This window comes from Serinus canaria, chromosome 1A, assembly GCF_022539315.1.
Source record: "Serinus canaria isolate serCan28SL12 chromosome 1A, serCan2020, whole genome shotgun sequence".
NCBI lineage: Eukaryota > Metazoa > Chordata > Aves > Passeriformes > Fringillidae > Serinus > Serinus canaria.
The window spans coordinates 31618364-31861719 of record NC_066314.1 but is presented as its reverse complement, the minus strand read 5'-3'; the positions used below and the strand labels follow the sequence as shown (position 1 = coordinate 31861719).

Sequence of the window (243356 nt, the reverse complement as noted above, 5' to 3'; positions counted from 1 at the left end):
ACCCCTCACCTTTCAGCTCGATGGGGATTTTTGTGCCCTGCCTGCAGAGCAGAGAGCCTCCAGGCTCATGCAGACTGACATTTGAATGAGAGGTGTGCAGTGGCAGAGCTCTGCTCTCAAAGAACCTGGTCTGCACAGCTGTTTCAAGGAAAGCAGCACATTTTGGTAATGTCAAATGTCATTTTGACAAAATTTAGAAAGTTGTATGTGGATACATTGAATTTGTAAAAAGTACTTGCTAGCTCTGACTAAAATTCTTATGGCTGAAATATTCACAGGGAAAGGTCAGATCATAAAACATATTATTGTGCTTCTAACCATCACTTGTCAGAAGAAGATATTAATGAACGTCTCTGTCACAGAATAAATTATTACAAAAAATAAACTCCTAATTTTCACTAACAATTCATTAAGCCAATAGATTATAATTTTGTTGTTTCACTGGTAGGGGTATGGGGTATCAGTCAGGAATAGTAAAGCAAATTAATGGTGTCTATGACTCTTTTTCATGCATGGGAAAGTTGGGAAAGAACATCCTTATTTATTGTTGGAATAACATTTTTCCAAAACATCGTATTATTCACTCTCAAAATATCAGTGACATTAATTATCTGGAGACATGGAAGAGTTTCACATTCTTTGGATTACTACCTAACATGACTTTAATGACTTTAAAAAGAACAGTTTACTGGTGTTCTGTGGTATAAATATTTTGATTTGTAAGTCATATAGATTTAAAAAATGAACTGGTTACAGTTCTTGCTTGTCTTCTGAAAAATCCTGTCACACTAACTGGATGCTGGCTAACAGCAAGGAGCTCTACAGGACAGAGTGCTTCCTGGGAGGTTGCTGGAGGACAGTCTCAGGTGGCAGGAGTGAAACACGATGTGATTTATTCTCAAACAACAAATTCTGGGTTTGGGTACTGCCTGGTTTACAGGCAGATTCGGGTGACCTCCCACTGTGGCAGTGTGAGTGACGAGGAGAGCTGCAGTAAAATGGGAATTGAATCAGAACAAAGATCTAACACAGATGTTATTGCTTTCTAGAATAGGGATGTTGTACAAAAACTACCAACTATTTGCCTAAAACCATGATCTTGTTCTGATCCAGCATTTGTTCCTCATGTGGTAAGATCTAAGATTTTACTTCAATAAGAGTCGTAGTGGCTCAGATACATGCCCTGAATGGGAAGAGAGAGCATTCTTCCAGGCACTTTTTATTAACTTAAATCTACTTAAGGTAATTTCACTCTTCAAAAGATAAATTCTGCAAGGCTGAGGTATGGCAGAAATTTAAATCCTCAGTGATATTATTCTCTGCAATCCACACACTACACTTCCCATTCTGCTCAGTTAAGAGATTTTTTTTCTGTGTTAGGCAAGAATGCATTTGTGTTTACTACACCCATATGTATACCAACATGCATTTGAATAAAAAGCAGCTTAACATCTCCTTTTCTCAGTGCAGGATTTGTAGACGTGCATACAGAGCCCAAAATAACCCAAGAGCTTTTTTTCCCCATGAAAATTGTGTGTTGCAAAAAGGTCTTACTGTACTCCACAGAAAGTCAGCAAACTACAAATCCTTATCTGGCTGCACAAAATGCTGATATACTCACTTGTCTTTATTTGTCAAACATATTGGCAAGAATCACTGTGTCAATATTTATTAATAAAATCAGCTCCTGTGGAGAACAGCTGGCCCAGTTTCCCTACACTTTAGGTATCTGAATCATCCAAGCTACTAATAAAGACTTGAGTTACTCCTGCTGTTTGATTTCATTAAATGAATAAATGAATGTGCACATTAAAAACCTTGTAAAAGCTTCACTTTTCTCTTCTGCAATACCAATAATGCAAATTTATTTATATTTTTTTAAAAATAAAGGTAGGTCTTTGAAGTAGTTATTTTCTTTGCTATTCTATTATTAACTTGAATATTACTCTACAATACACAGGGTCTTATAAATATTTTTCTCTGCCTCATTTGTGCCAGATACCAGCTCTCCCTCATCCTTATGGGCTCATCATACTATGAGATTTTTTTAGTTTGGTTTTTGTTTTCTCTAACCTCTAATCTGCCTTCTTTACATTCTCATAATGGATGATTCAATTTTCCTCATCTTCCACTATTTTCTCATGAAATTTGGAATATGTGTATTTTGATGCTGAATTGCAAAACTGAAGGAATCTTATTTCTGTTTCATTCACCAAGATGAAAGATTTTTTTAATAATACTTTGTATTATTGCCTTACTTATCTCTTTTGCCTTTATTGTTTTCCCCTGGACTTTTAGATGTCTATAAATAGCCTATGTAACTGAAGAAGTCACTGTGTGTAGTTTAATACCCAGCTGAATAATTCTGCCTCTAGTGATGATCATTTAGACCCTTTCCCAAGTCTTTGAGGTTGCATTTAATTGAATTTCCAAGGTGCTGGAGAAGAAGGGGATATTGATCCTGGTATGTGAGTCTTGTAGGCTAGCAAACACAGTCCTAATTTCAAAATCTGATGGCTGTTGAAGTCCACCTCTATGCTTTATTTGAATTATCATCCTTTTACATTGCTTTTTCCAGCATTTCTATGGCTGGCCAAAAATACTAAAAGGTTTGTCCTTGTATGTGAGTGCATACGGAGGTCATTGTTAATATTCTCTTCAGGGTACTTGTAAAACAAATATACCTGCTAGCAGTATCTAACAGCTCATCTTTTACAAAAAAGGGCAAATGACAAAAGAACAAAAAATTTCCCCTTTCTTACTGACAGGCCTCAGAATGAATGCAAGGGTCGTGCATGTTCCATCTTTGGCTATTTTTCATCACTGGTCTGCAAATTGGTTTATTGTAATAGGAAACTGCTAGATTTATCTTTGCTCTTATGTATTACTGCTTTCATTTTTAAATCCTCTTTCTTTCTGTCAGGGTCCCTTAGTCCTTTAATGTTCAGAGAAATAAATGAATGTTGATTGACTCACTGCACTGTGTTTTACCAGGTTTTCTGCTCTCTGGGTAGAATTCAGTGCTGCAGTCAGCAAGGAAGGCTGTATGTTGGTGAACACTGGAGTTAGTGCTGGTACTTAAATTCTTAAATAAGGTGGCCATTAGCACTTTAAAAGAACAGAGATGTTCAATATACATCAAGGCAAATACTTGTTGCAAATACTGATATTACAATTTGGTCCCCAGTTATTGAGAGTAAAGGAATGCTTCACCCTTCCTTACTGTGTTTCACCCTTCCTTGCTGGTTTTTTGCAGTGTCTGCCTGAGTTAACTTGGGGGAATTTTTCTGATTATTCATAATAGATTCACATTTCAAAATCCTTGCTTTGAGATATAAGTCACCTGAATTATTAACCCAGAAGCACAAGTTAAAAATGTCCTTTCAAAAAGAATGTGCTAATGTATTCTTAATTAACATAATGGGGAAGCAGAGAATGAATTATAAGGAGCAACAAAAAATAGAAAATTGTTGTCATTCTGTTTCTATCCACCTGAGTTATGTGCACCTTTATCAGGTCCATATTTAGTGTGAGGAAAGAAATGCACATCATCCTGTGCTCTTTCCCTCTGATAACTTGGTTTGCACAAATGTGATTCCTTTTGGGCTTCTTTGGAGTTTCTGAAGAGCTATGTGAAACTAAGCCAAACCCCACACTTGACTATTATGGCTGAGACAATGCAGCATTGAAACATTCTTTGGTGTGAAGATTCATCATCCAGATGTAAATGTGGCTGTGAAAATTTTTGGTGCTCAGTGGTGAAGGGCTGGGAACAGAGCAAACACCAGAGAGACTTGCTATCAGAGGGTGCTGCAGCACTTAACTTAGTGTGTTCTTCCCTCCAAATGTTACAGGAAGAAATACAGATCATGGAGTCAGCTCCTGGGGACAAGCAAAATGTGGTAATTTTACTGGAGGTTAAGAGGTGGCTTATAAACTGTACTTGTTTACAACATCCCTGAGAATTTCCTGAAAAGCAAGGGGTCATGGCTAGACCTAGATCAGCCCTACTCAACAGACTAGCCTGTCCTGGATCTACCTTTGTTTATTGCATGCATCACTGACAGGCAGCATGTCTGAAGAGATCAGGCTCTGTACCATGTGCTTGGCATGCAGGTGGTTGGTTTAGTAGCCACACCAGCTTCCTATGATGCATGTGTTGCATTCAAATTCTCTAATGTATTTAGCAAATAAGTCACAAAGAATACTCCCCTGAATTTGTTCAGACAAAGTGATTCCCTCCTGAAGGATTGCTTCTCATGGAGTCTCAGCTATTCGCCATGTACACTGCTTTAAATGCCTGGCTACTTATTTACAGGAGATGAAGACCTGGGTAATTATCTTTGAGATCTCCACTCTCCAGCCAAACTTGCCATAATGGGCCCATGGCTTTCTTTGAGACATTAGAAATAGAGACATGATACTCCACTCCTCCTCCCTAGCAGTCAGAGTTTTAAAAAAGCATTGGCTCTCTGGCAGAGAGCTCTGGAAGGGATGACAACTCTTTCAGGCCACTTTTCTTAGAACACAAGAGCTGAAGTGCAAGTAATCTAACAAGGAAGGCCAGAAACCAGATTCCCCATTTTTGGAAGTCTTTATAGCCAGGTTGGATGGGGCCCTTACCAACCTGATCTAGTGAGTAGCATCTCTGCCCATGGCACTAGGAGGTCTTTAAGGCCCCTTTCAACCCAAAATAGTCTGTGATTCTATGATCTGCACCAAGACAGATCGTATTTATTGGTTTTTTCAAAAAAGCTAGTTTATTTTTTTGTTAATTTATTAGTTTTTTCAAAAGTGCAGTCTGAGACATCTTTTCTTCTTTTTCCCCTCAGAGTCCTTCTGGACTGCAAACCTGGATGCCAGCTCTGCAGGGAATCTTGAGTGTTCCATCCTTCTGGGCTGCCTGAGCATCCAGCAACCTCTGATCCTAAATTCTCGCCAGATCCCACAGGGACCTCCTTGGCACATGATCCATTGAGCCAGACTGGGAGAGATGTCCATGCTGGTTTGGGAGCTGGTGTGGAGCAGGGCATCCTCTCCTGGATCCTGCAAAAATAATTGAGATCCTGTGTGTGGAGATAGAATTTCAAAACAATCTGGGAGTTTCTGTTTATGCTCACCCTTGGTCTGAGCCACCAGAGTATCCCAGAAAAAGAGACAGAATTTTCCTGGATTCAGAGGCCTCTAGATCTTCCCAAAATATGTAGTGGATGCTTTTTAGTTCAAGCTGTAATTAATTGCATATTATTTATCTGCATACACATTATTTATATGCATATTGCATATATTTCTTTGTGTATCTCATGTATACACTGTTATGAGATATTCAAACTGTAGTGTTCTGGAAAAACAGAATAGAAATGTCGGTATCATTTTTAATTGAGTATCTGAAAGAGGAGTCTTCAGTTTCTAATTAAGAAGTTGGAAACTTACTCTGGCTTATTAATGGTTCCAACTTCACTTACCTGACACTCCTTGCCTATGTCTTATCTTTAGCTTTATCAATGCTATTTTTAATAGGCTACATATGGTCTTTTTTTTTTGATTATGTTATACCATAAAGATTTCTGATTTGATTTTTGTCAAAATGTGTCTGCAGAACCTGAGAAAAGGGAGAGACACAGCAATCTTTACAAGCTGTTAGTGGCATGGAAACCAGCCTAATCACTTTATTTAAGAAAACAGCAAAAGATAAGGAACACCTGTAGACAGACACAGCTAGGACAGATTTAGGGTGGACATTCCAGAATTGTAAAGCAGTATGAAAGGAACTGCACTTCTTCTGAGTGGGGGGTGAAGAGAGTAGTATAGAAAATATGGTTTGTAGACACATGCTGCAAGCCTTCAAAGCAGGAGTTCCAAATTTAATGTACAGAGCAGTGGGGAGCTAGGTAAGGTCTCAACACAAAGATGGGAGGGTGAGTCTGATGCTAGATGGGAAAAAAAAAAACGGTTAGCATGAATCTCTGGGAAATGTATCACTTCACAGGACTAAAATAGCTAAATAAACTAACCTTCATCATAATCACAAGTCCTGGAGTCATTTCAGAGGGGATTTTATGATAATATAAACAGGTTTCTTATAGTGTGCAAGCTAGTGTGGGTTGTGAAGTCCATACTGCAAGTCACATATGTTAATATTTGAATTATATCTTTTAATATGGTCATATGGTGATGTGTTTTGGATTTACCTTAAAAATCCCAAGAGAATTTTGCATGTTCTTACCTGTCTGTAGAGCTTATGAATGACCATACATTGCATCCATTTTATGTTGTAGGGTGACAAGGTGTGGCCTCAGAGGTACTCTCTGACTTGGAGCACCCAGACTTGTAAAGCAGTCCCCCCTTCAGGTCCGTGTGAGGCTGACACCAGGGTACAAGGGCTGTGGAGTGGAGACTGGAGGCTCCAATTTGATGCAGTACAGTTGCAGAAAGATGCTTGACCTGGCATGCCCTATTTTTTTTTTTTTCCCCATTTTGGAAGCTGCTGTTTTTGTAGGGAATTGCAGACTTGTACAAACACAATCAAATGGCTTTTCCATAAAAGCAAAAAGCAAAGAAGGATCTCTCAGGGAGTGTGCAGTGTGCTTTCACATCAGGGCTATGAGTAGGTGATGCAGGGAAAAAAAACCAGTGAATGAAAAGACTCAGATGGCTAGCAAAGCCTCTCATTGATTAAATAGCAGGATGAGAACAGGGATGTTTGTCCAAGGACTGTTGTACAAATGTTTTCCAGAGCTCTCACTCTTCTGAAAGTGCCAATTAAAATATCTCTTGGGATTATTTAATTTGTGCTTACTTTGCCATGAGGATTTCTGGTCTTTTTCCAACCAGCATCTCTGTCCTTCCTTTGCCTCTCTTGGCAAAGCACCAGGGACATGGGTTATGGTGACCATGACATACTAGACCAGAGGCATAATGACCAGAGGCACTGGAGCAAGACAGAAGAAAGGGAACTTAAAAACATAATTGCATAAGCTTCACCTTTTAAAATACTCAGTGAATTTTATTGCTGTAAAATGCTGCTGCAGAATAATGACTGATTAATTCAGTAACTATAGTCCAGAACTGACCAAATCCACTGCCACAGCTGCAAAACATGCAGTGCAACAGAGCTCTATCATTCTAACACATTCAATGCACAACCCCTCTATCTGTGAGATTTTTTTTGTCAGACTCCTTCCCCCTCAGACAGGTATAATGACTTTAGGGAACAGTTAGAAGTAAAAGGCTCCTGACCAGTGATGTTTCACTTATGGTGGAAGGTTTCTTTGTGGAGGAGAGTTCTCCTGGAGTTAGGTTTGAGAAGCCATATAGACAGCTTCAGTTAGGAGGTAAAGAAAGCAGGAGCTTTCAGGACGGATTTTCCATTTCCATTTTGGTAGGCACAGAGGGAGAGAGAGAAAACAAATTGGGATGTGTTTGCAGAGAAAGTAACAGCCAAGATCAGCTGGGAATGCCTAGTGCCTGTGCAAATGGAAATAAAATAGCTGGTAAAGAACTGTCCTGCTGCTTTGAAGTTAGGAATTTTTTTCTTTCCTTCTTTGAAACAACAGTTTCTTTCTAAGAAATTGCAAGAACAAGAACACAGGAGAAGGATCCCCAGATTCTTTAAAATGCCAGTTCATAGGTCTTAGCTACAAGCTTTTTGTTAAAATCAATTGGCAGGTTTGGGGTATGAGCAGAGATTTTCCCCAAGATTAAGCAAGTAGGTGTCATGGTATGTTTCTTTCTTACTAAACTAATTCTGTAACTTGTGGTCTGGCTTGCTCACAAGTATCACATAGGAAAATGTTGCTTGTCAAAACACACATAAATACACTTCAGTATCTCAAGAACCACTCTTTCCCTATAACCTTTTTCTCCTCTCATCTATTCCTGCTTGAGATTTTGTGAAATGGTTTTGCAAGAAAAGAATATTTTATTTCAGTTTAATTGTTTTGAAGACGATCTCTAATGTGGGTGAATGCCTGGTACCCTCACTCCTCTGAGGAGCAGGGCCCTGGCTCAGCTCTGAAGCTCTCCAGCTCCCTGTGCCAGTCAGACTGCATTTCACTTCACTCTGCAGAGACCTGCCTGCAGCCCTGGACTCCTTAGCAAGGCAAGTTGTCTGCTATTAGATAGTATTCCTCAAGGAGTTCTGGTGCTCCTCGAGGAGTCCTCTTCCCAAGCTGAAAGGAGTAGAGCTGGCAAATCAAGGAGAGACACTGACTTTGACCTTCCAGGGACCCATCCTGCCTCCCTAAGCAAGCTGCTGCAGTAAATGCCTTTTTTTTGTCTCAGAGCTGAGCTGGGGAACAACTTCTACTTGAAAATCCATTCCTGGGCCTTGATGGCACCCCATTAAGCAATATGGGAGATCAGGGAATAGCGACATCGTGACTGCGTTTGGGACCAACTAAGGAATAATGTCACTACAGCCACTGTGCTACTGCTGTTTCCCCTAATGGCCTACTGATTTAATAATGTTAATGGTCCTCTACCTAAAATAGGATTTACTGGAATTTAAGTCAGTTTCTGCTCAAGATGTATAGGCTATGTTTTGGCCACTATACAGGAATTAATAGTGGTGGCCTTCAAATACATTCTTAAAAAGGTTGTTAGGATTTTGCTTTTGTAGATGAATTGCACCCTCTCGGAATAACACAACAAAGGGCACATCTAAAGCAACGTGTTTCAAAAGTTAATGTCTTAAAAATGGAGGATTACAATTCCTTCAAAGCATTTTATAATTTTGGCTATCATTATGAAACATCCAGGCAGTGTAAAAGAAGCAAGAGATATTCCTATGCCTTGATTGTACACCAAGGTGACACAATTTCGTGTCCCTACTGTGTTTAACTTTCTGCTTGTGACAATTAGTCTGACAATGTAAAGTTTCTCCATCAACTTGCAAAGCACATTAATAATGTATTTCAATCACAATATATGCACTCAAAATATGCTTATGAATTATTTTTGCATCAAAGTGTCAAGCCTCCTGCAATTATGTACAGAAAGCTACTAAATCCAAAATCCCAGTAGCACTGGTTTCCATCTCTACAGAAATTACTTCGCTGTAGTACTCTAGTGAAACAAAACATAGAATTTAATATGCAAAGTTAAAAACAATTTTAAATTCTGTGTGAACTGAAACATCATATGTTAAATTACTTTACTCTCCTCCACTCCGTATGTATATTTATTACCTTCACAATTTTCTGCTGGCTGAACTGATTTTTGGTGATGGAAATAATTGCGTTTGTTTAATTATGTTGAGAACCCTCTCTGGTTTTTAGAGGAAGGCAAATGATTCAACATGACCCTTTGTGCTGTTTGCTTTCTGTTTTTTCCTAGTTTTCACTTGACAGTGCTGTGAAACAGATGTCTAGTAGCAATTAAATAACTGCTGTACTTCAAAAACTGTAAAGGCAAGTAGCAAACCAGTCAAAGGTTTCTTAATCTTACATTTATGTTTCAGTTCTACTGTAATATGCCATGTATTTTTGTGGTCAAACACTTTATTATTTATTATTGAAAAGGAATGAAAAAAACTCAGCCGTGTTGTGTATAGTCCATCACTTAGCTGTGAGTGGTTAAATTATATAGGCAAGACTGCTTGGTATAACCCTCACAGTCCAGAGACCTTTTGCAGACAACATTTCTGTGTTAAAAATTATGATTGTAGCTCCTTCAGTCAAATATTACTGGAATTATTGGTCCAGATCATTAAAAAAATACTTAAGAAACATGGTCATTGACCACAGAAAGAATGGATTTTTGAACTGCAAGTCTAATGTAGGGAAAAAATACAGAAAACTAATTTTTAATTTTTAAACAGGATTTTTTAAATTTTTACTTCTGCCTTTTACTTCTAACTGTTCCCTAAAGTCATTATACCTGTCTGAGGTGGAAGGAGTCTGACAAAAAAAATCTCACAGATAGAGGGGTTGTGCATTGAATGTGTTAGAATGACAGAACTCCATTGCACTGCATTTTTTTTTTATTTTTAGACAAGATTGGTCCACAGCAGATGTTATCAAAAAGCTCAGTCCAGAGAGTTTTCAGAGAGGTCCCAGAAGCCTGTTAAAGATGGCTGTCATATTTGAATTTGGCAATTTCTCACTGGATTTATTGCTGTCTCCCTAAGAGTCAAAGTTCGGCTCTTCCTCTCCCTATTGCATCCTTCCCCAGCCCCACAGTGCCCCTTGGCAGTTCCATGCTCAGGGGATCGTGTGCCCTGGATGCCCTTCTGGTCCTTCTTTAGCTTCCCCCTGTCTCCATGTCTGCCTGGCTGGAAACTGTTTTGCTTTGCCCTGTTAGAAGAATATACAATTTGTGCTTGCATGGGTGTATTGCTAATCACCAGTGTTTTGGGATTAGCTGCTTCTAAATAAGATGCCTACAGTGTGGAAGGACACAACTTGTGTGCACTAGACTCCAGGTGATGTCTTGTGTTCCCCTGGGATGGGATCCTGCCTGGTGCTCAGGAGCCCATCCAAGAGAGACTGGTTTAGGTGGGACTCTTTGGTGAGCACTGTCATTGGAAACTCAGGATCTTCTGTGGTCATGAGAGAGAAAAGAAGATGAGATTCAGAAAGTAGGGGAGTGCCTGGCCACAGGCTGGCTTTTACTGTGGCAATGCTGAATTTTGTGATGAGAAGGGGGACAGATGTATGATGTGCATCTATGTGGTTTGTCCATACATGTGTGATATCTCAGTACTGTTGCTTCTTCTCTGGGGTCTGCCCTCCCTTGGCTCTTTTCTCTCTCATTACCCAAATCTCCTGTTCTTCCTTTCCAAAATCTGGAAATACTAGTGAATCTCAGTACTGAGCATGTCTAAACAAGAACCAACCCCCCACCCCCAATTTATAATGAGCTGTATAAACCATATTACTGTTGCTGTTTCATTGTAATCTTTAATAATAAAGAGAACAACAACCTAGACCTGCTGTAATTAGGAATGGAAAGAAAATATTTCTGGCATGAATATCCAGGGATATGCTTATACTTTTTTAAATGAAGAACATGGAGGCATCCTGAAGACCATCAGTGTTATGCAGAGCAGCAGATGCTTGTGCATATATTCAGAGTGGAGCTGGAACAATCTCATCTGCCATAAATAAGAGATTTTTAAAAACCTGTCAGGAGTCTGTAACATACAATCCCATGGAGACAGAGGCAGGGTTTACCTGTAAAATTAAGATTTTGGCTTTTAACATGGTTTGTGGGTTAATAGAGAAGTCTGATTCAATATTAATATCTTCTGTGTTTCTACTAAAAAGATAGATTTGTGTCTCCATGGTCTGACATCTGACAATATCTAGACAAATTTTTATGATCTGATCAACTTTCTCTCACATAATGGCTGAAATTTAATGTTTATACTGTATTATATTTAAGCAAATTGTAGCCTGTTCTAACTCAGCTGTATTTGCTTATCTGGAAGCTTCTTTGTAAGACAAATATAATAATTTTTTATTGCTTCTAATAAAATCTTTAAATTCCACTTTTTGTGTTTCTAGGTAACTAGCTGTTTTTGTCTGGGCTGAGGAGACAAAGATACCTCAGGGAATGTTGAGGAAGTCTTGGAGCCTGAATAATTCTGAAGTTCTGAAGCAGGTAAAGGAAGGTCTGGGCTGGCTCAGGCATGGTGCAGCATGACCAGGAGGAAAAAAAGCCATGGGAACAGCTCTTCCCAATGTATGGGTCACCAGGATGGTAACTGGTGTGGTGCTGCTGGTAGGACTTGTGGAAAAGGATGAGGAGGAGCAGGTAAATAGTCCATGTCACTTCCTTGGAGCATCCATCAGCATTTCACAGTTCAGTGTTCTGCTTGTCTTCCTTCTGTCAAAGGTCAGTTGGGAGTTTGCTGGACAAAGAAGATGAGAGAAGCAATTCAGCATTATAACTCTTGCTGTGTAACTGAGGCTGGACACAGGAGTAGCTGAAGTGAAAGACATGGGCTCTGTCTGGATTCAATTCACTGGATGAAACTCTTCAGAATAAAACATGACTGATTCTTTATCTGTGTCTGCACTTGCCTTTGTGCAGATGCTGCTGTAGAACAGCAAACTGCAAAGTGATCCTCTTCCTTTGCATGATGGCACCTTGTTTGGTTTTGTGATCCTGGTTATCTTAGGATTTTTTTTTCCATTCAGAGAGTTTGACTCTCAGGAGCCCACCTCCCCCAGTGGTCTCCATCCTCATTTTCCTTCTGTTCCTTGTTATTGTCCATGGACAGAGGCATTTCCCAGAGGCTCACAGAGTGTCTGGTTTTTGTTGCATGTCCATGTCTTGGCAGCCTCAGAACACCCTACTGCTCCTGGTCAGGCCCTGAGGGCACTCACCACAACCTTGCCCAGTCTGTAGACTTCTGCAGGGAGGTCCCCAATTTCACTGAAGCAGTACAGTCAGTAGTCCTAATCACTCAAGCCAGACTTGCAAGAAAGAGGCTTACCTTGGAATCTGAGTAAGCACATTGCTCCTAGATGGAGTTGGGAATGCAGGAGGCACAATTTGGGAAGGTTAATGCTTGGTGTTCCAATGGTTGAGGCAGGTAATTGGAAAGCAAGTGAAGAGATGGTCACCTGGGGTGGACACCAGAAGAAAGGAGTGTGTATGTAGCCTTCAGAATGAGAGATTCTACTCTGTATTACAATACTGAACTCAGAAATATCTCAGCAAAGCTCCATGCCCCAGTTCAAATACTGCCACCTTTATGAGACAGTTCCCTTCTTCCTTGAATCAGGTTCAATATTTCTCAGAGGATTTAAGGAAGAGATCAGTGCTCCAATGGTTGTGTGAGCTTTTAATATTGTGAGATTTTTCTGCAATGGCACCTGTTTTTAAACTGCATTTGTCATTCAATTTACAGGAAAGCAGCATTCCACAGGTATCTGTCCCATTCAGACACACCTTTGGTGTTGCAAGTTTTGATAATTCCTGTTATCTAGGTGATTTAGATGCAGTTTGTCAAGTTACTGGATTTGTCCAAAGGGAAAACATTTAAGAAGGCTGTTTTGAGAATGCAGCTTTACCGCTGACCTAACAATCTAAGGCTGCTCTTGCTACTGTAAGTGAGAGATCCTTGGCTAGAAGGCTTGGGGAGGGTGACACTGCCCCTTTTGATGGCAGATCAAATATGGTTTCATCAATTTAAATGTGCAGATGAGAAGAGCAGCCTTACCTTCTTTGGCCTGGTTTATTTCAGCATTCACAGTCAAAGCCTGATGAGATTTTTTTCAACATTATGCTCTGTAGACATAAAAGTAAGGTGCACAACTAGTCTTTGTTATTTTTTTCTTCTGGGACTTCAGGTAGAATTTCATTTTATTACAAACGTCACACTAGTTATAATATCTTGATAATTTTCTGCCCTGGTCTGTGTCTCAAGGGTTCTTGTCTGATCAAAATTCTGCACGACACAGTGCTCTTTTACCTGTGTGTTATTTATCACACATGATGGAGTTCCTGTTCAGTTAGGCACACTAGTTATGACACTTAGTAGGCTACAACCATCCTTTTTTCCCACCTCTAAGAGCAGCTTTTACTTCTATCTTGTGCATCAAAAATCCTGTACTAGGTATTAGGGCTATGTGATGAGAAGAGACTATAGTCATATAAACTTTGTTGTATTTTATGTGCAAAATAGTTTTTTTTTTAAACTATATCAGTATTCTACTTTTCAGAATTTGAAATTCTGATACTGTGACTGAGTGACAAAATAGAACAGCCAAAACTTCCTTCTTGCAAGTGTCTATTTTTTGGACTAACAGAGGCAAAAGTATTTAATATTTGTCCATATTTCTTTCAGATGAAGGTTTACATGATTGCCTTTTAAAAATTTTCCTTTTAAAGTTATTCTTGAAAATGTGTTTCATATATTGAGTTTGTATACTCTTCATTTTCCCCAAACTGTGTTGGTTTCTCAATGTTTTCCTGAAAAAAAATTACTAGAGCCAAAGCTAAAGCAGAAAAGGAGGGGCAAGTTAAATATTAGCTGTTACAAAATACTTCATTTGAAGAGGAAAGTGTTTCTATTTTATAAGGCATGATTAAATTTCTTGTGATTAATTTCAGCCGGGGGCTTTTTAATCAGACTGATGATTAGCCTGTCTGAATGCCTTCAGTCTTCTTACAGGATAAAAAAGCATCTCTAACAGATGTGATACAGGTCATCTGGAGCCATCCTACTGTGCTACTGCAGAACACCTTCTGTCTTAAACAGAGACTTGTTTTATTGCATCATCCCAAACCCCTACTAAAGCTTTATTAAAAGAGAAAAAACCCCAATTGTAAATCAGTTACATATTTTAATAGCCTGTCAGGTCTGGTATGAAGAATTAACTTCCTTTCTCTTTCTCACTTTCTATTCTCTATCTTCTATTCTCTTCTCTTCTCTTCTCTTCTCTCTCTTCTCTTATCTTCTATTCTCTTCTTTCTCTTCTCTTCTCTTCTTTCTTTCTCTTCTATCTTCTCTTCTCTTCTCTTCTCTTCTCTTCTCTTCTTCTCTTCTCTTCTCTTCTCTCTCTTTTTATTTTTTTTCTTTCTGTCTTTTTTCATGGAGTTTCTGCTAATCTAGTTTCTGCTAATTCCAAGCCCTTCAATAGAACAAGCATTTGAGGGAAGTTTTTTGCTCCAGGCTGATTAGCAAGGAGCAGTATTTCAGGTATATGCAAAGGGACAATAAATACAAGCCTAAAATTCCCCTCTAGGTGAAGAGCGTTTTCCTACTAATTTAGTATTTTCCTGCTAATGAGGAACTAAGGGCTTTCTGCACATCTAATTTTCAGCCTGTAAGTCTATTACTCACAGCAATCCCAAGAAACTGACAATGAAAACAGGGAATGCCTGTGTTCTGTTTCCAATCACGCCTTGCTTCAGAGATTGTAAGGTTGTTTATAAACCTTGTTAAGGATATCCACAAAAGTGCACACAGTTAAACAACCACGGTTATTTCCAATGGCTCAAAGTTTATTTCCTCCACAGACTGTGTCAGTTGTCTGAAGATTAAATGCTGGGCCATAATAAACTACTCAAGCTTTGGGAACCCCTGGCTGTTAGTTCTGTGTGGCAGTCACTGGACAAGCAGTTCTTACCTGCATTGCCAATGGGTACAAACTATTTGCAGATGCTGGAGTGGACAGGGAAATCAGTATGAAAGTTATAAACCAGATGGAATATCTTGTCTATTCAGCCTGAAAGGCAGCTTAGATGTGTGCAAGTTGAATCTGTTCCACTCTGGGTACTATTCTTAACTTCCAAAAATATGAGTTTGTGCATCTTCTGATAGCCATCCTAGCTTATCAACTTTCTGTTGTATGGATGGGGTTCCACGACTGTGCTGTCCAAATATGCTGAGACATTTTGCCAGAATTACAGACTGTTGGAATGAGGGGTCATCTCTCTTTCTCATTCCTATGCATCTTCTTTCTCTTGCATTAGGAAATTATGTGTACCATGAGCGTGGTACGCCTATTTGTCTAACATGCATTGTGAAATTACACCATATTTTTATTATGAGTAATTTGTATTTTACAGCACTTGCACGTAATGAGCTGTAGTTTCACTCTGTATTAGTCTTGACTTTCCAAAGTAGAGACTTTTCCAGCTGACCCCATAACTGACCTAGTACAGGAGGATGTGTACTTTTGACAAAATATTACAGAAATTCAGAGTTGCAAAGACATTAGTACCTGGTGCAACAAAGATTATTTGAGCTTGAGATCACTTAAATTCCCTTACTGAAGGCATATCAAGGAAATTAATTGAATGGTAGGTAACTATCAATAAATATTAGTAGAAAAGTATAGCAATGGTGGGAAGAACAAACAGAAGGCCCTTCTTAGGAATATAAGTTTCTGAGGGAGAAAATATTTTTCAATAGAGAGCCAGCATTGAACTGACATTGATTCCAAAGTGAAAGACTGTGTACACTAGATTAAATCACAGGTCTCAGCTTTAATTCAATCTCAGCTTTAATTTAAGTTACAAATATGAAGTAATATAATTGGTGTATGCAATCACATAACCCAGGACTGCAGTGTTATAAAACTTACTCAGTTTGCTTTAATTAGGAAATATAGGGAAAAGGCTCAGTTCTGCCTGAAGCTGTAGGTCTTCTCTCCAAAGAAGAGTCTCAGAATTCAAGGTTACTCAAGCAGGTATTAGATCTCATCTCTTGCAAAAGAGGACTTTGGCCATGCTCCTTACAGTAGACTTCTACCTGTTCCTCATGCTTTGCTGAATTTTTTATGGCTGGGCTGCAGGTCCCTATATTAAAGCTGATGATGTACAGAACCCCTAACCTTGGGGGTAGCAATTTTCCTGTTTGTTATTTAGACTTTCTGACCCAATTATTTCAAGAAAGAGCATATCTTATTGCTTTTAAATGTATCCTGACAAATTCTGAGAGGAAAAAATCCTTAGAATGCTTTTGCTTGCACAAAAATTATGGCCACTGTTTTACTTACCATTAAATTTTCTTTCTATAACCCAGAATCTGTCCCTTCAACACAGAAGAATGAGCTAGGAGTATCCTTTTTACTTTGTAAAATCAGTGCATCACAGCAACTTCTTGGAACAGCTCCTAGAAGAAAGGCAAAACCAGCAAAATCTGGTCTGTGCTTTTTGTGACTTTATTGTATTTTTCATTTTCTGTTGCTATTCCAGTTTTGAGAGGTTCCTGCACCAGCCACAGTTAACTGCCTCCAGAGAGCTTGGGGCATTTTCCTCTGGATCCTCCTAGTTCACTCTCCCTAAGCACATCCTGAATTCACCCTAAGCCTGTCTTGAACAGTTGCTTCCAGCAAGGTGGGAAAGGGAAAATACCTTGTACTCACACCACTCTTCTGTAATAGCACTGGCTCATCCTTGCAGGAGTCTTCCTCCTGGTGTAGCATCCCTTAGACTGTGTCCCAGCCTTCTCCTCTCTCTAGGAACCAGGTGACAGATTTTCAGGAGTATTCACCTTCAGCAGTCGGAATACCCCTTCAGTCATTATCATTGTGACCTACTTTGTCCCTGCATCATTTTTTTCCCAAAACAGGCAGAGAAATGCATGGACAGGCTAAGAGGTTCACATTCCTTCATTGTCAGATGAGGCCAAAGAATGTCTTGGCCATGTCACTTGAACACCAAGGAAAATTCTTGTACATTTGGAGTTTTTTGAAGAACTTGACTTTTCTCTTTCAGGTTGGTTGGTTCCCTCCTGAATAGTTGCTCTATTATCATTCATATACTTAGTCTTGGTGATCCTTTCTGATGACATATTGAAGTCTGAGAAACATAGGCTCTGGAGCTCCACATGGACTAGGATTTATTTGGATCCCAGATCTGGAGGCAAATGACTGAGCCTGGAGTTGAACTTAAGTCAAGATCACCTGGGTGAAGATGCAGTGACTGAATTACCTGAACACTGAAGGCTTACTATGGACATTTTAACTACTTTAAACTTGGTGAGGAAGAAGTACATGCTTACCCTTAAAGGCAAAGTTATTCCAGAGTACAAAAGCAAGGGAATGTCAAATCTAATACAGGAAATACTGGTGAAAGTCAAACTCCAAACAGGAAAAACTCAGTAGACAGACACCGCAATTCCAAGAATGGCTGAGAAAAGCATCAGAAATGTTTTTAAAGATGGGCCATAGAACTGACTTTTTTTTCTTGTGCCCTATTAGAGAACTGTGGTTTGATATAAATTACTTTTTATGATAACCCTTTACTGACTCTTCAGAAGCTGTGGCATTCAAGAATAAATCTGTTGTGAAGTTGAACATAGCGACTGCATATAGATAAAAGGGAAAAATAAATGGAGAGTGTGGTAAGTGCTTTGGGGCTTTAGCTGTCATTAAAAGTGAAAGGTGCTTGTTGATTTTATGCTTAACACTCATGCATGTACTGTGCTGGTCATCTTTCCACAGAGGCCTCAAGGATATCTGATGTGGCTCTGGCTTGCATCAAGCAGGAGATACAGCTCTCTGAGAACTGACTTGTGCATGAGGTACCAAACGTGCTGGGAAGGGGATGTGTTTACTCTGCTGTGGCCAGCTTCCTGTTCACAGTGGGATCCACTAATGCAGGGGAAGCTCAGAGTTCCATCCTTTATAGAGCTGTACTGTATCCTGACCATCTCTGACCAGAACATGTGAATAAGAGTTCCTGTGATACAGCATGGCTCAAGAATTCCCTTTAAAACTCCCTCCTTTTCCTGGACCTTGGTTTAAATTTATATCAGAAGAGAGGTGTAGAGGAATCCATGATCATAAAGGCAAGTGTGGGAGACTAAAATGCTTAATGGCTTAAACATTGTTGAAATCATCAAAGGACTTTTGCCCACAGTAAATGCAAAGAAACAAGAGTTCATCTTTGTCCATCGAAGCCCAGCCTTCACCAAATATGCCTACAAACTGGAATTTGTGACAGGAACTTAAGAAAAGAGGATACTACAGTTCAGTCATCCCAGATCCAGGGAGGAGAATGCCCTGTCTCTCAAACAAGGTTTTGGTCTTATAAATGTTCCTAGAAAACAATTGGGTTAACAGTTAGCAACAGTCAAAAACCCTCTTGTATATTAGAGGGGATTAGAAAGGAACATAGCAAAGCACTTATGCCACTGTGTAAATTGATGGCTAGCTCTTATCTGAAATGCTATGTTGCATTCCCTTTCTTCCCTTTCAGAATGGGTGGTACCAGTGGAAAAGTTACACAGGTAGACCACAAGAGTGATGAAAGTACGGAATGCATTCTGTACAAGGAATGCCCAAACTGACTGGAAAAAAACTATTGAGAGGGATGAGATACTACAAAAGTCTCTGAAGTCATGACTAGCATTGAAGAAACAGTTCTTTGGCATCTGATTAGTACAAAAGTGAAGGGTACTAAAAAAAACTAAATGGTGGTATGCTCCATATAAAAGAGAGTCCTTGGTCTGGTTCTTCCCCCATAGACAGATGGCAGACACATGGCCACCTTAGAACTTCAGGGAGTTCAAATAGCAACTGAACAAAACTCCCAGAAAAATCCATGACAGACATTAAAGACATTCATCCCCTCTGGGTCAGTAAAATCCTTATTCTTCAAACTGTTGGAGGGAAAATATTTGTAAACTACAATGATAAAGGCTTTTCTCTTTGGGTGTTGACAGCTGGCAGTGATAAGGTAGGGATTCAGATAGCCCCTTGTTCTGACCAATAGGGCCATCCTGATAAAAGTTTTCTGAAAATATGGGCTTGTTAAAGGAGGACAGAGAGGACCTGGTCCATCAGGGTGCAGGACAAGCCACCAAAATGAAAACTGACCTCCTGGCTTGGAGAAATGTCCTCTTTGAGGAATAACCAGAGATCTTTTGGACATCCAGTGTAGGAAAGATTAATTTGGAATGAAAACGGCAAGATAGATCAAATTTTTCCACACAACAACGATACATTAATGAATGAAAGTAAAATAAAGCAAGCTGCCACAAAATATCTCCCTTAACTAAACTCCTCATTCTCTTTATGAGAGTATAGAAAAGAAATGAAAAGGACTTTGGTAGGGCAGGAAAACAAAAGCATCTTCTTCATATGTGCTTGTGCAAAGGACAAAGTGTTTTGTGAATACTAGGCCATTTGTCACTACAAGTGATGTGAAAGGGGCTCAGAGCATACATGAGAAAGCTCCCTTCTATCCTGCACAGTACAGCAGCTGCACACAATCCCCAGACGAGCTACTTGCAGTAAGGAAATAACAATATTGTGTTGTCTTTAATAATTGGGATTTTTGCAATCAATGAAAGCAACTGGGACAAAAATTACTAAGACAAATGGGCAGACCAAAGCAGAAAGACAAGCTCTTTTAGTCTATTTTCACAACATACCTTATAATCTGCATAAGTGGTTACCTGGATCTCACAGACTGTTGATCTGCATGAACTCCTGTTGTGCTTTCAGAGAGGAGGGTGGAAGTGGTACATGTGTACTTGACATGACATATGAACCTACTACTTCTCAATGAACTGCATGTGTTAGTACTTACACAAATTTATTCAAAGTCTTTAGGCAGAAAGAGAGATCTGGAGATATCTGATCCAACTCACCTGGTCAGGAAGGGTCACCTAGAGCATGTTGGCAGAGATGTGTCCAGTCATGGATTAAATATCTTCAAGGATGACAGCTCCACAACCTCTTTGAGTAACCTGTTTGATCACTCTTACAGTAAAAAGTGTTTTCTTTTTTCAGAACATACACAGATCGCAGATCCTGGTGTCATGTCACGGGTTTCTCTGTGTTTTGTGTGTGTTTTGCTGCTGTGCCTTTGTTTTGTATCCAGTTGCATAGATGTTTCAAATAAAAACAGTTATGACTGAGCTATATTTAGCTTTGGCATGTGTCCTCCTGTTGTAAGTCATCAGGTAACTGTTCCACTAGCAGACAGGACAGGGAACAGATAGCAGGAGAAAAGGCTCTCTGAGGTTTTTGCACAGTAGGTAACTTACCACCTCATTTCCAAACTTCTCTTCTATTATTCATTTGCCTGGAGATTGGTATGTGTGAGTGTATGCATATATATTTTTATATATGTATATACAATCCCAATTCCACGTTTCTTTCTCCCCTTAAAGTTTCAAGTTAGTTAATGGTGCTTAGTTTTGCTTTCCCTCCCTTTTGAAAATAATGTACAGAGAAGTGATGGCTGTGTCAGAATTGAGTAGTGGTAAAAGTGCTTATCATGATTGCTTGGTTCTCTGTGTTGGCTTGAGAAATTCAGCTGTGGTGTGCTCGTTTTGTTTCTGACACTGTCAGCTCAGTACAGGCAAGTAGCCAGGGAGCTCCATTCTTGTGAAAAGCCAGGTCAAATTCAAGCAGGAAGTAAGGTAATTATTATTTCTTCAAATGACTAGGTCTCATAATTTTCTTAGCCAATTTACTGAACTCCCACATCAGCACCATCAATCCAAGAACAACAACACACTTTTTTCTTGGGTCATTCTACACTGGCAAAATTTAGATCATTTAGTTATATTTTATTTAAGACACCAAAATGGTCCTTCCTGCCAGAAGTGTGGTATCAAATTTACCATCTGTGCTGAGAGTGTTGAGAATATTGATTGACCTTTGGTTTGAAGGCCATGTGAAAGCACAGTGGACTTAGTGCCTCACATATTTCTCAAAAGCGGCAGGTACCCTGTTCTCAAATATTCTGATGCTAATATGAAAATGAATTGCAGTCTACTGCAGGGTTTGAAAGAATGGTACAGGTTCCAGGAAGGATATGAGAGCTCTTTGCTTGTTTGTGGCGTCACAAAACAGAAAGGGTGCATCAAAGAGGTTTCCTACATCAGTAAAAGAGAACTAGATATACCTCAAGGCAGCAGTATAGTACAAGTGCCCAGGGTATTCTACTTTTTGCTTTTGACATTGGAGAAGCAAGCAGAACCATCAGGCCTGACAGGCACCAATGCTGAACACTGTGTGAACTGAATATTTTTACACAGTCATGGATGAATGAGGACAGAAATGGTCCATCATTTCCAAAGTTTCTTGTGCAATTTAATTCTGTCATCTCTGATCACAAACTTTAGAGCAGGATCCCCCCAAAGCAGTTGAGGAGGTGTGCAAAGGGGAAGGGGAGAGCACAGTCCTGTTCACTAGATTAGGTTGATTCTAGAGCTACAGGTGATGTACTCAGCATGTGAAGCCCTAATTTCATCAAAGGAAGTGAACATGAGAGGCATCAGGAAGAGCCAAATCCACAGCTTCAACCAAATAATCTGAAAAGATGACATGCATGCCAGCCCTGATGGCAAATGGGTAACATTTGCTGCATTCTTGGCTGGACAGAGGCAGAACCCCAGGTCACAAAAAGAAGTGCCTTTGCATCCAGGTCCCAAGGGCTTCTGCAAGACAATTCAGGAACATCTGAAAGGACGTCTGGGTTTATTGCTCCTTTCACCATTGTCCTTCCACCCCATGGAAGGACAGTTTCTCAGATGGTGGATGCTGTCTGGGAAGGAGGAGGATCACCCAGCTCTTGCCCCTCAGTACAATGCAATCCTTCTGCCTTTCAATGGACTTTTGGGTGAAAGTTTCCATCTCCAGGTGCACAGGAGCCCTGATGTTTTGTGAGATGCTATTTACTGAGTCCTCCAGTAAATTCTCTGTATTTTGTGATTTAAACATGTTCCATACCTAAGATTTGAAAGTGGGAAATGTCTTCTCCTGGCAACGGTGCTAGTCACAACTTAAGCCCCATTTTCCTTTGGGACAAGTATGAGGGCCAGACCTCATGCATTCTATCTCCAAATATGTTAGTGATTCTGTTTATCACTTGTTTCTTGGATCCCAGCTAACAGCACCATGAAATCTTTTACACTGCCTGAGGGGAAGAGGGAAATGGGTGATTTAGTCAGAAGCTGTAGGCTAAGGAATGACAAGGAGGGAGACATTTGTGTTTCCAGTATGTACTGTGTAGCATAAAACTGAAGGTTACTTCATTTCTGGTGGTGGAGGAGAAGTGAAGACTACTTCAGTGTAAGGAAATGTAAGCATTTGCATGCAAAACTATCTGCACTTGTGTGAAATTCTCTTCAGTAACAAACCATTATGTGTTTGGTATTATTAATCTGAAATTTTAATTAAAATCTCTTAAGTCATAACTGTTAATAGTCTAGAATAGTGTAGAACCTCCAGGTGCATGTCCAACTCCAGAAACCTGGATTGGAGGTGCTCATGCAGAACTGGAAGATGACCAGGAATACAGGGAGGGGAATTAAAATATTAGTTGGTGCTTGTCTGCAAAGTTATCTGGATAATGGATGGTTTTGCCTTCCGTTACTGTGGCAGTTACCAACCCTTATAACATAGCACTTGGATGTCAGTGAATCTGTTGGAATTGATGGAAAGCAGAAATCTGTGTAAGAATTTAGGATATGGCAAGCATTGGCTTTGCTATATTTATTGATGCAGAAAGAGGCTTCTACAAACAAAAAACATATTTCATCTTAGTTCTTCTCTACCTAAAGTACCAACAAATACTCCTTTATTCCACAGTACAGGAGGATAAAATTAATTTAAATAGCACTGGCTTGAAGTATTTCAGTTTATTTTAATGCTGAGAGGCTATCATAATCCTACTTAAAAAGCAAGGGAAGAACATGAGATGTTGTGTTCTTGGAATAAGTATCTTCCCTCTCATCTGGCAGAGTTTCTCCCTGTGAGCTGAGTCCTGCACACATTTCCATGATCAATTGGTCAAGCAGACGAGAAGAGAAAGTGAGTGTGTGTTGTAGGCTTGTGCACTTGACCTTCACCTGTTGGTCACAAAGTATTCCTCCTTTCCCTTCTTCCTTGCATTTTCATAGGGTCTGAAAAGGTGTTCTCCAGTAAAGCAATGCTTTCCACTTCCACTGCTGCTGTGGTACCCACACTGTATGTAAACACATTGCTGTCACTTTCTCTCCAAGCTCTACCGATGATACCAATGAGCTACAGAGCAGAGCTCACAGTCACTAAGATGTTTTAAGCCTTTTGCAACTTCTAAAGGGACAAAGGTGATGATAACTTCAAGGTAACACTTTTTCATATGAAAAAGGTGATGACATAAGTCAGCTAGAGCCAGCAGAATGAAGGTGGAGGCCCAGATGCAGGTGATCAATGCAGGGAACTACAGAGAGGAGATCAAACCAGACAGGTGATGGAGTAGAGGTTAATTCTGTCCCAGATAAACTCAGTTGCCTGCAAAAGGACCAGGTCTATAACCATATTAGTAACCAGAGGGAGCCTTACAGTGATTTCTGACCATATGGCCAAAATAGAAGCTTAATCTGTGTCTGTATACTGAAAATTGCTGCCTGCAAACTGAAGTAGCTGCATCCAAATTATGTGTCTACTTGAAGCAACCCTGGCAAGAGTCCTAAACAGTTCTGAACCCAGGCCACTCACACATTAAAATTGATCCTGCGTCCTTCAAGGTCTCAGTGGAATAGAGTTTTGGGCAGCTGGACATAGACACTGGGATACAGACACGTCGTGGTTGCTGCTAATGCCTTAACAAGCACCTCATAGCAGGAGCATCATTAATGTCTTCCAGGCCCTGTGCACCTACTCTGACCTCACTTTCCCTGATTCTCTCAGCAACAGACACCACAAAGTAGTACACAAAGCCATCTGTTGCCATCACAGCCCTAGCAAACACTACAACAGAACCCACAATAGCCTTATGCCTTGCCCTAAGAAGAGTCAGGAAACAGATCTGGTTTCTCTCCCTTTGTCTGTGCTCCTGACACATGTAACCTCAACCCCTCTTTACATTGCTGTCTCTTACTTCTGCGGTATTTTTGACAAGCATTTTCTTGCTGCCCACCTCCATCCCTCTTTTTCTAACAGATTCTTCACTTTTCACTCCCCACCTGCTTCCAGGAATTCATCCCTACTACTATTTGCTGTCTTCACACATTTTCTGCAGTCCTCTCCGAACTACATAACAAAAGTAAATTCACAAAATATTTCCCTCTGTGCAAGACAAGATTTGCTTGGGCTATTGTCAGATTGCTGAGTTACTTTGTGCCTAGATGGACCCCAGGATCCTTTGAGTTCTGCATCTCTGACATTGCTTAGTTGTACCCCCTGGTTACTATTGCAGCCTCCTCTGCAGCTTCTCCTGCTTCAAAGGCTCTGCCACAGTAACCAATAATTTTGTGTGGCCTCTGCATAAAAGTTTCAACTTGAATTGTTCAGGAAAACCCACTTCTGAGTCTTGTCTTCCCTAGACTTTGAACCTCCCACATCAAACAAAGGGTACCACACCTTGCTTCTGGATGATGAATGGTACGTAGACATTCCCTCTCAGGAATGCCAGGGCTTCAGAAATTCCACAAAGTCCAGATAAAGCTGGCTCTGACCCTCAGTAGCTTTGGAGGATTGCTGGGCCTTAGAACATCACCTGCCTCTACTGGAGAAGTGGTGCTAAGTAACCTCCTGCTTTTGGGATAACCCTGAGCAAAGTGGGGGGTGTCTGATGGATTCAGTCTTTTTGGGAGATCAATGCATCCATCTGAGTTTGTTCCCTGTGCTCAATGTGGGCAGCATCTTGGAGGCATATCTGGTCATTCTTTGAAATACTCTTCAGCAGGTGTTACTTTATCTGCTGTACTTACTGTAGGAGACTTCATAAAGCTGCAGTGCCAGCAGGATCCCTATTACAGGACTCAGGGTATATTTAGTGTGATTCCTCTTACTCAATAAATTTTTCTCTTCTGAGGTAGTGGCAGGAAATCATTACAAATTAGTTCAGCAGTTAGGCAATAAGAAGAGAAGTTGTTGTGTTCCAGGGCAGTTCTTTAAGGTAGAAAATAATTCCATTCAGTGAAGTTAGTAGTTCATGTTTTAATATTTTTGCTTGAAAAATACTGTCATGTTCAACATAATATTATGCATTTTAAAATAATTCATCAAAAAGAATGTTAATTTTCAATTATGTTTTCTCCTGCAAGCAATGTTAAGTTTTTCGCAGGAAAATGAAAACTTTGAGGGGCTTAGATTAAAGGATTTTCCATGAAATCCTGAAAAAATTAGAAGTGAATATTTCCTTAATGTACTTTCAACAAATGAAAGCAATTAAGCAAAAACCCAAGACAACCAAACTTTCTGACATAAAACCTTGGTGGTTGTCAGTACCAGAGGCCATATTGGTAGGCAAATGTAAAAAGATTTGTGAAAACGACTGATACAAGTCATTAGTAGTGATAGCACCTACAAATCTTACCTTTGTGTGAATAAAAGCGAGGCAGAGTCCCCAGGCAGTGCAGAGGAGCCACTTTATTGCAAAAACCAGGCCTTTTTAAGCAGTTAGCTGGTTATCAGCCTCACAGTCTTAAATCATAACAAATGTAATTCAACCAACCACCATACACCACCACGTGAACGTGCTGTGGTTATATAACTTGTTTTTCTACCTCTAATTCAGCTGAGCCATTTCCCCACAGTCCTTTTCTACTTAGCTGAAGTAACAGGTCTGAGCCATGGTTTTACAAGGCCTTCCTTTTGTAAGGTTTTACCTATATGGAACACTCCTCTATCCTTTGATCATTACAGCCAAAACCTCAGGTATTTCTTCATTATGGCCAACGTTGTCTAAATGGAGTTAGATCTTTCCTCATTTCTTCTATTCTCTTCGCATCCCTCTTTCCTGTTTCTTGTCTCTTCTCCTGTTACCTCTGCATTTCCTCTGCTGCAGCACAGTTTATTCCCTCCCTAAAATGGATATCAACAGAAACAGCTTGTTTTCCCTCAGTGGAAGAGTTGTATGCAATTTTATTGCCCCTTGAAGTCATAAATGGGTTCCAGACTTGGAGTCTTTAAAGAGAAGCTCTTCTCTCAGATCCACTGTTATACACTGTCTCCAGATTTAGTTTGTAAAGCAAGTCCCGTGACTGAACATTCTCATACCTACAAAATCTATGTGGTTTTTATTTTTAAATTAAAAATAAAAGCTTGAATTCTGCAAAATAAACAGTACAAGCAGGAAAGATTTCACTCACTTATATTAGTGACATTTGAGCTAATGTATTAGACACAAAAAAGAATTGGGATGCTATACTAGTAAATTTGTCTCTGTCTCCAGAATGTTAGCCATGTATCATTCTGGCAAATAGTTCACATCTCTAAGAGATTTAATCTCTAAAAAAGTGCTTAATCTCTACAGTGCTTCTCAGCTACTGCAGGATGTTGACTTAGAAAATAAAAAGCATTTATACACCTGCTCCACTGCTGTCTTGATTCAGTGCACAAATGATAAACAAGAGATAACAATTCAAAACTCTTGGTCTACTCTACATATTCTTCTGCAAAGTGCAGGAGGACTCTTCTGTGGCACCTACAATGCACATACAAGTTTCTCCAAGTATTTGTATAGTGGGGCTTTTTGGGTTTGTTTTCTGTTAAAAACCCAGAAAGACAAAAAATCTATGAAAAAGAAGTAAACGGAAAATGCTACATGTGTTTCTTTTAATGGTTGTAAACATTTACTAATTTTGTTTGAGGAAATTACTTTCTTTGAGTTTTCATAAAAAACATTTGGTATGATCACAGTATCATAAGGAAATCTGCAATGTTCCTTAGCAGACATTAGATTAGACAGCACATACATGGGACAGATCAGTGTGCCTAGCTTTTTATCTCATGCAATCACCTGTTATGCCAAGGTTCTTTGTGTATCCATAGATCCCAATGCATTTCGGAAAAAGTCCAATTCACATTTTTTGAAAGTGAAACAAAGCCACTAAAACTTTAGCTTGTATTAAATCCCATTCTGTTTCTTCCTATTGCCCTGTATACCTGGTTGTTTCATAGGACTGTGTAATGTGCAAAATAGCTCCTTGGCAATTGTCTTATTATTTGGTTCCAGAAAGTCTAAAGATGTCTGTATAGTCCAACATAATTTTTGTCCTGGTTTGCTCCTACTACAGAAGAAATATCTCATTTTGCAAATAAATAAATCCTTTCAGGAAAAAGCTTTTGCTGTTAAGTGAACCTGGTAATGGGAGAGAAAATTTTCCTCTTCATGCAGAGCAATCAGGCAACATTTTTGCATCATGCACTTTAAGATCAAAGTTCTTGCATATTGATGAACTAAAAGCTGTGAACATAAAAGTGCATAATGATGCTGTGGAAGCCTGTATTGCTTAATTAATCTACAAGCCAATACTAAATTGGCTCTCTGTCTACAGTACATCTACAGCACCACCACAGAAGCCAAATTTTAAGAAACCAGCCCTTACTGCACTTTCTGAATTTATCTAGAGTTCTTCCCTTCTGACTTAAATAGGAACTTTATTAAAGTTGTCAGGCAGGTAAGGGTGTTTTAATGTAGTGCAGAGTAATTCTATTCAAGCACATGCATCATCGTCATCCAGAGGAGCAGGAAAGAACAGACCAAATCATAATGACCCCTCTGAATACCTGTTCAGACACATCTGTCAATTTGTTAGTTATAATCAGTATTCTCCAAAGCATCCATGGAACTGTGTGAAGCAGGCCCTCCAAAGGACACATTAAAAAACCATATTCTTCAGCCAACTAAGAGTTTCGAAGAATTTCTACTGAGGCTAGTTCATGTCAGCTTTCAAGATATAAATTTGTTAATGGGAAATGCTACTCATATTTAAATTATAAAGCGGCATTTTTACATCACACAGCAGCTACTAAAGGGAGCTCTTTAACCTGAAAGCTGTACTGTGTTTTGGCAAACACATCTGTGAAGTCGCAGTCTAAATGATGCCTCTGAGCTGAAGAAATAGTGCCATCTTAGGTGTCTGGCTCGTCTTGATGCTCCATAGTTGTCCTGTCTTCTTTTCCTGCCTTCCTTGTAAAAGCCTGTTGAGCAAAGAGAAGTTGTTAGCTCTGGAGACTCTATAATTTTTCTTCTCCCAATATTTTGGGATTGGAAATCCTATATTGATCCTTCTATTGGTGAGTGGGCCAGAGAAGACTTCTGTACAATCTTCTGGTAAGATTGGTACGGTATTTCTAATTCCATAGGTAAGGTACTTTCAAGTTCCATAACTTGGAAATATTTGTAATGCACTGGGTGATAATGAAGTAGCTGAAAGGGAGGCTGCATTAATAGGGGACTATACTAAGTTATGCTCCAGCAGCAGCTGTATCCCCACAAGGGCCAAAGGCTGAAACTGAAAATGGCAGTTAATCTCATCTACTGATCTTATTAACTTCAAGGAACTAATAAATAACATTAGTACAAATCAACATGAATATTACTCAGAAATTCATTGAAATATTAATCAAAAATATGACTTTATTTAGTAGACAGTTTAATTACTTTTCCAGCAATAGTTGTGCTCTGTGGCAACTTCAGGGATACACTTGTTCCCCCAAAACCAGACTCAGCCTCCTGGGGAAGATCAGGTCATCTCTTTTGAACTGGATCTTCTCTCATACTGTGGTGGTGCTGGTGACAATGACAGTGACAGAAGCAGAAGGACGTTGCCTCGTTCAAAACAGAGACAAGCATTTGAACTCACTTGAGATAATAAGATAATGATGACCCACACTATTGAAGGTGAAAGAATTTAGAGGAAATCATGATCCTTACAAGTAGGGGCATAGGTGTTACAAATTGTAAGACTTTCTTGCTATATTGTAGACAGGGGACCAGAAGGACTGAAATACATCAATAGCAGCCAATTTAAACTCAAAGTCTGTAATGCTGATGAACTTTCTTTCATACAGCGTATCCAATTTATTCAATGTCTGAACTACCTAAGAATTTAAGCACAAATGTGACTTCAGATCACATATTTTGCTGCCATTCCTGTTGCTGTAATGTCATTAAATTAACTAGTGCCATGTTTGAAGGCTTGTTCTGGATCTTGCTGTTGTATTTGTGCATGTACTACATTCTTCCTTATATGTGCTCTCCTGGTAATTCCCATGGCTTCCCTAGGTGAAATATGCAACACACTGTTTTCCATACCAGTTAGAAAAGATTCAAAGAAAACCACAACCAGTATGAAATTGTGGCACTTACTTTTCAATAAATGATCTAGGCATTTGGAAAGACCACTGGAAGCAAACACTGATGGAACCCTTCCATAACAATCAGTTTTATGAATACACACTTTTAGTTTTGCAAGAAAAATGCAAGAACAAATTTTGTCTAGTTTCCTTTTAAAAAGGTTCATAAATTAATGCTCTTAGAAATCTAAGAAAGTTTCAGAAAAAATCTATGTACTGGATTCCAGCTGTAGAATTATGTTCCAAATTTTCTTTCCTTCTCTGCTCTGTGATCTGGATCTGTTACTCTACAGCCACCACCTCTGTTCTTCCATTTAAAGCTGACAAAAATTAAAATATAAAATCTATTTTCTCTAATCCAAAAAAGGCATTTCACAAGGTTTACTAATCCTGCTATTGGCAAATCAAGCATAAGCAGTGCAATGGCAAAACTTACCCAGAAACCATTAAAAATGTTTATTCACTAGACATAAAATTGTATACTTTGGCTTACATCTTGGCTGTATCTCATGGAAATGCTTTTCTTCTCGTGTCATGCTAGCCAGTTTGTTAGTACCTCCTATCCCCTAAAATTTATTCCTTTATTATCCTTCTTTATCTTAGAAGCAAACAAATTTTCCTCTGGTCATAAAAGGAACAAATAAAATGTGATGATATAGAGCTGCTAAATATGATGATAAGGGAAGTGCAAAGAGAGTCTGCTTAAAACTGCCAGGTAGACAACTTGTTTGGAGTGAAAATTATAAACCGTGGTAGACTAAAGTACAAAGCAAGAATACCCCAAGGGGTCATGAAGCTGCAGTAATTATTATCACTGTGTTCTCCCTGTCTTAGTACTTGCCATGATACAATTTATGCAACAGCAATGTGAATACCTAAATAAAAGTCAGGTCGTGTTTGATCTAGGATTGCTGACTATCAGTCTGCACCCACATGTGTTTTTAAACAAACCCACAATGAAATCAGCAGCCAAGATATTTAGTGCACCATCTAAATATAATTGATTATCCCTTCTTTTTCTCCTTTCTTCAGTTGGTTTTCAACCCTCAAACCTACCTCATCAGTGTGTGAAACTGAGGTTGAGGTACCAGGGAATCTTTTGGCCTTGCCTCAGACACAGAGCTGCTGCTCATGACACTGTTTGGATTCTACTTTGACATGCTCACACATTACCCATCAGGCAGCTCCAAAACCAGCCTACCTCCCTGACCCGTGTTTTAGCTTTCTTCTCTCTTGACTGTCAACATCTGATTCTTCTCTGCCTTCCTCAATACCACTATTTATTTTGTTTTCTCTTTGGAGACGCCTGAGCATTAAGAGCCTGTGCCGTCAGTGCTGTCAGCACTGTCAGCTTGCTGCTGGCTCAGACAGGGACAGGAAACATGGAAAGAGAAGACACACTGGAAAGAGATAGGGAATGTGCTCTTTGTTTCATCTTCATGTTGAACACCTTGCAGGCCACAGCTCATGTAAAAAACAGCAATATATCTGCGGCCTTCAATATCCTTAAATTGGCATTCTAATGAAAAAACGTTTTGGCTAAAATATTTTTAGCCAGTTTTCTTCCAAAGAGGATTGGGCTTTATAAGGAGAGAACAGTCTCACAGAGGAGAGTCCTGTAGAGACTGGAAAAATGAATGTTTATAAGAATCCATAGGATTAGCTGGCACTTGAACCTTCTCCAGACTGATAAAAACTGGATTCTATTTCTCAGGAATTCAGTGGGAAAATAACTGTATGACAGCACCCTAAACTACCAAGCTGGTGAGAATACAGCTGCCACAATATTTTCAGAACAAATTATTGGAGAGGTGTTTTCTTTACACAATGGTTCCATTAGAATTCTGCATCAACCACCAATATGGTGTATCAGCAGGCTCTTCAAAATTTTCACCATGAGAAAAATTACATAGACAAAGTTTCAAAACTAATTAATTTTAAACAGCTTTAGAACCTGTTTCCAAATGATAGCTACTAAAATAAATTTTGTCATTAACAGAAGCACTATTCCTTTTATTCCATAAAAGTAAAGTGGCTTTGTCTTCCAATTAGAAATATGAAGCAGTAATGCTCTGCCAATGTATTCTTGAACACAATATTCTTTCAGTTCTATGCATAGTTCTGGGATAAATAAAGCAGTTTTGTACAATGACTAGCTATTACATAAATTCACAATTTCTAGAATCAGTTGATAGTGCCATTTTCAGTTGCAGTTAAATAACTCAGAAAAATTGTTATGTGTAAATTTCCTGTATACCTTCCTAGTATTTTAAAGGCCTGAACAGAATCTTTATTATTACTGCAATTTTTTAAAGAGAGTTGCATCTCACTGTGCCAAATACTTTCTGAGACGATATCACAGAAATAACCCTGAAACTTCAGTTTGTTTATATTGATTACTTTTGCCACCAAACTTTATGAAGTATTTTCCTTTGGCTTGGCTTAGGGTATGTTAAGTAGGAGAAAATGCAAGAGTCATTAATAAATTGCCCTTAGATAAATCAAAACTTATAAAAGGCATAAGGAAGGGAGGTGTTAACACAGTGATAGAAACAGCAGATGTATGGGGTTTGTGTGACAAAGTTTTGGTAAGAGGAGACAAGAGGCAGAGCCTCTGGGAGAAGCTGTTGTCCAGCAGAGGAGGGGAGTGATAGAACGGCTTTGGTGGACACCTGACATGCAGCCAGCATCAGCCCACCACAGTAGGTTACATATGGAATAAAATTCTAGATAGGAGTAATTTAGAAACTGGTTCAAGTAAATAAGAACCTTTTACATCTCTGAAATAAGAGAACTGAGAGGTAAATCTACTGATTATGTTCTTATAGCAAAAACACTGAAGCAATATCCACAGAGGTGCAAAATGCATATTAAGTCGCTTTCAGGTCTGGAAACTCTGAGATTACACAATTTCACTAGGTAGGAATGTGAGGAAGCTCAGTTTAAAATTTTTCTTGTTCTGCTAATGGCAAAATTAAATGATTCTGTGAATTTAAGGATTAATGACTTTATTTCTTCAGATTTAATGAGAGATCTGCTGGCTGAGGCTCTAGTTAAACTGTCTCATGCAGATTTTTATTGTGCCTTGGACATGTTGGAAATCTGATCAATGTGATCCAATGGGGAAAGGCAGGAGCTTTCACCATGTTGTTTGGATATGTTCCTTTAACAAGGTTGTTATAGATAGATAATGAGATGATTGGCTCTTGCAATGAAGGGATGACTATTGTGTGAATATTAAGAAAAGCTTTAGTGATGTATATGTATGTTATTATAGTTTAGACGTCCTCTGCTCTCCCCATGGTTCCCTTTCCCCCCTCTGTATTGTTGCCACTAGACAGCCTGGGTTGTCTAGGATCAGTAAAAAGAAGGCTGCACATGTGTCCCTTACCTGAGGCAGTTGGGAATGGAAAAGCTTGGTGCTTAGGGGGTACAGCCTGACAACACCTGACCTCCAACCAAGTTAAAAGAAAGCAGTTTCCACTGATAAATAGCAAAGAAGAGCTGACTGACAGACTTTGGGAGGGGCCAGGGTTAGCTAATGCAACCCCCAGGAATATAAAAGACTGAACATCCATCTTGAAGATGAACCAGCCACATGGTATCCACGAGGGCAGTTCCCAGCACCGCAACTTTTACTTATGTAGTCCTTTTGTTGTATTTTTGTCAAGGCTTAATAAATCTTTTTAAATTTTCAAAGTGAGCAGTTGTTTCTCACAAGATTATAAGCACACAAGGGCTAATTAAGCCTTCAAATGCCCATTTCCTTCACTGCCTTGAAATCCAGACAAGCTGCTGTGTTAACGTTTCTTCAGGGAGATGGTTGAACTCTGTATCCTGAAGGCACTTATTACTGTCAGCCAGGTCAACAAAGTATGCAAGGAAAGAGGCAAAAGGAAAAGGGTGACATGCTCCTTCTTCTGGTGACATGTCACTGCACAGGTCCCTGTGCAATGTTGCCTGAATACCTCAGTCAACCTCCACGTGCTGGTTTGGCTGGGATAGAGTTAATTTTCTCTGCAGTAGGTTGTATGCAGCTATGTTTTGGGTTTGTGTGGAAACACTTGATAACAGGGATCTTTTTGTTTCTGCTGAGCAGTGCTTAGGCAGAGTTGAGGTCTTTTCTGCTTCCCATGACATCCACCCCACCAGTGAGTGGACTGGGGGTGCACAAGGAGCTGGGTGGGGATGCAGCTGGGACAGCTGCCCCCAGTTGACCCCAGGGATATATCCCACACCGTGTGATTTCATGCTTAGAATATCAGGCTGGGGAACAAAGGAGGAAGGGCGAGATGTTCAGAGTGATGGCACTTGTCTTCCCAAGTCACTGCTGTGCGTGACAGAGCTCTGCTCTCCTGGAGACGGCCGAACATCTGCCTGCTCATGGGAAGTGGCAAATGTATTCCTTGTTTTGCTTTGCTTGTGTGCAAAGCTTTTGCTTTACCTATTAAACTGTCTTTATCTGAACCCATGTGTTTTCCCTTCTGATTCTCTCTCCCATCCCACTGTGGAGGACTGAGAGAGCAGCTGTTGGTGCTCAGTTGTTGACTGTGGTTAAATCATGACACGCCATCATGAAAAGAAATGCAGTATGACAGGGATGGCCAGACGTGACTTCCTGTGTATATAAATACCAGAATCTAATTATGCTTTCAGTTAACAAGCAAAGGAACACTTGGGACATAACCTTAAAGCTCTTTTTTTCCTGGCCACTTATCTACATTTCCAAACACTGAACTGGGTTTGGCAAACTGAATATTGAGGGCTAATCTTGAGTTTCTGTCTCTTACTGATGCTTTCTTAATTTTGTGTTTCCCAGAGTAGGAGTTGGCCCTTAGTCTCATTTGTTTTTTGATGTTGCACTATAGCCTTTACAGAATCCTAAATTCAAACTTGTCATCTATTTTGAAGGCAGTTTGGGTCAATTCTTCACTTGATTTTGCTCTGGTAGCCCAAAAGCTAGGCGAATAGAGGGCCAACTAGGCATTTTTTCAGCTTTGTGGGCTTTGTGTGCTCCTTTCTGCCTTCAGGTGGCATTTCCTTCACAGGGATGGCAAATGAACAGTATGTCTGCTTGCCTCCCTGGTGACCCCAGCTTTTAGTAGTCCCTCACTCAGCACATGGGCTTTTTCCCATGCTTGCTTCCCATAGCTGTGAATTTAAAGGTTGGGATCTAGAGCATCTAAACCTTGTGGCTCTCTGGGAAGGCCTATCAAACTCATCCTTATTTACTAAATTGTGTTAGTAAAAGGGAGCAGTACAGATACTTTGAACTTGGAGACAAATTGCAGGAGACAGCTGTTCATATCTATGTAGATATTTTATGTGCTTTTTAACAAGGCAGCTGAATTCTCTACAAATAAACAAACCTCTTTTTTTAGCAGTGCTTTAACCCTTATCCTGCATGAGGAATTTATTTTAAAAGCTTGACTTTTTTTTTGCTTATATTGATTTTTTGTAACTCCCACTGCTAGAGCAACTCTTCACAAAATCTGGCAGACAACCATACCTTGACTAAAATTCCAAACAACCAGTTTTCCTGAAGAAGATTATGCTGAAAACTCCCCCCCACGCCCCCATTTTTTGTTTAAAAGTTATCTTGCAGAATACAAATCATCATCAATTTCCCAGGATTGCAATATTGAGTCTTTGACTTAGAGCATTTCTTTTGCCTGGAGGAAGAGGCAAAGTCTGGAGGTAAAGCTGCATTTGGCAACGCACTGGATCATGTTCCAGTTAGGTTTTTGAGTACTTTACAGAAGCCATTCAGTCTTCAATGAGTTCAGATATTCAGAAAGATATCTGTCAACCTTCAAGCACTTTTACAGAAACCGGTATGGCAGCAGAGAACATGCTAGAAATCCTTATCATTCTTAGTTCCATAGAACTCTGTGTGCTTAGTGAGAACACATAAAGGTTTCTTGTAACAGCAGTGTCAATTTTCTATACCAAGAGTTCAGCTCCAACTCCAGGTGAATCACAGGGCAAAAACGTTGATTTCCTCCATCAGCCTTCCTAGTGGCAATTTTTCTCTTTGGAAGGGTATTCTACAAGTACTGATTAATTTGAAGAACACCAATACTTTTAGGATTTAGCAACCCAGATCAGACTAGATGCTGATTAATCTAGTATAGAAACCTTAGGAGCCATGAATTTGTCTAGAGGGTATTTTTTAACTACTAGATATAAATAAAATTCTCTACTGACTTATCTAGGTTTGTTGAAACAAAGGAATTTATAACAGCCTCTTTACATATGTTATCTAAAAACATCAATTTTGATCAATTTGGGAAATGAAACAAACAAATACATCAAGACTAGCCCTAGATTATTTCTGTATGATGGAGTAAAATCGAATAAAAATTATTATCAGTATCATGCTTAACATTGCATGTAATCACTAGGTACAGCCTTGTGCAATGATATCCAGGCAACTTTCCAGCTCTGCTCTGGAAACATTATTATAAAGGCCATTCAGAGGATCAAAGAATAGGTTGGAAAAGGAGTATTTCTGAGTTGATGTGGGCTTGACAAATTCTCAGTATCCTGAACTAATACAACCACATTTATCTCATTGTCTGGCTACTAAAAATATGTCTCTGTCCAACCTGAGTATCATCTCTTCTGTTAATGGATGACCTATCCAGCAGTGAAGAGAGGTTTATGATCCTCGCATAGTTTGCACAGCAGAAAATCTGCTAGCAGAGTTTCCTGAGTAACACTGTTCATTTACGTAACATTCACCTCCTGTAAAGCGTGTCAGAGAGACAGGCAAGGAATGTGAAAGAAGCCTTGGTAGTGGTGCAGTGGTGTGATATTTGTGATATGTAGCTTTAATTTCCCCTATTTGACATGAAACCTGCAGTCACACTCACCAGTTTCCCAGGTCTAACACAATAAACAGGCACAAAGCTGTGAATAATGCACTAAACTGTTTGTAAAAATCAGGTTTTGGAACAAAAGCATATTTAAAGAAACAAGTTTGCTAGAAACTTAGGATATCCAAGTTTATTGTGTGTATTTCTAGGTTTTGGAAGGGTTTACAGTTTTAATTGGAAAACTCATGACAACTATTTGCACTGTAGGAGCCGGTGTTCTCCTAAACTCCTGTCACTGATCCCCAAGCAAAGGAAGGGTAGTGACAGACTGGGGTGGGTGCACATACCCTCTCAGGGGCTAAAAAGCCCAGAAAGTGGCAAAACCCCTGGGATAGAGCGTTGCACAATGTTAACATGTTCAGAAGCCTATCATTTTTGTATTTTAAACTTTAAAAATCTTCTGGGGTCAAAAATTTTGACAATATCTTTTTAATTAAAGAGGTAACATTTAACCTTTCATTCTTTCCCATTTTTTGTTCTCCCTGTAAAATCACATATTTTTGGTAGCTGAATTTAACCCCTCACCTATGAGGAGACATAGGGAGTTTTATTAAAAACACAGTAGGGCTGGTATCTAACACAGTATTTCTTTGTTGTGATCTTATGAGGTTTTGTGTGGCTGAAGGAAGGAGTTTCTAAATGAAGGGTCAAATTCAGGTACCAGTGAAATCAGGATATAATCCACACCTGTGGCAATGGGACCAAAATGTTCACTAAGTCCGTTCATTCTGTCAAGAGCAAGAGCATTCTTTATCTAAACTGCGTTTAGTTTCTAAAGAAGAATTTTAATGGCCCAGTGCCAGAAAGTCTCCAGTAAATGTGGAAATTTTGCCTGTATTTGCAGAAACCTGTGGTTTAGACCTATGCTAAGGCTTGGATGACACTTATTGTCCGAGATGAAGTCCTGAAACATTCAGAGACATTAGGTTGCTATTTTTTCTAATAATTTACATCTCTGGGGTTTTCTAATAATTTACATCTCAGTGAAATGCCAAGGGCCCAGGCGGACACTCTCAGGACCAGCACCTCTTAGCGACAAGTCACTTTGCCTTGGCTAGAAGGCATATGGGGGTGCAGGCTGATGCTGACAGACCTCCATTTGCTCTGCATGATTACGGCAATTTTACTCGCAATTATAAGTGCTGCTTTACCTGACCGTGAGGGAGCTCTCCGTGACACCGTTCCGGCCCGAGCAGCCCTCCCCGCTGCCGGTCCCATCGGCGCAGCGCTTTGGGGCGGGGCGGCCCCGCTCCCGTGCTGCCGGGGGAAGGAGGGGGCTGGCGTCAGGCGCTGGGCAGCCACTGGCACGGGAGCTCCCCCTCCCCTCGCCTCCCGCGGCCGGGGGGATAAAGGCACCTGGCCGGGCGCTCCGGGCCGCCGGAGGGGGAAAGGCAGGAGAGCGGAGGTGCGGGGGCCGGGCCGGGCCGGGCCCCACCGCGCAGCCCCTCCATGCGCCTCGCCGGCGGCGCCGGCTCCCGCGGGGCTGTGCCCTCAGCCGGGAATGGCAGCCGGTGGCGGGCGGCGGAGCCCGGCGGCGGCAGCAGCCCCAGTCCCGAGGCGTGGTCGGGGTCGCCGAACGGCAGCCTGAGCGGCTGGGATCCCTTCGGGCGGGACGAGGAGCTGGCGAAGCTGGAGATCGCGGTGCTGGCCGTCACCTTCGCGGTGGCCGTGGTGGGGAACGGCAGCGTGCTGCTGGCCCTGAGGCGCACGCCGCGCAAGGCGTCCCGCATGCACCTCTTCATCCGCCACCTCAGCCTGGCCGACCTGGTGGTGGCCTTCTTCCAGGTGCTGCCCCAGCTCTGCTGGGAAGTGACCCACCGCTTCCACGGCCCCGACGGGCTCTGCCGCGTCGTCAAGCACCTGCAGGTCTTCGGCATGTTCGCCTCGGCGTACATGCTGGTGGCCATGACCGCCGACCGCTACATCGCCGTCTGCCACCCGCTGAAGACGCTGCAGCAGCCCACCAAGCGCTCGTACGGGATGATCGCGGCGGCCTGGGCGCTCAGCCTGCTGCTCAGCACCCCGCAGTACTTCATCTTCTCCCTGAGCGAAGTGGAGCGCGGTTCGCAGGTCTACGACTGCTGGGCGCACTTCATCATGCCCTGGGGGCCCCGCGCCTACATCACTTGGATCACCGGCGGCATCTTCATCGCGCCCGTCCTCATCCTCATCATCTGCTACGGCTTCATCTGCTACCGCATCTGGCGCAACGTCCGGGGCAAGACGCGCCCGGGGGAGACGGCAGCGGCCGGTGGCGGGCGGCGGGCAGGTGATGATGGTGGCCCGCGACGGGGGCTGCTGCTCGCCCCTTGTGTCAGCAACGTCAAAACCATCTCCCGCGCCAAGATCCGCACCGTCAAGATGACCTTCGTCATCGTCTCGGTGTACGTCGTTTGCTGGGCGCCCTTCTTCACCATCCAGATGTGGTCCGTCTGGGACCAGCGCTTCCCCTGGGTCGGTAGGTGACGCCGCCGCATGTCGCCAGCGGCAGCCCCGCACGCGTTGGAGGCGCAGCCGGCTGTCCCGGGGCGCTGGGCAGCGCTGAGCCGAGCGTGGGGAAACGGGGCACGGAAGCGGAGAGCGGGACCGGGGCGCGCCCTCCCGGCTCCGCACGGGTCCCTCTCCCGCCGGGGAGTAGCGGCCGAACGCCCTGTGGGGGAGAAGAGACGGCCCGGGGCAGCCGCCGCCCTCGAGGCCGCCCCGCCGGCACCGCTCGTAGTCCCGGACCTGGCGGCCCCGGGAGCGGCGGCGGCCGCGGCGCTCGGCTCGGCCCGTCCCGAGAGCAGCCGGAGGAGCTGCTGGCGGCAGCCGCAAAAGGAGCGGATGGAAACTGGAGTATTTGCTGCCGTAATCTGAACCAGCAACATTTTCGTCCGTTTGAAGCTGAGGATAAGAAAACTTTAGAAATGTTTAGTATTGTTGAGAAGTGTGCACACACACATGTCGGAGCAGTTACATGAAGCGAGAACTTATTACGTCTTCTCTCTTGTAGCTGCTATTAAATAATAGGGTTCAGCTCACCCTGAACCCCTCCTCTCAGCAAAGCAGTGCTGGAGCACCTCTGAGTGCTCCGTTAGTCAAGTCACCGATTTTCGTGAATCAGTGGCAAGTTAGACTTTGGAGATATCTGTCCTGCTGTTAAATATGGCTGAAAAAAATTGGTGAGTTTAAAAGCTATTGCGTAGGTAATGACAGGCAACACAGTGACATATATATTCTGTTTGCTCATAATGAGAGAGCAGCAAATCAAAATGTTAGAAAGCATAATTTCTTGATTTTTTAAAAATATCCCCAGATGATCACTTACTGTAGTGAGAGTGTTGATTGCCTCTAATATGGGACTAAAGTCAAGCCTATAATGCAGATCTCTATAGAGAAATAAAGGCTTGCAGTAAACAGTTTTCTTTTTTACTTCAAAGGGAATTAAATCTAATTGAACAGACGGGCATTTGATAGGTGTGTTTGAAGAGATTACTTAAATCTGTGGAACTGCATAAAACAGTAATTATACTTTTTTGAATATTTTTACAAAGAAAAGTCACTAATAATTGATTAGACTAAATGCATATTTAGAGTATTTGATCTAACTATTAACTAGTTATTGAAGGTAGAACACCATAGTTTTTTCATGCCATAGTGCTAAGTTCCATTTTTCCCTTAAGTAAAATTTGTTCAACCTCTAAAATCCAGATTTAATGGACAATCCAGTAGTTAGTTGAGCATTCAATACTTTTCAGCATGCAAAATTCAGTCTTATTGAAAGCAGTGGAAATTTTACCATTGTCTCCCAGGGAAAAAACCTGTATTTAAAAAAAACCTTTAAGTATTTAAAGCAGGAGCTTATCAACACATGGATACACATCAGTGGAAATGTTACTAAATCATTATTTTGGATGGATTATCCCATAACTTATTCTGTCACAGCTTTTTGAAGTCTGTTCAGAGAAATCCTCATTGACTTCAATGGCAGCCTTACATAAATAAGACCTTTACTGATTATGTTCTCATTGTCTGTTTAAAATGCTGTAGCTCAACATATAGAACTCAAATATTCAGGAAAATAAATCCAATGGTTAATGAAGCAATTGACTGAATAGTGCAGATGTTTTTTGATGATTAAACAGCTTTCTCCCCCTTTTCCAGATTCTGAAAACACCGCAACTACTGTTACGGCTTTGCTGGCCAGCCTGAACAGTTGCTGTAACCCGTGGATCTACATGTTCTTCAGTGGGCACCTCCTCCAAGACTGCCTACAGAGCTTCCCTTGCTGCCAAAAAATAAAGCAAACGCTGAGTAAAGAAGATTCAAACAGCAATAGCAGGCGACAGACTTCTTTCACCAACAACAGAAGCCCAACCCACAGCCTAAACACGTGGAGAGAGATGCACCACTCCAAATCGACCAGCTTCATCCCCATCCCAACGTGAGACAGGCCTCAGGGCAGGCAGGACTTGCAGTCCTGTCACAGTGCTTGGGAAGGTTGTGGCATGGCACTTTATGCCAGTCCAGGGCACCATCACGGTACCAAGGAATGACTAAGATGGCCATGAGATAAAAAGTGCCCTCTTGCTTGATGAGCTATGCTGCAGTATGTAAATTATTTTCTGAAAGTTTTTTAGGATTTGGGCAACTGATCAGGAAGGTGTGGCAACAGTAAAGCAGTTATTTTTTTAAATAGAATTTATTTTAATTTTTGTCTGTACCTAAAATACTAAGTGCATTGTTGCTTGCTGTTTAAAACAGTCAAAACAATGGAGTTGTCATGTATTGGGCTAACTCCACTCTCCAGTGTTAATGCATAAAACTTCTCGTATTGTCTGATGAAGTCATGGGGAAAGAAGACAATATGAGCAAGATTAGAGTTTAGTCTTAAACAGTACCAGAAAGGAGTTGGGAAAAAGTTTTGGCTGTCCAGATAAGGAATGGGGTTAGACAGACTCTGAGTTGCTGGAATTCAATTGCTTGTGATGCTTCATCTTGTAAAGGTCTAGCTGTCCTCAGACACTGAAATTTAACAGCCCTTGAGAAGGCAAATCTTTTAGTGTTGTCGATGTCTGTATGTGTATTGTGGGGTTTCATTTTTAGGGTGACATTTCCTCTTTCCTTGATGTTGATGGAAATTATACAGCATATTTTTGTGTGCGTGTGTGTTGTTGCACCTACTTTCATTTTTTTAAACTAACTTTAAAAGTATATTGATAAATAAGTATGATACACTATGACTAGCTCAGCACCGTTACAGTCACACCAAGAAAACTCATAATGAATACCAGAACCACTTGCTTTATTGGTAGGAATGCCATCTTTTTCTTTTTTAATTCACTAGGACATCTAGGATCAAGATACATTGCTAGGTTGTCAAACAAATAGCCTCATGAGCTCAGAAGAGTGTAGTCATTTAGTAAGAGCTGTAGAACCAGTGCATTTCAATACACAGATCTGAGAATCAAACTTACAACTCTTCTGGGAACACATAAAAATTGCCAATGTTGTTGGCTTGTATTTTTCTATTATTATTTTTTGTTGCCAGCTCATGAAAATATAGTCTTAAAAATTGTCAGTAAACTGCAATAAAAAGTCATCACAACACATCTGCTAATTACAAAGCATTCAAGGTGTGCTTGTTTTCAATACAATGCATAATAAATTGACTGTAGCTCATTTATATGGTAAACAATCCTATTACATATTTCCTTGGAGCTTGTCTTTTATATTGAGGTTGGGTTTTGAAGCTCCTTGAGTAAGTTTTGCTGAGTTTCTAGGTCTTGAGAATCTCTTAGATAAGTACAGCTACCTGTCTGCTCTGTGTTCCTGAGCTTGCCGAATCCTGAAATCCAGGTGCTCCCCTGGCCCCCTGCTGGCTGCTGGAGCGCTGGGACACTAGCGTGGCTGCATAACGTGCATGCAAGGAGGAAGCTCAGCAGCAAGTTTCTTTCTTTCTCACCAAAACCTAACAAAAAAGAATGCTTTTCTAATTGCTGGAGGAGATTGCATGTGGCTTTCACTGGTGGATGGTGCCCATGCCTGCCTCAATAATGGTAGCAGAAATTAATAGAGTTACGTGCAGAATAAGATCATCTTAAACCACCCCAGAAGCTCCCCATTGATTCTTTTGGGCAAAGAATAGGGAATATTATACCTAAAATAATTTTTTTTTTTTGTCACTAAAGAAAATCTTGGCTCCGTTCTCTTGTTTCCTTGTGTTTGCTGTTGTTCAGAGCACTAGAAGCCAGAAGACAGTGTTTTGACCACTTTTAATATACAAATGTGACTACAGCTCTCACCAATTCTGGACGAAGGTTTGTGAACCTGAAGCTATATTTTAGTCAAAAAAACCAGCATGCAGTGATGTTGTGTGTGTGTTTGTGCACATTATGTGTACTGTGTATATTTTGCAAGTAGGTAATTCACAGTTACTGAAACTGCAAGTGTTTCAAATTAGGTTCACTATCCTTTGGCTAGTTTTCTGTTTGTGCTACTCCTTTCTTTGTATATAAAATATGTATTAAAAACCAATTAGCAGTACTAACAGAATTTTCATGTTTGCATATTACATGAAAAATTACAGTTTTTCTATTACACTTTACATTCAAACAGAAAATATAATGAAAAAAAATCTGTGTAGAATATTGTTGAAAATAAAAATGAACTGGGTAATGACGAGTATAGGTATTAAACCAAAGAGACCCAAAGTATAAATTTAGGTTATTTTCAAACACATTGCAAAATCTAGGCTTACACTTGGGGCTTGTCAACATACATTTCCCCTGTGAGTGTCCTATAGCTTCTGTAATTAAACTGACAACAAAATTTGTCAATATTTGATTTCCAGACTGTTTTTGTAAATATTGACTTTTTCACATAATTGTAATGTTGGAAGATACACCCAATATTTTAAATTGCTCATCTGTGGATATATTTTTTTAAAAGGTTCTTTGGGTTATCATGAGGATTCCCTAATGGAAACAGAAGGAAACAAAAAATTGTGAAACCATTGCAAATGTAAAACATGGAACTTGCTCTAATAAACCTGCGTATTTATTTGATCAGAAGCATTTTGGGTTTTTTGCCTGTCTAGATTTTGGAGGGCAAGAAATGTATTTGGTATTACTAAATATATTTTACAAAATTCAAAATGTTTTCATTTAATAAGTTGTGTCCATGAAAAGTTTTAAGGACTGAACAAAACTAAAATGTTTTTCTATTACACGTAGTGAATGGAGGACACAAGCAAAGAAGGAATGTGCAATCAGCTTTCCACTATATGCTGCTAGTATTGTTAAAACATGTAACTGAGCACTTATTCATGTTCTAGAGGAGTTATTTTGATATTTTTATTTTAAATATTTATCTTCTAACATAAAATATGATGGAATGCTTTAAACATAATTGAAGAGCCTATACTCTGTACTGGTGTTACTAGAATTCATGCATTTTAAATTCAATTAGATGGCAAAAGTAGAGATGATACAGAAGACAGAAAGGATTTTGTTAATTCATATAAGAAACTGAGTTGCCAAAAAGCTTCTTTTCATTAATTTCTTTATAAGTTTTCAGGCAGACATATTGTTGGCTCAGAAAAAACAAACCAAAAACCAAAAAAGGTTGGGTTTCCCTCCCCTGTAATATCAAGACCAAAAGCTACAGGAAGACACAAATTCATGTGCACTCAGTACTTCAAAGAAAAAGGTTTTGTCTGCACAAAATCTTATAGCCAATTCAAAATTGCCCAGATTGAAGTACCTTGCTAAAGTTCATACATGCTCCTTTTCAGCTCATGCATATGGAAAACAGGGCAGAAGAAGGAAAGGTCCTGAAGAGCTGGATGTTGTCCAAAGCTGGTGACCCAGCTTTGGGAAATGAACACAGGCCTTAGAATAGAGCTACTGCTGAAATAAGTGACTTGTTGCATAAAGAAAAAAACTCTTACAGGGCTCTCCCAGGCTGAGTTCCCCACTCAGGGGACAAAGGCAAAAAGGACTAATTAAACACAGTGTCCTCTTCTAGAAAAGTGTCAGCACAAGTTTCAGTCCCTTGTGGAAGATGGGGGGGCAGAAAGACGCTAGTTTGAGCTGTAGTTACTCTTACAAGCTAGTTTTCTTTATTTTTCTTTAGGAATGGGGTTTACTGGAAAATGTATCACTTGCTACTTGGGTAAAGGAATTACGGGATAAGTAAATGGACACGTTTCAAGGTCCAGGACTAGATCACAGCTGCTCCACAGGGAGCAGTCCTGACTGGCTTTGGTAACAGTCCCTCACACGAGAGCAGGTCCAGCTGGTAAGTCATGCACAATGGTTTGTGCAGCTATGCAAAAAGCAAGCAAACAGCAACCACAGCTAGTTCCTGCTGAGCTTCGTTAGAGCCAGCCAGCGCAGGTCTGCCTCTCCCAGGACTGGTCCTGCAGAAAGCCCTGATCCAGTTCAGTGTTAATTAACACTGTATCACTATTTTGGTACAACTGATCAGTAATTTGCCATGCCTTAGTATAAACTAGCCTAGAGTAACAGTTTGCATGCAAATTAGCCTTAGTTCTCCATAAGGATATTTTCAGTTGAATTCTTGATACAGTCCATTGGGTTACTTAATTTCTGAAAAGCAAGGCTGTGAGGCATCATCTGGAGTGCAAAGCTCTCTGTACAGCTCTATGGTAAGAAGACTGGCAAGCCTCTCTAGTTCTAGGTGGATCAAGATGTTGTTGGATATGGGTGAAATTTATTCCAATAATGGAAGAATCTTTTGCACAATCCGAATATTTTTTCCTATTTCCAATATTTGTTTTTCCAGAGGGATGTGTGGAAGAGGAGGCTTTGGGTTAGAGCCCTTTCTCAGTGCTCTGCAAACAAAAGGTGCCTGAGTTATCCATCCTCAGTTCAGGGTAATGATGATTATCTTTCCCCCCAAATTCTTACAGGACACGTGGCTAAGAAGTACTGTGTACAAGTTCAATATTCCTTTTCAAGCAAAGCGTTGGCAATGCAGTCTGTTGGTGTCCCATCAGCTTTTACACTTTTGTAGCAAAAGATGACAAAATTGTCATTGGCTGTCCAGGGCACAAAGCCCATCCTGGAAGATGTGGAACAGGTAACCAGAGACTGGCAGTGACTGCCTCAGCCTCTTCCACTGTTACTGCTGTGATTGCCCCTGCCATAGTCCCTCCTGACCATGGTAATGACAGCAGCAGGAATGGGGACAGAGATCACAGGGGCAGCAATAGACAGGATTGTCATTAAAGCTCATTAATTTCAAAGTGCTTTTGGAGGGAGGAATGTGATAAAATAAAAAACCCACAGTGAATGTTAGGAGAGAGATGAACTGGTGACTCAGAGAGCAAATAGAACATCTGATCTCAAAGGTTATTTGAAAGTATCAAAATGCTTTCCATTTTTCAATTTTAAAATATGTTTTATGTATTTAGAAAAAGAACCCCTTGTCTCCTGGAGCTGTAACTGCATGAAGATCCTTACAAATCTAAGTATTTATGCTGAGATGGCTACAAGGCTATGTCCAAAAAAAGGAAAATGATCTCTCCAGGTTAAGCATTCAACATGTGACTTGTAGGGCATTGGCTGCCCCAAAACAAACATGTCCTGTGGAAAATATGAACAGACACAGAGTTTTCAGGGAGGAGAAAGGAAAAAGCCTAAATATCATTCCTAAATATCATTCAATGGGAAGAGGTGATAGCAAGGTAAATACCGTAATAGTTAACTAAATCTTCAAGTTAAAAGGCAACAATCTTCCTAGTATTTTAGAAAGATCTTGGTTGAAGATTATGTGGAATTGAGAAGCAGTAGATAAAGAACCCAGAGGACTAGGAGGTATGTAACTTTGTAGCATAATTATCAAAAGGAGAAACTTGAGAACTTGCTTAGGTGCTGCTTAAATATTTTTCTAAATAAGAGTAATAACTGTACAAAATAATGTAGCAAAACCAAAAATTAGGACAGCCAATGCTCTGTCCTGGCTCTGTGTAAAGCAGGCAGAGCTATTCAGAGCAAGAAATCTGCAGACTGGGGTAGGCATAGACAAATGCACCCTCTGAAATATTGTGTGTGCCAGCCACCTCAGAGGAAACCACAAAAAACAATTCACTTTATTGTTGGCTGAGATGCGAAAAAAAAAAGGAAATCAAATCATCAGACTAATTTTCTACACAATTAATCTGAATAATCCTCTTCCAGAGAGAAGCAAACATTATTAAATAGCCACCATTATATTTTCTAAATGTGAGATATTTCAGGGTTTCCATGGGAGCAGAGGAGTGGCTTCCAAGTGTTACACGTAGGGACATAGAGCTAAGGATTGAGTTCAGTAAGACACTTTGGCATTCAGGTGGATTTCATTCCTTATGTGGTCCCATTATCTCCAATAGTCCAAACATTGTGAGGGCAGTCAGGAATTATTTGCAGTACAAGGAATTATATGCAGGAATTATATATATTTTATAAATAATAAAAAAAAGCAAAAGATAAATTTGTGCAACTATATATAATCTCATTTCTCAAACCAAATTGTACTTGTCTTTTTAAACAGGAAAGAGCAGGGATTGAGTTATATATCTCTGATAACCTAGTTCACCATGAAGCTGACGATCAGAGAATCAAGAATCCTAAATTGTGATATACAGCTACAAATGTTCTTTATTAAAGGGATAGGTTTGGGGCTTATCAGTTATTAAATTGAATAGAATATGGAAAATGAGGAGAGAGTTCTATCTTTGTGTTGTTTTGTTGTTTGTTTGGGAGTTGGGTTTTGTTTCATCCATTATGGCAATTCCCCTGCAGAACTGTATTTTAAATATTCTGTCCTGAGATGAGATGATCCAAAGAACCATGAAGAATCCCATTTTGACTCTCTTTTTCAACCTAAGATATATCATTAGTGCTTGCTCTTCTGCCTCACAGATAACAGTGTCAGGCACAGTGTAATTAAACAACAAAATCTCATTTCTTTCCAAATTTATGACCTGAGTGCCTCAATATAGGCATTTTAAGCTAGAGGACACAAAGGTGGAATTCATCTGCATGAATGTACTTACAATGCATGTGTGTCCATCTGAGCAAGACTGATTATTTTTGTGGCCAATACAAAACTAATTTCTGGAGACCAGGAAGTCATCATATAGAGGATATCAAGAACACTGCCCTAATCTCCATTGATATATAGATAAAACTATTTATTCTTTTTTTTAATGGCAGGTAGACAGCTAGCTCAAATTGGTACACATGTACTGCAGACAGCTGTCTAAAAGTACGATAGGTTTTTCTGAGAGGTCTCTGCAGACACCTCCATGTTACTAGTTCAGGATTTTACTTTCTTTAAGGGCAACTACAAAATATTGCCATCTAATAGCATAATATTATTTTGGATGGGGTTGATGATGTTATCACTAACCAAGGGGGCCCATATCGCTAAGCTTCTGCCAGCTGGGTGCCTTTGTTAGTTGTGTCACAAGGAAGACCAAAACCAAAATGAGCCTAGAGATCAATTTACTTCCTCACACCCAGATGACATCTCTGGCCTTACAAAGAGAGAAAGGGGGGAAAAAACCTCTGATCTAATCTCTCTGTGTGTCCCATCTGTGTGTGCTGAACCTTTCCATCTCCTTTGTTCTTAAAGGTAGATTTGTGAGAAAATCCCTAATTAGGCAGAACTCTCAAGATACTCAGATAATTCAATCCTAAGGTCAAAGTACAACATAGAAAGATATTATTTACACAAAGAATTGGGGGTGGAGAAGTCAGGGTAATACCTAAAATTCTTGGTAATGTGTGGAGTAAAAAGGAAAAATAAGGAAAAAGAGAGTGGCATGTTAGGTATGTCTGCCACATACTGCATGTGAAGTCCTGTTTCCCTATTAAACGACTCAATTATAACAATTTTGAGAATATAATCAGTGTAAAATGGTTTGCACCAGATGCCATCAATGACAGTTTTCAGCATGAGCACAAAAATTACTCAGTGGTTCTGGTCATATTTTCTTCACAAATGTTTAAATGGAAAGTTAAAGCAACATAATGGTTTAGTGGAAAAACCCCAGATTTGACCTTTGATGAAAAATGGTCTTTTTCCACCAGAGATGTCAGGTTCATGCGAAAAACAGAAACAAACTCTGTGTGCCTCAAAGTCCATGTACTGTTTGGCCTGTATGGGGAGACCAGGTGCTCCTTGAGTGTAGGGAAAACAGGGAGCGTGAACCAGACACTCCAGCTCCCACTGGAAAGGCACTCTGGTTTGGCAAGAGCAACTCTGCACTTACAAACACGATTGAGTTCCTGTGTGTATCTTTCCATTACAGTTTTTAAATCCTGCTGAAGGCAAGGACACAAGGGAGTGAAAGAGCTCAGTGGGACACTTGCACTTGTGTCCTTCCTCCTCAGCCCAGGAGGAGGGTATAGGCAGGGCTTACCTGGACTGCTGCTGGGCTGGCAGCAGGGCAGAGAACCCACACTCCTCAACTCCTCCCCCAGATTTGCAAACTCTGGGAAACCAACCAGGCTCGGGAAACTGGGAAACAACTCCCACCCTTGGAGTACAATGGAGTACCCTCAAATGAGGTCTTCCAGACCAGCAGTGTGAGTACTCATTTGCCCCTGCCTCTGTGGGAAACTGGAGAGAAACTGGGTCTCTTATAGGAGCCAAGTGGTTAAAATCCTTTTTCACATGCTGCTAGCTGGGATGGGAACATTTCCAAAAATAGAGGCTGAACTTCTTCAACAATTAAAAACCAGATGATGGAGGGATAGGATATATAGGTCTATAAAAGTGTCTTGTAGATGAGATGAGAACTAAATAGGATTTTTTCAGGGTTTTTTTTTGTTTTGTTTTGTTTTGTTTATTTGTTTGTTTGAGTAGCACATGCGGTAGTTGAGATTCTTCTCTGTGAGCTCATTAGCAAGAGTTGGAAAAAAAGATGCAAATCCTCAAGCTTTCATTTCAGTGAAAAACACAGAGCAAGCTGACATATTGCTAATTAGCAGACACATTCGTAACATATTCCAAACATTTGGATTGATCAGTTATAAAGCATAAATATTTTAAAATGCAATTTTGTGATACTCTGTGATTTATAGGTATTACATCACAGAAAGAGGGTACTCAGTTTTCAAAATTGAATTAATTTGAAATGAAGAGTGTTTGAAACTGTTCATTCTTAGCCTTTTTATTAATCTTCTTAACTCGAAGTTCTTTTCTGTCTTGCAATCATGTACAAAGCATGAGAGAATTCTCCCATGCTACAGAAATATTTTCCAAGCATAATACAAGGATTATTATGCTTATCTAACTTGTAAATTACAGAATACTATACATATTGGAGATACTGATTTTAAGAATAAAGCCATGCAAACATACCTTCAATTAATTTACCTTTGATCTTTAGTGTAACTGGGTTTGCCATCAGAAAGGACTCATTTCTTAATTTTTCAGTGAAAGTATTTGTACAAAGAAGAAAGCTTGCTCATAAGACTGGCAGCCCTGTTATGTATAGTGAGGCAAAAGTAGAGATGAGATAAGAAATTACATTTTTTGTCACAAAAGGAAATGGCCACAATTCTGTCACTTTAATGGTGGGAGAAGAAATGTGTAAGACAGAAATAATACCAGCTCTGAAACTTCTGCCTGATCCTGAGGACTAGAGAAGGCCAGCACACTGTTTCTCCCCACAGCAGGCTGTATCTGAGGAGGCAGCCCTAGCATTCCTGGCTTCTCTCTGTTCAAAATGTTTTTCCCTAGAGGTTGCTAAGTTTATTTTTTATAAAATGCTGGCACTTCAAGGACAAAACTATCTTTCCTCTGTGGTGTGCACTCTCAGGCAAAAGTAAAACTCAGTTTTGACAACCTGACAAAGAATTAAAGGGATGTGATACATGTGTTATTTTCAGTTGTTCTTGGAGCTGGGCTTGAATGAGTGTTATCTGAAGGGATGCAGTAGGTAAATATAAAACCAGCAGTCCAGTCTCTCGTGTAGCTACTGGGAGTACAGCAGGGAAATTGATTCTCACCCATTGAACCCTGACACTCATGATAAAACTGTGGTATTGGTGCGCAGCGCAGTCTTCCCTTTAGGGACTTCTCCTCCATTTCCAACGAGATTGTCTCATGGCAATCTTTTAAAGATGCTTAAAAAATCTTTTAAAGAATACTATTTGCTCTGTTACTTTTTATTGTTTTTTAGCCAGGCCTGGCCTAACAGCTGAATGAGTTCATGCGTATGTCCAAATGCAGCATTTCATTACTGGTTTCAACATGATTCACTTTTATGAGCCTTTGCTCAGCTGCAGCTGGGAATTAACCACTGAATTTCAGTGCTTTCCTCATCCATCTGAATCCAGGTGGGATTTTATATGACATTTTGTTTACCTTGTACTTAGTGGGGGATTCGATTCCCTGACTAATCAATTTCATGCAGTCTTCTATATTAAATCAACTGAGGATTAAAGAAAAGAGATTATAGGAGTCATTCAAGGATCATGGAAATTCTCCTTGCTTCCTACTGATGAGTGTCTGGAAGTTTGCTGAGGATGTCACTTCTGGAGTGAAATTTATGGCCATACACAGCTGTATTGAATGGTCCCCGTACCAGGCAGGATCTACCAGGTCACATTGGCATGAGGTGATGTGGTGACACACTGCACCTGGCAGCTTGCCACAGTCCTGGACAGAACACAGCATTAGTGCAATTTGTAGAGATTTATTACAGAAATAGGAAGATTTGTTAGTTGATTATGGATTGAAATATTTGTGTGAGAGTTGCAGATGGAACAGCAGAATAAAGTTTAAAAGGACAGGTAAGATCAATATACTATGTATGTGATTTCATTCAAAGCAAGAGGAGGAACAAGCTGACCTAAAGACAAGGTAACAAGAAGATGAAGAACATGACTGGAACCATAAAGTAACCAGATAAGTTAAGCAAGAATTATGAGGGCTCACTTGATATACTGAGGCAAAAGATCTCAAACAGCACCCACTTCCAAAGGGCAAGACAGCAAATCAGCATCAATTCTTCACTGCAAGCCCTGACATACATGTGTTAGTGCTGCTGAGCATTTGTGTGTGAACATGTGAATGAGTAAAAATCAGTGTAGAGATTTTGTAAATAAAAATCACCTTTCCCTTCCATAAGACCTCAGAGTGAATTAGCCTTATGGTAATTTACTACAAACTGGCCTTGTGGAGATGCAGGAGGAAAAAGCACAAGAGAGTATTCAATGATGTAGCAATTCTGCTTTCAGGAGGAGCTCTCTCTGGGTATAGGGCATTCACTTCACACATCAGCAAGCTGACAGGTGTCTCCTCATATCCCACTGAGCTGGGTACCTGGAATCTGAAATATTTGAAATGAAGTGTAGAAGGCTTTTGAACAACATCTGAACCTTGTGCTGGCCCACTGAATATTAAGGATAATGAAAGCATAAATAATGTCAAAACAGCAACAGATGCTCCAAACCCAATCTTACACAAAAATAGGATTAAAACCACTTTAGACTTCAGAAGTAACAAAGATGAATTTTCATCAGCCTTTCCAGTAACCTGCAGCTGTTCTGTGTCAAATTTAGTTCAATACAGCTGAGACACAAGCCAAATTTTGATTTTGGCTATATATGTTCTAATTTACTGAAAGTTGGAACCATTTTGGTCTTACAGCTCCAAAATTTAGTCTTCCTTTGTTGTATAATCAAACTGGGAATGTTAGCAAGCAGTGTATTAAATTACATCAACTGCAGAATTATAATTACTGAAAAGGAAGAATCTGGGCTGAGGAAGAGATGAGACAGGAAGATTTTGGGCCATGTGACTGACCAGTAAATCCCTCCAAGGGAAGAAGCCTCAGAGGAAATGGTCAAGGGTGATGTAATCATGGAGCTCAAGGAATAAGGTAGGATGTGACTGACCACAGCTGTTGCAAAGAAAACTTCTTTGCAACAGGACTCCTTGGCAAAGGAGGATGACCTTTGTTTTACATAAACAGCAAAGAAAAGTTGATAGGCTCAAATGGTAGTGTAAATGTTTCTCACCAAATGCATTGAAAGAGTGCAAATGTCTCCCTGAGTTAGCCAGATGAGCATGGGGGAGTGATTATGGAGCTCAGCCTGACAGGGGATATAAAAAACTAGTCAACTTGCAAAAGTGTTCTGTAGAAAACAGGCTTGAGCTGCTTTCAGCCCATAAATTCCTTTCCAACAACTGGGGATGCCCAGAGTCATGACAACGAGTATATTATAGAGATGGATAATGGGAATCACACAATTAAACTGTTTATTGCAGTTGCAATGGATGTTTTACTAAGTCCAACTTAGAGCAGTTTTCTGTTTTCAATATATTTTCTTTTACTCTGCTAAATCAAAAACCCCCATAACATCTATCATTAATCTTTAAATAAATGTTTACCTTAAACATTTCACCTTCTATGTGTGGAATATCTAAAAGAATCCAGTCAGGGAGTATTGGACTCTGACAGGTTATTCTCGTCTTCTTTCAGAACTGGGTTGTCCTGAGGATGCTGCTGATCTCTGAGAAAGTGAGAAGAAACAGTATTACCCTGCTAAAGCTGCAGTAAGTCTTCTATGAACTTGAGTCCTGCATCCTCCTTTTTCTCAATAACCTCTGTGCACGGACCAGGTTTGAGAAATCATCAATCATAATGCATATGGTATGACTTCTGAGTGGATTTTTCTTCCATTGTAATATTTATTTACTAACAACAACAATAGTTGTTATTAGTTGTAGTACTAGTATTACTATTATTATACTACAGCAAAATATTTAGAGCTTCTCTTTTCAAATTGATGACATTTAATGTTTCAGATCCTGGAAAAACCTGGGACTGTGTATTTGGAGATTCCTACTTCATAAATTTTCTTGGTTGCTTTGAAAATTCCCTCCAATGAGTACACTAAAGGCAATTCTGTTAAAAGTCTGCTGGATTATTGTCAAACCTGAATCTAGGTATTTGTTTTAAATTGACAAGAGAGATGGAATGCTGCATAACTTTGATAGCAGCCTTAGCATAGCTCATTGCATGTAGTTCACTGCAGTATGCCTTTGGTGAAGAGACAGAACTTTGAAAGCCTGATCCTGAACTTTTCAAAACAAGAGAGATTCAAATAACATATTTTCCTCTTCAAGGACTATAGAAGAGGCTTGTGAACCTTTCAGATTCTGAATGATGTAATTTTTCATTGTTGGCAAATAATGCAATAAACATCACACCCCAAAATATTAGGAGTTTTCCAGTTCCTGTGTGTTCCTCTAATCTCAAAGAATATTTTAAGGATCTGCCAGTGGAAGGGATAGGGGCTGTTAACCTCTGTATGGGACTCCTTTATAACCTTTTCAGTATGGATTAATTAGAAAGAAAAGAGTACTTAATATAGCTTTTCTAAAACTTTTCAGTCCTTCGGCCTCTGGGCCAAAATATAGCTGCCATACCTACTATACCTTTGCAATACCATTAAAGTCAGTGGTATCTTTCCTTTCATTTTTCTCTTTAGTTTAAGATGTAGAAACTGGGATAGAAATCACTGAATTTAATTAGGTTTTGTATGCATAAATCTAAGGGTAGATTTTCTTACCTTACATTTTTCAAAAATTAGTTTTCTTTAGAAATAGCGATCCAGTAGTCCCAGTTGGACCAGTACTGTTTGACAAATTGCAAATGCCTTGAAAGCAAGTCATAATCCACTACAGAAATTCCCTCTACTCCCTGCTGTAAGGATATTTATGGCTAGAAATAAAAAATGCATGCACAAAAAGAAGATATAAATGGCAAATGATAAACAAGCGCCCAAGAGTTGAAAGCCAGTAGAAATTTTTAGATGACCCTGAATGATTTCCCATTTTTTAAAAGAACACTCTATTTTATGATTTGACCAAGGTAAGACAAAATAAAGAATGAGGTAAGCACTTTCATGGCATGTGTCAAAAACTGGAAAAGGAATGTGTGTGAACTTTTAGGGAGTTTTTCAATTAAGAACTAATATCTCTTAGTTAAAATATATCAGTCATGGGGTACAGTAGAAGTTTGCAGCCTAGAGATATCTGCCTGGGAGGGAACTAAGTGGGAAACAGGCTGCAGGTCACTTCACTGCTGGTACAAAACCACTGTAAAACCTTGAATTTGGGGAGACAGCTATGCTCTCATATGCTTTTGTTAACAAGAAAAAATAAACACTCCTTGCGTTGTTTACATTGTAGAGTGGCAATACAAACCAGGACCCATTGGTCTTGCAGGATCTGACAAGTCTCAGACACCCTGGGAAGGCTCAGACATAGACATTTGTGCACATTGGAAAACTGCAATACTTAGTGTACATACAACCTTCAGACTTACAGAGATTTAAATGTTTAATAGCTAAGTGCTTGATTTAGAGATCATCCACCCCCTTTTGTAAGAGAGGCAGTGCAGTATTGGTCAATGGTCAGATTGTGTCCTATCTTCTGCAATTACAGACATGGAAATGGAAAGCAGAAGGAAGGGAGGGAGGGACACTTGTTGCCACAGCAGTACAGACAAAGGGAAGAGCAGCAGCAGGAAGATGCAGCCTTGAAAGGGCACTGACTTCCCCTGTGCCAGGTGTGCCAAATATTGGGGTGAAGTAGACATGAATAGTCTGCTATGTGTGTTTCAAAATTGTGTTACAGAAATCAGTGCAATTTCTTGGTGCTGTGGAGAACTGAGCTGAGGACTCCCTGTGGGCAGTGCTGTGCAATGAATTGGTAGGGGCTGATCTGTTCCCTCTGGGGGATCTCAGTCTGGGGACACACCTGCCAGTCCTAGTCCCAGTCTGAGACTATCTTCTCCTTTTACTGCCAGCTGTAATGCTGGGTCCTGGTGCAGTACCAAAGCATTTGAGGCAGGGGCTAGCGAGAGCAAGATGGGTGTGTCCTCTTGGGATTCTCCTTGGTAAAACTGGGTCTTTTCTGCAAAACAGGGACGACACTCACCAGCAAATGAATCAGGATACAGGTGTCATGAAGCAAGTCACTGAGGAGCTGCGAAGATCTAAGAATTAACTGTTCTGTTGAACAAGTATTGGCACACCAGCTGTGACTAATCAAATGCTCTCCCACATGCCAGTGCTTTGCAACAGCAGGTTGTGTGGCTGGTGGCTCACTGCAGAAGTAAGTGAAGCTTACATGTGCCCTGGTTAAGAGAAGCAGCCTTTGGGCTATGAGACAGTATTCTTTTCAAGGCCCTTACATGAGTGAAGAGCCTTGAGGGAAACCATCCAAATCAGTATGAGACTTCAAGAGGAATTCATCTGCTTTTGAAGCTGAAGATCTAAGCAAACCTAAAAGCCCTACTCTTTTTAGCTCACTACCGTGTTTATTTGTTTTGGCTGGGTTTTTTTTAGCTGAATTTGTCTTTTATGATAAGTATTAGATTAGCTGACTATCCCTGATTTCTTGGGTCATGACTGGTAATAGGAAGAAGATGCAGCACAAACATGAACTTTGAAAACTCTTACCATTAGCTCTCCCTCTACACTTCACCCTAGGGACAGTTCATCTCTGACCTATAGGCAGGGTTCTCAGCAGACAGCTAATCTGTTCTGTAAACAAACTGATTTCTATTCCCTTGGGAAAAGAAAAAAACCCAAAATAAATTTATAGTCTATTAAATCAGTTTTCCAATCCCAAGCAGAAGCAAACGGACAACATTTGAGATCTGGGTTGGTTTTCTTTCATGCTCTCTTGAAGACACCTCTGCAAATCATCAGCTGTTTCAAGGAAAAGCCATGCACCTTTCCTCTTTCCCATGAAGGAGAACAAGAGAGTTAAATTTGCTGTTTGACTCCAGGAGAGTTACAGCTTAGGATTGCATTTACATCTATTCTAGTCAGTGGGAATGTTAGAAAGGAGCAAGAAAAAGAGCATGAGTAGTATTTTTCACATTATTTAACCCCACTGAATGACAGTAGAAAAATTGTTTTATCATTTATTACAGCAACCAGTCTTCTGCCCTGAAGTTCTCACTAGCTACAAGGACTTCTAAATCCTATTTTGACTGTGCAAGGATTTTTAAACTCCAGTTTAACCTATTCATCAGTTGTCTGAGCTGCACTTATATACCTGTGGGTCAACAATCTAGTATATGAGTAGGATATTCCTGCAGCTGTTCAAGTTAGTCCATCTGGCATTCAAACAGAAATAGGACTTGAATTTGTAGACAGATTACTGCTCTATCATGTCTGGATAAATTCAAAATCCTCTCACCAAGGAATATTTATTTTGGTACAGAACTACATAATGCTGTTCACTCTGCAGACTATTTAAAAAGTTTGGGATATATGATGTTTTCAGATCTACCTGTAAATACTGGTATAACAAACCCACAGCATCTTCTCTTGGTCTGATACTTCCAATTTCTTATGCAGCCAGGTTTTCATCAGTTTCTAAAAGAAATGTGAGGGAGTGAGAAAGGGTGATACTCATTTCCCCAGGGAGCCAGGTTAAGTACCCACACCTGGGATCTGGACAATAGTCTCACATCACAGATCAGAGTCATTGCCATCAGCAGCCAATTCTGTGCTTTTGTCTTTCTAACCTACAAATCATTTGCTTTCTAAGACTCTCAGTAAGCAACTTTTACTTAGTGTTCTCAGAAAACTTCCCATTTTCTTTGCAAAAGTTGCTCTCTCTTAAACCCCAAATTATTTACATATCCCACCTGTCAAGGAAGCAAGTCTACTTCAGATGTTTTCCCTGGTGAAGAGGAAAAACATTCTCCATTTCCATGTGCATTTCTTTTGACTAATGTAAAAAAGTTTCTTGTGAGGTGCAGGAGTGCTGACACATTTAGGACAGCATCTGGCAACTCTGGAGGACAGTTTACATGTTTTGCAAAAGTAAGAGCAAGGCATCTCTGCACCTTCTAGCATGCAGCATATAATGTCCTTTCCTACAGCTTATGAGTCATTGTGACTGATTTTACTCATGGCCTCTGGAATCAGGCTGTGGATGCTCTCTTAGCTGACTGCTGTCTTCCTGATCCCCTTGCCTGTTGGTGTGACTGTGGATTGGAGTGTCTGAACGTTTTCAGCAGAACTTCCAGATGTTGTTTAGCAGCAGAATTAAAAGGTGTAGCAGTGATTTTCCTTCTCTGGTATGTTCTTGGGCACGTGTGTGTGGTATGAGCACAGGATGTAGGTGTGTATACAGAGATGTGTGGAGCATATCAATATAGTAAAGCTCAATGGACTCCAGCGTGGGCAGAACTGCAGTGATTTTCTCACTTTGTGGAAGTGAACAGCAAATAACAAAAAATATGACATAGAATATTATAAGCCTTCCAAGAAGGGAAAATGTTCTCTACTCCTCATTCATCACCCAGTCTATAACAAAAATGGGAATGTAAAACTTTTGAACTAAATGGACCATCAGTTAATAAATGGATTAAATATTACCCATACCGGTTCTATTTGTTTTTACAAGTAGCACAAAAATGCTTGATAGTTTAAAAACATAATAGCAAAGTGGTGTTTCCTGTGAAGTCTGTTATGAAAAAACTTATCTGTCCTGCATGATTTACAAAAGACCACTGGTTTCACCATTATGCAGACAATTCTATAGGCAAAACACAAATTCTAGTTATTAAAAGGCATATGGCAAAAAAGAAACATGTAGATGTGCTAATTCACAGGTATAAAATAACTCTATCTACCTCATGTTTGTAATTGCCACTCACTCCATGAAGCAAGGGCTTTTTAGATTTAAAAAAATAGTTTAATTAGGGTATTTTTATGTTTTTCTTTCATTGAAATAAAATTAAACATTAGCTTTAGAGAGCACATCCTTCCACCATAAGCAACTTGAAAAAATCATTTTGCAATATAATAATGACATGAACCTTCCCCTATAAACACTCTTACACTAGCATTCAACTGATTTTTTTTTCCTTTTTTTTCTAACCAAATGTTTCCTTTCCTACACCTTCTAAGAGAAAACATGAAAATTCCAGTTTTGGAAATAAGCCTCATGTTCTATTCAGCTGTGTGAACTATTCAATAGTGAGACAGGCTTTTCATCATGAGAGCTTGACTCTTTATTTAAGAAAGGAAGATGGAGGTGCTTGAAATCACAGGTGTCCTGAACATCTGGTGAAGAAAATCAGCCATTTGATGGCAACAATGCACTCCATGTTAAAAACAGAGTGGTGAAGTGGTGCAGCTGGCAGTACTGCAGCTGTTTCCTAATCCCTGCTAGTTACCTTGAGGGATCGCTGTGTGCTTTGGAACCACACCACAAAGCTCACGTGAGCATCTTAACATGCTCTGAGAGTGGCTCTGAGAACTGGCTTCACATTTCCAACAAGCAGAAGACAAAAATATCCCTCCTTGTTTTCCATAATGCTACAAGGCACTTCCCCATCAGACCTGGAAGAGGATTCAAAGTGTTTTCAGATGAAGAAATATTACAATTTAGATTGGCTATTAATGAGATCTCTTTAAGTTGTTACAAGCATTGAGTCCCCTATGTCTGATATGGTTACAGATTTTGGCTTTTATTTCCAAACAGAATTTCATTTTCTGTCAGAATCGTCCTACAAACCTTTCAGATCTTACTTCTGAAAAGTCCTTTCTGCACTGAAATTCCACCACGTTATGCACTTTATTGGTAAATTATTCCTTTTCAACATCCATCCACACCTTTTATTAAGGCCACCTGCACGTTTTGGTGCTTGCCATGTGCCTTAAGAACTTTCACCATGTTGCAACATTCTACCTATATTCTTCACATATTTAAGGGCCTTGATCTAAAATGTATTGTCAGAGCTGAGTTGTGAATTATACAGAATATTTTCTGTCAGACTTTAAATACTCAGATATTTATTAAACCTACAGAAAACCTTCATGTAGCTACCCCAGTAACAAAAATATAAATAGCCACACAGTAGATGTTCCAAGTGATGAGGTGGACGTTCTTTATTATGTTACAGTTTGCATGAATTCCTCATTACCTTCCAATTTTTAATTTTTATAAATGGGTCTTTGTTTCAGAAATGTGCTTTCATCTGTGTCACAAAGAATTCATTCTTTGCACTGTACTGAGTGTTTATCAGCCTTCTGGTTTACACACGTTAAAAATCATGAGAATTTTATAGACTCTTACATTATATTTATTAAAGAAATGCCATGCACTAGATGTTTTGGGGCCAAGCAAACAGAGTATAGTTATCACTGCCAACTGCAGTAATAACAAGTGAACTTTTCAAGTGTTCATTTGTGTGTGAGGGAGGACCATTATGGTTTGTACTGGTGCTGACCCAAAGCTATGTAACCCTTGGGTAGGAACACCCCCGCCACAACTGTTACAGTCTCTGGTGTAGGCAATGATTAACAGTGAATGTCTGGGAGACAGAAGTGTAAGTCAGCCTTGCTGGTTACAAAGGCAATAAGCTCCTAAAGACAAATAACATTCATTATCATTAGGATTCTGCCAACACAGCAATATATTAGCTCTGGAAAAACAAGCTGGCACTCTGTCTTCTATGTCTGTTAAACTCACTGTCAAGGGTTTAATTCCCTTTGTCTGTGTCACTCACTGTCAAGGAGACTCCAGAAACGCTCATTCAGATTTGAAGACATACTGAACTAGAAATACCAGCAATTCATTTATTCTTTGTTTGTTCTAATCCCCAACACAGCTGCCAATATATTGCAGAATACTTCAGCTGGATGTGTCAGTCCATTCAGCATCCATTGCCATGATTTTGGCTCTGCAGAGGGTTTTCTGTACCAGTAGGACAATTTTATTCAAAAAGAAAATTTTCTTTAAAAATTAACAGATTCTGGAACACACAGGCACCTCAGCACCTGCTTTCTCCTTTAGACCTGAGGCTGAAGGGTCCTTAAGTAACAGGTAGGATGTTCCTCAAACAGGAGTTTAGGAATCAAGCTAAGTTTTATCTGAGTTTAGATAACGTGCCTGTCTACCCCACAGGGTCCATATAAATGAAAACGAATAGAGCTTGTTTCCAGTCAAAACTGTGGTTTTCTACAGAAGGATGAATCTTGTGGTGAAGGTATTTTAAACCCCATTTTGCCACCAGGAAGAGTCTGAAAAGTCACACTGCATTCTCTCTGGGTCTCCTGCAGTCCCTGGTAGGAGCGGGAGTCCCAAGAAGCGGTGGTGGTGCTGGGGAAGGCCCATGTACCCATCAGTATGGATGTCTCCTTGACTCAACCTTTGCATGGATGCTGACCCTGCTAAAGGGCTGCTATCCAGCTGACATGGTTGAATCCCATTGTTTTGGTAGGACTAGGGTACTTAGCACCTAAATAACGCTGGGAGAACAGACACAAGTGGCCCTCAAAGAACACCTTCATCTGTGTCAGTATTTGGACAATTTGAAGAAGACTTGTGTTTGTCTCAGTGATTAAAAGAAAAAAATACCAAAACCAACAAAAAAAAAAAAAAAAAAAAAAAAAAAAAACCAAAAAAAAAAACCACGAAAAACCACCAAACCAAACCCAACCCAGGCTAAACCAAACAAATCCCACTAGAAAACAAGAGGTACTGTGTTTCCTCAGAAACCACCTCCGTTGCCTCCAGAAGGCCCAGCTCACCATTACACTGGCACCACACTGTGGACATGTGCTACTACTGCAAAACTCTCGTGCTTCTGAAATATATCTTATGCTGTGGGGCAAACTATTTTTTAAAACCATATTTATCCTGTGGGATAAAATAATCAGGGTTTTGGAAATGCCAGGTGCCACCTGCCTTGCGTGTGACAGGCAGCGGGTTGGTGACTCTTCAGGCATGGAGCCTGTGAGGGGTAACGCCTGCCATGAGCTGCCTTCCCCATAGCTGACCGAGAAGGAAGGCATGCTGAGGGCAGGGAGGGCTCCAAGGAAAATTAAGCATCTCCTTCTCTCCCTGGTGGTGGAGCTTGGGCCAGCATTCTCCTGAGAGCGAGGCCTCACACTACGACAGGCCTCGGCAGAGGCTGCGGCGGCCATCCCACACTGGAGCAAAACCAGAGCCAGGAGTTTCCAGGGCTGGTATTCAAAAACACTGTTGGGGCCTGGCTTTCCAAACTAAGATCTTCCCAACAAACTAAGAGAGCTACTCCTCATGCGTAGCATTTTCCAGGCACAGCAGAAGTCACGATGATCCCTAATGTGTAATGTCACGTGGCACAGGCTCGCTGTCTAACACACTGAGAGGTGCATGGGACCATGACTTTGGACATCCATGCAATAACTCTCCACTCCCTGGAGTCCTCTTGAATGTCACAAATAGCAGGTGTAAATGACATACTGATCTCATCCTGCATACTACCATACAACAAAAAAATCTGTTTATGAATTACCTTTCTGTCTAAGGCTTGTCTTCCTTGGATTTCTGTTACTGTTCTTTTAGGCTCCCTAACGTAAAAGCCTGATCCTTTAAGATCAAAGTATTTTGTTATTTCACCAAACTTTATCAAAATTAGTTATTGATCACTGAAAGCTCTTGACAGTTTAAGAATTATCAATCTATTGCAATTAAACACCAGCTGGCTGCTTGGAATTTAGAAAAATGGTAACTGTTTCAGAACACATATTGTAACTTACTGATTCATGGAGGCTTTTTTTACCCATTTTCCAGTGACTGGTCTTGCCAAATGCTGCACCAGCCTTTCTCTGGAACTGCAGGTATGTCAAACACACAATGTTCATACAGTGCTTTCTGGTGGAATAGATGTTTTATTGATGGATATATATGTTCTATATGTCTGAGATCTTATTTCTCATAGTTCCCATTTAAGCTTTATATTATCCAAATATTGATTTAAATAATGCACTGTAATAAGTAGAACAATAGCCCCCAGGTTGGGAACATCTGATTCACCAATCAATTAGATATCTCTGCATTTTACAGCTCGGGAGATGGAGAAGCAGCTAACACAAAAGGACATCTCAGGGTATGCTGATAAATGTGTGAGCATTGCCGAATAACTAATTATTTTATCAATTTACAAAGCATGAACTGAAGAATAAATTCCTGATATTTGAGCAATTACTGATCAAGTTCAAAGAGAACATGGAGAAATTTCCTAGGGTGCTGCTTTTTCTTTCTTGATAATTCCTTACAGAAAGAGGTTGTCTTTGCAGATTTGGGCGAGTCACAGACACTTTTTCAACAGCTGAAGATTTTTTTTACATGGACAGTGAAAGTGTCTGGGCTGCTTTAAAACCAAAAGCTAATGATGTTGAAATAAGTAGGTTTAGGAAGTGGGTTAAACCACACCAAGTGGTACTTGCTGCCCCCTTGAGCACTCCCTTGCTCAGTCATGTCACAGCAGCAGAACATTAGACAGGTACAGGTCCCAGCTACTCCAGCTTCCTGTTCTGGCCAGTGACAAAGGTAGGTGACTAGAACAAGCAGAAGAGCAGGCAAACATGTATTGATCTCTTCCCAGTGTGATCCCACATTGCTTCCACTTGTCTGTAGCTCACAGGCCTCTTCACTTGGTCTCATTACACTGACTTAATTTCTTGCCCACACCTTTTGTTTCTTGCTAATGTGATCATGTTCATCAATGCCCCTGTCTCATTTCAGCTTGCTACCCCTGCCAGGCAACACTCACACAGCCTAATAAACAAACAGTAGCAGGAAGAGGACAAGGAGAAAGGCGAAGGAGGAAAAGACTGTATAAAATAATGAGGAAAAGCTCTCAACTCATAACTGTCCATGCAGAGGCCCTGTAACAGGATTTAAATATTCAAGCTCATTACAGCAATTTTGATAGAAAGCTGTTCCACCAAAATCCTGCTCCCAAAGGAGTTTTGTGGTGAATTACAGAGAAAATGCACTGATTCATCTTCATGTTCTTGTTCCACTTTCAAATCATCAAAATAATTATTATTACTGAAGCATAATGCTAAAAACATTTCGGAGGTGGCTACAGAGAAGAATTTTAAGAAAATTATGATGAATAGAAAGAAATAGTAGTACTTATTTAAAGAGTTATAGTTTGCCTGTCTCCAGACTACTTACTGAAATGTTTCTTTCCAACTAAATACATAGTTTCTTTCACATTGATTAGTAATAATCTTTTATTTTTGTCTGTTTATAAATTAATTATATAAACACAAGCAAAGGAATGACTTTTTAGGTGATATTTCTTTGTTAATCTATAAACACCTTTATTTGTCCACGACACACACTGAGACAAGGCTCACGGTTGATTTGGAGATGCTACACCAAAATCCAAGAGCAGTCCCAACAAGGAACTGGCTGAAATAGCAGATCTTTTCTGCTTACATGTATTACTTTTCACTGAGTTTTTAAAGGAGCATGAAACAGTTATTGGCAATAACAATAACCATTGCAGTTACATTGCAGTTTTGGCAGGACATAGTAAGGATCTCATGGTTAAATAGGGAAAAGCCCATATCCTACTTGACAAAAGGAAAAAACAGACATTCCCCTCTGTTTCTTAATAACTATGTGACCCTGATTTAGCAATATTTGGAATAAAATTATTTGGTGTTTTTGTTTGTGAATTTTCCTTTCTTTTTTACACAGACAATCCTCAAGCCAAAAATGTTTTGCTGCTTAAAGAAGAGCAAACGGTCTAAGCTTGTGGTCTGGAATAATTGCATCAGTCAGCAGGGAATAGACTCCTTCCTCTCTCCCCTCTTGAGATTGCCCTTAAAAGCTGCTTATAGTCCTAACCACTTAAGTAGAAGAAAGATGTAAGTACCCTGAAAGGAATGGAAAGAGCAACAGGGATTAAGGGGCTGCAGGGATTAATTTACAAAGAACTATTTTTAAAGCACTGCACTTCACAGACTTGATTTCATCCTCTGTGGAAATGCTCTACATCACCATCCCCACTGTAGTGTGACCCAGGGAAAGCCACTTCTCTTGCCATCATCAGTAATCTATAATCTGTATGTGGTGCTCCCATCAGTTTTTCTTCAACTTTTTCTTTTTTTTTTCCCCTTGTTGTGTTGCATCTCTGAAATATATAATATTTGTAGGTCATAAACTGCAAGGTTAGTGACAAACTGCTAGAGCTACAGGGCAAAGTTCACATGTAAAAATGTGCCTGACTACCTCAGAAACTCCCGGCACATCATTTGACTATGATGCAGCGTCCCAAAGGAAGCAGTGCAAATTTTATAATTTAAAATATTTTAAATAAGACCAGACAATGCTTAAAGGGAGGTATTCCAGCTATTTCATAGTGTAGCATCCTTCACAGTCTGGTCTTAGAGTGCTGAACCAATAGCTACAAAATGAAATTATCAGTGCTTATTCTTTAGAGAATCAGATACAGACTGAGGAGTGAATTTCATAGTTTAATTCACAGCACAGGGTTGCCACATGACCCTGTCTCCAACTGACCTGAGTTAATAACTGAGGCAAAGCAAACACAGCACCCTGCTGTTTCCGACCTTAATGTACTGTCCTCAGGAACACAACCAAAGAGCAGGTTAGTGGAGACAGCTCTGCAGACTCGAGACTTTAAATGTGACTGGAGCAAACTCTGAAATCAGTATGTAATCTGATGGCAAACCAGTGGAAAAACAGCAGGACTAATGGTACAAATCTGGTCATAGAGGAGCTGTTATATTTTGACTGAAGATGCATCTAAGACACACTGCAAAGCAGAAATATGATAAATAAGCATTCCAGCTACATTTGAAAAACCCTGAAGGAGTTGTTTTTAGGGTTACTGCTCTTTCTTGGGAAATTAGCTCAGCACTATGTGGTTTTGTAGGCAGTAAAAGAAGGCACTTTTTAGAAATGAACCTATGCATCAAAAATCTGAAAATCATAAGCAAAAAACCCAATTTTTTTGTTTGTTTGACTGATGTAATGAATCTACTCTTCAACCCAGTATCACTTGAGGTAAATATTTGTTGGAAAGCAAGGAGCACAAAATGAATTCTCACTGGAACATGAGGTGAATTCTTCAGACTTTGCTTTTAAATCAGTAACCGTGGGTAGTCTGCAATACGTAGTGTCCAACCTGCAGGGGCATAGTTAAGATACCATGATTACAGGTAACCAGAGTTGGTCACTGTTTAGAAGTACTAAAACTGTACAAAGAGCTCTAGAAAAACATTGTTAATGTATTTTGGTACCAGTGCTGGTCTTCAGGTGCTGAACTTCTTTTGCTTTTCCTCATGAAGAACACTGAGACCAAACTGAGAAGGAAAGAGCAGAGGGAGGAAGTGCAGTGGGTTTTGCTGTTCTTGAAAACTCATGCTGCTGCACATTTTATGATCAGCTTATCATTTTGCACCATCCAGGACTGCATTCCCAGAATGGTAACTAAAAGAAGAGAGAAACAGAGCATAGCTGGCAGCTGATGCCTCCATAAGTCTTACTTCTGTGACTCTGGTCACATCCCATTGACAATAGCATACAAAGAGAATTCCCTTTGTTGTTGATACTAAAACCATGAAGCACTGAAATGGGCAGCTCCAGGAGAAGCTCTTTCTGTTTGGCATTTCAAAGAGCGCTTTTAAAAATCACAGACGAACTTCCACCCTGCTGGTGACAAGTAATGAAAATCAAGAAAATCAGCTCCGCTGTCTTGCCAGAAAAGGCAACCAGTCTCCCCTTGGTATTCAGAGATCTTGACTGTTGGCTGAGCTGATGCTACTCCCCGTGGTAGGTGTCCTCACTGGTGGGGTGGTATGAGAAGCATAAAAAGCGTTGATGCTATGCAAGTTCTGCTCAGCAGTAATAAATATATTTCCACATTATCAACCTGCTTTTCAGCACAAATCCAAAACATAGCCCTATACTAGCTACTGTAAATAAAGTTAACTACCCCAGCCATCACAAACATCAAAATTACAGTCAGTTTTTCCCCACCTGGCACATGGACATGGAGATGCCTATTTCACTGTTGCCAATATCACAGACCATTGTGGATGCAGTAAAAGTTCATTGCTCATAGCATGTGTGACTGGTCCCCCAAGCCCTCCAAAGTTTGCAGGCTAAAAGCAGACATTTACAGAGCAGAACTGCCCTCCTCAGAGGAAGAGCTCATGTTGTAGACCATGTATCCTGAAGAAGGTATCACAAACAAATACAAAACCCACATCCTAAAAACACCTTTTGATGACTACAAAAAATTCGAAGGAAATGCTTAGTTGCAGGAGTCTGTGCCGTATATTTCTTCTGTAGGACCATCACCATATGTCCATTTTCCAAGGAAATTATAGTTCAGTGAACAGCCTGGAGGCCCCTTGCTAATGAACAAGTATTAGTTTATCTGTGGGATGTGACGTGAGTAAACAGAAATGTGTGAAATCACTCTTCTGTGAAAATCTGATGCTCAGACATAAGCAAAATTCAAAACCTGTGATGTTTCACTCCCCCCATTTCCATGAGGTTACACAAGATCTCCAGAACTACAAGGAAACAACATATTGCTGGTTCAAGAGAGCAGTCATAAATAAAATAACTAATAACTTGGAAGTACAATAAATGATAGTTAGATAAAAGCAGGGATTTTAATATATATGATCACAGGTTTTGCCACTCCATCTCTAACTCATCCCACCAGAGAGGAGTCTGGGGTTGTGCAAGGAGTTGGTAGTGGACACTGACCAAAGGGATATTCCATACCATATGGCATCATGCTCAGTATATCACATAGAAAGGATGCACCCATATATTAAATAGAAAACATGGGAAAAGAGAATGTTTTTAATACTTTGAAGGACTTTGTCATAAAAGCAGTAGAAGCACATTGGTAGTTGGGGATAATCTGTGATTGATTGGCTCATTCTGACTATGCAATTAACCTCTCAAGAGAAAACGCGACACTTTCTTTGAAGAATTGTGATGCACATCAGACAGCATTGAGCTATGGTGCATAGTTTGCTATGCCACTTTCAATAATACTTGTCCATCCATTTTGTTCTCTTTTCTGCCTGCTTGCTTGGCAACAGGATAATATCTTATGAGCCATGACCATAAACAGAAATCATAACTTCTGATTCTTTGGGCTAAGGGGCACTGGACAGCAGATGAACGGTGGTCCCATTGGGCTGCTTTTTAGCAGAGGGTGGAAGTGGTAGTATACAGGGGCAGAATTGCCCTTTGCTTGTCCTTGGTGGGGAAAAGCTCACAGCTAGGTAGATACTATAATGTTATCAAGACCTTTTTTTAAATCTTTTTTAATCCAAGCAGGTTTAAATGCCTCCATTCTCCCTCCAGCCTCCTGCTCTGCCTGAAGCCAGGGGCTGGCAGGACTCAGGGCATGACAAGGTACAGTACTGAACTCCTGGGGTTTAGGTTTACATCTTTGTTCACCAGAGGTCAGAATAAGCCAGAGTCCTCATAAATCTTGCTCATGATATAATACTCACATCTTTCCCGATGTGAGTCCCGATTTTCCATATTTTTTTCCATAAGTTGTTGTGAAATGATCCAGGTAATGTGCTTATTAGCAAACCTAATTTGTCCATAGGTAAACAGTTTAAAGTTGCTGAGGGGACTGGTTCCTTTTCATTACCAGAGCATGCAGAGCTGTTTAAAAACCACTAACCAGGCATCCCAGCTTCTTGTGTTCCCCTCACTATTCTAATTACATGGAATGGGAAAGTGACTGATAATATACTCACACAAGCAAAAAAATATTACTTTTCCCAGTAAGAATAGTAAATTATTCTCAACCATTAAAAGCAGGAGACATGTTTTTGAGGATGGAGTGTTTTGGCTCCAAAAACCTGCAGATCCAGAGTATACTTTCTCATTTCAGTGGCATTTAAACAAGATTGGAAGATCTCAATGTAACCATTAGAGGTCAGTCAATCCCAGGTTATTCATCTATTTGTTTTACTAAAAAAAAAAAAAAAAAAAAAAAAAAAGAAACAAGATAAGAATAATTATGACATCTCTGGACAGTTGGGAAGAACGCTGGTTTAAATGGAGTCTAAAAATAAATTTTTTTAGAGTAAAATTGTAGTTTTCATCTGAATATGAACACAGATGAAAAATGGCCCTTATCCTTCAGAATTTGTTGGTGTTCTCTTTGTAAGCCTTATTTCAATAACTTAAACAAAGATTAAAACAAATGCCTGTCCAATATAAGGTGCAGAATCAATCCAGGGAGTGGAGGGCTGGAAGCAGAGAACACCTTTCTCATACATGGACATGTAACACTGTGCTGCAAAGTTACATTCTCCTATGCTGCTGCCCTCTCAGCTCAGGGAATTGTCCTTCCTGCTATGCAGCAGCTCAGCTGCAGTGAGAAAGGTGCAAGGAAAAAATTACTTCTGCACACAAACTGATCAACAGAAAAGTTACACTATTCTTCTAATATTACTGCCATTAACAGGAAATTGTCCTAATCTAAGTAAAGTAACTGCATACTATTTAATAATGTCTGATCATAATCGATGCAACTTAAATAATGTATCTATTTACCAGCTAAAACTAAGTTTGCTTTCTGATCTCCCACTAGAGAAAAGCTTGGGTTAATTTCTAACCTGAAACTGGTTTTGCTATCTGATTTTCTGTTAGCCTATCTGAAGCTAACTTGATGTATGCTGCTTTTGATGATTCCTCAGATTTGGTAAACAACTCTTCACATTTTAATGTTCCTGGGTGCCCAGGTGCTAACCTGCAGTTTGGAGGCATCTCCCTGCTCCAGACAAGCACATCCCTCTGGGCCCTATATCTTGCCATGATAGATGTTACCTGATATGAACCTTGATGCCCAACTCCCCATGTATTTTAAAGAGAGGGAATGCAAGCACCAGTCTGATGCAGCACCTCTCCTGATGTACATTCACTCTCATTGTGGGCACATGCCAGGAGAGGAGGCAGACAAAGGTCTTTTAATCACTTACAGGAAGACTATTAGGCCACCAATGTGATGTTCCTGTCAAAAAGATAAAAGCCAACCTGAACAGAATATTCTTGGTGAAAATGTGTTTTTAACATGGTATTAAGGCCAAGGTGAAACTTCTCTAGACTTGCCTGCAATCCTGTGTCAGAGTCTGATGTCCATAGGAGGTAGGGCCCTGAAATGATGAAAAGGCAAAAAGCAGCAGTGATGATCAAAAGAAAAACAAAGAAGCTAAAACAGCACACTTGTCTAGCCGAGCAAAATGAGACTGGGGATAGTTGTGACAATTGACTGTAAATACACTGAGGGGTGAGTCTTAGGAGGGAGACAAGCTATTCAGGATGAAGAACATTCTTGGCTAAGAAATAGAAGAGTATAAATTGCCGGTAAATAAAATTTTGGCCGGAACTCAAGAAAAGAATTTCAGGTCTCTCAAATGCCTCTATTTCTCTTGTGAAACAAAGATTAATTTAAATTTAGATCATTGATAATTAAAAAAAATTGTGAGACATGATTGCCCATGACACTAGGGGACTGGAATTGGTGATCCAGAAGGCCTGTAGGTTTGTTTGCTAGCCAGACCTCTTTAGAAGTCCTTTACAAATGGGTCTCAAATACTGGCTCCATAGAGTCCAGTTCTGCTAAGGGACTCCCTCACCGTGATGAAATTAAAGCTTCCAGCTGCTGATTGACAAGTGATTGCCCTAACCCTAACCCTAACCCTAACCCTAACCCTAACTGTGCTGTATCTGGACTGTAACTCACCATCAGTTTTTCCATCTCTTATAGTCTACAGAGCAGAAAGAGCAACAGTAAACATTTTGTTACAAGCAAAAAGGAATCTTTAATCTAGACATTAAAGTCTTGAGAAGCAATTTCCAGCATATGACTCCTAAACATTTGCAGCTGTAGAGAGGTTGAGCAAATCAGTAGACTAAGATTATGCAGGCAAAATTTAATTCTATTCAGGTTCTTGTTTAGTACATAACTTTTGGTCAGCCATTTACTCTTTGCACTCTTCTTTATATATAATGGTAGAGTGGTAGAACCCAGTTCAGGGCATTCTCTGATATTTGAAATTGAAACTACAAAGGTCATATAACTACTGAGCATCACTTGTGCTATGTTAGTTATATTACCCTAGAGACTTGAATGGTGATGACAAACCCTTTGTAATAGAAGTGTTACAGATATTAGCCCACCTATAAAGAGATAAATGTTATCTTTGTGTGTATTTTGTCCTCAAGTGGATCACCAAAATCAGTCTGTCTTTTGCTTCACACACATTAAATAATCTATCCCGAATCTTAAGTATTTGTGGCTGTCTATACACAAATCCTCTGCAAGAGCTTGCGGATGGCATGGGTTAAGCATGACCTGATTTGCTTTTTTTCCTCTCTCTTTTCAGGGGTGCAGGTCCCTATGCTGAAATCATGAAGACTCGTTCTCCTGTTGCCATGTTTCTCTTGTCTTTCACATACTTTGGTGTATTGAGTACCATTAACCTTTAAAGTATGAGTTAACCTTTGAGTATGTTCACTTAGTAATGAAAGTGTTCAGAGTTTTCCCAGCTACTGTTTATCACCTAACTAATTCTGAAATATGAAGAATGCATATGCTTGAGCTTTGCCACTTGTTTTTAGAGTTCATTGGTTCTCAAAGAGCATGATGGAAAATTTTGTAGAATCAGTGTCTTAGGTGATACCCTGAAAGACAAGGTCATGTGGTCCTTCAGCACCTTGTTTTCCAGATGTTGAAATGGAGTTGCTGATTTTTATTGAATGAGGACAGAAAAAAATTGCCTTGACCATAGCAGAATAGCAGAGAAATAATGACAAAATCAGTTTGAATGACAATCAAATTGAAATGCCAGGGGAAAAAAGAAATGCAAATCCTAGTATTAAGTAAAAATGAAGTATGCAATATGTTCTTTTCGTTTAAGAAGGCACCTTGAGTGGTCTTCTAGAGAGACCAACCAAAAGCAAAATCAGGTCTGTTAGGCAGCTGCTGACGCTCTGTCAGCTGTCTTTTCTGTTCATAAAAATCTCCATAAATAAAGATTGTCCATCCTTCCTTTGTAAGTTTAGATTTTTTTTCCCAAAAGAGAAATTTAGAAGTCTAAACTAATTTCACTGCAACAACATTATTTTAACAGAAGTTTCATAGCAGTGATCAGTGCTCTCTCACTCCACTCTCTGGAAAAAATTGCCCACAACCAAAAGGCTGTCCAACCTCACAAACCCAAATGTTGTCCCTCCTCGCACTGGAAAGACTCTTGGCCAAAGTAGCCACAGTGTACTTGCATGATCATTTTATAAATTCTACCAATGCAATTTCTTCTGCGTGACAGAGATTTTGCAGCCACTGTCATATGCCAGTGGCCACCCAGATTCCCTGAGAGGCAAGTGATAGACCAGACTCACTATTCTTTCATGGAAGTGCCAGTCTGTTGAGGGGGAGCTGCTGCAATGGACCTGAGCCTTACTGCCAGAGGGGAGCTCACACAGGCAGGCTTCAGAAAGCTTCACTCATGGATCATGGTTTTCTTTCTGAAGGAACAGCTGTAGATAGCTTAGCTTAGCTGTAGATTTCCTGATGTTTTTTTTTTTGCATTTACGATGTTGAAAATCCTGTGCAGGAGGCCTAAAGAAGTTCACTGGTATGGCTGGCTGAGAAAGTCAAAGTTTCTGAGTCCTGATGCCCATCATACTTATTTCTGAGGCCCTCGTACCTAGAATCTGGCTGACATATTTCAAGTCCTCATCATCCATTTAATCACTTGATTCATCTTCTTTTAATAGACATTAAGGTGTAAGACATTTACTTCTCTCTTATCCTTCCACTGAGACTCATACTGGGATGGAAGAAATGGTGCACTTTCTCCTGACATGTTACAGCTGACTCACAAGTGTTCCTGCTCCTCTAGGTCAACAGCTCCTCTGTCCCATTCTGACTTGAAAATACCATGAGATTTGGGAATAACCCTTGTTCATATAGATAAGTAATACAATGTCTTAAATTTAAAATACTTGCCTTTGTGTCATGTCCTCCCCACACTGATTTAGAGACTTTCCTTTTTCATTCCCACAGTTTTTCTATCATGAAAGACTTGCAAACAAATTCAAACAACATTCAAAATACCAGCCTTTATCACATCTGTTTATTCTGTTGATACAGCTGTTCTCTCATTTTATTTTTCTTTTTTTACCTCATAGAATCGTAGACTAGAATCATAGACTATGCAAAGTTGGAAGGGACCCATCAGGATCATCAAGTCCAACTCCTGGCCCTTTGCAGAATGTCACAGGAATCACACATGTACTCAGCACTGTCCAAACACTTCTTGAGCTCTGTCAGGCTTGATGCTGTGACCACTTCTCTGAAAAGCCTGTTCCAGTACTGAACCACCTTCTGTGTGAAAAAGTTTTCCTGATCCAACCTAAACTTCTCCTGACTCAGCTGCATGACATTTCCTTGAGTCCTATCACTGGTCACAACAGTGAAGAGATTGGTACCTGCCCCTCTTCTTTTCCTTGTGAGGATGTTGAAGACCTCAATGAGGTCTCCCCTCAGTCTCCTCTCCTCCAGGATGAACAGACCAAGTAACCTGAGCTCCTTCTCATACAACTACTCCTTCAGACCCTTCCTCATCCTTGTGGCCATCCTTTGGACACTCTCCAATATCTTAATGTCTTTTATTTTGTGTCTCCCAAAACTGCACACAGCACTCAAGGTGGGCCCACACCAATGCAGAGCAGAGTGGGACAATCCCTCCCCTCACCCTGGATGCCTGATGCCCCCCAGGCCAGGGTGGCCCTCCTGGCTGCCAGGGCACTGCTGACTTGTGTTCAACCTGCCACCAACAGGACCCCCAGGTCCCTTTCCTGCTGCTCTCCAGTATCTCATTTCCCAGTCTCTGCATACAACCATGGTGCCCTGCCCCAGGTGCAGAATCCATCTCTTGCCCTTGTTCAACTTTGTGTGGTTGGTGCTTGCCTAGCCCTTTGGCTTGTTGAGGATTTCCTGCAGGGCCTCTCTGCCCCTGAGGGAGTCAACAGTTCCTCCCAATTTAGCGTCATCAGCAAACTTACTTACTTACTGTTCCTTCCAGTTCTGCATCCAAATCATTTATGAAGATGTGGAAGAGCACCGGGCAGAGGATGGAGCCTTGCAGAGTCCCACTAGTGACAGGTCACCAGCCTGATGTCACTCCATCCATTATATCTCTTTGTGCCTAACCTGGGAGCCAGTTGCTCAACACATGGCATAACATGGTTATTTAGCTGAATGCTGGACATGTTGTCCAGAAGGATGCTGTGACAGATAGCAGCAAAAGCTTTACTGGAATCCAAAAAGATTACATCTACTGGCTCTCCTAGATGAACTAGGAAATCAGGTTCCACAAGTAGGATTCTCCCCCATGAAGCGGTGCTGGCTGTGAGCAATGACTGTGTTGTTCTCCAGGTACTTTTCATAACTTACTAGAGTAGTGTTTTCCATGGTTTTACTGGGCATTAAAATGAGACTGGCAGGCTTGTACTTTCTGTGGTCTTCACTCTCTAGAACAATTCATTGTGATGAAGGAAGAATGCATTTTCCTCTGCTATCCCTCTTCTCAAATTTCACAGATGGCCCTCGACTCACTGCACTGTAAAGCACAGGGAAGCAGCCAGAGATTGCTTTGATTAGGATTCTGTTATTTATCTCTTATTTCTCATTATCTCCTTTCTTTGAGGTCTTTACAGTCTTTTCTGTCTTCTTTATCATGCTTGACCTCTGCTCAGTCGATATGTCTCTGCTTTGATCTGTTTCAGTCCCCATACACCTCTTCTCTCCTGCTCTCTCCTTTAGCGCTTTCTTTCTCACACAAGCATACAAAAAAACCCTCGCATTGCTGGCACTTTTATCCCTTTGGCTTCTGCAGTTATTCTAAATATACTCAAGACCTGGGAAGACAGTGGCTATTGTTATGTCCCCAGCGAAGAGCCATCAAAAAGCCTCAGTGTCCCAGGTCCGCTCAGTGGGGACCCCGCTGGCTTCTGTTTATTGCTGTTGGCCTCCGGCCAGCCCAGCCCGGCCCGTGGGCTCACTGGCCATGCTTGTTCTGGTTGCTCCGGCTGGATTTAAGGATCCTCCTGAGGAAAGCCGGGGGACTGGAGGAGCAGTGTGCCTGCGTGTCTGCGAGCACGCGTCCGTCCCTACCCGGCGGCAGCCCCAGCTCCTTGTGCAGGCTCCCACGTCCTTCTCTTCGCTAAATTGCCATTTCCCTGCTACCCTGAAGGGGCCTCTGGCTCCTGCACATCCGCCTGGAACTCGCTAAAGTCTCCTCCGGCATGCCTCCACGTTTCCTCACCAGTTCGGGGGGCAGAATAGCACTTAGTGAATGACCCATTCACGCCCTGGCACACTCAGAAACCACCCAGAAAACGCCGAGAAAACTCTGCCGAGCCGCCTCGGGCAGGAGCCTGTGACGAGCCCCTCGCCCCCATCGCTCCCTGCAGACCTGGCAGCAAATTAACAGGCGGCAATGGCCTCTAAAAGGAGACTTGTGCTTCTCCTTCAGCTCCAGGCAAGGAGCTGGATCATTTCCAAAGGCAATGTTATGTGTACTCATCTGGAGGTTGTGTAAATAAATCGGTTCAAGGAAATTAACTGAGTTTTATGAGTGTAGGAGCTGCAGCTTCTTCTCCCTAGACCCACGGCAAGGCAGCAGCTGGCTGCATCAGGCTGCCATGCTCCCTGTGCTGCCCCTGGCCTGGGCAAACCTCTGCTGCCTGGGAAAAAGTGCCGCTAGGGCCAGGGCTCCAATCATTCATACATTTTTACTGGGGAACATCTGCACCTTGGGCATACAGGATCTTTCTATGCTTAGTTGTATGTAAAGAATTTGCAGCCCTCAAAAAGGTTGGGACTAATTTTAAGCGTCTCTAGGGGAATATTTATATGCTTTAATAGCGTTTTCTGCTGGCACTGTGGGTGATGGCCCTGGTACCTGGGCTCGTATCACTATTACCTTACATTTTAAAAGGTGCTCTGGGAAGTACCCGGCATGGGAATGCAGCTGAATATAGCAATGGTGCCCTTATATTGGGCCCAGTACCCCAGGCTGTTCAAACAGCTGCCTTGTTTGCCTATTTTGACAGTAAAAATGTTGAGGAAACAACCCTGAGCCTGTTCGGTTGAACTGGTGTTTACCTCTGGTGTTCTATACATCACGTTTTCATATCACACACTTTTTCTTAATTTAACTGAACTTCAAATTTTGGCAGAGGAAAATAACATTTTAGATACAATCTGTCACAAGAGTGGGATGAGGAGCTTTCCTTTCCAAGCCTAACTGGACTTCTATAAATTTTAGTCAAAATCTCTTTTCACGCTTTCTTTCTAAAATTGAAACAAGGTTGTTTGGCTGCTCACCTCATAAGTCTCAAATGGCTTTTGAGGCTGAAAATAATTTCCCACTCTTCAGTCTCCTTTCCCTCTTACATATTGCTTGGAGGCTTCAACCATCAGAGATGCTGAGGGCACTGTTTTTTAACAGGGGTCAGGCTGGATAAGCATAACCCAGGCCATCGGGGGGGGCTAGGCTGGTAATGCTTCTGAGGCTCATGACAGTAACTTGATTTGCCTGTAAGTGTTCCCCATGAGTAGAGTTCAGCAAGAGCATGAGTACTTCCAACACACACATTCGAGGGCTACATGTAGGGGTAGCTGCATAGATAGGAAGGTAAACGGGATTTTGGAATGTCCAAGATATTGCTGCTATCTGTCCAGAATAAAAAAAACAAATTAGTAACTTGATCTTGCTTTCATTACTACAGGTAAGAAATTCATTTAATCAGTGTGACTAATCCTGCGATTAAGGACTGCACATCAGGTTTGGGGCCTAATTTCTTCTGAGAAAATCCCAGTTTAACAGGAGTAAAATGATCCCAGAACCAGTCTATGAGAGCTGATATTTAAAGCATGTGGAAGAAGAAATCATAATTAATTTGTTTTGAGGGATATTTTCATGTTTAGGATACATGAGGAGCAATTGAGTCTTTGCATCTCCTGTTGTTAAGTAATGATAGTTTTTATTAGAAAATTAAGATCACCTGAATGCAAAGCTCTTTCAGGACAACACAGTAATTTTGAAGCATGAAATGAAGAATATGGGTCTTTGTGACAATGCAGTGACAGAGACGGGATGCAGCATCCTTTTTCAGGAATCACATTTAAAGGCTAAGATTAGAAGTGCATTATTTGGATGTGGGATTACAGAAAGTCCACTTACGCAGCTGGTGCAACTGGCACTGAGAGGAAGACAATCTGCCTGCTCTTCAGCTTCTAAGCATCAACAACATTGCAATGTTTTCAACACACTGTAGGATAACACTGGGAAAGGGCCTTAATGAATTTTAAAATAATTTATATATATATGTGTGCGTGTGTCTCTCTGTGGTTAGCCATTATCTTTTTGCTATTGCCAGTTTCTTAAATATTACACAGAGCTGTTTAATTCAGTTTAGCTTTTTAAAATTTTATTTGACTCTTATTTTTGAATGTCCCTCTTTCAGTGTGCTTTCCAGGAAGGGAGGGAAGAGGGAGCTGAATAAACATCCATAGCTGGGTCTTGTTTTCAGAGCAGTTCAGTACATTCCTGCAGGCTGGGTAGAAGAGGAAGGGTGTCTGCTGTGTTTTTCCAACATTACAGGCTGTCCAGACAATTCAGAGGTCATGCATTTGTGGGAGAGTGGCACATTTAGCCCATCCACATATACTAAGTGGATCCAGAAGAAAATGAGAGCAGACTGATGCAGCCAGCATGTCTTCCAGGTGGGATGGGGTGATCTGTGAACTGAGCCATTGGACAGCAGAGTTGGCCAGCAGTTTTATGAGAGCATAATATGCTACCTACAAGGCTGAGACAGAGAAACCTTTGCAAGTTATTTCTGTAAATATCCTGAAACTTCTAACCAGTTTATATCATTGGTCTCTACAACTATTGTGTTTGTAGGTACCTAAACTGCTCAAATGGAAGTTGTGTGTGCCATTAGGCATTTGCAGGTAGTTCAAAGGTCAGGTGATATCTGACCTAAATCCTTACCCTTACCCATCCCTAAACATACGCATAGAAAATACAAATGTTCAGAAACTAAGGAAACAGTTTTATAGAAATGCCCAGTGTTGAAGTCTATATCTTTTGAATTGGTGGATTTAGTGTATTTGTTGGAGATTTTTTTAGAGTGTCACTACTCCTGTGTAAAAGTGCAGGTCCGAAGTGATGTTGCAATGTCTACACACAGCATCACAAATGCTACACCAAGGCCTGGTGTAGAAGGTAACTAATAAACCAGCACCACCAAAATAAAGAGTTGGTAAGACATTTGAGATGGTCAGCTCTTCGTCCTTCAGTCATAAAAAAAGTTTTTTCTTTTGTAGTCCCTTAATATGTAAATTCCACTAGCAAGGTGCATGTTGTTCTCTTCTCCCAGGTAACAAGGGATCAGATGAAACAGGCTCAAGTTGCACCAGAGGAAGTTCAGTTTGGGTATTTGGAAAAGTTTCTTCACTGAAAGGATTATAAACCATATGAACAGGCTGCCCAGGGCAGTGGTTGAATCACCATCCCTGCAGGTATTTAAAGGCTGTGTAGATATGACACTTGGGGACATGGTTTAGTGGTGGACTTGGCAGGGCAGGTTAATGGTTTGACTCGATGTCCTTAAAGCTCTTTTCCAACCTAAATGAATCTGTGGTTCTATGATTATTTTTTATTTTTTGCACCCAAAGGATAATTACCTGAAAATACTATGAGTAATGAGAGCATGCTAGAGCTGGTAGCTTGTCACCACTTGACTTCTTGCTATCAGTGGGTCACCCACAGACTGGCTCCTGGCACATTTCTAACCAATAAAGGGAGTTGTAAGATATCAGAAGGCATATTCATAATCACTTTTTTCTTGGTGCCAACTGGGAGCATAATAAAAGATGCAAAGAAGGAGGCCTCCAATTTCTTATTACATTCAGTCAGTTACAGACAAATTACACTGAAAGTCCTACTCCAATAATAGCTAATGTCTCTGCTGAGCTCCAAGCCTATTTTGTGCTTGCAATTTCTCTGAAATGGAGCGGCTCAAATAATTGCCTAATGAGTCAGGCCTCCAAGGAGCAGGAGCCAATCCTGGCAGGCAAAACATAGCTTTAATTGTCAACATTTTATAATCTGAAATTTCAGATACTAACTGATCATTTAAAAGCTGCTGATCCATCCTGATAAGATACATTTTTTCCTCATGAATGGTATTTCTTTTGGTCTTTAGTTTTTGCTTGACGTATCTCTCTCTGTAGTTACAGTGGCTATCACTCATTTGCTCTGGTTCTTGGTTGGTTTTTTGGAGTTTTTTGGTTTTGTGATTTTTTGGTTTTTGTGTTTTTGTTTTTTTTTTTGGGGGGGGGGGTGTTTTGTTTTTTTCTGGAGTGCTCCATCTGATTCACCTTTTATTCCCCCATCTTCTTTCCTCTTGAAGATGCGGTGTGTATTTGTTTAATTGCTGGCCCACAATAAGCTTCTTCAGTATTCATCCATCCCTATCATCAGGCAATGTAGAGAAGAATAAAAACCAAAGGCAATATATCTTTAGTGTTGTTTGATGTATCTCAATCGAGTTAGAAAGACACAGGAGGGAAATACTTCGTGCAAAGAACCTGAAAATTACAGTGCTGCACAGATCCTGTTATATATATCAAGCAGAAGTTTCTTCTCTGTCTCCAGGGCTTTATTATGAAGGAGACAGATTGAATTTGCTTTTCTGTATTCTATCTCTTTGCTACCCTAAATTGGGTACTTTTGGTTGCCTTTTCTTCCGTAGAAGAATTGCAATCTTGCTCAAACCTCCCTGATTTTTTACACTTCGCTTGACATACAGAATCACTATCATTTCTCCTTTGGCTATTAAGCAAAATCCATCATTTACCACAAGCAGTTTTTGCTAGAAAAAACATCCAAGTCCTTTCTCCTCAGTTTTTTGAGGACTATCATAGAAAACACAGCTCACTTCAGTGTAAAGCATTAAAGGTGAATTTTGAGCTTTTCAGCTCACTCAAGGCATGGTGAGGGTTTAGCTGCACTGTCCAGGAACGGGCCCGACCAGGGAGCAAAACTTATCTGTAAAATCAGGGCACGTTTGAAAGCAAGGCCATATGGATGGAAATCTCTTAGGTGACTGTTGCAGAATCCTGTGCTACAGCTGAAGGCTGGGGCCAGTGCTCATGTCCATGCTCCAGGAGACCTGATTTGGCACTGTCTGCCAGATGTCAAATGTCTGCTCCCAGCTCCAGAGGGAACAGAGGGCTCCAGGCAGACCTGGCTCTGTTCAGCAGGACCAACTCCATGGAGAATGTCCCCAGCCCAGCTGCAGCACTGCCCTGAGCACATGGATGCACACAGAGGATGTGAGTGAGGAGCGGGTCAGCCTCGGCCTCATAGGAGCTGCAGCTTAGGTGGGCATGGCTGTGCCTTAGAGCCAGCCCATTGCTGGTGCCCTGTCAGATCTTGAGCTACTTAGGGCATTATGGCCAATGAGAGCTATTTGAAAGCTGTCTAATGAACAAATCTTTGGTCCCAGGCTGCAAACTGGTTGCCACATGGCTCACAGCAATAGAAAGCAGGAGTGTGCACCCTCTGTCCCCACAAGCACTTGCCTTTGCAGCCTAATGAAGGGAATGCTTTCTCTCTGTGTGGTACCACACACCTCTGACACCCATCAGCAAATTCCCATGACAAAATGGATTCCTAAAACACTACAGAAAATTATCAGGAACCACAGTGGATAGAAAAGTCATATCATCCTAAATGTACAATGAAAGCACGCTCACACCTGAGCATGATCTCTGACTTAATGTGCCAAAAATGAAAGGTGCCATCTAAGGAGCAACCAAGCACTATTTCTCATTTTCTCAATCAGAAGGAAGGATCTTATTAGCCTGCTTACTTAAACTAATCAGATGGCACAAAGAGCAAATGCAAGATGTTCCTAAATGATTCCTCTTTGAGTGACATCTGTGTTCTTCTGATACAGCCACCACTCATGGGAAGGCAGGTTTTGGCCTCCTGTCTCATGACATAAGCTCGCAATGGGCCTGAGGAGCAGTTTACCTGTTGTAGGTATTTTACTCACTGCAATTATTTCTCAAGTGTTTTATCCATTCTGATAATGAAATGTTTGACAGACTTGCCACTCTTGAAACACATTTTCATTCCCCATAGGCTAATCACAAACTTGAGCATGGCACAACTCCTCTGAGCTCTAGTCACTTCTCACCAGCGGGCAGTTTGTGGAAATGCTAACATCTGACGGCTTGGAAAAACAGCATCAATAGCAGAAATCACATTTTAGCAAAATTTATTTTGAGCAGCTAAGAACTACTTCCCAAAAAGTGTGAAATGGTGACAATGTGGCCCAGAGCACAGTGCTGTAAAAAGGCATCTAGAAACTCAGCAGGATACAGTTTAATTTCAAACTGTTCATTCCCATCTGTTAAGAGCTACATCTTAGAGAAGAAAAAACACTGCAGTATAAATCCTTTTCATCTAGAAATACTGATGTTGAGGTCCAGAAGGGGGTTGTACTTTTTTCCCCACAGATTTTTGTGCTTTTGTGTCTGGATGCAGCAGCTTTACCTCTTTGCCTCCGCAGGTGCTGTTTGGAGGTAAGATGAGGATGGGAGTGGTGCTGGATTACAGGTGGTGCTCACCTGCATCAGCTGTGCCTGCAGCAAGCACTGTTCTGCCTTCTGCTCCCTGTCATGGTCACCCTGATATCCCTGCTGTTGTTGTAAATGAGGATGGAGAAAGGTGTTCCTGTTTTAGCTTTAACTTGAGTGGACCAAAGAAATTAATTCTTGTAGCCTTGAGCATGAGAGTTTAACTATGGCATGTTGAGGCAATAGCAATATCATAGTGAGAATCCTATTTTCCCATTAAAATATGGAAGAAGCATCTTCCCCTGTGTAAGAAAATCTCTCCAGCTGCTTTTCTCTACTAAGTAGAACTGGTTAGAAGGTTAAATATGAAATTTTAACCTGCTAGGAATTTGCTAGTTACTGTATGAAATGATTCCTTGTTTCTAAATGTTGTACTTTAACAATCTTTAGAAAGAAGATTCCAAATCTGAGTTGATTTTATCTATTTCCCAGTGCTGTTTGAGCTAATGGCCTCAATCCTGCAAGCATTTGCCACAATTACTTGGCATTATGGCAAGTCCAATCAGTTCAAAATCGTTAGTCACAAAATTCACTTTCAAATAACAAGACTAAAAAAAAAAAGACAAATCAAAGCTCTTTCAGTTTGCTGTTTTGTTGCTGAAATAATTGCTTGTGTTTTAATAAAATGTTGGAAACTCAAATAATTTGAGATTTTCAGAAACAAGGTAAAAGAGAAAAAGCGCTCAATACTTTGCAAGTTGGAATGAAATTCAGACTTGATAATAAGAACAGTTTTGTTCTCACCTATGACTTTCAGGGTATTTACTAGCACAGATTATTTTTTGTAAAAGTAATTCTACACATTGACATTTGTCTAGACTCAGGCAAGAAGAAAACATAAGTTCATCATTTCAACATTCATTTTTTTTCTTTAGATAATTTATGTTTAGACATTTTGCTGAGTTAGGGACATACAAGTGTACCCTGTTATAAAAACAGTAAAGTGACATGACGATTGGCAAGAAACCACTCTTGTGTTGATGAAAGGTGGGAGGGTACAGTGCAGTTATGGTATTATTTCATTGTATTTTCATAAGATTCTTCTGCACCATGTGCTTAGTTATCCAGGCTCTGCCTTGCTACCAAGTGAATAATCACCACTAGTGAGATTTAAGGGGAGTCTCCTTTGTTAGTCTAAGATGTGCAAAACTGGGAGCCAGCCAAGGAAGGAGGATGAAGGTGACAGAGATGTCTGCTTACAGATCTAACCTGACATCCCAGAAGGGACAGGGAATGTTGAGAGCCTGGATCAAACCTGTTAGAAAACCTCTCCCATTAAATGAGCCCCTGGAAAGCTGAGAGGGAGCCCTTTGCTTGGGTCTTGGGAAGGACGGGTAGGGATTGCTCTTCCCAGTGCCTCCAGCTGAGGGCAAATGCTGGGACAGAAATCGGCATGTGGACAGAATGGGGTGGCCAGGAGACAGGACTTGGCAAGGACTGCAGCTTCCCACTGAGGAGACAGTAATACTTGAAGCAAAAGAGTACATCTCACACAGAGAAGTGAGAACATTATCAGGCACAGCCTGAGCCAGCTAGTAAAGAGGCAGATACTGCATGTTCTGAAAACAGAGCACCAAACCCCCCTGGGAATGAAAAGGGACAAGAATGAAAAGAGTAGGATGACTACCTCGGAGGTCTGTATGCTAATATAAGAAACATGAAAAACTAATTGAAGAAAAATTTCATTCACAATCACAATTATTTCTTAACTGATAAGAAATCAGTTCTTATCATTTCTTTGTTAAGTGAAGGGACATGATACATTTATGTTTTATTTTGGATAAGTGGAGAGATAGGGTCATGTTTCTGAGGTGTGCATATGGTTGTGTCTGTCTGCTAGGAGCACCAGTGGTCTTTGAGCATAAAAAGGAGAGAAGCAGCCCTGCTGCAATGGAGATTATTATCTGTTTCTTGGAAAAGGAAAGGCTCCTTTGGATCTTGTCTCTACTGAGAGAAGAGGGGTCCATCCAGAGGGTGAAGGCAAGCCCTGTGACAGGGATCATAAAGAAAGCTACTCCTGACATCTAGCAAGAGAATAAATGAAAAGCAGTAAAATAAAAATATGGGGTTTGAGGAAATAGACCATCAGTCAACTTAGAAAATTGAGAGAGAAGAAACACAGGAGGAAAAAGGAAGTTTAAAGGAAGCTCTTAAAAAGGTAACTTCAAAAAGACAAGCACAGATTATTTCCTGCAAAGGAGATACAAGAGGTATAGTAAGAAGCCACTTCTGCTAATTTAGGAGTTTTTCAGTGCCCTGAAAATTATTTGACATTGAATGTAGGTCAAGTAACTAGGAAGATGTATATAAGACTAGCACAAACCCACAAGGACAAAATCAAAAAGACCAAGGCATAGAATGCAATAGAATTAACACAGGAGGTAACAAGAAAAGAACAGAAAAAATATTTGGAAAGAACATTTGCTAGAAGATGAGGATGAAAAGCACAGTCCACTGCTGAGTGCAAAGTAGTAGCTTTCTGTATGTAGGCTGTAGCACTGCTTTTGACTTTGCTTTCCAAGGGAGTCTCATAAGCACATTAAGGAAACAGTTTAATCAAAAACACTATTAAATTGTTGTACAAGTGACTGGAAAACTATACTTCTAGAGAAAAGGATGAGTAAATCTGTACTGGAATTTCTCCTGGGTCTGGACTATTCAATATTTAATGGTTTGGACACAAGACAATGGAGCTCTCTTGTACAGGACACATGCTAAGTACACAACAGGAATTCTGAGTTATTTTGAAAAACTGAAGTAGTCTGAAATAGATAACTTAGATATCAAAAATACAAGATGTGAAATTATGGACCAAATGACTGCTTCTTGTTAAAGGCTGTGGGTGTGGATGACCTGGGTCAATGATGTTGCACTGCCATGGCAATGTAGCTTCCCAGTGGGATGCACAAAGGAGTTGAATGGAAGAAGACACATTCAGCCTTAGTTGTGACTGGTAAAGTCTCACCTGTGCTTTAAGAAAGGCGGGACTAGAGCAGACACAGTAAGATAAAGACTAGTTCTAATTCCCTTCCATTGGTAGGGCTACCTTGCACTAGATTTGGTTACTCAAAGCCCCATCCAATCTGGCCTTGAACACTTGCAGGAATGGGACACCCACATCTCCTCTGGCCAGCCTATTCCAGTGCCTCACCATCTTTATAGCGAAAACCTGCTTTGCTGTGTATTACCTGAACATGCCTTTTTTAGTCTGGAGTCATTACCCCTTGTTCTGTCACTCCATACCCTTGTAAAAAGTCTCTCTCCAGCTCTATTGTATCTCCTTTCAGGTACTGGAACGTTCTCTAAGGTCTCCCCAGAGCCTTTTCTTCTCCAGGTTGAACAAACTGAGCTTTCTCAGTTTAGAGCAGAAGGATTCCAGTCCTCTGATCATCTTTGTGGCCCTCTGGATTCTCTCCAACATGCCTACATCATGACATAAGCTCTGGGCAAAATGAGATTGTCTTGCCAGGCTGTATCTTGTTGCTTGGGAAGCCTTTATCAGGGTAAATGGATAGTGTGGTGAATACATTTCTGAAACATTTCCCCAACAGAAAATTATTCTTCCCTGGTTAAAAGCTGGGTCTTCTGATACAGGCAAGAGAAAGCTGAGGGGAAGTTTGATACAACTTCATCGTTTGTAGAAGTGTTCTGCAGACCATGGATCACAGGATGAGAAGGAATGGTCTTGAAAAGCACCACATGGAGTGTTAAACAACAGATTTTACAACATGTCAGTCTGTCTTCCAGGGAAGCTGTGAGCTGTGGGGATGGTGGGCATGGACAGGGGAGTATCTCAGAGGCAGATTAAACCAATCTCTGCCAGGAATAACTTGGCAGAACTGAGCCTGCCCTGGGCCACGGTGTGGACTACATGACCCCTCAAATACCATGCCAGGGCTGGTTTCCATATTTCTACAATGACTTAAACATTCCCTGCACTGAAAATGGTTGTCACAGAGAAATTTCACAATTGACATTTTCCCTGTAAAATTCATAACTGTACTGGTGACAGGAGTGACCAGAATACCTAATGACTCATCCAGACAAAAATATCATAAGGAGCTGAAAAATGAGAGCACTTAACATCATCTGCTTCAGTCTTGAGGGGACACAGGAGAAGATTTAATTTCCAAATGTGCCACATGTTAAAATGACGCATTTCAGACACAAACAATATTTCTGCTACATCGATATTTCAAAGATGAGAAAATATTTATCAGAACATCATTCCGAATTGAAAGTATTGGCTCATCAGAGATAATTCCAATTAAATATAGGTAATAATTAGAAAATATTATAATTAAAGCATCTGTTTGTGGCTTTTAGATCTGTAATGGCCTTAAAGTGGGGATCCTGCTTCTGCTGCATCAAACCCACCTCGAAACAGTGCTGCCTCCAAGTTCTGAGACAGGCCATTTAGGATGAGGTGGAACTGTGGTAGGCAAGTACCAATAAGGAGCTATTTGGTTTTGTGCTTTGATTTTGACCAAAATCTTGTTATAGTCTCAAATGAAAATTGACTGAAGCACAAAATTTGTTCTGATGTCCTATTTACTCTCTGTGTGAGAAAAATATCCTCTCTGCCTCTTTGCAGTTGTGTGGTACATATGCACATAGTGGCACTTAAATGCTGACACAAAGCATTCTGGTAACTCTCTGTAATAAAGATCCCCCTGAGTATGGAGAAGGCAGGCAACTGAATCAACAAATCAGTAGACTGAAGCTGAAAATATGTCTTGGACTTTTGATTATGTGAGCAGCTCCCATCTGAAACAATGGATTTAAACAACAAACAAAAACAACCCAAGCTGAGAAAGACAGATGGAAATCATGTCCCTGCCTTACTATGGCATTTTGAAACAGGGAAATATTATTATCATGATATATTGTCATATACCAAAGCCAAATGCAATAACTTATGTAATTGCAACAACACAGACAGATTCCCTCATTAGGAAATTATCTGGAGAGTTGGTTTAGGAAATGAAAACCATTGCATTCACCACCTGTTCACAATCTCTTTTCCTCTTGTCAGCTGTGTAGATGGATAAATTCAAAGATAATCTCTTAAACTATATCTGCTAAGAGCCCAGATCTGATAAAAGCATGGTGCATTTGTAAGTTTGGGCACAGCAAGTACTCCCTTTGATTTCAGTAGACTGTCTGCTATATAAGGGTAACACAATTCCTTGTGCAGTTATGTTCTGATCTTTACTGGAATGGAGAATAAAGCCTTTTCTTCCCAAAAGATTTATCACTGATCATAAACAACAAGCCAGCCTTTTATTACTTTGTGTATTCCCTGGCAAAAGAGATGATCAAAGGCTAGCAGAGGGCCAGGAACACTAGCTGTAGCCATGCACATCATTTGTAAGGTACAATTTGAGTAACCTAACAAGAAACACCCCCCACACTAGGAGGAGACTCACTGTTTTTTACTGAAACTCTGGTTAGGAAATTATTTCCATCAAATAGCTCTTCATACAAAAAAAAAGGATGTATTTCCTTATAAAACAGACTCTCACCTTGATGCTTGGCTACAAGATCACCTTCACTTCTCAGAATAGGAAGATGTGTAAAATGTCATATGGGGCCAGCTGCTCAAGGGGCCGAGACAATCCACCCCAGATGTTCCCCAGCAAAGCTGGGGTGACCTGGTCACTTTGGTGTTGGGGGTCCTGCCTCAAGGGGCAGGCAGCTCTGTCACCCAGGGCCCTTGCAGCATACCTTTCTGTCATTTTGTGATTAATGCTGGAGAAAGTAAGTTAGTTTTAATCAGATCACAAAAGACTGCCTTTATACTTGCTAAAGGTTTGTGTGTAGGGGCTCTTAACAAGGTTATGGACTTCCCAAAATGACTGTGCATGTATCTGCCCTGGGAACCCATGGCCCTAACTAGGAGAAAAGATTTGCTGATTGTCATGCAGATTCTAAGGGCTTTGGACAGCAGGACACATTTCAACGATTCTTTGCTGTTGGATTACTTGTGGTGAAGCCAGCATCACTGCTCCGTGGGGTCCATCCTCTTGCCAGGTAGTCAGCAGGAGAGGATAGAGAAATGCACATTGTTGTCTTGGCCTCTTGAACCCTTTGCAAAGAAAAGGAGCAATACTCAGCCAAGAAAGTTTGGCTATCTTTTAATCCTAATAAAATCTTGATGAAACACTAGTATTAATTATTAATACAAATGGCATCAGATAGCAAAAAATCATGCATACAAAATTGACTTATATTTACATTTGAAATGTTTTTCTTTTCTCCAGTATAAAAATTTGTCTTTAATGGCCTATTAGTGCTCAGTTAATGCTGCATTAGCTTATTTTTAATGTACTGAACTACCAACAAAGAAATCACAATCCAGACATTACCTCAAGAAGCAAACACAGAAGAAATCAGGCATGGCAAAGAGGTGCTCTTACTTTTTTCCTTTTCACGGTCTGTCTCAGCAAACAAAATTAATTAGAATATTAGAAATTCAGTCTATGCAATAATGGTTATCACATTACAGAAGATCATGTCAAAGGTAATTTTGTGGTGTGATAGCGAGGGAATTAAACCAGCCATTCACATTAACAACACCAAGTGTTTAACAGCTAATCACCTATGTATCATCTGAAATTCTTCCTCTGAATGTACATTTGAATGTCTCACCTCTTTTTTTCTAATGAGTTTTCCTACTCAAGAGAAAGAAGGAATTGTAATAAAATTCTAATATAGTACCTGTAGCTTTATTTGCAATTTTGTACACTATCTTTTAAATTAATTATTCAAGAGAGCTACACATAGTTGATGTAAACATAATAACCATCTGTTTAGTTGGTGGATAGCTGGTAGCCTCTAGATTGAACTGTGTAGGTCTCCAAAGAGACAGTTACATTAAGGTTAGGTGACTTAACTGCCCAGACCGATGTAAGTCATGCTAACTGAATAAATGGAAACTCTGAGAAGCAAGTACTGTCAGAGACAATAGGTGTGAAGGAACTTCCCTCCACAAAACCTGGCTAAAAGGAGCCATATCACAAATTAACAATCTAGTGTGCAGGCTGAGGCTCTGGCAGAGCGGACATAAGATTCTGGCTGAGATGCTTCCATGAGCTATGAGCACTGGGAGCACAGAGAGGTGCTGCACAGAAGGAACACCACATCTCCTCCACAATGATTCCTTGGATGGGCAGCTTCCAGCCAGTGACTAAGCAAACCAAGAAAGCATAACCTTCTGGAAGTAAGATGGTTTTCTACACTAAACAACTGCATATGAGTAATCTATGTATATGTACTATTTACTTCTTATTTGCATGCTTCACTCTTTATTTATTTAGTGAGTTGTATGCTCAAGATTTTCTAAACAGACTTTGAAATATATTAGTTCTTTATGCTTCTTTCTCAGGGGAAAGACCCTTTATTTCTCCTCATTTATATTTGTCTTTAATTTTTCCTGCATATCTATGTTATGTATTAAATGATTCCCACTAAAACACAACCTTTGTTCATAAAAGGCAGGATTCCTGTGACTTAACTTTAGACTCATGGATTTCAGTACCTTGCCTGGTGCCTGGGTTCCATCCATTATCTGCGGAGAGTCCTCTCCCAGGGGAAACTCATTTGATTTGTCTCAGATGCCTTTTTTAGACAACAATGAATCCCTCTGCCATGGGAGTGCTTGTGTCTCTCTGCTTTGATTTTAGAGAATGCTTGTCTACCTCTTTTCTACCCAGTGTCTGGCTTTTAGATGACTGAAGCCAGGAGAGCTGGATTTATCTCTTCCTGCTATAATGATGTTCCTCTACAGAAGAGGTAGCTTTAGAGGATCTTCCCATGCAGTTGCTGAAATAAACTATTGCTTAACATACTTGAAATAAGCACATTTGCTCCCAAGATGGCATACAGCTAATTTGCACTCCTTGATTTTCTCTGGCAGATTTATCTTGATAGAATCTGTGTGGAGGTCAAAACCCTGCCATGGCAGGGCTTGGATCCTACTTAAAATTTTCTTCATTTCCCTGACTATGAATGTCTCCAAGCAAACAGCCACATGCAGATAAAACACAATCTGCAGAGCTTCCAGTAAGTGATTTCTGTAGCAAGCACTTCTCTTTGGAGGAGCTGGCTGGGATCTCCTTCAATCCACGGCTTTTCCAAAAGCCTCATTTTCATCACTGTGCCACATGCACTGTAACAAACCTAATGGCCTTTTTTGGAGGGAGAGATGGTCGTTAAATTATAACTTAACCAGTGTAATGAATGGGCTCCCCTGGCAGGTAAACAGTGATTTCTGCCTGACAATAGCAAAGTTTTTTACAGGGTGAAATTATTGTGAGGGGTGTAATGTAAGGTCTACGTGAGGCTTAATTTCCACTCTTGCTTATTATATAATATTTAGGGAGCATTTTGAATGTGCAAAGCTCCTGATCTGGCCTTTTGACTTTCACTGGCTAATTTAGGATCAACATAAGAAGTTTTAATGTCATTGCAAAATACAAAGAAAGTCTAAGAATAGAAGCCAGTTCCTCTCAGTTCCTCAACCCAAGAACTTAGGTGTCCTTATACCCTAAGATACTCACTTCCCGTGCTGAAACTATTCAACATCTTCTATAGAAGGTTTTCAGATCTTTTTTTAAGGCACTTCTACAGATTTTAGAAGGTTCTTAATATCTTGTTAGCATTTTTTCAAATTGATTTCTGATTACTTTCTCCCTAATTATAGATTCCACAGCTGCAGTCTTGACAAGGGAAGCAGCAGGAATCTGCTCATCTTCAAGCTCCCTCTACTCTTAAAAGGTGTATTTCATTCATACAGAGATGTAATTAACAACCTTCTGGCTTCTCCATGCAAGCACAGCTTCTAACTGGTCATTACCATAATAAATAACAGGTTCTTCTCTCTAACACCAATTTCATTTGCACTTCATTATGCTGTATTAGGTGACATTGAAAGTGACACTAGGAAAGGAGAAATTGTTCTGTATTGATTCAATTCAGTTGTTTCTAATGAATAGATTGTGCTACAGGATGTTTCCAAAGACTTATGGAGTGTCTCTCCTGAGAAGTGGGAAGCTGTCTGGTGTTCGCTTTCACTGTAACCAGAATGTTCTAAACCTTTTTGTTTTCAGGGATTCACTCCAATTACCTTCCTCTAATTCCAAGTGGGGTATTTTTTCCAGCCTATCTCTTATTTTCCAAAGTAAACATGGCTCCATAGGAAATTGACTTAATGCTAAATTTATGCTGCTGATGCTTTGGATAAGATAACTTTCTTCAATAAAGATGTAGCTAGTAGAGATGTAAGCTACAGAACGAGGTTTCCTTTAGAGCAGTTTCTATCTTACCTTTCTCAATTATAGGTAATACCACATCTCTTGGAGCACTATCCAAAATGCTAAAATCAATGAGTCTTCCCATCAATGTCAGTGGTCTTTGGTCAGTGGTTAATGATTCAGTCATTCAGTACTTAAAAAGCTGTGAAATAATTGAGTTTGTATCAGCATGGTATCCCTATTATTTGCTTGTTACAGCATCAAAGACTCAGAGAGCAGGGGTGATGCAGAAGCATCTGCCTGCTTTGCAACAAGAGCCGTCCCTGCTCCCCTGCCACTGCTCCCTCATCAGCTCCAGCAGGACTCACTTTCCTGAGGTACATTTAACCCATCAAAGCCACAGATTTTGCTATCAGTCTTTGATGTCACTCACACACTGTATAGTGTGTGTTCAGTGGAAGGAGAAGCAGAACTGCACCCAGAAGTGTCTGAGCATCAAATGCAACCACAGAGGTGAAGGATCTACTCTTTTCTGGTATTTCTCAAACACTACTTGTCGTGTATTAGTCCTGATTACCAAAGTTAAATAAAATGTCAAACCACTTCAAAAAAGTATTTGCACTGAGTATTGCTGTTGCAAGAATAATTTTTAAAATGTATTAGAAATCTCAGGACAGACAAAAGAGTCAATATTTTTAATGATGTACATATGAATGAGAACTCAGGCACAAAGCAGACTTGTACTGGGAATATTCATGATGGAAAGCCCAGTATAATGAGTGAAACAGGAAATATCTTCCCATATAAGACAAAGAAGAATTCTTCCAGACTTTATAATCCTCTTTTTACTGAAGTCCCTGAACAAGTGCAGAACTGAGTATTCTGCTGTGTGCATCAGCTTTTACATTTCTTCATACTATTTTCAGAATAACCAAGAGTTAGTAAGTTAAAAATATGTTATCCTTTTACTGTTTATGAGCTGTGGTAGCTCAACAAAGGAATTAGGAACAAATTCAGTGGCTTCTTTCACACAATGTAAGTAGAAGTTTTGTTCCAGCTAGTTCTGGCCTGACATTCACTTCAAGCACTTATCTCTGGGAGCAAACCAGGAAGGAAGCTATAAAAATACATTTGAGGATCTTGTCAAGTTAAAAGTGGTTGACAAAGAATAAGCCTCTGCTGATACTTCAGTGCATTCCACAAACTCACCCTGTTGACCAGTTATGTTTGCCAGTACCAAAATCAGACACTGTTCTTGAATTTTAGCTTTAAATTTATAAGTCTATTCTCCCTGTTGCTTTCCTGTCACTCTACTTTTCTGTAAGGTTCAGAGCAATAACTCCTCCATGTATTTCAAGGGAAGAAAATCCATCTAGTTCTTTCTTGGTAAATACCTGTTGACCTCCAGCAGACCCAGGCACATGTGCACAGAAGAAGCAGGTTTCCCAGTGCAGAAAGTTAAAACAATAGAGACCCTGTTTAAGAATTAGCAAAAAAAGATTTAACTCATAAAAACTTCTAACTTTAACTCATAAAAAGTTCTAATGGCATTTGTAGAAAGGAAGTGGAAATTATTAGACCACTTTATTGACAGCAATCTTTGTATGGCACAATAACAGGTACATGCTTGTATTTCTATACTTCAACTTCTTGCTTGCTTACCTTGTTCTTTATGTGGAAAGAGGACAATGCACAGAATAACTGTGCACTGCAATAGCAAAGTGTGAAGGGATAAAATCTGTGGACTAGAAACCACACTGTGGCATGTGGCTGGAAAGCTGTGAGTTAGCAGTCTTGGTGAATCTAGAAGACTTTCGGGAGATGGGACATGGGCTTTGCACCTCCCACTCTCACTTCTTAACCTCTGGCCAGATGCAGCCTAGCTCTGACATTTGAGAGAGAGGTTCTAGACAACTTTTAAAGAGTCTGACAATATGAGAAAACATGATTCAAGCACATAGGTTTTCACTTTAGGGTGATCAAATTGCTCTGTGCCTTCTCTACTCAGCACTAGTAAATATCCATTGACTTCAATGGGAATTTACATACCCACAGATTGATTCAGTTGATAAACAGAGGGACACAATGCAATTCATGTAGGATATACTAGCTTATCCCACCCTGCTGCTCCAGGTGAGCATGAGGCTCCCACTGGTCACAGTTGCCCAGCCTGTATGGGTGGGTGGTTTGCCCTCAGCTCACATTCAGATTCCTTAATTTGGAAGTTTGAAGAAAATTAGATTGATTCCATGTTTGCTTGGAAGAGACCTTACCCAGCTCTGCCTCAGCTGTGGCCAGGGAAGTGCAAGAGCACTGTTAACTGATGAGTTTTCATTTCAGTGCCTACTGTGCAGAGCTAGCTACTGAGGTTTCAATGCAAACCAGGTGCCACACAAATTTCTGACATGACTGCTGAGCTTTGTAGATAATGTTTTTTACTCATTTAAGGGAGTAGAATGGATATGACATGATATTTTACAGTGACTTGGAGACAAATCCCCACCCCAAGAAGCTTAATTGATAAAAGAAGTTTAAAATAGATTAATTTTCTTTGCTTGTGGGAACCTTAAGATGTATAGCTTTTGCTTAATTTTCTACCTAACAAACCCTTATCTTTGTCTAAAAGCTGACACATAATGTGCTACCAGTTCCTGGAGAGCAGAAGCTAGCTGCAGCCTGCATTTTTGCAATCCAGTGTACAGAACTATCTGTCTTTTAAACACAAACCAGAAGATGGAATGTTGTCAAAAAAGAAGTAAAGCAAAAGCTGGACCTTTAATGGAAAACAATAATGAAAGTAACTGCAGAGCTACAGAAAAGAGGCTCTCACAAGCTTATGAAGGCTGAAGTGAAACCATTCCTGTCCTGGGCTGACAGTCCTCTGCAATGTTCATTGCTTACAGCTCAACACGTGTAGAGCCGTAGGAGGAAAGTGCTCTTTATTCACCTGAACAGCTAGAGAGGGACTCAGCATGCAGCATGTTACTCTAAAGTCTGGGTAGAAGCTAGTTTTTTAAAGAACTCCATAAATAGACCTCCTCTTCAAAGCCATGAACAAAGTACATTGTGGAGGAACAGTCCCCACAGAGGTTTAATTCAGACAGAGCAGAAAGCTTCAGTCAGACAACAGCAGCCAGTCACAAAGCAGTTCTCATATTTGTAAAAATCACAAGAGTATTGTAACTAAAATGTGACTTTTCAAGTTTGTCATGCTCACAATTTGACCCAAATTCTATCCCCTCCTCACAGCAACTTTCCTCTCTCCTTTCCCTTTTAAAGCAAAAGTAGACTGAGGAAAGCATTACAAAATATTTCCTATTCAAGTCCTCAGTCATTCAAATTACTTTAAAAGTTAACTTAACACCTCTTTAAAACTACTTGCTGTTCTGAGGGTTTTTTTCCCACAAAATACTAATTTAAGGCAAATTGAAACTTTACATGCTTCAGTCGAAATAGAAAACAAGTGTTAGGAGACCAGCAAACCTCACAAACTTCTGACACCATTCTTCTGGGCTCAAAACTGCCTACAATCACTTTCACCTTCACAATAACCTTGATAAAATTTTCAAGCTGATGGTAACTGTATTTTCAGAATATTTTATACAGAGAAACAGACTTTTCACCAAAGCACAAGGCAATCACAACCTAAGATGCAAGACTGAGACTATGAGTACATATCCTATTACCTTTTTGTTCAAGTTACTATAACAGATTAAAATTTGGTAAGTAAATAAAGGAATCTGACAATGATCTTCTCTATTTCATAAGTTAGTTTTAGATAGACTCTTTTATCTAGACAGGACATCAAGGGAAAATGTTCGAATTTTTTTTGTCTCTCCCTCCACTCTTATACTCTGAGCAAAATTTCATGGATGATTTTTACAATCTTCTGACAACAAAATAGAGAAAATATGAAGTGCTTTCATCTACCTACACAAGAGAGTAATGGCTGTAGAAGTGGAGTATTGCATACCAAATGCTCACATGAAATTGCTCATAATCATTCTCCCAGCATCATTAACATTTTGAATAATTAATAAATTCAAGAAAATTACAATCTGTTCAAAGAAAATCCATGAAAAAAGCCTAAGACTGTCAAACAAGTTATTCATCCTAAATTACTGCTCTGCTGATGCATTTACACTACATAAAATGAAACAGTCAACCCTTTGAGAACCAAATGTTTCACTAGCTTTTCTAATGGCTGACAAACAGGTGAAATGAAGCACAGAGAGAGAAGTAACAGAGGAGAAACTTTGCAGTGACAGGAGATTATCTTCAACATATATCACATTTCCTGTACTGGCAGGGCTGCAGTTCTTTCTAAGTAGAATAATAAAAAAATAATAAGGTAACACCAGAGCAAGAGGGATGCTGAGACCTGAATGAGTGTCAGTATGAATTTTCATTAGGCACAGCTGGAAGGTCTGAGAATTGTGTTGTGTAACCAAGTGCATGAAAATTAAACAGTGTGAAAACTGCTGACACAACAACTGAGCTGCTTATACCAAAGGCAGCCCCCCAGCTGGTGTACAACAGCTCACAGCCCCACACAGACCAGTGAACACCAGTTGATTCAGAGGTCATCAAAGGCATTTTTTCAACAACCTCCTGAGACTGAAAAATGGGCAAAGTTTAAAATTGTCATAACAATTGCAGTTTATAAACTGCTGCCAAATCCTTTCTTGTGTATGAATGATAGACTTGAATGAAATGTGGCATTTTCTTCCACAATATGCCACAAAAAAATAGCTGGTGAAATAAAGGCTAAATCTGAGAAGCTTTCATCGTCCTGGTCTTTTGTTAATAAAACACAGACACTAATCAGATATTGCCTTTAAAGTATCAGAGCAGGGATTCACATTTTTAAGGGTATTTTTACAATGCTTTGTCCTACTGTCAGATATGAAATGTGTGCAATCTGTTAATGAGTAACTGAATATGCCCTGGGATAATTTCAGTGTGTTTCTATTTTTCAGATTTCTATATCATTTCTACAACTCAGATTCCAGTTTCCAGACACACCTAGCTCTCCTCCCTGCATTGGCCTTATGCATCAGAAAAATAGGTATTGGCAGAGGGGATCAGAGCATTAGGGCTGGCCAAAAGCCCTGTCCTCTCTTCGCTGTCTTGTGAAACTACGTCTTTGTAAAGCTCTTCTGGCTTCTACTGCTTAGAGGGGGGTGGATGGGGTAGAGAGGGGTTGAGGTGGCTGCTGCCCCCATCCTTACAACCCTTCAGTGGCATCAAACTCATCTCTCAAAGGCCTGGAACTGTTTAGATAGGGTTGGATGGGGCTTTGAACAACCTGGTCTAGTGGAAGGTGTCCCTGCCCATGGCAACAGGGTGAAACTAGATGAAGGATGTCCCTTTCAACCCAAACCATTCTGTGATTCCATGATTCTGTGGCTGTCTATATAAAGGACTCATCTTTGCCTCATAGAATTCTTGTTAGTAACTTCCTGTCACAGACATATTTTATGAAAAATCCTTTTGTTAGGATCCTTTTCTCCTGAAAAGCTTCTCAGGAGAAAAGGATCCTAACAAATGATCCTCAGAGGAAAAGAAAAACTATAATTATCTGCTGCTGTGGAATGCAAAAGGTGCATCCTTGATTGGTCTCATGTGGTTGTTTTTAATTAATGGCCAATCCCAGTCCAGCTGTCTCAGACTCTCTGGTCAACCACAAGATTTTATTATCATTCCATTCTATTGCTTGCTAGCCTTCTGATGAAATCCTTTCTTCTATTCTTTTAGTATAGTTTTAATATATAATTTTCTTTTAATATCATATATATCATAAAATAATAAATCAGCCTTCTGAAACATGGAGTCAAGACTCTCATCTCTTCCCTCATCCTGGGACCCCTGTGAACACAACCACAGCTTCCCTCAGCATCTGTCATCAGCAGATATTTGGTGTCTCCATGGCCCAGAGACAGTTCAGTGTGGTTGCTGGAGACTCCAAGCCTAAATGCTTCTTGTCTGCGCATCTCACTGAAAGGGATTTACCATTCTTCACTTACCCCAATCATTTAGCAGAGAGACTAAATACAAAAAGCTTGAAGTAGTCATACATTCAAGTGTTTCCTGACAAAAGTATTTTTGCAGGTTTGAATTTATAAGGAAGCCATTTACCAGTTTGTGATAAAGGGGGCATAGGCCTGTTGAAAAGAAGCAAATAACCAGGGTAGGAAACATTTTGTTCTGCTGTACATTTCTCTCTTCATACATTGCCAGGAAATGGTAATGAGCAGTGAGTCATGAGTAGAGTTTCACTGGAATGAAAAATGGCAGAAATAGAACAGAAAGTACACCCTATCCTTTGAAGATCCCCCATCCCATAAACATCAGAACTTCATTAATTAGGATTTGAATGCAAATTAATGTGACTATTACAAATTAATGCTGGGAACCAATCCAACAGAGATGTCCAACAGATGTCACTGAGAATGCTAAGGCATGTATACTTTTTTCCATATTGCTACTGGGAGCCTTATCTCCATCCATGGCTCCCCAGTGTGTGCAGGTTCCTGGAGTGGCATTTAGCATCATGCCTCCAGCAGATTTGAGGCCTTAAGGCATTGACAGAATGAAGTACAGCAATATTTAAGTTTATTCCAAATGTAGCAGACACATTTCTAATAATGCTTGCATATAAGTACAGAACTCCAGGCTAACTGGAAGTATCATCACCCGAAGTTATGCTCATTATTTGTGCTAAGATAGCAACAAGAGTTCAGTAATTCAGGATGTCAGAGACTATAGGAATAGTCAGTCCATTCTCTTAGCTTTCCTTCCTACAAAAAATAAACTGTACTGGGGTCATTGTATGAAGGTCACCTTCTATCTGCAAGGCCTGATGAGACTGGGAAGCTCTGCTGGACAGCTCTTTGCTTGTCATGCCCACAATGCTAGAGCAGATCATCCTGATTTGGAAATGGGCATCCCTATTTCCAGAGCTCAGGTATTTTCTTTAAAGTGTCACACTGATCTTTCAGAGCCAGTCACATCTGAAGTGTTCTTTGAGCCAGTGGGAAAACAGGTTCTTTCCCTCTATTCATGACAATCTTCCTATTGGCAGAGAAACCTGATCTCGATAATCACCTAATTTAAAAGGAACAAACAAAATTTCCAACTTCCTTATGCTGCCATATGCATGTATTTTTGTCCAAATACATCACTGACAGGACAGTTAAGTAGCCTGAGTTTTCTGCAACACATCTTCCAAGCATGCTCATCACCCTGCAAGGCACCCTTCTACTGCAAGTGTCTACAAAATCTTCCCAAACCAAATTTGTCAGTGTCAGTTCCCGGACTATTTTGGTCTTGTCAGGACTCAGTCCCACAATTCTACTTCATCCACTCTTCCCAATTTTTGGCTCCTCAATTCCCCCACCTAAACTATTTTTTTCATTGCTCCTCCTTCACCTATGCTTCCACCAACCAGGACCCTGTCCCTTCTCATTCATGCAAGGCAGGCTGCAAGTCCTCAGGCCATAGTCCTGTCCTCATCCAGAGATCCAGGCCATATCTGGCATCCTGGACTACAAGCACATTGCCGGCTTCAAAGTGATGTGTGTGTGAGGCAACCACAGCCACCATGGCAGCTCAGAGCTCTGTGCTGCTTTGCCAGTGGATGGAAGTGCCTGGGTCACGTCTCCTGAAAAGCCCACATGCAGTGAGCTGGGAGAGGCTGTGGCCACTGCTTCCCAAACATTTCAAACAACACTTGAGCGAGGTCTAGAGTGATAGTTGGAAGAGCCACCAGCATGTAGTCCATATTTCCTTGCCTGCAATGAACATCTGGATGTGATCTGAGAGGAACCTCTGCTTCTTAGCTCTATGTAGTGAATGCTTCCTCCTCTGAAGGGGCAGGCTGAGAAGTCCAACTCTGCAGCTGAGCTACTGGTCACCATCATGGACAATCTTATGAGCTCCTAACAGATGGCCAGTGAGAAAACACAACAAATTTCATGAAGCTTTACAGATCTCCAGGGAATATTCTCCAGCTATCCTAAACAGGCACCTTTGGAACTTGGATTTTTGGCCAAGATACTGTTTGGCACAACTGAGAAAAACTAATAACTGAGATAGCAGAGAAAGTCCAGTAATTCTAATTTTGATCTTTTCATATACTTTACCTGCAGGACTTGCATCTTAGATTCATGATTTTTGGGAGAGTTCAATCCAAAACTTTTGCAGAACTGTTTAGAAATTCACTAAAACCTGGCAATAGAGACAAGCTAGTTAAATGGCACACTCCAAAAGTCAGCCATTTGTTGTGACATAGGAGATGCAGATTCTTCCAGGCTGAAGTTTGAAAGAATCTGCATGCCTTCATTTAAGGCTTTTGATCACCATTTTAATCCTAAAATTATCATTATTTTGGTGGTACTAGTGTGATAAAAATTGAGAGCAGGGCATGATGTGCTGCGTAGTGTGATCCAGACATCCATTGGCTGGTTCATTGTTCTAATTCTCAGGCTCAGGTTAGTTATAGTCATGGATCATGATAGAGTGCACACACTACACAGCAATCAGAATTACAATAAATTTGAGTTAGGCCTTTAACTACACAATTTCAAGTGTTAATCAAGATGCTTATCTAGTTTTTTTTTAATGTGCTCTTATTCTTGTGGCAGCAAGTGCCGTTTACTTGCATATGGGGCAAAAGACGATCACTGTCACCTAATACAAAAGCAAGTGAATGGTCTCCATCACCATAACAGCCAAAGAGCCAGTTTGGCTTGCACTGGGACTGGGATAGAGCAGTACACAGCATAGCTCCAAAGTACACACTTAAATGCATGAAGAAAAACAGGCAGCACTGGGAATGCCACTCAGATACATTTGTATGTGAAACATGAACCCTCAGCCTTGCTCTTTCATGCTGGATGTCTGCAGGCAGCTCCAGTCTCTCAGCATCATAACTCTGCTGTAATTCTCACCTGTGTTGAAACAAGTGCAGGAAAACCAGTAAAGCTTGGGAATTATTGTAGCAGTGGTCCCCTCTGGGGAATTATTAGCATTGACTCCATGATTGCAGAAGGCTGATCAATTGCTTTATTCTTACTACACTACACAATGAAAATCCCACCACCCTTGCCAGACAGTCATGGATCCAATTGGTCAATGAATCCAAAACACCATCACCAGGGTCTAATTAAGAAACCACCCTTTGGTAAACAATCCCCATAACACCTTCCACATGTGCACAACAACAGGTGCATCAAGTGGAGATAAGAATTGTTTTCTCTGAGCTTTCTCACAGCTTCCCAGGAAATCCTGAGAGAGAATTATGTCTCTCTCTGGTCAGAGGATGTGTGATTACCACAAGACTTTCTTGGTTTTCTAATACAGGAAGATTTTCCCAGAAAAAATAACAGAAGCTCAGTGAATCTAGGACCAAGTCCCTTGCCAAATTTCATATCCTTCCTCTGACCTAAAGGGCTGCTACAAGTACATTATGGTGGAAAAAATATTAGGCACTGAGATACCTCTCACCTATTCCTAGAATTTTTTCAATCGCATCAAAACTTTTTGAAATTAGTTTTGACGTTAAAATTCTGTGTAAGGTACAGATCAGATAGAAAGTACAACAGTATCACTGAAGTTTCCTAAAGGATTTGAAAGTGAGGTAATCTAAAAGGTTTAGACTTACCTAATAAAGGCACCCAAAGAGCACAGTTTAAATACACAGATAAATGCCTGCTGTTTTCACTACAAAATTCAGTCCCACTCCTCCCATAAAATTTAGTTTTCATTTAAATGTAATAAAATGTTTTTAACACCACCACCAGCACCTTTAGTTCCTGTGTAACACAAGGTCAACATTATTTTCAGACAGCTATTTTTTACTTTGTATTTTTGCTTCAGAAGAAATCATTAGTATCTTTCACAGAGACACACTCTCCATGCTGTTATAATGCTGTTATCCAAAACACATTAGAGAAGCAGGTTCATCAGCTGAACAATCTTGGTCTCATAATATCTTTGTCAGTATCGGAGAAAATTATGTGGTTTATTAATGGCTGCTGTTTATCTAGAGCTTTTTCTGCAGAAACTAAATAATGCAGCTGTATTGCTATCTCTGCGTCAATATAAACTATATTTTCATGGAGATATTAAAGAAAAAGGTAGTGTTCTTTATCACTTATTTTATCTCCATTATCAAGTCCCAGCTGAAGTAAGGACCTCAGTGTACCGGATTGCAACCACACAATAATATTTGTCTCCCATGTATTTTACTATCTGTCATGTATTTTCCTTCTTGGAATATATATTGAAAAAAGAAAATGAGAATACATTCAGTATCTTCATTCAAAAGGGAGATTTTCTTATTTATTTCAAAAGGATAAAAAAAGAATTTGCATCAAAGACATTTGTTTCCTTTGTTATCACTTTATTTAGGCATATTTCTGACATTTTCATATTTGTACTCAATCAGATTGGGACTAATTTTTATGGGAAAAAAACACAAAAATTTTTGGTTGAGAAATGCAGAAATGTTTGCTGGATGTGCAGCCATGTAACAATCAGGATTTGTTACAGAACTCTGGAGAAGGAATGCCCTGGGGCAAGGTAACAAGGAAATTTATTCTAAGGATTTGAAGCACTGAGGTTGTAGGTCAGATTAAGAAAAGCCAAGAAAACCTAATTGCCTTCTGTAGCACAACAAGTCTGTCAATTTAATATTTTTTGTGAAGTCTTGTCATTATGTAGGACTAATGGTTAAAACTCTTTTTCTGGGAAAATGCCTAATCATATCCAAAAGAAAGTGAATCTTAAAGCCACACACTGGCACATTCAAGGAAAATTGAGTTTTAAATAAACCCAAGCAGGTTAAATACACACTTGTCTACGAAAGGACTGTGACTTGCCCCAGCAAGATCAGCTACATGTGTGAGAAAATAAAGCTTCAACCTGAGAACTCTTATCAGTCAACATCTAGGAGGAGCCAATTTGCAAAATAAAACAATCCAAGACATTTCACTAAACAGATTTGAGGAAATCATGATATGCTCATAAAATCTGGGGGGGGAAGAAAAGAGAAAGGCTTTATCTGTCACAAAATATATAGCTGCTGTTCCTTCTAATGCCTTGGAAATAATGTAGTTTCACTTACAAGATATTGAGGATATCATTATGCTCCCTTCCGGAACAGAAGTTGCTCTTCCTCAGCTCATTTGACTGTTTTTGTACTATAATTTAGGAATTCCACCACAAATATTTAACCATAAGGAAATGTTGCAAGAAAAATATGATTTGTGTACAAAATTTATTCAATTTAAAATAAAAGCAGTCCTCCTTTGACAAGGTTAGATGCAGCTTTTAACACTTTAAGGATGCCAGCAGATAAAACACAGAGATAAAAAGCAGAGAGCCAAAAGACACATATGGAGTCAACAATGCTCTTGAAAACCTCAGCAGAGGGGGCTGGCATTCTCACACATGGAAGAGCCTTCAGCAAGCCCTGCAGGGAATGGGTCTACAGCTCAGCCTTCTAGAAACAGCAGCTGCTTTGCCCTCTGTCTTGGTTTTGCCTGGGATAGAGTTAATTTTTTCCTAGTAGCTGGTACAGTGCTGTGTTTTGGATGTAGTATGAGAACAATGTTGATAATACACTTTGTTGGTAAGTAGTGCTTGCTTAAGTCAAAGACTTTTCAGTTTTCCATGCTCTGCCAACAAAGAGGTACACATGAAGCTGTGAGGGAGCATGGCCAGTATGGAGGACCTGGACTGGCCAAAGGGCTATTCCATACCACAGAACATCAAGATAAACTGAGAGGAATTGGCTGGGAAGGGTGCTCACTGTAAAGGGATGGGCTGAGCACCAGCGGGTGGTGAGCAATTGGATTATGCATCACTTGTTTCTCTCAGCTTTTATTATTCTCTTTTCTTATCTGCTTTTTCATTGCTGCTGTTATTAGAATTATTGTTACTGCATTTTACTTTACTTCAATTATTAAACTGCTCTTATCTCAACCAATGGATTTTACCTTCTGATTCTCATTCCCGTCCCACCAGGGATAAGGAAGGAGAGATACGGCTCACTGTATTTGGGCCAGAACTCCCCAGGCAGTACTCTGACCTCTGCTCTTCACCTTTCAAGTTATTTGCATCTCAGCAGGACATGGTTTAGCATTCAGTTGGCTGACTTAACTTGAAGTCTAAACACAGTTGCAAGAAACGGTTGACACCTTTTGATGTCAAAAGTCTTCTTTGTAATTACAGCTGAGTTGTCTCCTTTCCCCTCTGGGGAGATGCAAGTGTATCTGTAACTTTGAATTGCAAAGGAAGAAGATGGATAGGGGCTGCAAGGAACTAGGAGTGGAACCAATCTTTTCCACAATGCAACAGATGTGATTTTTGTGACAGGCACACTAGTGGTAATTTCCCCTGTGAATCACACTTCCTCGCTGGCAACAGCACCAGGGGAAAACAGAAAACTGTTCCTGAATCTGACCTGCTTATGCTTGTGCACCCACACAGCAACCCATTAGCACTGCTGGACATAAACCCTGCCCAGTTAGAGTGAACAGGGCCACTTATGGAAGAGCAAGCTGTCTCCCAGACAAAGTGTTCACCGCAACAGTGCCTGGGCTGCTTCAGCCACTTGGACACTGAACAGGCATCTCGGTGCCATCTGGGTAGAGGCTGCCCAGGGGTGCAGCCCTGTCCCTGTGCAGAGCAGCAGGGGCTGCAGGCAGCCAGGGGAGCAGGGTGGACGTGCAGGGACAGGGTGGGTGCTCACAGGGATCATCCCTGCTCACCAGGAGAGACTCAGTCATCCCATCCAGCCTGGAAACCTCTTCCACTTGAAGAGGTGTCTTATAGTGTCATATACCATCCACAAACACATGAGATGTTTTCTATTAACTATGTGTGCAGGCACATACACGCATGTGCATGATTCAGCTTTTTACCTTTGCTACAGAGATAATTCCCTGTACAGAATAGGCAGGAACTTTGGGGTAGCTTTGTTTTCCCTCATACTGCATTAAACATCGCTATAATTCAGATTGAATTCTAGTGAGAATCACAAGATCATGTTGATGCTTCAGAATGTAAGTGCAGAATTCCCTTTTGGCTTTAATGGCATTTACGAAAGAAATCAAAAGAACTTGTCAAAATTTAAAATGTGGTAATAGGTTTCCTTCGAGATATTTTTGCAAATTTTTATTTTATTTCTGCAAAAGGAAAAGAAAAAACAGTCTGAAGAGATTTATATTTAAAAAATCAAAAGATCCACCACCCTGGAGGAGATTCTCACATAAAGTTTCTCTTTATTATAAAGAGAACAGTTTTCTGCATAGATTTTGTGGTTGTTGTTATGGAATAAATAATGAATCTCTATTTTACTGAAAGTATTCTGAGCTTACATGCACTTTTTATTATACAAGATTTGTGACTACTGTGATAATGGCTTGAAGTGATATGCAGAAACACTGAGAAATTGTTTGGGAAGAGACCGAAGAGGAAGAACACATATGACTCATACAAAAATGTATTGAGCATTGTGTTTCTACAAAAGATAACTGTCTACAAGCCTGAGAAGCACAAGCTGCTGTGATCTCATGTTCTCTTTCACAGAGCCCCCATGCTGGCTTTGCATCTGGGTGGTGTGGAAGAAAGCAAAGGTCACCCTGGTCTTCGAAAAGAGCAAGGAGGACCCAGGGAACTACTGGCCAGTCAGCCTCACCTCTATCCCTGGAAAGGTTATGGAGTGCCTCAGTCTTGAGGCTATCTCTACCCACAGGAATGTAAAGAAAGTGATCAGGAGTTGTCAGCACAGATTCACTCAAGGTAAACCATGTTTGATCAGCCCAGCCTGGTGACCTTCTACGATGAAACAGCTCCTGAATGGATGAGGGGAGAGCAGTGAGTGCTGTCTACTTGGACTTCAGCAAGGCCTTTGACAGCCTCTCTCAAAGTCCTTATAGGCAAACTCAGGAAGTGTGGGCAGGATGAGTGGACAGTGAGGTGGACTGAGAACTGGCTGAACAGCAGGTGCCAGGCCACAGCAGGTGTGAGGCCACATCTGGAGCATTCTGTCCAGTTTTGGGCTCCTATTACAAGAGAGACATGGAGCTCCTGGAGTGGGTCAAGTGAAGGGCTACAAAGATGATTTAGGGACAGGACCATCTCTCTTATGGGGACAAGCTGGGGGAACTGGGGCTGTTCAACCTCAATAAGAGATGACTGAGAGGGGATCTTGCCAATGTCTGTCAGTATCTGAAGGGAGGTGTCAAAAGGATGAAACCAGGCTCTTCTTGGTGAGGCCAAGCAATAGGACAAGAGCAGTAGTCAGAAACTGATGCACATAGAGTTCCATCTAAATATCAGGAAGACCTCCTCTACTGTGGGGGTGACCACACACTGGAACAGATGGCCAGAGATGTTGTGGAGCCTTCCTTGTTGGAGATATTCAAGAATTGTCTGGATGCAGGCCTGTGCAATGTGCTCTAGGATGGCCCTGCCTGAGCAGGGAGTTTGGACCACATGACCCACTGTGGTTCCTTCCAACTTTGCCCACTCTGTGATTTTATGACTTCATTGAAGTAGCCCTGGCTGAGAGCCCTTCAATTTACCTAGGGAGAAAAAATGGGCTTTAGCTTAGGTTGTAAGGAGATTATCAAAACTAAAACTGGATTTTTAATCTGGAAACTCTATTGTGCTAACAGCTGCATCAATTAATTTCACTGTTACCATGACTGTTACCCAAGCTATCAAAACTAAAACCACATGCACAGCAGGTACCCTTTACTACTGTCTTTTGTATAATGATTATTTTTAAAAAAAAAGGACACAAAATATGGTTATGTGCTAATCCTGCCAATGTTGGTACAATATGGTTATGTGCTTATCTGCCAATGCTGGCACATCACTAATTTTGCATGGGTGAGCAATTCTGGCAAGTTATCATATAAAAATTAATTTTTAGCTGTGTGAATTCTTGCAGTAATACTATTATGATACAGTAAGTTTCTTTTTCTGAATCAGTGTTAGATATTTAAGAAGTGCTTAACTCCAGATCCAAAATACAGCTATGGGTACCTGATGGAAACACAATGCTTTTCAAGAGCTGCTAAGCACACAATTTTGTTGAAGTTAAAAGGTGTCTGGAGCCAAGTGGAAGAACTTTCTAAAAATCAGATTTGCTTTCCTTGGCAGCTTCAGAAGCAGTTGGAAGCAGGTTCTAACCCTCTAGTTTCTTATGGCTGTGTTTTGCAGAATAACAGCATCAAGGGGGCTTAAATGGCTATGAATTTCCTACATCAAGATCTTCATAACTCTAAAATTACAGGCAATGTTGTTTAAATCATTAAGATTTACTAAAACCTAGCAAATCACCTTTTATTCATGAAATCAGTAGTTCCCAAACTTCTTTTTCAGCAAGAACCGCAGTCTTTGCTGAAACCTTATTATGAAACAAATAAAGGCATTATGCTATTATGATATTAGTCTAAAATTATAATGATCTATATTACTGAATTAATGTCTTTATAATTGCTGGATGCCTTTTCCACTTCAACATTCTGCTTCCCCATCTTAAAATCTCAGCCATTTTCCCCTGTGTGGTAGCTGCTATCTCCCACAAACCACTTTTCACCCTGTCTTAAGTATCTAATTTCTTTCTCAGCAGAGGCAGAGACTTGTTTCCTACTTCCATTATTGGGAAGATTTCTGGTCATTTGCAAGTCTGTGCTCAGGGAAGAGACCCTGCCTTGGGACAAGCCCTTCCAGGCAAAGGTATCACATAAAAATGCTGAGGCATGGTCACTGTTCTGCTTGGGTGAGCCCCCTGTGCACTCATAGAGAGGGGCAGCAAGCTCAGCATACTGCAGTGCCAAACACCAGCTTCAGTCCCTTGTTAAAAAAATACCTGGATGTGGACTCTCTCTGGATGTCTTTAGGGCATAGAATAAAGCAATAATTGTATGTGTGAGCTACAGTCCTGTGACACAAAATCCCTTGTGAGGAGCATATGAGAACAACACAGGAAACTTAACAGTGTTGCCACTGTTTTCCTTAAATGTGTTTGTTTTCACTCAGGGCACGGCTGGGTTTGACTGAAAGCACTAAGAGATCAAGCTTTCCTGAGAAACTTCTCTCAAAGAACTTCACCCTTGAAAACCTGCTACATTAGTGTAGCTGCCAACAGGGTCAGAGAGATGCCTGCTTACCAGCATTTTTAAATGCTTCCTTTGCAGTTTATACAAGCCTTTCCAACCTGCTTTGAATTTCAGGCTTCATCAGATTTAATGGGAGATCGCGGCTGTGTTTGTGGTGTCAACACTTTTCTTTGCTCTGTTCTTGAGTTGCAGACTCTCTTTCCCTTCTATCATGACTTTCATCCTGACTTTCAAGCCCACATCTCCCCCTAACTGCTGCTGAAACAGAGGTCTGCCCAGCAGGGTTATTTTGAGCACTGTCAGGGGAAGTATCTCAAAGTGCTCCTCACCAACATAAACCCTTTATTGTTAAATAAATAATGCCTAAATATAGAATATACTTTTGCAGATTTTTCTTCATCCTGAGTCTTTTTTTGGAACTGTAAATTCCTGTAGTTCAGTCAAATCCTTTTGTAAAATTGCAAATGGAGACATAACGAAATCCATGGAGGAAATACATTTTTGGTGGGCAATAGTAAGGCACAGGCACAAATGACCAAGACAAGACAAGAGCACAGATGGGACCATGGTTCCTATTTTTTTACTCAGGATGGATTTGTGAGGGCTAGAGCTTCTAAACCCAGGCTGAGCAACCCCCAAACCCCCAAAACTTCCCCATCATATTCACTGCCAGTCCCACACTGTGCTGGACAGAAGAAGGCATCAAGCCACAGCAGAATTACTTTACTCTTGTCTTCAGGGAGACTAGAGTCAGTTTTCCTGAGGTTAGTGACAAAGTTTGGACTAGCCATGGGGTACCAGGACTGCACCACATCCTCGGAGTCTGAGGCATTGTGCCAGCCATGGGCAGCGAGCCCTTGGCACATCCCTGCTGCAGGCAGGGCTTTAGGAAAGAACTCAAGTGGAGGGTAAAGGAGGGTGAAAACACAGGACAAAAGGAACTGCCCTGTAGCACAGTGAGAACTGCTTTCAGTGTCTAAGCTGAAAAACTTTTGGCAGCAACCACATTAGGTTATGGCATGCTGATTATTTACTCTCATTACTTGAATGTATTTGAGGTGCCTGTATCGCTCTCAAAAGAGGCTCCAGCTCCATAGAAATAATTAAAGATTTTTTTAAAAATACTTTAAATTAAAAAGCAAAACACTGTAGAAACAGATGTGAAATCACAAATAATTATCTTTGCAGAAGTTCAGCAGGTTTATTCTATGTCAGTTATTTGGTGGAAGACCATGATTCTTGCTGTATTGCTTTAAATCTGTTTAAAAACATCTTTTCTATTGGGTTTCTTAGGTTATTACACACAATGGTTAAAAGACCATGACCCATAAAAGCCAGAGGTTAATTTGATTTTCAGATATGTCAGCTGGAGTAAGCAGAAGGTCATGCAGATTGCCTATTGTTGTGGCATTGTGTTTGCTTAGGACATTTCCCGTGGCTGCCTTGGCCGCGGAAGCAGAGATGTTCAGACAGTCCTGCTTGAACTTTTTCCCCATCAGCTCATTCCAGAACTGAACCGACTTCCCTCAATGCAACCTTTTCAGTGCTCAGTGCTTGTTCTATTTTTTTTTTCATTTTTGAGAGCATTTGAAGAAGCCTGGTTTCTGTGAACTTGGAAGATGCTCCAAGTTAGCCTGAGTGCTGCATTACAGCACATCTGAAATGGAACCAGTTCTCAGCCAATGGAACTCCTGAGTGCTGCTGTACTGGCTCATTGCTAATGCTCTCACATGTCTGTCCCTTGACTGGCAGCACTGTAGTGCTGAATTAAGCCCTGGGTTTTTGTCACTTAATCAGTTCAAATTGGGAGAAGTGAAGCAGATATAACAGTTACATTTTTGTGCCTTTAGGAAGAAGCATGAAGAGAATTATTCCATTATTATTATTACTACTACTACTGCTACTACTACTGCTACTACTACTAGTACTACTTTTCTTAAAACTCACTCTGCAGGAGATTTTCAAAAGATATAGCTTCTAAGCCATTAAAAAATAAGCAAAAACCAGAGACAAATCAGTCCCAAAATGCCTCCATAAATAAAACATGGTGAGGAAGAATTAATTAAAATAAAACTGTCATGACCATTAATAAAGAGACCACTCAAATTACAAAACAAGAGCAAGGGACAAAGAGAGCCATGGGCTTGTCTAGGCTTAAATGCTTTATGTCCCACACTACTACTAACACAGGGTTTTGCAGAAAAAGAAGCAGACACAAGAGACCTTTGAAGGATGCTGTAGAAGAATGGATAAAATTTCTAGTATCTTGTTTCACAACTAAACCAGAAGAGATTTTTTTTAATCTAACACATTTCAATTAATATTTATATACTCACTTTTACCCCTTCATCAAACTTTTGGAAGTGCCAACAAATTCTAAATCCTCACTCCTGTTGTTGTTGTTGTTGTTGTTGTTGTTGTTGTTGTTGTTACCTATTGACAAGGTTCCATATATATTAGTTGTATCAGTCTTAATACCAGTATATTAATATCAGAATGTCATGTATTTGAGAAAACAGATAATCAGACTGACTGTACAGGGCCACAGACACCACAGAACAATGCTGGAAAGAACACAAAAAAAGAATGAGAAAAACAGTTTTCATATTCCTGCTTACAGAAGATGTGCAGAAATCTAAGAGCTAAATGCAAAAGAAATATAATTTCTTTAACTTTCTCTGCCATCATTCACTATAGCTGCAACTGTGATTTATGAAAACATAACACATCTGGTAAACTCAGCCTGAAGTCTAGGACCCTGGAGTTTTGACAACTTGCTCAAATATCTTACTTCCTTCCTTGGCAAAACTATCTGAGAATGAGTACCACATAAGGCACCTGGGATTTCACATATCCAGGCTGATACTCAAACCTTCAAGTTCTGCCAGAACTGTTTATTTAATTAATAAAAAAATATTTTAAAAAGCACTGCCTAACTCTAAGCATGATGGTTAAGGCTTGACCATGCTGCCAACAAGACCATGGCTGATATGCATTTGAAAGCCAGTGCCTGGCTGGCCTGAACCTCAGGAAAGCTTGTGCAGCAGAAGCCACAGCTCACATGTAGGGAGAGCATCTTTATTCCTGTTCACCATCGGCTGCTCCTAAGCCACCACCAGCAGACAAAAGCCCCTCATCTGCCCATCCTGCTTAATCCTGAGACATCCCCATGTAAGGAGTGTCTGCAGTGAAGGCAGCTGGCAGGTTACTCAAAAATTCCCCTCCCTGTGGTACATACAAATCACTTCCCTGTGTGTTTAACCCATGTTTAACCCAGGCACCAGTCAAGACTCTCTTGTATTCTGAAACATGCTCCCATTCGATCGGAAGTGTTGAGGTAGTTGATGCACATGTGTCTGTACTCACTCAAGCTTTTAGTGCTGTCCCCCACCCCTATAAACACCTACATGTCCTTTACCTACTTATTTTCCTGTTGTCTTTGCATTGAAATCTATTTGATTACTTTCAGCTTTTTTTTTTTGCTGAGACTGATGGCAAAAGTGTTGCTACTGCTGACATTTTGAAGCAGCTCACAACATCACCAGGGCAAGATGTTCTTTCACAAGAGCCAGGGCAAAGGAGCCCCAGAGAGGATATAATCATCTTGCTCCACCTCCCCTATGAAAAGCTGCCAACAGAAGCACATAAACAAACTAATCCCTATTCCATCCCATTATTAGCAGATTTAGCTACAGGCATTCAAAAGGAACAGATAATGGAAAGTAAGAAGAGACTGTAGAAGCAAAATCATAATGATGATGTCTATTGTGAAGTTGGAAAATTATTTTCAGGATATTTGCAGGTAGATTCTTATAGAAAAAGTAACTCTGTAGCCTTTGGCAAATGTGACACTTGCAGGCTTATGGGCAGCTTATGTTGAAGCATTTATATTTATATAGATTGCAAGAAGTGTTATGATTTTGTGACATCTTCTGCTGTGATTGCTAGTCAATTAAGATCCCTCCTCAGAGCCTTTTTTATACCTAGGTATGTAAATGAAGACTGCTTTCATGCAGCTCATAATGCTGCACTTAGACCTCCACTGTGAGAAGTGCCCATTTGCTGGCATGAATACCTTTCCCACTCTGCTGGACAACATATTTTTGAGTAAAGACAGGGTTGCAGCAGGCCTTCTCTTCATATCACCTCCAAAATACTTCTGAGAAGGTGCAGAAAGAATGAGTCTGCAAAAGCAGGAGGGGGAGGCTCTGTTGAGAAATGGGAACCCAGGGCCCCAGCCCTTGCTTTGTTAAAGCCATCCTGATTCAGTACAGCAGTTGTGCTAGGAAAATTCCTTCTCAGTTAAGTCCTGATGGTGAGAGAATTTCTAGTTTTTGAATCCCAAAAAGTATAGGGTTTTAGCCATGCAGCATGACCAAGAAAAAAGTAATTCTCCACATGTGTGGAGATAGGAGTGGGGCAGACAACTTCCAGCTCCTGTTCCTGCCTACCATCCCAGGTGTCCTGATGTTGCATATTAGCACCAAACCCATGTGTACAACTAGTTTCACACTAGCCTAAAAGAAACTTTGTATATTTGCTTGCCCTTCCCCTGTCCCCAAGTCACACAGTGCTTCAGCAGGTCTCTGATACATTCAATACTTAGAGGACAACCTGCAGGTGAAGAGCTAAATCCAGCTACAGTCCCTGTAGCCTGACAAAGCAAAAATACTTTTGGGTTTTGGTCACTTTATGGTTAGGATGGCAGTAGTAAAAGAACATTTTACCCTAAATTTCATATACGAGGGCCTGGCCCTGATAACATTCTGTGGATTTTGACTCTTTGGATAGCAGCCTTCATTTGGACTACACAGCTCATGCTCTGTGGGGGACTGGATTGGACACAAAGCTTTGGAACCATCACACTAATCATGTTCTGATGGAGATGTTCTCTCTGAGCTTCAGTTGCAGAAGACTCTCAGAAGGAAATCCATGTTTGAAATTAATATTGACTAGAGGATGGTCCAGTATATAGGTATAGCAGAGGAAATATACTACTTCAAGTATTGCTAACACTTATTTATTTTTAAGCTTAATTGGTGCTTCTGCATGCAAACTGGCAAGAACACCAACAGCTTCCATCTCATCAGCTCTGATAAGCCTAAAAATGCTGGGGGCTGCTGCAGGCAGAGATCGGGTATTGAGGGAAGTAGGATTGATGTCTTAATAAGAGGCATTTTGTCCTCCACATCACTATGATGCTTCAGGCACTGTGCTTCTGAAGGGCCTTTCTCTAGAGATAAAGAGCTTCCTTATGCTAATTAAAGGTTGCTCAGTCCTTTTGAAAAGGTAAGAATAACTTCATTGACCACCACATGATGTGGTAATCTTCCTGAGTAGAATCATATGCAAAAATAAGGCTTTCAGTGTTTTTTGTATGGGGAATTAACAGAGAAGTGCAACCAATTTTTTGTCAAAGCCTTTTCCCCCCTAAATATACAGCTTCATCCTGTAATGTCAGGCACCTATTCTGACACGCTCTCCAAATTTGTTCTGCAGCTCAATTCACACCTGTGGACATTGACTACATCTGTGATAACATGACCCAGAAGTTCAAACCTGCAGAAATGGATCATTCATCTCACATCAGACCTACTTCTCTCACTGAAGTCTTTGGGAGATCTTATTGCCTTTCTTCAGAGCAGAAAAAGCACAGGAAAAAAATACTTCAAGTAAGCAAAAAACAAAAGGTATAAACAAGGTACAGGCTAGTGACAGTTACACTGCTGAAATAAATTCTACATCCCTGTGAGGTAGAGCCCCAAGCATTGCCATATTATGCAAAAGAAACAAAAAAGAGCTTGCACCAGAAATATTTTTATTATCAGAAAAATTTTAAACACATCCAGTCAATGCACTTTCACTGGGTACACATCCAACTACTCCACATATCACACTTTCTGCTCAAGTACTCACAAGCTAGAACCAGAACCTTTACAGCAAAGTGGATATTTCATTTTGCAAACTTTCTCTTTATTTAAAGTGAATTTTCTTATAGTCTCTAAAAAAGTAGCTACAAAGGTAAAAATAAGACACAAGGAAATGGAATGAAGCTGCATCAAGGTAAGGTCAGACTGGGCGTTAGGAAAAGTTCTCACAGTGTTTGGTCACTGCAACAGGCTCTCCAGGGAACTGGTCATGGCATCAAGGCTCTCAGAGGTCAAGGAGCATCTGGACAATGTTCTTATTCACACGGTTTAGCTCTAGGTAGTACTGCAAGGAGCAGGGTGTTGGACTCCATGACCCTTATTGGTCCTTTCCAATTTGAGATATTCTATGGTTCTACATAAAAATAATACCTACAGAGATGTTGTGATAGCCCTAAGAATCTTTTTCTGACTATAAGTATTTGTCTTCCTTTCCTCCTGGTTGTGTGGAGTAAGTTGATAGCTGGAGGGCAGGACTCCAACTCAGAGGGTTCTCAGCAGCCTGGAGAAATGAGCTAACAGGAACCTGCTGGAGTTCACCAAGAACATGTGCAAAGTCCTGAAACTGGGATGGGGAAAACCCATGCAGAGGGCTGATGGTCAAGAAAGCATCTTTGCAGGGAAAAGCCTGAGGATCCTGGCAGGCAATAAAGTGAGTACCAGTCACCAATGTGCCTTTGCACATATTGGGGTGTATTAAGTGATCACACCCCTCTGAATGGCACTTGTGAGAGAATTGTATCCAGTTTGGGGTTCCCCAGCTGGCCTATGGAGGTGGTCCAGCAGTGGGCCACCAAGGTTCTGCAAGAAGATGATGAGATAAATGGGATGATGGATTTGTTCAGCTTTTAGAAGTCAAGGCAAAGGTGAGGAAACCTTAGCTCTGCCTTCAACTACCTAATAAGACAGTATAGAGAGGAAAGTATCTCCGAGGTATTCTCAAAGGTGAAGGGTGATAAGAGGCAACAAACACAAACTGCATCAACAGAAATCCCAAACAGATGGCATGGGAAAAATATTAATGAATGGGTGGTTGAATATTGGAACTGGTGCCCAGAGAGGCTGTGGTATCTCCATCCTTGAAAATCTATCCTTGGAAATAATGAAAACTTGACTGGACAAGTTTCTGGAGTATATAACATAACTTTAAAGTTGGCCCTGTTTTGAAAACGAGCTGGAGGACATGATCTTCAGAAGTCATCTCCAGTCTGTTTTCATTATGATTAAAATTACTGAATTTGTTGAATGCTGAATATGATGCATGGCAAGGTGGCATAATTCAGATGCTTCAAAGAGCTCCCATGAATGTGTTTCTGGCCCACACACAGCTTCACTCCCCAGCACGGTTACCCATTCAGAGAGAAAAGTAGATTTACTCCAATGTCACATAGAAGTTAACATTTTTAAAAACCTCCAACCTGACATCTCTCTTTTGCATTAGTCATGGGATTGCAGAAGGACAGAGAGTCGATTTTCAAACATTTGCATAGAGAATTCAGACTCAAAATGTTGTTGGAACTCAGTATTCAAACCTTTCAAGGTCTATCTGCCACCAAGAAAAATGTTTGGCTTGGACCAGGTGGATCACAGGGAGATATGGGGAACTTGCTGAGCCCTGCAGGGACTGACTAATACTTCCTTTGAGAAGTGAGGCTTCACTTCTGACTCAAAAGTGAACATGATCCTCTTTCCCAGAGAACTGAAATCAAGGCATCTCTCCACTTTTAAGCATGAAGGGGCCATATCCCTCCTGTTGTACTGCTGTATCCTTACAACATTCTTTTACCAGGGGTAAGCATCCATACATTTCAAACTGCACAGATCTGTTTGGAGTGGTGAGCTGCTAAGCTGTCTCTCCATATGTCTCATCTGGGATTTTCCTTGTCATCTAGCAGAGATAATAATTTAAACTCTAACATATTACTTCACATTTCTCCCTTGTGTTGTGTGGAATAGTGACTGCAGGATGGGGTCAGAACAAACAATGCATTCTCTCTCTTTGCGTTTTAGTCAATTATATTTTTCAACGTCTTTGGGTCCAATAGACTGCAAAGTTTAAGTTCCAGTGCTTCACTACTCTCGAGGTTTGCTGTACCTACCTCCTTCATTTCGCAGGTCATTGCCTTTCAGTGAGACTTACAGCTCTCAGGAGGGCTGCAGAATCACCGGGCTCAGACAAAGCCTTGCTTCAGAGGACAGACTTCCTATATGCTTCTGCTCCATTCCTACATTTTCTTAAAGCTTGGTACACCCAAATCTGCAACTCCTCCACACATTTGGGGACCACCGCATTGAAGAGACCTCCCAATTTTATTTTATTTTTTAATTTGAAAGAGGTCAAAACAACACAAGAGAAGACGGGTTTAAAACATCTATGTCGGCAAATCTGAGTATTTTTGATCCCGTCCTTTCACTTTTGGTCCATGACAGCATCCCGAACGCCTGGCGGTGCGCGGAGCAGCCCGGGGGCTGCCGTCAGCGCTGACCGGCGGACGGGCATGTCCCCGGCCTCGCCGGGCAGCCAGGAGGAACCCACGGCAGGCGGGCAGCACAGCTCGCTTTCGGCTACCGTCCCAGGTTCTTTTTTCTAACAAATGGCTTCCTGGGGGAAGTATCCTTGGCGTGTTTGAGCAGAAGGCAAGTAAACCCTCCAAGGGGGAATCTTGTCCCGCAGGATCAGGGACCCCTCCCGGCGCTGGCTCAGCCCAGGGGCAGCAGGGACAGCGCACTGCAGGCGGCGATCCCCAGCCCCCGGTAGTGGAGCCCCGAGCGACTCCGAGAGCACTGCCCCCCGGGCAGCTCATCCCGGAGTTGGCCGCGGGCACGACCGCGGGTCCCGGCCGCATCGCTGCGGGCAGCCGGGGGCGGCCCCGCCGGGCCCGGGCTCCGCCCGCCGCGCACCTGCCGCGGGCCGGCCCCCGGCGCGGGTAGGCGGGCGGGGGCGGCGGCGCCCGTGCCCGGCGTGTGCCAGGAGCCCGCCGGTGCCGCAGGAGGAGCAGGAAGCGCCCGGGCGAATCCAGCCGCGCTATCACATGACTCAGCAGCCGCTGCCGCCGGGCTGAGTTCACCCAGCGCCGCGCCGGGAGGGGGAAACCTGCAATGAGGCCTCGGCCCCGCGGCTGCCCCTGAGCCCGCCGTCCTCTCGTCCGGCTCCGCGCGGCCCGGCGCCCCCATTGCGGGAGCGCGGCGGGGGCTGCCGGAGCCGCCTCCGCAGGGTACCCGCCGGCGCGCCCCCCTCCCCGCCCTGCGCGGCGGCCCCGGCGCTGCCGCCGCCGCCGGCGGGGGTACTATGCTCACACGGGTGAAGTCCGCCGTGGCCAATTTCATGGGCGGCATCATGGCTGGCAGCGCGGGCGCCGACCACGGCAGCGGCGCGGACTTGCCCCTCCGCTTCCCCTACGGGAGACCCGAGTTCCTGGGACTGTCCCCGGACGAGGTGGAGTGCTCCGCGGACCACATTGCGCGCCCCATCCTCATCCTCAGCAAGGACACCCGGCGCCTGCCCTGGACCACGGGCTACGCGGAGTGAGTACGCCGCGGCGAGCAGGTGGAGCGCGGCCGAGCCGCTGCCCGCGCTCCCGGGCGCACCGGCGGCGAAAGGCGGCGATGCCGAGGGAGACCCGGCCGGTGCCGGCGCTGCCGGAGGCGGGGGGAGCGCAGCCGCGGGCCTGCGCGGCGCGGCGGGAGCGGCGGGGGAAAGATGCCGGGGGAGGGGAGCGGCATCCCCGGCGCCGTGTGTCCGGCCCCGGCCGCTGCTCTGTATCTGGGTGGCTCCTTTCTGGGAGCCCGAGGATGCAGACCTTCAGCTGCCCTAGAAAGTCCCGGCGGGAGTGGCCGGTACCCGGGTCGGCGAAGGATGGCCAGGGGCAGCACCGGGCTCCACCGACCCGTAGTGACGGCTACAGGGGCGCAGGGGCCAAGGATGGGATACCCTCCGGGTACTGAACAGCCGTCTCGGTCCTTGACCCTGGAATAAGCAGGGCTTTTGGTAGGAAACCCGGTTTGGTTTGTGCGTGTGTAAATATTTCCAACCCCCCAGGAATGGGGAAATGTGTGGGGTTTGGAGCAGCTTCCTGTGGACCTGACAGTCGTTGTGCCTGCTGGTGGGGACTGGTCACATGTCTCTAAAAATGCTTTTCAGTTTGGGGAGACGCATGAGGACCACAGGCTCCAAACTGAGAAAAAAAAAAAAAAAAAAATCCATTGGCTAACCCCCAAACTGGGCTTTCCAAAAGGTTTGTTGCCTTGACTCACTCATATAATGGTATTTACTTTAGAGGGTGTCTGATCAGGACCTGGTTGTAGCCTTGCCAGCCAGGCGAAAGGCAGTGTTCCTTTGGATGCATCCAGCTGGCAGTGGGAGTAGCTGCAGAGGCAAGGCATGTCCTTGCACTTGATGCCTTTATCGGTAGGCACATTGTTTTCCTTAAGGATTCTGGGTGCAGGATTCAGTATTTGGTTTCTTTCTGTTACTGCTTCTAAGTCTTGAGCATGTCTGGCCATCCATTGTTGCTACCATTGTTGCTTAGAGATTACTAAAGTTACTGAGTTAGCCCTTTCACACCACAAGTTGTTCTGTATAGTCTCTTCAGACATATTTGAATTCCCCAAAAAGCTATTGCAAAAACTACAGTGAAGGCTTCACATTGTTAATGAGCAATCACTGGCTTTATTTAAAAGGTTGTAACATTATTGGGGATGCTGACTTGGGAGATTTAAAGAGTGATTTTAATGAAAGATTTAAAGAATTTTAAATTGGATTGTTCTCCTCAGATTAATAAAGAATTGAATAAGATACTGAGTAAATTCCCCATGATCCGTAAGTTTAAATATTTAAAAGTAAGCTCTAATTTTTCTGCCACTATAATGGTCCCTTAAAAAGCCCTTACCAAAATAAGTACTTGCTGCTATTTTCAGCTTTGGTGAAGTTCTGTGGCTTTTAGCAAGTAAATGTAATTGCAAGTTGGTGACAAAGTGGAAGGGAGGTTCTCTGGCTCCCAGGTGTGTGCATCCCATGAGCTTCACCTGAGACTGCTGGGGCAGAAAATGTGGCTGCTGGAAAGTGAAGGTTTCATTGACCCTGTTGATGAAACCTGATGTGAGAGATTATTTGGAGATAAAGTAAATGGCTCTGGTGGTCATGAAAGCAGAACATACCAGGATTGTTTTCGTATGCTTGTTGCTCTTCCCTCTTGAGCTTTGAGCAGCTTGGTTAATTGGGAGCCATAAAAAAGTCACTAGCTTTTTCAGTTCCTGTTGTAATCTATGTGAAAAGAAGTTGCCCTTTTGCTTTGTCTCTGGTAGCTTTTTTTGGTGGTTTTTTTGTTTGTTTGTTTTTGTTTGGTTGGTTGGTTTCGGTTTTTTGTCTCATCCCCTTCCCTTGCAGTTAGTGGCTCTAGTGCTGGTGGAGCAGATAGGTGGTACTTGTTAGAGAGAACTAGTGAATGTGCTACTGCCCCCTTCCCAGAAGTATGTACATGGTATTCCAAAATCGGGGTTCATTGTAGCCTCAAGATCTCAAATGCTTGCTGTGGAGAAGCTGAGAGGAAAGCAGTGCCACCAAAATCGCATTGTTTTCCAAAGGCAAAGCACTGAAGAATAAAGAAAAAGAAGAAAAGATGGACAAACTCAGATTTTGCCAAATACAAACTTTTTTTTTTTTTGTTTTACTCATACTGAGCTATTACCAGGCTTTCTGAAAGTAATTGTAAGACTTGCTGGGAGATATGTGTTGAAACTATGTTTTTCTTTTGAAACAGGTTTGAGTTACATAAAGAAAAGAAAGCACCAGGAAGATGAAATTACAATTATACACATTCTGAAGTTTGTTGGCTTGGGAAAAGCAGGGAATAAAGCACTTTCATGCTATTATTTAGCATTTTGTTAGTGTCTATATTAAGGAAACTATCAGAACAATGTTTGCCTTTTGTTACAATACAAGTGAGCACTTACAAGAATGTTAGGAGGAAGTTTGGTGTCCTCACAAGCAGCTCGTGATGTAACACAAAGGTCAGCTGTTTAACTCAAATCTTGCTAGATTGCTTTGGTGAGAAGACATGAGAGAAGACATGCCATACCTGCAGTGTGCCAAGGTGCAGCTTCCCTGGGCTATTGCCTTTTCTGTGTTTTCATGTTTTAGCAAATCAGCAAAAGCAATTGCAGTGTTTTGTTTGTTGGGATGCCTATGGACACAGGGATTTTTACTTCCTGAAGCTAATGAGAGGTTTGTTGTAGACTTAGAAGGTGGGGATTTGGCCCAGAAGGTGTAAGGAGATGTGTGCCACCTGTACTGTATCTGCCCTGATGTTGTGAGCCATTGCACCGCAGGGTTTGAGTCAGTGGATTTATGTTCCACACCCAGCAGCAGAGTCTGTCTCACTACCTTTAGGAGGAAATTCTGGCTCTGAGAATAGGTCACCTGGAGGCTGAGTTTCAGGAAAGCATTTGTAGCATTCATGTTCTTTAGTTGTAAAACATGTCAGTTTACAGATGATCCTTGAGTTCCTTGATCTTGCGTTGGTGTTTCATCCAAGCTGGGGAAGGCATTTCGGGGTTAGACCTACTTCCCATGCCAGACTGAAGCAGTTTGTATCTACAAAATAGGCACTTTTTTAGGGGATTCCTCTTGTTTCTTTGATTCCTGAGGATTAGTATTTCTAACTAAACAACATATTGACAAAGCAGCTCACCCTGTTGACTATTTCTTTTCCCTAGAATCTGTGTGGTATGGGCCTGTTCATCTGACTTATTCCCCTGGAACAAGCACTTCTCCTTCACTCCACTTTCTTCCTCCTCTTGTACTGAACATTTTTTGTAATGGGTATTTTGCAATATTGTTCATTCAAGTAATATATTTTAACTTATTTTTAAAATTACCTACTGAGCTCTGTGATATTATGTAGTGAAATGTAAATTAGCCTTTATTTTTTATTATTAACGTTCCCTCTTTTAATGGAATGATCATTACGAAAAACATGTAGGCAGGTGAATGAAGTCTTCAGAAACATACTTGGTACTGGGATAAAATATTGTTGATTTTTGACATTTTAGTGGGAATCCCATAGAGACTCAGCTTTCCTTAGTCAGTGAGCAGCCTAAAGGTTGTCTTCTGAAATGACTGTCCTGCTGTCTCTTCCTTGCATGAGAGCCCTGAGACCTTGAATTTCATTTCACCTCATACAGGATGGCAAAAGGCCATGTTTCAAAGAGATATTCTTATACCACTGACACTTGACTAATGTTCATCAAACTCCATAGAAGCAAAATTAAAATTGTATCCCACATCCAGTAAGCTTTTTAATTGTCTTTAAAGGTATTGTCTTATTTAGAAATAAACTTTTCAATTTAAATCAAGGGGGCCCTATTTCTGCATGTGGTTAGCTGGCATGCATCAGGAATGACCCTGAGAGAGGGTAGTCTGCTAACAAACGTTCTTTTAAGTCTGCCTTTAATCCAGAGGAGTAAGGAGATTTGCTACTCTCTGAAAAGTTAAGTGATTTATTTGAATAAGGGAGGGTGGGAGGGATCCTGCCTCACACTTTATTTACTTGTCCCTCCCTCCAGTCTGCAAGCAGCTGCACTGCCCAGGCCACTGGGATCTCCTCTGGAGCTTTCCCTGTCTGAGCCACGAGCTGTTTCTTGAGCTTCTGCTTGGATTGCCCTGTAACTGGCAGGGAAGTTTCTTCTTTGGTCCCTTCCTGTGCTGTTTTCAGTGTGTTATGCTGCTTCCCTGCAGCACTGCTGCTAAGCAGCCCCAGTGTTCAACTCTGAAAGTAACTGGCAAAGTAAAGGCAGGAGCAGAGAGTATGTAACATGAAATGACCCAGATGATATTCACTGCACCTAAACTCCACCCAGAACATTATTTTTCATCTTTTCCTCTTTGCTTTATCTTCCTTTGTGAAGGCAGAGGGTGAACAGGGTGGAGCAGAGCCTACCTCTCCTAGTTGATTTCCTTGACTACATATGGTATGATAAATTAAATGCTAAATTTGAAAATGACAAACAACTAGCCTGCTGCTCATGCTGGTGGAGTTGCAGAGAAGATGCAACTGAGTACCATTTGTGGTAGAAAAACAAGCTTAGTCATTTTCCATCCATTTTGAATGTATATTCCTACAGTTCAGATATCCAGTACTATAATTGCTTTTCCAAACTGTATGAATCCTGGGGATGGGACCATAGCTGGTTGCTTCTGTGTCACATGTGTTCCTGTTCCTCTCTTTGGTCTTGCCTTTCTGCCATCTCTTTGGAGAACTTCAAAAGGTACTATCAAATACACTTAAGGGATGGGGGGAAGATTCAATTGTACATTGTCTGTGTCCTCATGCAAGAGACAATTTCACCTGCCTTTTTAATTTATTTTTTGAAAAATTCTAAATGACACTTCAGACACTTGCAGTTCTGAGTTATAATAGGTTTCCAGAAACTTGACTTTACTGGTATGTGTGTTTCTTGGCTTAAAAAGTCAGTTTATTATCCCTGCAGTGCCTTTTGTTTGATGAGACAAAGTCCGGGCTGTTTTTCCGTAATGTTACATTTCAGTGATACTGTGGTTTCTCTGCTCTGTGGGTCTGCAGTAGAAATTGCATTTTCTCTTGGTGTTGGTGGCTGCTGACCCATAATGAATGGAGAGTTGTAGGTGAGGTATGATTACCGTGTCCTTCCAGCACTATTACAGTGGCAAGTTGTTATAGTTCAAAATGAAGAGGGGGAGCAGTTTATGGATTTATTTTTTTTTCTTCTCAAAGTACTGGATTTTTTGTAAGGCTGATAATATTGCATCATGTTTTCTCATGCTCTGTTTCTTAGTTTGTAGCAAATGAATGTACATGAGAATTAAATGGAGGTTTTAGTTAATGCCACATGAATTAAATGGAGGTTTTAGTTAATGCTGAAAGATTCCAGCATTTCTCAGTGATCATAAACACTTTGGTGAGTTAAGATAACACAGAAGTATTCATCTAGCTTTCATGTTCTGTCTAGACCAAACTATTTATTAAAATGCTAAGCCTTTTAATAATGTTATGAAGCAGGTGAAAGCTTAACACATCTGTGAGCTGAGGCAAGGCAAAACACAGAAAACACTTGTCCTGAGTTGAATGTTTTGATGTTGGAGGATAGCATAGGGCTTGCAACTACTGATTGCTTATTCTAATCCCCATTGCTTCCTATTAATGGAAGATAACAACACCACAGTCCTGCTCCTGTGAATTGGAAGTGATAGACTTTCTAACCCTCACCTGGGAGCATGACTCATACCCCATCTGTAAACACATTTCTTATGTGTGTTCTGTTTGGTACAAATTTCAGGAGGAATGAGACTCATGGGGAAAGGAATACTTTATTTTATCTTGTTCTGTTTGGTTGTCAGGTTATGTACACAGAAATAATGAATTACTTTCCTTTTTAAACTTTTAAAAAAATTCTTTGCAATTCATCTTTCTAGATGAAAATATTTTCTTTTATTCCTTTTGTAGTTCAGAACATGAGACTGAGTAGGATCTGATGAATGAACTAAAAACTCAAGTCCTATGCATGTAGCTAGAGACGACTGAATGTTTTTCCTCTGTATGAATTATTCTTTTATGCATATTGTAATGTTAACTTTAATGTACATTGCCTGGCTCTTGTTTAAGCCTGGGCTCATATAAAACTGCCTACAGAAACCTCATGATAATTTTAAGAGCTTCAGAAGTCCCTTTCCTTGTTTAAGACTGTATGCTATAGCATCTAATATTTATGTAATGCCTCTAATCTGCCAAAGGCATTGCAAGTAATAATTTCAGAATAACCTTGGAGAAAAATGTACATGTATAAATGTACTGCTTCTTCCAAGTGAAAAAAATTGCAGCCGTGGGGATAAGTTTTGGCAAGAGATTTGACATGAATGTGGAGAATAAATCTCAAGTTTTAGGTTCTATGTTTTGATGACACAGTTATTTTTCCTGCTGTTGTGTACTTGGCTTTTTCCTATATGGCCTCTGATTTCTTAGAACTTACAGGGGTAAAAGGAGAAAAATAGAAAGAGCAGAAAAAAGGTAAATCATGCTCAGGTATTTTTAACACTATCGAAGTTGCACAAATGTGATTCCTAATGGGACAAGTATGAAATTCATCCCTCGAAGCTGTCTCATATTGCTAGTCCCTCAGAGGCTTAAGGCTAGTGTTGTCTCAGATGTTTCTGAAAGGCTTGCTTGAGCATGGTCCTGGCTTCTGCCAGCAGAGCATGACTGTGTCCTCCCAGGTAGCCTTCCTTTGGACCCTTCTGCCTTGGCCCAGGGGGCAGTCAGCAGCTGGGACCTGCAAACACTCCAGCTTGGTTCATTTGTCTCTGTTGCAGCTGCATCACTCGGGATAGGTGTAAGTGGGAGTGGCTTGGCACAGTTATCACCAGGCATAAAGTAACCTGGCAGGGCTGTGCTGCCCCTCGGGGTGAACTGCTTGGAGCCTGTGGATGTGATCAAATGAAACATGCTCAGTTTGACCTTGAAAGGAGGCAGTGCTGCAAAGCACAGGTCATTCCTCTGATGGGAGCTGTGTGCCAGAGAAAGAAATTTGGTTTGTGGGTTTAAGGATGGGTTAAGGCAGCTTTGTGAGTTGAATCCCAAATAAGATTTGGAGTGGGGGAGTGCTGTTAATGAGTGCAGAGAGATAATTTAGGCAGAGCAGACATAGCTGCTTTGCTGTGGCATGAGGCTGGAGTAGGTGCTATATCTGTGATGGAGCAACATTTGCAAGGAAGATAGAGGCTCCTGAACTACATCTAACCTGGCTCTTAAACCACTTCCCCTTGGATTTCTGTTCTGATTGAACTATAAAAGGCAAGAGATCCTGTTGGACAGCAGCACCTTCGTATTAGTTGTGCCTTTTGTTGTCTCTAATGATTTTTTTTTTCTTGCTTCCTGTTAAACAGAAAGAGAAAGGTGACTTGTAAGAATTGGTTCCCGTTTGGCCAGTCACATTTACTTGGTAGGGTATGTTTGGGATATCCAGGTGTAATACACATATTATCCAGAGTGGTTTCCTGATCAGAGGTCAGGTGGAGTAGGTCACAGTTTCAAGTTCTTGGGGCACTAAACAGGGAGCAGAGCTGGTGAGAGAGCTCCTGGCTTGTGCCGAGCTGCTCCACCCCTCAAATCCAACTGACACAGGGTGGAAGCTTTATGGAATGGTAATTAGAGGGCCCAGCAAGCAGGAGATGGCCAGCAGCTCCACTGAAGCCTTTTGGCTTCTACAGTACTATCTCCCTCATCCAGCAGCACACTTGCTGCCTAGTGGATGCTGCCAGCTCTATTTGGGGTTATAAGTGCCATGGTTGCTAAGTGGTCGATGCTGCATGAGCTGTTAGTGGTGAAGCTCATAAAATGGCTGCAGGCCGGTGTGATTCCTCCTCCCAATATTGTATGTAAGGCAAGTGTTTGTCTGAAGAGTTTAACATTCTCCAGATAAACACTGCACACAGTACTTTGTTGGGGGAGGCAGTGCTAGCATAAAGCCAGCCAAAGGGATGTCTGTGGTTCTCGATCACAGCATGGTTTAATTGCTGGAGTCCGAGTGAGGGAAGGACCAAAATAACACCACATTGAGGCAGTCAACATTAGCAAGTGCAGTAGATCGTGCAGGAGGGTATGTGATCAGTGCTTAATTGGGGAATGCTAAAATATGGACCCTGTACATAACTCAGCAATCACACTGATTTCGGAAAGAAACTCAAATAAGAAGAGGTTTTAGGGGGCTGTGGTCAGCAGGCAACTTTCTGGCATGAAGTAGGGTGGCAAATTGAGAGCTTTGCTCATCGTTTGGGATCTGTATTCAACACAGTGAGGCTTAAGTGGGAAGAGAATCTGCTGAGGAAGTCTTGAGCTGCTTGAGGTAGAGGGGTGTGGGCAGTGCTGTGTGCTCAGAGAACCTCTGGCTTGACAGAACTGAAAATCTCGTGTGGCCCAAGTGGGGACCTCAGTGCACCATCTCCAAGACAAGCAGGAGTTGAATGGGTCTGGTCCCCCAAAATCATGTCAGCTTCTCCCTCCTCTGGTGTGGGGAGATCTGTCTGTCCACTGCTGTCACTTGTCATAATGCCAGATTGTTTTCAGCTCTGTGAGCAATGTCAGGCCCTGTAGGCTCTGCACCTCCCCTCTTATGAGAGCAGTCTGAGGTCCAGGTGGTGACCATGCCTTAAAGGTGAATAATCATTTCTAATATCTTTTTCCCCCTTCCTCTTTCTTCTTCCCGAAGTGCTACCCTAAGGTGTAGTTGATCTTGACTGACTGTTTTGATGCTGTTCAGTTCTTTTGCAGGCAAAAATTGAAACAATCATTTGAGACAGCTTTTGCCTGATTTCAGGGAGAAAGGGTGAGGGGAGAGAAGAGTAGAAGACCATGTGCCATTGTCTTTATGCTTTCCATGGTAGTATTTTGCTACAATAAGGGGAGAAATACGCTGAGCTTTGATTGCATCTGATGTTCTGTATACCACGGCTCAGAAATCCTGCGGCAAAATATCCTTGGACTGGCATTAGAGGTCAGTGAGATTGCCCCTTTATAGGGGCAATCTTATAGCTCTCTTTCCAAAGTCTTTGCAGTTAATTTCTTCTTTTATTTCATCTGCTGGTCCTTATCTAAGTGCCTTTTGTGCTGTCCTGTCTGTGTATCTACTCCATTCCATAAAGGTGCAGACAAGAGGTGAATTCTTTCCTCTTCTCTGCTCCCCACTGTGAGCCCTTCTGGATTTCCCTGGTTTGTTTCTCTGCCCTTTGTGTCCTGTTATGATAATTTCTGCTTTCCAAACTCCCTGCAAGGAACAAAAAAGATCCATCTCCAGCCAAGTTCTGCAGCAGATCACTTTTTTTTCCCTGCCAACGTTGATTCATTTAGGCCAAGTATGATTTTTCTATCTTTAGGTATGTGTTAGAGACCTCCTCAGAAACAGATGATGCGTAGTGCATGTTTGTAATGCTGTAAAATACCTGTCAGTCATAACTAACAATCTGGTCCTTGGTGGAGTTTTACATTAGAGGTGGGACTGAGGACACATCTCCAACTCTGATAACTTGAGCAGTGCTCCATTTTGTGCAGATGTCTTGTGAAGAGACAAAATAAGTTACCTTGCTGTCCATCAGAGATCCCTGTATTTTCCAGATGTGTCAGGATCCATGTGAGCTCATGAATTTTGTTAGGTTTTGAAACAATTTGAGTGAAAGGTGGGTTTGGACAATATTTCCCACCCTTCCAGCTAAGGGCCAGTAATATTAAAAAAAAAATTATTATTCTTATCTTTTCCCCTTCTCTCTTGAGAGAAGTTGTTATTTTATTGTTGGTTGTGGACTTCTTTCTTTTTGATTCATTATCTCTGTCACTTGTCTGGGGAGAAGGAGAGGGCTGTGAAGAAGCTGTGAAACTTAATAATGGGCAGCAACCTTTAAATTGATTCAGGCCCAACCTTGGTACGTGAGAGCAGGGAACTCTTCAGCAGGTTCATGGTTGCACTGGATGATCAGTTTCAAAGGCAAGGAGCCCCGTGTTGCCCTCCTGTCCCTGCCTTGCTGACCAGGCTCATGAAGCAGCTGGACAGCTCTGCTCCTACCCTGGAGTGCAAAGGGTTGCACCTCCCTTGGCTCCAGTGGCCATGGGGAGAGGGGGTTAGTGCCTTTTCCTCTGTCCCATTGCATCCCTCCCACTGTTAATTCCATGGCTCCAAGTCTGTGCAAGTGCCTTGGCAGGCTCAGGGAGGGTCTTGGGTTTTTAATTTGCTCAGCAGTACATGATGCTTTGCAGAAGCCTGTCCACTAAAGCTAGGGTCCTTAAATTGCTGCTTTTGAACCCTCATTTTGAATAACATGCTGTTTCTTCTGAATTGGTATTAAGAATCTTTGTTTCATGAATGAACGCTAAAGTTTGGAATTGAAACTAGATTTATCTGAACTAGTTTTTGTTTTTCTTTCCTGACCTTATTTGTAGGTGTCTTGACTCAGAAATATCAAATCCTTAAAGATAAATGAGGAAAAAAGAACACTTCTAATTTCCTTACTTCAAACTCACAACATTTATCCTTTAGGAAGTTTAAAATTGTACAGTGAAACCTGCATTGTATTTGTGGTGCCATGGAGGGGCTGGAATATGACTTTAGATTTTGGTATTTGGAAATAAAAAATAATAATCATAAAGCTAGCCTCAGTGGTTATTGCTGCTTATGTCATGACAAAGGTCAAAGTTTTCTGTATGTTTGGTTTGATATGAGTGACTTACATTTTGAAGAACGTAAATAGAAAATTTTCTCCCCTTCTTCATCTTTCCCTTTGAACAAAAAAAGAATTGGTTTTCAGCTATTTTCATGAATAATCTGAACATCAGAACTTAGCCATACCTGCTGTCAACCATAATGCAGGAACTGCTAAGGCATTAAAATGTACCCTGATCTCTTTAAACAGACGTACATCAGCATCTGTCCTGGAGGGCAATCCCCTCTCCCTTACCTTGTCACTCCTCTCATCAATCACATCTCCAAACCTGGGCTTTCAGTTCATTTTGTTGTTCTTCTCAGTAAACTTTAACATCAATGTCTCCACAGCCCTTACAAAATCTAGATGGTAACTGCCTCAGGCCATGGTTCCCTCTGGGTTACTTCTCAATGTCATTTTAAGGTCCTTCTATCCCTTTCTGGTGGTGCAAAGCCGGGAATTACAGTCTGGTTAGTTCCTTTGGCAACCTCTCCAGAGTAATCCCTGAAAATCCTAGGTTTATGGATGGTAATTCTATTAGCTGTTCAGCAAGCTGAGTCTGGAAGAATGCAGCTGGTGTGTGGGAATGTGGAAGTTCCCCATCTCTGCCTTTAATCCTACTTTTAGAGGGGAAAAAAGTTGCGGGCTAATGTGATTAGCTGTAATTCCATTCTTGCTTGGTTTTAGAGAAGTGTCTGATTCCTGAATCACAAGCTTGTTCTGTGAAGTGCCTTCGTAGAGAGGGGAGAAGGAACTATTATGGCAGCTCAGCTCATAAAGCTTGAAAAAGCACTGGAATCAAGAGAGGAAGAAACTCCAATAGCCAGCAGTAAGTTTCTAGTTCTTGCTGCACAGCATAATTTAGGAATCTGAAGCTAAGAGCATGTAAATGGAAGCAGAGCATAATCCTTTCAGGTGAGTGTGTGTATAAACATGGGCATGGAACAACTTAGCACACACTGCCCGTGGTTCTTTGGGGCTTGGCAGCCCAGGGGTTTGTGTTGGGACTGTGTTACCAGCTGATATGTGACAGCTGCTGCTGGGACTGGCAGCGGGGCTGGTTTAGCTCTGCCCAGGGATAGGGCTGTCTCTAATAAAAGCAGCAGCTTCTTCCTGAAGAGAATGATCTGGAGATCTCTTTTCTCCCTTGAGGCACATCTTTTTAGTGCTAAGGGAACAGGAGGATGGACTTCTGTGGGAGTGCCAGCGTGAACTGTTGGAAATGCTGTTGGGTGCTGGAGAGGGGAGAGGCAGAAGCCACCAGGACAAGAGGAGCACTGTGCCACAGCCTGTGCCAGCGTGGGCATGGACAGCACCTGCTCTGGGGACAGAGGGCAGCAGCCTCTTGTGTGAAAGGCAAAATGCAACATGAGCAGATTAGCTGTCCTCAAGGGTTCCATGCTCCCTATGGCCATCATTTGGGGAGAAGGAAGTGTTGCCCTCACCAGCTCAGCCTGCTTTATATTTCCTTGGGAAACAAGGGAGAAGGCAGGAAAATCCTTGTTCATGTCTGTTTGGTGGAGAATTTAAAATAAGTGTGCCTGGTCTTGGGGTCAAATACTGCCTGAACCCTCTGTAGTGAAGAGCTCTGGCCAGGATGAGGGCTCTGCCAAGGACTTAACTTATTGCTTTTTTTGTTCAAGCAACAAATTTGAGATTCTTCAATTCAGAGAAATTGTGTGAATTGAGGCTTTTCCTTGACTTCCTGGCAGGTTCCCCCTCCTCTGGTGTCCTTTCTTGCCAATGTGGCTGCAGTGACACTGGGCTAGGGAGGTCCTGATGGCAGCTGCCCACAGAATTCCAGGGAAAAGAGGGAGTGTGCAGGCGCTGCTGGAAGGGTGCATGGCCAAGCTGTAACACAGCTGCTTGGTTCTGTTCCTAAAGGATTGCAAGGTTGGGAGCAAATTCACTGAAAAAGGAGTGTTAGTCACTTCTGTCTCCTGTGTTGAGTTGCCTCAGGTGTTGATCCTGTTACAATAGTTCAGATGCTTGGGAGAGATGATGGTGTAGCAACAAAATGTTGCAATACTAATCCTATAAATTGATAGGCTTCATCAGGCTGGTGTTTGAGAGGTTGTTTGGAACTGCCTTGTTTACAAGTAAAAACTCTCGCTTTGTTTGAATGTGGTGTGAAGTACACTGCCTCTCTTGCACTTACAATCCAGATGGTTTGGTATGTGGCTTAACTGCTGTGCTCTCTCACAGCTTTCTCTAAGGCCAGAAAATAACCGAATACCTTCCACCCAACAGCAACCAAAAGAATCCTCAAAGCTCCTCCTATCAAATAAAGGGGGAATTTCTGTTCCTTTTCCTTTGAATTGCTTCATACTGCCTGGAGAACACAAAACCACTGGAAGAGTAGATGAATTTCATCTTGGAGGAATGTAGTGGTCTTTGGCAGGGATGATTTGAAGTAGTGTTACATAGGTACCTGTTTGGAAGATACATTTACCCTTCTAGTATAGCTTTGGAAAGCATGCCTATGATCAAAGTAGGATGTGATAGTAGAAAATGGGGTGCCTCTGGAAACTACATTTAAAGCACAATAAGATTGTGTTCACCCTTAATTATGGGCAGAGTTAAAGAGGAGTAATGATTGGAAAAAAGCAAGTAGGGGACATGGAGGAGTTGAAAGAGGGGAACAAAAAGGAAGGCTAAAAAGCCAGGAGAGAGCACACTGAAGGCAGGCTAAATATTTTTATGTTGGGAGAGAGGTTTAGCAGGAGTAGAAGTCCCTGTGACAGAAAAGGAAAGGCTGTAAACAGCAATAAAGATAATGCTTCTCTGTGTAACTTAGAGTTATAGGCAGAATTCATTGCATGAGGACATACCAGAGAAGTTTGTTAAAGATGTAGTTCAGGGTCTCCTGTTTCAGGAATCCCCAGGACCCTGAATTCAAAGGTATTTGAAGTTAAAGACGGGTGTCTTGAAAACTTAAAATCTTCCCCCACTCCTTTTTCTTTGAAATAGAGAACTTTTTCATGTTTCCTGCATGACAGGCGTCTACTGGGCATTAAGGGGATTGCTGTGCCATGGTTGGGTTTGTTCCTGAATTAACCTCTTTCTTCTCCCACTCCCACCTGTGCAGTAGAAAGCAGTGCAATTAGTAGGGCACAAACTGAGCTGCTGAGAAAATTCTTCCAGTTGTTTATGTTGTTTGGAATGATAATCCAGAATGTTGTGGCTTAACTCTGGTCAGCAAGTAAGCAGCAGGAGATGTTAGTCACTCCCCCACAGTGGGACTGGGAAGAGAATCATTGGGGTAGTCGTGAGAAAACTCATGGGTTAAGATAAAGACAGTTTAATAGGTAAGGCAAAAGCTGCACATGCAAGCAAAGCAAAATAAGGAATCCATTCACCACTTCCCATGGGCAGGCAGGTGCTCAGCCATCTCCAGGACAGCAGGGCCCTATCACACATAATGGGGACTTGGGAAGACAAATGCCATCACTCCAAATGTCCCTCCCTTCCTTCTTCTTACACCCAACTTTCATTGCCAGCATGCTGGCATATGGTATGGAATATCCCTTTGATCAGTTGCAGTCAGCTGTCTTGGCTCTGCTCCCTTCCAATTCCTTGTGCACCCCCAACCCGTTCACTTGTGGGATGGGGTGAGAAAGCAAAAAGGGTGCTTTGATGATGTGTAAGCTTTACTCTCCCATAATAAAAGCATCTCTATATTTCTGACCCCATTTCCAGCACAGATCCAAAACAGAGTCACACACAAGCTCCGAGGAAGAAATTTAACTCTATCCCAGCCAAAACCAGTGCACAGAGGAAATACCAAAAGGTAGGACAGGGCCCTTCCATGGAGACTGCAATAGAAAACAAAAGTGGCAGCAAAAACTGGTATGTAGTTTTTCTGCATGGGGAGAACTTCCTTTAAAAAAAAGAAAGAAAGCTCTTTTAATGGTAGGCAGCATTTTCATTTTAGGAGTGTACCTTTTAACATTGGAGAAGGCAATTTTTTTTTTTTTTTTTTTTTTTTTTGTTTAAAGATGGATGTGCTTATTTGATGGTATTCCAGAGTAAAAACTTTTCCCCAGAAAAGAATTGAGGAAGGCTACCTCACCAAGAAGAAAAATAATTACTGCTGGCCATTGGCATAATGTAACATCTTATTCTTTGTCTTTCAGTTCTTGTGTAATATTTTAGCTCATATTTCAGAAAAAAAAAAAAGACAAGAGAAGTATATCCAGATACCCCTTTCCCCCCCACCTCTTCTCCTGTTGAGAGTCACAGCTCCTCAGAAGCATTGCAGACCTGTGGGGCTCTGTGCTGCTTTCCCCAGTGTTGCAAGATTACTGTTTGAAAAAGACTTCACAAAAGTCAAGTGAACATCCTACTACAGTCAACAAGCCAGCATTGTTACAGGTTAGAAGGCACCAAAGATCTGTGACTAGTGGATGGATTAGTCATAAAGAATCATTATCATTGAACAAATAGCTCAGTCTGGGGGAGCGGCAAGGTGGTGTTCACTTTGAAAATAGAATGGAATCTGAAAACTCTTTCCCTAGTGGGATCTTTAACAAGACCTGGAGGAGCTAAAGTATTGGCAAGGAAGTAGTTCTGCTCTCAAGGAATTAGAACAGGTGGGATTTCTTTTCTGTGCAGAGGAAGGCACTTGCAGTACAAAAGCACTTGGTGCTCACAGGCGCATGTCACAGTGCAGTGAGGGACCAAAGTCACACATGGAGCTGTGGTAGCATTTTCCCAGAGAGCTTATCTTATCCACAGTTAAAAGCATGTTTGGAATTTGTGGAAAGAGATGAGAGTTTCCATACATAAGGCACAAAATAAGCTTGTTTGGGAATGCTCCTGCTAGAACTTCTCCATAAGCTATTATTCTCCTGTGTCTGAAAGAGGGAAGAATGCATTATGCATATCTGCAGATCAGTGCTTATCCAGTATTTGTCAGCAAAGTAAACCTGGTCCACTGTGCAAATTTAGCTAAGTAAAATGTACATCTGTGGGGCTATGGGAGGAAGTGTGATTGGAGGCTTAAAAACAAAGGTGAAAGAGTTCCAACTTGTTGTTTTAGGAAACAACGTGAAATCTGAACAATAACTTGAAGTGTTAGAAACAATGGACTTCCAGGTACCTGTGTGTACCCTTGATCTACTTTGGATGGATTGTAGGAAAGGTTCCTTCCTGTTGGCTGGATCTGTTCACCTTATGCTTTGCTGCACAGAGATGCAGAGCTATAAAAGCTTTCCTGTGCTACAGTGGTGTTACTTTTTGGGGACAGGGAAGCCAGTGGTAGCATGGCTATGGAGGGGGGGCCAGCTCTGTCTGTGCTGATCTGCAGCTGATGGAAAGGATTTGCCACAGAAAGCTTTGACTTGTCACAGTCTCTCCATGTGCTGTGTAAGATGTCTTCAGATCTTCTGAAGAAGGAGGTGAAGTGGGTGATGTGACTGCAAAGCTGACTTCTATCCCTCTTGTCCTCCGTATTTCATGGATGCAATTTCTATTACAAACGAGTGAAATATGTCCATTGAATGGCAGAGTAGTCCGACAGTGTAGCTAAAAAAATGTTTTGAAAATGTTTCTTCAACATTTTGAGGAAACTCAACTAGCTGTGAAAAGGAATTTGGTTTAGAAATCTGAACATAAGAATTTGACAACTTATTTAAGTCTAGGACCATTAATAGTGTTGCCTTGTTGCATATAGGGGCTTCCTGTGTGAGCAGCTGCCTTAGCTGGTGTTAGCAGCTGAGGAATGTGCACCACAGCTGAGAGTATAGATTTCATCTGTATGTATTGGTAATGACCTACTAGATGATGTTTTGAAAAAAGCCATTTTAGACAGGCTTTTAAAGAAAACAAACCCATGACCTTTATCTGAAGCAAAGCCTCTCCTTATTCAGTGTGCCCAGCAGGTTGCCATACTGTGGGTAGTTGTGTTTGTGCAGGTGTTTTGTTTTCTTTTGCTTATTACTTTCCTTTGGCCCTTCCCATGAAATTGCTCCTGTGAAGTCTCATGCTGTTCGTTTGTAACAGTTGAATAAAATGGAAAACTTCTAATTATATCTAAGAGCACTGCCACTTGACTTGAGTACTATATGAGATAAACCATGTTGCTCTATTTTTCAGCTGGTCTAATCTTGCAGTATGACAGATATGTTTTGTGAATTATGTTGATCATTCTTCCTTTGAATTAGTTGTGTGGCAAATCAACATGAAACAGAACGGTTCTGTCTAAAGAGAGGCAATATTTTCTCCTCAGCCAACTTGTAGTCTGTGATGTCCAGTGTGGCTGTGCTGTCCATTTGTCCTGTGGAGTGTTAGGGCACAAGGAAGTTGTCGTCACTTGATTTCTTAGATCTTGTCAAACCTGCTGAGGTTTGACCACAGACCAAGAAATAAATCCTTATCCCCAAAAGTAGCAGGCATCTGAAACAGCAGCGTGTTATATGCAACTCATACGCTGCACTTACCCTAAATCCACATTCGTTTTCTGCCCTTAGCTCTTGAGCCTTCAAATAAACATCAGTCTCACCAAAATCCTTGTAAGCAACAAACTCCCAATGCATTGAAACAAAACCAATACCAACAAAAGAAAAACAACAACAAAACCCACCCACACAACAACAACAACCAAACAAAACAAAAAAAATCTGAATCTGAGCTGCGCCAGAACAGATTCAGAGAATCATGGAATGGTTTATGTTGGAAGAGACCCTAAAGATCATCCAGTTCCAATCCCCTGCCTTGGGTGGAAACAACACTGTTTCTAATAAATGCTTTGGAGGGCAGAGCTGTAGGAATTTTGAAATTTGAATTACATGTGCTTTGAATACAGTAGACTCTGTCCAGAGGAGTAGGAATTGTGTGGGTGATTCTACACCCAGAAACTTTGCTCCAGACAGTTGGTGAAGTTTTGGAACATCTTTCATATCTTCCCATCATCTTCCTGGCCTTGATTTTTCTGAGATGTTTTAAAACAAATCCCTGAAAAATCCAGAACAAAATGAAAAAAAAAAAAATGGACCAGAGCAATCAAGCTTACTGTAACTTTTCTGGTTGTACATAATGGAAAAAGCTAGAGATACATATATGCATAATGGTAGGAATATCTCTAGATATGTAGAATGGCTTTATGGCCTGACTTGTAATTGTACTCTGCTCTCCTTCTTTGCCTCCCTTCCTTCCTAGTATGCCCTTTCTTGCATCACCTCACCAACTAGTGCTCTCCTTGTCTGATAAGGTGCCCTGTGTTCTACCACCAGTTTGGTTTTTTATGGTTTATCTGCATGTTGTTAGAAGTTTCTGCATTTGTTCATTTCCGAAGAAGTTTCTGCATACTTTGGGAAAAGCATCATGCAAAGTTAGAGCTCTGTCAGCTATTGTCATAAAAGATGCTGTTACTCTCTGAAGACCTGATCTCCCTAATATTATTTTGAGAGTGGGCTATTTTAAGCTACAGTCAAGAAGAAAATCACCCCCAAATTTGATTGTTAAAAGGAACACATGCCACAGACTCTTGGCTCTTGGAAAAAAGCCAATAAGATTGAATGTTGTCTGTGAACTCCCAGATGGTGAAGCTAGCAAAAGATTACACTTAAAGATTGTGCGAAACCCTCCTAGTCACCAAGAAATAGTTATAATATGTGGGATGCCCGAGAAATATTAAAACAATTATTTGCATAACACTGACTTCCATCATCAAATATAGTTGTCACATATTCAAGTTTTTATAATCCTCATTTTTCTGCGCCTTCTAGATCCTGTTAAAACCATCAGGATTTCCTAATTTCAGAATATGGTGGTATTTGCTGACAGTCAAATATCAATGTGGCCTTTATAGGTTTTGCTACAAAAAGAAAATGGCTATTTTCTTCTCTTATTTCAATTTCAGAGTCTGTTTCTAACCATTGCTACTGTGCCTTCTGTTTTAATCAGGACCTGGCAGAGGGATGGGAAGTGTAGGAGGACAGGCAATTGATGTTTAATCCTTCATATGATTTCTAATTTATACTGGGGCTGATTATACATGCATCTAGAGCAAATAGGCGCACATGCATATGCTAAATAGAGATACATTATGATTTTCTTGCTACAAACAGTGTATCATCTTCCACGGCCTCCCTGGTTTGGGCCTGGTAAAATTCCTTTTTATGTATTTTCACTTCTTCACTGTTCTTGCAGATGGGAAAACCTTGATAAAGATTCAGTGCTTGAGAAGTCTTGTTTCTTAGGAGATCTTGTCGAACTGTCACTTCTTAGATCAAAATTGAGCCTTTTTTGTACTGAGTAATTAAAAATGCTGCATAAACTACAGAATTCCCTTGAGTGGTTGTGATAATTGAGTGGTTGTGATAATTGAGTGGTTGAGTGATCATTTTATATGAAGGTTGCAATATATCTAATTTGTTTGCTTTGTTTAAAAACTAAGTATAAACCCTTGCAGTATTGTGAAGGCAATAGCATTGCTGCTGCTTTGCTACAGGACTGAATTTGGCCCTTTTATCTCTTTGGTCCACAAGGTTTTGCAGAATTGCCCATTATTCCAGGACTGAAAGCTTGGACAAGTCTGATAGCTGCTCCCCAAGGGTACTTTGCAGGCTCCCTGAAACCCTGGTGGCATTGGCCAGCAGGGAGGAGTGCTGTGGGAGAGTTGCATGCAGTTCTTTTGTTTGCAGTTCTTGTTTTTCTATTTGGTAGATAAAGAAAAATGTAAAAAGAAATCTCTCTGTCTCCACATCATAGTTTGTATCTGTAATGACTGTGAGTTATTTCTGTATTATTGAGCGTTTCCTGCTCTGGTAATTACTGGTGTGTAGCAGGCTGCCAAATGGTTTTATAAATCTGCAGAGACTGCAGCTAGCACGGGAAGTCTATTAAAATAACACAGACTTTTGATTTACAGGATTTCTCTCAAATTTTGCCATTTCCGTGCTGCAGAGCACAGACACAGTGCTTACAACTTTATACTGCATTTTGAAGTCACCTTGACAAAATTTGAGGTGGCCATCTCACTGCTTGGGATGAGAAGGGAAAGCTGCAGGGACATGCCCAATGGGAGCAGACACAGAACAGGGCAAGTCACTTCCAGTGGAGACCTTTCCACTCTCTCACAGCATTAGGTTAACAAGCTGGTGTGCTTTGAAGGAGGAGAGAGCAGGAGAGGAGACAATGCAGAAGGTTTCAGAGATTTATCATTCCTTGGCATAAGTGAGCAGAGCTGAAGACTTTAGGGTTTTGATAGTTTGAGTCTTGCTTTTAAGCTAAGATGTTGATGATAAGGCCCACTGTGCTTTACAGGCAACCTGACCACATCTCTCTGATGTCTCTCTAACATGCCCCAGAACTGCAGGGTGAATAGGTTTTACCTCTGCATCTCACATTGCATGGGCACTGGGTGATGTTTTGGTGTCAGTATCCTTTAAAGAAAGTTAGAAAAGCTGCAGGATGAAGAAGGAGGCTGTGGAAGTTATTCCAAAGACTAAGAAAGCGTCTTTGAGCAGGAGACTTGGATGTACACTAGCTGGTTAAAAAAAAAAAAAAAAAAAAGTTGAGAAATGAACTTACTAGATTTATGAAAATATGCATGGAAAAAAGGAACTCTTTTCTCTAGTGAAGAAAAGCAGAAAAAGAGCTGAGGCCTGGAAGGTAAAACTGTTAATTCAAATGAAAAATGAAGCTCAAATCTTCCATGAGATGTTGGGTAATTCAGTGCTCCATCAGGGAAATGAGTGAAGCTCCTCTCTTGTGCTCCAAACTTTCACATGAACACACCAGAGACACCAAAATACTTGTAGAAACACAAATGACTGATACTGAGATAGTTCAATCACACATAAGGATCTGTGGTACATCAGTGGTCTGACTAGATAATTAACTTCTCTGACTTCAGAACTTACAAGTATACTTTTTAGAGCACTTGTACTTTCCTAGCAGTTGGGTACATTGGTTATAGCACTTGGCTGCAGCTTTTCACCTCTTACTGCTCGATGGTGCTTACACCACTCTAATCAGAGACTGTGACAGCCTTGTTAGTAGCTGTGGAGATGCTTTGCACCTTCACCTATTTAGGAAGCATTGTCTTGGCTGGGTTGTAATGAAGCAGGTAGCCAATTAGCTGAGCAGTGAGAGCTCCCCAGTGCCATGTGTGTGCATACCAACTAGGTGTGCTGGGTGGGGCTGGACCCTGGTGACAGAGCTGTGACAGCCCGTGTTGTGGGATAGCCCCAGGGAAGCAGCAGCAGGGGAGTGATGTGGTGACAGTGACTTCGGACTTTGGAGTGCTGCCCTTTGCAGAGCCTTCTCACTTCAGAGGAGCAGCAACCCATGGTTTCAAACTAACAAGGCTGAAAGTTCAAAGTGGATCTTGAAGGTTGTTTCTCACAGTTGCTCTGTAAAAGACCCAAAAAGGATTCTGTGAAAGCCCATCTTTGGTAGCTTGAAAAAAACCTCATTTTAATTAGGGGGTGGCTGTACTTGGAGCATTTGTATTTCTGCTGGGTTATTTACTATATCATCATATTCAGCCTAGTGCTGCTTTGACTGCTAGAACATTACTTATTTTTATTTTGATTAATTCTGATTAATTAAAGTGGGGAGCATTTGCGTCACCACATTTCCTTTTCCCTTTGATTTAATTTTATTCAGCCCCCAAGGAGTTATAAAATATCTATGAGTTTTCTGCAGTATCTACATAAATACTTAATTGTGAGGTGACTATATTAATGGAATTTATTGTTCCTTATATGAGTTTAATGTTTATGTGTCATTTCATAACACAAGCAGGGAAAAGGAAAGCCTGCTAAATTTCATGTATACAAAAAGTAATGCCTCCTTGTCAGATACACTGTAGGGATTTCTGTGTGTCTGTCTCCCTCTCTAAATATATCTGTGTAAGTATTAGAATATTTTTATATAATTGTAAATATTCATATATATGTACATATGTTTTAGAATAAGTTTCCATCAAGATATGACAGACCATGTGAATCAGCTATTTGAGACCTCACATGTGCAGAAATCTTTCAGGACACCTGCTTCAAGTCAGGGCTGACAATTTTAACTTGACTGCTCTGCCTGGTCTTACCTTTCTGCTGTAATTTTAAAGAGTAGTATTTTCATTACCAGTCTCTTTGTTTCCATTATCTTATTCTAGATTACTGGGGTTGAAAATACCGTACTTAAGATGAAAAGATCAGAAGTGTATTATCCTTTACCTGATTCAAAATATATATTAAAGTGAAACTGATTTTATAGAACAAACACAAAACTCTCATTTTATAGAACAAACACAAAACTCTGTGGAAAAAGTGAAGTCAAGAATGAAGGACAAATGTACACTTGTTTGCCACATCTCTCAGGGGTAGATCCATAGCTTGAAGTTTGCAGAGGAAAACTTCCAAGCCAAACTTATCCAAAGAGTAGGGCTCCAAGTTGAGTGCTGTCAGAGGTCTTGAAAATATCTGTTCTCTTTGGCCAGGCCTGGTTGTCTGTCAGCGTGGGTGTACAGGTCAGTGAGTCAGCAGATGATTAGCCAGGGATGGGGCACTGCACAAGCTGACTCTTCCCCTGGAAGAAAGGCTGTGCAGAAGGAGTGGGAAATAATCTCAGAAGATTTGTTCCATCAGAAAAGGGGAGAACACAGAGACTGTGGTGATACCTGGGACAGAGACAGGAATGGTGTTTTGGTGTTTCAAGGGGCATAAGGATGAGAGAAACCAAGGTTCATTGTCTCTGCTGCTATCATTCCAGTCTTCTGAAATGCAGGGGAGACAATGAAGCTCTCTATTGACCTTCATGAGAGCATCAGTGCCCTGGTTCCTAATTATTAATGGGCTAAAGCCCAACCAGGGCCAGTTGATACCACAGGGCAAAAATAAAACTTACCAGAAATAAGTGGGGTTTTTTTTAGCATTATGTTGAAGTATAATCTATTCTTAATGGAAATATTTTTATAACTTCTTCGGCTGGGTATTTAAAAATATTGATTATAGAACTAATGGTTTTAAGTGAAAAGATACTTTATATACCACAACATAAGAGAGAAAGAGAACTTGAGTTTGTGCCCTAGTTTGTGGTGTCAAGAAGGTGCAGAGATTGCTGTCTCCCTTCTCTTCAGGGTAAAAAAAAATAAAAATTAGGTTATAAAAGTGGAAGAAAAGCCAAAAATACCCAGATGTACAGAAGTAAAAAGTTAGTGACAACTTTTTATAATGACATCTTTTAAAATACTTATTTGGAAAATGCTATTTGGACCATTACTTCTGAACTCTGACATCAGCTAACTAGAAGCCTAAACAATTTTGTTAAGAGTTTTTTCTTTTGAGATGTTGTGCTCATTTCTTATGGAGCCTGTAGAAGAATTTGAACACTGATGTTTCAGTTGGTTTTGAAAACAAATGTTCCATGGAACAGTCAGAACCTTTAGATTTTAAAAATAAGCTGACAAAATATGCAGTAAAATCCATACTGTCTGTGCTAGTCCTTTTATCAGAATTTACCAAAGGTGATGGCATCCATCATCTAATACAATGTGGTAGTGAGGCTCTGAAAGTTTAATGCTGCCAAGCTTCTTTTGAAATCTGGACATTAGGGATAGTTGATTAAATCTGATCGTTGTCAGGAGGATTTGACATTCATGGGACCACTAAATTTCAGAAAATTTAGCTAGAAGTCTAACCTTGCCTCTCAAAAATTCACTTACAGCAGTGTAATTGAGTTGGTGTATACAATTTAAGACTCAGATATTGCTGGACTTTCTATGTTGTCTTGCTATTCTTTGCCTTCACACAAAAGAACTGGGATATGACTTCATGGGGGTTGGAGGGCTAGCCTTTTTTTTCTGATAAACTATTGAGTTATCTCAGTTTGCAATACATATTAAATATTGATTGCTCATATGAGTTATTACATTAGGGTTTAATTTTACATCTGTTGAAGTCAGTTAAGTGGCTTCACTTTGGATTTAATTGTTTTAGAATGTGAGTCCTTGGAAATATATATGACTTGGAGATGCCGATTCTGAAAAATAAATCTCTTTTATGCATGTATCATTACTCTGGTACAAAGGTGGCTTGACTTTCAAATAGGAGAAAATAATTCTCCAGATACATATTTATCACTTTGACCTGTGCAAGTAAAAATTCTACGAAGATGGGGAAATAAGTATTTTATACCAGAATTACCTGAAAAATCAGCTCAGGAAAAAGGAGTGTTTTGCACATGCAGTACTATCTGTTCTAGTCACTGTACATTAAACCTCGGGGCGGGGGGGGTGGGTTGTTGGGTTTTTTTTCTTCCTAATGTAGTGTTTAATCATGAGTTTGGAAAAGGATATATGTGCAGCTGGTTGGCTGTGCATAGTCATAGTCTGGTAGCACAGTCTGCCATTTGGTGTGTGAACAGCAGGTGTGTTGCAGTGCTAGAGGACCAATCACAATTGTTTTTAAAAAGTCAAAAAGACCACTCGTTTTTTGTTTTGTCGTTGGATCTCGTTTCAGTAAAAGTGGTTGGAAGAGTCTTGAGTTGTGAACCAAAAGAGCCACAAGTGACTTGAAAAGAGAAGTGGTAAGAAAAGTGGTGCTGGGCAGTGTTTGGGAGGGGGTGAGTGACATTGGTGGCTAAAGACTTGACTGCTGGTCACCATCTCAGTAACTGTATGTGTTTTCTGTGCTGTTGTGTAGGGAGGTTTTCCCTCTCAGTGCTTTGTCCTTAACGCTGGAAAAAACACTACCCTGATGTCAGTGTCTATCCTGGGGATTGGAGAAGGTGGAAGGCTCTGGCCAGCCCAAGTGTTGTGCCCTGCTTATGTTTGATTGAAGAACTCATGAGAGGAGAAAACTGTTGGCACCAGGAAAGACTGGTAGGTGAGACTAATGCCGTGGCTGCTGACAGAAGGGTGCAAGTGTAGTGAGCAGCTCTTGTGCAGGGGGTGATCCACAAGCTGGGCTGATGGCTGGTGATTGCTGGGTTGATTTGCTAATTGCTGGTTTTGTTCCATTTGTGCTGGAAAACTCTTCCAGAGCTGTTCCAACCTGTCATTTTTAAAGGCAAATGAGCTGGTTAAGGCTTCCTCTGCAGTACCTCGCAGGTGCTGCACCAGCTGAAAAGAGTTGTTTTGCTGCAAAGGAGTTGCATCTGTTTATCCCACCTCTCTTCTTAGGGCAGAGGGCTTGTCCTTCAGATTGCAATGCACAAGTTAATGCCTGTTTGCCTGGCAACAGACGTGTGGTGAGATAGCAAAAGCAGAAAGACACAGAGAAACAGTACAATGCAGAGCTATAGGAGCAAAATTAGGAATGAGCTGACTGAGATGAAGTGCTAAAAACTGAATTCTGTTAATGCTCTTGCCAGCCTGCAAGGCAGGCTGGATGGAGGAGGAGACTGGGGTTGCTGTCGTGAAACAGGGGAGAGAAGAGGAAGCAAAGGGATACAGGACAGGGAAAGAATGAGTGGCGATGTGGTATGCATTAAAATAACTTTAAGGTGATGCACCCAAACAGGGAGGCAGCCTGGTGGCTGGCAGAAGGAAGTCAGCAGTGGTGCCGTGCAGGCACAAGGCTCTTGCTGTAGGCAGTTTGTGCTGTGCCTTGGCACGGGCTCCCAGCCAAGTGCCAGCGCTGTTTAGGCTGACTGGGGGGTTCAGCCTTGCTGCTGGGTGCTCTCAGGCAATGCTTGGGTGCAGTTCTTCAAGGCTGTTCTAGGAAATTGCTGCAAGAGCTGCTGATCCTGCCATGCTCTGAGATTTGCCATTTTCTGGGTTTAGTTTAGAAAGGCCTTCACATCATGCCTCGTTCTTGCCTTGAGATCCCAAGAAATGCTGAAAGCTTCGAGCTCAGAACAACTGCTGTAATACCATTCCTAGATGACTGGGGTAGTGCTGGGAAATTGGTGAATAGACTCAAAAGTCTCTTCTGGTCTCTCATGAAGAGGGGGTGAAATGTATCTTTCATACCTTAGAAGTCCAGAACCCATTAGTATTTATCACTTTGATATTGCAGAGATCTGGGACAGGAATTTCAGATTTATGTAGTGTCTACAGTCACTTGATCTCAGTCTGGTTTAGAAATAATTTTAAAAATGTCTCTACTCATTCAAGATCCTGGGAATAAGCTTTACAAATTCTTTCTAAGAAAAATACATGCCACAGAAAAACATTTATCAATATGTGACTTAATTGGTTTTTTTGTAAGTTTGATAAATATTTTAGTGAAGTGATGGGAACCCTTTTCTGGCTCTTCCTAGAACCCAAAAATGTACCTGGTCTGTGAAAGCAGGAATAGACTTGCAGTATGCCACAGGAAGTAAATTTGAGTTAGGGCTGCTAATTATGGAGAGGCTTCTATTAGATTACTTGACTTGCAAATGTCTGTAATTACTATTTAAAGAAAAACATGCTACTTAAACTTGAACATTCTTATAGTCTAGACTAAATCCTTATCTGACAGTTCAGTTTGTCCAAAAGGGTTATTTCTGTCTCTTCTCCAAGGGAAGAATTTAGAAGGCATATTGTTAATTTCTTCTTGGTTATTTCTTCAAATTGTTGTTAATGTAAATAGTCTGAAACAAATAAGTAAAACAGTCTTTTCCTCTCATGAAACAAAATAGTTGTGAAAATAAATTGTAAACACTGATTAAGACATGAAAATCTTAGATGAACCTCCTTCTTGGGTCTATTGCATTGCAGGGCTCTTCCCTTTACATTGACCATACAGACACAGCTCTCTGCAACAGTCAGGGAATTATCAGTTGCTGTTCACCAGCAGCTTTCACTGAATTTACTTCTGTTTCGTGGAAGTGTTTAATTAGTACTGCTAGTTTGTTTTTTTTTCTGGCTAGGGTTTTTTGTGTTTTTACTCCAAGAAGTGTTTTTCAGTTGTGGAGTTAAAGGGAGCTTTGCCATTTGTTTCAGTGGAAGCAGGGTACAGCCAAGAGTAGCTGTGCATGTCTGGAATGTCAGGCTGCACATGCAGTTACTGCATCTGAAGATCAATTGATGTAGTCAGCTGAAAATGTAACTTAATTATATGGTTCAGTGAGGAACTGTGTAATACAGCTGTAGCTAGTGAAATCCAATATGAAAGGAACACACAATTTTAGAACAGATTCATCATCTGTAAACCCAGATAAAAAGGAGCTAAGTGAGGATTTTTGTTTTCTGGCAAAACATGATGCAGCACTTCAAACATGGTCTCTGCATACATGTTGAGGTTTTCTTTGTCAGTGGGTTTTTTTGTTAGTTTTTTTGTTTGTTGTTTTGGGTTTTTTCCCCTAAATAGCAGCGGCTGGCTTGTGGGTGCTGTCCCTTTGCAGGACAAATGTTGGTCCAGTATTTCAATTTGCAAATGTAGCATTGCAGAGAGTCAAACCCCAGAAACCTGTGCTTTGAGGCCCTGGGTACAGGGCCTTACAGGAACTCTGTTTTCCAGATGTTTAGACAGTACTGAAGAGGAGATACATGAATGTTCTCTAGTTTGGGTGATCTGGAGAACATTGTCTTTGCTTATGCATACATCCTGGGAAAATCTTTTTGGGATCAGTGTTTCTGTGCCAAAATTGTGGGAAAACTGATATGTCTCTAGGAAACAGGTGCCTTGTTAGATGCATTTTCATCTTCATATGTGATGTCCTTTGGAATCTCTTCAGTAAATGTTTTTTTGTAAAGCTCCTTCTACTAGACCAGTGGTCTCCAAAATGGGGTGCCCAAGATGATCCCTTGGGGTTCAGGAGGGGAAAATAGCAGAAAATGTAAATCATTTATAAATAAATTTTAAATAAAAAATGATAACTATTCATAAATGTACATATATTGTGGGTGCATGGTCAAAATTCAATTTTATTGATGGAATGCACAATGAGGTAGAGGGAGGCACTGCATGGGATAGTAATGTATTGCCTCAGATAAATATACAGAAATGACAAGAATTAAGTCCTGTTAAAGACTTTACTCTTTACTGGGAATTTGTTTTGTTTAAAAATATTTTTCTTTTTATTTACCCATCCTGATGGGGTCTCTTCTTCCCTTCTTTCCCTCAGGGTGTGCTGCCTGTGCAGCCATTCTTCCTTACATCGACAGTGTTTCAACTGTTTCGGGTGGCCATAACTTCTACACACACATTTATATTCCAGCCCAAGAAGTTAGTAAAGCCTTGTGTTATGTTTTAACAAGCTATTATATTAACAAAAAACTGAACTGGTGCTTTCTCTGTCAAGGATGAGTTATGCTAACTACCTTTCTGTTGTACCAGTTAAGGCAGTTTTCACATTGAGGCCACTCTCTTTCCTATCTGCTCCTGTCTTTGTTTCCTACCTGCTCTCTCCTGTCTGCAGTATTTGTAGGCCTCCCTGCTCATTTAGTGTTGGATGCTGATTACAGCAGTCTTGGTCTGAGGGTTCTGGAACTCTTAGAAAGATGTATTTTTATGTGGAATTTTTATGCTAGCAGATGTTAATCCTGACCATAGAACTCTGGCTGTAGATATTTTTTTTTCTGTGTGTTCGGGGGAATACTCTGCAATATAAGATTATTTCAGAAATTATTTCTAGGGAGAATCCTGTTGCCCTAAGCAAGATGCCCCAGGTCATTTAAGAAAACAATAAAGGAATTGCTACGAACAAATGTATGCCTACATTTGAGATACCTCTTTTAAAAGTCAATTTAAAAACAGGAAATATGAAAAGAAACTTTAAACTTTTATCTCAGGAATTTTTCACAATAGCTGTTAGAGTACCTACACTGTAACACAGCTTTTGTACTGGATGTTTGACCTGATTATTTAATATTGTGTTTCGTTTAATTCTACAAAGTTGCATTCCTGCCAGCTGTCTACTGACTTCACTAATGACATTCCTCTTTTGCTCTCATTTGTTGTGGAGTCTAAATAAGTGATCTCTGGAAAAAGGTAGGCTGTAAGTTCTAGTTGTGACTGTCATTGTGACTGTCATTGTGACTGTCACTGATGCTGCTGAAGTTAATTTGCAGTCTTTGCCCTGGACGTAGTTGCCTTGTACTGCCACAGCACTCTGGAGATAATGGACAGGTACCAGCTCAAAAAAATGGGGCAACAGTAGAGATTTAGTTTAACCTGCTTTTTTAGCAGGTAGCTAAAATGGTAGCTTTTTTATGGGGTGGCACAGGCAGGTCAGGTTTGGGGATTTTTAATACAAATGCATTTTTCACTTACATCTTTAACTGGCTTGAATCTGTTTAACTGCATGGTAAGGGACCTATCAGAGGAACCTGAAAGCTTTGTTGTGTCTCTGGCTGATGGAGTATGCTGAGCTGGGACCAGCCAGGCTGAAACATGGGCCACTTGTACCCTGGGTTGTTGCCCAGCTTTTCTGCAGGAATCAGAATTTTGCTGCTGCTAGTTGGACAGTTAGTGCTTTTCTTTACTAACTGATGTCTAATAGTCTTCATCATTTTTGTTCGCTTTGTTGCTTACTAACAATGGTACTAATTTAGCTTTGAAGTTGAGCACTTCTCCCAGCCTAACACTGTCATTTTAGGAACAGACAAAACTATTAAAAAGAAAAAAAAGCCAAACAAACAAACAAAAAACCACCCAAGAAAACCCCCACCAAACCAGAAACCTTCATTTTCTGTAGAAAATTTGTAGATATCCTCCAGGGCAGGTCTTCCCTAATGTAGAAGCCATCCCATGCAAAGCATGAAGGTTGCCTCTTCTGTCTGGCATGAGCTCCTGCCTATAGCCAGCTTCAGGCTTCCTGAGCTGGAGTGAAATTCAAAGGGAATTAGGAGGCAAAGTGACAGATCCAGATCATGTCAGCCCTGGAGCTGTGTCCTCCCGAGTCTGTATTTGAGCCCAGTTGGCAGAACTAACATCTTGTGACTGGGTATCTCCAGTGAGTGAATAACATAAGTTGATTTAGTTGTTTGGCTGGACATGGAGAGGATGGATAAATTCTGTATAGCCCAAACTTGAAAGAGTAAGTTCCATTTTTACGTGGCTGATGCTGTTGGCTCCCTTACTGGTCATGCTCAGCTGCAGCTGGGAATTTGTAGGATTTGGTGGTTTTATCCCAGGGTTCAGTTTTGGTTGTGTGCCTCTTTGCAGGAATGCCAGTAGTGACAGGTGAAGTGCTTGAGTGTCAGCTGCTGGCTGCTCCAGTGTGTCTCTGTGTCACAAGCAAAAATTGTTACACTGCAGTTGATATATTTGCAAAGGGCATTTTCCAACCAATTTTACACATTCAGAGTTAGAATGTATTCCAGCAGGAAGAAGCAATCATGATGAAGCAGCTTTTGGCAGCACTGCACTTGAATTGCACCCAGGCCCTCTCCTTGGGATGGAGAGGCGATGCTGTGGTGGTGTCACACCTTCCCAGGCACAGCTCATGGACTGGCCCAGGAGCCTGCAGCTGCTCTGTTCCTCTTCCCCAGCAGATACTGAAGGGCTCCTAAAACCTGGCACTGAAGTTCATGGATTGGAATGGAAGAAGGAGTGCTGCTCCAATTAAATTTGATTTATTTTAGTGCTTTGTTTTTACTTCTGACTTGCCTGGTCTCTTTGCAAGTGGAAGCAGTACTAAAAATTTTTTGCTTTGCTGTGTGTAACTACTGTGTGGGTGTCGCTAGGAGAATGGCAACAAGGGGCTGAGAAATTATCCCCCTTTTTTTAATTAGGAGTGGTGTGTATTATTTGCCTGGTTTGGGGGACACATATGGGTATGTGTGTACATTGATTTTATTTTTCTTCCCAGAGTAGTATTTCTACCCTGATTGCTTTTAGCCTATCATGTGTAATTTAATTCTTGGAATATCGTACCTGACTTCATTATTTGAATAATATGAAAGATAAAGTTCCCAGTTCAAGTCCTTATTTATGACTTATTACCTAAGTATTTACATGTAAGTGTGTGCTCTGTGTGTGTGTATGTTGAAGATTAGGGAAGAAGAACCTTGCCTGCTTCCCTGATAAGGATGTGCCTCCAGGTACATCTCCACCTGAGCTCAGAGGCTCATGCTGGAAGTATTGCTTGTGCTTCATGTAGAAGGCAGCATGTTTGTCCAACTTTACTTGAGGTACACTTAGACATGTTGAGAAGGGGCTGTGTGGGCACCTTCCATCAATTCTGCTCAGGTTAATCAAATCATTCACAGAGGTCCTGTTGGTATTTGGGTATAAAGTAACAGCTAAAGGGCCTCTGATCATTAATTTTTAACAGCCCAAATGGCTTCTAGGCTTTTGGTGTTTGTTTGGTTGTTTTTTTTTTTTTTTAGGCAAATCATAAAGCAGTAATTTATGTGTGAAAAAATTTGTCACGTTTAAACAACAGCAGAATCCTGTGGGACTCTGCAAAGGAACACATTTACTGATGTTTGATGACTTTTAAAAATCAGTGGTAGAAGGCCTGGGTTTCACTCTCATAACTGCATAAACCTGGGATATCATCATCAGATGTGTTTACAAAGGGGAAGGGACTTTATATCATATATATATCATATATATATCATATATCATCAGATAAAATGCAGTCGTGGTAAAATGATGCACCTGTACTTAAAATCTTTGTAAAACTATAATTTTTTAGGAAAATAATTCTTTTCATTTTTGACTCGTCTGATTAGCAAATGGCTTTGTGAAATAACTGTTCTGTTGGGTGAGTCTGGTGGTATAACCTCATACTGCTTTTTAGACCTCTAATATTTTTCCAAAAGTAACCCTGGGACTGTGAAACCCAAATTCCCAGTAGTATGGGAGAGTGCAAAGAAAAAAGAGCCAGCTGCAAGATAATGATGCTGGTTCTTGGACATGAGCAGTGCCAGTTCAACTGCCAGGATGTGTCAGTCTCTACTGAATGTTTAATATCCCGTGGTATCCTTAATCTAATAATTAAGCGGTAGCATACGTTGCATAATCCAGTATTCAATTTTGTTGGAATTATATTCCTTCCTAACTTTTTACATGGTCACTTAGTTCCAGCAAAGAATGGTTTGAATTTTGTGCTTGTTTGTAACTTCAAGTTGAAGCCTTTTGCCTTCTGTAAATTTCTGTAACTGTTAGGATTTTTCTTGTGATTTTAACAAATCTGGATTTATTAAGAGGGCTTTGTCTTAAATTTTATTCACTCTTTGAATGGAAAGAGAGGAGAAAAATGGAAATTGTGAGATGGTATGTATTTGAGTGATGGAAAGCAGGAGAGGTTGACAACTTTTAAAAAGTTTGCTTCAATAACTTTGAATCTTTAAAATCAAGCTGTTATCAGAGAAGACAACTCAGCAGTTAAGACAAAGAAAGCAAAAATAACAACCATTGAATCATGAAGTATGCTCCTTAAGTATTTTACAGCTTTACAAAGTTAATCTAGGTGGTCAGGGCAGACTCCTTCACCTGCTGAAGTTTGGTTAACAGGAGTGGAGGCTTCTCACTGTTTCAGGTGTAGAATGATTGCATTTGGCTCTCTTTGATTCAGCATAGGTCCGAGCTGAATGTTTGAAACAGAAACCTAATCTAAAGCTGTGAAAAGTGACCTCGAAAAGAAGGTGAATTTCTTCATTTTGCTTTTCTGCTATGGTAAACAAGCTAACCCCAATCTCTTGACTTCAGTTTTCTTGCTTTACAGCCAAACCCTCTGAGATTATTTCAGAAGCTGTTTGCTTGTTGCTCTGCTCTCTTTCTCTCTTTCATTGCATTTTCAAGCAATGCACACTAGACATGCTTCACCCTCTAACAAAAAGAAACCCCAAAACACTGAGGGGCATATAAAACTGGGAAAAGGGCTTCCCATTTCACTGTAAGACTTAGAGGTTTTCTTGCATGCCTTCAGGTGTTGTGTATTGGTCATCTGCAGGCCAGAGAGTGGAGTGTCAGTGGGCTTGTATTTGGTTGAATGAAAAAGCCTTTTCATGAAAAAGCCTTTTTGAAAAAGCCTTACCATGAAAAAGCCTTTTTGCTGGCAGAAGTGTCATAGGTTGCCTTACATTGGATTTCATGGAAGCTGGTCAAATTACTTTTGTTCCATGTTGTAGGAGCAGAGCCTGCTTTCTGAGAGCATTGAATATTGATACAATTTGTTTACTGTTTTTAAGTTCATGTATCCTACTAACAAGAATGTCATTTTGTGCTTTTGCTTATCATTAAATTCACATCTGATTTACTCTTTGCTTCCCCATTCTTATACATTTTGGAGTTGCACTGTACTTCTTGAAATGCCAGATTTGGGCTGTGACTCATGATAAATCTGCTTGGGTATGTCTCATCTGCACCCTCTGTGAAAGGCTGTTTTTTCTCTGGAAGCAGAGATGGCTTTTCTGTGTTTCTTCAGGAAGGGGTTCATCCCACTATGGACCACATTAACCCTGTACCAGTCTGAGTCTGCCATCTCACAAATTAAGTATATTTATTTTAAAACAGCTTGCAGTGGAGAACAGAGGCGATGCAAACCAAAGCCCTAAAATTTGGATTTATCAGAAGTTCAAGGGTGCCTTTCTTTCCATGCTGCTTCTTATGATCCTCTGCTGGCATGCGCTGCCAGTCTTACTGGGCTGGGTCTGAGGTGGGATGCAGTGAAAGATGTCTGCTATACTTGGTGCTAGCAGTGAGATGGTTTTGTGCAAATTGATATCTTTGTTTTTTCCCTGCCCTGGCTGTTTGCTTTATTTGATTTAAATAGAGAATGGGGTGAGGAGAAAAGCAAAGGAGCAGCTGTAAATTAAACTGGCACCCTTGTGGTTTTGGGTGAGCTTTTTCCAAGAGCTCATGTTAGAAAAGGGTTATGTTTAAAGTAAGTTTTCCTCATGTTTGGATCACAGTGATAGTTTTGCCTCTTGCATTCTTCACTGTAGATGAGGAAGAAGCAAACATAGCATCCAGGATAACAGCATGTTTCAACACTGTTAGTTCAATGCTGTGAATTCTTGCCTGGGAGGATGCTGTTCTGAACGTTTGGTGGGTGGATGATTACGTATCACCTCCAAAAGTCCTGAGGTTTTTAGCCTCTCAAAGAGGTAATCCATCAATACTTCATTTAACAGTGTTAATAATTTCCCTTATCTGTCTGGCAGGGGGTTGTTTGTTTTAATGTGATCTCACTGGTATTATTAAAGGAGTTGGAATGCAGAAACCTTTTTTTTCCTTTTATTCCAGTGCCAAATATATGTAAATGGTTTTAAGGTGAAGAGTATAATTAGAATTATAATGCAGTAAAAATAGCAAACCCTTCTCAGATGGCGAGTGAAAATAATTTTAGTTTATATTCCACAGCATGCAGTGTCATAGTGATTTGAAACCTCCTATTTTACAGGACAGATTTCAGATATAGGTGACTGAAGCATTATGGCAAGTTCTGTCACTGTCCAAATAAAACCTTGGTTTAAAAGATACATATCTTGCTCTATGATTACTCCCTAGTTTTAAATGTTACTCCATTTATGTATGTTACTCTACATAATTTGTGTATTAGTAGTTCTGTTGAATAAAGCAATAAAACCAAGAAATAGGGAGAACTGAGATCAAGATTGGACACTTGCATTAAACGCTTTCCAGTCAGAACTTTAAAAAAATTACTAATGCAGAAGAATTAGATACTCCAGAACAATCCCAGGTTTTATCTGTTGTCTTTCCTTGGGTGTTCTGTGCCTTCTCTTATGAATATTTTCCTTAGTGGAAAATGACCTGTCTGGTCTCAGGTGCCTTAGTATTGCTTGTGGGACTCTGTAGACCAGGCCTTTGATAAGAATTAAACTACAGCTTTATGGTGTTATCTGTGTGGGAACTTATAGCAGTCAGGTACTTTGGTTGTCTCAGTGATTTTGCTTAGTGCTGCATATTAGGCTGGGTTCTTCCCATTTTGCTACACACTGCAAAAATCTTGAAAACTGCTTTTATATTTGCCCTAGGCTTGCTTCAGTGATGACCCTATTGATTTTGTTTGCTTTTGTTGTGAGATTTTTTTTTTCCAAAGGAATGACAAATGGTCAATTTCTCAGCCATCTCTTTTGATGAGCAGTGTGTTCTTTTTTCATCATTGGTCTTTATCCAACACATATTGTTCTAACTCCAGGTTTTATAATTTCAAATCGTAATAATTTTCAAGATCATTGGGGCAAATATTTCCCTGCATCAAGAGGAGAGTTTTGACTAGCAGTGAGGGAATCACCTAGGGGAGGATAGTAACTCCTCACCAGCTGGAATGTGAATCTGCTGTCAGAAACCAAGCACTGCTCATGTGTAGGGAGTGTGTTATCGGGTTTGCTCTTTGCCAGGCATGTGATATGAATACCAAGAACAGAATAATCTGGGTATTTTCCTCTTCTGGCTGATTAAACAGTACACAGTGTTCAACCAGTCTACACAGAGTCCTTGAATGTTTGATGCCAACACCTGTTGAATTCCTCTAGAAAGTGTTTTAGGTATTATAGGGAGGTAAATTATGTGTCCTTGTTCAGGTACCCCAGAGAGGAGCTTGGTGCTGAAGACAAACATGAATCCAAATGATCAGTAAAAAAACTACTTGGAGGCAGGGGTGGGAAATCTTCCCTTGATTTTTTTCTGCTGTTGAATTGCTGTGTCATTCCCCTTAGCAAGTAATGTTAAACAAGATTAAATATGACTAGAGAAAAATATATCTGTATTTATATCATCCATGTACACTGATGTAAATTCATGTTTCTGAGTAGGCCCTGGGATGATTTTTCTGCTACAAGCCAAATGTTACCTTGAAATAAATAGTTTCCCTTTTTGCTTTTAATTGTTTCTTTAAACTGACTGTCATTCCTGGACTGTGGAAGTAACCCACTGGAAACATAAAGCTCTTAATGGTAAAACAGATGTAAATCTTGGTCAGAAATACAGTATGACTTGCTATGGTCACTAAAGTAAAATGGCATCTCTGTCAGTTCAAATCAGTCTGTAGCTGAATTCAGAAGCTTCTCCTGCCCTGTGTTTTGATGACTCATATGCCATCTTCATGTTCACTGCAGAATTCCATGGGGACATGCTTAGAATAAAATGAGTACCAAGGAGGTAGCCTGCCCAAGGTTTGTCTCACAAACTCCTCCTTCACCTGGATCCCTGCAATGACCCACCCAATTCCTGCATGACCCTCACAGTTTAGTGAAGGATTGTGCTGTTATCCTTTGAGATCCCTTGAACTCAGCTGGGAGTTGAGCATCACAAGAACTCTTCATGTCCTTGGGGGTGCAGTGCCTTTTGTGTACCAGCTGTCCTGAGGTCAGGTTAGTTCAAAGTAAGGATTTAGGGTTAAAAATACATTTATTTAATTCACTACAGGAAAAGGTTTGTTTTCAAAGCTGTAAAAAGGTGACACATCAAAATGTATTTTCAGAGTTATGCTTAGTTGGGTTTTCTGTTTATTATTTGGGTTGTTCAGTCCTAAGATCCTTTCTTACTTACTTCATTGTGTTAAATAGCTTGTGATAGTGGCTAATGAGCCCCATAGTTGGGCTGACATATCTCAAAGTGTCTTTCTGAAGGCACTTCAAAGGGAGCTGGTCAGTACAGCTGCTCTGAGTTATTTTCCTCTCCCTGCCTAAAACATGAGGAATATCCTGACTTTTCCAACCTAATTTCTTTCACTAGACATTGGCCAGTTATCTTGTAGGAGATGAAGCAATTTCTCAGTGTCCTTAGACTTTTGATTAAAGTTTCTGTTGAGTATCTCACCTTGCACATGTCCCATTGTGGCCCTTGGACGCTTACAAGGTACACTGTACATTTAATGTTGTCATTACCTATTATATTTTAGTGTGGAATGAAAAACAGTATGGTAGAGAAGGAGAAAGATTATGCATTTAATCTAGGATGAATGTATGAAATTCAGTGCCTATGGCTCCTTGTGAGTATCATATAAAACCATATGTGTTACTGTAGAGCTGAATTTGAGTGTTAGCATTGAGTAACATTTCATCTTCCTGTCATGTGCACTGGTAGTTTTGAAAAGAGGAAGAGGATATTCTTAGATAATCTTAAGAGTATTTTTAAAAATTGATAGTGTGAAAAAAGTGTAGAACTCTCATGCCACTTTTGTTTTGTGAGTTGTACAAATGAGTTTTCAGTTGGGCAATATTTCTGTTTAACTGAGGTACAAGACAGAGTTTGTACTTGTTCAGAAGTATGTCACATCATGCTGAATTTGTGGTAGTACTGGTTGTAGCTATGTGTGGACATCAGATTCTGATTAAAACCTTTGTAAGCTTCCAGTGAAGCTGAAAGTAAAGCATGGAAACCTTGTGTTTTGGGCATTATCTCTATTATGTTGCATTGGAATTTCAGTGCAGTTTTATATGATTCTTCATTTGGTAGCTATCTACTGGGTAAAGCCTCATGGTTTCCCCTGGTTTTCCTAAAAGTAAACAAACAGAGCTCCCTAAAACTCACCACAAAGAAACCAGCTTGCTGTTCCTGTTATCTCTGTAGTCTCCTCTGTAATAACTGTACTTCTTTTTTTTAATTTCATCTTTTTCATTATTCTGGTCAAAGATTTACTCTGTTTTCTACACAAGATCTGTGCAAGTGTTCTGTGTACACCTCCTTACTTGGCTGAAAATAGTCAATAGTTTTCAAAGTTTTACATTTATTACTTCTTTTGTGGAGATACTGACTGTAGGGAATGCTTATTGGTCTAACTCTGCAGGTATCAGATGCAGGAGATGTCACATGTCTTTCAGTTCTGGGATTTTTATGGCACTTGAGGTTTTGGGGTTTCATCAGTGCATCCTTTTGGGGAGAGATTGTTGTTTTGGCTCTGTTGATGAAAGGCAGATGCGGGTTTAGTTTCATGACTTGTTCAAATTCCTTAGCTTGCTAAATAGCCAGCCACCTGCCATGTCCCCTTGCCTAAATCGCCTCTCCTGGAAATTGAAAAGCACCCTCTGAAATAAGCAGCTGCTTAAAGCGAGGACCAGGAAGCAAAAAAGAATCTCTAATCATCTCAGTGTCTTCTCTCTCAAATTTGCTTTTTCCTACAGGTATTGAAGAATTTTCCCAAAAAATAATTAAGAATTGATTAATATCAAAGTTGCACACAAGCAATCTTGTATGGCACAGGATAGCTCTCTTATAACCATATCTGATTTCTCTGCTGCTGCAGAGTTCAGCTTTCAACCTGTGTTTTGCTGAGTGGAGAAGCCACTTCAAGGTACACATCAATCACGTGCAGAATGTGGCTGGCAGAATGCTAACCTGGTAAATGCTTTGTGGCCAGGGCAGCCTGCAGCTCTAGTGCAAGCTGTAAAACCTGCCTGCAAAGCCAGGACAGAGCTGTTTACTTGCACAAGCCATCTGCACTGGGCTGAGGTACTAGCATGTGCACCACTAGCATTTTTTCTGGACTGTAAGCTAGAACATGGGATAGCATTCAGGACAAGGGTGCAATAAATCTGAGCCTTAAGTTTCAGCTAGGAAAAAAAAAAGAATAACCAGACCCAAATCTGGATCTTTCTTTTCTTTTCTTTTGTATAATTATTATTTTCTGTTTCTTTATGCACTTCTTTCTGCTCTTGGAGTCTTTGATCAGTACTGTGTTCATGTTATTGATAGTCTCATTCACTTCTCACGTCCTGAGATCTCACTGGAGCAGCCCAGGTGTTTTCTGTTGCTGAATGCAGCTGTAGAGAAGGAACTTTACAGACAATACACGGAAGTTGTAGTTTCGCCTCCTGAAACCAGGTTAGGGCAGTACTCCAAGGAGGAACAACAGTTTAAAACCACTTCTTCCTTAATTCCCTCTTCCTGCGGTACATGCAAACATTACTGTACAAAAAGAGAAAGACAAGAAACTGGCGAGCTGTTATGTTATCCTAGCATGGATTTTCAGGCAATGAAAAGGAGGCTTTTGTATTTGCTGACACTTGTACTTAAAGGTCTTAAGAGCCCTTACCGGGAGCAGGACTCTTCTTGTCACTGGCTCATCTGGAGGCTCCTGATGCAGTTTTTGCCCATTTTTGCCAAGATTATAAACTGGAAATTTGTCTGAAGTGGAAACAACTTTCTCAAAACCTGTGTGTGAGGAATTTGGGAATAGGTGCAGATTTCTAAGCCCAATGTAGCATTATGCTTGCACTGGTGCTTTGTGCCTTGGTGAGAGAGGGAGAAGTTTTCAAAACTCCCCTGGAAAAACTGGTGTTGTTCAGCTTATGTTGAGACAGCCTGCTTTGAGCTGCCTGCCTGTGTGCTCTCTTATGTAACATGCCTCAGGACGGTGGTGTCTGTGCCTCAGCCCTGTTGGCATTTATTTGGCATTGGTCACTGGAGGCTGCTTTGGTTGTGAGTGGGGCTGGAGGCAGCTTGTGCAGGAGAGTCGACAGGCACAGTAAATCCTATTGGGGAAGATGGCAAAGACACCTGGAGGGTGATCAAGCCTCAGCTGCCTGTTTGCTTGGCTGATGAGTTGGGTTCACAAGACTCTTTATGAGGGCTTATTGTCTGAGCTGAATCGTGAGCCTTTGATTCAAGGTAGCTTCTTCTTGATTTGCTAGAAGGATAAAAGACTGACATATGGGCTTTTATTGGCCAAAAAATTACAGTTTATCTGATTCAATACCTGAGTTATCTCTTCTGCTGAGGCAAAAAATGCAGTTGCCTTAGGCAACCAATATGTTCAGTGTGATTGCAGGTTATGATTGGTAAACCTCTGTGGGTTTGACTGATATGACATAGAAAATGGTGTTGTCTTTTTTCAGTGCAGTGCTGCTTGCAAATACATATTAATTTTGCTGATTTTATCCTTCTTTACCAATGTTTGTTAAGAACATCTGCCATCTCCTAATAAATGTGATACCGAGTGGGAGCTTTTCCTTTTTTAAAAATAGTGCTAATATTGGCTTCTACTGCCTTAGGATCTGTCCTGAGTATGCAGGTAGGGCTGGATAATGAAAAAGTTTGCTGTAATTCTTTCTTCCCTTGGCTTACCTACTGCACTGTTAGCCAGAGGTGAAGAAGGCAAGGGGGGTGAGAAGGAGGACTGCATAAAACCAGCCCTGTGTCATTCCTGGGGTGCAGAGTAGAAACTCCCTGTTTGGAGAGATAGGAGAACAGTTAACTCATTTATCATCTTGGGGATGTGGAACTATAGGCAGGAAAAGCAGTTGCTTTTCCAGGCTTACTCTAAGTTGGTTTTTAAGTTTCTTGCAGGCATAAGTCCAGCTGGGCACTAGGGTCACTTGGGAGGGCAGGTGTTGTTTCTGTCAGTCCTTTGCCTAGGGGTGATCTTTTCTGAGGTGCTGAACTGTCCCTATAAAATGGGATTGTTTGAACCTGCTGGTAATGTTGAACTTGTAATTATTTTTAGTTACAGTTGCAAGAAAGGAAACTTGTATGTGGCTAAGTAACTGTATATGAAGAAACAACAATTATTTTTCTTGGTTATTTGTAGGAAAAATACTTCAAAAGTAGGCCTAAGTATCCCATGTCCCCTTCTTTGCTGCTTTTGAGACTACTGAAAGTTTAACCCACAGTTCTCAGCAATTTCAGATGCAGAATCATCCTTTAACGCTGAGTTGTGGAACTGGTTTTCCTGGTTTTGAAAGTAGCAAACCCTTGGTATTTGGGAAAATGCTGTTGAGTGAGGATCAGCACCCTGTCACTGGCTGAGCAATGTCACTGGGGACATGTCATTGGGGACACCAACTTAGGATACCAGAGGATGTGGGTGCTCTCCTCCACTGGAGAGAAACCCCATTTTGCCTTCCAGCTCTTCTCCTGACTTGACTTCACCAACAAACCTACTGGGAACAGGAGCAGCCAGTGGCCATCCAGCCCAGGAGATATATCTGTATAGAAGAGTATATTGCTAAACTGCCTCTCTAACACTGGAGGTGTTAGCACCAGTGAAGGAAACTCCATGGATATGAAGCAGCCTTGCTATCTCAGTATGAAGTCAGAAGGGAGAAGAGGTGGGGTGTTTGGATTTAGAATAATGGCATACTTTTCTGTCTCTTGACCTGGGCTGTGCAGCCTTGGCGTAGGTGAGCAAGGCTGTTGCTTAGTTTGAAAAAAAGAAAGGGTTTTTTACAGTTCTGTCTCATCTGAGAGATGTGAAGAAAGGGATTACATTCTGATGAATAATATGTATTTGAAAGTAATGGAGGCATACCTGTTGTCAAATACAACATTCAGATTTAGAGATGTACTTCTAAATCAAAAAATGTGATTAAACACTTGAAGGACTATTACTATTAATTGCTGGGGTGCTGATAGATGGCTCCAGTCTATATAACTCTGTTTCCACTTCAAGGCAATGGTAGAACATGGAGGGGGAAAAAAGAATGTAACTTTCTCTCCTTACACATAATGTGTTATCAGCTCCATTCATCTGTCACTTTTCTCTCCCCAAACTATCATTCCTCATGCTGTTTGTCCTCCTTACTGTGCTAGGATTATGTCAGAAAGCTCTATTTAGAGGGTGATTTTACCTCAGCAAAATGGGTTTGCATAAGCTGTGCTGCATTTTATCTGACTGAGAAGATTTTGTTGCCGTGCACGTTCCCACTGAAGCATTGCTTCCCAGTGGAAATCCCTCTAGATGGGTGTCATCAGTCAAGCTCATCTGAGGTGCAGGAGCAAAGCTGGTGGGGGACTGACCCCAAGATGTGACATGAGCTCCTACAGGAGCCTCACACTGTGACAAATAGTCTTGGAGTTGTCTGTGCTTGCTAGCTGTGTCCTCTGGTGAACTCCACCTTCTCTCAGCAGCAAATAGAAAAAATGCTGCACTCTGATTTTATATGTGAGAGGTAGTTGAAATATATTCTGAAATCAGGAATAAATTGGCACATTCTAATGAGCAGCAGTGCTGCCTGTTTCACTGCCTCCTGCACTCATCAACGCACCAGGAATGTATTGTAGGCTCTAGGCCTGCATGGCTGGGCGGTAGCTACAAATAAGCTACAGTAGGCAAAGGGAAACATTTCATTTCTGGTTTTGTTTACATAGTATTCTATGCATCTGCTCATTTACAGAATTGCCCTTGCTAGTTTGTGGATTTTTATTATTTTTATTCAGCTCCCAAAGGCTTGGAAACTTCCTTATTCTTGTAATCTGCCAAAGCTGGAAAGAAAAGCTGTTTGTTCCATGAGGCTGTATCAGACTTCTGTGCAGTTTTTTACTTGCTTTTGAAGATACAAAGAGCTGTGAGTATCAGAATGCCTGACGGGTGAGTAATAAGCTTGACACAGAGATGTCTCAAGCTCTGTTCATATCTCTGAGCTCTTGCTTGTTTCCATTAACTTCTGACCTAAGTGATAGTGCTTAAGAGCGTGCCCACCTCTCTACTTGACAAGATGGATAGTCTCTTTTCTCACGTAGTGACAGAGATAGTTCTTCCTCTCATTAAACAGGCATTATCAAATATATTGAAGGCAGAGGTGGTCTCCTTATTTTTGAAAGAGCAATTCTTCAGGTAGATAAGCTTAGTAGAGTTGCAGTGTGTTTTGGGGACCTAACATAGAAGGGGCTGAGGAGTGTTCACCTCATGGCATGCACCCAAATGATGTGCAAAACAGCCCCACAGACTGAATGTTAGTTTGACTGTATTATCCCTTGAGTCCTATGAAAGCCTATGGAGTGGTGGTGATGCAGGGAATAATCTTAGAGCAAACAAGCTGGGTGTGATCCCCTTCTCTCCCTGCTTCCTTGGGCTCCTAATGAAGTGATGCTGCCTTTGTTACAGAGGATAACCAGTTCTCTTAGTGTTTTGAAGACACTTTGTTAAGGAAAAATCCTGAGATGATTTAAACAGTTTGGGAATGAGAATATTGTTCCCATGTCCAAACAATGTATGTCTTTGTTAATATGTAGTAAAAATGATCAGTCTTACCTTAATCAAGACATTTTTGAAATTTTGAAAGCCTGTGTACTATTGAGGACTAACTATAACAGTGCTTTTGTTCAATTTCTTTTATTGTGATATTTAAAGCCCAGCTGAAGGCCGCTGTGGAGTCATAGATAAAAATGCTGGAGGCACAGAAGTATAATGGATACAATAATTGTAGTGCTCTTTGCACTAATTATTGAGGCTGTTCAAAATGTAATTGGGCACAAAGTTTCATAGCTAGAGAAAAAAATTCTACTGAATGTTTGACTTGTGTTCAAAACATACCACATCCTAAGAAAATATAGTTGGGATATACTTCACAGCACATTGTACCATTATCTGTTGGATGATGAAGGAAACAGCCAAAAAAAATAAAGAAGGTATACAGTGATTCCAACTTCCAGCTAGAAAATCAGAGGAGTAAAAGTGAGGAAACCCATAGGCTGAGACAAAGACAGTTTAGCAAGGAGAGCAAAAGCTGCACATGGAAGCAAAGCAAAACAAGGAATTAAAGGACTGCTTCCCATTGGCAGGCAGGTGCTCAGCCATCTCCAGGAGAGCAGGCCCCATCACATGTAATGGTTACTGGGGAAGACAAATGACATCAGACATCCCCCACCTTCTTTCCCTCAATTTATATCCTGAGCATGATGTCACGTGGTCTGGAACATCTATTTGGCCAGTTTGGGTCACCTGTCCTGGCTGTGTCTCCTCCCAACCTCCCAGGCACCCCAAGTCTCTTCCCCAGCATGAGAGTACAAAAAGCAGAAAGGCCTTGGCTCCATGTAAACACCTCTCAGCAATAACAAAAAACAAAACAAAAAAACCTCTATTATCAGTACTGTATTCAGTACAAACCCAAAACATAGCCCCAAAATCTCTTTCCCCATCAAAACCATCATAATTAGGCATTTAGTTTTTTCTTTTTCCCTTTCTGTGTACTTAGGTTTGTGCTGGCAGGCAGGAGATAAATCAGGAGTGGGAAAGTACTGTTGTCATTGAGGTAAGAAAATGGAGTGCAGTGAAGTTTTTGTGTGCATATATAAATGGGAAAGATGGCAGGCATACTTATTGCTTAATCCTCTGGCCTCCCATTGATGTCATTATGGCAGAAATGCATTTTATATTCAATGGCTAGTTATGGTCTAAAAAGTACAGTAAATGCAGAAAACTGGGCAAAGTTTCATGCATGTGGAAATAAGAGGATTAAGCAATTTCAGTAATTTTTTTTTTTTTGCTGTAATTGAAAAAAACCCGTGTCTTCTTAAGCAGAAATATTGCTTGCAAAACAAGAACAACAACAAAAAAGCAACAGCAATTTTCCTTCAGCATCTAGCCTCCTGGAAAAGCCTCTTCCTTTCATAAAAGGGAAAAGAAGTTCCAACCAGAATAATTTTCCAAGAAGGGAAGCAATCACACACAGAGCCTCATATTTATCTAAGCTCAAGTGATAAAATGTGATGAACTGGGACTGGAGCAACCATTGAGGTTGGAGCAGCCACCACATACACTAGAAGACCATGAAGCAGGAAGTAGACCACCCTTTTGGCATTTCCTTGGAGGTGTCTGGTCCCAGTACTACAGCAGGAGAGTAAAAAATGTAAAAAGTGTTCAGTAAAGTATGCAAATAGCTCTGCTTGCTGCCTGCTCCAAGATGCCACCTTGGAGTTCTGACCCATCAGGGACAGAACAGCTGTGCTAAGGCCATTCTGAAGACGCTTCAGGAAATGATTTTTGTTTTGTTCCAGTTTATGAATGGGACCAGATCGTAAGGACTATGGTCTGTCAGATTGGCAGGTTGGAAGGTTGGCATCCTTCTTTCCTGTTGGCACCACCATCCTCCAGTGGGTAGGAGAGCAGGACGGCATAGTTGCTGCTGTTGTCTACTGCAGGCTGGTTTCTTTGCAGACCTAAATGGGCAACTTGCTCACTCCTGAGTGTGTAATGCTGCTCTGGAGGAGGTCAGTCAGTGTGCCTTCACTCTGGTGCCCTTCTTTCCCTTGTTTCATCCTGGGAGGCCACACAATTTTTAAGGTATGTGTTAATGGAGAGAGGTGTGTAACAGCAGGTAATGTGTCAGGAGACACCTTTGCCCCAACTGCAGCCACTCTCCATTCTGTGGGAGAACCTATTTCTTCTGTTCAGAAACACATTACTACAAATTGCTTCTCTGTAAGACTGAATTTTGTGCTCAGTGATGTGGTCAACATTTCAGAGGAATTAGAAATTTTTTGCTTGAATTTTTTTTTTCTCTTCCCAGTAGGGGAAGACTCCTCTGTGTTTCAAATCTTTCTTTTCTAATTGCTGTGCTGATTACTCCTGTATTCTGTGGGGTATTTTATTTCAACACTCTAAGACTGCATTTCTTAATCTTTATATAGCAAATAAAATGTGTCCTAATCAAATAAGTTTAAAATATACATATGGGATACACACACACACACACATATATATATATATATATGTATATATAAGTGTGTGTGTGTGCACGTCTGTATGCAAGTCTCCAAAGCATAAGGAAGTATGGTGCTTTAACTGGTTCAGGAAATACTAATTTTGTACAGTAGGTGGTGTGATTGTATTTTGTGACTATTTGAGTCTTTGGAGTAAAGAATCTACTTTTTCTCAAGTAAAAAATTACCCCTACCCTTGAAACACACTGATGAGAAAAGATTGGTGTTCTGAGCTGGTTGATGGGTAAAGGGAAGGAAAATTATATTGATACCAGTTAAAAGCGTGGAACATGCACCAGCTCTTTGTGGCTTTTCCCCTTTTCTTTGGTTTTTTGTTTTGTTTTGTTTTTGTTTTTGGAGGGGTTTTTTTGTGGCAGTTTAACAGCCATCACTTAATGCTGCTAGAGGTGTTTTGTCCTTGGCAAATGATTTGCAAATCCTTTGCTGCCACTTGTTGATCATTTTGAATTGAGAGCAGATTAATTATTGTTTCTCTATTGTCAGTGTTGGCCTTCAAGAGCTATCCAGCTTTCTGTGCCTCTAAATATCCTGTGCTCAATGATTCTGAAATTATGTAGGTAGTGCGGTAGGTAGGTAGGTAGGTTTAATGTCTAAATTTAGCAATAATAATCTCTACCTTTCTTCTTTTCAGTCACCAGAAGAAATTGGTGGATACATTTCTATGTGTGGGGAGTATGGACTGAGATAAGTCTATGTTGACGTCTCTTTCAGTATTAATTTCTGACATCTCCCTCCTTCAGAAGAGGATAAATTCTTTTTATGAAAAAGTCTCTGAGCTTGTTTTTGGCTGTGGGTTGGGCTTTTTCCCTGTTATGCTAGAGAATACACAGCTCTCAGCCCCTTTCCAAGCTGCCAACTTTCTGTTCCACTGAAGTTACTTCTGGCTCCAATCCTCGTATTTGTGGGGAACAATAGATCCTATTTTAGCCTATACAGATTTAATTGCTGTGAATAAGAGTGACAATTATCTCCTTTTGAGTCTAAAATCCCACCAGCTGTTTCAGATGCATTTAAATAGTTACACCACACTAAACTCACATATTGCATCAGTAGCTACAATGCCAATGCGTCCTCTGCCTTTATTTTGAAAGCAGTTTTTGTTGCATTTATTTCTATTTCTTCTGCTCCATTTTAAACCCTAGTTCTCTGCCTTGTGTGGCATTATTAGTCATACCAAAGGACATACATATAAAGGATGTATTTTGAGGAAAATGCATTTCAAATAGCAAAAAAAACTTATTGAAAGAGAAGTTGATGGCCTTTTTTGGTTTTGGTGGGGGGGGGAGTTGCTTGGTTTTTTGTTTGTTTGGGGGTTTTTGTTTGTTTGTATGTTTGCTTTGCTCCCTCCACCCTCATAAGCTCAGGCATGTAAGTGGGAATCATCTGACCGCGTGCTGACAACCTGCTGTGTCAGTGTCTAGGCTGAGCTTTGTCACCCGCCAAGAGGAAGACAGGTTTCATGCTATGTAAACAACTAAAATAGGTCAGATGAATCATGCCCCCAGATGTCTTCTTTCTCTTTAGCTAATCACCCAGACTTAATAAGCAGACTTAGCTGTCTGCACTGTAGACATCTGACTAGATCTCATCTCTGGGGACCACACTTGTCACAACAGTCGCATGTGAGTGACTAGACACATGTAGACACGTAAGAAGATTAAAAGTACTTGGCTTCTTGATGCAGAGGCAGTGCCAAGGTGAAGGTGCTCTGGGCTCATCTTCTTGAAAGCAATGACAAACTTGAGCGGATTTTTGAGAAAAGAGATGTATCAGTATTTGATGTTCAGAGTTACATACTGCTAAACTGGGGTGCACCATCTCTTTCTCATTACTTGCTTCCAAGGCTCCTAAGATTCATAGCTTCATAGCTTTCTTTTTCAGAAATGTTAGTCAGGACTTCTCCCTATTATATGCTATTTCTACCTTCATGTTTTCTCTTCAGTCTTGTTGTGGAAATATATTGATTATGATTTTTTTTTAAAAATCATTTCATTACACAGGTCTCCCTATGGGGTAGCACACTGGCATATGAAGGTGGAGATTGATTATACTGGGAAAGCCAAGAGAAGGGATGCTTGAAATTTGCCTTTCACCCTTTGCCTGAGAAGTTGTCCATTGCTCATTTTGCAGGTTATTCAGTTGCTGGATTCTGTGGGTTTTCTTTTCAGTCTGAACACATTGTTTAATATTTCTTTAGAATCTTGTCTAGGGGTGTATAAATTCAGACTTCCAGTTTCACTGTTTGCCTTCATGCATGCTTCACACTTGTGCAGCTTGTAATTTCTGGAAGCGAGTTGTTCCTTGGTGTAGCAGGATGCAGGGACGCTCTAATATTTATTATTTCCTCGTACATATTTTTACAGATCTTGACACAATTTTAAGTTCCCAGTCACCTGAGAGGCATGGAGAAGTTACATGGAAGTTGCAGTAGTCACTTGGTTCTGGTGTTGACTTTGTTCTTGTTGAGGCCTCTTTGGAACTGCATGTGCCTTTGGTCACACTGTGCAAGATCTACCCCACCAGGGCTGCTTAAGTTTGTGCCAGGCTATGCCATCTCCTCTAGGCCTCTTTGGGCACAAGTGATTCTCCTTAGTTACAGAGCTTCCTAAAATATTCCATGTTGGTCCTGCTTACTGTGTTTGTGCAAAGTACTTGCCAGTCTGTAGGCTTTCCAGTGTGCCTGTTGCATGTACAAGTGAAAACTTGGATTGAGGCTTTTTAGGTGCTTGTGCTATTGACCTTGGAAAGGGTAAGGTTTGTAGTGGAGGCAGATTGCACAGCACAAGAAGAAATGGTGTGCTGGAGAAGCGTGGCTTTGCAGATTTCTCAGGGTGTCCGTGAGCTGTGCCTGCTCAGGGCCAGTTGCTGTGCACACATCAGGTAAGACAAGTCCTCTTGCTTTGTGCTTTGCTCCCTCTGCATTCTCATATGGACAAGATCCTGGACAACCTGTTCTAGGTGACCCTGCTTGAGCAGGGGGTTTGGGCCAGATGACTTCCAGAGGGCACTTCCAAGCTCAGCTATTCTGTGATTCTCTGATTTTGCACCTTCCAAAACTTCTTAACCTTGTTAAGCCTCCTCTGCTTCTGGGTGGGAATGCATCTCTTCATCCCACCCCCTGCAAGGAGTCTTTGGGGAAAATTTACCCTGAGGTTGTGGTGTACCATGTTAACAGGTGCTGTGCAGATTCCAGAGCTTCAGTACCTTCCCTCTGGATAAAGGCAGCAGATGGGGCTGGAAAGGACACCCTTGTTTGCATGCACACACACCCACCCTCACACAGAGCCAGGCACTCATTTGCTCACTGCTATTTGCCTCCTCTTGGGTAGAAATTCTGCATTTGACTTACATTCTTCTTTTACTGGCACTGATTTTAACAGGGTTTCTATGTTGACTTTCACTCTAAATTAACATTGCACCTGGAAATTTTCATCTGTGGTGGCTGGACAATTGGGCAAAGATATTAAGCACTTTGAATTATATTACATGAAAAATTAGTGTTTTCTATGACATATTATATAACTGAATTTTGTATAATTTGCATGAGAATCACCACAGGTTTTTCTTTAGATGTGTTCATGTGTATGTATGTATATATAAAATATATGTTTAAGTGCTGCAAAATTTTCTTAATCCCGTTTTGCTTTAATTACCATGACTTTTAAAATTTTTTTTTTTAATTTAGGAAAGCTAATTTTGGAATTGATTGTTATCCCCAAGAGGAATAAATGAATGATCACTACAAATGTTTTGATGAATCATGGTCTATCAAGATTAAGGGAGCTTCCATTCTTCTGTAGTCTTTTATTTCAGGCTCAGGATTCCTGACATTTCATTGGTTTGCATTTATCTTCTATTTTAACAGCTTTAAAGATGAGGTCTAGGAATGCAATTTTAGTAACAGAAGTAAAAGACTGGGTTTTGAGGCACATTTCTATGACGAAGAGTCATTGGAGTGTTTTTTGCACATGGCCCCTTCCTGCACATCTGCTAGCTAATGGTTCTCCCAGAGGAAAAGTGATGGATGTAAAACTCCAGCAGTAGGGTGTTTTTTTTCTTTAATTATTAAAAATTACCAGCATAGGAGTGGCTCTGAATTAGTTTCCTACTTGTGATAATAAAGCTGTACATAATGTTTTCTCTCTTTTTTTTCCTTCCCCTTGACTTGCATACGTGTGCTTCCATACGTATAAATTTCTTTGATGACTTCTAAGAATAAATTAGCAGACTGTTTTCTTTCAGGTTGTGGGGGCTTCAAGTACCTGCGGCAGTAGAGGGATATTGTGAAAAAGGCATTAGTGTGTATCTGTGGAAATGTGTACCTTCTCTGTCACACTTGCAGAGATTATCTTGGGGCTAAATTCAGTTGACAGCTGTATAAAAGGGATTAGTACTGTCACCACTCATCTCTTTCGGTTAACTTTCACACATGCTAAATATGACAGATAATTTTTTTTAAAAAGCTTGGACCAGTTTTGCATAAGCCATTTATCTTGATTTTTCTTAACCCTGAAGCTGGGACTGCAGTCTACAGCACCAGTCTAAAGATGTGGGATTTACTGCATTACTTTTAAACACATAATTTGCTTCACTGTAAGCATAAGGAGAACTTTTACTTGCATTTTATTGGCATTTCTGTAAGGAAGAGAGTGTTTATTTTAGATGTGCTTTCAAAAGTACAACTTTGGGAAGGAAACTGGGGAGGAGGAGGAAGTAGTCTTTTGTTTTCTTCATGCATCCTTGTCATGTGCATACACTCATTTAAAAATCTAAAAGAAAATTAAACTATGACATCAGTTCAAATTGAGCTTTTGGTTGGGGTTTGGTGTAGTAGTAACAGTAGTGCTGAGCTTGTAGACAGCACTACTGTGAAAACCAGATGCCCCTTGCTGTAGCAATTAGGGGCAGGTTGCTTTTCCTTACCTTTTCATCATTTTAACTAAAATGATTTCTGTATTTGTCACATAACTCTGTGGGGACATCTGAACCTCATATGCAGCCATTCTGTCAGACTGTGTCTCAGCTGTGGTGCCATCCTTATGGGGGATGTCATGGTCAAGACTTTATTCAGCCTCATGTGCAGAAGGTGGTGTACAGCTCATGGGAACTAACGTGGAAGTGGCTGCTTTTCCTTTGCATTAGTGGGAAAGCAATGGCAGAACTTTGGTTCCCATCTTGAATGTGAGCTCTAGGACAGATGCAAAGATGTTTCTCATCTAAAAGCAGTTCACAACCAGCATCCAATGATGTGTTTCTTGGTGTGCAGTCAAAAATGAAGTACTGCTCATCAGTGAACTTCCAGGATCACCCCTAAAGGCTATGACAGTGAAATCACATGCGATAACATGATGATGAACAAAATAAAAAAGATACTGTCAGGGTGTGATTTCTTTAGGTTGAACCAGGTGTCCCAATTTCAAGAGCTGTCAGTCCTAATGTGCAAAGTCACAAGTACTATTCATACATGGCTAATGAGACATAATAAAGGATATTCCTATAGGAAGGGTCCATTTCTTTTCACTACTCTTTAGGGGTTTTTTAATGCTTTCTGCTTCAATTTGAAGCTGAAAACTTACCACACCAGCCAAAGCTGGTGAGCATTATCAACAACATAATAATGTTACAATGTAATAACATAATGAGGTAACATAATGTTATAACATAATAACATAAGGTAAGCTTTATCAGCAACAAAAATCTAGAAAAATCTAATAATGCATAAAAATCTCAGAATTTTTGTGCAGTATATTCATCTGGATGCTGACTTTGCTAGATTGAATGTGCCCTATTCATATAAGAAGCGTAACTTGCAGAACTTTCAAGACAACTTCATCCTGAAAATCATGGAAATAAGTTCAGGCCCATTTTCCCCAGAGTAGCAGGATTTGAGAACTTAACTGTTGGAGAGAAGAAAAAGGTCCAAGTGTGTTAGTGGGAACTGGACTAGAAGGACACTGGTGAACACCAAGTTGTTTATTTTCATTGTCTTCTGGGTCTCTTGCTTATATTTCAACAAGCGTTCAACAGCCAGGCAAAGTTGCTCAAAATATGGATGATGAGCAGTCTGACCTGGCATTCTTTTCAGTTTCACTGTCCTTTGTGGGAAATAAATGGTGATTCTCTGTGTGTCAAATTAATCTTTTGCAACCTGTGCTTACCCCATTGTGATAGCGGGTACAGAAGGAGTGAGGAAGAAGAATTTGGCAAGCAGTATTGCCAGCTCTGGCTGAGACTGCTCAGCTCTGAAGCGAGATCATGCTTAACCACCTTTGTATCCCACTGGTCTGGCTCAGCATCTGCTTGGGGCTTGCTGTCCCTTGTTTTTCTTCTGCAATACCTGCATACTAATTATCAAAGAGAGCTGCCTCCCCCTGTGTAGTGGTCATAAAGCTTGCACATTCCTGCAGTGACCTACAGCTGTTTTCTTCCTTGTAGTCACTTAGTATTTAATCCTTTTTTTTTTTTTTTTTTTTTGGAAAGGGTAGCTGGATGGTGTTGCTGCATTGTAGCATTTTGGGAAGTCCATACAATTAACATCAGAGTGGACTTTCCTTCCAAGATGTCATTGACTTCAGCCCAAAGACAAGCTGTGTTACCAGGTTATGATCATTTAAATTGAACTTGTGGTAAATTTCCAGCATAAATGCTATTCTACTTTTATACTTTGCCTATTTTAATCCCATCTTTAGTTCTTATTAGCTTGATGGGTGTCATTACTTCTAGCTGGGCCTCAAAGTGAACTTGGTCTAGGATACCAGTGTAATTAATGGTAGGAGAAACCATATTTTCACAGCATATCATTGCAAGATTTCGTGACTAAATATTCAATTCTTCCTTGGTTAATTAAATGAAAGTTTTACTTAACCCTATGGATTTAGAGAACTGAGTCAGGTCTGGCTTCAGTTTCTGCTTGCGGTGGACAATACTAGTGAGTGCTTTGGTTTGGATATGCCCAGTGTGACAGTTCCAGTAAGGAGTGAATGGAACTGTATAGGCTGCTTGAAAAGCTGCCTTTTATCTGAGCAAGGAGGTGAACAGCTAGAAGGAAATCTCTTTCAAGTTGATTCCCAGTGCAGAAATAAATCTCATGTGGGTGAAAGGGAGGAAACAGACACCTACCTGGAAATCCAAGACTGTAAGTGAGATGTCACAGAAGAAAGCAGCGGCATCCACTCACATGCTTATCCATTAATGGGGGGAAAAAAAAAAAAGGTGGGAGGAGAAAGGAAAGCCAGCAACACTTTTGTGAAAGTTGTTTTTTTTGTGGTATCTTTGTCACTCTAAGACTGTTGAAATTAAAACAAAACCTGTTAGGAATGTATTGTCTGTTGTCTGTGTGTATAGTATTCATTCCTCTGGGCTACTTCTGTGTTATTAGTTGGGTTGGATGCGAGCTGGTGTCATGCAGTTGTGGAGTGGTGTGTGTGTGTGCCACAGCTGGAAAGAGGAGAGGCTGGCTGTAGCTCCTGTGAGGGGGGGAGAGAAGGGCTTTGTGCTTCCTGCTGAATTGATTCATTCAGAGTCAAAACAAATACAGGTGTCCACTGCTAGTCTGAAACCCCAGAGGAGGGTAGAATTGAAAATTGCAGTGTACTACAAGCTGCCTATGGATATTCTTTTATTTCTAGCTCTTTTTTTCTTGCTAACCCTTAGGAGATTTTGCAATTTTTGTGGGATTAATATTTGTGGAGCAAATGAGCACACGTTCCCCAAGTAAAAACATCTTTCAGGGCATGTTACAAGCAGTGTTCCTTCACTGCAGCTCATAGACTGTTTGAAGCTTCTGTTGTGGGATATATTTTGCTCCGAGTGGGTAAGGCAACTGCATTAGGGATTTTTTTTTTTTTTTTTGTGGGTAAAACTTTACTGCTACAGCACAGCTTGGAATTTTGGCTGATCACAATATAATATCAAAGAGCATGTTATAGAAAGGAATAAAGCACCCAAAGAGTATATACTGGTATTGATTAAAAAAAAATAAAAAATAGAGGGATGAATAGAAACACTTCATAAGACTGAAGCTTTTATTTTTAGTTTGTGTTTGCTTTATTTTTGGTTTGTGTTTGTTTGTGGTTTGGTTTGGATTGTTTTGGGGGCATTTTTTGAAACTATCAAAGCCTGTTTTGGATGTGTTTACCAGGCCTGTTTTGGTTCTCTTAAGATAAACTTCAGATTTTGCAGTGATCATGGCACAGAACTTTGAGCTCTGCTTGTTGAGAGAAGAATAGAAGCACAGTGTGACCTGCATTTCCATCTAGTCAGACTGGCTTTGGGGTCTCATGAGATACCAAGAGGATCCTAATTGTGAGCCAAGCAAACTAGCTGGTCCCTGTCTGGTGGATTTGCTTTTAGCTGAGGACACATTTAAGATTAAGACTCGTGAAACACTGAAGTGTCCATCAAGATTTTATGCAGGTACTTCAACTGTGACTGAAGACCACCACCTGATTGCAGGCTTCAGGAAACTCCTGTTTGGAAAGCAGGATAGGTTTTACTAGCCCCACTATACCTCAAACTAAACTTTAGGATTATTTATTTATTACTGAGACATGTGTTTGACCCACTGCAGACAGCGAATTCTGTAAAAGGAGGGGCTTCTGATCTAGATACATTATTTGGGCTGAATGTTGCAAAGGATTGGATAGGAGATACATGGGTATTGGGGGAGAGGAGGGAAAGAATGGAAAGGAGTTGATCATCAATAGGTTTAATCAGTGTCTTGAGAAATTTGGAGAGAGAACAAAAAGAGGAATTCACTTGGAAACGTGTGTTTAAGTAAGCTGGAGAGTTATGTAGTACTTTTAATTTTTTTTTCTCTGCATTATTTTTAATATTAATGATAAAATGAAATTGAAATTACTGGAGCTGTTTCATCTCACTTTGTTCACTTTATTGGTGGAAAACTTATATTTTGAGTTAGACAGAAAAAAATACATGGGGGCAGTCTTTGGAAGCTGAGGTACATCATCAGTGGGAGGAGGGGCAGATTTTCCTAGGTTTTATTAAGAGTTACCTTTGGTGATATGAATATCTTGTTAGTTCTGCTTTGTTATTTGTATAAGCAGCTTAGATGTGATTTTTGTTCTGATAAGTTGCAGCGTGGGAGAGCAAGGAGGAAAGACAACAGTGAAATCAGCATTGGAAAGCTGGTTGAAAGAATCGCCTGGAGGAGGGATTTAGGAAACTGCAGAAAGAAAAGGATTTCAAAAGTCAGCAAAGACAGAGCTGTTTGAAGTTAAGTAGAAGCTGTTTGAAGCTGAGTAGATGTTACCAGCTTCTGTGCTTGGCATCAGGCACATAGCTCAAGATTTGAAATTAAAAATCACGGGGCTTCACTGCAGCAGTTTTCCAGGATTTGCCTATGAGGTGGGATGTGAGAGTAGAAGAGTGCCTGCGTCAGGGAGGAGCAGCTTTTGGTATCTAGACCCAGTATTACCTGGGAGGATCCATAAGCACCATTTTGACATTATGATAAATTCAGGCATTCACAAGGAATAAAATGCACTTAATCCTCTGATGAAGAAAGAAAAACTGGAATTCTGGGAGATATAGTTGACTTCTTGGATTAAACGTATTTTTCAGAGCCCATTCCTCCCTCCTCAATACACTGACACCCCAACTCCCATGTTTACTCAGTATTCAGTTTTGCCAGGTTCCTTTTGATCATATCCTTTTCTAGCAAGGTGCTTGGTACACAGTTTCAACTCCAGGTGTTTTGTGATAGCTGATTGTCAAGCCAGTCTCTTGGGTCACTTTGTTCTCTTAGCCTTTCTAATGTATTCAGTACATTGAAAAATTTTATTTGTAAGAGCCTTAAAAAATGATAATATTGTGCATAACTTGACATGTCATTAAACATCAGAACATCTTCCACCATACAAGTCCTAAGGTCCATCACTAAGCTCAGAAACCAGGGCAACTCCAAGAGTTCAATGACTTTCATAAGGAACCATAAGCGGTAGGAAAGCAGTGGTGTTCGTAAGGAGTAACTTTTGTCTCTTACTTGTCTCCTGCTTCTTTTTTAAAATGGGATTGAAAAACAGCAGCATCAGTAAGGAGACTGGTCAGCTAAACTAAGTACTGATTAGTTCCTGATGTGGTAAAACTAGACTTTCTCTACTGATGCAGTATTTTAATCAAGTTTGTAGCATTTCAAACTGAACAGGTCTTGATCAGCTGATTTAAATGCTTTGGGATTATGATTTTTGTCCTGTGTGTTGTGTGTTCCATCCTCCTTCCCAGACACTTTTCCCCCAATTTTGAATATATGCTTCTACTTTTCCTAATGTCAAGAAAATGAGAGTTTTCAGACTGGAAGCTTACTGCATCTCAGTATTTGATCTGCAATTGCCCAAAGGTTAAACACTGCAGGGGATGAGTGGTTAAACTGCTCACAAGTGCCTTGCAGCTAATTGCTTCTTCATCTCTGCTCTCTATGTGTTTTGCAAAATAATTTTATCCACAATTAGTATTTATTTACAAGACACGCAAACAAATGGTGGTGCTGTGCATACAGAGAGACTGCAATGTGTAGCATTTAGCCAGGAAATTTCCCATTTCTGAAAGCAGTTAACTGCAGTGGACATTTTCTTTTTAAAAAAGACTTTTTCTTTTCAGAGGCAGGAATACTCATTTGTGTGTCACAGCATCATACTGCTCCTTGAAAGAGAAAAAAATGTATTACCTTTAAGCAAGGCTCATACAGACTTGACATTTCAGCATGAGCAAGCAAGCTGGGGTTCCCTACATGCCTTCCTTTGGTTTTTGCTTTTTTTTTCATTTCATCAACATTTAGCAAGTATTTTGCTATTGTGTAAAGCTTTACTGTATTGAAAACATTAGAGATCAAGAAGTCAGGAATGTCTTGAAGTTGCCATCAGGATCATGATGTGCCTTCAAGCTGTTTGAGTTTCTGGGGAGGCAGCAGTTATTTCTAACGACACGGTGTGCCTGATGTGAAGCTCGGTGCTTATCCAGTAGTGGAAATACTGTCTCTGAGTATGGGTCTTGCTGACCCCAACCTCGCAGTGAGAGGAGTGGGTGGATAGTGTTTGTGGGTGGAGACCTGCTTCCATCAAAGTCACAGTGTCTTTGCTTGGTTGGAACAAGACATCGTCCCATGGGTTTTCCTTGTGTGAACTCAGGACTGTCAGCTGATGCAAAATTGATCAGTTTGTGATGAGATTCTCATGTAGAAAGTGGAAAATGTGTTTGGGCTTGACTGTTCTGAGATCGACGATAGTAACCACAGTATTTTGGATGACACAGGCTTCTGATTAAGATTTTAAAAACTTGTTGGTGGAATAGCTGTTTATTTCAGCCTCATCACTGATCACAGGAAGGAAGCTGTGGTACAAGTCTCAGGATACCTTTGGCTGTTAAAAGTTTGCACTGAGCTCTAAGTGCTGGGTTTTGCATGCCTGCAGCTCTTAGTGCAAATCTTCTGTTTTCTACAGGGCAGGTGGGACAGATGGTTTGAGGTAGGCTTCTAGGGGCAGGGGGTTATGTTGTACACTACTAGAGGGATTTATTTGGTGTGCATCACTGTATCACTGTGGTACAAGCAAGCTTGACTTGCCTGTCGGAGGCAATGTCTTTCCCTTGTATTTCTGTCACAGCATTTCTAATATATGCTGTTTGAACAGACTGCCTTTAGCAGTAACAGCTTTGTAGATTTATAGCAGGTATTTTGTTTGTGCAAAGACTTGGAACTTGACAGGATGCACACTCTTAGTCAGCAGAGTCATTATTTACAGCAGAGACGCAGACAGGTAGAAAAGGAAATGGGGGTCTCATGTTTCAGCTGGGAGACATATGTGTTATCAACTTCATCCATAAAGTAGTCTCTTCTTAAAAAAAAGTGGGGTGAAGGGGTGAAGTGTGCCTAGGGGTGAAATATGCTCATGGCACCATTGGTTCTTATTCACATAGTTCGCTGAAAATGCTTGTTGTGTCATGTGTATGTGTACAGAAATAAAAAGTATGCCTGTGTGTATGTTTGTATCTCTGGAAGGCAGTCAGTATTAATTCAGTCAGTAATTGCAACAGGGCTGGACTCTGGTTCCTTGCCTCTCAAGTCACATTGCCAGATACAGATGGGGGCTTCTGTGCTTTGCTAATCTGGTCACTGTTTTCTTTTTTTGTTTGTTGTTTTTTTTTTCTTAGGGTAATAAATGCAGGAAAGAGCACGCACAATGAGGATCAAGCCAGCTGTGAAGTCCTCTTTGTCAAGAAGAAAGCTGGAGGCAGTAATTCTACACCAAACAAGAACTCTTCAACAAAACGGAGATCATCGCTGCCCAATGGAGAAGGTCTCCAGCTGAAAGACAATTCAGTAAGCAAACTTCTATATCTTGTCAGTAGAGATATATAAAATAATATAAAAGGGTGTAAGAATCTGGCACTAAAAGGTGCTTTCTGAATAGTTCATATATTTTCAGTTTCCTCCTGCTGACTGCCCAGAGACATTTGGCAAGGTCGGATGAAACTTTGAGCAGCCTGGTCTAGTGGAAGGTGTTCCTGCCCATGGCAAATGGGTTGGAACCAGATCATCTTTAAGGTCTCTTTCATCCTAAACCATTCTATGGTTCTGTAATTTACACAGATGCCCATGGTGCCACAAAAACACAAGTCAACCTCCATCTGCTCTTTCTCAGTTTCTGTACTGTTGTGTAGGCACATTTGCACTACATGGAGCTCTGTGGACACTGCATTGGCAGCTTTTTTCACTGTGCCTACACAGGGGTCAGGTAAAGAACTATATGAACCATATAGGCTGTTAAAATGTGTCTTACATCTAAGCCACTAAACCACATATTCAGCCTATATTGGAAAGATACTGTATTATCTAATCAACTACTAAAACAGTATACTCTTCTGGTTTATGCAGGTGGAGTAAGGTCATCCAGCACATGAAATTCAGTGATTTTGCAGACTATAGCTTCCCTCATTTGTGTGAAGTGTGGTGTATGTCATACACTTGTCTACTGGCAATTGTCTGCTATTTTTCATCTGCCTTGTTTCCTGACTGGCTAATTACTTCACCTGCTCTTTAAGCATGAGCTCAGCCTCCAGCAGTGATTGATAGCGTGCGTTCAATTCCAACATTTCACCGTGTAATACTAAATGCCCTGTATGAATGTTTTAGTCAGACAATGTGGATATACTGTATTCCTGCTGCTGGAGAACACAGGCTGTCCCTAAGTGATAATTAGTTTTTCAATGCACTGTAAGTAGCCTTTTTTTTTTGGTAGTTTGGAGGTTTTTGTTTTTGTTTTGGGGCTTGGTTTGTTTATGTGTTTTTTTTTGGTTTGGGTTTTTTGTTAGTTGGTAGGTGTGTGTGTGTGTGTGTGTGTGTCTGTTTTAAATGAGGGGGTGATTAGCAGTCTGCTTTAGTCTCTCTCTCAGTATTCCATGGCTTGGCACACCTGATGGCTACAGGGTTCATTGGGGTCCTGAGAAACAAGCATTCTTCTTGTACTGTGTCCTTCCCAACCTCTTGCTTCTCCAGTTCTGTTTCATACTTCATTATTGCTGCAACATTTTCAAACAGACAGATCCTGAGGGTGTGCAAATTGCCCTGTTCTTTCCTCTTTAAAAATCTTTCTTTAAACAGAGTTTCAATTCCTGTGTGCTGATATTCCTCATTGTATTCAGACAGTCATGATTTCTTTTTTCAAGTACACTTTTGCAAACTCCTGGATAAAGAATTGTGCCCAGAACTTGCGCGGACTTGGAGTTCTACATACAGTCATGCAAAGCAAAACAGGATTTTTTTTCATTAGCTGTGTATTTAAAAGTCTTTCCTAGAAAGTCCATGCAACTGCCTGCTATTGGTTCAGGAAGGTGCTTGGTTTCAGGAGCGTATTTAACTTTTGTTTGCATTAGTTATGTTTAATGAAGCAAGCATTTCACCACAGTACTTGTTTGTGTATAGAAGACACAACAAGACAGCCACCAATGTCCTTGGTACAGGTGGTGGGTTTGTTTGACACTAAGGGTGTCCCTGCACACAGGCACACTGCAAAGAGCCCTGGGTGCACACCAGCCTGGGTACACACATCTTGATGCTGTGCAGATATACGAGGTTTGGTGTCATACCACATTAAAGTTCCAGACCTACCACGTGAGATATGTGGTCAGGGGCCTCTGCATCTGGGATTTGAGTGAATGGAACTGTGCTGGCTTTGCCTGGTTTTGCGTAGTTTAGGGACTTGCATGGGACATAAAAATCTTTGTAGCATTGTTTCACAAAGTCTGTTTAGCTTCCAGTATCAAAAGCTTCTCAAGAGCAAAAGCCATGGCTAATCACCTTCTTCAGAAGGAACTTTTTCCCCAAACATTACATAGTTAATAAGATAAGATTGCATTAAAATTACAGGGATCTAAAACAGTTTTGTTATTGGAAAGGCACCTTACCAAACCTTGATGTTGTCCATTGTTACAGTTGACGTACTGTTGTGGTAATGTAATGGTGGGGTCAATAAACTTCATGCTTTTAAAAGCTGTTCTTTTTATCCATTTGATTTTCATGATTGTTGGTAAATATCTCCTCAGTAAATATCTACTTACACGGAGTTTATGAGAAGTATCTTACAGAACGTTCTGATTTTTCTTTCTCTTTTCGCTATTTCCTACTTTGATTCTGTATCTTTCATCTTGATTTTGGAAGAAAAAGCCACTCCCTTTCAAGTTTCTTGAGAGAAACATTTTTATTTCAAATCTTCTGTTCTTGATTCTGTTTCTGAGATATTTTGACAAGGAAGGAACATAACATCTAAATTCAGGAGCCAGCTGATCCATATAATAGATTGTACTGTTTTCTAGTTACTTATCTTATTCTTTATATGTTCTCTTCTTATCTATGGATTTACTTCTGTTTCCTACATGGCACTGATATAGGTGCTGTCACACTCATTTTTTAGCTGTGGAAAACCTATTCTACCGTGTTATTAGACCACAGCTTATGTATTTAAATTCAAAATATATTTTCCCAAAACAGGCAGCATATTCCTGGAGAAAGTTTTCTACTAGAGGGCAGTCTTACACTAGCACTTGGTAGGATTTTTTTCCTTGCTACCTCTTTTGTTGGTTGAATATATCTAAAAAGGGGGAGGAAAAAAGCACATTTCTATGTTGTGTCTTTTTTTTCATATTTTTATACTGTAAGGTATAATACCCCTCATATAGCACTGTTGCCAAATGTTTTTTAAGGAGTATATGAGGTTGATGTTAAATGTGAGGAGCATACAACTTAATTTGTATGAATAAGATTTAAAAATACTGGCTTAAGACAGTATAGTGAATGATAGAATATCATCCCAGGAAATTTTTATTGAGAAAGCCAGAGGCTAAAGAGTACAAATGCCTCATAGGGAAATCCAGCTGTAACAAACCATCTGAAATTGTCTCTATCTTGTGAAGCACCTTGCAGAAATACTGATGGAAAAAGGAATGAGGGAAGAAGTTCATTGAAAGGATTTTTTTAAAGTGTGGAGCACAAGGAAAATAGGCACTGAAATGTAAACTTTATGTAACAGAGTGCTTTTCATCATCCTCAGATTTTTTTTTTCCGCAGACTCTCTGAGAATGGCACATGCCATCTTTGTTTTCTCCTGCTTTTTGGGAAGTTTGTGAAACATCAGTTACATCTGAGACTGTGTGATTGTTTTTTAATGCTAACCCCATAGATCCAGCCCTGTGCTTTGACAAAGCAGCCTAAGGGAATTGGAGATCCATGTGTTGTCCACACAGGTTGAATGCCACTACCATGGTCTTGACTCTCCACACAGATTTCCAGGAGTGGAAAGGAGGAGGTGGTAGGCCAGAAATGCAGAAATGGAGAAGTAAATATTTCTTTAACCCAAACACACAAACAAATTCTGGGAATTCTATTAAATAGCATAAACATGGTTTTCTTCTTGAAAGGGTGGGTAATAAAATGAGCAGAGCAGTGAAAGACTCTTTAAATTCAATCCTAAGTTAATTCTCTCCCCTTCCCCCCATCCATTGACACTTCATTGCTGCTTGATTAATTGTATCTCCTGTCTGTCCCCATTCAAGAACATTCCTGTTAAATTACACATCTTTTTCATTTGTACTATTTTAAATGCCTTTAACTACAGAGTACCTTCATGATGAATTCTGAAAACCATCAGCAAGCAAAGTGGAAATCATGTGCCTGGATATTGTCATAGTGACAATCAGGCTGCAGGACTTAATGTGATGCATTATTAATTGTCACTGTAATGTAAGGATAGATAATTACTAATTCTGTAGTAGTCTTTGCCACAAATCTGGGATGTTGTATGTTTTTTGTGGCAGAAGGCTTGTAGCCTACCACAGGCAGCTGAACATATTGGTAGCATGAGGAGGCTTTTCTCTGAGGATTGGGGTGGCAATTGCTGGCCCAGTTCAGATTTTATGAGAACTCAAGTTGCTCTCTCAAGTGTTTTGTGACTGTAGTTCATATCTGGAATAATAATAGTCAGGGTAGGTTTTAGTTCCCAGAATAAATCTTTAGTGGCCACATGATTTATTTGCCTGTTTGGAATTAGCTCCATAACAACAATCTGAGGGTTTGCAATGTAAGACTGCTGTCTAGCTTACCTGAAAAGTGTGTCCCAAAATGATCACTAGCTATTGCTAAGGTTTTTTCCCTTATTTTTTTTCCCTTCATATCACTGAGCTCAAATTATCTAGGTATATATATGCAATTTCTCTCATGATTTCTCATCCACTGCTTGATCCAAAACTTTGCATGTCTTAATTATATTTTACAATTGCAAAACCCAGGAGACTGCTGAACCTTCCTGAAAGCTAGGTCAACAGTTGAGGAGCCTGAAGCTTATTAAATTTCGTAGTACATTCTGTACTAGGAAATTAATTGTAAGGTCGGTGCAGTGAAGGATTTGTTTTCTCTTCATGTTTCTGGTAGTTATTCAGCCTGTTTGTTAGGTCAGAATCTTTTGAATGAAAATCTAAAATAAATCACTGTGGTGACTGACCACACTCTTATTTGAGGATTCTGTCCAGATAAAAGAAAAAATGAAGACTGCTGTTTGAAAGACTACTTCTAGCAGAATACTGCCAGTGCTAGTAAAAAGAGATGTCTTGTTCTCTGAGTCTGCAGAATGTCAGTTCTTTTGGGGAAGAAGTTCAAGCTCAAGATGTAAAAGAGAGCAAACAGCAGTGCATATGCACACCAACACAGGTAATTGCTTGTTGGCTGCAGAGGTCAGCTCAGCTGTGTGAGGAAAAGCAAGGACCTTTCTGTGCATTTTGCCTCGTCTGCGTGCCCTGACTAGTGGCCCTTGTTTGTTCACTGAGTCACGGACTTAATTGCATCATATTTTTATTTCTCATTGAATTGGCGTGGTTTTGGGGAATTAATTTCTTTCAAATAGAGGAGCTGTTTTTATTCTCAGGGTGGGGAAAAAGAGTTTGTTTTTTCTTCCTTTTTTAGACAGCTAATATGTTATCTGTGGTTTTCCTCTTTGCTAGTTCAAAAGTAAATGAAGCTTTGTAGGAATACACAGAAGTTTTTCAAGACTAATATTTAGGTTACAGTAATGCAGATCCCAGCTGAAGTTAAGGCCCTAGAGCTGTGTGAGAGCAGCATTATGCTAGTCATCTCCCCTGAGTGCTTAGAATACAGACTTTATGGTTATCTAGGGTGCTTCTGCTGTTGCTAGGGAGAAGTAAATCTGCTTTGGAATGAGATGAGCATCATCTGAAAATGTAGGGGTTTTTCTGTCTGCCCAACATAAGGGCAATTAGAGAGCTGTCTTGGAGGTGTGCAGTGAAGATGTCTGAGCTTAGCTGAACTGGTAGCAACATCCTCTTTGTTGAAGAATTACTACTCCAAAAAGGACAAGATCAGTGGACCACCATAGTTGATGTGGATATGCCACAGTGACATGTGTCAGTGAGAATCTGAGAATACAGTTCAAGTCCATGTGAACTTCTCTGTCCAAATTTGGGCTGCCCATTGGCTTAGAGGGAAATAAATGGTAACATTTAATTTTCCCGTTTTGTCAGGGGCTATTTTAATCTGTTTTAAAGCGTCCCAGTCTCATCTTTAACTCCCAAACTCATATGAGGCTTGATCAGTGTCAGACATATCCAGAGTTGAGATCAATGAGAAGAAATTGTGTTAATAACTGTTCTCTTTATCTTCTGAAAAGCTGTAATACAGACTTTGCTGGGGGGTTTGCTTTGGAAAACTCATGAAAATGGAGTGCAGATCAAACTTGTTCTTAATTGTAAGTTTCTGTTCCAGTGTGGCAGCAGGGGGAGAACATTGACAAAATATCTGCTTCCTTTTGGTGGAAGATAAAATATTTCAATCTTAATCGGAGTTGAAATGCCTTCGGGATGTTCCCCCCCAAAGAGAACACATTTCCAAAGGAGTAGCACCTTTAAAGGACATGAGGACAAAAACTGTGGAAGCATTATCCATGGTGCATCATAAGATGGATTTTGGCCAGGGAGACAAACTCTTAAGAGAAGAATGGAAGCAGAAGTGGTTTGATATACAAATCCCAGGAGGCACAGTGTTGTCATTTTGAATAAATAGTTTCAGTTTTGAGCTGAAATACTTTCACTTTGGAAAACTTGTTTCTGTTGGCAAAATACTTTACATTTTACATGCAATCTATTTTTACAAACACATTTTTTAAATTGCTAATCCTGTTAGCCGTTAAAAAGTACTTATGCAGAATTTTACAGCCAAGTGTTGTGAACTTGGAAGGATTCTGAGCCCAGAGTAAGGCAGTACAACTGCCAGTCCTGCCTTCAGGTGGGAAGGTTCACAACTGCCTTTTTGATGGATTTACCAGGCTGGGTAAGTGTGGAGGGAGAGAGGAGTGTGTCTGGCTAAGGAACCATGTTCAGAAATGTGAACACATGTTGGTTTTTCCACCCTTCTAGGAAGTATCCTGTGTTATCCTTACTGTGGTAAGTAAACAGTTCTTGAGGACAATACCCCCTTATCACAGCATTTCAGTAATGAAGTGTGCATGAGGGACTGATGAATTCCCCCTTTGGGAGGAGCTCTCTGCTGTGTAGATGACTATGATGTTGATGTTTTGGTTAAGAATATATTTGAACTTTACCACATCAGCAATACTGTATGCAAAAAAAAAAAAAAAACAACACCTTGACTTTTATGTGATTTTTATTGTCATGGCACCTTAGTGGAACAGCTGCAACAGCAGAAAGTAAAAGGAGCTGCAGTTCATAGCCCTGTCCATAAATTTGAAAAAGACAGTGCTTTGCACACGAAGTGCTGGGATGCAGGTGGTGCCTAGATTTTATGCTGATCTGTAGTGTAAGGGAGCAGTGTTCAGGTGAACAAAACAAATCACATCTGTCATCCTAAATTAGACCACATGTAATTCTGAGGCTCTTTGATTGCAGTGAGATCTTGGTTGTGCTTTCTTATTGTGAGGTATTTTACAACAGTATAGCCTCATTTCTGTCCCTTGCAAAATTGTTTCTTTCTAAATCTGTATTAGTCCACCCACATCCGACTGCAAGGCAGCCCCACTAACAGCTGTTTCTGCATAGCTGGGAGAAGGTGCAGGATTAAAATAAATGGAGGGGAAGGAAAGATAGGAAAGACTCTTTCCCCATGCTGCTGCCAAATACGCTGTCATGCAAAGGTGGGTGTCATTTAAGGCATCATTTAAGGCAATCTTAAATGATTACCTGAGGATTGCCAGGTGAATTTCTCTCCACACAAAAAGTTGAGCTTATCAAGAGTATGGCTCCTTGGTATTTTCCAGGCATTTTGGAGCTTGTGATGCCCAGAGCTACTCTGCCTGCAGCCCTGGGTTAATGCCCTAAGTGATAGGGTACCCCACCATTTCCAGTACTATACAGGAAACTTTTTAGAGGACTGTGAAGAACCAGGCAGTGAACATAGAGGCTAGACCAGATGAAGTACAGCTGATCCCACTTGCATCTGTCATCCTTAAGGACCTCTGTGCTGGTGCTGGTTCCTGGGCTGGCACAGGCAGGGAAAGCCTGAGTTGTCCCATCTGCCATCATGGATGGACCTTATCTATCAGCTGTGGAAGTGGAGTTCACATTTGTTACTGGATGTCAAACTGAGGTCCTTTGTCTCATTCCTAGCAAAAAAAAAAGGTCTGTCACAAAGTATCAGGTGCTGTTTCGTGTAGAATTTTGATCTTTCACAGTGGTAGGTCTATCGTATATTCAAATGCTATTCTTCTACAACCTATAATGGCTGTAAGATAAGAAAGTTTGTAAGTTCAGCCTTTCTTATTCCATTTTTTTCTTGGGCTTTTTTTTAAAGAGGTTAAGGAAAAGAAAAAACATGCTGGGGATGTGTGGTAAAAATAAGCATCTCTTCTTTCAACCAGAGTTGTACTGACACTGTATGTATTTCCATTTCAGAAAGCTTTCCCAGAGGTAACATTCTATCTGTGTTTCACCTGCTGCCTCTGTGCCACCAGTCACCTCACTCACAACTGCGTAACACTGACCATCCCCTTTCCTTTCCTTTCTCCCTCTCTTGCTTCTCCAGGACACAGATGGGATCAACCTGTACTACTGGTCCCTGTTTGATGGACACGCTGGGTCAGGGGCAGCTGTGGTCGCTTCCAAACTGCTGCAGCACCACATCCTGGAACAGCTGCAGGAGATCGTGGACATCCTGAGGAACACAGCCGTCCTCCCACCCACCTGCCTGGGAGAGGAGCCTGACAACCCATCCACCAACAGCAGGACACTGACACGGGCAGCCTCCCTGCGCGGTGGTGTGGGAGCCCCGGGCTCGCCCAGCACGCCTCCAACACGCTTCTTCACGGAGAAGAAGATCCCACATGAGTGCCTGGTTATTGGGGCCATAGAAAGTGCATTCAGAGAAATGGTATGTATGTCTCAGGGCTCTGAAGTCCTTGTTTACATTGAGTCACATGACCTGGAGATGATGAAGATACAGATTTATTTTTTTTTCATTGCTTTAACAACATCCGAGTGTGAACAGAACTGTTTAAGAGCCTCAACAGCTTACCAGGTACACCCCTGTGAGGCTGGAGCTGCATCTTTACTCCCAGGTAGCACTGTGACAATGAATTGGAATTTTCAATGTATAATACTCTTCTTTTTCATTTTCTTCTCCCCCACCTTTTGGAAGATAAAGATCAGTATTGCCTTACAGTTCAGATTTCAGCGCTGGCAGCTGTTATCCGGCTGAGTATGTGGGCATGCACTTGATAAAGCCTCATTGCCCTACCAGAGCAGCAGCAAAGGCTGCTTGGTCCAATGACCCATAGTTCACATTGGTGTTGGAGTAGTGTCTGTAGAGTGTCTGCAGCTCTTCACTGAGGCCAATTTTGTGGGTGTGTGGGGCATGAAGCTCATTCCTACCACCTTCCTGACTTGTGTACAGCCTGAACAGCCTGAACAACAGGAAATCATGACCCTATGGGAACAGAATATCCATCTATTTCCCTATGGAAGCTGGTTTTTCCTCTTCTGTAGTTGATGTGCTTCCTCCACAAATTCCCTCTTCATTTCTCCACATTAGTGAAAGTCATTCTTGTCAGGCAGAGCAAAGATTTGGCCTGCTAGCAACTACATGTGGATCAGGTTTTGGGAGGGCTGATACTGTTGTGGTTTTTTTTAATTTTGTTGCTGTAGTTTTCAGAAAAGCCTCTTATTGGAGAAGAAGGGCTGTGAACTATTCAGTGTTTCCCAGTGGTTTTATTTGTTGTCTGAAAAGAAATATCTCATCATTGTTTTTCTTGATGTATGTGAATTCTGTCCAGTACATGCATTTAATTAGAGACTACAACTGTTGTTACAAGTAGTACTTAACTTTGAGTTCTGAATAACAATTATCTTTTGCTGGATTGTTTTTTCTTCCCAAGGAAGTGCAGGCAAGCAGACCCACCAGCTGGGTTTGGACTTGCAGGTGGGTTGCTCCAGGAGCACCATTCACAGCCATGGCTTAGGCATACTTCAGTGGGGGTTGTGCAGGCAGGTTGTGCACTGTGGTAGTGGGCTCAGTTTCTGCTAGATGAAAAGAAAGTGGAGGATGCATGAAAATCTGTCAGTTTAGCACACCTTTTCAGAAAGGGGGGACAAAATTGTTCCCTTCTTTGTTGAGAAATGAGGGAGAAGATGACCATGCCTATCCACTGCATCCTAGTAGGTTCAGAGCATGCTTAAGAAGAACACCAGTTTCATGTTTCAGTTGGTGCAATTTTGAGGCCAGAAGAGTGCCAGGCTCTGAGAGCATGACCTGATTCTCTTCTGTTGAAACTGTCTCAAAGTGCAGGCAAGAAAAGAAGTGGAGTTTGGTGGGGCTGGGCAATGAAACTAACAGTGTAGAAGGGCTGTTTCTCTACCTCTCTTAGGAGAGCAGCATGTGCATTGCCCATCGCTGCCTTTCTGAATGTGTCTGAGTGAACAGGGCTGTTATTGCTCTGCTTTATTTTGACTTCTTCACATCTCTGGTAGGTGTTCACACAGAAGACCATCTCAGTTTATGTTCAGAGGTCTGGTTGTGAGGGCTTTTGTGGGTAGAGTATGACAAATGCAGAAACACTGGATAACTCACTTCAGTTATGGTGTTCAGATACTCCTTGTATAGCTCATGCTAATCTGTTCTCTCTGTTTCTAAACAGAACATTTTCCTCACTGCATCTTTGATTATATGCTACATATCAAGTATCTTAATTCCCACATGCTTTGTATTAGAGGGCTGAAGTTCATCATTGTCTTTGATAAACAAATGACTACTCCAATGCAATGTAATTTCAGCACTAAGTTTTACAGGAAATCTTATAAAAATGGTCAGCTTAAGGAAAACAGTAGATAATTAAATTGTATCTACTTTAAGCTCTGAGGGGAGTTTTGCACTTATACTTGGTTTAGGCAAAAGAGTGTTTTTCTTTCATCTGTGTAAGGGAGCAATTCATAAAATCAACATTTCTGTGTCTCATCTGTGCTTGCAGTGCTTGATCTTCCCCCTGCCTCTGTTTAACTTCCTGCTGGCTTATACTCCTTTTAGTCTTTGCATGAAGACTTTGGGCCTCTTCCACAGCACATTGTTTAATCAGCCCTTGTTTGTACTGGAACGTCACGGATGTTGCTGAGTTAGGTGAGGGCAGTCAAGATGTGCAGTGTGTACAAGGGTTTTGTGCCAGCAGAGTGTATCAGTTTACCTGGCACTTGGGGAAAGCTCAAGTTTCCTGGACACGTTGGCAGACTTCTTGGTGGTTTTTCCTGAAACACCAATTGCTGCAAAAGATTTTTGAGAACCTTTGAGTGAAAGTAATGAGTAGATAAAGATACCATTTTTTAAAGAGTCCGACCTGACAGGTTTATCTAACGATGACTTTGTCCCCTTTTCCTGGGAGCATTTTTTCCCCATTTCCATTACTTTTTCCCCCCAACTTGCTTTTGAATTCTAGTTAAGGTCTCCCTGTTTTTGCCTCAAGTCTCAGTTAAATGCAATTCATGGCTTTCAAAAGGCTTTTTTAAAAATTATTTTTCCTTTATTTGATGTGGGATTTTTTGGACAGCTCTTGTCTAACAGCTACGTGCAGTAAAACACTGTGGAAAGCTGACACAGATCATCATTGCCTAACTTAGACATCTAGCAATTAAATTGTCTCCATTTTGAAGTACATCTAAATTATGTTTTCTGTGTTGAAACTGGGATTAGGAAGTTTGTGCTGTGTTTTCGGATGATTTAATGCCCTATCTGAAAACCAGCAAGTGTCAGTAATTGTCAGTATCGCAATTGTTCCAGTTAAAAGGAAATAAATAAGCTCAAGTTCTGAAAGTGTCATAAGTCAAATCCTCTAATTTTCATCTGTTGAGTTTTAAGATGTGTATTTATAGATTCAGTTCAAAGGAGCAAGGAGGAATGTTTCCAACTGCAGTTCCATATTGGATAGAAACATCAAATTATTGTTCTTTCCCTGTATTTGCCCTTGTATACATGTGTGATCTTGTACACATTTGCAAGAAAGGTTATAAGGAGAGAGCGCCTTTTCTAGACTGAACCCCATTTAATTTTAGATGGGAAGAAATGGCATAGAATTAGTCTATATGATTTATTGGGAGGTAAACATCTGCATTCATTGCATCATGATTTTCTTCTTTATTGAGGTTTTTCTTTCACTTAGATGAAATCTAGACAGGTGCTTTTTCTAGATTGGTGCCATTTTAATTAATTGAACAGTCTTGAGAGAATGGCATGTGTTGTACAGTTCACTTTTTTGAAAGTTTCCTCTCATGATATAGTCAGTAGAATTGAGAGTTTAAATAGAATTACAGGCATTTGATGTAAAGCATGCTAAGGAGTTAATTTTATGTTTGTGCCTTCTGAAATTTTTTTTAACCAGATACCTCACAGTGTGTGTGTAAAGCTGCTTTCTGTCATAGCAAGGTTGAGATCCTGGAGGAAGGGCTGCTGCTCTGAGGATAAATATAGGTGAAGAGAGGGTGGTGAGAGTTGGCCAGCAGGTTGAGGAAGGTGATCCTCCCCCTTTACGTGGCCCTAGTGAGGCACACCTGAAGTGCTGTGTCCAGTTCTGTGCTCCTCAGACTGGAGAGGGTCCAGCACAGGGCAGCACACATCATTGAGGGACTGGGACATCTCTCCTATGAGGAGAGGTGGAGGCAGCTGGGCTGCTTAGTCTGGAGAAGACTGAGAGGGGATTGCATTAATGTGCATAAATATCTGAAAGGTGGGTGCCAAGAGGATGGTGCCTGACTCTTTTCAGTGCTGCCCAGCTACAGGATGAGAAGAAATGGCCATAAACTAAACCACGGTTTCACCTGAACCTGAGGAAGCACTTCATCACACTGAGGGAGGCAGAGCACTGGAACAGGCTGCCCCGGGAGGCCATGGAGTCTCCCTCTCTGCAGACATTCCAAACCCGCCTGCTCCCCGCAGCCGACCCGGCCTTGGCCTGGGGCTCGGGCGGGCGGGCGATCGGCGGAGGTGCCGCTGCGCGCAGCCTCCGCCAGGTGGCAGGAGCGGCCCGCGCCGGGCGCGCGCGGCCCCGCGGAGGCGGTCCCTGCCTGTGGGGAGCCCGGCCCCGGCCTCGCCCCGGCCCGGCCCGCGGCGCTCCCGCCGCCTCCCCGCTGCTGGGCTCCGTGCGGAAAGCCGCCCTGCTCGCCCTCACTTGCTGGGTACTTCGCGGTGCCCTCTGCAGGCTGCGCTCCCCTCCCGCCTCCCATACCGGGGGACCAGGCCTGGGGCAGCCCTTGGGAGCAGCTGCCGCCCGCTGCAGCACCGTGTCCCGGCACGGACTGCGGAGCTCCGGATAAACTAACTGCTCCTGCGGGAGAAAAACCAACAAACAAACCCTACCCAAACCAAAACCAACAACAACAGCTAAAAAATACGCTAGCTCAGAAATCATTCTCCTGCTGGAAAATGAGGAAAGCTTTGTATACACTCCGTCTAGAATGAGCCCCTTTACACACATAAAGGCTTTAGAGGCATTCTAGGGCTAGTGCCCATGTTTGTACTATTTTCCCAGCACCACTGTTACAAAGTATTTCTTTAAAAGCCAATGCCTCTGCATCCGAACGAATTGGTGGCATTGGTGAGCTTAGTTTTATTTTGCTTTATTTTTCTCCCTCAAATCTTGTTCAACTGTTGGAAAGCCTTTCCTTCTTTCCTTGCTGTTGAAAAAGAAAATGTCAAGCAAAGTATGTAATATGGAAATGTACATGGTGCTCAATGTACTATGACAAGTCATGGTAGGAAACTGAAGTTCTAGATGGAAGAGCCCAACAACAGCAATGATTTGAGAAAACTCTGTACACAGATGTAGTTTCAGTCAAGGATGTTCTGAAAAAGCGGCCCTAAGGATTATCCATGGTCTCTCCTGTAAAAGATGCTTCTAAAATATGCTTATTGGAAGAAATACATTTTAATGTAGGCATTCCAGCTCTTGCAAAGTGTATGTATGACAGAGCTGAAACCAGGTGAGGAATTGCACATTGTTTGAAGATCTTGGAGGATATTCTGAATGGTGGAAATGAACGTTTCTTAAAATTCCTTGCAGTGCTTGGAAAATCTGTAGTATTCATAAGTTTAAATTATTTTGATGGTTAGAAATGTCAGATTCCTTTGAACTTTCTTTTCAGCTTAATTTAAAAATATACAGAAGCCATGGGGAGGAGAATCAGCTTTTCTATGGCAAGATTAGATAAAGAGGCATTTATAACAGGCCCATGTCTGTGACCAAAGGTTCTGCAAGATATGATTTGTAGCTTGGAGGTGTTTTCCTCCTGGTCCTTACCACCCATCCCCCCCCAGAAAGTTGGTGGGTGCAGTAGAACCCATGTCCCTGTGGCAGCCACGTGCAGTTTGCACAGACAGCTGAGGATGGCCTGCTGGGACAGTACTTCAGCACTGTGTTCATGGCATAAATGGGATGTATGTGCATTGGCCAGTGAGGAGTCAGCAAGTTGTGACAGACACCTCTGCCCACTGGCTCAGGACAGTGCCCAAGTGCTGCTGGGCATCCCTGCTGCTGCACCAGGTCACCTCCCTCCCCTGAAATTTGTAGGAGATAAAGCGTGGGACAGGGACCTCCTCCCACCTCTGCAGATTTTCAATCAAATTGCACCTGTAACAGTTTGTATTTATTGTAGTGGGTTAGTTCTAAAATAAAGCTCCAAATTTCATACCCCAAGGCATGAACAATTTGAGTTGTTTGTTTCTTGGTGCAGATATGAAAATGGCTGAAGTATAGATCAGGCCAACATATATTCATAATAAAAACCACATAAGAGTAGGCAGGGTTTAGCTGGAAAAGATCTGCCAGTACTTGCAATAGTGATGTTAAATTATGCTTCCTGTTTGAATCCAATATTATAAGGACAGATCAGTTTGAAATGGACACAGGAGAGAAGGGTTAATTTGTAGTGTGTTATTACCTGAAGCTATACTACAGACAGCATAATTAATTCATTTGCATACACATCAGTGTTTGTTTAAAATGTATGAATGAAAGTACCTCATTCTCTTACTTGCTGTGTGTTCTGCAAGCTTTCTTGGGGCATTGTATTTGTATTTTTAAGCATATGTGTGTGTGTATATTTATGTGTTTGGTTTTTTTCTTTCCAGGACTTTATTGACCGTTGGTGAAAAGTATAATTTGCATTCTCCACTTCTGTGGTGAAAAGTATAATTTGCATTCTCCATTTCTGTTAAGCAGAAGGACTCTTTTAATATATAATGTTTCTTGCACTCAGAATCATTTTAGCATCCACTCATTCCCTGTGTTTCTGAAGGGTAGCCTTGTGGCACTACTGCATCTTGCTAGTGTTCTTAAGGTGTATATCCCACAATCCTAGCATTCCTCTTTGGAAGTAGGTAGTTATTCATGTTGTAGCTGAGTCTCATTAGTTGTCTGCTGTCTATGTAAAGCACTCTCCAATTATACCATCAGGTACCTGGTGCTAAGCTTCATTTACCTTTGCCTTCATTGTGATTTTGCCATAGCAAATTCTCTTGCATCCATGAGAGCTGCTATTTATTCCTTAATACCTGATGTTTTATAGTCTCCTGACCTGATTTTTCCCAAATATCTTTGTATAAGTAATAGGTTCTCCTCAATTTTCTGTTCTTCTCCTAGCTCATAGCTGCAAGAGAAGGCAGACAGTGGGACATACAGTTTAATAAAGACTCTATTGTATTTTTGATTTCTACAGGAGACTTCATTTTCTCAAGCATTAATTGCAATGCTGTCTTTATAAGCCTTGTTCTCTTCTCCCTCAGGATTTGCAGATAGAGCGAGAGAGGACCGTGTATAACATTTCTGGCGGCTGCACAGCCCTGGTGGTGGTGTATTTATTGGGGAAGCTTTATGTGGCAAACGCTGGGGATAGCAGGTAAGTGTGTTGTCTGCCCATCTAATCCTTCACCCCAAACTGCCCAGGCCTGGTGTTACCGAGTCCCTTAAAGCAGACAGCATCTCCAGAAGATTCTGTTTCTTGGCTGGATGCTTAGCACTTCTCACAGAAATGAATGCAAGTGCCAGGGATAGCGTTCCAGGTTCTTGAGCAATGCTTGCAGTCAGGGAAACTGATAGCACTTCTGGTCCTATAGCAGTTTCTGAATGACTTGATGCTTGCAGAGAAGTGGAAAGGTGCTAAAAAGACATTGAAACAGAAGAGGTGTTGGGTGTGTAGTAGAATTGTGTGTTGAACACTGGCAAGGTGACTGTATCTGGTAAGACTGTATCTGGAACAGCTGGTAAGGCTACATTTGTTCCATAGGAAGTCCTGTGGCTCCTCTTGCCAGGAAGTCTTGATCGGCCATTTGGCTTCCAGATTTTAATGTAATTGAAGGTAGTGATCAGTATGCAAATAGCTGCTACTCTTGCCTTGGAGAAGGAGGAGAAGGAGAGGGAGACAGGCTATCAGAGTATAGGTTTTTCCCTGTGTCCTGTTCTAGCTCTAGTACTTGTCCAGTTCTCAGAGCTGAATGCTTCTGCTTAGGAGCTGTTGCTTTGTTTTATTTTGAAGTTGGATTCTTGAAGACTCATGATTAGAAGTATTTTCTTTGTCTTCTCATGTTGCTAAAGACAGGAACATACTGGAAATCTCTCCCTTGCATTCTTTTCCCCTCTCTGCCCTTACCACCATTGCAGAGAGATAATGAGACTCTTCTTGCAAGACTTCAGACTTCACATGTTTCTTTTGGCAGTGCACTGAATAAACAGGGCAGGGAGAAGACTTCACATGTGATACTAACTGCTCATGCATTCTGTTCATTAATAGCTGACTAATGAACATCTGCAAGGGTATTGAACCATGTTGTCTTGATGCCTAAAGAGGCTACCTGGAACAGAGGGTAGGCAGTGTTAAAGGAGTGAAGTAGGTATTTATTAAAATGCCTTTAAAGAATACACCTTGGGCAGTACAAGAGCCCTGCTGTGACTCCACCCAAGATGAATTACAGGTCATGAGTTTTTACACTTTTATAAGTTTTGATACATTTACATATTTGGGTTAATTGTCCAATTACAACTTCAGATTATGAAGTCCCATGCACCCAGTTGGTTCTCAGGCTGGAAAAGGATTGTTTTGTCTAACTAAACTGTGAAGAGAACTTGCTAAAACTATATATGAAGCTCAAAGTTACATACTAATGCAGTACAGAATCTGAAAAATATGAAAGCTAAAACTTAAGGCATCAGTCTTTAGGTGAAGGCTGCTATGTTTGTGTTTAAGGTTTGTGCATACACAGTTCATGTTTGTAGTGTGTACACCCACATACTTACAGAGACAACACTCAAGGATTTTGTAGTTTAAACCTAAGATTTTTATTGCCTCTTGCTGCTTTACACTGTGTAGGAAGTCAGATAAATCCTTTGTGCATAAAATTCCTGTTCTTTTCATGCTGGTGATTGGTTTTAAGATGCTAAATTTGCTGTATGTGTTGCAAGTTGTTCACCCAGTTTCTATTGACAAGTGACATATTTGAATCTCCTTTTTGTATCAAATATCAAGTCCTCACATGGAAGTAGCACACGTTTGAGGTGATCACCTATTTGGTCAACAGAGCTACTAGCTGAACTACATTCTATCTCTTCTGCCATTAAATTAGCAATAATCATGTTTTCTTGTGCTATTGCACTTGAAGTACAGTTGAGCCTCTTTCTTTGAGTTGGCTAATTTGCTTTATTGTCTCTTAAAAGTGTACTTTGTAAAACTGAGCAGGCAGAACTTATGTCCGAGTAGCCAAGATCTTTGTCCTTAAATGACTGGAACTGGCTGCTTCCAGTTCCCTCAGGATTTCTTCTGTGCTCCCTGAGAGCAGCCTCAGTTCCACTGCAGCCTCTGATACCCAAGGGCAAGACGCTGCTGTTGGCAGTGATCTGGAGCTGGTGCCAGAGTATTGGTGTAACTGTAGTTAAACATACTAAGTCTTCAAGAAGTTTTGCATGTTCATTAAGTCCACCCAGAACATCTGTTCAAAAAAAGAGGGAGGGCAGGAAACAAAAAGGAAACCCTCAGCAAGACTGGGTGTTTTTTGAACCAGGGTTCAAATTCTCATTCCTAACATCTTGTTGGTAGTGAAGTCCCTCCAGATTCAAAATACTTTGGTTTTACACTTCCCAAATGGACCTCACAGAAAGTCTCTCATATGCTGAGGAGAATTGTTCCAAAATCTTTCATTTTCAGCTAAGTCCATTCCTAGACTTTCCTTGCTCAAAAGAAATTTTAAAGCTTTAAAGTGTACATCAGTTGGTTTGGGTCTCTCTCCCACCAAATTCCCTCTTTCCCATTTACAGGGAATAAAACAGCTGTTGCAAAACATCTGGGTTGTTGTCATGACAAAAAGGACATTTTAGGATTAAACAAGCCACTCTGAGGTTGTCTGCCCACTGCCAGAGTCCACAGTGCATTCCTATATTTTGAAGAGCTCAGTTATGTAGTCAAGAAATTTTACTTGTGTTATTGGGAAAAATAAGCTTCTTTTTGATGTCTCATGTCTTGTGTAGTCAACTTTGTGGTTTCTACTAATAAAAGGGAGGGCAGTGAGAAATACAATAAGGAAACTACTTCAAGAAATGGTTATCTGCTCTCGAGAAGAAGGGTGGGTTGGTTTTTTCTCTCAAACAGGGGACTTCATCTTGTTGCTGTTGGAACTAGAGGACGGAACCCTTAGTTCTTAGTTTCTTTGAGTTCACCTACTCACTTGTGCCTTTCCTGTCTCCTCATTCTCCTTCTTCCCTCTCCGCTACCCCACTGGAAAAAGCCTGCAAATAAAGCAAGTTTCCCACAGATAGGAATCCCTGAGAGAGAAGGTTTTGTGTGGGAAATAAACATTTTGAGTTCATGCAAACCTAACCAAAGGTTAGGCTTTGCAATTTTAGGGAACTTCAAAACAGCAGAAGCTATTAAAGTGGGGTTTTGAACAGCTTCTGCTGTCAGAGGACCAAGGTATGTGCAACAAACTGTTACTATCACAATGAGACTAAGGAAACGTTAAGCGTGAGACTTGAATAATAATGTACTGTCTGGTGCCAGCTATACCTCAGACTTATGTCTGTGGTATTCAGTTTATCCACCAAAGCTTCTCAAATCTAATCATTTCATGCCACGTACCCTGGCAGTGTTGTATAGCAGCTGTCCTTTTGTAGTTGATGTGTAATTACATCATGAAAAGACTTTAATTACCATATTACTAAATTACCAGCCAGCAATCCTTTCAGGTTCAGCCCTAGCTCACTTCTGTATGGACTATTAGGCTTCTCCAAGCTGAACACTTTTGGTTGGTGCAAAAGGGAGGAAAAATTGTGCTAATTGTAGGTTTTGTTATGAACTATTATTGAGCTTGATGTTATGGCATCACTAATGTCAATGATATAATTAAACTTCTGCTAATGATGCAATCACAGTTCTGTAATAATTATATGTTAACTGCACATGATACCAGAACCCTACTAAAAATGAGGTGATGTATTCAGAGCCTGATAAAAACAACTTGGAAGGAACTGCTTTCATTCTCTAATGGCTTGTCTGATCATTCTTGGACTCTGCCATAAATATACCTACTTGTACAGTCAAAATTCATATCTGAATATTGGCCAAAGCTTTCTCCAGTGTTTCTTTCTCTCTTTCATCTTTTCAGTGACTAGCATTGTCCATGCAGGGTTATCTGATTAGGGACTGATAGTACTATAGTCAACTATCCAATATATGGTGCTTTTTTTTTGGTGAGCATCGAGGCGCTGTGGTTTGCTTACCAGCATGACATTTTTGCTATGAAAACTAGGCCAATGGAATAGCTGCTTTTGATCTGTTTTCTTTTTAAAATATGGAATAGTAAATCTTCTCTGGTCATTGTTTTAAATAGTGTTGTTCAACTCTATATTGCTAAAGTGACTTTTACGTCTAAACTGCAATGACACGCCTTGTTAATCTCAGTTCTTTTTAGTTTTATGCTCTTTATTAGGATGTTGTTTTATAGCTACTGATGAAACAGTTGTAAAACAGGGACTTAATGTTTTTACTGATTACTGCCTAATTATTGTATAGCCTCATGCAATATGACATTTGTCCAATATCACTACAATGACTGTAATGCAATATGATCATATTAACCATGTTTGGCACAGGCATTGTTCTGGCTTTTGTGTTGTCTGGAGCCGCTTGGAGACTGCAGGCACTTCCATTTTGTGCTGTGCTTGGAGCCACGTAGGGAAGCTGTGCCTTTATCGTTATACAAGAAGCAGAACATTGCAAGTTGATTTGACTTTTCCATATACCCTGAAACCCTCACTAAATCTGCAAATGGGTTCTTGGGCTTTTTCTGATTTATTGGCAGAACATGGCGTGAAAGCAAAGAGCCTGATGTTTCAAAGGCTTCACAGACTTGCAGGGTCACTGAATTTTTTGCTTTGCTTCATCAGCTCTTTTTTATCATCTTTTTGCCTCCTTGCCTTTTCTCCCCAGTACTTAGGTTTTCAGGGCATATTCAGAGTTGAACATACCTCCTTACATCCAGAATAGATTTTCTTCTCTTTTTTGCTAGTGTAAAATACTGCTAAGGCATTTTGGCTTATTAAAAGGTAGGAGCTCATTGAGTGAATATTTTTGTGATGGTTTTGTGTGGGCGCAGGTGAAGTAACTTCATTGATACTTCAAGAGACCAGGTGTGGGAGAGTGTGTTCATAAGAGTCTTCTCCCAGTGTAATACAATAGTGAATTGAAAATTGAATTTGTTTACCATTTCAATTCTTTTTGGATTTGCTCCTTGTGTTGAAGCTTACTACATTTATATTTCCTCTTCTTTGTCATGGTGTTTGTCAGCTGCTTCTCTTATGGTTAGTTCTCATTATAGGAAGTCAGATTTGGGGTTTAATTTGCTTTTATGAAGTAAATGAGAGTGGCATGGAAACAGCCACGCATCTGCTGACTGGCAGTGTAGCTTAAATAGAATTTCTGAGAAGTCAAAATTGATGATTCTGAGCCATTTTTGTGGTTCATGGTATCTGACCTCTTCTTCGAGACAGTCCAGCAGAGTCATTTTTGAATGGAGTGCTAACACTGTGTAAGGATCGAAATTAAAAAGTGTTCTAATATATTGCTATTGTAAAATTAGTTTAGTCTTTGGTTTACTCTCTAGGAAGCTTTAATTTTCTGTTTTTCGTAACTACTCATCTTCTAATCTAAATGGTGTGTATTTTCCCTGTTTTCTGTGAGTAGTCCCAGGCCTAAGCCTTCTCTGTCTCCTTATATCTGTGTCTGCATTAACAATAACTGTATTTCATACTAGAGACTTAGAGGTCTCTAGAGGCAAGACTAACTTAGTGACTAAGCTTCTCCAGTCTGCAGTATTTGGAAAAGCATTCTTTTTCCTGTCTTCTTCTAAAGAAGGGGCAAAGAAAGTTGCAAAACTGAACAACACACTGGGACCATGTAATCGGTAGGGCCTTCTCTTCATTCTCTGAAGTTCTCATTCCTCCAGATTCTCAGAAGATTCCCCTCCCAAAGGCAAGAGCAACACGTATGGATTGTAGTTTGGCCAATCTGTGGTACACCCCCCTATAGGTCATTATCAATTCTCTGACAGAATCACTTGAAAATAAAAAATGTTTGATCATTTCAGGGCAATAGATAACCTAAGTCTGGTTAGACCCTAACCTAGGTATGTGTAGTGAGGAGAGACTGAATTCAAAGCAAGGCAAGTCTCTGCCATGTATATTCTCCTTCCCTGCAGTTTGATAGGTGGAGAGGTCTGATCCTGACTATCCCAAAATGGTGGAAAAGATTAACCATGTTCAGGAGACATGGCCATGTCCTCTCCCTCTGTTCCTCCTGTCTCTTTTCATTAGAAGCATGATCTGCAGGCCTGCAGGAAGCCCTTCTCCTCTTTTCCTGCCTGGTCTCCTTCCAGGGAGAAGTGGGAGCGCAGGATTCATTGAAATAACAGCAACCTCAGATACTGCAGGATTTTGTGCTGGGTAAAGCTTTTGAAGGCACTTCAAGAAACATTTAAGGTGAGGAGTGAAGAGAAGGTGTTAGATCAGAAAGAAGTCATTCCACTCAAAGGGCAATGCTATGGAAGAGCATTTTCTAGTTATCCAGTGAATGGCAAGTTCCAGGTTACTGGCGTGTCGTATCCAGCACTGACTTGGCAGAAATTTATTAATTTGGTAGTAAATGTTTGCAGGCTTTGAAGACAAAACAAATGTCCAACTTCTTTTCCAAGCTCTTGTTTTTCCTGGGAGACCGTATGCCTTAGCAATACCTATGGCAGTTGGCAGGTATTGAAGCCGTTGTAAACATTTTCAGGGCGGGGTACATTCAGTTAAATCTTTGGTCCTTATCACACAGGCATTATCTTATGTTTCAGATAATGAGGAAGGAGAAGATTTTTGGCTATTTGAGTAATACCAGTAAACTATAAAGCCACAGTTCATTGGTATTGGTTTCCAGGAATAAATAAATTTTTTTAAGTTTAATTCCCATGGGTTTTCAGCCTGAAAAAAAAAAAATCTCCAGCAGATCCAAACAACTTTGTAGCTGTCCACAGAGACATGCAAGTTCTTCTTCACTGCAGTGTTGAAGGGCCAGGGCCAAGGCATGGAAAGCAGACTGGGTACCTTGGTTCTCTAGCCCCCATCTGTACTATGGGAGGAGGAGCAGCGGGAGCACCCGAGGCTTGCTTGGTGTATGTTTCGAAGTCTGCTCTGGTCCTTTCTATGTTGAAAAGCTTTTCAAGTCACCTGAATTCAACAAACTGAAGGCAGCCCAGGCTGTTCAGTCTCAGCAGCAGCTATGCAGTGCTGCTTGAGCCCTGCTCCTGGGACTTTTAGTGATGGCTCTGGTCACTTCTGTGTGGGTGAATTGGGTAAAAATTCACCCATGAAGAGTGAGCAGAAAGTGTGAGTTGCAATCTTTGCTTTTACATCTCAGTCCAGCTTGTTCCAATATCCTGCAACTGGTACCGAGTTAAGCAGAAAAACTGAGATCAAAATAGATATTACTTTAGGTGCTAAAGTCATTCTTTTTGACAATGGTAACACAGTGAAGAGCAGAGAGATAAAAAATCCTTGTTACTTCCATCTTACATGGACAACCATATCCCAGCCATATTACTGGAAAAATAAACACTGACTTGCACAGCAATGCCTTCATCCACTAAGCCCAGGTTTAGTTGCCATAGTAACTTGTCTTGGAGATGGATGTGATATCCTGGACAGCAGGGAAAAAGACTTTGATTCCACAGATACAGGTCCTGAGGCTCAGAGCTGGCCACAGAGTTGTGACTGCATTTCTTTGTTCATTTTCCTGGCATGGCCTGAGTAATTGGTGGCATGCTGTTCAGCCGTGATACAGAAACGTCTGTCATCGGTGCAACCTTGTACTTAGCTGTGTTCAGATGAAGAGTACACTGAAATCATCGGGGCAAAATGAATCCTAAGAGAGCAGTAAATCTCCAGCCTAAGGGTATCGGAGCCAGCAGTGGGCAGGTTTGGTGTGCTAGTAGTGTCACTATAAACTGGTTTGTAATAGCTTTCTAGCTGCCAGCTGAAGCCCTTTCTGAAAGATTGATGTGTTGAGATGTAAACCATCAGGAAAGTAATTAATTACACAGCGTTTTAGTTGAGTTCATTCACATTTGGGTTAGTACTACTGGAGCTGGAGTAGACATTACTAGGAGTGTATAGGTAAACTTACAAAGTCACTAGTTGTTCAATAGCAAAATTTACTTTCCTGATTAATTAAACAAGAACATCGCATACAGACAGCCAGTGCCATTGCATTAATGGGAGGGTGGGGATAACAAAAAAATATATACTTAGCCCTAAAATAAAACACAGTTAATAAAGCAAACTGCTAATAATAGCTCCATGCTTAGATTTCATCAGCCAAGCAACACACTTGAGAACCTAAACAAGAGCAGGGAATTCACTCAGACTAGAATTTCATGGGAGTGGAGCTGCAGCCCACTGAAGAGGCACTGACAACTAGAAACATACCTCTCCAGGGGTCAAAAGTGATGGGGCAACGTGTCTTCTCCAAGCTATTTCCTCTGTGGACAGCCTGCAAGCTCAGCATTGCATTTCATTTTAAACTGTAGAGTAGTGATGCAGAAACAACCAAAGTCATTTAGTTCCATTATTGGTGACAGCCAGGTGCTTCCCATTGTTAGATGCAATATATAGGGCAGACTGCCAGCAATAGAAAATCCTTTTAACTGCTGCTTAGTAAGTTGTTGTGAGTACATGAGATGGAATACCAGATCAGTTCTAAAAATTCTGATTTCTGTTATTTTTGGTGGCAGTAAGGAAAATCCTGGCTGGCTCAGGTGCTATTGAACATGAGAAGTGATCCCTTTCATGGAAATCTATGTTATTCTGCTTACAGAAACAGTTTCTATTTGCCTATTTGTGGTGCTGTATTAAAAATAATACGAATATTTTAGTAAGATCAGAGCACCAAAATAGTGGCTTTAGAGTATTTCAGCAGCCTCATTGTGCCCAGAGGCCTTCTCCAAAGGAATCATTAAGTAAGCACTAGAAATATAAATATGAATAAGTCAGGTAATTGGAAACAGCATAAAGTTCTAGATGTGTGTACACAGGAGCAGCTCATGTGCTTGCAGGTGCCTCTGAAAGACAACTTTCAGGGGGTGTTTGAGGGACTGAAATACATAATTTCTTTTTCTGCTTGTTTTCAAAGGCAGGAGGAGGTTCTCATCTTGCCACAGGAGAGGTATGGCATGCTTGCCTCCATGCTGTGGCAAAGACATGAAGAAAGGACCTTGAGTGAAATTCTTGGGTATGACCAGAGAGAATCCTGGTGGAGCAAGGGCTGTGCTTGGCAGTTGTGCTGCTGAGATACTAACCCTTGGAGCATCTGGGGTGGCTGGCAGTCTGCAAAAAGCCTTAGCAGACGTTTGGGAGTGATCTTCATTGTTCTAGCAGGAAATGCCAGAGCACGCTCCTGTAGGAAATTACTTTTGCAACACTTCACCAAGGCAAGTTCTCACACCTTTTATTGGCTTGAGGGAGCTGAAGTTCCCCCAAGTGATGAATGAAAGTGTCTGAGCGGTCTGCTATAACCCACAATGTAACATGAAACTACATTGTCATGGGAAGAGCCACAAGCAGGGAGAGTTTACTCCGGCTTAACTGCTTTGTTTGGCTGAAAGAAAAATGATCCTGGATTTCTATCCTGTCACAACCTTTCTGTGAACAGGCTCATGTTTGTGCTGAAAAATATGAAGAAATCAGGGTGGCACGACTGTTGAGTGGCAGTAAATAGAAAATGAGGACAGAGACTATTTTCACTGGCTCTACTCCTTCCCTGGTTTGTTGCTTGTTTTCTTCTTGATAGTGATGCCAAGTAAGAGTTGGGGCATTATCTTAAGTATTAGGGGTGGGAGGCAGGGAGGGTGTTTTTTCCTTTGGTGGTGCTGAGGGTTGCTGCTTCCACCTGAGTTTTATGGTGATGGATATGTGATCATTGGAACCTGTTTTATTGCCAGCTAAATGTTACATAATAGTTTGTTCCACTATCCCCAGGCTGCCTTAATTAATAAAATTCAGGAAATAGTTTAAAGGTTTTGCACTATACTTCCACGTTGTTAGTGAATACATGGGATGGAATATGAGATCAGTTCTGTCTGTACTTATTGCCAGTGCAGTGAGGTGTTTGTACACCTGGTTTCCAAAGAAACATTGAGAAATGGGTCTGGGTGGGACTAAGTGTGAGTAATTCAGTTTGAAGAAGTAAAACCAAGGTGCCAGTGCTGAATGTATTAAAAGTCATCAGTAATCATAATGGCAGTAAGTTCCAGTACTTCATTTGCAGAAGAGAAAAACATTTCTCAGTTGTTTTATAGCCATTGTCTTTCACTTCTTAGCAAATAAGAAAAGGTAAAGAAATTTTTAAAAGCACAACTGGTTTGAAGCTTAGCAACCACTAGCATTGATCTTCTCTGGATTATTTAAATATATGCATTTAGTTACCAAAATAAACAAGTACCCACATAGACTGATTTCACAGTTCTAGGATTTACTTTCTTTTTTCCACAGCTATCTTGTGACACACCTAATTAAAATCTACTGCTTAGTTCCCCTTTGAATATAATAAAACCCTGCCTTATTCTTTCACTCAGTTTAATCCCTCTTTCTTTTTCACTGACACATTTCTAATACCTTTGCAGACAGGCCAGACACTTCTGCTTCATCTGTACTGAATCCACATGCTTAACACCTTTTGACAAAATGGATGTGGCCTCCCTGTGGCTTGGAATTGATATACACTGTCAAAAAGAGTTTTCTGAATGGTCTTTCTCTGTCACCTTTACCAGATTTTTATCCTGTGTTGCAGAAATGTGCAGTTTAATGTTGCGTTTCAAATAATTTTTGCCTGGAAAAGTGTGTAATGGAATCAGGGTGTCCCCTGAATACTCCTAACAGTTGGAGATGTCTCTTTGTTTTGAAAAGCGGAATCCCAATAGACCTGTGACAGCAGTGGAATTACACTCTTGACCTTGTTCACTAAAGTGTTGCTTTCTCTGTATGATGAGAGTAACCAAAAAGAGCTTCCTCTAAAATGTATGTGTTTCCTCTATTTGTTTCTCATAAGAAACATAGAAAGGGTGCTGTGCAATTTTCAGCTGATTGTGTTTTCCACAAAAGAAAAAACAAACAAACCCAAAGTCCTGCTTGATTCAAGGAGAGGTGGTGGTTGTTGGCCATATTAAAAATGCAAAAGCAATTGACATATCAATATTTTCCTTACACCAGTGTTGTTGCTACATCCTGAGCATCACAGCAGCAGTACAGCACAGTGGCAAATTTTTATCCTGTTGTTACTTCATTCTCCATGTATTTTAAATCAAATGTGTACTAAGGCATCAAATACGATTTCTAAGTATTGAATCTGAATATAGAAAATAACCATATACTTAATGTTTTATGTGAATTTAGGTGATCATTATGGACTACAGAGTCATGTTAATCCAAAAGATAAATACACTGTTTTCTGCAGATGCACATGCAGCCTTTTAAGCTCCCGGTGTTTCTTATCATTTGCCTGTGACTGAGCAGACATAGACAGCTGTAGGATTTGCCATGACTGCTGGTCCTGCCTTGTGCATTGAGCCACTGGCACATCTCTTGCTCTCCATTTACTTATTCACAGTGTGGCTTCTCTCAGGAGCAGAAGAACTCAAGAGGCCAGAAGTAATACAAAATTAGATTGTTGTTTCTTCCATTTTAGGTTACTTCAGCTGTGTTTGGGGGAGATTTTTCTCCAGAATATTCCTGTTTACTGTGAATATCCCAGCTCTGGAATAGTGAACATACTTTCATTGTCATGCAGAGCATGTGAAATGCAATGGCAGGTACAATCCTGTGGTTCCTAAGGGTGGGGAGTTAGGGTTCAAAAGAGAGGAAAGGGCTCAGGGAAGTCTAGTTTGTTTTGAGAAGAGATCAGAATAAGTGACTTACTGGCCTCTGTGGCCTCAAGACTTCAGAGCAGTTTCTTACTGTAGACAATGCTGTGTGGAGAGGGCATCAGAGCATTTAGGGCAATGCACTGAGGAGGCTGCAGATCTGTGACTCCTGATTGCCAATCCTGCCAAAAAAAGCTTTTGTTTTTTTAATTACTATTTCATTGATGATATAAATTAATGATTGGTATGGGTCTGAAGAAACCTTGTCATCAGAGAATATTCGGTTAGTGTTGACATACGTACTTGTTTCTCTGCAAACATGAATCATCCATCTGCCTTTGGCAGGCTCGCCCTGTGGCTCTGCTATAATGTGTTTCACCAGTGTGGTGGAAATTAAAATGTCACTATTAAACATGGCAAAATCAGATGCTGTCTGGGCACTGCATCTATTCAAGGAGTTCTTGATTCCTATGTAGTTATTTCTGACAGTTTAATAGGACAGCTGTATTCTGGCATTAAACAATACGTTCATATATCCTCAATACAGGGGGAGTTAAATGCTTTCAGAACACTATTTCCTTGCATACATGAGTGTTTCATGCATGGCAGAAGCAGTAATGCTCATGTAACACCATGCTGCTGCTTAGGCCATTAGGAAGTGTAAAGTCAAAATTAATTGTCCTGTAGGACCATATAGAGTGGGTCTCTAAAAGCAGTTGCTGGAGCTGTTTGCAGCTGCTGCATCAGCCAGGCTCCTTCCTTGTGAGCAGTTATTGACTCTGGGCTATTGAATTCAGGGCTCTGGAGGTTGCTCGGTGGAAAAAGCCTTCAGTTGCTGCTTGGCAGCTCTGTCACTGCAAGGTCATGGAAAGGGCATGTCAGTCTCCAAACCAAATTAGGGCCTTATTTGGCACCTTTTCAATCACAGGGGAAAATCCCACTGAGCAGGGTGGCTCCCAGGCCAGGCTTTTGCACCCAGTCTCTTCAGTGAGACAGCCAACAAATGTGTCCCTTTTTGTCACTTTGGCCATCAGAAATACACTTTGCTGTCATGAAACAGCTAAGCAGTTAGTGCAGAAAGGTAAAGAGCCCAGTACGGGCTTATAAGCTCACCACAGCTTTGGTGAATTTGGACCAGTGCCTTGTGCGTATATATCTGTGTCCCTCCCTTTACTCATACCTAGAGCTGTCTCATTCCTCAGATCAAATCATTTGACTCTTTTGAACAGCTGTAACTTGCAAGTTGAATAAAGTCCAACTGCTGAAAACATTAATGAAAATCATAAAACTCACTTTTACAGCATATCAACAGTATTGCTTTAATTCCTCCCCCTCTGAGGATTTTGTGTGTGTGTGTGTGCTAGGTTGTGCTTTTCATCCCAGGTGGCTGCCAATTCTGGTGAAAATAAGTTGAGCTATGAAAGGTTGACCCACTCGCCTCTGAATTGCTTTTTATATTATGTGAGTCCCTCAGGGCCCAATTCTACCCACAGAAGTGAGAATGACAGCTATCAAAATATATACAAAGCATGTCAATGTGCACAAAGAAAAAGGTGAACCCCAGACTGGTCTGAGTGGTCTTTAAAATATGGATTTCCTGTGAAATGGTGATTAAAGGGGAAGCAAAGAATAATTAGAAAATTAGCCTGATGTACTAGCAGTTATATCAATGTGTGGTTTATATTAGCCCTTTCAGACAAGCAAAAGATCAGAAAATCCCTTATGACTCGCTTATACCAGTGTGTAAAATTTGGTTTAGAGTCTGATCAGCTTCTTTCATCAGTCTAGTCTAGACTATTGCCAGAGTACATACTCTGTACTAAACCTACAGACCACTTAAGTGGAGGCCTACTCAAGTGAATCAAATAATATATTAAAAAGTTATATAAAATGTTCACTGTCTGAGTAAATTAAACTCATTCAAAGCTGAATACCTTATGAACTGCAAAAATAAAAGCAAAAGTGTTGTCGCAGAAGAAAGGTGTTAGAGTTTTTATTTCATATTTAAATTACTTTCTCAGAAATGCAAAAGAAAAATTTTCTGCAAACTTTTATTATTTTTGACTGAATAGGCATTTTGTAAGTCTGTAGTCAGATTCTCTGAAGGAGGGGAAAAAAAATCTGTTAAAAATTATGCACAAATATTTTTAGGAAATTAAAGAGTTGCAGCTACTATGTCCGTCCCAAGTACACAATATTGGTTTTAATTAAGGACCAGTGGGAACCTTCAGAATGTAGGCTGCACTCTTCCCACCTCTAATTTCTACACAGGATTATTTGCAGGGAAGTGAAGAGCAATAAGAAGTGAAGTCCAAGAGCAGTAAATTTGTTACCTTTCAAAGCAAAGTCGTTTTCCTGTCATTGCCAGAGCTTCTTCACACATCTGCCATTGTCATACCATCCTGAACCTGTCTGCTCTTTGCCACATGAATCTCAGGAATGTGAACAGTTCATTTACTCATAGATAATGCTGCTGCCTTTTGCATATTAGCAGTAGTAGGTGACAATTTGGAGACAATTTTAGTCCAATGACCAATCCACAAGACTTGGAAATCTGTCCAATGCCACTAATTTTAGAAATTCATGTTTGTACCTGAGTTTGTTTTCTCAAGATCCCTGTGTTTTGAATTTAGAAGTTTAAGTTTTAGTCTTTGTGTGCCTACCATATTTGTTGTTTGCACTCCAGCGGCATCGGAAAACCTGACATAGAGGCAATGACAGCAAATCAATCAAATGATCAAGGGAGGTAAGCTAGCTCGTACACAGGACATCAGTGGGGTGAAAATATCACAGAAATGGGAACAGTTAAAACATAGAGAAACTGGAATCCAAATGGCAAATACTTCTTTTCACTACACCCAATTCCATCTAAATTCAAGAGGAGAGCTGTTATCCAAACACTGAATTAATCTGAGAAGCAGTTCCACAACAGGCATTAAAGTCTTTGGGATGATACATAGTTTATCAAAAGTGCCAGGCATTGCTCTAATTACAGAGCTGCCTAAATAATGGAAAGATAAAGGAACATAGTTTTGTGAATGAATGCATGAATGCAGAATGTAGTAAAAATATGGGTAAATTCTTCCCTCCTGTGACTTGTCTTCCAGCCAGTGGCATTACACCAGGGAAAGACAGGACCAGATTTTGTGTGCAGCATATCAGATTGTTAAGAAGCAAGAGGCAGGTGTTTGAGAAAATTTTCTCTCTGTGATTTGCAGAACTCTGTATGAAATCTCCTGTCTAAGCTATAGTCATGCCATTACCTGCCATCTTTCAGCAGCTAACTAATTAAATTTGTGCTAAATAGGATTTGCTTTGCTATTTCCATTTAATGTTGGAGTAGAAATGTTCTGACATGACATATGACCAATTAATGATTGGAAAGTGCTTGGATGAGTCATTTGAAGCCAGTAGTTTAGACAGTGTCAGCCACAACTGGTATTAAAACCTGCAAAGAGTTGTTCTACAATCAGTGATTCTGCAGCATCTCCTCTGGGTGTCTGCATTTCACTTAATAAAGATACCCTGTAGACATCAATTGAAATAACTCTTGCCTTTGTTGCTTGGATGTTTTTGTGAGCTCTAAAATGAACTCAACTTATACAAGTATACTTTGTTACCCAGCCTAAAGGATGCAGGGCAGGAATTATCCAGTTCTGCTGACAACCTCAGTAGAAAAGAAATGGCTTCATATGACTAATTCTGAAGAGAATAAAAGTGTGACTGTACCCTGTGGTTTTCTGGGTTTTTTTTGCTTTTTTAATTTTTTCTGTCCTGATGTAATGTTTCATTACTTTTACAGAGCTATAATAATCCGAAATGGTGAAGTCATTCCTATGTCTTCAGAATTCACTCCAGAGACTGAACGCCAGCGACTTCAGTATCTGGTAAGAGACCTGAGGACCAAATCAGGTGCTGATGATGACAAGCATTGCCCAGTAATATCAAAGGCTTAGAGAAATGCTGCTCAGTTGCTGTGGCTCAGTGATGGATGATGTGTCCACTGAATATCAGTGACAGATCATGTATGTCTTTAAGCCATCAGCAAATGTGGAGAAAATCCTGGTGGTGCAAATCTCAATGAAAGGAGTATTACCTCTTTGGCAAAGGCCGTCGATTAGTGTTGCCTGTGCTTGTGTACACTTTTCAGCTGCAGACCCTTCAACAGCACACTGGTGTTGGATTTTGAGAGCTCAGACACAGGGTTAATGAGCCACAGATGTATTTCAATCCATCCCAGTGCTTGCTGTGTCAGTATAAAATACCGCAGACTGCTCTTTGTATGTGAGTGATATTGCAGAGTTCGATTCATTTACTCTAACAGTATGCCAGTAGTATCTCCATCAGGAGAAAGATATCCAACTTAGAGGTGATCTCAGTGAACATTAGTAGCTGCAGGATAGGATGGGTGATCAAAGATTAATTTTATTTACTGTAGCAGCACCCATAAAGCTGGGACAGGGTGACTAGCTGGGGACACATGGGATGCTTTATAGACCAAGCTGTGTTGGCTGATAAGCTGCCTGAGGAATATAAGTCAAAATGTATGGCGTTATTTTTCATACAAACCATCCTGTTACTTCTTAAGGTTTTTTCTTCAATGGACAGGTCAGTTGGTTGAAGTCAATTAGTTGTTTGTCAGAATGTAATTTCTAACTGGCTGAGAGATTTCCTTTGTGCTTCTTCTGTTTCTTTTAGAAATTTAAGCTTCAGCCAAGGCAGGGTCACTCTCAGCCTTGCCTGACTCAAGGTGGACAGGCCAAGGTTAGTGATGTTCCCAGGTCTTAAGGTGTTTTCTATTTTCAGCCTAATTTTTCACTGTGGTTTGTCACTAGATGAAATGCCAGTGTTTGAAAGGTGGTATTAAAGAAAAAATTGTGTTTCCTCAATTGTCATATTTAATTTTTTTTCAGTCAGAATCATTGGCTTGAAGCTGAAAATTTCAGAGGAAATACTGCTTTGGGACTATTCATATTCAGAGAACCAAATGGAAAAGAGGGCTAATAAATATTTACAGTTCAGTTACATTTAAAATAATTTGTTTGCCTCTAAAATAAAAGGTATCTTTAGCATCTAGGGAGTCTGCTACTTCTGTAGGAAATACGAGATGAAACATTGCCTACAAGGGTTTTTGTTTTCTCTTTTGATGTCCTTTCTGGCTTAAATTTGAAACCAGTAGCTGATCTGAAAAGCATTTCTGCTGTTTCCTGTGGAAAATTCCTTTACCTTTGTTTGTCTATTTTAATTCTGTATGTAACAAATATGCCAGGTCTATGGGTATCATGTTCAAAGAGAATACATGCAAGACAGCAAGAGCGTGAAACAAAATTACAGATAATTTCAAACACAACATTCCCTAAGTAAGATTTTTACTCTTGTGTTTAAAAAAAAGAAAAATAAAAAGATGACTCCATACTTCTTGCAAAGTTGGTATAAGCATTGCACTCCAAAGTTTGCATCTCTCTTGATAATTAGATCCCAAATAATTCCTCTTATCACTTGTCTGTCCCCAGGTTTTACTAGTCTGTTATTCTACCATCAACATCTCTCGCCACTTGTTCTGTCCGAAAGTTACTTACTTTGAGTCTATTTTCTTATTGCAGTTAAAGCTGAGTTTCTTTGTTTCAAATATGTTGTGCTTCAAATATCTTCTTCCTGCATGATAGGAAGAAAATCCCTTAATCACTTTAGCATTAATATTTTACTTGGTAAATGCAGAGATCCTGTTCACTATGAGGAAATTACTGTACAAGCAAAGGGAGGGTATGGATTTACAGCCTGCAGGCTGTTCCCTGTGCAGCAGACACTTTTAGTGCTGTCAGAATGAAGGAGCTTCCATCTGCCTAAATTTAGTGCCTGTTGATTCCTTCAGTCACACAGGAAGTTCTTTTAGGCCCTCTTTTCTGAGCCTTAATTTCTGTGTGGAAAGAAATCCATGGGAGAATGAGTTGTTCAGGTCATGTGAGTATCTTTTATGAAGTCCTCCAATCAAGTCTTAGACCTAACTGTGCTTCAGCTAATACTGATTGAGTAACTAAGAGGGGAGGGAAGCAAATGTTTTCCCTGTCCTGGCAAGTTTATGGCCATGCATCCAAGAATTACCTTGGCAGTAGGCTTCTGGCACGGACACCTAAAAAGAACAAGTTGACTGTCCATTCGTTGTGACTTTGAAGCAGCTCTGAACCTGGTCATCGCTCCATAGGAGGGCCATGGTGGGGCAGCATCCAGCTGCAGACTTCAGGCTGGCTATATGACAGAGACAGACTTCTATGTCAGGCAGCTTGTGAGAGTATTGCAGAAGGCAATCAACAGTTCAGTCAGAGAGCACTACTTAAGATGTAAAGTGTGAAAGCTTTGCACCATTATTCCCTTGATCCTTCAGTTTCTGTAGAGGTTCAGTGCACCATGTTGCTTCCCTTCCGCTCATGGGCATTCAAAAGCCTCCTTTTCTTCTGAATTTGTGTCTTTTTTGTTTTTAGCACTGTAGCAGGAGACCTCCATGCATTACTTGGGAAAAGTCCTGACTTTCTGTATCAGTGTATCTTGAAGGAAAAAAAAAAATCCAGTATTTACTAGGAACTACTCAGATACATTCAGGAGTTGTGCAGTGAAAGCCAGAAGCAAGTTTTATTTCATCTTCTGAGACTATTAACTTCAGTCATGATAGTCTAAATTGCAGCAGAAAATAGGATAGATTTTGTTACTTATTCCCTTGGAAAATGTGTTTAAAATAAATGGTGAATCGAGTGTACTACAGATGGTGTATTTCTATTAGTTACTGAAGTTTACACTTTCAGGATGTCATGTGAGGTCAGTGTGGTGTTTGTAGCATCTTCGTGGTGTTTGTAGCATCTTCATGTGTGCAGCCAAACAGCCCCTCTAAAGTTCAGCAGAAATGGTACACCACTTCTACTAGTGCAGGTGTCACTGCTAGTAGAGACTGGGAGGCCACCAGTGACAGTGACTATGGGTGCTCTTCGTGTTTGCTGCCATTCAAGCAAAAGTTCATGAGCCCAGGTAGTCATGGGCTCAGAGGGGATCTATTCTGATTTTGTTGCTCAGGTGAGGATAAAAGTGACATTAATATTCACCTCCTGAAGGATGCCTGCAGAACCTGAGCCTGAAGAGGAAATGAACCTAGATCTCCTAAATGTCCAGTCAGCACTTCAACTGCAAGTCAGTCAAGATGTAATTCTCTTACAGTTTTTGGCTCCCTGTATCACCCAGCATAGGATTGCTTCAGCTGTCTGACACAGTGGTTGATACAGTGGTGAAAGAGGTGTGTCCCATGGGAGGGGTACTGGCCTTTCACAAGATGAGAGGCCAATCAATGGCTGAGTTGTTTGCAAAACTTCTGGCTGCATTGGGCTGTGCATGCTGTTGTGAGCAGTAATCCCATATATAGAATATTCCTTTGGAGAAAAGGGCACGATATAATAAAAGTATAAATTTGTAAGATAATAGCTGGTGTAGGGGAAAGCAGCAAATCTGAAAATAGCACAGAATGCAGTGAAACCACTAGTGCCAGTAACTTTGCAAGGCAGTGCCTACTGAAGGAGTGGAAAAGGCAGTGGCAGGCCTTACTGAGTTGCAGATAAGATACATGCAGTGTTTCCTGCCACCTAATTAACTGGCATGCTAGTGTGTAAGTCTAGGTTTATCGTAATTTCATGTTTGCTTTTCTAATCACCAGGAAACACAGCAGGAAGTAAATGCCCTTTTTAAACAACCATGACTAATACTTCTTTGACTGAACTTCATTTTAAACAACTAATTTTGAATGCAATACATCCAGCCACAAAACACACCATAAAATGGCAGAGTACCAAAAACACACAATGCAGACTATGCCAGATTTATGCCAAAAAGCTCTAACGCTTCTGAAAGAGAAAATAGGACAAATGTTCCAGTTCCATAACACAGAATAACAATGTTGTCTCAAAATACGTCATAAGGATATAGGAAGTGTTTGATAGCCACACTGTTTGTTAAATTTCAAGTTCTCTGAGTGGTGTTTCTGATCTGAAGTTCTTGCAAATTGAGACTAAACAAATTAAAAAATGGAAAATATGTTGTGTCATCACAGGTGAAATTATGGTAGTTTGTTCAGTTTTCTTTTTCTTTTTGTTGTTTGTTTCTTGAGGGGATTTCATGGTTCTGCTTGTATATCTGTTTGAAAGATCTATAGATTTTTGAAGTGTTGCTTTTTGTTTATTTTCTGGTTCTGCTGCCCAGCGTGGTTTTGTTGAGGTGGGGAGTAGAGTCCTGCCTTGTACATGGAGAACAGTTCTCAATAAACCAATCTAGAAGTTGCAACTGAGTTTTGTAGTAGAACATTCCTCTCTCTGTAGAATTAGCAGTGAAGCATCAAAATTAACAGTTTAAAAATGGCAAAAAATATGGAAAATTAAATAAATAAAGCAAAGCACAACAAAAATCCCCATTTCTTCACATAAGAATTCAGATCACAGACACCAGAAGCTTCCAAGTTGCTCTTTTCCCTCTGTTTCACTGATGCCAAAAATATTAGAATCAAGTTAAGATCCCTGGATTGTAAATCAAGCATTGAGGCTTGGCTGCAGAAGAGAAGTCTTATTTGAACATTAGCAGTCCACTGGTAACTGTGCCAGCTTTATTAATCTCATTTCAGTTATGACCTCAGACTTTCCATCTGAGTAAATCTTTATGCAATGCAGTCTCTCCTGGTTGCTTTACCTTTTCATTAAGGAAAATTCTTGGTTTTAAGTGAAAAAAAGCTAAAAGCCTGTAATGTTTATCTTTTGAACCTCTTATTCAGACTAATAATCTCACACTCTGAAGGTTACATAACTTCATTTTGATATCAGGTGTGATGGTTTTTTAAGTATGACCTTGTTTTGTAGGCAGGTGACAGTATTTAGCTGGTAATGGTTTGTAATGTTTTAATCAAGATAGGCTGTGCATTTTTAAAAGTGAACCTAATTTCACTTTGAACGCAGACTGACTTCATTGTTTACAATATCATAGACGAGAAGAAACTTTAAAAATACCAAAAACAATCCAGCTCTTTGTTATCATACAAAGAAATAATATTGTTCATATGCAATGCATCAAACCATTAGGAATTTTCCATCTTTTTTGCAACTGGAATGAAAATAAATAAAATAAAAAGCTTACGTGTACTTTTAAATGAAAAAGTTCATTTTTCATACTTCCAGAGTTCTGGAAGTATGAAAGGTCTCATGTGGACTAATACTGCTGAACCTCTCAAAAGTCACTAGTGCTTCTCAACTATTTCTGTAATGAGGAGAGGAATCCAATTAGAGGGCCCTTGACAACAAAGTTTGGGTGGAGAAGGGCACCTTGGCTGACTGTAGACTGAAGGAAAAAACAAATGTCATTCCCTTAACTGTACACAGAGAGAATTTGATGGAGTTCCTGTTCCAGGAAGGAATCGTGATGGCAAGATTGTGTGCTTGAAAGCCACCTCTTGAAAGCAGAATACAATCTTGCTGGCTACAGACAGCAACCTTCCTCAGTCCTGTTCCAGCCAAGGATGGAAGGATGTCTGGTGATGGGAACAGGGACAAGCTGATAGAAGGGTAGCGCTGTGATGTGCTGAGCCTGATAGAGCTCCTATTAAATTGAGTGGGAGCAGGCTCAACTCTTAAATGCAGGAAATATTTTATTGTGAACTATCTGCATGACAGATGCCAGGTAGATCAATAAGGGCTTCCAGTGCTTCCTGCTGCTTACCTTTGATGAGCACTAGATTTATGACATATACACAAACTAAACCCCAGCTCATTTCATCTCCCTTGATGGCAGCTGCTGCTGAAGATAAGACAGGCTTTTTTGTCTTAACTGGCTGGATAAGGAAAAAGAGTTATCTGCAAAAAGGTTAAGAAATGCAACTTTTTTTCAGTTCCCTAGCCAATTTGACTGTGTCTTTCATAAGAGCTTGCTCACAATGCAGCTTTGCAGAGGAAGAGAGAAAGGCGTGTTTATTTGAGTACTAAAGAAAAAGAGGTGAGATTTATGTCAGAAAGAAGAAATAGAGTATGTTTAGGATTAACCTATCATGTCAAGTGATCTGTGTATAAATTCAATCAAGAAATTTACACTGTGGACAAAGATCCTCGTGATGCTCTCGACTATGGTCAGCTTTGGAGAGCATGAGTCAAAGGCACAACTCTGGCAGAGAAGCCTCCCAACATCTGCAGAGCAGTGCAACACAAAGGACATGAGCAGCATTTGAGCATTAAAACCATCAAAGGCCTTAGTTGCAGTTGTGACACAAAACTGCTGCTGCTTTTCTTAAAGTCTGTTTTGGATGAAGGATGTAGTTTTTCAAAAACAAGAAAATAAACTGCTTTGTAGCTTGTGTTTATTTGCAGTGTCGTTTGATGGGGTGCATTTTCCACAAGGTGGTGACAATTAAAATGTGGTAGCAATGTTAGGTTTTCTGTGTTGTTGGCATAGCTGAACTGGGAGTCAAAAAGCTTGAGCTTCACTGCACAATCACCCCTTCAGGTCTCTCCATGGCTTTGTATTTGATCATTCCTTTCTCTCTCGCTGACTTACAAAAGGGCATGTGTTCTGTTTTACAAAGCTCTGCAGACCCCTTCAGGGTCAATGGATGAAGTTTAATTTAGAGATCCCAAATCTTGAGGAGCAGGGAGAAGAAATAAAGGATTTTGAGGGCAAGAGAACTTCTTGGGCTGCATAAGGCTGCTGGATATCAGGCTAGGGCAGAAATGGTGGATGTGCATTGTTTGCTGAAATGGAGCACATCATCATCCTGATTTTAAAAGAAGGGTAGATGAGTGGGTGGAATTTGTGTGGGAAGGGACCAGGAAGGGATTGTAATACTAGCTCATTAAAAATAGATGATGTCTTATGTGGTATCTGTGGTTTGATTTCTGCCCACAGGCTTACATGCAGCCTCACTTGCTGGGAAATGAATTCACACATCTAGAGTTTCCACGGAGGGTGCAGCGCAAGGAAGTTGGAAAGAGGATGCTGTACCGTGACTTCAACATGACTGGCTGGTAAGAATGTGTCCCTCTCAGCATGGGGTCGGCCTTCTCCCCCAGCCAATGCCTGCTTTGTACCTATCTTTGATTAGTGTAAACTGCATCAAACATGGAGGTGTACTCCTGTGTACTAAAAGAAAAGGCATTTCCTTCTTTCAGGTGTATCTTCTAGAAGATAATGTTGTAAATAAGTGGACCTCCCTCCAGAGAGTTCATTGTAGTGTGGGAGCACTCAAAGCAGAGAAAGCATATAAAGGCAAAGGTGTGCTAGGGGATCTTTCTGAAAGCAAAACAATTTTCCTATCTTGGACATAGTTTTTTATAAATTCTGGATGAGTGGGTCAGACATTCATCTTTTAAGCCAAGACGATGGGCCATCATGCCTTACATGCCGAGGAAAGTTTGCAGAAGGGAAGAGCTGCCTCCCCTACTCCACTGCAGCTGGCCCTTGGTTTGGATTCCCTTGAGGATTTCCTTTAGACATGGGCCTATCTGAACACAACCAGCCTAAAATGAAAAGGCTTGAATGAACAGCATGGATTTAAAGAAGTGAAGACAGAAAGAATGATGTGGGGTTTTTTGTTCCTGGCTAAATGTCTTCATTGTTTTTTCTTGGTTCGAGAGGCTCCTTGGAGAAGCCCTAATCTTTGTTGTTGTGAGTTCTGTGCATGACCTATAAAGGTAAAAGCCCAAGATATGCAAATGGTCTTCATTTCTCTGACATTTGTGTTTTAGTGTCTGTAGTAAATGTCCTTTCAGGAAGAAAAAGGACAGAGGGGTTAAAAAGAAAGCCTGTTTTAGGTTTGGAAGCCTGGATGCTCACATACAAGTACAGCTCTACATAACTTTTGCTTTGTTCCATGATTTATGGACCATAAATATAATTATGTTTTAATGGCAGAATAATGATCTAAGTTTATTATAATCTGAAGTGTTTGTGCAGAGCATGTAAATCTGAGAATAACCATCATTGTCTGTCATCTTGAACAGCTGCTAGCAGGATATGCAGTTTCACCCTGAGAATGATGACTTCACATTTTAAAAAGGCTACAGGCATGAGCAAAAGAATAGGAACAGAATGAGAACATTGGATCAACTGAGGACTTAGCAAAACTTTTGGAAGATCATGAGACACTCTCCCAATTTCTGCAGAAGGAGGGGTTTTTTTGTTAAGCTCCCAGATGTCTCTGGAGACACCAATAAAGAATGGTTTCATGTAGACTTCCAAAAGCTCTTTTTCAAGATGTGACATGCCAGTTGGGAGGAAAAACATGTGGGGGAGAGCTACAGAAGTATCATAGGCCAGGAACTTCCTGAGAAGAGGGCAAGAACAGATTTCTGTCATCATGGCTGGAAAGCAAAGAGGGTTTCTTCATGTTCATGGGAGTTGTTTTGCATTTCCCTGGTTGATAAGTGGTCTGGAAAGGAAATGAGGTTGGAATGGTTGAAGTTGCAGCACTGGCAGGTGGCACCACAGCTCTTTTCCTATTAAACAAGAATGACCATGAGGTACTACAAAGAATTAAGTGATTAATGCAAATGGGCATCACAGTGATCAAATTCGGTATTGATAAATACAAAGTAAAGCGTGAAGAGGAAAAAATAGCTATTTATGCGCAACAAAGGTTCCAAGTTGAAAATTAAAAAAAACTCAGTGGAAGCTTTGCTTACTACAGTATTTTTTCCAGTCCAAATCACCAGCAGAATGTTGAGATTTGTACAGCAATAGACAGTTTAAAAGTTAAGTGAAGAGATAATTCTGTATATTTCTACCTTGCTTGTGAATGTATGCATAGCACTTTACCTTATCCAAAATATTCATTGTATAGTTAATACTCTTTGGCATTAGAAAAAGGAACAGAAATTCTAAATGTAGAATAATGAATAAGGTAGAAGAGCTTTGGTAAGTCAAACTGGCAGATTTGATCCAATGTGTTGCTTTTCAGTAGTGGTTTGTGAACTCTCTTAGCTTTAGCATATACCAGGGAGGAGAAGAAAGTTATTTTCCGTTTGATTTTTCTGAATTTCCTGAAATCTAGGATGCACATTGATCCAGTTAGAGATTCTAATATGTTCAATGCAAAAATTGTCACCAGTTCAGTACAAATATGCTTGGCTGTAAGCAGTTATTCTGGAATAAAGGCTTGAAGTGCGACTTGAAAATTCAAGTCTGAATTCACCACAGTATTATCCCAGAAAAAGGTGGCCTGTGCCAAGCAGAAGCATGTGGAGACTGTGGTGAGGCTACCTCTCCCTGCTGTTCCTTTTGACTTTTGGATGGAAGTGAAAAATGGGGCCTACATTTTTGTCCTAATAAAAGAATTGGAATCGTTCAGCTGTTCCATATTGCACAACTAGTGCATCAACTACCTCTTTGTTTGGTTGCCTCGGAACAATAAAATGATGAGGAAATTGCTCTATTGCCATACATTTGTGTAAAACAGAGCCCTTCTAAACAAGGATCCATTTCTTTTTGCAAGGTTTCGCCCAAGGTGTTTGGTATCCATTGGATTGTGTGCAGTGATCGGCAATCCGTTTCTGTTTATGTAAAAGCTTGGGTCAATTTTAATGGTTGTGATTGTGGACAAGGCATTAGATTTCCAGTTTGGTGGACCCTCAGAGGTGACAGTTTGAGGTGGCAGAGGTTTCTTAGTGGCTGTTTTCCACTTCAACAATTTTGCTCCTATTTTCTTCCCTTTCTTATTCCTGGATTCAACTGATGCATCAGGACACAGGGGCTGAGGACATGTCTGTTTTGCATTTGTTTCTAAGGACACTATCTATCATGGAGAATAAATTAGCATATATATTCCTTTTCTAGAAAATGTCAGATGGTGCTTTGGCCAGCCAGAGCTTGATACACTAAAATGCTGCTGAACTTTTATCTCATACAATGCAGATGATCAATTGTCTGAATTGTTTTTTGGTCACTAACCTCACTGTGTGTTGACATTTGCACATACATGTAGAGAGGTGCAAGTGATATAAGGAAGAAACAGCCACTCTTACATTTAATTACTTAATCCTTTAGTGAGAGAATGTAGAACACTCTCTGCTCTGATGTTTCCTCAGGAAACTAAACTGTTTTATTTTACAATTGAGTATATTTTTGTGTTTTCTATTAGAAGCTGTATGACTTTTTTTTCTTCATTTTTATCCTCCTCCTCCTTTGCTCCAGAGCTTTTCAGATTCTCAACAATGGCTTGGCTTGCCCAGCTTGTTTGGATTACAAAAGATTATTGTCTTTGGGTCTGTTATAATGTATTTGGCCCTTTATTTTTTCTTTCTTTTTTTTTTTTTTCATGTGAAGTTTCCACACTGGCTTTGTCCCTACAGCCCACAGTGGGAGCACAGCTGCCAAGTTTCCCCACAGCATTAGGACAACCACTGATCCAGCAATGTGTACCACATCACTAGCCCAGGCTGCCTCTAACTGCTTTGAGACCAACCCTTCCCTTCTCGCTCCAGCTCGCCTACCCTTGCTCCTTTCTTTGCAGTGGCAATTGCAATGAGAAATCATGCTGTATTAAATATACCTAAAATAAATCCCACACTGCTGGGAGCTGACCATGAGCTGCCCTTCCTGCACCCTTGCCCCACGTGCGTTGTGGTTGAGCAACGATTGCAAAACGTGTAGTGTAGCTGGCAAGGCATCTTAAGAGCAGTGTGTCCTACTGAACAAGCTTTCGAGCTGTCTCGAGCTGTAATTTGCTGGCAGATATCTGTGTTACTGAGAGTCTTTCACAGCTGGATCTCTGGGCTGGAATTTCCAAGCCCATGCCTTGCAGAGGTTAGATTTGTATTGGAGAGAGGTGTCCTGGTGGCTTTCACAAGTCTTGACAATAGAATCATCAGGAAAGACTCAGAGGCCATGTAAGCAGAGACTGGCCAGTGCTAAAAAGTGGGGTGAGTAACCTGAAGTGGAAATATGGGGAGGGGAAAACACCAGGCCTGGTGACAGCTGCTCTTTTAAAGGATTGCACAGAATAAATGTCCTTTGTCTCTGGCTTTTATTTAAAGCTAAGACACAGTTGGTCAGATTTCCTTCACGTGTACATCCAGTGTGAACAATTTTGAGGTATTTTGCTTTGACTATATTCTAGAACCTTCTGAAACCTGGATTTCTGACTGGCTGTGTCCTTCGCTATGGCTCCTTCCAGCATTCCCCTCCCAGCCTTCTGTGGGGCTGGAGGACCCATACAGCACTGTGCTTAACCAAAGGCATCCAGAAGGCACTACCAGTTGGCATCAACTTCAGTGGTTTCAAAATTGATTTTTTGCTCCTCCTTGGAACAAAAACAGTGGCTTTACTGCTGCTTGCATTGAAGTGCAGTTCTTTCAAGGCTTTCATCCAGATCACAACTTCAGCTTTTTGCCTTGATTTTAGCGTGGCAAAAGAGACCTAGACAACAAGTATGGTTTTTGACCTATTTGTTGGTTGCTTCCTTTGCCCTCCAGGAGAGGCAGAGCTGAGCAGCAGGGCTGAGCTGCACCCCGTCAGAAATGGTTTGAGGCAGTGTAGTGCCCACCATACACCATGGGCTGAAGCCCAAGGTGGCAGCGAGCAGGGGAATTGGGCACAGTCTCTGAGCACGCCATCTCTGCAGCAGCAGTGGAGCCCTTGCCAGCTCCATGTCCATGTGTCTGGTGAGGGGGTGCAGTGGCACATGGGGTCAGCGCCTGAGGGTCAGACCGTGCTGGGGAATCGCCTGCCCGCATGATTTATTCCAAAGCAGGGAGGCTGGTGCCCTGAGGCAAGCACTAAGCAAAACCTATTTTATTCTAGAGTCAATATTGTCCACTGCCTGGAAAGCTGCCAGCCTGCACTGCCTGCACTCGCCCTTTTCTTTCCAACAGGGAATGTCTTTCAGCCTCTAAGCATCTGATTAAAAAAGCAACTTCACTTTTCAAGCCGTTTTATTTTGTTTGGGATGGATGCCTTTCGCTTTCATTGTGCAGCCCGCCTTGCCGTCTGCGGTTCAGACTCCAGCTCACAAAAACCAGGCTCTCATTAATCACTTATTGGGGATCCAGAATACCCTGGTGAGAGCCAATGTACATGTTTTGCTTGGTAATGTGTGAGCTGATTTGAACAAATATTGCCAATGTGGCCACTATCTTACTCTTTATTGCTGGGCTCAATGTCCTTTGACAGCACATTCAGGTAGCCTGCCCAATGAGTGCCTGAGCAGATTGAGAAATGCCACAAAAATGCTTTATGGAGCTGGCACCTGTGCTGCACCCTCCTTTAATATAAATTGATTTATTGAATCAAGCACAGAAGCCCTGCTACAGAAACCTCAGTCTATAGTCTCTAGAGAACCACCTAATAAAACAGCCCCAACTGACACTGCTCATTAGCTTTTCCGCCGATCCCAAGGCAGTATTTAAAGTGACAGTGTCCCTCTTTTTGGCCTGAATTTATCTGCTGGCTAATGCCTGTGGGTCTAATTAGCTCAGCATTATTAGTCTTATTCAGATAAGCTGCATTTCCTAACAGCTTGATTCCAACTTGTAAGAAGTAATTGGAAGTCTGCAAACCCCGTGCTCTAACCTGCTTGATTGTGCCTTTTAGCCAAAATCGTGTAATTTACACAAAGTCATCCTTTCCCCCGTTTTGTTTTTTTTTTTAATTTAGCTTTTTTGTCTAGTGAAACATTCTGTGTTTCTTCTGCTGAAAACCCGGCTGTATTGTTGTGTTTGAGACCTCAGCTGTATCCTTTGTACAATCACCAGGGAGAGATCAAATTTTAATTTCATAATTACTTCACAAGAACCTTTTCCCCAGTCATGCCTGGTATTAATTTCCTTCCAGCAACTTACATTTTCATAATTTAATGATTATGGGGCACCTTTGCAGCACTGGGCCATTCTGGAGGGGAGAGAGAGGACATCATTTTTGCAGCAGAAACCACCATCTGCAGTCACCTGCCTAGCTTTCTGTGCTTTGTCTCTCGCTGCAAGGTGGTGGGGAGTGGGAGGGGATGTGTCTCCTTGGTGCACACAGAGCTGCTTGCTGGGGTGTGCCTGGGTGTCTGGGGCACAGCTCTGTGATGATGAATGGCTGTTTGCAATGTGCATGTTATGCATCTTTTCAGGATTTGCAGCCCTCACTGCAGGAGCAGCAGGAGGTGAGAGCTGACCTGCTGTGTACAGCACGTCTCCTGACGGTGATGAATGGCTCTTTCCCCCAAGTGTGCACATGCCACAGGAGCTGAGCCAGAGTCTTTGGGGCAGGAGAAAGCAGAAACAGGAAAATAATACTGCTGCAACAAGAGAGAAAGCTTAAATCTGGGGTAAAGCTCTGTGTAAATGACCTCTCTGGGGCCCATTGAGAGTGATAAGAATGAGGTTGGTGTGAGTCATGTCCTGCAAGAGCATCTCCTTCTGGAAGCCGTGCACCTAAGATCTGTCCCGGCATGGCTGTGCATCTCCACTTGGCCTTTGCCTTGGTGTGGATCAGGTGCTGCATATGCAAGGGCAAACAAAAGAATCCCAGACTGTTTTGTCAGAAGGCAACTTAACTGGAATGACATAATCTTCAATCTGAAAATCCAAGCAAAAACACCCTTCTTCTTGATAAAGTGAAGTCTCTTTCCACACTCATGCTTTCTCTGGCTTCCCCATCTGCAAAAATTTGACGTAACCTCAGCTGGGTCCATAGAAGTTCTCTTTCTTTCCCTTGTTACCAAAGATTAATTTATGGCTCTGCTTCTGGCTAAGAGGAAGCCCCTTGCTCCTTGGAGGAATTTCCAACACTGCTGTGGAGTGGTGAGGTCTCTGCTTGCTGTGTCTCACTGCCTCATCCATCCTCCACTGCAGAGATCTTTCCTAGAGGAATTTACTTTGTGATTCTTCCTCAACCTCAATCTCCTTTGCTTACAGAGGATCCCAGCTAGCAAGTGTGGAGCAGACACTGTGAGTTTAACATGCAGCCTTTCTCCCATCTGCCTCACAACAACCTTTTAACAAGAAATACAGCAAAATACTAATTTACAGATAGTTTTTCTGTCCATCACAGTGCACTGCAGTGCACTCAGCCCATAGAGTGTTAACAGACCACTTCCCTTACCCCTGTCTTCAGAGTAAATTGCTGCCAAACCTTCCTGTTTGTCTTTTAAGAAGAAAAGAAATAAATTTTAATAAGTGCTCAAGGCAGCAAGTTCACTGAGGGCAGAAAAGAAAGGCCTGCTGAGGCTGTTGCAGAAGGTGAACTTGCTTGATGTGCAGCTGCAATATCTGCACACAGGTTTTGTCACTCCGTAGTGAAAGCTCAACAGGTCACAAGTAGTGAATGAAAGCAATTGCAACACTCTTGCTCTGTCCCTCCCAGCCTCTCCTTTTAAATACCTTCATTACATTTTTTTTCCTGATTTATCTTTTTTTGGGCAAGGACCTCTCTAAATGCTTGAGATGCTTGACAGTCCTGTCCCTGACTTTTCTTCTACCATTTTCTTTTAATGCTCCATTAGAGGTGAATGGACTAAAAAGTCAGCCACATTTCAGGAAGTGCCTGAAAAATTTCTGGTGCATGTCTTTAAATTGGGCTAGCCAAAATGGATAGTTTGTTTTGCTTAGGAATTACTTCCACAGGAATATGTGGTGCTGGTGCTCTCCAAAGTGCAGACTCTTAGGACTGTACACAGCAGTGAAGGCTCCCTCAAGGTCCAAGGCTCATGAATTAGTCTGATTTGACCAAGCCAGAGATCATAGATGTGTACAAGTCATGCTGAGAGACTTTTATTTTTTTTTTAATTTGTAGATTGGTAGACAGAACTGGGATTTGCAAAATGAAGCATTATAAACCTTCATGTTCATAAGAAGGTGCTTCTGAATTTTCTGTGAATAATGAGTGTTTTAAAACTTGTATGTTTTCCTCTTTACTTGAAAGAAGGCCTATGAGAGTATCTTGGTTAAAGTAGATCCTCCCCTAAAAACTGTTTTGTGCCCATGTGCATCAGTCTTTCATTTGGCTTTGCCATCATCTTCTCTCTTAACAAATATTGCTATAGTTTGTGTGCCTTAGTTATCTTTGTTTATTGTAATTTTGTTTCATTAAACTATGTGTCAGGTGAGCAATAGGGGAAAAATACTGAGGCAGTGAACATTAGAGCTAACCTGTCTAGAGAGTACTTAGTATCAGACAGTGCTGTCTGGACTTAGAGATCCTGACTCTGCAGAAGCACAAGTGTAAGGACATTTTTTAAGATTATGTCTGAGTTGAGACATAAATGGTACAATTTTCTGTGGCTCTGTGCCTAACCTGCACTACACATCTTTTCTTCTTGCTAGTAAGCGTGTACTTACACCGGTTAGATGCCTGTAGTTCAACAAACAATACAGATGAACAGTTCCTTTTGGACTGGCGGTTTAAGCTCTGTGGCCCAAAGTGTGAGCTCCATTCCACCGATTACTTGTGTGGGAGGGGAAAAGAAACAAAGAGTTTCTATCAAGTTTTGTGTTGCTTAAAAATTAAAACATGATTTTCTGTTGGTTTGACTAAAGAAAGTTGAGCTTGAGAAGGAGGTTGTTTGGATAGCTGGAGTAGTTTTGTTGTGAGTTGGGTTATTTTGGTTGAGGAGGAGAGTTGGGGCAGGTGGAAAGGTGTATGGATGGCCCTAGGTTTGGTGGTTTTTAGAATGGTAGCAAATCAGCTAGAAATACACAAAATCTGCAGACCTGTCTCAGAGGTGCCTTTCGCTGTGTACTCAGTGTGAACCAGGACTCTTATGAAGCAGTAGTACTTTCTCTTGGTTGCTTGCCACAAGTAGGTGTATTCTATGCTTCAAGCGAAAGCCTTTTGATGGTGATTTTCTTTGCTCTTCCTTAGGTTTAATTCTCAGTTTACTGTTAGGTAAGATGCAGAGATGTGAAACACAGACAAACTTTCTAAAGCCGAGTGCCATGAAAAAGCAGAGCACAGAGTCTGGATTCCCCTGTCGTGCACAGAACTGAACCTTCCAGGTCAGGGTGGGTAGTGTTTTCAACACCATCTGTTGTGCCTGGCTATGCCAATGCAGTACTTTTTGTGACCAGTAACCTTACACAGTTTGCCACAAAAGAAAATGGAATGTGGATTTTGGTTTTAGTCATCAACTTTTACTCTTACATGAATTTGTATGTGCTTTCAGAAGGCCAATTTTTTTAAGAAGCTTAAGCTTACATGTCAGGAGAACTCACAACACATGTAAGATGTTATTTAGGATTCTGGCTCTGAAATTTGCATATGAGAGATGACTGGTTTTTCAAGTTCTGACCCAGAAATATGCAGGTAACTTTGCTAATCTTGTATTTCGAGAGTGTAAAAGCACTAATGACCCTGGCACTCTAAGAAACTTCTGTAGATTGTGTTGTGCATTTAGTAGCTCCTGGTTATTTTTTCACCATGCATTTAGAGCAGATTCCAGTTAGCATATGAGTAACATCATGTCAGTCCTAGTTCTTTTGTTCTGACATCTCTTTTGGCTCCTGGTGCGATTTGGCCCGGTTTTCCAAAATGTTGATCCTGAGTCCAAATGTAACTTTGTGGGTGGTACATATGTCAAGGCCTAGTTCAGTATTTTTGGACAGCAGTAGCATTTCATAATTCTTTTGAAATGAAAAGAAGAAACAAAGTTAACTGAAAAAAATGCAGCTAGATCTAGCTGGGCACAAGCTTGCCTTTTCTACTCCCCACTGCTCCTCCTGTTTTTCCATTTGGAAAAATAGAGGCTTACGTGGCAGAAGCACTTAACAAGCTTTAGGCTCATTCGGAGCTGGAAGCAATAGCATTGCCTTGTCTTTATAACCTTTCTTGTCATGCCCTGGTGGCTACCAAAACCTCCTGGGATGTGGACAAGGAAGACAGAGAGGAGAGGGGAGAGTTGCAACACTATGTTGTTAAAGCAGTGTGCTGGGCTGAATTACACAGAGGGCTGAATAAGGCCGTGCTGGCACTAAAAGAGTCAAACCACCCCCTCAGGTTCTCTGTGTGTCTGTGTTTCATATACCTACTGCCATATTATGTCTTTATATACAGTAAACAACAGTATAAATGCAACTTTATTACATAAAATCAAGAGAAATAGTAGCCTGTAGCCTCTGTGAAATAAACCCACATACAAAATACAGGAGGTTTCACAGGGCATAAATGAAAATTAACTTTTTATCTTCTTTCCGTCTCCCCAGTGCAGTTGCTGAATTGTTAGCTGAAAATCTGTGCTTCATGCTTCTCTTGCAGTAAACCACACATTAGTATATTATTTATTCTGTTTCTCTGGTAATGCAGGACACAGGTACTTCTCTAGAGTGTCCCGGGTTGCTTTTCAGTGTGTCTGTGCTACCTCCGCTGCTGTGGTTGCAGTTCTGAGCATTGTTTTTTGAGTGATGGTAATTTTTCAGGCAATAGCAACATCAACAGAAAAAGCGCATTTGAGATGAGTTTGACACCCAAGTTCTAAGCCCAAGAGGTGACAGGCTATGAGTAACCACAAAATAAATCACTGTAGCTCTCTGGGCCTCCCTCACTTAGTTGCACAGCTTCAGGAGGTCACAGGCTAGCCAGCTGCTCTCCCTGATCTGCTGATGGAACAAGTTAGCTGCAGCCCTTGGAACACGGCCTCCCCCAGCGTCCTTACACCGAGGTGTCACAGTGCAAGGCCTGAGGGACAGTGGTTTTTTAATGGTTCCCTGAAAGAAGCTGTACTCAGCAGTGGAGAGGATTCTTTTGAAGGACACTGGCCTAAATGACACTTTTTTCCCTTCTTCCTAAAGCATAGTCAGTGGGAGGTGTTGTGCAGGAGAATATAAGGAGAAAAGTGGGGGGGGGAAAGCTTGGTCTCTGCTTTTGTCAACTTACAGGGCAGTGTAAAGTGTGAGGGCTTTGGTCTTAAATAGTTGTGGTTACCTTGCAGATAATATAGTCTGTGTGTAAAGAATGGGCTTGTTTTTTCTTTTAAAAAGGGGGCTGCAAGTGGTTAAGCCATATCATCTTAGTTTTGTTTGCTGTTTTAATAAATATGTACAGCAATGTGAACACCAGTAGGAATGGTTGTCTTCTCAGGCTTGTGGCTTGATTAGTCATTTGACTGATGCCCACAATGGACTCAGCTGATACCCATTTTCTTGGTGGCAGAGCATAACTGGCTCTATGCAAGGCATAGTTTCAGTGATGTTTTCCCGGGTCTTCCAGTACTGTAGGTTTAGTTGGAAGCTTCGAAACATGTTCATGAGTAGTCAGAAATAGTACATTTTTTTGCTCTGCATTCAAACCAGGATATCCAGCTTGGTGAGTGAGGCAGAGATATTTGTTGGGAATAAAGGAAGGAACAAGAGCAAAATCCATGACCAATTCCTCCTTCCCAACTAAATGTTGTTCCAGGTTTTAAACATCAGGGAAGTATTATCATGTTGGCTACATGTAGTAATTTGTGCCTCTTTGTTTGGTTTAACAGCTAATTTATTTGCCCTCCCCAGTGCAGAATTCCATTTGAATGCCTTCACTGTATTGTGTCTTAGAAAGATGGCCAGATATTATGGTTGTATATTCTAACATTTTCTTGACTTCATGAAGGACCCACTACTGTATTTTGAAAACCTCACCTAGATTCATTTTGGGATTTTTATATATAGTAATATTTTTTAGTATTTGAGGGGAGCCCTCCACTACTGTTTCTTCTATGAAATTTAATTGCTTTTATCTTTCTTCTTGGTCCTTCCTCACCTCCAGAACTCTAATATGATCCCTTTCTGATTACTGGGAAATTTAAAGGTGGAGCTTAAGTCTCTATGCAATTCTCAGTAAGTCTGAGTCTCTCCTGAGTGATGCAGCATGTACAGCACCATTTATTGATCCCAGGCCTGTGCCATATTTTGGTGAAGCAGGGGGCAGTTTGATTACAATATAGGATATCACCCTTAATTTTTAATTTCCTGCTGGTTTATGTGACAGCCTGGGCATTGCATAAATGTGATGCCATGTGACTCCCTGGAGCTCAGGCAGCCATCCTGGAGAGCTACACAGCAGGAGTTGGCAGTGGCTGGCAGGGGATCTGCCCAGCACCTTCCCTCCCCCTCTGGTTTGAGCACTCGGGGTGCTTTTGGCGTCACCCTCAGGGCTTTGGGCATGGATGGGCCAGGAGGGAAGCACAACATGCAGGGAAAGGCTGAGGAGGGATGACTTTGTGGTATGAAGGGAAGCATGCCCCTCTGGGGCAATGCACCTTAGCTAAAAAGGTACCAGCACCTGAGCTCAGGCATGTATCATGCAAACCACAGGACTCTACAGCTTATGAGAATGACTGTCATCTTCTGTTGTTGTTTTTTTTTTATTTCTCACTGGCAAAATTGCTAACTTTCTCACCTCATCAGTGTCAACAGCTGGATGTGTAAAAGGTAGAGTACACAGGCATGCGGTAACCAGAATCAGAGCATGAGCATTTACTTCTCTTGTCTCTTGTCTATGGGAAAGCTGCTGTGAAATGTGAAACCTCTGACAACCTTGACTGTTGCAGTCAGGGTCAAATGAGCACTAAATATCCTAAGACTTCAGCACTTGAAGCTTGTCTGGTTTCTGTGGTCCTGGAGGGTGAGAACAGGATCAGACAGCTGTTTCACACCCTGTGTACATGTTCTGTCATTGCTCACGTTTCACATCAACAGTGTCAATCGAGCATTGGTTAGTTTCTTGGGTTTGGAGTTGTTTTGTTTGGGTTTTCTATTTGGTTGAATTTGGGGGTTTTTATGACATTGTATTATGGTATAGCTGGTACCACATCTGACAATATCTTACCTGATTAGGATGTTATTCCAGTTCACCTCTTTCTTTGCAATCAATAGGAGCAGACTGGCATGTTAGATGTATTCCCATCTACACTTTTCCTTTTGATGAAATGGATAACAATTTACAGATAACCTTCCTGCAGAAAAAGAAATTTACATCTTGTTTCAAAGACAGAGTCCCTAGGAAAAATATTTTTTTTTCTCCCCCCCATTTTTGAAATCACAGCTGCTTGTTTCAGGGCACTGGGTCACTAACTGACTACAAGCTTCATAAATGTTGTTTGTCCTCCCCCCACAGGGCATACAAAACCATTGAGGAAGATGACTTGAAGTTTCCTCTTATATATGGAGAAGGCAAGAAGGTGGGCACATTTGCTTTCCTCAGACCAAAGGAAGAAGGAATTCTGTGCTGTTTACCATTCAGTTTAGCCCATGGCAGTCCAGTGTTTTCTACTCAGTATCTCTTTATTTTATCGTTTTGACAGCTTGAAAGAATATCTTGGTTCTGTCATAAATCAGTCTCATGTCTGGGGGGTGGTGGGAGAGCTCAACATAGTAATAAGCATTTTACAGCAGTCATTTGTTGTTTAGTTTGTTTTTGTTTTTCTTTCATTGTAAATAGGCTACAATGAGACTGTCGTAAGTAACTGACTTTAAATGTTCCTGTTTTATTGAAAAATAACTAGAACAAAGCAGGAAGATATTTAATAGTGCTCTGAGATGCAAAACTCTAATTTAGGAAGAGGAGGGATCAGAGCAGGATTTGTAAAGTATAACACCTTTGGCACTAGCTGGAGAGGATAAGGTTATGTGAACTCACTGCTGAATTTTCCTGATGTGTGAAGGCTGATAGTTGAAAGGGAGAAACACAGTTCTGTTTGTTATGCTTTGTTTTCAGCTCTGTGATTAAGAGCAGTGAGATCGCTAGCGTAGTCCCAGCAAGCTTAGCTGGATCCAGCAGTAGGATCAATATAAGGATGCAGTGGTGTCAGTTTGCTGATATTGGTATGCTTGCTGTGTTTCTAAATAGTGCTCCTCTGCTGCATTAGGTTCTTATCTCAATGCAAAAACAGACACTCTTCAATATTAGTTCATGTTTTGAAGGTTCAGACCTGCAGCTTATCTCTGAATTTCGTTAGGTTTATAATTATTTGCAAAATGTTTCATGCACATCTTTTTAATTTACTTTCTTATGGCCCTGTGGAGCCAGGAGTCACTGAGGGGAAATGATTCTGAGTCAGTTGCTCCCTGTTAGTGATGCTGAGCTCCCTTGCTCAGAAGCTGCTATGGCTAAGCTTGAGTTTGGGGGAAGTGACCTGCAGAGCACAGAAAGCAGGGTTCCCTGGGAGGCTGAATGGCTGGTCAGTCTTTGGAGCAGCTTTAATGAAGGAGAGCCCAGAACCTCTTGGGACACCACTCATGTCACAGAGGAAGGTGCTGGCAGAAGGAAATGGTAGATGTGAGGGAACTGCAGACCTGCTATAGAGTGACTCTCCCTAGAAGAGAGCACTGTGGTCAGTGCTGCTGTCATGTGTGTTTAGCAATTTAGGGTGGCCTTTGGCACTTTTCCCTGGTAAAGGGAATATACAACAATATGTCAATAAGAAGATATCACAGATTCGTTATCTGAGTAGTTAAGCTCCTTGTCCTCTTTATAAAACCTTCACTGACAGTATAATTTGCTGAAGGAATGCTCTCATAGACTGGTGTGGACAGTGAGGTGACTGGGTTATGTTTCTGTAGACCCAGTGCCTTAGAGATGGTGAGTGAGATGTGGATGAAAACAAAGCTTGGAATAAGAATAAAAATTGAGATGGGGATGAGTGTGAAAAGCTTTGATGTTGATTGGCTGTGTTAAATGTAGAGTTTCTGAGAGAGAAAAGGGAATTCATCCCTAACTGTAGCAGTTTCAGAGTAGGAACGTTATCTCATTCCTTATTGACACAGTCCATGTAACAAGATTATATCCCACTGCTTTTCTTTATTTCCAGGCTCGGGTTATGGCAACAATTGGAGTGACCCGAGGACTGGGAGACCATGACCTGAAAGTGCACGACTCCAACATATACATCAAACCTTTCCTGTCCTCATCTCCTGAGGTAAAACAGCCAAAGTTCAACTGTCTGATTTGTGAGAGGGAAATAAATTTCCTTAATGTGTTTATTTGCTCTTCTCAAATCATCCATTCTGACTGTGATCCAGTCCAGGTAACATGCTGCCCTTTCTGAAGGTGCAGCATGATAGTAACATCCACATAGTAGGAACGAAGTTCATAGTGGAGTCTAAGTTCCCCAGCTGTGTGCTGATTGCTCCACATCCCTGAAGAGCACTGATGATTCCTTCTCACTCCCTGTGCTATGGTTATCCCAAAGCCTTGTCATTCAGTGTGACCGACACCCATCTCTCCTTCCACCTTCATATCCAGCTCCCATAAAGCCCTAGATCATGCTGCCTTCACAGAAGATGTAAATCTGTGTACTACAGAAGGGATGTCTTCCACAGCAGAGTAGTATCCTGCTTTACACAGAGGATACCAGATCAATTCTTTAGCAGGAAAATACCAAGAGTCATAGGAACGGTTCTTTATGCTTCCATCTGTCTGCCCCTTAACCTTCAGTTCTTTTGGTAGTTTTGTGCTAACACCAAATAATGACACTCTGCATTCCCAAATGATGGTGTTAGGAGGAGACTATGTGGTATTTAGGTTAGGGGTAGTTTTAAATGCCTCCTTCATTTTGAATGGACTCATCACAAGCAATTCCACACACTTTTTGACCACTGGAGACCTTGGCAGTGAAGGATATCAAGCCTTCCAAAGGGATTTAAATGTATTTGTTAACAAGGAACATGCAAGCCTTGCTTTTTTTTCTCCTATTGTAACTGCATTCCTCCTGTTCTTACATCAAGGAACAGATGTCACATATTTTTCGTAAAATATTGAGCAAGGGCAAACCATCTGATGACAGCACAAAAAGAGGCAGCTTTGCTTCCATGGCCCAAATGCTGAAAACTGTCCATTGTCAACTGGATTGCCAAAGTTTTAACCATACCCAGTATTTGACCTTGAGTTTGTTGCTTGCTATAGCAGTATGAGAGAATGAAATCACACAAATAACACCATACTGGTAGGAAGGAACCAAATTATTAAATAACCCTTGCTTATAACATCTCCAAGGCAAATTTGTCGTGAATGTTTCCGGCTGCTCAAAGAATCACCAACAAAAGTAGGTTCAATATTAAAATGAAAGCACAACAAAATTTGTTGGCAGGGTTCACTCTACTACTTACTAGATTGTTGGAGCTTACAGAGAAAAAATTGGACTGAAATCTAAAATCAATGAATTTAAAACTAAAGTTAGCCAAAAATTATCTATGTGGGAGCTGAGGACAAAAAAGCTTAAAGGTAAGGAAGAAGGATAAGGGAAAGGTTAAGGATAAAAAGGAATAAAGAAGATCCTCCTGTTGAGTTACAAGGTTCAGTGTAGACCACCTTGCCAAACTTTTCCCCGGACTTGATCACCCATTTAGTCCTAAAGGTTTTAACAACACTTAATCAATAGTTGAATTTAAACAATTTAGCAGAAGATTCTATAGAATTTACTGTAAGCACAAGAGTAAGTTACTTATAGGCTTAACTTACAAATCTAACATATTTAAGAATCTAACAGTGCAACATTCCTAGTACCTTTGCTATAGCATATTCACATTCATAAGTACACAGACCTAAAAGAGTATGTACACAGCCTGCTGTGGTCCAGGAGAGCTCAAAGGGTCTTACTTGGACCCACTGTTTATAGGCTTGCATGAAAGTTTGCTTTAGCCATATTAATTTTCCATTCTGGCTGCAATTTGGGTGGTAACTTTCTCTGAAACTTTGATAACTTTGTTATGATGTGGTTCCATTTGGGTTGTTATTCAGGTAAGAATAAGTTTCCAAGGTTTTTTGAAAAAACCAGGAGATGTTAGACAGCACAAGTTCCTGGGAGCAGAGACACTCAGCCCAGGTGTTGTTCATCAAGGCCAAGGCCTGACAGCATTTCTGAGATCATAGTCTGGCCTGAGGAGAGGCAGGGAGGAAGGATGCACCACCGCAATCCACCCCACAACTAAAGGTGATCTGGCTTACTCCACAGAGTGGCGGTGTGGTCCCCTCTCGCCTCTGTGCCTATAAACAGTGATATAAAATGTTTATGTATTTAAATTTATTATATATAAATTATATAGTAAAATTCCAATTATAAAAATAAAAATTTTAAAAGTGCTTAGAGAACCCAGCCCTAAAGAAAAGAGGGAGATCTACAGACAGCCCCTTCTTCATGTTTCCTTGCTATCAATTGTGTTCTTTCCCCCTTTGAATGTGTGATGTCCCTCACTTCAGACCTGCTCCTGTTCTCCTCAGCCAGGCAGGCAGGAGCTCTGCCCTCATCACTATGATGGATTTAATGCCAGAAAAATGATGCAATTCCACCTATTTATTTCTCTTTCTGGCTTGCTGAGATCCAGTGTTTCTGGGGTATGTAATGGCTGCAGCACAGCATCGCAGCAATATCATCTCTGCCAATTGCTGCCGCAGTGTTTGTGTGTGTCTATAAACCAAAGCTTCTCATGGGCTTTTCTGATTTGTGGGGAATGTGTCTATACATGTTCAAATTCTGGAATGTGGCATCCAGTTCGTATGCTAGCCACGTTTCAGGATCTCTTAACTGCTTTGCAAAAGGGAAGCAAAATTGGCTTTGTTTCCACATCCTCCTCACAGCTAAATTCAGCAGAAATGTATGAGGGCAGGAGGAGGAAAGACAGAGCACCAGCCACCTTAATTTAGAGATATTGGCAAAAAAACCCCCGAGTATTATTAGGAAGTAGCATATGCTCCAACTTGCTTTCTATTGCATCTCCTCCTCTTAATCATCTCTTGCCTCTCTTCCCAGAGAGAGCCACAGTGCTTTAACTCCTCATGTTTTTCCTTGGCTTGTTCTGTCCAAACATGGGCAGTACACCTTGCACAGAAACTGGCATTAAGAAACAACATCTTTATTCTGCCATCTGGGAGGCTTGGCACTTGGAAGCAAAGGCAGTGGTGTCAGACAGTCATATTTGGTCCCTGTGCAGCACTGGATTTTGAATTGTTTATACAGAGGTAGAGAAGAGTAATGTGTGGTTTCCAGACCTGGAAAAGGGGAGGCACAGGAAATTAAGGCACAGAGTGAGTCGTGACAGAGGGAAGATCCAAGTCCTCTGGCTTTTGTTTCTGTGCCGTAATTGCAGTGTTCTTTCTCGAGTAAGGGGCAGTGTGGTGAGTTTTCTGAACATTTAACTTCCAGCGTAACAAAGTTCTGGTATGCCATATCCACCAAAATTTAGCTCAAGGAAAGGTAAACATCCTTGAGACTATATCCAGAAATAGGCATATAATAGTAATTTGAGGGTGGTGTGAAATAATACTTTGACAGAGTGCCAGGCTATGGGAGGAAAATTCATGCAGCCAAGACTGACAAATGTAATCAGTATTCACTGGCTCAGCTGTTATGAGACCAGATTTGGAGGACTTCTGCAGGTTGGTGAGCTCTAGAGATTTGAACCTTTTATAATGAACTGGAGTAGCACAAAGCAGGCAAGCCATGGCTGAGGCTCTCTGGCATGGAATTAATATTTATTTTTCATAATGGAACAGTTAATTTGAAAGCTTTCAGCAGGAAATTCTGCTTTTCAAAACTTAGAGCGACCTTGTTGTAGCTGAAAGGCAGGATTTCATCCCAAAATTTTTTGAAAGGCAGCTCAGCCATTTGGTGAGGAAAGATGTGGCTCTGATGGCAGCATTTGGCCCTTGCCAGCGAGGAACCCAAAGCCAGCCATCAGAGTAAATGATAAGAAGGTAATGAAGAAAAATTTTTGTTATTCCAGTGTTCGTAAAATCTTTCTGACAACTACACAAATATGCCAAGGAGACCATTTTAGTTTCATATCTACCTTCTGGAGAAATCCTCAGGAATTACGCTGTCCAAAGGAACAAGTAAGGCAAATACATAGAGAAGCACAATATGATCAAAGGGAGTCAAAGTGGCTTCTGGAAGCACACATCACACTTCAATGGCTTCAGGTCCTTGAGGTTATGTCGACAAGAGAATTAAAATAATAATAATATTAAATGCAGTTGATGCTCTTGCATGAGCACTTTGATTCCTCAGAACATTTGAGAAACTGCTGTGCATCACAAGTTATTAATATAAAAGATATGAAGCTACAGACAAAGTGGAAAGTTGGCACAGTCTACTGGAAATTGGCTAACCGGCAGGAAACAAAGGGTGGCAGTAAAAAGCTAAAAGGAGATTAATTGGTGAATGCTGCAGGGAACAGTGTTGGGACCCACTTTTTATTATTTACATATAAATTACATGGAGAGTGGTATTGAAAGATCTCATCACTTGCCAGGAAAGCTGCACTGGATAACACTGCGCATAAAAGGGACAATACAATTAAGAAAGGGCTTAATTTATTGAAGTAGCTGGGTTGATCAATAGTGCAGGCGAGTGAATGCAGGCTGCTGTGTAGCTGGAATTCCCCGGAGGCTGGCTGCTGAGGAGCACCTCTGATGGCTGCAGGCAATGTCACTCCATTGTGAGCGGTTTTCTAGCCAGAGGGACTCGCGTTGGCTGCCTCTTAAAAACAAACCTGGCCAGTGAGGCACAGCGCCTTCGCAGGGCTGCCGTGCTCCTTTGCAGCAGCCAAAGGCAGGGTTTGTCTGCTGGGTAGATCTGTTTGAAATGTAAATAAAAACCAGCCCACCTGTTTGTTCATTGCTTGCCCAGAGCAGCTTTCTCAGTGCTCTTGACTGCATGTAGGTAATATGTAATATGAGAAACAAATACCTGGATTGAAGAAGGATGTTATTTGACAAACTGCATAATGCATGTTCAGAAAGATGTGTATGACTACGGGCCCTAGTGGTGTGTATCCGCTGTTACCTGTCAGCAGATCTGTAAGTACTACTCAGGTTAAGTAGTAGTATTCTATCTGTAGGATATAAGGGTAGCCCAGTACTCATTGCTGTGGCTGGCTGTGCTGCTGAGGTTCTTCTGCTTGTTCCTTATAGTTTTTACATTTTGTGGTTGCTGATGTCAAGTTCAGCTAGTTAACAGGTCAGCTACTTTACATCAATAAGACATCAGCAGGTGGGAGAAGTATGGTGACCAAACTTGGCTCCTTCCAGGGCTCCCCTGATATTCCAGAGAGATTAATTTAAATGAGTGAGAAACTCATTCTTCACACCAAAGGGATTGGTAGGCTGGAGGGAGTTGCTGAGAGGGCTCTCAGGACATCATGGGAGGCCAAGGACACAAATTCTATGGGGCACTTTCAGGAGTGATATCTGGCTGCAGAAGCAGCGATTCACAAGGAAGAGACTGAAGATTCAAGATGTCATTGTTAGGAAATTTGTCAAGAGTGCTGCACCAGTTAAGGAAACATCTGCACTGCCAGTCATTGTCCAGCCAGTTGTCACCTGAAGGAGCATGATTCTGTAGTGCTGCTTTCTGCAAACTGTGAGCAGCTTTGTGCAAACTTGTGCACAGACAGAACTTTCCTTAAACCTCACTCTTTACTTCCCTGAAATACAGCTACAGGAAGGAGGCAGTCATTGGGAATGTTTACTCTGGAATCTAAAAAATTAAATAGTCATTTTTATTATAATCATTGAACCACCTTTGTTCACATAAGATTTAAAGGGCTGTGGGTTCATTGCTGTTTCAGGCACTTAGGTAATTCCCTGGATATCTCCTCATACTTCAAAACTGTGGCATATCATACTCTCACCTTTTTTGTGCAGTGTGCTGTGGGTGCTGCACAGTGTGGGATGTGTGTGGAGTGGGTGCTCAGTGAGCCCTGCTGGGCTGAGCTTCCATTCCACGTGCCCTGGTGGTGCTGCCCAGCCTGTTTGCCTCCAGGAGCTCTGCTGTCACACTGCTCCAAGCCAGCTGAAGGCACTGGGCACTGCTGCAAGAGACCCTCATTGGCCCAAGAAAGAACTAGAACAAAGGTGCTGGCAGAAGAATGAAGGGTTAGGAGCTGGTTACTTTCTGCACCTGGACAAGGCAGTCTTTGAACATAACCTGACCCTGCAATAGACTGGACAGCTCTAACTCTTTTTTGTCAGCAACATATTAGGGGCACCTACAGCTGTATTTAAGAAATCCAAGGCAAGACACAAAGAAAGGACTTAAGATAACTGGAAGGCAGAAAAAATGCATTTCATTGAATGTTTTGTTGAATGCCTGACTGGTCCTTATATGCAGCAATTTTACATCAATTGCCCCAAGCTTGGCTCCTGTAACCTTGGCACTCTATTTTCCTTAGCCTGGGATGAGGGGTGAGCCTAACACCTCCCTGTCCTCTGCATCTCTTCTGACATTTAGTTTCTTCTCAACATATGCCTTTCTGCTGGAGGTGCCCAGTTCACAAAGCTTGTCCTTTTAGGAAGTACCATACCTTATTCCTAGATTACACAATAAATCAGTGAATGCTTTTTTTTTTTCCTTGTTCCCCTAAAACAAAAAGTATTCTTGGTAAAATGATCTCTTCTTGATGTTGCTCATGGACTGGCTGCAGATAGCTTTGAAAAGTTTCTCATCCATCCCAGTGCCACTCCTCAGTCAGACAAAAAGGTTGATTTCAGGAGTATTCCAGTCAGTGATGCATGGTTTTGCTTTCCACCTTCTTCCCCACCTAAGCCACAAAAATGGCTCCTGTGATGTAATGTGTCTTTTGGCTCAGCTGGGATGTGCTTTTCCCAGCACAGATGTTTGAAGCTTGGTTAGCCCTACCAGAGGCTTGGTGCTGAGTGCATCCCTGAGCATTAACTGTGATGCTTTCTCAAGTATTTGCTGGTCCCCAAGAGATCTGACCAGAACATGTGCTGTATATTGATGGTTGTGTTGGCCAACTCAGCCTCCACACCCCAGTGATTTCTGAGTTGCAACTGTGGGCTGTTAAGGTTGAAATAAATTCTGGGAGAGAGGGACTACGACAGCTACTGATTTCTGTACAGTAAGCTTGAGATGAGAGCTGTGCTGCTTATTCTATATGCTGTCTTTTCTATATTCCCACTCAAGTCTGAATAAGCAGATATGCTCTAATGAAGAGAGTATCTTGCCTTGAACTTAATCCTCTCCAAAGTCCTTATTCAGCTGCTACCTTAGATAATGAAGTGAAGGTTACATTTTACAAATGACCTTCTTGTGCTTTTGAGTGAAAGGCGAACTGGTAAGGATTAGCAGTCAGATCTAGGTGATTTTTTTTTTCCTGTGGTACTGGTTGAAGTCCCATAAAAGTGTAATTACATTAAAAGGTCCAGGCATTTTATATGCATTGCCTGCTCCATGGATCCTGAGGGGAGAGTGCACCATGAAGGAGAATAAAACAGCTCATATTTTCTTGTTATGCCCAGTGCTTGTTCTGACTAATTGCTGTTAGTGGAGTCCAGGGCTGGAGCAGGGTGCATGATGAGGTGCACAGTTTCTGAATTTCAGTATAGGTGATCCTTCCCTTCTGTCTGCCTTGCTGTGGTTGTTACAGTTCTTTCAAATTGTGGTTGTGGCTGTGGTAATTAAAGTGCTCTGTGGGTGCTTCCTAATGGCTCCCCATCACAACCTGGGAATTGCAGGCATTTCTCAGCTGGAGTACAGCATGTGCTGGAAGGGGAGTTACACCAAGCTAAAGGCTTATGGCCTTTGCTTGCATTCTGGCTCGGCTGATGGCCCCATAGCAACCCCCACTGTGACTGCCTCCACCACTCTCAGGCTCTCTGGGAAGAGGATGGTGGAAGTTGTTTTAAAAGGCAGGCTGTGGAGAGGTGCCAGCAGTGATCAGACTGACTAGGGCTGCAGACAGACAAATTGAAGTCAGTGGGTATTTTAATAGTGCAAATAAGCTTCACTTTTGTGCAGATCCTGAATCGGTCTGTAGCTACTGAAATCCTTACAGATACATGTGACTGGGCAGTTTTTCTGCATTTCATGGAACCGCTCACTTGCTCAGGCAAAACTCAAGTGCAGCAGCTGCCACAGGTTTAGAAAAGTGAATGCAATGCAGGCTGTCACACAGGCATTTCCAAACATGCAATCTGGCAGGCTTAAATGGATCAGGACAAATAGTGAAAACAATTATTTGTGAATATTTTATTAGAAAATATCAAAAATTCATCAAATAAATTATTCAGCTTCCATATGACTATTCCTGCCAATGACAGGGAGGAGCCTCATGCACTGAAGCCAGGCTGCCGGGTGGGGGAGGCTTCAAGTGCTTCTGGCATCAGGCAGCAGAGTGCCTTAGAGCCTGGTTTTGGAACACTTGCATCCATCCCACCTGGGGTTAGCACCTGAGCCATGCTGAGCTGCAGCAGGAAGGGCTGCTATGTGGAGGGCTGAATTGGAGACTCCACCAGTGCCACGGGAGATTATGTCAGTGCCCTGGCTGAACCTGATAAACTCACAGCCAAACTCAGCAGTGTTTCACAAACAGGTCTGACAGTCGCCGCCTTCATGAATGTGCCTTGGGTTTTTTTCTTTTAGGTGCGAGTCTATGACCTCCTGCAGTACGAGCATGGGCCAGATGATGTCCTGATCCTAGCTACTGATGGACTCTGGGATGTGCTGTTAAATGAAGAAGTGGCAGAAGCTGTCACTAACTTTCTACCGAACTGTGACCCTGATGACCCCCACAGGTTCGTGCTCATCCCCCATTTTCTAGCTTCTCCATAGAGGAGCTTTTTCTGGTAACATATTTTTGTTGAAAGTATGATATAAATAACATTTGGGAAATATGCAACACTTACAAGAAGACATTTTCATAGGCTGGACAAAGCCTCTACTGCAAATGTGAGCAGTTGGAGCAGGGGCTCCATTATAACTCAGAAATGCCTGCCTTCAAAGGAGTAGGTGTGGGATCACAGTATCACAGCATGGGATCCATTCTGTTTGCTTTATGAGGTCCTGTGAAAACTGTAGGAGGCTGGGGTCTTGGAAGAACATGGCAACAAGTCTCTCATCTGACAATTCCCTAACACTAAAGATTGTTTCTCAGAAGGACATTCTCAGCCTGTCCCTCTCTCTCACTGTGTATGTATATAAATACTGCACAGTGTGGTTCCCACTCATTCCTTCTCATGGTGTGACCTTTAAACCCACCTTCCACAGAGGGTGCTCAGTGCTACAAGCTTTCCACATTTTGCAGGACAGGTATGGTGACAAAACGGTGGGAAGTCTGACTTGTATTTCATTTCATTAGATCCTGCTTCATTTCGTCATTTTAATCTAGCTCATGCTCTTCATTTTTCTATCTTTATCACATCTCAGATTATCAGTTTCTGTCCTCAAAACATACCATCATGCAAACAAACAAGTTCCCAAACAACCACCTAGAGGCTTCCTGCCTTGAGTTTGTCCATAGGTTTGTCTGCTACTGAGTTCAGTGTCACTGTGAATTAAAACATTATGCCAGAAATCAGATGAGAAGTCTGTTGCTTGTAAATGGGACTGTGAAAGTGGAAAGAGCTTTATTTGTTCTTAGGGACTGTTCAGGAAGGGAAGCGTCAGCCTAGGGTGAGAGCAGGGAAGGGGGATTTTACACATCCCCAGTTGGTCTGTAGAAAGTGGAGTTTCAGAAATAGCTAAGACCCATCTCAAAATGCTCTCATATTTCTAAGTGATCATCTTCACAGGGTCACCCCTGTTCATCAACAAACAAGATAACTGGGTATGGACACCTTGACAGTGACTTGGGTTTTAAAGGGACAACGCCTTCAAAATAACTCAACAGCAGTATTTTCCTTCTCTGACACTTAAAAATATGGAAAGCAAAAAGAGGTTTTGCTGCAATCATCAGGAGAATGGATGATTGATGATTATCATGAAGCTGCAACTACAATATTTTGACTTTGCCCATCTCCTTATGCCAAAGATGAGGTGTGGTATGAATAACAGCCCTGGGCCATCTCCACTTCAGCAAGACATGCAGCTGTGTCTGCCCTCTCTGGGAGGAGATCAGACAGGATCAGCAAAGGGCACTTCCAGGGCATCTGGCAGAGTGCTATGCAGATGTGCCATTAATTTAAGGTAGGAGGAGATGGCCTAACCAGTCGCCTTTCAGTTATTCCCTGACACCATTCAGAAATACTGCAGTGCTTTTGTTCTTGTTCCTGCACCCTTGAGATTCTTGCAAAGGCACCTGTAACATGCAATACCTCTGTCCTGCTCTGTCTCCATTCTTATCTAGTATCTAGGAAAGGTTGGCCCTGCCCTCCATCCTCACCAGTTACATCTGTTGAGAGTATAGGGTGTGTTGTGTCTCCCTTGTTCCTTTTGGTCTTTACTTTTTGGTCTTTAAGCTGATGGTGATGGCCATCATGATTGCTGCAGTGGGAAGCAGGATTCATCAACCTTTTTGACTTGTTAGGTGAATTATTTCATCAATTATAGAACACTCAGAGCAATGAGAGACACTAAAGGAAAATTGTATTTTCTTTGTTTTGATTTAGATTTTCTCCTACTGGTTTAGTAATTTTGGGGGATTAGTCACTGTTTGTGCCAGCATGAGTACCACACATTCCAGAGCTAAGCCTGCTGTTTATAACTTAGAACAAACACATTTATTGGTGTTTGACCTACTGGTCATTGAATGGACATCTGAATTGTAAATAAATTTGTTCATTTAAGCAACTTTGTGCCAGATCGTTTAGAGGCTTACAGATAGTGATGGCAAGACATTTCTCATGGCAGCATGCAAAAAGTAATTAGAGGAGTCCCTCATATAGTTTACAATTATATTTATGAAAATTACCTTTGTGGAATTGCTCTGGCTGCTTGGTTGTAAAGAATATTTAAAGGTTTTAAAGTACTGTGTGAGAGGTTCCATGTAATTATTTCACAGTGGTCTAAATGAGGTATAACTAATTTACTGTAGCATTCCAGCTCAAGCTGTGGAGCTGCATTCATTCCTCTCACTAATCAGTGACAGAAAAATCTCCTTTGCCTTATTACAAACGTTGTGTTTAAGGGAAATGTTATCCCAGAAAATGTCAGGTTCTGTGATGGGTGCAGTGACATAATCTGTGGTGAGGTGATCAGCCAAAAATGTAATTTCTCTAGGGATGTAGACAACTTGTCAGAATGTAAGAGACTTGCACCCTGGGTTTGGCAATGCTCTGGTCTTCAGGAGAAGCAGCCTGTGGAGCAGCCTCTGGATCCACCTGACCCAATAGCCTACTTATTTCCTGACAGCAGCATATTAGAAAAGGAAAGAGAAAAAAAAAGCCTAGAAAGGATTTTAGAGCTGCAGAGTACTTATCTGTTACATTATTAGTTCCTTGTGGGAACAATATCCCTCCCATTTGAATTAGAAGTCACTTTATAGCCTGATGGGTAAGAGCTTACAGCCCTCAGCAATGCTCTTGGGACTCCCTCCTGGTGGTACTTACTGTGAGTATTTGTTGCCCACATAAAAAACATTTCTGAATTCTGTCAAACATAGCACATGCCTGGATGTCTCCAAGTGCAGCGAGAGCAAAGTCCTCAGGTCTCTCTTCATCCAGCCATGCAGACACAGCCTCAGGGGATTTGGGCACTCATTTGTTTCAAGAACAGTTCCTGTGTAAGGGCTGTGGTAGAGTGAAGAGGCTGGGGTGGAGCTGGATTTCTTAGCCAGCTCGTTTCTTCTGGGTCTTGTGGCAGATGAGCATTACAGGGCTCCTAGCAAAGGACAGGTGGCAGTGCCACTGCTGCTCTCCATACATCAGTTCTCTAGAGAGGTCTGAAGATGGAGAACTGTAACTGTTTGCCAGCGTCCTTCAGCTGCATGTATGCACATCTACCCCTGGCCTTGGGAAGCTTTTATTTCTCATCCTTCCTTTTGTCATTTATTGTCCCCTCATTTTCCCTCTCACACTCACTAGGGATTTATGAGGATGCTGAGGAGCTCCTCCACCTCTGCTGGGTTTGAGGAGATAAGAAGCTGCTCAGACAGCAGCATGATTCCCCCACCGTCACCATTTCTCCTTCAGTACTTTCACTGATCAATACAGAAAACTTTGGCATAAGGAAAAAGCCTCCATATATTTATTCTTAAAACACAAAAGTTGTATTCCAGCAAGGCTATTCATTAGGAGGAAGTGGATACTTTAAAACTACTTCAGCAGTTCTCTAATGCTGTCTCGACAGCTGAATCCCAATTTCATAGCACTGGAGAATAAAGCATCCAGTAATGGACTGCAGCTACTATTCATCTCCCGGTACAAGAGACTCACCCTATCTCTTCTAGTGCCAAGTTGAACAGCTTTGCTTCAATTCAGCTCCACACAGGAGAGGAATACTTCACTACTGCCTTCACCTATTCCTTTTTCTTTACTTCATTGTGCTGGTTTTCTTGAGTATTTCACAGTTTGTCTACAAGAGAATTTTGTGTTTATTAAAATTCCTTTTTTCTGTCTTCCACTCTCCAAACATTCAGCAGCAAAAGCCAAATACAATCAAAAGCAATAATCATTCCTTTGTACTCCTTAGATGTGGAGAGTCCTTGTTAATTAGAAAAAGCAGGAAGGCAAAGTTTTCTTGCAGAATGATGGGTGTTTCTTTCTTAAATTCTGACAATAGCAGAGAAATCTTTGGGAAATATGTTCTTGCCAAAATTCACTCAGCATCGGACACGCTGTGAATAAATATTTCAGTTTCTTGCTTGCCACATGGAGTCCTTTTGCTCCTCAGCCCTGCATCTGATTTGAGAACTGAGGAGTGCAAGTATGTATGGTTGGTTGTTTTTCCCTCAGAAAACACAATTTCATGTTGCATTAGGGCAGTGCTTCTTGTTACATCCTGATGTTCTAGCTCGAGGTTGTGGCACAGACTGAACTCAGAACATGTGGGCAGTGCATGTGTGTATGCAAGCATGTGTGTCAGATTTCATATCTTTGGGCCCTTCTTTTACTGCTAAAGTAAATAATTTGTCAAAACTAGTGAAGCCTGGAAATTATATCCCTCAGCAGCATTAGGAACAGTGGGTGCATTGCAGCTGTACAACATTACTTGAACTTGGCATCAAACCTTTTGAGTAATCAAGCATTGGTTCATTTGCATTGAAGAAATCTTTCTAGTAGAGCAAATAGATCTACTCTTGATTCAAAGGAATCCTCTGAGTTCAAGGCATCAAAACTCTAGGCACAAAACATAACTGGGTTTTTTTTTTCTTCTTTATCCCCAGAGACTGAGTAAAATCTCTATGATAGAAATTATGACTTAATAAGGAATTCTGTGGTGAAACGTTCTAAGGTTAGAAGAGTCCTGGGTAATTGATAAACCTAAACACATACACAGTGCTTCTGATCAATAGAGATATTGTTCTTTCTACACGTGAGATCTGGGCAGATAATTTCTGGTCAAGGATCCTCCCTAGAAAAGAGGGTATTGAAATGCAAACCCTTCTTGTCCTTTCTGGTTTTGGGAGCACAGAGATGTGCTTGCATTCTGGAGGGCTGTGTGTCTGGCTTCATAGAGCCCTACATCATCCTGGAGATTGATACTTACACTTTTATTAAAAACACTACAGACTGGGGGTTTTTATCTTGTCACTCCTTAAACTATTCAGTTAATTTTAATTATCAAATCACAGAAAAGCTTGCCTCCACCCAATCAAATTCAAAACCTCTTGGCCAGGTGTTGGGCTGATGAAGTAAAACACATGACAGTAGCTGTTTACCCATAATGAGATTTCTTTCAGAGGAAACTTCGAAGTGAGTACACAGATGTGTTGATGTAGTAACAGCAGGAAGGCAGTAAGGGAGAACAGGACAGAGCACTGTCTATGCACCTTTTGGACTCTCTCAGACACCCTTCTGCCCCCAAGCAGCATGTGGTAGTTTTTCAGGACAGAAAAATATCTCCCATAAATCCAATGCCACTTAGCCCAGAACAGGCTGGAAGTTTTGAAGCAGTGTGAAACTTAGTATTTCACTAAATTAAGCATTTGACCACTCACATTCATGCAGTTTTCACTGAACTCATAAATGTGAAAGAACTGTGGGACTCTGTTAATCTGATCATATTAACTGTAAGTTTCCTTTTCAAGTTTCAGAATAAAATAGATTTAAAAGTCATACCTATGGTCAAGAAAACAGACAAGTTAGTCTTAAAGTGAAATTTGGATTTTATTTTTATGCTCTATTACTTGCTGTCAAATTACTTTGTTATAGCTCATTTCTGAAATAGTTGAGCCATGTTTACCTTCAGGTGTGTCATTGAACAAGAGTGTAGTTTTCAACAAGTAGTATTATTGAGGTCTTCAATTTTTCAGACTACTACTAGAAAGCCAATTTGTTAAGGCAAGCATGTTTAATATTTTTCTGAAGACTGGTGAAGCCAGGCATTTAGAACAGCCAGTTACTTTTGATCAAGTGGTGCCTGTCAAATAGCTTTACATTCTTATTCAGGAACTGTCACTGAACTGGAAGGAGTTGCTTTGTACATATGCCCTGGTTGGTGTTTCTCAAACACTGAGAAGCCTGTCTTGGTAGGTCCCAACATTAAATCTGGCAGGCAGCAGGCTGTGCAAACCTGCTGTGCTGATGGAGACCACCCTCCCTGGCTGCACTGTGCCTTTTCCACAGGTACACGCTGGCAGCGCAGGACCTGGTGATGCGAGCCCGGGGGGTGCTGAAGGACCGGGGCTGGCGGATCTCCAACGACAGGCTGGGCTCCGGAGACGACATCTCCGTCTACGTCATCCCTTTGATCCACGGCAACAAGCAGTCGTGAAAGGAGCACCGAGAGTGGTTATAGGATGGGCATCTTTTTGGGAAGGGCCTGTAAGAGACAGTAGGGTTTTGGTGGTCTGACCAGGACACTTCCAGTTGATGTAATCTAGTCAAAACTAATGCTGGAGGGGTATTTTTCTGCCCAAAAGGTAGGGTTCTGCACATATACTGTATATGATTAAAGATAACCCTTAAGATTCCAATTTCCCTACAGAAGTGGTTTTGGTGCTTAACAGGAATGGGATTTAAATGCTGCTAGCATATTATGAATTCTGTCATCCCTCTAGGTGGGGTGGGGAATTAATTTTTTTTCTCAGTTTACGATGTAGCTTGGAAGAGCCATTTCAGTTGTGAAAGTAGAAGTGGGTATCAGAAGCCAAGGAGGCTCCTGAAATATACCCCCAAATATTCAGAAGGGGGCTTGGGTCACATCTCATTTAAGAATATAGATATACATATATGAGACTCAAGAGTTTTCTTTCAGAAAGTTGTATTCATGACTTATCTATGGGCAACTTCAAACTTGTGTAATCCTTTGAGCCCCCATTTTCCTCTCCTGTCTCTTCTTCAGTAGACTATACCTCCTGTATTTTAGTAGGAAAACTGAAATTGGTTTCAGTGTAACTATGCCTGTTTACTGCAGCTAAAAAGAGTCACCTGCAAAGTTTTCCAGGAGAAATAGGTCACAGTCCTGTATGGCAGAATTTGTTCTGGAGTGAGGAGTTACTTGTCAAGATTTCTTGTTGTGTGTACACCATGATTATACAGAGCATGCAAACTCAGGTTTATGTGATGTTTACCTGGAGGCTGTGGTTGCTTTGGGATCAGAGATTTACATTCATTGAATGGTTCTGCCTGCTTTATCCTGTTGAAAGGATCCCTGACCATAAAATTTTTCCATCAGTTGAGATTTAGTAAATTTGTTTGGGCTCCTGAGCATGTTTTCAGTTGGACTTGTACTTGAAGTAGTGGTATTGTTCTCATGAGCAGTTTGGATACACAGATAGTGATCTATTTCAAAGGTGTTTCAGTTCTTCCTGCCTCATTTATTATTCAGTATACCTTCACCTGCGTGACTGCAGTGATCAGAAAGGGACAGCTTAAAACTTTCTGTTCTCTTGGCATTGAGAATTGTACTCAAGGATCACAAGATGACTGTGACTGATACAAGCCCTTGGCTTGCTTCAGCTCTTTTCTTAGCAGTGATAATTTAGATAAAGAAAATCTGTGTAAAACATTTTTGACATGAAAGCAGAAGTCCAGGAGAGAAACAAGTGAGCAAGTCTGCAGCGTAACCTGGCTGCCTAGTCCACGCAGGCAGCTCTCTTAATTCATTGGCAGGAATTTAAGAGAAAACAAAATCAGAAAGTTCTAGCATACAGGCAGGTATATTGGCTGGGGAGCCAGCTTCCACCTGATTTGTGCCCGGGCCACATTGGTGTGGAGCTGTTTGTCTGGTTTGTACTTCTTTGATAAGAAAAAAGACAGGGAGCTGACATCACTGCAGGGCACTGACTAGGGAGCTCACAAACGTTGTGTCCTTTCCAAAAGAGAAAGAGCTGCTGTGCCCTGTGCAGGCTTTCTCCTGAGCAGGCGTGGCCCAGAGCCGCCAGTTCTGCAATTTATGATGTGCTGTGTAAACATGGCGCAGCCCGAGTGCGGTGCGCCTTCCCAGATGCTGTATTTGACTGCATCTGGAAGTACAGTTGGGTGGATTTAAACTACTCTTGCTCCAAATCTCTACACCCAGAAGAGTTTCAGGATGAAAGCGGGCAATGTGGAGAGTGGAACAGCTCAAACATTGCTGCGAGCTGCACACTTCTGGCCTGAAAACTGTTCTATGAGTTCCCTGAGTACCCCAGTGCCTCAGGTGACAAAGCTGTACAGAACATGGATGTTTTACATTCTAGAGCTTCAGTATAAATCATTGGCATATCTGATTACGTGTTTTCATGCTTTTTTTTCTGATTTTTTTTTTTTGCTTTACCTCTTTTTCTGTGTGCATCTGAGTGAAAAGAGAGGCTTGGAGTCTAGAATATTTTTCATATGGCCCCTCATATGTTTTAAAGTTTAAGCAAGAGATCTTACACCTTTTTTTGGCCTAATAAACTTATAAACATGCTTTTCATGCTCTGTGTAACTCCTGTTTTCTCCTCACAAATGCAGTTGTGTAGTCCTCTAGCAAATCAGATCCTCTTTGACAAAGAAATTAGTGCTGGCAAAGCAAACAGCAAAGACGCTGGTGCTTGCTGATACCAGCTATAAGCCCAGGTGAAATATTTCAGTGCTGATGCACTGTTGGTCTTCGTTTGGTAACATGGTGTCAACACACATACCAGTTGCTATAAAACCACTGAGTTCCACTAGTGTAGTGGAAATAGATTTCCAGTGTTGCATTTGCCAAAATTTGAAAGTGAAATTTCAATGGCAATGGAGAAGGCACCTTCTCATTCAGGGGTGTTTTTAAACGTAGCCCTGAAGAGATGGGTTAGCAGACTGCATGTCTTGGTGGGAGCAAACTGGCAGGTGACTTCTCAGAGCATGATCTGTTGGGCTGGGGAATCAGCCTGCTCAGTGTTGCTCATCTTAGGCATTGCCATCAGTCAGGAGCTTCTCTGCAGCAGCTGGGCCCAGGTTGAGTTACGCTC

General features: G+C 41.0%; 2 protein-coding genes across 2 annotated transcripts; both read left to right on the top strand.

The window, feature by feature from the left end:
• Window positions 1-37819: 37819 nt before the first annotated feature.
• On the top strand, window positions 37820-41111 carry AVPR1A (arginine vasopressin receptor 1A). Its single transcript, XM_050987402.1, has 2 exons — window positions 37820-38828; window positions 40514-41111. Exons 1-2 carry the CDS (start codon window positions 37820-37822, stop codon window positions 40795-40797), a joined length of 1293 nt encoding a protein of 430 aa, XP_050843359.1. The 3' UTR covers window positions 40798-41111.
• Window positions 41112-115548: 74437 nt separating this feature from the next.
• On the top strand, window positions 115549-242829 carry PPM1H (protein phosphatase, Mg2+/Mn2+ dependent 1H). The gene is made up of 10 exons (XM_050969695.1): window positions 115549-115784; window positions 172878-173046; window positions 181264-181608; window positions 188497-188609; window positions 203948-204032; window positions 211057-211175; window positions 224218-224281; window positions 225911-226018; window positions 234482-234633; window positions 240562-242829. The coding sequence occupies exons 1-10, from the start codon at window positions 115549-115551 to the stop codon at window positions 240707-240709; spliced, it is 1539 nt and encodes a 512-aa protein (XP_050825652.1). The 3' UTR covers window positions 240710-242829.
• Window positions 242830-243356: the final 527 nt, after the last annotated feature.

Coding starts and splice junctions, on each gene's coding strand:
- PPM1H (XM_050969695.1), top strand. CDS start 115,549: ATGCTCACACGGGTGAAGTCCGCCGTGGCCAATTTCATGGGCGGCATC. Junction 115,785..172,877: donor TGGACCACGGGCTACGCGGA/GTGAGTACGCCG, acceptor TTTTTTTCTTAG/GGTAATAAATGCAGGAAAGA. Junction 188,610..203,947: donor GCAAACGCTGGGGATAGCAG/GTAAGTGTGTTG, acceptor TTACTTTTACAG/AGCTATAATAATCCGAAATG.
- AVPR1A (XM_050987402.1), top strand. CDS start 37,820: ATGCGCCTCGCCGGCGGCGCCGGCTCCCGCGGGGCTGTGCCCTCAGCC. Junction 38,829..40,513: donor CCAGCGCTTCCCCTGGGTCG/GTAGGTGACGCC, acceptor CCCCTTTTCCAG/ATTCTGAAAACACCGCAACT.